This window comes from Physella acuta, unplaced genomic scaffold, assembly GCF_028476545.2.
Source record: "Physella acuta isolate Inbredline_101_S28 unplaced genomic scaffold, ASM2847654v3 ptg000689l, whole genome shotgun sequence".
Lineage (NCBI taxonomy): Eukaryota > Metazoa > Mollusca > Gastropoda > Physidae > Physella > Physella acuta.
This window is the reverse complement of record NW_026732208.1, coordinates 113,274-401,631: the sequence shown is the minus strand read 5'-3', so window position 1 is coordinate 401,631 and position 288,358 is coordinate 113,274. Positions and strand designations below refer to the sequence as shown.

General features: G+C 37.5%; 15 protein-coding genes across 26 annotated transcripts; 7 read left to right on the top strand and 8 right to left on the bottom strand.

The window, feature by feature from the left end:
- Window positions 1–6,130: 6,130 nt before the first annotated feature.
- Window positions 6,131–6,777, bottom strand: LOC131949330 (uncharacterized). Its single transcript, XM_059311170.1, has 2 exons — window positions 6,742–6,777; window positions 6,131–6,652 (listed from the first exon to the last, which is right to left on the bottom strand). The coding sequence occupies exons 1-2, from the start codon at window positions 6,775–6,777 to the stop codon at window positions 6,131–6,133; spliced, it is 558 nt and encodes a 185-aa protein (XP_059167153.1).
- LOC131949335 (uncharacterized) lies at window positions 6,668–16,202 on the bottom strand. Its single transcript, XM_059311176.1, has 3 exons — window positions 16,125–16,202; window positions 10,730–10,890; window positions 6,668–7,002 (listed from the first exon to the last, which is right to left on the bottom strand). The coding sequence occupies exons 1-3, from the start codon at window positions 16,150–16,152 to the stop codon at window positions 6,802–6,804; spliced, it is 390 nt and encodes a 129-aa protein (XP_059167159.1). The 5' UTR covers window positions 16,153–16,202; the 3' UTR covers window positions 6,668–6,801.
- Window positions 16,203–24,546: 8,344 nt separating this feature from the next.
- LOC131949340 (coiled-coil domain-containing protein 115-like) lies at window positions 24,547–28,404 on the top strand. Its single transcript, XM_059311182.1, has 3 exons — window positions 24,547–24,677; window positions 26,381–26,486; window positions 27,403–28,404. Exons 2-3 carry the CDS (start codon window positions 26,394–26,396, stop codon window positions 27,961–27,963), a joined length of 654 nt encoding a protein of 217 aa, XP_059167165.1. The 5' UTR covers window positions 24,547–24,677; window positions 26,381–26,393; the 3' UTR covers window positions 27,964–28,404.
- Window positions 28,405–42,253: 13,849 nt separating this feature from the next.
- Window positions 42,254–49,899, top strand: LOC131949329 (matrix metalloproteinase-9-like). The gene is made up of 8 exons (XM_059311168.1): window positions 42,254–42,305; window positions 42,730–42,969; window positions 43,191–43,308; window positions 44,610–44,791; window positions 45,879–46,051; window positions 47,750–47,840; window positions 48,784–48,887; window positions 49,747–49,899. The coding sequence occupies exons 1-8, from the start codon at window positions 42,254–42,256 to the stop codon at window positions 49,897–49,899; spliced, it is 1,113 nt and encodes a 370-aa protein (XP_059167151.1).
- Window positions 49,900–50,009: 110 nt separating this feature from the next.
- On the bottom strand, window positions 50,010–50,936 carry LOC131949328 (uncharacterized). Its single transcript, XM_059311167.1, has one exon. It carries the CDS (start codon window positions 50,934–50,936, stop codon window positions 50,010–50,012), a length of 927 nt encoding a protein of 308 aa, XP_059167150.1.
- A 15,763-nt stretch (window positions 50,937–66,699) lies between these two features.
- On the bottom strand, window positions 66,700–73,307 carry LOC131949327 (pre-mRNA 3' end processing protein WDR33). Its single transcript, XM_059311166.1, has 14 exons — window positions 72,917–73,307; window positions 72,383–72,451; window positions 72,180–72,284; window positions 71,870–71,965; window positions 71,501–71,652; window positions 70,672–70,769; window positions 69,859–69,985; window positions 69,571–69,725; window positions 69,285–69,474; window positions 69,010–69,110; window positions 68,778–68,852; window positions 67,615–68,391; window positions 67,464–67,511; window positions 66,700–67,322 (listed from the first exon to the last, which is right to left on the bottom strand). Exons 1-14 carry the CDS (start codon window positions 73,250–73,252, stop codon window positions 66,700–66,702), a joined length of 2,952 nt encoding a protein of 983 aa, XP_059167149.1. The 5' UTR covers window positions 73,253–73,307.
- A 7,197-nt stretch (window positions 73,308–80,504) lies between these two features.
- LOC131949331 (uncharacterized) lies at window positions 80,505–91,475 on the bottom strand. Of its 2 annotated transcripts, none has more exons than XM_059311171.1 (8): window positions 91,315–91,475; window positions 87,883–88,038; window positions 86,062–87,731; window positions 85,140–85,264; window positions 84,914–85,041; window positions 84,673–84,808; window positions 83,606–83,649; window positions 80,505–81,349 (listed from the first exon to the last, which is right to left on the bottom strand). In XM_059311171.1, the coding sequence occupies exons 1-8, from the start codon at window positions 91,334–91,336 to the stop codon at window positions 81,075–81,077; spliced, it is 2,556 nt and encodes an 851-aa protein (XP_059167154.1). In that variant the 5' UTR covers window positions 91,337–91,475; the 3' UTR covers window positions 80,505–81,074. The 2 variants fall into 2 exon arrangements, with proteins under 2 accessions (XP_059167154.1, XP_059167155.1); XM_059311172.1 differs by lacking the exon at window positions 80,505–81,349 and adding an exon at window positions 82,242–83,444.
- A 5,855-nt stretch (window positions 91,476–97,330) lies between these two features.
- On the top strand, window positions 97,331–100,668 carry LOC131949323 (transmembrane protein 107). Of its 2 annotated transcripts, none has more exons than XM_059311154.1 (6): window positions 97,331–97,442; window positions 98,478–98,643; window positions 98,829–98,919; window positions 99,438–99,505; window positions 99,699–99,799; window positions 100,081–100,668. In XM_059311154.1, exons 3-6 carry the CDS (start codon window positions 98,836–98,838, stop codon window positions 100,242–100,244), a joined length of 417 nt encoding a protein of 138 aa, XP_059167137.1. In that variant the 5' UTR covers window positions 97,331–97,442; window positions 98,478–98,643; window positions 98,829–98,835; the 3' UTR covers window positions 100,245–100,668. The 2 variants fall into 2 exon arrangements, with proteins under 2 accessions (XP_059167137.1, XP_059167138.1); XM_059311155.1 differs by having other exon boundaries at window positions 98,478–98,666.
- A 2,725-nt stretch (window positions 100,669–103,393) lies between these two features.
- LOC131949334 (lisH domain-containing protein ARMC9) lies at window positions 103,394–120,957 on the top strand. Its single transcript, XM_059311175.1, has 24 exons — window positions 103,394–103,543; window positions 106,543–106,641; window positions 107,522–107,647; window positions 107,789–107,956; window positions 108,207–108,356; window positions 108,917–109,009; window positions 109,160–109,184; window positions 109,369–109,460; window positions 109,741–109,815; window positions 109,979–110,103; window positions 111,554–111,671; window positions 112,314–112,409; window positions 112,519–112,609; window positions 112,775–112,898; window positions 113,265–113,404; window positions 113,571–113,647; window positions 113,785–113,859; window positions 114,059–114,149; window positions 114,539–114,732; window positions 114,906–114,997; window positions 115,143–115,264; window positions 115,513–115,600; window positions 115,807–115,973; window positions 120,436–120,957. Exons 2-24 carry the CDS (start codon window positions 106,582–106,584, stop codon window positions 120,501–120,503), a joined length of 2,457 nt encoding a protein of 818 aa, XP_059167158.1. The 5' UTR covers window positions 103,394–103,543; window positions 106,543–106,581; the 3' UTR covers window positions 120,504–120,957.
- A 2,011-nt stretch (window positions 120,958–122,968) lies between these two features.
- On the bottom strand, window positions 122,969–140,742 carry LOC131949325 (segment polarity protein dishevelled homolog DVL-3). Of its 8 annotated transcripts, none has more exons than XM_059311156.1 (18): window positions 140,495–140,742; window positions 137,718–137,787; window positions 137,435–137,559; window positions 136,327–136,409; window positions 135,353–135,421; window positions 134,053–134,188; window positions 133,832–133,940; window positions 132,893–132,962; window positions 132,488–132,575; window positions 132,174–132,302; window positions 131,786–132,015; window positions 131,486–131,617; window positions 131,102–131,269; window positions 130,945–130,962; window positions 130,460–130,765; window positions 127,973–128,188; window positions 125,188–125,403; window positions 122,969–124,081 (listed from the first exon to the last, which is right to left on the bottom strand). In XM_059311156.1, the coding sequence occupies exons 1-18, from the start codon at window positions 140,653–140,655 to the stop codon at window positions 124,053–124,055; spliced, it is 2,355 nt and encodes a 784-aa protein (XP_059167139.1). In that variant the 5' UTR covers window positions 140,656–140,742; the 3' UTR covers window positions 122,969–124,052. The 8 variants fall into 8 exon arrangements, with proteins under 8 accessions (XP_059167139.1, XP_059167140.1, XP_059167144.1 ...); XM_059311157.1 differs by having other exon boundaries at window positions 133,847–133,940; XM_059311161.1 differs by lacking the exon at window positions 127,973–128,188.
- A 3,748-nt stretch (window positions 140,743–144,490) lies between these two features.
- LOC131949321 (signal peptidase complex subunit 1) lies at window positions 144,491–148,165 on the top strand. Its single transcript, XM_059311151.1, has 4 exons — window positions 144,491–144,717; window positions 146,363–146,422; window positions 146,668–146,754; window positions 147,177–148,165. The coding sequence occupies exons 1-4, from the start codon at window positions 144,661–144,663 to the stop codon at window positions 147,330–147,332; spliced, it is 360 nt and encodes a 119-aa protein (XP_059167134.1). The 5' UTR covers window positions 144,491–144,660; the 3' UTR covers window positions 147,333–148,165.
- A 4,927-nt stretch (window positions 148,166–153,092) lies between these two features.
- Window positions 153,093–201,506, bottom strand: LOC131949326 (uncharacterized). The gene is made up of 12 exons (XM_059311165.1): window positions 201,300–201,506; window positions 176,154–178,322; window positions 162,753–162,915; window positions 162,268–162,355; window positions 161,632–161,796; window positions 160,297–160,513; window positions 160,047–160,184; window positions 159,441–159,679; window positions 157,763–158,976; window positions 157,308–157,551; window positions 157,014–157,125; window positions 153,093–156,783 (listed from the first exon to the last, which is right to left on the bottom strand). The coding sequence occupies exons 2-12, from the start codon at window positions 178,300–178,302 to the stop codon at window positions 153,923–153,925; spliced, it is 7,590 nt and encodes a 2,529-aa protein (XP_059167148.1). The 5' UTR covers window positions 178,303–178,322; window positions 201,300–201,506; the 3' UTR covers window positions 153,093–153,922.
- A 266-nt stretch (window positions 201,507–201,772) lies between these two features.
- Window positions 201,773–209,404, top strand: LOC131949320 (leucine-rich repeat-containing protein 23-like). 2 transcript variants are annotated; one of them, XM_059311149.1, is made up of 10 exons: window positions 201,773–201,986; window positions 202,678–202,790; window positions 202,937–203,111; window positions 204,074–204,152; window positions 206,050–206,180; window positions 206,331–206,467; window positions 206,586–206,662; window positions 207,987–208,141; window positions 208,522–208,614; window positions 209,029–209,404. In XM_059311149.1, exons 1-10 carry the CDS (start codon window positions 201,858–201,860, stop codon window positions 209,083–209,085), a joined length of 1,146 nt encoding a protein of 381 aa, XP_059167132.1. In that variant the 5' UTR covers window positions 201,773–201,857; the 3' UTR covers window positions 209,086–209,404. The 2 variants fall into 2 exon arrangements, with proteins under 2 accessions (XP_059167132.1, XP_059167133.1); XM_059311150.1 differs by lacking the exon at window positions 208,522–208,614 and having other exon boundaries at window positions 201,774–201,986.
- A 338-nt stretch (window positions 209,405–209,742) lies between these two features.
- Window positions 209,743–216,781, bottom strand: LOC131949322 (fidgetin-like protein 1). Of its 2 annotated transcripts, XM_059311152.1 has the most exons (19): window positions 216,772–216,781; window positions 216,176–216,363; window positions 215,964–216,058; window positions 215,552–215,605; window positions 215,242–215,312; window positions 215,081–215,156; window positions 214,500–214,813; window positions 214,046–214,111; window positions 213,781–213,858; window positions 213,627–213,703; window positions 213,457–213,510; window positions 213,217–213,346; window positions 212,951–213,051; window positions 212,020–212,099; window positions 211,836–211,906; window positions 211,518–211,679; window positions 210,903–211,122; window positions 210,631–210,731; window positions 209,743–209,931 (listed from the first exon to the last, which is right to left on the bottom strand). In XM_059311152.1, the coding sequence occupies exons 2-19, from the start codon at window positions 216,322–216,324 to the stop codon at window positions 209,809–209,811; spliced, it is 2,022 nt and encodes a 673-aa protein (XP_059167135.1). In that variant the 5' UTR covers window positions 216,325–216,363; window positions 216,772–216,781; the 3' UTR covers window positions 209,743–209,808. The 2 variants fall into 2 exon arrangements, with proteins under 2 accessions (XP_059167135.1, XP_059167136.1); XM_059311153.1 differs by lacking the exon at window positions 216,772–216,781 and having other exon boundaries at window positions 215,081–215,144; window positions 216,176–216,394.
- Window positions 216,782–217,103: 322 nt separating this feature from the next.
- On the top strand, window positions 217,104–219,375 carry LOC131949337 (uncharacterized). The gene is made up of 3 exons (XM_059311177.1): window positions 217,104–217,214; window positions 218,338–218,485; window positions 218,879–219,375. The coding sequence occupies exons 2-3, from the start codon at window positions 218,351–218,353 to the stop codon at window positions 219,287–219,289; spliced, it is 546 nt and encodes a 181-aa protein (XP_059167160.1). The 5' UTR covers window positions 217,104–217,214; window positions 218,338–218,350; the 3' UTR covers window positions 219,290–219,375.
- The last annotated feature ends 68,983 nt before the right edge of the window (window positions 219,376–288,358 follow it).

The following is a 288,358-nucleotide window of genomic DNA, read 5'->3' as shown; positions in this document are numbered from 1 at the left end:
TGGTGTCACCTCCCACCACCCTTTTTTTTTGCTCTATAAAGTTTGCAGTTGGTTTACTTAAAATATTTTTTAACTCTAATTAACCATTCACTGAACTGGCAGAAAACATTTATTCTATTTATCTTGCAATTTTTTTTCTTGGTGTCATCCCTCTGTAGGATGTCACCCGGTGTGGTCCGCACCCCCCGCCCCGCTTCGCGACGCCTCTGAACTGAAAGGCCTCACGAATTTGGCGAAGCCCCCCGAAACATTTTTACCGCCCCCCCCCCGAAATTTATATAATTTATATAGAAAATATATACTTTTAGTAGTGTCCGCCCCCCCCCCCGAAGAATGTCTACCCCCCCCCCCCCCAGCGAAAATTTCAAGTGCCCCCCCCCCCCCCCGAGAAAAAAGTCTGGAAGAAACACTGGATTGATCCATACAATAGAATATTAAAATAATTTATCTCATTATTTATTTTTGGTATTAGTTTTTATGTAAGTTTTTCTCAACATCATAATCAATATTGAAATATAAGCAATATTGTTATTAGTTTTATTCTAAGCTGATCGAGGCTTTTATTTCTGATAAATAAGTAAACAAGTTGGGGTGTGGTGATGTATCCATCTCAAGGGTAGGCCAATAATTCAGCAGAAAAATTAAGAAGCATTAAGAACGGAAGGTGCCTCGCTTCGTTTCGTTTACAGGACTGTGCTTCAGGTGTGATGTATGTGTCTTGAGTGATGTCCTTCACTAGAATTAGAGTAGTATGTGAGTGATGTTTATGATTTAAGATGTGAGTGCTGTTTAAAGATTTGAATGAGGGTCTAACATTTGAGCGATATTTTGATTTGATTGATGTTCCTCTACAAGATTTGCATGGATGAACTAATTTTGTATTGCTCAAAATTAAACCTAATTTTTAAAATTCTTAAGTGAATATTAAATTTAATTTAAATGGTAAACTACATCTTAAATTGCAAGCATCATCTTTCCGTTGATGAAAACACCAATAGTTGGATGAGTTGGTAGACCTTATCACATATTGTTGTTTTTTTCTTCTTAATTATTTACATGAATTGGCTTATCACTGTATTAGTGTGTGCGTTTGGGGGGGGGGGGCTGGTGTAGAGCATTGTTTTATTGCCTTTGCTTTGTTTTTTTTAATATCTTACACAACAATTAGATAATGGTACACGCTTTAAACGATTTCTAACGAAGATCTAAGAAGTGATTCTCTCTATAATATTATTAAGACGGGCTAACAGCTTCAAACTATTTCTAACGAAGATCTAACAAATGATTCTCTCTCAGATATTTTAAAATCACATCTTGCAGTACTAGATTGGTTTGTTGACTTGTGTGAAGGAGAGGCTACCGCCCGCTGAATGAAATGGAATTTTTATAGAAAACAAATACTTTTACAAATGTCTCCCCCACCCCCCCCCCGACCCCCGGAAATATCAAGTGCTCCCCTCGAGAAAAAAGACTGAAAGATACACTGCACTAGCCTTGTGGTATTCTACTCGGCTTCAACACTTCCACTTTCATGAAGGTGTGGGGTAGGTGTGGTTACACACACAGCTAGCTGTATTATTGAAAGTGTGAATTATCTCTGCACAAATCACACACCACTAGCTGTATTATTGAAAGTGTGAATGATTGTTTCACAAATCACACATCACTAGCTGTATTATTGAAAGTGTGAATGGTTTCTTCACAAATCACACATCACTAGCTGTATTATTGAAAGTGTGAATTATCTCTGCACAAATCACACATCACTAGCTAGCTGTATTATTGAATTATTGAAAGTGTGAATGATTGCTTCACAAATCACACATCACTAGCTATATTATTGAAAGTGTGAATGATTGCTTCACAAATCACACATCACTAGCTGTATTATTGAAAGTGTGAATGATTGCTTCACAAATCACACATCACTAGCTGTATTATTGAAAGTGTGAATGATTGCTTCATTTTAAACCATTAACATAACGGACTAGTATGAGTTTAGTAAAAAAAAAAGTCAAGGATAGATATGTTTGTATTTGAATCTGATGCTGTCCCCCCCCCCCCACACGAATAATTATTTATTTATAGATGTCACAAAATAGTTCAACCAATTTGTAAATGTCAAAAGGTCAACTATCAAATAGCACACGCCCAAGCACGCAAACACGAGAAACTTTGTCTAACACTGGGAATTATCCGCTGTTTTATTTAAAGTTCAATTTAATGGATTCAACATCAATTGTCAGTTTATTTTATTTTAAAACAACGATATCATTTGAAAATAAAATTCCTTTATGACGTCATCTGTTTTTTTCCTTCTTTAGATAAACAGAGATAATTTCGCAATTATTTATTTTGTTTCCCAAATATTAAACCACTATATCTGTTATTTGTAGAAATAAAATCTTATTTTAGCTCTTAAACAAGGACCTGTGTTGGCTTGGGATTGACTTGGAACTGATTTTCATTTGAAATGAGCTCTGTGGTAGTTAATTAAATTGACTTTAATTGAGCGATCGTGTTATTCTAAACTTTACAACCCCACCTCGTATAGTGATCTCTCGACGGTTGATCTATCTTTAATATTCGACCATTGCCACATAGATTTATGTCAAACAACTGACATGGCCGGTGATGTCAAACTCGAATCCTGAGAAAATCGTTGGTTCTGTCACCTAATATTTGATTCTGTCACATACAACTAGATTGTATCAGCGACATTTGATTGCGTCACCTTATATAGGCTTTATTAAATTCTGTCACCCTAAATTTTATTCTCTCACTCACTATTTGATACTTTCACTTAAAATTTGTTTTTGTTATGTAAATTGTGGTTCTGTCACAAAATATTCGAGTATTCAAATATTGTATTGTCCTACATAGACGCACCACTGTCCCACAGAAACGCACTACTGTCCTACATAGACGCACTACCTTCTCAAATAGGCGCACCACTGTCCTACATAGACGCACCACTGTCCTACATATACGCACTACCTTCTCAAATAGGCGCACCACTGTCCTACATAGGCGCACCACTGTCCTACTTAGACGCACCAATGTCCTACATAGACGCACTACTGTCCCACATAGACGCACTACTGTCCTACATAGACGCACCACTGCCCTACATAGACGCACCACTGTCCTACATAGACGCACCACTGCCCCACATAGACGCACCACTGTCCTACATAGACGCACCACTGTCCTACATAGACGCACCACTGCCCCACATAGACGCACCACTGTCCTACATAGACGCACCACTGTCCTACATAGACGCACTACTGCCCCACATAGACGCACCACTGTCCTACATAGACGCACCACTGTCCTACATAGACGCACCACTGCCCCACATAGACGCACCACTGTCCTACATAGACGCACCACTGTCCTATATAGACGCACCACTGCCCCACATAGACGAACCACTGTCCTACATAGACGCACTACCGTCCCACATAGACGCACCACTGTCCTACATAGACGCACCACTGTCCTACATAGACGCACCACTGTCCTACATAGACGCACCACTGCCCTACATAGACGCACCACTGCCCTACATAGACGCACCACTGCCCTACATAGACGCACCACTGTCGTACATAGACGCACTACTCCCCCACATAGACGCACCACTGTCCTACTTAGACGCACCACTGTCCCACACATACAAGGGACCCACCGACATAATTTTGTTGACTTACTGATATATTCTTGATCTATTGTTGTTCAAATCCCATTATGCTTTCATCATTTGTTTATATTCCACTCATAGTTCTTGCTTTTTTCTTTGAAATTATTAACGAAGATGAAATCCTTGGATTAGAGATCTAATTGAAAGTATCAATAAAGCTAAGATGAAATCATAGGATTAAAGATCTTATTGAAAGTTTTAATTAACGAAGATGAAATCATAGGATTAAAGATCTAATTGAAAGTTTTAATTAACAAAGATGAAATCATAGGATTAAAGATCTAATTGAAAGTTTTAATTAACGAAGATGAAATCATAGGATTAAAGATCTAATTGAAAGTTTAACTTACTAAGATGAAATCATTGGATAAGGTATGTAATTGAAAGGTTTTAATAAACTAAGATGGAATCCATTGATTACAGATCTAACTTAAAGTTTTAATTAACCAACATCAATTAATCCAAGTATTAGAAGTCAAAGAATCTGCCACAATTGACTGTTTCTCATTTAATCCTTTCATAGATCTACAATCCAAAAGCTTGATCAAACGTTTGAATTTTATTAGGGTTCAATTACACACACACACACACAATATCCGTTGCTTATACTTATAAATTTAATTTTTTTGACTGCCATTTTTACATGTTTCACGCGTTTTGACAGACTTGGATATGTCACCATCACCTGTCAACATTTGGAGGCCACGCCCCTCGTCTTGGTAGTGTGAAAGGAATGGGCTGAAAGCTGGGTGGACTTTTGTTCGGGTGATTTGTCAGGGTGTAGCCTGGGTATGGGGATCAGTAACTGGGTGGGAGCGTGGGTGGGGACGTCACAACCATTGGATGTTTATGGGCTAGAGACGTCCTTCATTTGTGGATGTGTGGGAGTCTGTCATTTGTGGATGTGTGGGAGTCATTTGTGGATGTGTGGGAGTCTGTCATTTGTGGATGTGTGGGTAGAGAAGTCTGTCATTTGTGGATGTGTGGGTAGAGAAGTCTGTCATTTGTGATGTGTGGGTAGAGAAGTCTGTCATTTGTGGATGTGTGGTTAGAGAAGTCTGTCATTTGTGGATGTGTGGGTAGAGAATTCTGTCATTTGTGGATGTGTGAGTAGAGAAGTCTGTCGTTTGTGGATGTGTGGATGTGTGGGTAGAGAAGTCTGTCATTTGTGGATGTGTGGGTAGAGAAGTCTGTCATTTATAGATGCGTTGATAGATAAGTCTGTCATTTGTGGATGTGTGGATGTGTGGGTAGAGAAGTCTGTCATTTGTGGATGTGTGGGTAGAGCAGTCTGTCATTTGTGGATGTGTGGGTAGAGAAGTCTGTCATTTGTGGATGTGTGGGTAGAGAAGTCTGTCATTTGTGGATGTGTGGGTAGAGAAGTCTGTCATTTGTGGATGTGTGGGTAGAGAAGTCTGTCATTTGTGGATGTGTGGGTAGAGAATTCTGTCATTTGTGGATGTGTGAGTAGAGAAGTCTGTCGTTTGTGGATGTGTGGATGTGTGGGTAGAGAAGTCTGTCATTTGTGGATGTGTGGGTAGAGAAGTCTGTCATTTATAGATGCGTTGATAGATAAGTCTGTCATTTGTGGATGTGTGGATGTGTGGGTAGAGAAGTCTGTTATTTGTGGATGTGTGGGTAGAGAAGTCTGTCATTTGTGGATGTGTGGGTAGAGAAGTCTGTCATTTGTGGATGTGTGGGTAGAGAAGTCTGTCATTTGTGGATGTGTGGGTAGAGAAGTCTGTCATGTGTTGATGTGTTGGTAGAGAAGTCTGTCATTTGTGGATGTGTGGGTAGAGAAGTCTGTCATTTGTCGATGTGTGGATGTGTGGGTAGAGAAGTCTGTCATTTGTGGATGTGTGAGTAGAGAAGTCTGTAACTGGGTGATGTGTGGGTAGAGAAGTCTGTCATGTGTGGATGTGTGGGTAGAGAAGTCTGTCATTTGTGGATGTGTGGGTAGAGAAGTCTGTCATTTGTGGATGTGTGGGTAGAGAAGTCTGTCATTTGTGGATGTGTGGGTAGAGAAGTCTGTCATTTGTGGATGTGTGGGTAGAGAAGTCTGTCATTTGTGGATGTGTGGGTAGAGAAGTCTGTCATTTGTGGATGTGTGGGTAGATTAGTCTGTCATTTGTGGATGTGTGGGTAGAGAAGTCTGTCATTTGTGGATGTGTGGGTAGAGAAGTCTGTCATTTATGGATGTGTGGATGTGTGGGTAGAGAAGTCTGTGACTGGGTGGATGTGTGGGTAGAGAAGTCTGTCATTTGTGGATGTGTGGGTAGAGAAGTCTGTCATTTGTCGACGTCCAACATTTTTGGCGAGTTTTTGTTTTTGTATTAGACCATTTAAAAATAAATTCGAGTAGCTTTATTAGTCGCAGCCTCGTAATGTGATGTGTTCTATAGCAACCATCTATCCGCCAGTAAACTAAGGGCGTTGGACTTGCTGTACCCTTTTCTTGTACAACTGTATTCGCTTGTCTTGACGACCTACGACCATTAACCACAGCGCCAAACAACAAACATAAGACTCAACATAAGACTCAACATAAGACTCAACATAAGACTCAACATAAGACTCAACATAAGACTCAACATAAGACTCAACATAAGACTCAACATAAGACTCAACATAAGACTCAACATAAGACTCAACATAAGACTCAACATAAGACTCAACATAAGACTCAACATAAGACTCAACATAAGACTCAACATAAGACTCAACATAAGACTCAACATAAGACTCAACATAAGACTCAACATAAGACTCAACATAAGACTCAACATAAGACTCAACATAAGACTCAACATAAGACTCAACATAAGACTCAACATAAGACTCAACATAAGACTCAACATAAGACTCAACATAAGACTCAACATAAGACTCAACATAAGACTCAACATAAGACTCAACATAAGACTCAACATAAGACTCAACATAAGACTCAACGGAAATATGAAAATAACGTTTTTAATAACTAAATTGCATTTTGGTTTCTGGGTGGCCAATTTTTTGGTCCTTAATAAATAGACTTGACGGCCCATCTTGAGCCGGACTTGCCGGCCCATCTTGAGCCAGACTAGTCGGCCCATCTAGCGATAGCACGTGATGACGCTGAAGATGCACATATTGTAGAGGTTACGTTTTTTACTGGACAGAACCTCCTTCTCTAGCTCCAGCTGCCTGATCTTCTTGGAGATGTTGCCCAGTACAGCTCGCAGGGTCATCAGCTGGGTTTCGATTTCATTGTTTATTTCCGCTGCGGTCAGTTTGGTGACGTCATCCTTCATTACCTGTTAATGAAAACAGTTGTGGGTTTGAAAATAATCGTTGTGTCAGTATAATTTTTATGTAAATATAATCGTTGTGTCAGCAAAATCATTGTGTCTACATAATCGTTGTGTTAGTATAATCATTATGTAAATATAATTGTCTCAATACATTTATGTCAATAATCATTGTCTCAATATAGTCATGTCAATAATTATCGTCTCAATATATTTATGTCAATAATCATCCTATAATGAACGGTTAGGTCGGATGATGGAGTTCACAACTGCTAATCTGAAAGTCACGAGTTCGAATCCCGAGCTCGAATCTGTAGGACGTCCATGAGAACACCCAGCCGTAATGGGTACCTGACCTGGCTGGTCTAGTGCTGACTGCATTATTCACATGTATGTCGTGCTGGTCATTGAAATAGATGAACTCTACTTCATCTGCTACGTGTGTCTTGAGTACGAGCGTGAATATGTGGGGATAAATCATCGGATGAAATAACAATTAGGTTTTGTCATTAACTTAATTCTCACGGCTCAATTATTTTGTCTTTCCATTCCACATTCCCTTACCATCATTCCATACCCGCCTAAGAAGCGACCCCACCCCCCGTCCACATCAGACAACCCTACCCCAAACGTTATTCTCGTCGTCCTCTTGTTATCAACTGTATAGAGACTATAGATGATGGGGCCAATGTGTTCGTGACGGCATTGTTACGATGTCTCGTGTTTATTTTAGTTACGATTGTATTCAATATTTCAATCAAGCTAATTAGCTCAGACCATCTTTGGTTACCATTGTTTTTTTAACTAGATTTAATTTACTGTTCACCATTATCCCAACTTCACTAAGTAGATTTCGTTTCTTCTCCAATCAATATTTTAACTACTATTAAACATAAAAAGCTTAGCGTTAATGTTTAAGGGCTTTTTTGTGTTTAATGTTTACCAAGAAAGAAAAAAAACTGTAGACAGAGATTTTTTGGGATAACTTTTGTTCCTAAATTTAAAAAATTGCATAAAAAACGTTTTAATAACAAGCTTTTATGTAATAATGCACTAAATATGAGAAAATGAATGATTTTCTTTAGATATGTAATAATACACTACTATTTAAATAACTATAAAGAAAAGTGTGGGTCACAGTATTTTCTATTGCAGGGGTTCCCAATCCTGTGCCTTGGCGCCCGCTGAACGATACGTATGTGCCCGCCTCTCACTAATCGACAGAGGCAGAATTTTTTTCATAAACATTATTTTAAAATATTATTTATTTTTATTTATTTGTTACAGTTTTTTTTTTTTGACTGCCTAGGTTTATTGAATATGTTCGATACTTGTCCCAATTTGCCTAGCGGCGAGCCAGACTGCACTATTTACGTTTTGTAAATACATTTCTCTGTGTGTATGCAATTTGAAAAACAATGCCAAATAATTGTATTATTTTGAAACATTTTTGTTTATTATTTATTAATACATTATGACTATAAGAAAATAAGAAAATAAATTATGGGAAAATGACAAGTTATGGAAGGAATTTGTCGATTTAAAATACGTGGTGCCCGACACCCTACCGATATTATAGAATGTGCTCTAGAGTAACAATAGGTTGGGAACCCCTGGTCTATTGGATACCTTTACTAATATTCAATCTCCACTTCACATGTAACTATGAGTTCAATCTCCACTTTATATATTAGCGTCAGTCCAATCTCCACTTTATATCTACATTCTCTACATTATATGTAGCTGTTAGTCCTACCTATTTATACCAGGTCCAAGTTTTTAATAAATCGACACATTATTGTCTATAAAGGCTTGGTTAACTAGTTGATACATCGACTCTATACCAGCCAAATAAAGAAGGTTTTGGCCGAAGAGTTAATGGCCAGTTACCAGTAAAAGCATCAACAACCCACCCACCCCCACTCTCTCCCCACATGTTTTGGCGATGGTTTCTACCGGATTACTCCTTTACCACAAAGAAAAGAGATGTTGCACACATATAAATGAGTTTTAACAGTGCTTACAGTGACGTGCTCCTAGTATTCTTAAAACGTGTATGTTCTGTAATGGGGCAGATCAGACATTTGTACATGATTGCTGTTGATTTGTTCTACGCCTATTGTACCACAGCAGATCAAAGACTGATACACGTTTCATGTAGATATTTTCTATACCCGGCGTATCACAGAGAAATAAATACAGTTGAGCCTGAAGTGGTCGTCTCTTTTGTCCAGTATAATACAAGTCGGATGTTTGTAGGAGTTTTTACACAACAAAAAACATATGACAAGGATTTCTATTTATAAACGTGTAATAATTATCATTAGTTATAAATTCAATTCAGTTTTGTCAATACCAATGTAATATTAGCGACCAGTTTCAAGTATTTTTAAGACACTTTTCCCAAACAAATCAAATATCCGTAAGGAAATGTATGTTTTTACATCAACCATTTTTCGTCGCAACATCCCATCTAAAACTATTGCCACAACCATTTTTTGTCGCAATATCTCATCTAAAACTGTTGCCACAACCATTTTTTGTCGCAACATCCCATCTAAAACTAATGCCACAATTATTTTTCGTCGCAACATCCCACCTAAAACTATTGCCACAATTATTTTTCGTCGCAACATCCCACCTAAAACTATTGCCACAATTATTTTTCGTCGCAACATCCCACCTAAAACTATTGCCACAATTATTTTTCGTCGCAACATCCCATCTAAAACTAATGCCACAACCATTTTTCGTCGCAACATCCCATCTAAAACTATTGCCACAACCATTTTTTGTCGCAATATCTCATCTAAAACTGTTGCCACAACCATTTTTTGTCGCAACATCCCATCTAAAACTAATGCCACAATTATTTTTCGTCGCAACATCCCACCTAAAACTATTGCCACAATTTTTTTTCGTCGCAACATCCCACCTAAAACTATTGCCACAATTATTTTTCGTCGCAACATCCCACCTAAAACTATTGCCACAATTATTTTTCGTCGCAACATCCCATCTAAAACTAATGCCACAATTATTTTTCGTCGCAACATCCCACCTAAAACTATTGCCACAATTATTTTTCGTCGCAACATCCCATCTAAAACTAATGCCACAACCATTTTTTCATCGCAATATCCCACCTAAAACTAATGCCACAACCATTTTTTCATCGCAATATCCCATCTAAAACTAATGCCACAACCATTTTTTCATCGCAATATCCCACCTAAAACTAATGCCACAACCATTTTTTCATCGCAATATCCCACCTAAAACTAATGCCACAACCATTTTTCATCGCAACATCCCATCTAAAACTAATTTAGGACCAAAAGGGTTGGACATTTGAATGTTCGGTCAGACATAATATCACGTAATTTGTCCTGGGTAATATGTTTTTAACATGTAATCTGACGACGCAAATCTGTTTATAACCTGATGAAATGCGAGTTTGCTCTGGGTAGTTTAAATATTCTATAATGTATAACCTATCATGAGTAATATATGCAGCCTATAACGTAATTAATATTTATTATTTATCCAAGCTTTTGCATAATGAGTTGCTGTTTCAACTCAGAATTAAATGCACAATGCTTTACTTTTTTAAAAAGAAATTAAAAATATCAAAGACAGTTATCTGTAAAACTGTCTTTCATTCTATTAACTGTGCAACATAGATTTGTCTACAGAACACAGATCACAGGTTTGACCTGAACTAATATCTGACCTTTTGTGTGGAGATGTCCGAGTCTGCCAATGTCCTCACTGCCAGCGTGCAGACTATCAAAACCGCCAAGAATTTTCCTTGCTTTTGGTATTTCGTTGGTATCGAGAAAGTCATCTTTAAACTATCTTCTAAACTGTTTCTTTGGTAAATATAAAGGAAATCTGAAAGACAATTAGGTGAATTAATTTCTATTAGTTTATAAAGCACGTGATCCCGTCATAAATACCACTCTGTCTCCATTAGTCAATTAGCAAATGTCACCGTCCAATTACTCTGGTCTACTGACGTCTTCAGATTCAGCGGCGGTCCTCAAACAATGGTGTCTCGCGTCACGCTATTAATAGACCTTTAAATGTCGGTCATCGCTTCCATTAATGTAGGTACAGCTGGTTTAAATCTCCATGTTTTATCCATGTAATCTAAGATAGTATTAAAGCTCCAAACACCGAATAGATCAAACAATAACCTATCATTATAGAAAATCTATTTTTAAAACAAATCAATATTTTTAAGAAGGTAAGTAATATAACTACTTTTTGAACACTTTTACTTTCTCGAATACGAAGTATACAGAAAGTATTGTAATCGTGCAAAAAAAAAAGATAATTTTGCAAATCTTGACGTTTTACACCTCCCTGAGTAGGAAAAACATAGTTTTGCAATCTTGTCCGTATGTCTGTGTGTGTGTGTGTGTGTGTATGTGTGTCTGTGAACACGATAACTTGAGTACCGTTACAGCTGGGTTGATGAAATTTCACATATAAGTATTATATCAAATGTGTAGTTTTGTATCAACTTTTTAGTGATTTCCGGTAACCGGAATTGGAACTTAATCTACTTTCAATTTTTCAAAAGTCAAAGTCTATAACTTGAGTACTGTTTCAGAAAGATTAATGAAATTTCACAAATATGTAAAAGATCAATTCTCTGCCTTCTATAAAATTTTGAGTAATTTCTGTTGACCGGAAGTAGTAATTTACGCTTTTTCAGATTTCTAAAAAAAAACGCATTTGAATTTATAAAGTACTAATAATATTCCGCACTATTATACACATATTCTTTGCCGTTTACTTAGTGTGCAATTCTTTTCCACGAGATTCTATTCTATTTTAAAAAGTTAAATTAATTAAAAATGTATTAAAAATCATGTCTATATCCCGAGTTTCCATCCCACGTAGTGCTATATAAGAATATTCGAGAAAGTTTAGGGGAGATCACTCCCGGTTTATTTAAAAGGCACTCAAAAAACACCTTAAACCCCTCTTGTCCTCCATAAACCCCCATTGCCAGTAAGTTGTGAACCGCTGCTTACAGAAATAAATGACGTAGTCCGCGCTACTGTGGGCTTTCATCTCATTTGACCAATGCAACCACCTGACTTATACACCCACACATACAGTACCAACGCTTAATGACATTCTTCAATTTCAGAAACATTTTCAAAAAAGCAATACTAAAAAAAAAAGTCAAGAAAATCTTCGAGTAAGTTAATGAAAGTAGCTGAACAGGTCAAATATTGATCACAGGACTTTGGCATCAACTTGTCACAATACAATGGTCAAGTCAGGACCCATCAGACATCTGGTCAGTGACAGCTAGGGTCACCATCTGGTCAGTGACAGCTAGAGTCACCAAATAACACCATCTGGTCAGTGACAGCTAGGGTCACCATTTGGTCAGTGACAGCTAGGGTCACCATTTGGTCAGTGACAGCTAGAGTCACCATCTGGTCAGTGACAGCTAGAGTCACCAAATAACACCATCAGGTCAGTGACAGCTAGGGTCACCATTTGGTTAGTGACAGCTAGGGTCACCATTTGGTCAGTGACAGCTAGGGTCACCATTTGGTCAGTGACAGCTAGGGTCACCATTTGGTCAAAGACAGCTAGGGTCACCAAATAACACCATCAGGTCAGTGACAGCTAGGGTCACCATTTGGTCAGTGACAGCTAGGGTCACCATTTGGTCAGTGACAGCTAGAGTCACCATCTGGTCAGTGACAGCTAGAGTCACCAAATAACACCATCAGGTCAGTGACAGCTAGGGTCACCATCTGGTCAGTGACAGCTAGGGTCACCATCTGGTCAGTGACAGCTAGGGTCACCATCTGATCAGTGACAGCTAGGGTCACCATCTGGTCAGTGACAGCTAGGGTCACCATCTGGTCAGTGACAGCTAGGGTCACCATCTGGTCAGTGACTGCTAGGGTCACCAAATAACACCATCTGGTCAGTGACAGCTAGAGTCACCATCTGGTCAGTGACAGCTAGGGTCACCATCTGGTCAGTGACAGCTAGGGTCACCATCTGGTCAGTGACAGCTAGGGTCACCATCTGGTCAGTGACAGCTAGGGTAACCAAATAACACCATCTGGTCAGTGACAGCTAGGGTCACCATCTGGTCAGTGACAGCTAGGGTCACCATCTGGTCAGTGACAGCTAGGGTCACCATTTGGTCAGTGACAGCTAGGGTCACCATCTGGTCAGTGACAGCTAGGGTCACCATCTGGTCAGTGACAGCTAGGGTCACCAAATAACACCATCTGGTCAGTGACAGCTAGGGTCACCATCTGGTCAGTGACAGCTAGGGTCACCATCTGGTCAGTGACAGCTAGGGTCACCATCTGGTCAGTGACAGCTAGGGTCACCATCTGGTCAGTGACAGCTAGGGTCACCATCTGGTCAGTGACAGCTAGGGTCACCATCTGGTCAGTGACAGCTAGGGTCACCATCTGGTCAGTGACAGCTAGGGTCACCATCTGGTCAGTGACAGCTAGGGTCACCATTTGGTCAGTGACAACTAGGGTCACCATCTGGTCAGTGACAGCTAGGGTCACCATCTGGTCAGTGACAGCTAGGGTCACCAAATAACACCATCTGGTCCGTGACAGCTAGGGTCACCATCTGGTCAGTGACAGCTAGGGTCACCATCTGGTCAGTGACAGCTAGGGTCACCATCTGGTCAGTGACAGCTAGGGTCACCATTTGGTCAGTGACAGCTAGGGTCACCATCTGGTCAGTGACAGCTAGGGTCACCATCTGGTCAGTGACAGCTAGGGTCACCAAATAACACCATCTGGTCAGTGACAGCTAGGGTCACCATCTGGTCAATGACAGCTAGGGTCACCATCTGGTCAGTGACAGCTAGGGTCACCATCTGGTCAGTGACAGCTAGGGTCACCATCTGGTCAGTGACAGCTAGGGTCACCATCTGGTCAGTGACAGCTAGGGTCACCATCTGGTCAGTGACAGCTAGGGTCACCATCTGGTCAGTGACAGCTAGGGTCACCATCTGGTCAGTGACAGCTAGGGTCACCATCTGGTCAGTGACAGCTAGGGTCACCATTTGGTCAGTGACAACTAGGGTCACCATCTGGTCAGTGACAGCTAGGGTCACCATCTGGTCAGTGACAGCTAGGGTCACCAAATAACACCATCTGGTCCGTGACAGCTAGGGTCACCATCTGGTCAGTGACAGCTAGGGTCACCATCTGGTCAGTGACAGCTAGGGTCACCATCTGGTCAGTGACAGCTAGGGTCACCATTTGGTCAGTGACAGCTAGGGTCACCATCTGGTCAGTGACAGCTAGGGTCACCATCTGGTCAGTGACAGCTAGGGTCACCAAATAACACCATCTGGTCAGTGACAGCTAGGGTCACCATCTGGTCAATGACAGCTAGGGTCACCATCTGGTCAGTGACAGCTAGGGTCACCATCTGGTCAGTGACAGCTAGGGTCACCATCTGGTCAGTGACAGCTAGGGTCACCATCTGGTCAGTGACAGCTAGGGTCACCATTTGGTCAGTGACAGCTAGGGTCACCATCTGGTCAGTGACAGCTAGGGTCACCATCTGGTCAGTGACAGCTAGGGTCACCAAATAACACCATCTGGTCAGTGACAGCTAGGGTCACCATCTGGTCAGTGACAGCTAGGGTCACCATCTGGTCAGTGACAGCTAGGGTCACCATCTGGTCAGTGACAGCTAGGGTCACCATTTGGTCAGTGACAGCTAGGGTCACCATCTGGTCAGTGACAGCTAGGGTCACCATCTGGTCAGTGACAGCTGGGTCACCATCTGGTCAGTGACAGCTAGGGTCACCAAATAACACCATCTGGTCAGTGACAGCTAGGGTCACCATCTGGTCAATGACAGCTAGGGTCACCATCTGGTCAGTGACAGCTAGGGTCACCATCTGGTCAGTGACAGCTAGGGTCACCATCTGGTCAGTGACAGCTAGGGTCACCATCTGGTCAGTGACAGCTAGGGTCACCAAATAACACCATCTGGTCAGTGACAGCTAGGTTCACCATCTGGTCAGTGACAGCTAGGGTCACCATTTGGTCAGTGACAGCTAGGGTCACCATCTGGTCAGTGACAGCTAGGGTCACCATTTGGTTAGTGACAGCTAGGGTCACCATCTGGTCAGTGACAGCTAGGGTCACCATTTGGTCAGTGACAGCTAGGGTCACCATTTGGTCAGTGACAGCTAGGGTCACCAAATAACACCATCAGGTCAGTGACAGCTAGGGTCACCATAGTGACAGCTAGGGTCACCATCTGGTCAGTGACAGCTAGGGTCACCAAATAACACCATCAGGTCAGTGACAGCTAGGGTCACCATCTGGTCAGTGACAGCTAGGGTCACCATCAGGTCAGTGCCAGCTAGAGTCACCATCAGGTCAGTGCCAGCTAGAGTCACCATAGTGACAGCTAGGCTGTGGACCCACCAGATCAACCAGTTATCACAGAACGTCACCATCCAGCAGTTTGGAGGCAACAGTTGAGTTTGCCACCAAACGAAACACCAGAGAACCAAAAGTTTGCTCGAGTGTGTTTGGCAAGCAATACAACATTCAGTGCTGGATGACACCCGTGTGACGTCAACAGAAAAATTATCGACATTTTGTCGAGACATCTGTAACTTCATGAATTATTTTAGCAAGTACTGATAGATCAGACAAGATAAAGGAAAAATGGAAAAAGTACAAAAGCTCTAGCCTACTTTATTTTAAAGTTTATGTTTTTATAACTAGAGAGTTGAGGATTCGCTCCACTGAAGGTTCTGGCGGTAATTTTGTGAGCGGCCGGAACTTTTCGGGCCGCATCCCTTAAATCTATTTAAATTTCGGTAGCAGAATAATTTTATATTATTTTATAAGAGTATAGCACAGCTTGACCAACTCATGACCCAGACAGGAAAACAATTTGGTGGACCGTAAACAGCTGCAGATCATTTGTGAAAAATCCCCAAATCCACTGAAGGTTTTTATTTCGAGCAGTCTACACGTTTGCTTAACGGAATAAAGTCCATGTTTTGTAAATAAGTATTCGGGTTTAAAATGTCTTACCTTGACTGAGTTAGTAAAGAAATGTTAACTGTAGTGGGACCTTACCTGGCACGAGGTTCGCTCTGTGGACCATCTAACGACTGGGATATTTATATGGATGCTTCCATTGATCGTCTCATTCTGACGTCATCACTTAATGAACAACTGGAACTTTTTTTTCTCACGTCGTCATCACCCACGTGACAACACAAGCATGGAGGTGGTTCCCACACATGGCAGATATTGGTCACCACACATGGCAGATATTGGTCACCACACATGGCAGATATTAGTTCCCACACATGGCAGATAATAGTTCCCACACATGGCAGATATTGGTCACCACACATGGCAGATATTGGTCACCACACATGGCAGATATTAGTTCCCACACATGGCAGATATTAGTTCCCACACATGACAGATATTAGTCACCACACATGGCAGATATTGGTCACCACACATGGCAGATATTAGTCACCTCACACGGCAGATATTGGTTCCCACACATGGCAGATATTGGTTCCCACACATGGCAGATATTAGTCACCACACATGGCAGATATTAGTCACCACACATGGCAGATATTAGTCACCACACATGGCACACATGGCAGATATTAGTCACCACACATGGCAGATATTAGTCACCACACATGGCAGATATTAACCCCCACACATGGCAGATATTAGTCACCACACATGGCAGATATTAGTCACCACACATGGCACACATGGCAGATATTAGTCACCACACATGGCAGATATTAGTCACCACACAAGGCAGATATTAGTCACCACACATGGCAGATATTAGTTACCACACATGGCAGATATTAGTCACCACACATGGCAGATATTAGTTCCCACACATGGCAGATATTAGTTCCCACACATGGCAGATATTAGTCACCACACATGGCAGATATTAGTTACCACACATGGCAGATATTAGTTCCCACACATGGCAGATATTAGTTCCCACACATGGCAGATATTAGTTCCCACACATGGCAGATATATGTTCCCACACATGGCAGATATTAGTCACCACACATGGCAGATATTAGTCACCTCACATGGCACACATGGCAGATATTAGTTCCCACACATGACAGATATTAGTCACCACACATGGCAGATATTAGTCACCACACATGACAGATATTAACCCCCACACATGACAGATATTAGTCACCACACATGGCAGATATTAGTTCCCACACATGGCAGATATTAACCCCCACACATGACAGATATTAGTCACCACACATGGCAGATATTAGTCACCACACATGGCAGATATTAGTTCCCACACATGGCAGATATTAGTTCCCACACATGACAGATATTAGTCACCACACATGACAGATATTAACCCCCACACATGACAGATATTAGTCACCACACATGGCAGATATTAGTTCCCACACATGGCAGATATTAACCCCCACACATGACAGATATTAGTCACCACACATGGCAGATATTAGTCACCACACATGGCAGATAATAGTTCCCACACATGGCAGATATTAGTTCCCACACATGGCAGATATTAGTCACCACACATGGCAGATATTAACCCCCACACATGACAGATATTAGCCACCACACATGGCAGATATTAGTTCCCACACATGGCAGATATTAGTTCCCACACATGGCAGATATTAGTTCCCACACATGGCAGATATTAACCCACACACATGACAGATATTAGTCACCACACATGGCAGATATTAGTCACCACACATGGCAGATATTAGCCACCACACATGGCAGATATTAGTCACCACACATGGCAGATATTAGTCACCACACATGGCAGATATTAGTCACCACACATGGCAGATATTAGTCATCACACATGACAGATATTAACCCCCACACATGACAGATATTAGTCACCACACATGGCAGATATTAGTCACCACACATGGCAGATATTAGTCACCACACATGGCAGATATTAGTCACCACACATGGCAGATATTAGTCACCACACATGGCAGATATTAGTCACCACACATGGCAGATATTAACCCCAACACATGGCAGATATTAGTCACCACACATGGCAGATATTAACCCTTTCAGATGACAGACATTAACCCCCACACATGGCAACTATTTTAACCCCCACACACGGCAACTATTTTAACCCCCACACACGGCAACTATTTTAACCCCACAGGTGGCAACTATTTTAACCCCCACATATGGCAACTATTTTAACCCCCACACACGGCAACTATTTTAACCCCACAGGTGGCAACTATTTTAACCCCCACACACGGCAACTATTTTAACTTCCACACACGGCAACTATTTTAACCCCACAGGTGGCAACTATTTTAACCCCACAGGTGGCAACTATTTTAACCCCACAGGTGGCAACTATTTTAACCCCACAGATGGCAACTATTTTAACCCCACAGGTGGCAACTATTTTAACCCCACAGGTGGCAACTATTTTAACCCCCCCCCCCCCCCACACACACACACGGCAACTATATTTAACCGCCACAGATGGCAACTATTTTAACTCCCACACACGGCAACTATTTTAACCCCCACACACGGCAACTATTTTAACCCCTACAGATGGCAACTATTTTAACTCCCACACACGGCAACTATTTTAACCCCCACACACGGCAACTATTTTAACCCCCACACACGGCAACTATTTTAACCCCCACACACGGAAACTATTTTAACCCCCACACACGGCAACTATTTTAACTCCCACACACGGCAACTATTTTAACCCCCACACACGGCAACTATTTTAACCCCCACACATGGCAACTATTTTAACCCCTACAGATGGCAACTATTTTAACTCCTACAGATGGCAACTATTTTAACTCCCACACACGGCAACTATTTTAACCTCACAGATGGCAACTATTTTAACCCCCCCCCCCCAACACACACACACGGCAACTATATTTAACCGCCATAGATGGCAACTATTTTAACTCCCACACATGGCAACTATTTTAACCCCCACACACGGCAACTATTTTAACCCCCACACATGGCAGCTATTTTAACCTCACAGGTGGCAACTATTTTAACCTCACAGATGGCAACTATTTTAACCTCACAGATGGCAGCTATTTTAACCTCACAGATGGCAACTATTTTAACCTCACAGATGGCAACTATTTTAACCCCCACAGGTGGCAACTATTTTAACCCCCACACACGGCAGCTATTTTAACCTCACAGATGGCAGCTATTTTAACCTCACAGATGGCAACTATTTTAACCTCACAGATGGCAACTATTTTAACCTCACAGATGGCAACTATTTTAACCCCCACATATGGCAGCTATTTTAACCTCACAGATGGCAACTATTTTAACCCCCACATATGGCAGCTATTTTAACCTCACAGATGGCAGCTATTTTAACCTCACAGATGGCAGCTATTTTAACCTCACAGATGGCAACTATTTTAACCCCCACATATGGCAGCTATTTTAACCTCACAGATGGCAGCTATTTTAACCTCACAGATGGCAGCTATTTTAACCTCACAGATGGCAACTATTTTAACCCCCACATATGGCAGCTATTTTAACCTCACAGATGGCAACTATGTTAACCTCACAGATGGCAACTATTTTAACCCCCACATATGGCAGCTATTTTAACCCCCACACACGGCAGCTATTTTAACCTCACAGATGGCAGCTATTTTAACACCCCACACATGGCAGTCCATGGGCCCGTGGCATCAAGGGAGAGGCCGCCATGTTTCAGAGCATCCCAGGCTTCAATTTGGATCTTTAATTTATGGTCGACATGTTTAAAAATGGTGTCGTCCTAGTGACATGTACGTTTCATTTGTTAACTGGGGGAGTTAGTTCAAACTAGTGGTTTAAATTGGACGTTCTCAAGCAGATCGCCACATTTACATTATAACGGGGTATTTTTTAAGGAATTTTCCAAATTTCTTTTTATAGATTTAGATGTTGTGTATGTTTACAGATTTATGATAAGCAGAAATGTATTATTATAAAGTCAAATTTGAACGTAATTATTTATTATATTTCTTCGAGGGTGTTTCCGAAATAGTGCGTGCTGAATCGTGTCTCTTGGAGTATGCAATGAGAAATGTACTGGGTGACTTGTTCAGATCGTAGGATTTATCACAGTTATCGTGTTTATAGCGTCTGTCACAATTTTCGCTTGTATATGATCTGTCACATCGCGTTTATAGAATCTGTCACGTTTATCCTGTTTATAGGATATGTCAGATTTTACGTGTTTATAAAGACTGTCACAATTATTGTCTTTTTAAGGTCAATCACATTTATCGTGTTTATAGGGCCTGTTACAATTATTGTGTTTATAGGACCTGTTACAATTATCGTGTTCATAATATTTGCCACAATTATCGTGTTTATAGTGTCTGTAACAACTATCGTGTATATAAGGCATGCCACAATTATCGTGTTTATAGTGCCACAATTATCGTGTATATAAGGCATGTCACAAATTTCGTGTTTATAATACCTGTCACAATTATCGTGAGTATAGGTTTTCCCACAACCTTATGTGGGCTATTAACACTCACATTGCAGCGCCAAGTGACAACCCTGCTCGGGAACTTCAGCATCTAATGTGCGTGCTCCCGAAAGACATGCTCAAACAGGAAATTTTTAAAATACAGATTTGAAAGTGGGTTTTGTTGTTTTAATTGATGTATTCATTAACATGGCTTAATTTAAAGAAACGATCATTTATTGCTCATTAATTTAAAACAACATTCACTGCTGTCTATCGTTGACATGCTAGAAATAATGTTTGACATGAAATTGCATAAAATCACGATTTAATATAATTGTGTGACTGTAATGTGTCATGTGACTTTATTGTGACATCACTCGGCAGCTCGCACGGAAGCGTGCTGGTGGGGGGTTATTTATAGCAACAAATAACGCGTGGTGCTGGGGAACTGGAATCAACGTTTTCATCTTCTCAAAGATGTGGACGTTTTAGTTTTTCAGACCCAACTTTAGATTTTATAGGGGGGCGGGGAGGTTCATTTAAATTTTATGCGGCTAGCGGATGCGGGCTTGGGACACACTTCAGATTCCACACCCCCCCCCCTCCTCCCCTACCACTCAATTTTCAAACATCATTTTTCAAACGGCTATTTCTTTCTAAACTATTTATATTGAACAGTCTCCATTATGATTCCAGATAGGTATATAAGAATTTAAAATGGGTGTATGCCACCTCACCTCCCCTCCCCTTTTCACACATCGCCGACAAAGTGTGAACCCTTCCGTCCCACTCTGGATTTGACGTCATTTATGGACGTCTCCTGGGGTTAGGAACATGGCGTTTGTGCTTTATTTTAATCCGCAAATTGAATATACTGAGCTTTTCAGACTAAGAAAACCTTTTTAAAAATTAATAAGACTTGTATGTAATATTATTGTTTTGAACCGTGCGTCATTAAAAAAAAAACTGTTTCCTTTATTAAATGCCTGGAAGTCACATCTGTATGTTATTCAATGAGGGGAGAGAACGCTAGAAACTTTTAACTAAAGTTGAGTTATTGGCCTTGTATCGAATCATTGAGTGTTGGGCTCTCGGTGAGGTGGGCGATTGGCTGAGCCAAGAGCTGATTTCCAGGGGCTGGAGGAATGTTAATTGATTCTACAGTTTGGCTCCACCGTCAACAGCAGGGGATGGGCTGGGGGGGGGGGGGGGGGGCATCGAGAACTGGGCGTGCTTGATAACGCCACAAGGTTTGAAGGAGCAATCGGTGGGGGTCAAAGGTCGGAGGAGTAGAAAGCAATGTTGGTGTTGACATAGACCGCTTGTCAATGTGGCTGACACAGAGCCGGCGTTAGGAATACGCGGGGCCTAGGGCCAACCATCTGCGCGGGGCCTTTCCATTATATATATATATATATATATATATATATATATATATATATATATATATATATATATATATATATATATATATATATATATATATGTGTGTGTGTGTGTGTGTGTGTATATATATGTATATTTTATATATATATATATATATATATATATATATATATATATATATATATATATATATATATATATATATATATTATATGTATAAAGGCCTATATAATGTGATGTACACATAATAAAACAAATGTTTTGGAGTTTATATTTATAAGCTAATGTCAAACTTTCCACTATAATAACAGATTTTTATCTCTCCCATGTATTAACCCAATGTTCGTAGTTTTTTTTTTCCTTTGCTAAGATATTAAATCACTTTTGACAGTTATGTAATTCATACCAAATCACTTAAGAAAATTTAATCACGTGCCGAATAATTAGGAAAATAAAGTTTACAATACAGCGAACTCGGCCTGATGTATCAAAACAGAATAGACTTCAAATTTGTTTAGAATTCATACAATATTTTAAAACCAAAAACATTATTGTCTTAATTATTGAACGGGTGAATCCTTAAGGTGACACAACATAACAACAGTTTTAACTTTCTTCCAAAAAATAATAATAAATCACTCTGTTAAATGCCGCCTGATATAGATCCTAAGGCGTCCCCCCCCCCTCGTCGTCCTCCTCCCACCCATCTGCACGGAACTGAATGTTAACTTTGTTATACCAAGACAAGTAGGCCTACATATATAGTTTCTTCCAGGCATTTTTTCGGGGGGGGGGGGCCAAGAAAATCTACCGCCCCTCCCCCCCCCCCCCCCCCGAAAATTGCAAGTGCCCCTCTCCCCTGGAGAAAAAAGTCTGGAAGAAACACTGTACATTTACGACATTATACGACATCTACAACAAGAAAGTCAGGACTAGAGTTCATCAGGTCACCACTAACTGTCTACTACAGACATCCCGTCTGCTCACTAAAAGGACGTCTTCATGGGTCCGCATACAATAGGGTATCTCTTTACGTCGTGGGCTAATTCTCGACCGCCATCTCCAGTCAGCTCAGGTCAAATGCCAGGCGAACGTACCCTACACAAAGGGTAGGTGTGACACTATTTTTGTATCGAATTACGGCCTGTCCCAGTTCAGGTGGGACTCACCAACATCAACTGTGGCCTCAGTTATAACAATCAACAACGTCGGCATTCGACCATTTAGTTTTTCCCAATTGAATTCAGCAACAATTTTTTTAAGTTTACAAACTAATTCAGATAACAATGACATTGCTGAAGCGCGGGGCCCCTTCAAGCGCGGGGCCTATGGCGACCGCCCCGTTCGCCACCCCCTAACGCCGGCTCTGGGCTGACAGTTCATATTGCCAAATAATTACACATAGAATATTTTCAGGATCGGACATGTTGGTAGACTGATGGCGCTCCCATTGACCCAAGACTAAAAGACGCAATGGGTAAAAGGTCAAAGGTTAAAGAGTAAAAAGTGCCAAGAGTTAAGAGCCGCCAAGTAGCAAGATAAGAGCCACCAAGTAACAAGATTAGAGCCACAAAGTAGCAAGATTAGAGCCACCCACCAAGTAGCAAGATTAGAGCCACCCACCAAGTAGCAAGATTAGGGCCACCAAGTAGTAAGATTAGAGCCACCCACCAAGTAGCAAGATTAGAGCCACCCACCAAGTAGCAAGATTAGAGCCACCAAGTAGCAAGATTAGAGCCACCCACCAAGTAGCAAGATTAGAGCCACCCACCAAGTAGCAAGATTAGAGCCACCAAGTAGTAAGATTAGAGCCACCAAGTCACAAGATTAGAGCCACCAAGTAGCAAAATTAGAGCCACCAAGTAGCAAGATTAGAGCCACCAAGTCACAAGATTAGAGCCACCAAGTAGCAAGATTAGAGCCACCAAATAACAAGATTAGAGCCACCCACCAAGTAGCAAGATTAGAGCCACCAAGTAGCAAGGTTAGAGCCACCAAGGTTAAAGATCTACAAGTCAAGAGCTGAGGATTTTGTTCATCATAAAATCATATCTACCGATCTAGATCTAGACCCGCGGCCCTACAGCCCATAGATCTAGATGGTGTTTGCCTGCTCCACAGTTTCCCACTAAGCATAACAGCTGTCTTGATCGTTCCCCATCTTTGGACTACAAACTGTCAAAGGTCTATCATTCTGAGCCTAGGACAGTGTTTTGGTCGTTTTCCTTTGGGCTTTCGTTATATAGATTCTACCACTTTTATTTTCATCTAATTTACAATATTACGAGATCTAATTCTAACCCTCCTTTTCTTGTCGGACCACTATTATTATATATAATATATATGGTATTTTTATATTTCATATAAATTCTAGATCTAATCTGGATTTTTATCATTGTAGTTCTTGATTGGTTCGTAATCTCATCCTGTGTCTGTTCATGTATTTTTAGATTTCTCTAAAAATCACAGATTAAATTCAACTCGAAAGACATTATTTAAAAGACGAATAAAATTTATGATTTTTAAACCAAAAAAATATTAAAATCAAGGGAAACCACTCAATTAAACAGTAAAAATGATCTTGTGACCAGGGTTGTTTTCTAAGTCTGAAACTAAAAACAAGTGAAAATTTCTGTCTCTAGAAGAAGAAAAGTCTATGTCTAGATCTATATTCTAGTAGATCTACTTTATTTATTATATTATTGGTACAGTTATTAGATCTACTTATCATAGAGTTCATTAGTATTAATATAATATATAGATCTAGTATATTAGTATATAGGTAAGACACAACTCCGAGTTTGAACTCGTCAGTGAATTTTACATTTTTATTTAGATCTAGATCTAGATCTAGTAGATGATACTAGATGGACCTGTATTCTAGAATCTAGTAGTTAGTATTAGATCTAGTAGTAGTAGTAGGCTACTGCTGTAGGTAGACTATGTGAAAAATAATCAAGAATTTAGATCTAGTTTTTGCTGGAGTGTCGCACTTCACAATGCTCAAAATACAAATTATAGGCCTACAATTAATTCATAAAGTTTTAAAAATTATATTTGTGTTATAAAATAGGCTGTACTTTTCTATATTTTACTATATAATATAGGCCTATGTATTTATTATTTATTTATGTAGATCTGGTAATCTATCGTTTTAGGTACGTAAAATCGCCCACGACTAGTAATGTGAAAAACAGGTGACTCCTTAAATTTTAATAATTATTTCACATTTTGAGGATTTATGTTTTGAAAAATACAAAAATGTTTCCTTGATTCATTTATGTACCTGTTTTTAAACTATAGAATTAAAACTTTTCAGTAATAAATTAAGACTAGCGATGTTTCAAACAGATGCAACCCTGCTCATTTACAGTTTTACTATAGCAGCCATCTTGTTTAAGTTGTATTTTTATAATTTTATAGCGCGAGATTCAGGGGGAAGCCACTCTATTTTACAAATGGCTGCTGTTTATATAGCAAATCTTGCTCGCAGACACTGCTGTTTAAAGTTAATTTCTGGCCTATATTGATATATTTAGCCATTGATTTAGGTTTATTATCCATTTATCTATAATATTTGACACAAACATATCACAATAATATAGAGCTACTTCTATTAAAGCCTTGACAATGAGGTAACTTTTTCGTACATTAATAGCCGCTGGCGATTTTACGTACCCAAAATGATAGATTACCGTAGATCTAGATCTATGTGTTTTTGTTTTTTTTCATTTCAATAAAATGTAAAAGTAAAAAATAATATAAAAAACAAATTGGTCAAAGTTAAACAGTTAAAATTAAAACAACTAAAAATTGGCATAGTCATAGTCTTAACTAACTTTAACTGACTGAAAAAAAAGATGTGAGCTATTTTCTTTCGGACAGTTAGAACTGACAAAAGTAGACTTGCGCTGCATAAAAATTGCATGTTCGCCAATGGTAGGGGAAATATGGAATGTACTTATTTCCTCTACCAGTGAGTTCAGTTTTTCAGTGTATGAAGGGATAGTGTGGTCTGTACTATCCCTTCATAAACCATCTTTCCTTTCCCTAACAAGTAGCCATCAGAGCTGGGTGGAGTCAGGGGTGTTCTACAGACAAAAACCTTGAATTCGAACTTCAGACTTCTGATTTAGCAGTAGTATGCTCTATTATGTATATTGTTAAGTTTCATTTTCTGATTAATTTTTTCATTAACAAAATTACTTGTGTACAATATGCTTGAGTACTACAAAAGTGAATGTCCCACTGATAATTGATTTTACTAAATCTGTTTTTGCTTTTTATTGGCTTAGTTTTTAATTTGTTCAATAAAAGTTGGGTTCCATAAAAATAGCTGCACTAGTCTTATTCTAAAAATTCACCTGAATGATTTGTATACTATAATTATCCCATTTTATGCTTTCAGTCATCATATTATTATGGAAAATATTTGCTCTCAATTGGATGAAGTAGTTCTGGAAATATTTCAAGTGCTAGAAAATTATTATGAAGCGCAGGAATCACTGACACAGGTATGCCTCAGGAACAGCAAAACTTCTTTGTTGCAATATCTGCACTTTAATCAAAATACCTCTTTAAAAAAAGTACTGCAATCATCTTATATAAGGAGTGTGGAAGGGTGTGTACTTTTAGTTAACAGGATCCATAACATTGAGTGGTTACAGTGGTATCACTCGTAAAAAAAAACCTTGGCAAAAATTAAAGAAATCACTGCCTATATCAGCTGTTTTATGTCAGCTATACTTGCATGTATCTGTAACCTTGGCAACAACACCTGAGAACCTGCTCATTGAGTAAAAAAATTTTACATTTAGTCTTGTAATACTTTTTTTAGCCAAATTTTTCTGGAAATTTTAGTTGCATGAGACTGTTAGTGATCCTATTAAATAAAATATAGGGAATAATTCAAGTGTAGATTTAAAAAAAAGCCTTTGATTTAAATACATACAGTATTTATGTATACACACATACATTGATTAACATACACAAAAGTCACTTAACAACATTTTTTTGGAAACTTCAATGCAATGTTTTTCAAAACCATTACTTATCAGTAACAAATTCATATACAGTGTCATATACATATATTAGAAATCTGTTTTATCTGAAAGTTTAAAGTAATATTTACCCTGTACCCAGCCCCAGAGTATGAGAACTACTGTATGTATGGTACTGTCAAATCTGTATTATCTGATGAGGTAATGAATTTACCTTGATACCCAGTCATAAAGTGTGAGAACCACTTGAGTTTGGTGCTGGTTAATCAGTTGATGAAATCACTTAAAGATAAACATAGTCAGAATCACTCTATAATTTACCGCAATGATAAGAATAAAGTTTCATGGTTGTTGCTTGTTTGCTTTTTAAATTATTTCTTTACATCTTACTTGACAAAGTCTAAAGTTGTTTTGAACATTTTTTGTCCAGGTAATGAAGAGAGGGTTTCTTGGCCTCTCAAGGGCCAGGTGTAACATAGGTGTGAAGCGGGTCTCAAGTGATCAGTTTATCAATGCTGAGCTCACAGCTCAACATGTTGTCCAGATAGACAAGAACTTCCCAGAAGATGAAAATAAATCAGAGCTCTTGTATGAAAAAGATATAGAATCATTGTTTCATTTAACCAAACCATCTGATGGTGGTATAGATGAGATCATTAGGAGGACTGCAGCCATTGAAACCCCCACAAATGTTGAGGGTTTGAGGAAAAGAAATGTTGAAAACACAGAGAATTCTGGGGACAAAAATAAAACTCTGGTTACAGGAGAGGAAAAAGGTGCAACACAAAAAAGTAAAAGTTTTGACCCTCTAAAACTGTTTGGGGTTTTAGTGCCCCAGCCATTACGAACAAGTCAGCAAGATTTTATCCAATCAGTTCAGATCTGTGTTAACTTGGCCAACTTGAAGCATCAGCTGTTACACCTACAGTCTTTGTACAAGCAGCTGCTAGAAGAAAAGAAAAAACAGACTTCATCATCAGAAGAACTTTAGACTTGAAACAGTGAAACTGAGAGGACAAAGTCACATTGCTTCAGTCTTCCAAAAACTTTTCCCATTAATCCTAATCTAAACCAGATCCATCTTAAAATAGTTTAATGTATTCAAGATTAACTTTTTAACTGGTACATTAGATTTGATTGTATATTTAAGTTTAAGTGTACATTTTGAAGCTTCTTAATAAAAATTATTGTCTATTTCTAGTTTTATCTTTTCATACATTTGGACTAAATATTTTTTTTAATCTTTCATTATAATTTAAATATTTATTTAAATACCTTGGAGAGTGTGGTCCAGCTATAGAATGTATGCTTACCTACCCTTATGTCATGAGTTCAGTACTAAACGGGCCCTTGTGTCCAAACTATATAGTGAGATGCACAGGAAGAGGGAGCAAAATTCTTTAGGTAACCCATTGGTCTAGTGGCTGGTAACATGGACAACATTCATCTAGTGGTAACATCGACAACATTGGTTTAGTGGCTGGTAACATGGACAACATTTGTCTAGTGGTAGCATAGACAACATTGGTCTAGTGGCTGGTAACATGGACAACATTTGTCTAGTGGTAACATGGACAACATTGGTTTAGTGGTAACAGACAACATTGGTCTAGTGGCTGGTAACATGGACAACATTTGTTTAGTGGTAACATGGACAACATTGGTTTAGTGGTAACAGACAACATTGGTCTAGTGGCTGGTAACATGGACAACATTGGTCTAGTGGCTGGTAACATGGACAACATTTGTCTAGTGGTAACATGGACAACATTGGTTTAGTGGTAACAGACAACATTGGTCTAGTGGCTGGTAACATGGACAACATTGGTCTAGTGGCTGGTAACATGGACAACATTGGTATAGTGGTAACATAGACAACACTGGTATAGTGGTAACATGGACAACATTCGTCTAGTGGTAACATGGACAACATTGGTCTAGTGGTAACATGGACAAGAGGAATGTTACGATTCTTAACCCTGTTCCTGTCTGTCAGGTCAATGAACAAAACTTCAGCTGATAATGAGTTAAATACTAGATTGTCATTTAGAAACAATGTGTCCAGATTGTTATTTAGAAACAATGTGTCCAGATGTTATTTAGAAACAATGTGTCCAGATTGTTATTTAGAAACAATGTGTCCAGATTGTCATTTAGAAACAATGTGTCCAGATTGTTATTTAGAAACAATGTGTCCAGATTGTCATTTAGAAACAATGTGTCCAGATTGTCATTTAGAAACAGTGTGTCCAGATTGTCATTTAGAAACAATGTGTCCAGATTGTCATTTAGAAACAGTGTGCCCAGATTGTCATTTAGAAACAATGTGTCCAGATTGTCATTTAGAAACAGTGTGTCCAGATTGTCATTTAGAAACAGTGTGTCCAGATTGTCATTTAGAAACAATGTGTCCAGATTGTCATTTAGAAACAATGTGTCCAGATTTTCATTTAGAAACAGTGTGTCCAGATTGTTATTTAGAAACAATGTGTCCAGATTTTCATTTAGAAACAGTGTGTCCAGATTGTTATTTAGAAACAATGTGTCCAGATTGTCATTTAGAAACAATGTGTCCAGATTGTTAATGTTATTTAGAAACAATGTGCCCTTCTTTTAACTTAAAACTGCCATTGAATTACCTTACCAGATTCTGGACACTGAGAAATATTTGACAGCATCTTTTGCAAGTAATTTATTCATAATGTTTATCTGCTAGACTGGATATCTTGGTTAATTAGATTTTTTTTTCTTTTAGTTGTCTGCAGCATATAGGTGGTGAAAATTTCAAGTGATATCAGTTATCTAGGATTTTTGGACATTGCTAAATTTAGCTTTCATTTTGTTGCAAGTTAAGTTTTTATATAATGAACTTTAAGGTAATACAAGTATTTTAAAGTATTTTTTCTATCCTACTTGGGATTTTATTAGTGTTCACTTTTTTCTTGGAATTTTAAGCCAAGTACATCTTTTAAATATTTATATTGGATAATATTTCAATTTTTTTTATATGTTTAGCTAAGTTTATCTTTTAAATCCATTTATATAATAAAATTTTTAAATTTTCTCATGTTTACCTAGTTCATTTAAAATCTTTAGCATAGCTAGAGAAGTATGTAAACAGTATAGTAAAATATCAGAGCAGATAGTCCATGGGACAGGTGAGGTTGATTTCATTAGTTTCTCTGACCACGGCATATCAAAGGATAGTGTGGCCAGCACTATGACCAGCTCTTTACATTTCAAACTTGAGTCAGGTACCCATCAGAGCTGTGTGGACTCAGGGGGTGGTACTGTGAAAAACTAGGTTAGCAGTCATATGCTCTAGCACTCTATCACACCATACTGTGAAGTGGCAACAGAATAACCAAATTGGGTTCTAATCCCTCCACCATACGGCTCCTACATTTCTTTGAATCTTAAAGAAATTTCATTGTGAAAATACGCTATGAATTATTAACAATTATTGATGGTCATGTTCATTTTAAATAGCAATAACTTGGATTATCTGCATTCTAATTTTCCAACAATGTGTTCTTTTGGAATGGTTTTTATTTAAGGATTTTCAACTCTTTCTTATGTTGATCTAACCTGCAGTTTTTCAATCATGATGGGATTCACATGGGATTTCAAAATGTCTCATGGTTGGTGTTGTGTTCTGTTCATTGTTTTCTATGTATTTGCTTTGTTTACTCTAATCACTGAATAAAAGGTCTTTTTACAAGTTTTTATTTAGTTCGCAACATCTGTTTGTGGCAAATCTTGTAACTCAATTTTGACCCACTTCTAATGCAGCAATTTCGTTCAAACTTTCCAGATACGTTCCACTTCGTTGACAATACAAGTCTATCTATTTTTTTTATTTAATTAGATGTTTAATTAGTCATTAAAACAATTAACTTGTTTCAAAACTAATGGAGATAACAAAATTAAATTACTCGTTAGATTACTGTATACAATAACAAAAGGGGAGACAACTAGCTAGACGCAATCCCCCTATCAGTCTGGTTAGCTGTGGTTTATGAGAATGTTTAAAGGCTATTAGGGGGAGGTAATAAACTTTTTGAAACGAAACAAAGGGGAGTTAGCAGGAATAAGAACTATTCCTTCACTATATCAGCTTGCTGTAGTCTGTACATTGTGGTCACAGATGGCTGCATTCATGGGGCAGATAAGCATCTTTCGGTTATCAATAGCTACTGATGGCATTTCGAAGCAAATATTTTAGTCGTGTCAACTTCAAAAATTAGGAATCACTAAAAGGTAGAAAATAAAACAAATATTAAAAACCTTTATGGCAGCAAGCTTTTAAATGCACTGAAAAACAAGAAAATAAAACTAATTTTCTTTCTTTAAAACCAAAAGCTTTGGTCACTCATGAGATAATTTACATATTTTAGCTTCAAAAAGCTTTTTTTATTAAAGAACGCAAATGAGTTTTATTTCTTATTTTCAGTGCATTGCTTGTTGCTATAAAGTTTTTTTATATTTGTGTTATGGTTACTTGTGTCACATAAAGCAGTGCTGTTAGATAGATTGATATATCATGTGCAATACTGTTAATTAGGCCTGTGCTTGCAGTGATGTTTGAAAGCCTATATACATTCAGTGCTGCTGTTGAATGAATATTAATCAATACACGATAGTGATGCTAACCATTTCTTAATAGTGATGTTAAATATTTGAACATGTGCAGTAATGTTAAAAAAATAATGCAGCGTAATTAAAAATGCAGCCAATTTCTGCAAGTTTTATTGTAAATTTGAACGGTTTGTTTTCCGTCATACAGTCAGCTAAAATTAATAAAATTTTAGAAGCTTCTTGTGTATAACTATAGAGGCCCTATCTATGATATATAGGCCCTATCTATTAATGTAGTTAAATGTAGGCCTTATGTGTATGATATCAATGTAGTTGAATGTAGGCCCAATTCCCGGGTTTTAAGATTTGTTTTTGATGAAACTGGTTAAATTATTTCATCATTTAAAATAGCTGCGTTTAATATTTTATGAATTTAATCTCTATTTTTAGACACCCCACATGATGAGCTAGTAGTATGTTATTGTAAGACAACATGTTATCAAGCGTTTGCGTTTTTTTTTTATTCACACCATTTCATTCACCAGCACAAGACGCGTTGCTGTGAGAAGTTTTGTGTTGTTGTTTACCTCCCCTTCCACAGGTGGCGCTATTTTCTGAGGCATCATTACACAAATAGCATTAGCGCAGATGGGAAGCAACTCCTCGCACTTTCACCACCGTTGGCCGCTGCCTTTACATTAAAAGCTCATTAAATTGGCGACCGTTACGGTTGTGTTGCACGCTCGGCGTTTGAAGTAAATTGTTCTAAGAGGACGATCAATTGGCGGGTACAGCGCGGGAAATAAAACGAAAGTGTGAAAAATGGAAATAAATTTTGGAGTTTTTTTAGATGGGGCTTGAAGCAAACTCGCTTTTATGAATTACTTATTTTTAAAATGTTGAATCGTCAAATTTGTGGTGCAAAAACCGTTTTCTATGTGTTGCACTTTTGCTTTTTTTTTGTCTTTTAAAAATAGCGTTCGTGCGAAAAGCCGTAAAACCACTAAAATATAGCACATTAAACGTTTGAAGTGATAAAATGTTGTGAAATAGCGTATTTTTGTCATACGTAATTGATGGAAATGTTTTTTTTTTTACTTTTATGTGAAAGATTATCAGGTTAGTTCCGACTTTAGAACCAGCGACAAGTGGCTTAATTTACCTATGGTAGGCTAGGGTTAGGGGTCATCCATAAATGACGTCACGCTTTTTTTGACGATTTTTACCTCCTCCCCCCCCCCATCCCCTCCGTCACACATCATCACAAAAAGCCAGACCCCCCCCCCTAAAATGACGTCACACCTCAACCTACAACCCCCCTCAAAATTGCAGTTGAATTTGTTTTGAAACATCGATATTTTTCCAAAATCTTGTCTAAACTATTACAATTTATTAAAACAGTTATCTAAAACGCGAAATAATGTCTAAAATTCGTTTTCTAACATTGCTTTTTTATAATGCAAAAGTGTGACGTCGCAACATCTGACCCCCCCCCCCTCCCCTCATCACACATCGTCACAAAATTACGGCCCCACCCTCCCCCCTACGAGTGTGACGTCATTTATGGTTGACCCCTTACCCATTGTAGGCCTGGGTTACCTATTGTATTACGGCATTTCAAAGAATTGATAGTTCGTGTCCGTCATTAAAGTTTAAATCTATTCTTTCCCGTTCTTATTAAAACAAATATTTTTCTTTGAATTAGTGGTTCCCCCCCCCCCCCCCATTCCTCATCATCATCAGAATAAGCCCCCCCCCCCCCCCTCAGTTACAAGCTGTCCAAAGTTTGGTTTTTGTCCACTCGAGATCAGTTTACACACGTGTCAAGTAGCGTGAGGCAACTTCTGAAGAGCTACCCAACACTTGGTCCCTATCTCAGGTAACTTTGAAATAAGTTAGTCAACTTCTTTAAAGCTGGTCATTATCAACTGACACATGAGTACGTCTTTAAAGCGTGTTGCAAGACTTTGACAAATAGAACATCACAAAATGTTTGTAAATATTTTAGTATCGCTAACGAGGGCAAAATAATATATATATATATATATATATATATATATATATATATATATATATATATATATTTATATATATAAATTATATAACAATTTTGGATTTAAAAGCGATAGATCCACTACGACTTTTGTGGTTCATCGTCTTTATGCCTTAAATCATCACAATTTTGATGGTTTGTCATTCTTAGCTCCATGACCCCGAAATTTTTTACCGAAAATGGAATTTAAATAATTTATATAGAAAATATATACTTTTAACAGTGTCCGCCCCCCCCCCCCCCCCCCGAAGGAAATGGAATTTATATAGAAAATATATACTTTTAACAGTGTCCGCCCCCCCCCCCCCCCGAAAATTTCAAGTGCCCCCCCCCCCCCCGGAGAAAAAAGTCTGGAAGAAACACTGTCCATGACAATGTTGATAGTTTGTAGATCTTAGATACATCAAAATGTTGATGGGTTGTCGTTCTTAGCTCCGTTACAATGTTGATAGTTTGTTTGTTCTTAGATCCATCACAATTGTGATGGTTTGTTCTGTATATAACTAACTAGAACCTAATATACCAGGCTAATAAAATGGGAAGACTACGTCACATGACGGACGGGTTTAACACCGAGAGAGGCACTGAGGATGGCGGAGGACAGAGAGGCACTGAGGATGGCGGAGGACAGAGAGTAAGTGAGGAATACTGTCAGAAGGAATCTAGTAGCGTCCCAATGGTCCACCTAGATACCGAGCTGAAGAAGAAAGTACTGACAGATGTCACCATTTCTGACAATTATTTGAACGCAATATTCACTTATCTAAAAAAAATTCAAGTCGTGAAAAAGAATTCCTTTTCGCCGTTAATTACCTAACTGCTAATTATCTAACTGTGTGTGATTTCCAAATTGAATTATCGGTTAATGATGAACATGCATCTCTAATCATGTCTAAAGTGTTGCTATAATTAATAATTCTTGTTATTAAAGTAACGTAAGTGCTACAGACGTGTTTTACTTTCGTAAAAAAAAGTTCTATTTGTGGTAGCATCTAGCTACAGCTTACGGTAGCAATGTTTAAGGTAGCTTCTAGCCACAGCTGATGTTTGTGGTAGCACCTAGCCATAGCTGATGGTAGCAATGTTTGTGGTAGCGTATAGCCATAGATGACGGTAGCAATGCTTGTGGTAGCTATTCTAAAACCGCTGGGTAGACGCTATAGTACCGACAGACTTACAAGGCTTGAAATTCCTCAGTGTTTTTCCCTTCAAACACTTCTAGTTCGTCTCTCTTATAAAGTGCTGAGAAAAATCAAAAGATGAGCGAAAAAATGTTTCCGGGTAGGGGAAATGTGGGTCACGTGTTCAAGGACCGTGGTTAATGAATCAGCTGTTTAGGTAACCGACATAACACGTGTCCTGTGGCTAATGAGGGTGGGGAAGAGGGGGAGTGTGTGCTTGAATGTAGGTAAATGTCGGCCGGCTAGACCAAATGCTTTTTTAATATGCTGCACTGTAATACAGCCGTCAATATGCTGCACTGTAATACAGCCGTCAATATGCTGCACTGTAATACAGCCGTCAATATGCTACACTGTAATACAGCCGTCAATATGCTGCACTGTAATACAGCCGTCAATATGCTGCACTGTAATACAGCCGTCAATATGCTACACTGTAATACAGCCGTCAATATGCTGCACTGTAATACAGCCGTCAATATGCTACACTGTAATACAGCCGTCAATATGCTGCACTGTAATACAGCCGTCAATATGCTGCACTGTAATACAGCCGTCAATATGCTACACTGTAATACAGCCGTCAATATGCTGCACTGTAATACAGCCGTCAATATGCTACACTGTAATACAGCCGTCAATATGCTACACTGTAATACAGCCGTCAATATGCTACACTGTAATACAGCCGTCAATATGCTACACTGTAATACAGCCGTCAATATGCTGCACTGTAATACAGCCGTCAATATGCTACACTGTAATACAGCCGTCAATATGCTACACTGTAATACAGCCGTCAATATGCTACACTGTAATACAGCCGTCAATATGCTGCACTGTAATACAGCCGTCAATATGCTACACTGTAATACAGCCGTCAATATGCTACCAGTGTTTTACTTTGTATTTATGACAAGTTAGTTAACCCTCCCAGGTTTTGAATCGATAAACTCAAATTAATATTTTTTTTGCCAGCCTCCGATTCAGTCACCGATGGATGCAATACATAATATGACTGGATGTTCAACTGTGAAATAATAAAATAATTGTTGTTTCTTCCTCGGTTATACAACACTTTTACATGTATACATCTGTTGTTGTTTCTTCCTCGGTTATACAACACTTTTACATTTATACATCTGTTGTTGTTTCTTCCTCGGTTATACAACACTTTTACATTTATACATCTGTTGTTGTTTCTTCCTCGGTTATACAACACTTTTACATTTATACATCTTTTGTTGTTTCTTCCTCGGTTATACAACACTTTTACATGTATACATCTGTTGTTGTTTCTTCCTCGGTTATACAACACTTTTACATGTATACATCTGTTGTTGTTTCTTCCTCGGTTATGCAACACTTTTACATTTATACATCTGTTGTTGTTTCTTCCTATTTAATTAATTATGGTTCATTTCCCGAAGACTTGCTGTGACTTGGTTAGTAAAATAATATTTATTTCAGTATTTTCACTAGTGAAAGTGTGTTAATAAAACGGTTAAAACTGAAGTTAAAATTTGTGAAGGGGATGTAGTAGTGGCCCACTTGATTTATTGTATAAAATAGTGGGTGGCCAGTTGAAAAGTTATACTACAATATAAGGAAAAGTTATACAACAATATAAGGAATGGCGTGGAAAGTTATACAACAATATAAGGAATGTCGTGGAAAGTTATACAACAATATAAGGAATGTCGTGGAAAGTTATACAACAATATAAGGAATGGCGTGGAAAGTTATACAACAATATAAGGAATGGCGTGGAAAGTTATACAACAATATAAGGAATGGCGTGGAAAGTTATACAACAATATAAGGAATGGCGTGGAAAGTTATACAACAATATAAGGAATGGCGTGGAAAGTTATACAACAATATAAGGGATGAAGTGGATGAGTTATACAACAATATAAGGAATGGCGTGGAAAGTTATACAACAATATAAGGAATGGCGTGGAAAGTTATACAACAATATAAGGAATGGCGTGGAAAGTTATACAACAATATAAGGGATGAAGTGGATGAGTTATACAACAATATAAGGAATGGCGTGGAAAGTTATACAACAATATAAGGAATGGCGTGGAAAGTTATACAACAATATAAGGAATGGCGTGGAAAGTTATACAACAATATAAGGGATGAAGTGGATGAGTTATACAACAATATAAAGAGTGGAGCTTCAAAAATATAATCAGTACACGTGTCCTACCTCTACCACATACAAGACTCAAGTATTAGAAGTTTGTTTACCAAATTGTGGAGTTTTGATAAGCTCTCCGGGCAAATCTAAAGAGTTGTTTGATTTCAAACAGGAAAAAGCCATGTGGTTTTAGTGTTTGATCATTGACAGGCTGCGTCCATAGTTTGTGGTTTAATGATTTTTATCTTAAGTGAGCGATTTGCCGATGTTTGATTTAAATTTAAAGGGTTTTTTTAAAAATTGTTTTAAGATGCGAATTTATTTTTTCATGAGGTGTAACAATCACAGTGACACACTGACTTAGTTAGGTTAATGTTTTAATTAACCAATTATTTATTCTGTGTTAATTACTGCCGGAACCGTTGCGTTTTTTTATTCCGGTAAATGATCCATTACCGAATGTGGGGAATGTATAATGTATGATGGGTCTAATCGACGAGACCAAAGGGAAGATAACTTGTCGAACATGCGTGTTACAACTCTGGCGAGGTGACACAGACGTTATTAACTCCCTTGGCCAGGAAAAGTGGGACATGCAGGCTAACAGTAACCTTTTAGTGGACAGTCGGACAGTCATGATACTACATATTTTTCAGTCCACGACATAGAGTAAAATATTTGATTCAGTCATAGATCTATATATTTTTATTTGGTTTGATGATAACTATATTAAATATTTTCCGTACGTTTATATTTGGTTATAAAGTGTCTTTATTTTAAAAAATTGTCAGTAAATTTTCGTTTTATATTGTCATGTCTTTATTTAAAAGTTTTTCTTGGTTTTTCGCTGAGTCATGATAATGATTTGATTTTCTTTAGGGAATTCTAAAATACCTTGATCTAAATACTAAAATAATATATCGAATTATGTTGTTGTTTTTTTTTTTAAATAAAGAGATCTAAATGCTATATTTTTGGTAAATAATTATAATTATTCAACACTTGCTAATATTGCAAAACTTCAATTTAGTAAAGCCAAATTTTCTACTGAAGTCTGTCAATGTATTGCGCATCCTGGTTCCGTTCCAAAGTCGTATCGTGCACACAACTGCGATGTTCGTACAATGTTGTGTATTACATTCATGTAGTTTTAGCTTGTACATTTATTACATTCATGTAGTTGTAGCTTGTTACATTTATTACATTCATGTAGTTTTAGCTTGTTACATTTATTACATTCATGTAGTTTTAGCTTGTTACATTTATTACATTCATGTAGTTGTAGCTTGTTACATTTATTACATTCATGTAGTTTTAGCTTGTTACATTTATTACATTCATGTAGTTTTAGCTTGTTACATTTATTACATTCATGTAGTTTTAGCTTGTTACATTTATTACATTCATGTAGTTTTAGCTTGTACATTTATTACATTCATGTAGTTTTAGCTTGTTACATTTATTACATTCATGTAGTTTTAGCTTGACACATTTATTACATTCATGTAGTTTTAGCTTGTTACATTTATTACATTCATGTAGTTTTAGCTTGTTACATTTATTACATTCATGTAGTTTTAGCTTGTTACATTTATTACATTCATGTAGTTTTAGCTTGTTACATTTATTACATTCATGTAGTTTTAGCTTGCTACATTTATTACATTCATGTAGTTTTAGTTTGTTACATTTATTACATTCATGTTGTTTTAGCTTGTTACATTTATTACATTCATGTAGGTTTAGCTTATTACATTTATTACATTCATGTAGCTTTAGCTTGCTACATTTATTACATTCATGTAGTTTTAGCTTATTACATTTATTACATTCATGTAGTTTTAGCTTGAACATTTATTACATTCGTGTAGTTTTAGCTTGTTACATGTTTTAGCTGGTTACATTCATGTAGTTTTAGCTCGTTACATTCATGTAGTTTTAGCTCGTTACATTCATGTAGTTTTAGCTTGTTACATTTATTACATTCATGTAGTTTTAGCTTGTTACATTTATTACATTCATGTAGTTTTAGCTTGTCACATTTATATTTGGTGTAGCAAGGGAGAGGTGGGGATTTGGGATTAGTTTAGGGGGGGGGGGGGGGGGCATGAGAACTTTGAATCTTGGCCTAGATTCTATTTCCCCTTTGAATACTAAAACATGTAGACGTCTAGTTTGAAGCAATTTTTTAAAATAGATCTTTTTGAAAAGAACTGGCAGCTTCTGCATTTTTTAACCTCTCGTTTTATTGCGCACAAAAAAAAAAAACATTGGAAAATTGTGAAGACGGGGTCACGACTTCTGCTGGTAAATGGGGTGTTTGTTTTTACACACTCCTTAGAGCCGAGGCCGTGATTTTTTAAAGAAAATAACTTTAAATCTACCGCATACCGTTACCATCATTTTCTCAAAACAACTGATCCAATCCCCTCACCCCCACACCTAGCTCCCACCCCCATGGCTGAGATGTGAGTATTGTTATGCCCGAGAACCGCAGTGTGGAAAGGTAAAGAGCCGCTCCTACACGGCGAGGGGGGACGGGCTATAAAAGGCGGGGGAAGGAGTTTGACGCAACATTGAGTGGTGTCAAAAAGTGGGAATGATGGCTAATATACTTGTAACATTCGCGAAACAAATGATTCCTATTTGTGTGGTTTGGTGTGTTACGTTGGTGATGTTAGGGGAGACAAAACCCTCGGGAAACACGGAGACAAGAGCCAGGCATGTTTCGCCAGAGGTCAGTAAATGGGGCAGGACTATATCCGTGGTCACGCTTGTGGGTCGGTAGCTATTACAGATACACAGATCGTGTCAGATCGCACTTTTGTACCAAACTTGCTCAAGCAATGACAGTTATTTAAATAAAAATGACGAATATTGTTTTATTAAAAGATTGTACTCACTTTTTTAAAAGTACAATTATTTTCTTACATTTTCTCTGACAAAATAAAACCGTAATTAAATATTTTGTTATATTATTTTATTTGTGATCAATTAAATAAATGAAGCTATTAAAAAATATTAAACATAAAATGTTTAGAATCTTGCATCAGACAATAATATTTAAACTTTTTATTAGATGAATTACTGAGAAAAATATTTAATTTATTACATATCGTTTTGTTAAAGAAAATAATATGTGCACTTGTGAAGCTACTTATTCATCTAAGCGAAGCTAGCAATAATTTTTTGTTGTTTTAGCTGATAAATGTAAAAAGTCTTAATTTTTTTCTGCGTGTGCCCGGTTCGAGAAAATGTTGAAATTATTTTGATCAAGTATTTCAGGCAGGCATACAGTGTTTCTTCCAGGCATCTCTTGGTGGGGGGGGGGGGGGGGGAGGGGCTCTGCCGAAGAAAGTCTATCGCCCCCCCCCCCCCCCCCCGATGAAATTATATGTACATAGAAAACATATACTTTTACCAGTGTCCGCATCCCACCCCGGAAAATTTAGTCCGCCCCCCCCAACCCCACACACAAAATTTCAAGTGCCCCCACCCCCCACCCGGAGTAAAAAGTCTGGAAGAAACACTGCAGGCATATTATTAACATACCGTTCAAGTAATATTTTGGCTGCAATTGTCATCAACTGTTTTGTCTAGCAGAAAGATTTCATTCATAATCAGCTAGTTCAAGAGTTTTGTATTTAAGCTCAAACTTGTCAACAAGTCCTTCACGAGGGAGTCAGTACTTCTGTGTACGTCTTGTACGACTGTGTACGTCTTTTACAACTGTGTACGTCTTTTACAACTGTGTACGTCGTGTACAACTGTGTACGTCTTTTACAATTGTGTACGTCTTGTACAACTGTGTACGTCTTTTACAACTGTGTACGTCTTTTACAATTGTGTACGTCTTGTACGACTGTGTACGTCTTGTGCGACTGTGTACGTCTTGTGCGACTGTGTACGTCTTTTACAACTGTGTACGTCTTGTACGACTGTGTACGTCTTGTGCGACTGTGTACGTCTTGCACGTCTTGTGCGTCATGTATGACTATGTACGTCTTGTGCGTCATGTATGACTATGTACGTCTTGTACGACTATGTACGACGGTGTACGTCTTGTGCGACTGTGTACGCGAGTAATCGCGTGAGCGTGCGATGTTTGAAGTCGCGCCGGTTAGCTCGGTCAAAGGGCCGGTCAATTACCCGATGCACGACCTGATTAGCGTTAGCACTCCAGCTGTATGGTGTGGCTACATCATTTACATCATTTACATATGCCTGGCAGTATGTCACAGATACAGTGGCGGAGCTAGGGGTGGGCTTGTTGCTAAGGTTATATGGTTAGTCTGTGTGTGTTGCAACGGTGATAAATATGGTTGCTAGGGTAGTGCTATGGGGATACATGGTTGCTAGGGTTATATGTGGGTTGCTATGGTGATTTTAAGTCGACAGGATGATCAGTTGGTTGCTATGGAGCTAGAGGCTATAGATATAACCGTGGTACAAAAATCGTTAGTATGTCTTGTTTTTTCTTAGTCGATGAGCAAAACAAACTATTTTTAGTTGGTACAGGTGCGTGTAGGCGGGGAGGGGGGAAGGGGGAGGGAGGGCAAGCGATGGATCCGGTTGCAGACAGTAGATGTGCAGTGGGAGGGGAGGGTGGGTCTGTTTTGTCTTGGGTTGTTTACAAACATTGTTTACTTCATTAATAACTGTCATTTACACTGATGTTGTATTCCAAATACTAATGAATGGCCACGTTTCAGCGTGTACAACTATTTTGACGGGATGACGGTTAAACGTACAAAAAACTAGACGAGTCTATAATTTAAAAACAATGGTAACAAAACTGAATGTAAAAAGGAACCTTTTCAATCTCTTTTCAAAATGTCTAATGTATTTTTGGGGGGAACAAAAAGAATACAAACACATTTAGCCCAGACAATTTGTTCATTCGTTTCAAGCACATGCAGCAGAGAGAGCATGCACGGGTTCACTGGGGCGTGACATGCGCTCACACTTGACGCAAATCTGGGCTTTTCTTTATTTCTGCAAAAAAAAAAAAATTTTGTCTTTTGCTCTGATTGTTTAAGAGTGAACGTAAATACACAAAGACAGTTTGAAATTGTAATAAAATAAAATACTCCATAAGCTTATGTGTATAGCAATGAGCGGATATCTTGAAGAATTTTTATTACTTAGCCCCCCCCCCCCTCCCCCTCATATTTATTTATGTATAGCAAACTGAAAGGCCACATCCGCTTCTGAGTAAAAGTTACCAGACACGAACTGTATAATGAAATAAACGTGGGTCTAATTCTATCTTTTCACCCTATTTTAAAGGAGTTCCTAAGTTCTTTTGGATATTTCCACGATGACCGTCATCACGTCAATCACAACACATTCGAAAGGCAGCAAGCTGTTCGGTAAGTGGAACACATTAAGTGTAGGCCAATTGTTATAATTTTAAACAAAACACATTCGAAAAGCAGCAAACTGTTCGGTAAGTGGAACACATTAAGTGTAGGCCTACTGTTATCGTTTTAAACAAAACACATTCGAAAATCAGCAAGCTGTTCGGTAAGTGAAACACATTAAGTGTTATAGAGAAAATTATGACATAGGTGCCTCAAGTTGAAAAAAAAACTGCTGTGTATCTTGTTGTAGTTGTCTGTTGCTGTTTTTTTTTTTTCAATTAAAAAAAAACAACTTTTTAACTAAAATATTCCATAAGTTAATTTGCAGCTATTTAATAGGGTAGCTAAGTGCAAATTGAGTTGATACCTAATTTTCCAGTTTTAAGGGTAATTTGTGCAGACGATAAAATATGTGGTTTTTGCCTGTTTTAAGATTCCAGTTTTAAATTAAACATGTGGTTTCTGCCCGCTTTAAGGTTATTCCAAGAACACAACGGCTTAAAAGTGACCGGAAAAATTGACAAAAAAACTTGGCAGCTAATGAACAAGCCGAGATGTGGAGTACCAGACATGGGGGAGATGAGGAGCCCCCCTAGACGGGCGACCTTCACCCCTCGCAAGATGAGGGTCAAGATGGATCGTCTGAGTGCGAGAAGTCGTAGCCTCGATCTGGGTGAGTTTATTTTTACACGCTTGACATTTGATATTGGTCAACATTTTAGATTGGATCTTTGGCAAATGGTAACATCAAATAATTGACAAAAGTTAACAATTGAATTTTGCAAATGTTAACATTTGAATAAGAAGAATTTGAATATTGATTTTTTAAATGCTAATATTTAAAGAAAAATGTTAGCTTTTTTAATTTTGACAAAATGTTAACATACACGACAGAAGAAACGCCTAAAAGATCCGGACGTAAAAGACGCGAGACGCTCCACAAGTGGGACAATAACGCTGTGACCTTTAACCCAAGAACCTTCTCCTACAGACTGCCTATTGATGCCCAAAAGTAAGTAAAAACGGTTCAAGTTGGCCAGGTATGCCATCTAGATGATGTCCGTTGTTGATCACACAGTGGGGTGTTTGTTTCAAGACGTCATCATATTGTAAAGATGAACGAATTGTGGTAGAAAAAAACATTACAATAGATTGCTATCGATTTCATGACTTAACTGTATCGATAAATCGTAGCATCGTAAGGTATAGGCTCCCTTACAGTCTCACTGTCACCTATAGTGGCAAACATAGACACACACTGACATTCATACTGATGTACACAGACATTCGGACACACACCAACATAGACACACAATCACAAGCATTCGGACACACGTACAGACACACATGGCAACACACACAGACAAACACACACACACACTTAGATACACTACATGAACGTGTTGACCCATACCCAGAAAAAATATTTTAAAACATCTAATCAATCTACCTTAATTAAAATTAGCTGGACCATCTTTTGGCAAACTATCGTAATATTAAAATAAAGTAGAAACTGTTAACAATTGAATACCTATAGCCGCTCAAGGTGGTGTGAAACTGCCGCTACCTAACGTTGTAACACCCAGAGGCGTAGCGACCCTTCCCGGCGCCCGAGGACAAACTTTCGATTTGCACCCCCCCCCACTCGAACTTTTCATTTGCACCCCCCCTCAAACTTTCGATTTGCACCCCCCCCCCCTCGAACTTTTGGTTTGCACCCCCCCCCTCAAACTTTCAATTTGGCGCCCCCCCCCTAAGGTCAGCGCCCGGGGACATGTGCCCCGCCCCCCCCCCCCCCCTCGCTACGCCTCTGGTAACACCGCTATGTATGTATGTATGTATGTCTATCAAAGGGTTGAGGATATGTGGGGCAGCATAATATACTCGCGTTGGCCTCGGGCACAAACATGCTTTCACCCCCCCCCCCCCCACCCCCGGGCTCTAATTGATGATAACATGAAGCCTGTCATAACATTTAATTGGTTTGAAAACCTGACTAATTTAAGTTATGAGCAACTATTTACGAGAAACATGCAGAGCAATTTAAAGCATGTCAAACATCTCGAACATTAAAATTTGGCGCTTTTTTTTTTCCGCCTTCAGGGCAAACCGTTTTCTTTTTCACTAGAAATGTCGTGTAAATGAACTCTAATTATCGTGTAAATTTCGGGCAAGAATCTTGTAAAATATCGTACAAATTTCATGTAAATATAGTACTAATGTCTAAACATAGCACTAATGAGATGTAAAAATCGAATAAATGAGTTTTCTTTTATAACAAGTTTATTTTATATTTTTATTATGATTTAACAGTTGTAAAAAAAAATGTCCGTCTTGTTTGTTGAACATCAGACAAATTTTTGCCGAGGCGTTCAGACGCTGGTCGATGCCCAGTCAGCTGACCGTGTCTAAATCATCGAAAGTTGGGGACATCGACATCATCTTCGCTAGCAGAAACCACGGAGATGGAGATGCTAACGCGTTTGATGGTAGAGGTAGGTGGTGCTAGTCTTGATGGTAGAGGTAGGTGGTGCTAGTCTTAATGGTAGAGGTAGGTGGTGCTAGTCTTAATGGTAGAGGTAGGTGGTGCTAGTCTAGATGGTAGAGGAAGGTGGTGCTGGTCTTAATAGGTAGGTGGTGCTAGTCTAGATGGTAGAGGTGGGTGGTGCTAGTCTTAAGAGGTAGGTGGTGGTAGTCTCGATGGTAGAGGTAGGTGGTGCTAGTCTAGATGGTAGAGGTAGGTGGTGCTAGTCTTGATGGTAGAGGTAGGTGGTGAAAGTCTAAATGGTAGAGGTATGTGGTGCTAGTCTTGATGGTAGAGGTATGTGGTGCTAGTCTTGATGGTAGAGGTAGGTGGTGCTAGTCTTGATGGTAGAGGTAGGTGGTGCTAGTCTTGATGGTAGAGGTAGGTGGTGCTAGTCTAGATGGTAGAGGTAGGTGGTGCTAGTCTTGATGGTAGAGGAAGGTGGTGCTGGTCTTAATAGGTAGGTGGTGCTAGTTTAGATGGTAGAGGTGGGTGGTGCTAGTCTTAATAGGTAGGTGGTGGTAGTCTCGATGGTAGAGGTAGGTGGTGCTAGTCTAGATGGTAGAGGTAGGTGGTGCTAGTCTTGATGGTAGAGGTAGGTGGTGCTAGTCTTGATGGTAGAGGTAGGGGGTGAAAGTCTAAATGGTAGAGGTATGTGGTGCTAGTCTTGATGGTAGAGGTAGCTGGTGCTAGTCTTGATGGTAGAGGTAGGTGGTGCTAGTCTTGATGGTAGAGGTAGGTGGTGCTAGTCTTGATGGTAGAGGTAGGTGGTGAAAGTCTAAATGGTAGAGGTATGTGGTGCTAGTCTTGATGGTAGAGGTATGTGGTGCTAGTCTTGATGGTAGAGGTAGGTGGTGCTAGTCTAGATGGTAGAGGTAGGTGGTGAAAGTCTAAATGGTAGATGTTGTGTTAGCTGTACTACTAAAGGTGCTCAATGTTTTTATTGAATTTTCCTCTAACATCGACAAAAATAGCCTTAAAAGTTCATGTAACACAATTGACTTTATGAAGTCACGCAGCAGAATGACTCCAGTCATGTGACACCTTTACTTCTCCAGGTATGCTTCTAGCACACGCCTACCCACCAGGTGATGTCGAGGTGTCAGGTGACATTCACTTTGACCTTGACGAAAACTGGGGCTGGAAGGTCAACCGGACCGACACGCATGACTTGATGATGGTCGCCATGCACGAGGCGGGGCACTCGCTGGGATTAGCTCACTCTAGAAACGTGAGTTACCTCACTCTAGAATATGAGTTACCTCACTCTAGAAACGTGAGTTACCTCACTCTAGAAACGTGAGTTACCTCACTCTAGAAACGTGAGTTACCTCACTCTAGAAACGTGAGTTACCTCACTCTAGAAACGTGAGTTAGTTACCTCACTCTAGAAACGTGAGTTACCTCACTCTAGAAACGTGAGTTACCTCACTCTAGAAACGTGAGTTACCTCACTCTAGAAACGTGAGTTACCTCACTCTAAAAACGTGAGTTACCTCACTCTAGAAACGTGAGTTACCTCACTCTAGAAACGTGAGTTAGTTACCTCACTCTAGAAACGTGAGTTACCTCACTCTAGAAACGTGAGTTACCTCACTCTAGAAACGTGAGTTACCTCACTCTAGAAACGTGAGTTACCTCACTCTAAAAACGTGAGTTACATCACTCTAGAAACGTGAGTTACCTCACTCTAGAAACGTGAGTTACCTCACTCTAGAAACGTGAGTTAGTTACTTCACTCTAGAAACGTGAGTTACCTCACTCTAGAAACGTGAGTTAGTTACCTCACTCTAGAAACGTGAGTTACCTCACTCTAGAAACGTGAGTTACCTCACTCTAGAAACGTGAGTTACCTCACTCTAGAAACGTGAGTTACCTCACTCTAGAAACGTGAGTTAGTTACCTCACTCTAGAAACGTGAGTTACCTCACTCTAGAAACGTGAGTTAGTTACCTCAGTCTAGAAACGTGAGTTAGTTACCTCACTCTAGAAACGTGAGTTAGTTACCTCACTCTAGAAACGTGAGTTAGTTACCTCACTCTAGAAACGTGAGTTACCTCACTCTAGAAACGTGAGTTAGTTACCTCACTCTAGAAACGTGAGTTAGTTACCTCACTCTAGAAACGTGAGTTACCTCACTCTAGAAACGTGAGTTAGTTACCTCACTCTAGAAACGTGAGTTAGTTACCTCACTCTAGAAACGTGAGTTACCTCACTCTAGAAACGTGAGTTAGTTACCTCACTCTAGAAACGTGAGTTAGTTACCTCACTCTAGAAACGTGAGTTACCTCACTCTAGAAACGTGAGTTAGTTACCTCACTCTAGAAACGTGAGTTACCTCACTCTAGAAACGTGAGTTAGTTACCTCACTCTAGAAACGTGAGTTAGTTACCTCACTCTAGAAACGTGAGTTACCTCACTCTAGAAACGTGAGTTAGTTACCTCAGTCTAGAAACGTGAGTTAGTTACCTCACTCTAGAAACGTGAGTTAGTTACCTCACTCTAGAAACGTGAGGAGATATGTTTTGTTATAGAGAGGGAGAGGGGAGAAAGGTTTTGTTAAAGGGAGGGAGAGGGGAGAAAGGTTTTGTTAAAGAGAGGGAGAGAGGAGAAAATGTTATGTTAAAGAGAGGGAGAGAGGAGAAAGGTTTTGTTAAAGGGAGGGAGAGAGGAGAAAGGTTTTGTTAAAGAGAGGGAGAGAGGAGAAAGGTTTTGTTAAAGAGAGGGGAGAGAGGAGAAAATGTTATGTTAAAGAGAGGGAGAGAGGAGAAAGGTTTTGTTAAAGGGAGGGAGAGGGGAGAAAGGTTTTGTTAAAGAGAGGGAGAGAGGAGAAAGGTTTTGTTAAAGAGAGGGGAGAGAGGAGAAAAGGTTATGTTAAAGAGAGGGAGAGAGGAGAAAAGGTTATGTTAAAGGCAGTCCATCTCCACAGAGAAACGACATCATGTTCGCCTCGTACTTGGACTACGACCCTGATCCACAACTCAACTCTGGCGACATCGCTATTTTACAGAAACTTTACGGTAAGCTGACGTGCTATTTTACAGAAACTTTACGGTAAGCTGACGTCACTGTTTTACAGAAACTTTACGGTAAGCTGACGTCACTATTTTACAGAAACTTTACGGTAAGCTGACGTCACTTTTTTACAAGGCGGACTAATTAGGGTGATGTAACCCAAAACAAGTTAATTAAAAAGTCTAGTGACAATTTTAGCGCAATTTCCTTATGTTATCTAAAAATAGCTCTGTCGTAGCGTAAATCAAGAGCAGGGTTAGTAAAACCATTGGTTAGTTATTAAAACGTTTTTTATTTTTAAAAATTTTCAGTATTTTACATGTTTTATTTACAATAGAGTTACATGACTAAAAACCATTGCACGCCTAGCTACTGAACGTGATGACGAAGCCATAGAACGTGATGGTGCAGCTATTGAACGTGATGACGCGTGTGGTGTGGTTGGAAAAAATGCCTACTAATTCGGTCCAAATTTTAATTAATTCAAAAAATTTTTTGTGACCGAACGAAAGGATATTTTTGAAAACTTTCTTCGGCAATATTGTTCTAAATTATGGCAGGAATCGATTGGTACATGTTTCAAGTCGCTAAGTGGTCTGGTTGCCGAGATATGGGCCAAAAACTGCATTTTTTCGAGGTTTTTTGGCTTTTCTGGGAAATCCATGAAAGAAACCCGGAATTTTTATGGCCTATGTTCATCCTCGTAACTTGCTTAACATAATTGCTTTTGGAACTAGTCATCGATATTGCTTTGTTGAGGAGGAGATACGACTTAAAGCCCGGACACACATTCATCCATACATTCATTCATCCATTCATTCATCCATCCATTCCCAGAAATGACGAGTTAATAAACGCAATTCTCCAGAATGGAAATTGCGCTAAAAATGTCGCCTATTCCTGCCAAATGTGTTGTGATGTAACCCAAAAATGTCGCCTATTCCCCAGGTAAACGACCAGGTTTTGTCCAGTCGCCGAGGAAAAAAAAATTCTTTGATAAAAAAAACAAAAAGCTGCCTAAATCTTGTCGGATAAATTTTAACGACGTTTTTGTAGGTAAGTCAAGCATTGTCTACTGACGTCAAATGTTTTTAAAAAATCTAATTTCTTAACTTTATTTAGTAGAACCTCGGTCTGAATTGTTTCTTTCGACCCGGAAGTGTTTGTAATTCCTCTTTGTTTGAGCTTCATTAATATTCTTATGTACCTGTAGATTCGAAGTGTTAGGTAGTGGATACCCGTGGACATGACTGACCAAGTGTCAGATGACCCATGGACATGACTGACCAAGTGTCAGATGACCCCTAGATATGACTGACCAAGTGTCAGATGACCCCTGGACATGACTGACCAAGTGTCAGATGACCCCTAGATATGACTGACCAAGTGTCAAGTAGAGGTGACACACGGACATGACTGACCAAGTGTCAGATAACCCCTGGGCATGACTGACCAAATGTCAGATGACCCCTGGACATGACTGACCAAGTGTCAGATAACCCCTGGACATGACTGACCAAGTGTCAGATGACCCCTGGACATGACTGATCAAGTGTCAGATGACCCCTGGACATGACTGATCAAGTGTCAGATGACCCCTGATATGGCTGACTCAACTGACCTCTGGACATGACTGATTCTGCCACTGGACCACAGACAAACCAAAAGTTAAAATACGCCAATGATGAGCCAAAGCAAACATGAAATGTACTCCTCTGTTTACGTATCCAGGGCATAGAGGAAGTATTTTAAGGTTAGGTTAACCTGTCACCCCCTCCTGTGACATAGGCCGCTGACAAGAGTTTTCCAGGCATCTCTGTCCTGGGCTATGATTGGTAAGGTTAGGTTAACCTTGGTGTCTTCTTCTTCCAGGTCACTTCTCCAGATCTTCCTTGGTCTCTTTTCCTTTAGCTCCGTGGATTCAAAGTCTTGTTATGCTGGATACAGGCTCCTGAGTATCTGGCCAATCCATGTCCATCTGTCTTGTTATGCTGGATACAGGCTCCTGAGTATCTGGCCAATCCATCTCCATCTGTCTTGTTATGCTGGATACAGGCTTCTTGAGTATCTGGCCAATCCATCTGTCTTGTTATGCTGGATACAGGCTCCTGAGTATCTGGCCAATCCATCTCCATCTGTCTTGTTATGCTGGATACAGGCTCCTGAGTATCTGGTCAATCCATCTCCATCTGTCTTGTTATGCTGGATACAGGCTCCTGAGTATCTGGCCAATCCATCTCCATCTGTCTTGTTATGCTGGATACAGGCTCCTGAGTATCTGGCCAATCCATCTGTCTTGTTATGCTGGATACAGGCTCCTGAGTATCTGGCCAATCCATCTGTCTTGTTATGCTGGATACAGGCTCCTGAGTATCTGGCCAATCCATCTCCATCTGTCTTGTTATGCTGGATACAGGCTCCTGAGTATCTGGCCAATCCATCTGTCTTGTTATGCTGGATACAGGCTCCTGAGTATCTGGCCAATCCATCTCCATCTGTCTTGTTATGCTGGATACAGGCTCCTGAGTATCTGGCCAATCCATCTGTCTTGTTATGCTGGATACAGGCTCCTGAGTATCTGGCCAATCCATCTCCATCTGTCTTGTTATGCTGGATACAGGCTCCTGAGTATCTGGCCAATCCATCTGTCTTGTTATGCTGGATACAGGCTCCTGAGTATCTGGCCAATCCATCTCCATCTGTCTTGTTATGCTGGATACAGGCTCCTGAGTATCTGGCCAATCCATCTGTCTTGTTATGCTGGATACAGGCTCCTGAGTATCTGGCCAATCCATCTGTCTTGTTATGCTGGATACAGGCTCCTGAGTATCTGGCCAATCCATCTCCATCTGTCTTGTTATGCTGGATACAGGCTCCTGAGTATCTGGCCAATCCATCTGTCTTGTTATGCTGGATACAGGCTCCTGAGTATCTGGCCAATCCATCTGTCTTGTTATGCTGGATACAGGCTCCTGAGTATCTGGCCAATCCATCTCCATCTGTCTTGTTATGCTGGATACAGGCTCCTGAGTATCTGGCCAATCCATCTGTCTTGTTATGCTGGATACAGGCTCCTGATTATCTGGCCAATCCATCTCCATCTGTCTTGTTATGCTGGATACAGTGAGTATCTGGCAAATCCATCTCCATCTGTCTTGTTATGCTGGATACAGGCTTCTGAGTATCTGGCCAATCCATCTCCATCTGTCTTGTTATGCTGGATACAGGCTCCTGAGTATCTGGCCAATCCATCTGTCTTGTTATGCTGGATACAGTGAGTATCTGGCCAATCCATCTCCATCTGTCTTGTTATGCTGGATACAGGCTCCTGAGTATCTGGCCAATCCATCTCCATCTGTCTTGTTATGCTGGATACAGGCTCCTGAGTATCTGGCCAATCCATCTGTCTTGTTATGCTGGATACAGTGAGTATCTGGCCAATCCATCTGTCTTGTTATGCTGGATACAGTGAGTATCTGGCCAATCCATCTGTCTTGTTATGCTGGATACAGGCTTCTGAGTATCTGGCCAATCCATCTCCATCTGTCTTGTTATGCTGGATACAGGCATCTGAGTATCTGGCAAATCCATCTCCATTTTCTTTGTAGGATCTCTTCTTCAGCTGGCAGTTGGTTTGTCTGTTGCCATAGTACCTCATTTCTGATGGTGAAAAGCCAACGTCTTCAAAAATCTTTCTGAGGAATGTATTTTCTGCTTATTTGTGGCAGTTATTCTCCATGTCTGTCTAGACTATCAAAAACCTTCTTGTAATCTAGGAAGTTAATGCACAAAAAGGATTCGCAAGGTAGCAATTTGGTCTATACATGACCTTTCCTTCCTAAAGCCCGTCTGTTGATCTCGAATTTGGGGGTCTATCGTTTCCTTCATCCTGTTTGATAATATTCTGTTGAAGACATTGCCTGGGATGGACAAAGTGTTAATCCTGTGCAGTCAGAGCATGCACCAAGATCGCCTTTTTTTTTTGAAGTTTTATGAGTAGAATTTTAAACTATTTTCGGGAACCAGAAGTGGTACTTTATACTCTAATTCCAATTTCTAAAATACTGATAACTTGAGTATCGTGTCAGTTGGGTGCTAGTTCTATTAAATTTTGAATATTTCCTCTATTTCCGATTTCTTTTTAAAGTCATACTTTTTAAAGGAATGTATTCATAGAACTTTTCACCTCTAGATCTATGTGTTTTCTCAAACTTCCTTATTTCTACAGCCCGACTTTACTGGGAGCCCCATAACAATCTCTATTGTTATGTAAGAATATATGAGAAAGTTTATGGGAGCTTGCATTATTTTAAATGTGTAATCTAAAATATTTTTGCTTTATAGTTGTAATTTTCTCACTAATGAGTATTCGTTGAAAATGAGTGATTTGAAAAAGTTATTTTTATTTCATTTACTTGCGGTTATTTTCGGGTATTTCAGTTGAAAACGGTTGGATGAATTTGTAACGAGCATCGATACCGTAAAGATCTCTCCCCTTTTTCCACTCGTTAATTACCAGCTCTAATGCTGGCAAACACTCAATGTAATTTAACGAACCGTCGTTGGCCTTGATGTTAATTTTTTAAATGTAGAGCAGGTATCATCAAGCACCCAGTCAAAATATTAACCGGTTGATTTTTTTTTTTACTTTTGAAAAATAAGTTTTTTATGTTGAATGATCTACTTTCTGCGGCTAACGTAGGGCAACAACATGTGAGCTATTAATAGCTGGGGGGTCAGTGTACTCACGTCTAGGGGCGCCAGGTGCCGCTCGCACCCCATGACTTGGGCACCAATAAAATGGAGTCAAGTGACCCCCCCCCCTCCCCCCCCCCACACGAACACACACACGTACACCAACCACACTGGTTTCTTATTATGAGTGAGGACATTTTCAATCTAAGCAATTAAAATTATCTTCCTGATTAATTAGGTCACAACTAGCACACTGCGTCCATCGTCGCGCACCACAAGAGCTTTTCGTCAAAGATAAATATTTCTGTAGATGTGACTAGTCAAGGCTTTTGATGTTGTCTGCAAGTCTTCCTATGAATATTAGATAAGCAATCGTTCATGGTGCAGAAAATATGGCTTGATATGACGGTAGAACGAAAGTTTCGAGTTCGGATCCCGGGTTTGAGTCTGTATGTCTTCCTGGGGTTCACCCAGCTCTAATGGGTACCTGACTCACGTCAGGGAAAGTAAAGGTGACTGGGCATAGTGACGACTTCAATATCGCTTCGTATTCCAAGATAACAGAAACAAGTGAACTCTACTTCATGTGTCCTATTATTATTATGTGTTATCAGGTCCGAAATGGTAACTTTAGTTGTGTTTTTTACTGCCATACCTAATATCATTACTTAACTTTTTTTTTAATTTTTATAGTTTCAACCACTTTTAACTTGAGCAAATCCTCTCATGGCAGGGCCGAACAAGGAAAATTACGTCATTTCCGGGAAAAACATTTACCAGATTACAAACAAGGGCGTGCTGCCAGGCTACCCAGTGCACATAGGTCACGTGTTTCCCGGCGCACCAACCAACGCCGCTGTTGTCTTCTACGTCAATGATATCAAAAAAACATTTTTCTTAAAAGGTGAGAATCGCTAGGGTTTTTACAAGCATGATTTTTTAGTATTCATACCTTTCTCATCCATACCTTTCTCATCCATACCTTTCTCATCCATACCTTTCTCATTCATACCTTTCTCATCCATACCTTTCTCATTCATACATTTCTCATTCATACCTTTCTCATTCATACCTTTCTCATTCATACCTTTCTCATTCATACCTTTCTCATTCATACCTTTCTATGAGTAGTGGGAGAAAAAATAGCGTACCAGAAATTCAGTTTCCCAAAAATGACTGTGTGAGTAGTGAGTAAACGTTGATTCGTGTGTCTGATAAAAAAAATAGTGGGAGTGATCTCCCCTTAAACTTTCTCGAATACACTTATAGAACACAAGGGGGGGGGGGGGGGGGGGTGGCAACTCGGGGTATAGACATGACTTTTTATCAATTTTTAATTACTTAAACTTTTTTATATAGAATAGAATCTCATAGAAAAAATAATTGCGCACCAAGTGAACAGCAAACACTGTGTGTATAATAGTGCAGAATATTATTACTTTATCAATTTCTATGCGCATTTTTTTAGAAATAAAAAATGACGTAAAGTACTACTTCCGTTCACCGGAAATGACTCAAAATTTTAGAAAAGGCAGAGAATTAAATTTCGTCTTTTCATCTGAAACAGTAGTCAAGTTATAGGCTTTTGAAATAGCAAAAGTAGAATAAGCTCTACTTCCGGTTACCGGAAATCACTGAAAAGTTAATACAGAACTACAAATTTGCTATAGTAATTATATATAAAATTACATCTATCTAGCTGTAACGGTACTAAACTTACCGTGTTCACAGACACACGGACACACAGACACACAGACACACACACAGACACACACACACACATACACACACATACACACCAGGGGCGGAACTACAGTGCCGCCAGACCCCGCAATGCGGGGGGGCCCAGGCCGATTGGGGCCCAAAAATCCTGGCTAAATTATACATTTTTTTTTTAATTTAAATAAAAAAAAATTAGGTGGATGTCGAGTTATCTTTCTTCTACAGTTACAAACAAACACGATAGTCGGCAAACGTCTTTGAGAAAAATGCACAGACTATAGCTCGAGAGACCGCCAGACATATAGACAACTTCAAAGACGCAACCTACCGTTCTTTTTTAGTGGCGTCGATTAGGAGAACAAAAAAGCTTTGAAAATCGAGCTGGGGAAATGTTGCGGCGACTATCCTGGTCTTATAGATGACCGGAAAAAGTCGGCGCTATTGATGTAGATGTTCATCGGCGCTTTCTTGTCCCCTTCCCTTGAACCTTCCCAACTCTCTACCCTCCCCCCCCCCCCCCATCCCTCTAACCTCTACCCCTCACCACACCCTTACTTTTACAATAAGATGTAATGCATAGATTAACGAACCGTCTATGAACTACTGAACTGTAAACTGACCACTTCTGCACATTTTGTTAAAGACACTAGTCAGTAGTTGTTCATTTACCTGATGAAGTATTTCGTTGACGAATCTAATTCACACAACAAGGAAGGTAAGACTCGTCTTTATATTATTAATCGTTTTATAATTAGTACACATATTAATGGAACATTAGTTATTAACACTAAATACATTAAAGTTAAATTTTTTTAGGATACAATGATCTAGCTTTTAAGCCTAAAAATAACCAAAAGATCTATACAGGGGCGGAACTACAGTGCCGCCAGACCCCGCAATGCGGGTGGGGGGCGGGTGGGGGGCGGGTGGGGGGGGGCAGGCCGTTTAGGGGCCCACTGCTGACCATAATAGTTAGTATTTTTTTTAATTTTGAATTTAATTTTCGTGCATTTTTGCCTTGATATTTAGTTTGTAAAAGAAAAACACTGTAGCTGCGGTACGATTATCTTTATTTTACAGTCACTATACCACGCTCTTCAGCAAAAAAATAAAATCCATTACACAAAATACAGTGTAAAATATAGGCAACGCTTCAAATTTGAATGACACATTTGACTCGTTGCCCCCCTTTGATAGCTAAATAGAGGACACGTAACTGTTTGACCGATCCTCCAAAGTGTACTGTGGCGGATGGGGCAGGGGATGGGGATCAAATTTCTTTTTATTTATAGTTGTATTTTTTAAGGCCGTCAAGGCCGAGTTCTATTTCCCCACAATCAAACACACGCTGTCGCCGGCAAAATTCTTTTTAAAAAAACAACAAAGACCATAGCACGAGAAGCCGCTACATATGAAGTGGCTTTCATGATGCGCGGTTCTACTTTGCGGCATAAGTTAGGGACCCGCCGAAATCCATTGTACATTTTTCAATGTTAATATGTGTTTGTGATAGTGGTTGAATTTGTATTCTGTACTATCTTGAATCCTACAAATAATAAAAAAGAATATAATACTAGAAACTTCGTTTTTATATACGTTTACTTGTTTTTTACTTTTACAAGAAATATCATAGTAAACTTTTAAGGCCTATACTTGGAATTATCTCCCCTGAGTAAGTTTTTTAATGGGCGGTGGTACATAGGCGCTTTGTTGTCTCTTTCAAGATTTTTCCCGAGCCGACCCCCATCCCACCCCTCTTTTTTAGCCTCGCAAGTATCGAGTAGACCAATGTATCGTTTATGAACTACTTCCTAACCGTACGATTCACCACTTTAGCACATTTTGTCTGACGTTAGACAGCACTAGTCAACATATATTGATTTATTTGCATAGTATTAGTATCAGTACTATTAGGCACATCTAATTCACAAAACAAGGAAGGTAAGATTATTTTTGATATAATTATTTAGAAATTAATTAGAACGTTTAAAATTAATTGAACATTATTATATAATTAATAGTCAATTACTATTTATAAATGACGTTATTGAGGAGGGGGTGTGTGAGGGTCTGGCTTTTTGTTAGTCGTTAAAAAAATGTGACGTCATTTGTGGATCCCCCCCCCCCCCCTAAATCAGAAGGTTATCCGACGCGTGAGCTGGCCACATACAGTTGTGCATGTGAAAAACATTTTTCTGTCTATTTTGCATTACTCCATATTTGAGGACAGCCCAGGGGAGGAACTACAGTGCCGCCAGACCCCGCAATGCCTGGGAGGGGGGGGGGGGGGAACAAGCCGTTTAGGGGGCCCACAGCCGCCCATAAAAAAAAATTTATAGTTAAAATTATTTTTCTTGCATTTTTGACCTGATGGTTGTTTTGAAAAAGAATACTGTAGGTGTGGTTGGAGTATCTTTATTCTATAGACACAATCCCACGCACTTGTTTATTCTTTTTCCTACAAACACACGCTGTTGTCGGCAAAATTCTTTTGAAAAAAAATCAATTGCGCGAGAGATCGCTAGATATTAAGACGGCATTTTGAGACCATCCCAAATTTGGTACTGATGGATAAAATCACATTGGTGCTTTGTTGTCCCTTTAAGTTCCTTTCTCAGACCTCCCCTCCAGCTCTTAGCCTTACAAGAAGCGAATAGATAGCGCCTCAACAACTAAGCTGGCTCATATCGGTGGTAGTGTAGACAAACTAGCGCTCCAACAACTAATATCCAAGAAATAAAGTGCCTACATTGTTTACGTTTAATAACCACTGTTCTAGAGAACAAGGCAGACGTCTCAAATGAATACACGAATGATAACGTGTTATATATATATATATATATATATATATATATATATATATATATATATATATATATATATATACATATATATATATATATATATATATATATATATATATATATATATATATATATATATATATATATATATATATAAATTAGTTTCGTCACTGGCAACTTGATAGTGGTTTTGTAAGTAACAAACAGAATACAGATCTAATACAGTAGTTATGTTATATAGTAGCTAAGACATGCTGTTGCGTAAATTTTTTTTTTTAAAATGAACACAGCTGTAGTGTGAAAGATAGGAAAACGTTCAAACAACTTGCATAAATTATTTCCCTTTTTCAAATAGTCAAATAAGGGTGCTCAAAAACTCTTTTTAATAATCAATTTAAAAAGCAATTACTTATCTTAATTATTATTTTTAAAAAAAAGTACTAAAGAATGATATAGTATAAAAATGAAACGTAGTTAAAGTTAATAATATAAATACAAAAAAAAACATAAAAATAAACATAACACGAGACACCATTACTTATACAAAGCTTCATACACTTTTGACCGACTTAATGATTAGAAGTATTTTCTATACATGAAAACAGAGATTTTTTCAAAACAGACCAATGCACTCATACACATGACATGCTGTTGTGATTAGATTTAATTGAATTTTTTTTTCAAAACTCGATCAGGCTAGAAAGGAGTATCCTATATTCGTATTGTGTTTGAGTGTATATATATATATATATATATAAATATATATATATATATATATATATATATATATATATATATATATATATATATATATATATATATATATATATATATATATATATATATATATATATATATATATATATATATATACATATATAGGGGGGCCCAAAAATTTTTTTTGCGGGGTGGCCCATTTTTTCTAGTTCCGCCACTGATACACACATACGAACCAAATTGCTAAACTATGTTTTTCCGACTCAGGAAGGTGTAAAAGACGAGATTTCTGAAAATCTCGATTTCGATTTTGTGCTCGATTACAAGACTTCCTCTATACTTCGTATACGAGAAAGTAAAAATCATATTTTAGACATCATTTTTACTCGAGTTTGGTAAAAAAAATCATGTTTTAGGCATCAAGTTTTGACTCATGTGTCTGATAAAAAAAAATCATCATGTTTAGGCACGAAGATTTGGCGGTTCACCAACCACAGCCTAGACCCCGGCTACCCCCAAGAGTCCAAGTCAACTTTCCTGGAAAAACCCCGGGCCGCGCTGTCTACCATCGACAGTCGGGGCGATGTGGTCGTGTTGATGTTTGGGGTAGGTGTTGTAGCCGTCACAACTTGTATGTGAAGTGTGTGTTGTATCTATCATGTCTTACATGTTAACAGTGTGAGTTTTACTATTAAATTAAGGATTATGATACAGAACAGATTATTATTTTTAATTTACAAGGAACAAAGTTCCAAGTGGTTGTGACTATGTATATGTGTGGGTCTGTGCGTGTGTGTGTATGTGTCTGTGCATGTGTGTGTGTCTGTGTCTGTGCCTGCGTGTGTGTGTGTGTATTTGTGTGTGCACGTGCGTGTGCGTGTCTGTTTGCGTGGGTGCGTGGGTGTGTCTGTGCCTGTGTGTGTATCTGTGTGTGTGTTTGTGTGTGTGTGTGCGTGCGTGTGTGTTTGTGTGTGAGATGGCGTGTATGACCGCCTACACGACTCTGCTCACCTTCTGCCATCAGAAAACAAAGATGTGGCGCTGGAACTTTGACCTGGAGACCGTCAACGGCAACTACTACCCCATCTCGAGCTACTGGTACGGTCTGCCGGCACAGGTCGATGCTGCCGTCGAATGGTCGGACCGGTACATTTATTTCTTCAAGAAAAACAAGTAGGTCTTGTGCGACTTCTAGGCCAGTTTCTTACAAAACATAGAAGTAGGCGAGGTCGTAATTAATTGAACTTATTTAGGAGTAGAAATTTCTACTTGCTGAGCAAAAGTCTGTTTCATGCAACATTGTTTCAACTAAACGTATTTCTGATACTGTGCTCTTTCTACATTGGGGTCATCTATAAATGACGTCACACTCGTATGGGGGAGGGGGGGGGGGTCCGAAATTTTGTGACGATGCGTGATGGTGGGGAGGAGGGGGGGGGGGGTCAGATGTTGCGACGTCACATTTTTGCATTATAAAAAAGCAATGTTAGAAAACGAATTTTAGACGTTTTTCGCGTTTTAGATAACTGTTTTAATAAATTGTAATAGTTTGGACAAGATTTTGGAAAAATATCGATGTTTTTAAAAAATCCAACTGCAATTTATGAGGGGGGTTGTAGGTTGAGGTGTGACGTCATTTTAGGGGGGGGGGGGTCTGGTGTTATGTGACGACGTGTGACGGAGGGGAAGGGGAGGTAAAAATCGTCCAAAAAAAGCGTGACGTCATTTATGGATGACCCCACTCGTACATATTACATTCGTTCATGTTACATTTATTCATGCTACATTTTGTCATGCTACATTTACCCCCATGCTACATATCTCTTATGCTCCATGTGCCCACCCCACACGTGTCCAGACTACATTCCACCACACACCTGTTTGCCCACACGTGTCCAGACTACATTCCACCACACCTGTTTGCCCACCCTACACGTGTCCAGACTACATTCCACCTGACACCTGTTTGCCAACCTTAGACGTGTCCAGACTACATTCCACCTGACACCTGTTTGCCCACACGTGTCCAGACTACATTCCACCTGACACCTGTTTGCCCACACGTGTCCAGACTACATTCCACCTGACACCTGTTTGCCCACACGTGTCCAGACTACATTCCACCACACACCTGTTTGCCCACACTACACGTGTCCAGACTACATTCCAGCACACCTGTTTGCCCACACGTGTCCAGATTACATTCCACCACAATTGTTTGCCCACACCTGTCCAGACTACATTCCACCACACACCTGTTTGCCCAACCCACACCTGTCCAGACTACATTCCACCACACACCTGTTTGCCCACACCTGTCCAGACTACATTCCACCACACACCTGTTTGCCCACACCTGTCCAGACTACATTCCACCACACACCTGTTTGCCCACACATGTCCAGACTACATTCCACCACACTATTGTTTGCCCACCCACACGTGTCCAGACTACATTCCACCACACTTGTTTGCCCACCCTACACATGTCCACATTCCACCTGACACCTGTTTGCCCACACGTGTCCAGACTACATTCCATCTGACACCTGTTTGCCCACACCTGTCCAGACTACATTCCACCACACACCTGTTTGCCCACACATGTCCAGACTACATTCCACCACACACCTGTTTGCCCACACATGTCCAGACTACATTCCACCACACACCTGTTTGCCCACACCTGTCCAGACTACATTCCACCACACACCTGTTTGCCCACACATGTCCAGACTACATTCCACCACACACCTGTTTGCCCACACCTGTCCAGACTACATTCCACCACACACCTGTTTGCCCACACATGTCCAGACTACAAACCACCACACACCTGTTTGCCCACACGTGTCCAGACTACATTCCATCACACACCTGTTTGCCCACACCTGTCCAGACTACATTCCACCACACCTGTTTGCCCACACGTGTCCAAACTACATTCCACCACACCTGTTTGCCCACACTACACGTGTACAGACTACATACCAGCACACACCTGTTTGCCCACACTACACGTGTCCAGACTACACTCCACCTGACACCTGTTTGCCCACCCTACACATGTCCACATTCCACCTGACACCTGTTTGCCCACACGTGTCCAGACTACATTCCACCTGACACCTGTTTGCCCACACGTGTCCAGACTACATTCCTCCTGACACCTGTTTGCCCACACGTGTCCAGACTACATTCCACCACACCTGTTTGCCCACACGTGTCCAGACTACATTCCACCACACCTGTTTGCCCACACATGTCCAGACTACATTCCACCACACCTGTTTTCCCACACGTGTCCAGACTACATTCCACCACACACCTGTTTGCCCACACGTGTCCAGACTACATTCCACCTGACACCTGTTTGCCCACACGTGTCCAGACTACATTCCATCTGACACCTGTTTGCCCACACCTGTACAGACTACATTCCACCTGACACCTGTTTGCCCACCCTACACATGTCAAGACTACATTCCACCACACCTGTTTGCCCACACGTGTCCAGACTACATTCTAACACACACCTGTTTGCCCACCGTACACATGTCCAGACTACATTCCACCACACCTGTTTGCCCACACGTGTCCAGACAACATTCCACCTGACACCTGTTTGCTCACACGTGTCCAGACTACATTCCACCACACACCTGTTTGCCCACCCTACACATGTCAAGACTACATTCCACCACACCTGTTTGCCCACACGTGTCCAGACTACATTTCACCACACACCTGTTTGCCCACACTACACATGTCAAGACTACATTCCACCACACCTGTTTGCCCACACGTGTCCAGACTACATTCCACCTGACACCTGTTTGCCCACACGTGTCCAGACTACATTCCACCACACACCTGTTTGCCCACACGTGTCCAGACTACATTCCACCACACACCTGTTTGCCCACACGTGTCCAGACTACATTTCACCACACACCTGTTTGCCCACACTACACATGTCAAGACTACATTCCACCACACCTGTTTGCCCACACGTGTCCAGACTACATTCCACCTGACACCTGTTTGCCCACACGTGTCCAGACTACATTCCACCACACACCTGTTTGCCCACACTGCCAGACTACATTCCACCTGACACCTGTTGCAGGTACTACAAGGTGAGCAAACACCAGAAGGTTGTACTACCGGACTACCCGCAGATGTCAGGACCAGCCTGGCTGGGGGGTGAATGTGGGACGGCCAGGAAATAACAGGCACCAGCAACCCCAGAGACCACTCACGCCCACACCTACATCCCGCATGTGCAAGGTTGAACAGCCCGGTCATCAGACATCATGAAAAGCCCATTCATTAAACATCATGAAAATGCCTATTCATCAAACATCATGAAATGCCCATTCATCAGAAATCAGGAAAAGCCTATATCATCAGGGAACTATTTATTTCTGATTCGTGTCTAAAGACTTACCACTGTGTAGAGTGATTAGCACACGTGACTCAATCTAACTGATCGTCTGGAATTATCTGACGTCAGTTATTCGGTGTTTTAGTGTCGATAGATTGACTTGCTTTAAAAAAAAATATTTATGAAAAAATGTGGTCATCACATTGGTCAGTGCGGGTCAGTGGGTTCGTTCAGTCACTACACCACGTGACCCAGCCGTAAGTGTACGGTGTCTTGATCTCACTGGTCGAGTTGTCAGTTCCTGGCTGTGGTCAGTAACAACAAGCCCTGATCACGTGACATTTTGATGCATCAATTGTAACTGTGGCCATGCTATTTGATACAGTAATTATGTTTTGGTTTTTAAGAAAGCAAAAAACTAGACGTGTCCAAAACTACACGCCTCCTCCTCCCCCCCCCCCCCTCCCGCTCTTTGAGATCAAATTATACAACCCAACAATATGACATGTAACCTCCCAGCTCATCACACAGAACGTAATACAGCAAGAATTATATCACAACTTAAGATAAGAGCCCCCCCCCCCCCCACACACACACACATACAAAAGGACTATTTTTGTAACCGACTTTTGAAATGCAAAATAACTGCAGAAGTGCAGCTTTAAAAAAAAATCCTCCCCCTCCTCAACACAAGGTCACAAAGTCCGCCTTCACCCCTACCCAATACAACATCACAAAGTCCGACCTCACCCCCCCCCCCCCCTTCTCCGTCGACAAGATTCTAGCGTAATTTATTGATAGCCCCTTAGTTGATACCGAAATTGTTCAGTAATTTTTCAAATGCCATGACTGGCCACAGGTCCATTCTCATGTTCTATATTGTTTATGAAAGTGAAAATTATTTATTTATTGTTAAATTATTTCTATCGTGGAACTTGTTAAATATTTATTTGTGATATGACTTAACATTCGTTTCATTTGCATGAAATGTTTTTTTCTCATCCGGTTTCATACACTAACTGTGAAGTTGTTTTTAACAGAACTCGAATCTTGATTGTTTTTTTTCTAAACTATGACCAGTTACGTCACGGATTTTGTGGCGTGACGATAATTTTGTAAAATTTTGAAATGAAATGGCAACATGTCCGCACATAATAAAAGTAGACAAAATTGCAGTTATTTTGTATTTGAACGAGTCGGAAATTATCCCCAACTAATTTAGAGGTGCTGGTGGTAATGGCGCATCTTGTGTTGTTGGGGCTCGTCAAACTTGTATTATTTTAAAACGACCACATTGTTTTCATTGTCTAATTAACACGTTCAATTTTGACAAGTAACATAGGCTTAAATCTATATTATAAATCATTTTGCTTGGACAGAATACCTAAAACCATTTTGTTTCTTTGATTATTATTTAAAATAAAATATAAAGAATTGTTTTTAAATAAAGATTGACTACTCTATAGACTACTTTACATTAGCTTTATTTCAACAGTAGGCTTACATCCAGCTTTACAATGTTTGTAACATATATATATACATACATATATACATATATATAAAATAAAAATTATATATTTGTATATATATATATATGTATATATATATATATATATATATATATATATATATATATATATATATATATATACATATGTATATCATTGTCTGCCTCAAATAGTAATTTAACCCAAATGTGCATATTTCAAGGATGATTTAGAGCCACTGATAGATGCTAAATACAGCATCTCTTTTCTTTTTTTTTTTTTAGTTTTTTTTCTATTCAAATTAGGTTTCACAAAATAACTACATATTAAAATTTAATATGAGTTTTAAGAAATCTTATTGCGATCCGTGGCGTATTTTGCTATGTAGTGTCTTATTTATATTTTTTGTTGTGTTGCAAAGTATTGACAGTGTTATCATTGTGTTGTGCATTTCAAAATGTGCCTTTCTGACAATTTGTGCTAAGAAAACTTTTTACTGTTATTATAGCATTACCAGACTTGTTACATCCTATAAGAATGGCAATCTCAGTTGTGTACAAATACAGCAGTTTATTACAAAATGAATCTCTCTTGTCCAGAGTAAAAATATGGCCACTAGTCTCAACTGTAGCTTTTGTCAGCTCAGCTGTGGCCAAAAAACACGCACATAATAATTTATATATATATATACATGCACAAATATATGTATAAATATATATAGAGATATATATATATATGCATATGTAAATATAAATTCTATACAAATATACATGTTTTTTTTTTCCAACGAAGGCCTTTGGTCGACACTAAGCAAAATTAGATTTAATTATTAACAGGTTTTGAAGTGTATTAAGGTGTATTGTATTCCATGTGCTACAAATATATTGTTTGTATTTAATGTAAGGTAAGTGATTAATAAAATTTCTGTTTAAACTTTCTTTTAATTTATTTCATCTTTTCAGTGTAAACTGACTAAAAAAAATCATTTTTTAAATGTAAAATGGGCACTCATGTTGCAAAATATCTTTAGTTTATTATCAAACTGTACCTATTTGATTTTCCTATGTAAGAACTAATTAATTTTTCACAGGCAAGTAAAACAAAGAAGAAATGCATCATCAGTTTATTCACATAGTGTTCTGTCAAAAAGAAATCTTGTACAAAAGAATACTTGAATGGGTTGATTCAATGGTCAGTCTGTACATGGTGGCTAGTCTCAGTCATAGACACAACTATTCAGAGGAATGATGATAGCAGTAGACTGAACATGACCATGGGAAGTGACATTTGGACAGGTGACATTTAGACAGCTGACATTTGTCAGCTTTGATATACACAAGAGGATAGTTGTGACAGTTGGACTATGATGGCATTTAGACAGAATTATTAGTAGAAGGTTGAGACAAGGACGATATTACACCAGTCTAGCAACCCATGGAGTCCCTCACATTCAAGCAACCCATGGAGCCCCTCACATTCAAGCAACCAATAGAATCCATCACATTCAAGCAACCAATAGAATCCCTTACATTCAAGCATCCAATAGAATCCCTTACATTCAAGCAACCAATAGAATCCCTCACATTCAAGCAACCAATAGAATCCCTCACATTCAAGCAACCCATGCAGTCCCTCACATTCATGCAACCAATAGAATCCCTCACATTCATGCAACCAATAGAATCCCTCACATTCAAGCAACCCATGCAGTCCCTCACATTCATGCAACCAATAGAATCCCTCACATTCATGCAACCCATGGAGTCCCTCACATTCAAGCAACCCATGCAGTCCCTCACATTCAAGCATCCAATAGAATCCCTCACATTCAAGCAACCAATAGAATCCCTCACATTCATGCAACCCATGGAGTCCCTCACATTCATGCAACCAATAGAATCCCTCACATTCAAGCAACCCACTAAGCCCCTCACATTCAAGCAACCAATAGAATCCCTCACATTCAAGCAACCGATGGAGTCCCTTATATTCAAGCAACCCATGCAGTCCCTCACATTACAGTCCAGCAACTTTTGGTTTAGCAGTGGAACTATCAACAGCCAGTAGAGAGAAGAGTGGAAACATGGTCAAGAGTTAGGATCAATACTTTGGTTTAGTACCAACACACTCACATGGTCAACAGTGAAACTAATGAGGATAAACATATGAGTTCAATGGTAAACATTTCAAGATTTTCTACAGCAGAAAGTATAAACAAATATTTACATAACATGTAACAATCTGCAACTGAAAATCAGAGCATTAAAAATTTGATATTATAATGGTAAAATGAATCTTGTGGCATCAACTTTGAATGTATTCGTCAACTTTTTTTCCCTTTTATCACACAAGATAGAACTGAAACTTTTAACTTTTTCCTTTCATCACACAAAATAGAAATGAAAATTGATAACAATTAACAAATTCAAATGTTAGCAACAACTAGAGAGAAATAAAGTACATTAAAATTAATTCTGATGTGTAAAAAACAAAAGGAACCTAAAACAAAAAAATAGCAGACTGAAATCTGTTGTTTATAAGTATAGTTTTTCTATTAGTACAAGTTTCAAGTCAAATCTAACCATGGCGCAGGGAGAGAATGAGCACCAGAAGGGTTCATTGTTTTCTTGCATTTAGGTTGATGTTTTTAATGACCAGCCAGTTTTAGCACTGGTTAAAAAGTAAGAGAAAGATACATACAAAAAAAAAACCTTCAACCATAAAAGAAATTTACAGCTTAGAACTAAATAGAACAGAGAATACTATATCAACCTGTCAAATTTTTTATACAATTAGAAGAGAAAAAAATAATTTAATGCCTACAAAAGTTGTACCACACAACACAGCAGTTTATTTGCCTCATTAATGATTGTATCATTTACTTTTTTCTAATTATTAGACCAATTAGATGCGAAGGGAAGGCAAATTAGAGAAATTAATGACTTGAAAAAAAACAAATGTGTCTTACACACAATCACTCTGAAAGTTGAATCTTTTTCTATCACTAATGAACAGAAAAACAAATGTTTTATAATGTAATGAACAGAATTATTTAATAGTTTCCCCTGTGACCACCCCTGTTTTTCTCTCCCCTTCCCCAACCACGTCCCCCTCCTCTGTAATTGCTGTGCCCCCTGTTCATTCTGTAATTAGCCCTGCCCCTCCCCCATGCTCCACCTCTGCCTCCTCTCCCTCTTGGACCTCCTGGTCCATCATCCCAAGCCCTCTTCCTCCCTCTGTTATCATGTTCAGTATAATCCTCACCATAATCTTCATCATACTCCGTGTCTCCCCCATCCCAAGCCCCCTCATCATAATCCTGCCAGTTATCTTTAGGCTTGTGACCTCCCCTCATCTGACTCGCCCCTGCTCTGTGGTCTACGTCCCTGTCATCTTGATCCCCATATTCATCCACACGCTTGTAATCCTTTCCATGATATCCATCACTACCTTGACCTGCGTGATATCCATCACTACCTTGACCCCTGCGGTCCATGTTTCTATTTGGTTCCCCCATACTTGCTAGTCTAGGGTCAGCTTTCATACGGACATCCCTGCCCATGTTTCCCTGTCTGTAGTCCTGGTCCTCCACACCCAGGGGCCCGGCAGGTCCATTGTACACACGAGGACGATAGTCTTGGTCCAAATCCATGTTAGATGGGCCGGCATTCACACCTAAAGTGGGACAAGTACATCATTACTATTACACAATTATTTTCAGTTGTTTAAAATGAAAATCACTTTAATCAATAACATGTGAAATCAACATAATGTTTTCATAATTCAGAGCTCAAACAAATAAAAGTTTAATTTTACCTTTTCCTGCCACTCTATCATCTCTGTCTATGTCCTGCTGGTTAGCTGCTAATAGAAACATGAGCACGATTGATTTCAATGCTTTAACACTGATACAAGTTACATACATACATTTCAGTCACTCAGTTGTTTTTTTTTAATTACAACTCACGTTTTTGGTGATTAGGTCCTGGTCCAAAATGTCCTCTTATATTCTGGCCATGAAACTGTGGCCCAGGTTGTCTGCCCATGTTGTGACCTTGCTGCTGGCCTTGAGGAGGCCCTTGAGGTCTCATCTGTCCATGCATCAGACCTTGGCCTTGAGACTGGCCCATTGAGCCATTGGGATTTTGATTGTGGCCCATTTGTTGGGAACCCATATTGTTTTGTGGCCTTGTATTGTTGGGCATAATGTTCATGCTGTTACCAACTAATTGTGAGTTCTGAGCATTTGAAGGCAGCTCAACTCCTACATTATTGTGCTGAATGTTCCCTGCACCGAGGACATTGTTGCCAGTGTTTCCAGGAATGAGCAACATTTGTCCACCCTGGGGGCCCATGATAGGCTGCCCAGGGGCAATAATCATTCTGGGCCCGCCTGGGCCCAACATCAATGGGCCACCCGGCATGAGCATGCGGCCCCCCTCACTGGCTGCCAACTGTTGACGGAGAGTGCCAGCAATAGCAGCCCCAAGCACCTGCTGGGCTAGCAGCAGGCTTGACTGTGAAGGTGGCATCAGCTGAGCTTTCAGCTGGTTCTGCTGCTGTTCCTTCTTCATCTGGTCCACGTCTATCTCCCCCGACCAGGCCTGCTCAAACATTCTGGGCACTGGCCTGGCATAAGGCACTTTTTTCTGAGCTGTTTTTTCCTCGGCCTTTAACAAAGCTGCATCCTCCTCCCAGTCAAGGCCAGGTATTGATGGAAGTTCATTTTCACTGGCTTTTTCATCTGATTGATAATTAAGGGATTCATATTTATATTATGGTATTGGGCAACTATAATTTGTTGTCAATTTCATTAATTTTAGAGCAGATTCATATTTTAATCGTTTAGTTAAAAGTTATTACAGCTGTTTTTACTACAAAAAAAATCAAAACATTTTTTAAAAATCATTGGACTCAAAAATTATTAAACGGAAAGAGATTAATAAAACTGTAAACCATAATTGATAAATAGAATTATGTGAATTTTTAATGAGTTATGGGTAAACCAAACACCACAGAGCTATGAATTATGTAAAATGGTATCTATAAAGTATTCTATAAAGTATTCTATAAAGTATTCTATAAAGTATTCTATAAAGTATTCTATAAGGTATTCTAAAGTACACTAACCAGCCAACTGTAAATGATCTGGCAATCCATGCTCCAAGCCCATGCCTGGAAGGTTTGGCACAGATGACTCTTGATCTAAGAGAAATATATTTGCATGAGAAGTTTTTATTTGAGTAGGTTATATTTCAATAAGGGCAATAAGTAGTTTAGGATTCATTGCAAGTTGACATACAATTTTTAAATATAGATTTGGATTAGGAAGTGACAAAAAGTAAAGCAAATTAAAGCTTACTATATTCCAACATGTCAAGCTCTGTCATACCAACTGGCAAGTTATTCAGATTGTACTTGTCTCTCATCTCATCACCAGGGCGATTTCTCGTCCAAAATTTTCTGGGGAAAAAAAACATTTTTTTAATTAATAAATCAAATGTAATTCAATCTTCATTTAATATTTACATCATATTTTAATTCATATTACAAATTATTACAAAATTTCGAAAATATTTTTATTAGGCATTGAAATCATGTTTAATGATCATACAGCGTATGTCACATAAAACTTACGTGGCATGGTCATTAGAACCTGAAGCAAGTATATGGCCAAGAGGATGCCATGCCACACTCCATACCATGCCTTCATGGGCTTCTTCCATCCCTCCCACCTCATGATCACAGCCAACCATCCAGAACATGAGAGCACCATCCGCACTGCCACTGACAAACAGACCTTCATGAATAGGATGCCAACCTATTGCTGCAAAAAGTTATGGCAAAATTTTGAAAGTATAATTTATATTGATATCTTTCAAAAATATTTTTAAATATGAACAAAATTTCCAATGAAAATTACCAGTTGCTTCTCTTTTATGTCCTTTAAAGGTCTGCAATTCTTCCTTCAAATTTCTTATGTCAAAGAGTTTGAGCAGGTGATCTCGTGAGGCTGTTAGCATCCAGTTACCATTCTGATGCCACTTCAGGTCCATTACTGTATGCTTATGTGCATGTCTGATAAAACAAACATATATAACCTAAGTGAAAATCTATTAAAATAAATATTCAAAAAAATATAACAAGATTTTTTGTGTCAGAAGTATTTGTGAAATGTGTACTTTAAGGAGAATAGAATTGATGTACTTACAGTGTAGATAAGCTGTTGCCTGTCCTAGGATCCCATAGCTTGACAGGCTGTTGGTTATCTTTACTTCCTGAAGCTAGCAGAGCCTTCTGTGGGTGCCAGTCTACACATCTGACATCAGCGCCATGACCTTTATAAGGTGAACATTCTTCTATAGCTATTCTAATACTTTTTTTTTCAAAGACAGTGCAAACAGCAACTGGCTTGTTCTTGTTTTAACACAAGTTTTCAATACTGATGATCATTATTTTAGATGAGTGAATGGGTAAGTTGTATTTTAAATTTTTTTATGGTGTATTCAGCAAAAATATTTATTGAGAATTTTGATCACATGCTTAAACTGTGCAAAATAAAAAGCAGAGAACAGCATCAAATGCTCTTATATCAATTCATTTTTAAAAAGCATGAAGGATGACTTGTGGTCTACTAATGTATGCATGTATGAGTATTATCATATTAATGCTTCTAAATTTATCCATAATATTTCTAGATGTTATGTAAGCTGTAGATCCCAAGGAATTGGTGTTCTTAGTTAAATAAGTCCCAAGGAATTGGTGTGTTCTTAGTTACATAAATACTCAAAAAAGCTGAAAATAAATTATGCACTAACTTTCGTTTTACTGACTGAGAACTACTACTTATATTTCTCCCCACAGTAAATATTTAAGTAATATTGAAAATATTTCTTTTCACTATCATTTTGTCAAAAGCCATAACATACACGGTTTTAGACAACAGATCATGGTGTTATTATTTTTTAGTCCAGTATGGCAGAGTAGTGATCACTAAAGTGTCACATGGGTCAAGAAATCATACCTCGGAGAATTCTTTCTTCATGACATCTCATAAAATCCCATATTCGAACAGTTCCATCGTCTGAGCAAGAGGCAAATTTAGTGTCCGAGGGACAAAAACTGGACAGGAAGAAATAGATAACAAACTCAATTTATTTAGTTCTGAAAAATAATTTATTGTAAATAAATAGCATACATCAAAAGTTATATCACAGAGCTGTCAACACTAAAATATTTAAAATAGAATATCACAGTGAAGTAAATCTAATCATTTGATCAGACAACAAAGTAAACAGTGAGAAATTGTGTTTAGTTCTTTAGGATAAGGTATTCCATGGTGTTTTTTGTTTAATTATATTTTTGTAGTAGTAAAGATTGTAAATTATATAAGTTTTTGTTTAGAAAAGTTCCACTGGTTTGTGTGTTTTGTGAAAGACATCTCAATGTTCAACCACACAGAAACAAACATCCACAGAAATCTCAGACTGCCTCTGCCTTTATGGCTTTGACAGTCTAAATTTATTTTTTGCATAAATCTATTAGCCACTGGATGATGAAATTAGGTTTGGAGGTGTCTGCCTTTATGGCTTCAACCTCTTATACTTTATTTAATCAAATTAAGAATTAATTAGCTAATTTATCAGGAAAATAGAGCTTTTGTTTTTTAGCTCAGATAGTTTAAAACCATTTTATTATAATTGTTGAGCCCAGAATTGTTCACGAATTTTGTATTTACTAAAAAAATGTACACTATTTTCAAGGTACACCTGGATGTCAACGACTAGAAATCAAGGTATACTCTCTTGGCATGAAACCAACAAGAAATGCAATAAATCTTGAGCCTTGCCCACCTTATTCCCCGAATGGGCTCCTTATGTGCCTGATACATCTTGACATTATTCATATTTGACTGCCAGTATTTGATATAGCCAGCGTGGTCTGCTGTAACCATCCATGCATCACTGTGACTCCATCGCATAGCTCTAACTGCTGTTTCATGAGCCTATTGAAGATCAAATATTGCTTTCATTTCATTTTTAATGCCGCAAATTGATAGGTGGCATTACTAAACATTTTAACTAGATAAAAAAAATTGTTTTAAATTAATTGGTTGAAACTAACATTTTATTAACATTAAACAAAGGAACTGTAACAAAAACAAAGTAGAAACTAGAAAATACTCACTTTAAAAAAAATAAATGGTTAAAATTAATACATACTTGTAAAATAGTCTCAAAGTTAAAAGTGAGGCCATTCCATAAAGTGAATTCTCCGCTGGAAGCTCCGGTAACTAATCTTCTTCCTTCAGGTGTCCACTGTAAAAAAAATTATTCTTATATGAGTTCATCTACTTAAAGAACAATCAAGCTTTAATATGGAAATTTATTTACAACATGCACATAAAATGCTCATAGTGGTGATACTTGGTAAATATTTATTCAGTTTTATTTTGAAAATTCAGCTACCATGCAAATTAAAATATTTAATGTAAAAAATAAAATAAATGAACATCAATACAGCCATACTTACAGTTAGACAAAAAATAGGACATCTAAATTTGTTGGTAGAAGTTCTCACAAATCTTGTAGTAACACAGTTCATAGGGTGCTCTATCAATGCAGGGGGTGGAACCAGCTTAAAACAAGTAGAAAGTTGATAGAACAAGATGAAACTATTACATGATTATCTATACATTTTGCCAGTCAACTTGACTATAGAAATTGTTAACTTACATCAGTCGCATATAAAGCATCAGGCTGTATTAGATGCTCGTCTCTTCTGTCCCTCTGCCATACTCTATTCTAAAGACACAAAAAAAAGTATCCACTTTTAAGTTGAACAAATATATATTTCATCCAACTCCAACAGAATTTTTTAAATAATCAGGATGAAACAATAGTTATAGTTATATAATATAAAAAAATCTTTAAATAACAGGTACTATAACTTTAAATTTATAAAGTACAGAACCAGCACATGAATGGTATGTTAAAATTGTAATATGTTCATACTAGAGAAATGGTCAGAAAACAGATGCCTTTTTGCAAGTCAGATCATAACCACGAACAGGTTAAGTGACAGCAGTTTCAGACAATATTCTTTTAGTTATCTTATTCTAAAAAAAAAATCTTTTAAATATGCAAACTTTCCAAAAAAAAACATAATGGAATTATAATAATAAAAAAAATAAACATTTTTATAAAACATTATTAATGGTAAAGTACCCAATAAGTGTACGTAGAACTACAGCACTGAAATTTGACTACCTGTAAGTATTTGAAAACTGACGGGTTATAATCAACAGTTTTTCTATGAATAGCTTTTCTCATTCGCTTTCCATCATACATAAGGGCTGATGCATCATCCTGGCCTTTGTTGGGTGGGAATCTTGGACGGAACTGATATGGGCGATGTAGTGCTTGTGATACTCCTGAGGCAAGTCCTGGCTTAACAGCATTATCTGTTTGTGGGGCCGTTGGTTGAAGTTGAGGAGTTTGTTGTGGGAATTTGTTCACAGGTTGAATGGTTTTATTATTCATGCCAGCAACATTTACAGTGTTTATACTGGTTTGAACCGGTAAAATAACAGATGATGCAGACATCCTTGTTGCACTTTTCTCAACCTTAATATATATGTTTCTTCATTTTAACTGTAGGATGGCTGTTGAACAAAATAGTATACAAGTATTAATATTCTATGGTTATCATACATTGGTAGTTAACTGTTGAAAGAATCAGTTAAAATACATTTTATTATAAGTGTTAGAGTATCAAACACAAAACAAAAAACAATTACCTTCAGGGTTACAATTAGCTTCCATTTTAGTATCAAAGAAACAAGTGTGTCGGTGTCAAGCCCTCCATAAATTCAAACTGAAAATACAAAAAACTTGTTTAATATTTTTATATTTATCTCAATTTGAGGTGACAGATGCTATAACCTGTAACCAAGTGTACATTATGTAGGCTACTGTAATGAAATACTCTTAATGATTATTAATATTGACTGCTATGTGTGAAAACAAAGATCGCATTAAAGTTTTAGGACGTTAATTTATTGAGATGAGTTCATCTAATCAGGAATAGAACCAGGCATGGTTACCAGCCCAACATTACATGCAAACTGTTAAATGCTAACAATGACAATGTGACAATCTAGGATCTGAAGCCAAATCCATCAAAATTCCTAGAATTCAAACGAGCCTCCACAAGATGTTTCAGACATGCAGAATTTAAGATAAGAGAAATTAGATCTTGTACTAAATTATCACTCCTTGCAAATTACCAGGTGCAAGGTAGTGATGATATATATAATCTTTAAAAAGTTTACAATCATAGCCAGAGATGCAAAGAATTTTTTTTAAAGAATTTGTAAAAATTAAAAACATTGAATTATGTTATAGATTATAAAGCAAAATAAAACAGCAACTGTGATTTATATAACATTTCATTTATGTGAATGTCTATTTTTTTGTAATACTTAATAGGTCTCTTCACATACATACAAATAGTATGGGTTAACTTAGCATTACAATCTAATATGGAGGTTAAATTGTATGGCTTCATTGTCAATGTTTACCCAATTCCACAGTAGGTGGATCACATAGGTAGAGAAAAAAGGCAATGTATGTTTTACAAATTGAGTTCACTTGCAAACTTTCTTACATCAACATTCCAATCCCATCTCAAACATATTTTGCATTAAAACAATTGTCAAAAAATATTCGCTTTTTTAACAGATATATAGGAATGGGTAGAACTGTCATGTGACGTAGTTAAAGCCAGTGGTTCCCAAAGTCAGCCAGGAATAGACCCCACTCCCAGTTTTAATAATAGATTTAAGTATACATAATGCACTAGTAAAAGGAAGTCTGTTAACCTGCACAGTAATTCACACGACAAGTGACATCAGTTCCATTGCTTTTTTAATTAAAATATGCCATTGAATCAGTCACAATCTAATTCAAATTAGGTGTAATTTTTTATTTTTGTATTAGGCCTCATTTCTTCTAAAAAAATACAGCCTACTTAGGCTGGTTTTCTCTATAAAAATGTTTTATTTAAATTATTAAACACAACATTGTAAATTACGACCAAACTTTTTAAACCTTTTTTTTAATTAAATTAACAAACTTTGATAAATTTCAGACAATAAGCACATGTACAAATTATCTAAATTGATGTTTATTAGACTAAAGATAATTGTATAATAAAGAAGTCTATAAAGTAGGCCTATAGTCTAACAGCCAAAAATAATGTCTCTCCAATTTTTCAGATCTTAGCTCATAGTGTGGTCCACCCCACACCCACCCAGATCCATTTAAATGGTTTTTAGTGATTATTTAATAATTCCACAGTGATAAAAAGCATACTTGCATGTTAAACAAGAAATAATCTTAAACCATGTTAGTCTAGCAGTTTTATTAGAATGGAGGTTCATTTTTTAATAGGCTACATGTTGAAAACTAGCATTGGTAAAAGAGAGCAAAAAACACAAGGTAACCAAAACAAGAAGAGTTATTTATAAATTTATTTAAAAGGTTTTTCACCATTTTGTCTATTTATTTTTTTTATTTAGGCCTATAGGCCTACAAAAAAACTAACCATCTTATACAATAAACAAACCAACAAATACAACAGTAGTATTTTAACTCCCATGATTTAGGCCTATATTAGGGTGAACCTATTTAGTTGGCTGGGAATAGGCATCTAACTATTCCAAGTTTACAGTGAATATGCTTATTCCCAGTCTGTTGTTAATTGCTACCGTTGAACAAGAACAGGCAATAAACATAACTAGCGAACAATGAAATTAGACTTCAATTTCTAAATTACAAATAAAATGCCTGTTTAAATCGGGTTTTTTTTTAGAATGCAATTTTGCAAATAGCTAGGCCTACGTTAAATAATTAAAATCTGATAAGCCTATTCTTTGATTGGTTTTTATTTATGTTTCTGTAATATTTTCAGTAGTTTTTTTTCTTAAAGTATGCATGTTGCATCTAGGACACAAGAAGTTTATTCTTTCTAGGCCAAATATAATTGCGATAACATTGCAAACAAAATGAAATATAATAAACTGTCGTACTAAAGACCTAGGCCTTTAGGTTAAAAAAAAATTTAATTTTTCGCCTAAGGCTAATTAATATTTTAGTTTTAGAGATAGAAATATTCTCAAAATTAAATAATATAGGTTAATATATTGACTAGGAATATCCCTAGATAGTTTGCTAATTATTTATTTTACAGTTTACTGCATGGCCCTAATTTCTTCCAATCCATTCCAAGACCATTCTGTATGTTTTTTTTAATTTTCTACGATTTTAGGAAAGTTAAAGTAGTCTTCAAATTTTCAACCAGTCTAGCAGTCTAGATCTATAGCTAGATTTAGAGTTTGCATCTGATTAGCCTATAAAATAACATTTTAGCCTTAGTAGGCCTATACTATTATTATAAATTATTAACGAAGTGTCTTTTCCCAGTCGACTGAGAATAGCCGTATTAAGGCTATTCACAGTCGTGACTGTTTTTGATAGATTTAATGTTAAAAACTCCAAAATAAGCAAAATGTTGTGTCCAGTGGGCATGAGGGTGGCTGCTGTGCCAGAAGGTGCGGGTTCGAACCCTTAAGATGCTTGTCTTTTGACACTTAATTTATGACCACTGTTATTAAAACTATTTTTTTCCCGTTTTTTATGAAAACGTTACTTTTGTTAATTTTTTTAAACATTTGTAACATAATTGATGGCATATCTACTAAAAAAAACCCTGTTCCTTAGATTTTTGCTAAAAGAAAAAAAACATCTTGTGAAAAGTGTGATGGAAACTGAATTATAGCTGATTGAAAAGGACATCCTATTTCACCTGATATTTGTTCTGTGCGAATTTTAAATGGTAATCGACAGTTGAATAGCAATGTGAACTACCAACTAAACTGATGCATAATTATGCCCTAATAATTAATATTATTTATTTAAAAATTACTAGATCTGTTAGACTAGTTGACTAGTATAGATTTAATTAGAGTGCATAATGATAATTGATCATCTAAGACACGTAGCAGATACGAGCCTAAAAGTTAAACTTAACTTAAACCATCATATTTTTTTTTATAAAAATATAACACAATAAAAATAGCACTGCTCTCTTAATCTATTCTATACCTCAGTTCCCATAAATGCTTTTATAATTGTAAGATATTATAATTACCAGTCGTATTAAGCATAAAATGACAGCCAACTGTGAATAGCCACAATACGGCTAGATTTTCTATATTCCCAACCGGCTGGGATTAGCCCTGGCCAATAATTATTTTTTTAATTAACACTCTTCATGTAGGTTAGCAAAGTATTTATACTATACTCATACTGTCCTAGCTAGTCATATATCTAGATCTACATTACTGAGTTCTCACTCAGACTCAATAGTATAGTACAGACAGTTTGCCTACTTCAAAGATTGTAGATTCTAGATCTATATCTTTTATACTTCGTCTACAGAGTTGTACAACATCTACTTACTTAGAAATCTAACTAGATTACTAGATTAGTGAATAATCTTCTAGATTCTAGATCTAGATATTAAGCTAGATCTATCATTCAAATTATTTTTTCTAGATTTAGATCTAGAAATCTCTAGAACTACTAGATCTAGATCTAGATGGAACTTCAGAACTGCAACAACAAAAACAGTGCAAGCCCAGCAGTGGACCCGCCTAGATAGCCAGCTCAGATACCCAACAAATTTTAAATGTTTTGTAGGCCCCATAAAACAAATTTTCTGGGGTTAGATTTAGAAAAAATCTAGCTATTTCTAAATCTAGAATAATATAGATCTAGAATCTAACAGCTTGTATTAAAAAACTGTCTGGAGGCTCTGGCTGGTAAACAAGTCTTTCGTTTGACGTTTTACCCAGAAAGACTTGAAAAAGATTGAAAGTCCTCGACTCGATACAAAGTGTAGGAAAATTTAATGAATTGTTGGAAGATGCATCAATAAAAGCCTTTTCTACTCAAACAAAGATCATTAAGAAGTCACCCTGAAATAAAAGTTTATTAGAACTTATAATCTTTAATGAGAGTAATAACCTTTTGGGAAAATGGGTAATGGTCATAGCATGTGTTTGTGGTTTATTTTTGACACAATCTGACCAGTTCCAATATGGCGAACCACTGAAGAACCAAGTTACATTTTTAATTGGCCGAATAAGCTATCTGTGAAAAGCAAGTATGTTATACTGTCTGTATTTTTAAAATCACGCAAAATACTACGAATTTCAAAATAATACTATTAAACGGTCTATTAAAATTATGTTACATGAATAGTAATACATATTTTTAACTTAAATTTTAAATCATAAGATGGACTAAAATCTGTCAACAACACATTATATATTATGCCAAATAAAATATCACATTGGCCAAAATAGGCCTAAATAGTGTTTTGTTTTTTATTAGTTTCTGCTAAAAAAATATTAATAACGAATAATAGTAACGAATAAGTTGTATAAACTATAAGTAAAAACATCTTTAGCGTCCAACGAGGAGGAGTCTTGTCCCGATCTACAGAAATTACCTAGAACAAAATTAAGGTAGCTTTATGATGGCCTTGCAATAATCAGCAAGAAGAATATGGGTATACATCAAAATTCCGACTTCAGTGATCACTGATCATGGGTACAAAAAAAAAACGGGTAATGAAAAAACGTATTCAACAAAACATCCAAATGTAAAGCCTTTACTAAAGGCAGCAATCAACTTGCACAAATGAGAAAGCTATGCTAGCACAGACTGGGGAGCACATGCTGAAGCTATATGAGACCAAGCCTGGAACATGGCGCTACAGCATCGGGCCAAAAGTCCAATAAACGTTAGCAAAATCGACAAAGTACAGAATATTAGACTAAGAACTATGCCGAGAGCAATGAAAAAAATGCACATATTAGAGCAATTGAGGAAACTGCAGCCTTGATATCAATTGAATTTAAATATGAAGAGAGACAAAAATCCTCACCAAATACACAAAAATTGAAGCAGTAGAAACCCATGCCCTAGAACAGGGGTCTCGGAAATAGCCACCAAAATGGCTGGGCTCATGGTATACTTTCTCTCAGTCTCTGATAACTTCAGAGCACACAGAGAAGCTATAGACAGCAGTCAACAAACCCCCTGACATGTCAGTATGGATCCTAACATAGTCAGACTATGACAAGTCTGTCAAGCAGACCCAGCAAATCCGTAAGACTCCCATATCCAATCGCCCAAGAAAACAGGCCATCCTATATTGGATGAGAACAGGCCACAGTATGGCCTATATTGGACACTATTAAGATTTACGTGTCAACTGGTTATGCGCCATTGAGGCCATTGACTCCGATTTCAGCCTGCGTTTCTTTTTGGATTTGCTTCCATAGCTTTTGTCCAACCAAGAACAGCTACAAGGCAGCAGTTGTTTTATTTTTGGAGTTGTCTCTCCTAGAAGAGTGTCTGTTCCCAGCTAACCCATCGAGACTTTTCGGTTTAGCAACCATGAGCTTTACCGACTCGACCACGCCGACCCCTTAATTATAAGTGACAGATACATGTCATTTGGAGTTGAAATCTCAAGCAAATCCAGTTGACACGTAAATCTTAATTGTGTTGGAAAGGGGTCGGCGTGGTCGAGTAGGTAAAACAAAAAAAAAACCTCATGGTTGCTAAACCAAAGTCTCGAGTTCGATCCCTTCCAACACTAAAAATTAAGAAGAAGAAGAAGACTTAAAATTATATAATGCCCATAGTCCGCTTTCGGTCGTGAAAGTGAAAATGTCAGTGAATATCAGTCACCGATAGAAGATCGCAAGTTGAAGATTTAGTGCGCTACACGATCTCGTTATCTCACCATTTGTAATATAGCCTACACGTAGTGATCTATTAAATAACCAATTTAATACCTAATTAGAATGGAAATCAGATATTCATGTGTATTGTCAACGATAATGAGTTTATCCGGAGGTTTGAATAATGTTGCTTTTTAAAATAATTGAGTTACACAATTTGACCCAGACATTGTGACCTCAGACGAAGCTTGTAAACATGGCAATACATAATTTACATTACAATAGCATATCAATGTGGCCGACACAACTTGACTCTTTTTATTGTAATTTCCAGAGGTTAAAATATCCGATGAGTAGATTACGTTTAGCTTATATCGGATTTTTAAGATAAATAGCCCAATACTCTTGACATTTTTGAAAAACAAACTTTTCCTTAATTTCAGTTCTTGCATTTCTTTTCCGTCATTTTAGCTAGATGTATAGATCTAGATTCTAGACCTAATTTTAAATGAAATACTCGGTTCTTACATGTATCGAAACAAACTCTTGGATGATGAAAAACTCAACCCGGGATATAATACTTTCAACATCGATTAGCGATCATTAAACATATAGATTTAGAACAAAATGTGACGCGTTGGACTGCCCCCCCCCCCCCCATCCAAACCAACGTAGACAGTCCAGTGCTCTACACCGCCCTAAATGGGATGGGACCATATGCGATATTCCCGGGCCTTTGGTGCAGTGTTTCTTCCAGACTTTTTTCTCCGGGGGGGGGGGGGGGGGGGGGGGGGAAGCTCGAAGAGATGCTTGGAAGAAACTCTGCTTTGGTGGCGTCTGGCCTAAGATTGCAAAAACCGCTCAGTGGGTACTGAGTGGGTAGTCTAGAAGAACTTGAACACTGCATTGTAAAACTGATATCAGTCATTTACGAATTGATTAATAAGTCCATTCACTGAGATATTGTTTTTTTTTTTTAGATTTACCTTTTATTACTCAATGGTGAAATAGATATGTATCAGAAATAAAATGAAAATAAAAAAATGGGTAAACTTTAATGTATCCACAAATACATTAACAACAGTACTTTTAAACTTAAAGAACAAAACAAGGATTTTTAAATATAATATTTCTTCTACTTCTTATAATAACACTAAAATAACCATTTCATTAATTTAAATTAGATTTTTGTATTCCATCTAGGTAAGATATAACAAAATTAAGAGACATTTTTTTATAACAGTAGCTATAAATGATCAAACTAAAAACATGGATGTGTAATGCAAAAACAATAAGTTCAACATGGATATGAATAACTACTTATACAATAAAAGTTTAAATCATTTAAACTAAAGGTATAATATAAATTGGTTGGAGACACTAACATAAGTAAAGTCACACCACATTTACATTTGCGACATGTATTCATAGGTCCATAGGTCTAAAAAAACAACTTCTCAATGATTGAGTAGCCCCCCCCCCCCCACCCCCCATTTTCTGATACAAATGATAGTTTTTTTCTTCCTCTAGTCGTGTATGGTATACATTTCGCAAGTGTAAACGCTGTGTTATACTACTATACAGGTCAACGTAGGCAGTTAAAACCTTTAATCTCCTCTAAAAGAGGGTGCATTGCTTATATCACACATTTCAATCTTTTTGCTTGGTTTCCTCCCAAACACTTTATCATGGTGTGTTCTACTACCTAGGTGCAGCAAGAACTGAGGTTCCTCCACCATGGCGATGTCACACGTAGAACAATACAGTCCCCCACTGGGTGTTCTAAAGTTGGCCAGGTCAAACTTGTATTTCTTAGCCGGATCTATCCCAAATAGAGACAATAATTCTTCCTCATTGCAGTTTCCAAATATGAGTTTACTATCTGAGGAAATAAAGATTAAACAATCCATGCCAGTTTCATTATTTGCGTCAATTCATTTATGTTAGTGGTCTGCAACTTGCTCCAGGCCCATACTTTATTTAACAAACATGTCTCTTTTCAATTCATTGAAAAAAAATTTGTGATTTTTGTTTAAAAATGGTAAAACAGCTTAGTATAACAGCTTAGTGTATCAAAACCAAATTAAAACCAATAGTGTACTACAAAATATAGTTGATGATAAGCAGATATTGCTTAAAATAGTGGCAGACCCTAAAAATAATTAATTCTAAAACCTAAAAAGTTGATATTCTCTATCTATACAAGACTGTGTTAGTTCAGGTTTTTAAATTAAATATTAACAATGTTAAGAATTCAAAGAAAATACAGGGAAAGGAAAGAGAACACTGCTGAACAGTGTTTTATTAAACAGTCGAAACGCCTACCATTTATTTTCTGATGAAAATTAATTAGACTGCAATTCAAAAAGTGACAGAAGATGAATGGACCATATTATTTTGGTGGTATTCTAATCTAGATTTTAATTGAACACATACACTATCCAAAAACAAATTAAATTATGTCACCTCAAAGTTTAAAAAATGAAAACAGAGAAACATTGAAAAGTTAACAGTGCACAAGCTAATAATCTACACTTAACATCTTCTGGAATATACCATGAGAACTAAAATATGAATATAGCATGTACACAGCAGTATACCCAACACAGGACAAGAAAACAGCACATATATTCAAGCAAACACAGTCATCATTATATTAATAGGAAATGTTTCATCTAGCAAGTAGGAAGGTACTTCAATATTTACAGTTATATAACATTATGTTACTCCCCATACACAATGACAAGTAAAAAGAAAATTAATAATTAAAATACATGTTTTATCTCTCTTTCATTTTAAAATTAATAACCAATGGTTGGACTGTAAGATTTGTTTTAAATTTAAGTGCAACATTTTCAGGAAATATAGGCCTATAGTTAGTTGAATGCTAAATATGAAATAGGAGAAAATGTAATGATAATAAATAGGCAACTTGTGTTGTTAGTTAAAAACTTGCACTATTTTAAAATATAACCAAAACTAGCAAAAAAAAAAAACTCTATTAAATTAAAACGACATTCAGCAATAAGAAAATGAGACTTAAGTAGACACCAAGTTTACTTTGTTTTGTCTTTATTTCCAGGGGTATTTTGTTTACCACATGAGAAAAAACTGAACCCTCATGTTTTTTAGTCATAAAATATCCTCTACAACCAGAAGCCCTATGTCTACACTCTGCAAATCAAAGTCACAAAGATTGGGTATAATCTCCAGGAATTTACATACAACATTCACATTTATTATCAGAAATAAGTTGTTAGTTAAGTCAATGTTTTTTTTACAGGGACATGTACTGTGGTAATTCAAGTCATTGACAAATTCATCAAATAATAATACTGAAAGATATTTAGAAATTCATCAATATAATCTCTCAAAATTCACATATTTTATTATATAATAAAATGTTTTGGTACGTTATTTTTTAAAATTTAAAAGCTATAATAAAATAGGTGTTTACTCAACAATTTCCGTTTTACATATAGATATAATAAAGCTTAAAACAATATTTTTAAAATAATTATTTCAATTATTTTTTTTGCACAATTAATAAATTAAATGAGTTTTGCTTAGAAACCAAGCACTACATTTGTCATTGCTAGTAAAAAATGATTTAAAAAAGCTGGATTTAAAAGGATATTTCGTAATTTGTTTGAAATATTTCATGATCCAATTAAAAGTTCAATCAAAACTTTACAAAAAAAAAAAAAATTTACAAAATAAATTTAAATAGTTTCTGATAAACATCACAAAAATGTAAAAATATTCTTAAATTAAAATTACAAACTGCAACTGTGATTTTTAAATGAAACGTTTTCAAATGTATTAATGGCGTCTTTTGTGTACTGAATTTCCCTATTAATCAAATGAAACAGCAACCATGATTAAATTTTAAAACCGTCTGCGTTTATTGAAAGATGGACCATCAAATTCAGGAAACTGAAGTCCTCCATCAATGGGAGCACCCTGTTGCTTGAAACCTTTTTAAAAAGTGCAAAAGGAATTTTTATTATAGGTTAGGTTATAACATAACTCGTATGTAACAAAAACGCTAGTAGTTATTTAACACAAAAAGGAGAAAGGGTTAAAATTTAACATTAGTAATAAAAAAAATGGCTAGATTATAATATTTCTTTAATACCTTCACTAAGGCCTCTTCCTCGATTACCACCACGGAAATGAGCTCTGAAAAAGTTAAATATATCTTTAATAAATCACTTTATGCAGTCATGCGCATTTCACCGCATATAAATCAGTGTTAGGAATTTTATATTGTGTATTGTATAGAATCTTATGGTGGTATATTGATTTGTTGTATTGTCACACTGTGTTTTTGTTACATTCTCTAAGTACAGCTTATGGTCTAGTGCTTTATTTACAATTTGTTACCTTGCTGAACTAATAGGATTTATTTGATCCAATTTATTTAAAAAAATGTTCAGCCTCTTAAATTATGCTTTAATTTAATTCACAAAAATTAAAACAGTGAAACAAGCATGGATAAAATGTACACAACTCAAAGTATCTATATATATAATTCTCTTCTGGGATCAGTTAGAAAACAAGCTGCAAGCGCGCCTTTGCAGTCCCCTCTCTTCCTCTCTATCACTATCACCCCCACATGATCTGGTGAGCGGTGTTCACTCTGTTTACATTTTACAATCATAGAGACGGGTTTGGTGACGGCTATTAGGGGCAGATAATTTAGTTTGAAACGATTTTAAACTTAGAGGAGGTAACTAAGAGGAGGCTGCTTTAACGTGGGGGGGGGGGGGGTTTAGTGTTTTAAAGCAAATATTTTCAGTGGCAGCATTGGTACTATCGAATTCACAAATTATGAATTACTGAAAAGTAGAAAATAAAACAACTAAATAGCGGCGTATGATACGCCGCGGGTCGGCTCGTTTTAAATATTTAAACAAAATTTCAACATCAGTGCAAGAAAAACTGACAAAATGCTTAGTAAGGCAAAAATATTACGTTAATATATTAACTTAAGCAAAATTATTCAGTTTTATTAAGATCAGATGTGTAATGTAATTCTGTCTTCAGTGACTCAAAACATGTTTCATGTATATGCAACATATCTTGTATATGTAAATAAAAGTAGATAAAATTCTTCATACTTCTAAATGTAAATGCAATGTAAGGATTACTACGGGTAAATGAAATTTCAAAATTTCTTCCAGTATGGAATATTTTACTAACCTTCCTCTCATCCCTCTGCCTCTCTGGGGAGGTTCTAGAGGCTGTTTCCAGCCCCCACTTTCATTTTCCTCTGTTTTTGGTCTTTTACCTTTAGTCCAAGATCCAAGTCCTCCCCTGCCCCTACCTCGAAAATTTCCTGAACAAATAATAACTTGTCTATAAATAAACAATTTTTGTTGGAGAAAAAATATCCAAAAGTAAGGTAGAATGTTACACAACATTGATGAAATTTTCCTCTTACCTCTAAAATTCTCGTTGCTGTCTAGTTTTCTGACCTGAAGCTTATGACGTGCACCATTAAGGTGAGCTGTTAAATGCTCTTGGGCAGTTACAGTTACACAACAAATTTTGCACTCAAATACATCAGGTCTATTTTGGAGATGAAAAGAAAAATCTTTAAAAGTTTTGTTATAGGACTAATTACTAAGTCATATAAATAAAACAAAAGGGAGCGTTTCTTAACCTACCCATTTGAAGCGCCAATATTTCTGAGTTTCTTGGCATGATTTTTTCCCTTGTAGTGCATCTCAGCTTGGCTATCTTGAGAAAATGATACCTTACACACTTTACAGTATTTGTTTTCGTCTATATCCTGTTTTAAAAGAGAAAGTGTTAATAATTTAGATGAAATTTGACAAATGTATGTGACATATCCTGTTAATTTAAAGAAGTTATTAGAATGTCAGTATATCAATTATTATAAGTAGTTTTAAAGTATATATTATAGACAGCAGTTACATTAATTACAATAATTAAAAAGAAAATAATGAAAATAACAAAAATGTGTTATAACCTAAAATTATGGACAGTGAAATGTATAAATGAAAAAAATATTTGTGGATTGTGCATGAAAGTAATAACCTATTTTTTATAACCAATATTTCAGCAAATTTAAATATTTTCCTGACTGCTATATGATTGAAAAACAATTTTTAGTTTACATATTTAAAATTTTAAAAATTACATTTGCTCCAAAATAAAATTTATAAAGCTTTTAAATATATAAAGGATGTAACAAAATAGAAAATCATAATGAGAAATGTGACAGGTTATTGTTTAATTCAAACCAGCTAAGACCAATAAAAGTAACTACAGATTTCAACTTTATAAAGAATTATTTTTTAAAGCTTTACTCAAAATTTGTTAAGCTTTATTAGCTATTTTTTTAGTACCAGGTAATTAAATTTTTTTTTTCAATACTGGATGATAAACTACACATCATTATATTTACAATAATGCTGACATCCTATTTAAATTAAATCCTCTTGTTGGACTAAACATTTCTAGCATAAATCCTATTCTGCATGTGTAAATTTAATATTTATGGTATACAGTATTTTAAAATGTAAAATAAAAACTGTAGAATTTAATTTCAATATTTCTTTTTACCGTTATTTCTACAATTTCCTTTTTTGATTCAGCACCTTTGGAAGTTTCTTTATTTGAATCATCTGTTTGTTCTATTGTTTCCATATTAAAACCTGCAGAGCGCCCATTTGTCTGAACAAAGTTTCTCAGTTTTTTAAGATGGTTTTTTCCATTGTAGTGCATCGCAGCCATGTGTGGACCTACTATGCGCACACTGCAAAGTTTACAAAGATAATCAGTGGTCAACGTTTTCAGTAAAACTCTTAGCTCTTCAGGCATTTCAACATCTCTGCTTGGGTCATCTTTTAAAAGTGCAATTTCCTGTTCAGGTTTTATAATAACCACAGATTCACGAATCTTTCTTTGAATTTCTTCCTCTCTAGCTATTTCTTCAGGGGTTTCTGGAGGTTTACTTGGGGGTGCCGCTTTAACTGCTTCATCTGCCAACTTTTTCCTCATCTCTTCTTCATTTTTAAACTGTTCTAAAGCTGATATTTTATTTTTTTCAACTTCAGAAATTTTAAGCTTTTCTTCTGCCTTTACTTTTCCTTGATTCTTTGCCAATTCTTTTTCAGCAATTTCATTCAACAATCTATCTTGTGGACGGGATGGAGTTTTAAACACCTCTTGCTTGACTTTTGGAGTATTTTTATTTTTGGTCTGTTTATTATTTGTTTTACCTGCAACAGCTGCTAAAGATCTAACTTCATTTAAACGATTTCGAGCATCAAAGACTTTTTTATTAGTATTTTGATGTTTTCCCAAACCTCTAGAACTTGTCATCCGTCCGGATTGTCCACGGGCTCCTCTTTTAGAATGTATATGGGATCCAGAGTTTCTAAAATTGCCCATATTCTGAGGGATTGGTGTAGAATACACCACATTGTCTGGACCATTTCCTTCATCACAATACTGGTTGTTTCTCATGTTCCCTATATTAATATCATCATGCAATATATCCTGCATATTGCCACTAATGTTTCGTCTTTGATATTTCAAGTTGTTAAAGCTTCCTCCTCTTCCAGGTGTATAGTTTTGTTCAAAATTTCTGCCTACTCTATCTGACATTGGAGTAAATTTAGAATTGACAGAACCAGTATAGTCAGGATATTCTTGGTGTCTATTAAGAGGCACAACATCTGGCTGTTGAAATTCAATATTTAGTAGTCCATTGCCAGAATATGTATTGTTTTGTAAATAGCTGTCATTGACTTTGGAATAACTGTCAGATGGAATGAACTCTCTATTTTCATAGGATCCTTTTCTTTTTTGTCCATAATCAGCATCTTTTGTCACTCCCTCAAAATAAGCACCTGATGAATAGGAAGGGTCATTAAACTGATCTTCACGATTCCAGCCAGGTGGCTTATAAGAGGTTTCTTGGTAATCATATCTGTTGCTATATGGTTCTGTTTGTGTTGGAGGATTCTGAAATGACCGAGGAGGCTGTGCATAGTCACTTCGTTGATATGGATACTGAGTAAACTCAGTAGTTGTGAGATTATTTTGTTGGGGAGGATTTTCAAGATAGTTCGAAGGCTCTATTTGAAATCCACCCATGGAACTGTTGTATGGAGCAGAGACTTGAGGTGGTTGTTCCACTTTTTCAACTTCTTGGTTATATGAGAAAGGAGGGTAGCTTGTAGGTTGGGTGGTGGTAACATATGGAGTGTAAGTCACGGAGGGCGGGGCTGGAATTGAAAATTTATCGTTAATAGAACAGTAAAAAATATATATATATTTATCGATGTTCCATGTCTAGCAATGGATTAATATTAGTATTATTTACTTTAAATCAATTTAAAGATAAATAACCAACAAAGTTTATTGCATAGCAATTACCTGATGACTGGGAATATGGGTCAGTTGAGTATCCATAATCATACTGTCCAGAAGAGGATAATGGGTACTGTCCAGTTTGAGGTTCATTATTATAGTGGCTAGAATCATACTGCTGATTGTAGGAAGAGTATGTTTCATTCAATGCAGTCTGATAACCTGAAAATATTCAAGTATTACAGTTATGAAAAAAAATTATATTTTTTTTTCTTCATTCATAAACACTGTAAAACTGAAAATTAGTAAGCTTTTATGTTTTAGATTATTAACCTTCAAGTAAAAGAATTGTGTATTTAATTGAACAAGTTCTTGATATAATTTTAATTAATTTTTTATTCTTATTTATCTTCTTTGTTCTTAATAGCATAATATTAGAGGGGATCTCCACCAATACAATTAAATATTACGTTTCAACATGTTATGTGGCATAAAGCCTATTGTCTCAAGACTTTAGCCTGTTTTTCTTTCTGGATTTGTTTCCATAGCCTTGGTGCACAATTAAATTTAGGGTCTTATTGATTTAACAGAGATCCCAAGTTATCATATAGATCTACATTGCTTTAAATTAAATCATTAAATTGAGCCTAATCAATGGTGGCTTCTAGCTGCAAAGCGGAAGTGACCTCTGACCCCAGAAAATGGCTTTGGCTCAATCTGAAATGTCGGTTTTGACCATAAAGGGTGCCCTCACTGTAATAATGCAATTGTTTGAGTCTTGTCCAAATTTGGTATTATTTTGATGCAGGTTAATAGACGTTTTTCTATCTTGTGCTAGGAAAAATGATTTTTTTTGGGGGTTTTAATTTTTCTTAAATACAGGTTTATAATGAAAGGTTCCTCATTAAATCTAACATGCAGCCCCAAAAGAATATATAATTTATAAGTTTATGATTAGTTATTTTAAATATATCACTCCGGAAAAGTCCAAAATATCCTTTAAAAATAATCCTATAATTCCACTTAGGCTAATATCTTCTGTCTTAATATTAACAGATATCTTTGTACTGAATAAATTAAAAAAAACATTTGGTTGCTTCTTTCTGGATTTTGTTTCAATAGCCTTTGTCCATCCAAGAACAAACTACTACAAGGCAGCATTTGTTTGATTTTGGAGCTTTCTCTCCACGATTGGTTGCTGTCCCCAGCTATTGAGCCTCATTTGCCAAAGGTTTGACTGGACCATTTACTGCTATTTAGTAAAATTTATTATTATTAGTTTTTAGCCTAATTTTTCAGAATTATTAAGCTCGCAACCATTTAATAATAATTATCCTTTAGGCCTACATTTAAAAAATATAAAAAAAAACAACAAAATCACAAAAAGCGAAACACATAAAAAAGTAGCCCCTCCTCCCACCCTTATATAAAAAGATCCCAATTGGATGTGAACCTACTACTCTTGACAAAGCCGCCTCAAATGCAACAGCTTGACCACAAGACTCAGTTAATTGTTAGCAGAAGGATATGTGCATAGGCAAAAATATTATGTGCCATCCAGCCTAGGGCCTATATTTTTAGGCCTAAACCCTAGTTTTTATTTTTATTATTAAATCTCTGCTCACTAATTTCTTGATCGGTCAATAAAAGTAAAAAAAACAAAAGTACAGTTTAGTTTAAGTTTATAGGTCTACATTTAGTATTTAGACTCTTCAATAGAGTCTAGATCTGGGGACGTTGTGACCTAGTGGTAGAGCATTAGACTAGGCATTTTGTTGACAATTTCAAAATGATTTTTTAATTTAAAAAAGTATCAATAATAGCTAGCACACTAATAAACTAAGCCAATTTAGCATATATTAACTTTCTGTGCAAAGTCATTATTACTGAAAAAAATTCCAAAGTCAGGTCAGCCTGTGGCACCCTCCACTGAACTTGACTGAAGGAAAAAATATTTGACCTGTGACCTTCATTAAAACAGAATTTACTTATGTTTTTTTTTAAACTATTAGTAAACATGTGCTTAATATTACCCAACGAGCTGGACCGTGGCATAACATATGCCGCTATTTAGTTGTTGTTTTTTCTACTTTTCAGTAATTCATAATTTGTGAATTCGACAGTACCAACGCTGACACTGAAAATATTTCTTTAAAACACTATAAGTAGCTCGTTAAGGACCATAACCCCCCCCCCCCCCCCCCCCCCCAACGTTTAAAATCGTTTGAAACTAAATTATCTGCCCCTAATAGCCGTCACTAAACCCGACTCCACGAAGGTAAACATAGCGTGAACCACAGCTCACTAAGACCATGTAGGGGTGGGGATGGTAGGGAGCGCGTTTACAGCTTGTTTTCTAGCGTCTCCCAGAAGAGAATTATATATATAGATAAGTAATAAAAATTTGACAATTAATTTTAATTACTGTTGTAAAGTGAGATAAACAGCTTAATAAACACGTGTTTTCTTGAGGGGGTGTGACCCGGGTGTGGCACATCGCATTGTATCTTTTTATTTCTGTGTTTTATGACTATTTGTTCACAATCAGCATGCTATGCTTTTAAAATTGATAAAGGGTAAGTATACCAAGCACACTCTATTTTTAGGTGTGATATAAAAAAAACAGTTATAAACCTAGCCAAATGATTGGATTCTTGCGCTGCACACATTTTCCCGCGCCTCGTGTTCACCAAAAAAGATTATAATAAAATGGCATTATTACTTGAACGGACCACATCTCATACCGACCATAAGTTATTACCACTTAATTGTAATGTGTGTAAAATTGATACTTTCAAGTTTCATATACACATAGCCTGGTTTATTATAAACGGGGAATTTTAGAGTTATTTGATTCGAAAGATGAGAATTATAATTTATATAGAGCTACTTTCACTAAGGCGCCGCTTGCGAGACAAAGAAATTAGGCCAAAAAGTAGATCCGACAATTCTTAATTAACAGACTTAAATAGAAACAGATAATTCCGATTTCTAAAATTAACGATGGCTTCGTAATCATTAGTTTTATCCCTCTACCCATTAGTGAAAGCGAAACTGGTCGCCATTTTTGGTAAGCGCATGAGCCGTGAGATGGCTTCAAAACAACAAATCCGGAAGCTGTGAATCGAACGGCCTAATTAGACAGCAAACACAAAAGTCTCAGGTTTGTATTCCGGGCTCAAGTCTGAGTTCGCCCAACTCTGATGGGTAACCTGCAGCCTGCTGACTAACGAGGGTAACAAAAGCAGCTGTGCATAGGTGCTGACCACAACTTCCACTTCTTGTAAAATGTATACGAGCCTTAGAATTGTGAGGTCATTGACACAGATGAACGCTTACTAAGGCTTACTTCTACTACTTTCAGTAGACTAGACGTAAGTCTGCGTGAGTAAATTGAAACTGCAGAATCCAGCCAGATCATCAGTTCTTTTTTTTAAAAATAATTTTAGAAAGGTAGATCTAGAGACTTTTTACTGACAAAACATAAAAAAAAGTTACCTGTATAAGACATTTTATTCATCAAGCCCTAATGTGCAAGCCATGAAAATATTATAGGTTTCTAGACTAGATCTGTTTGTATAAGAATGTGTAGGGAAATAACAGTCAATGAGTCTTCTACTTTTCGTTGTTTCGTCTGTATTACCGGATGTTATAGCAGTAGCAGGTAAGTTAAATTCAACCACCAAAGCCAGACTGCAATCTCTTTTAAGTTTACTGTAGGCTAGCCTAGTTGAATCCAGAAATCTACAAACATACAAAATATAAATGAATTTGGACTTAAAGATCTACATATTAGAAGTAAATATTGTATGGCTATTATAACAGAATTTAAAATTCCTAGCCCAGTAGTTGACAAACCAGCGAGCTTAAAAAGTCAAAAATTGTTGTTTTTTAAAAATAATTAGCCATCGTGCATTCTGACCTATCTCCAAGCGCCCCTCCCCCATTTAACATTATTTACTATTTAGGGTCCTAAAACCAAAAAGAGTTTGTTCTACGCCCTCGCTAGGAAGCATAGAACTCCTGTTTGTAAAAATAAATGGTCTTTACTTATGTTACTTTCATTAAATCAGAAAATGCCCCACAATAAGGTTGGTTTATTAATGTGTATTATTTCAATTATTTGAGATTGTCTTAAGTCTTAATATATCGCCTAACACAATAAGATGCATTAATTAGTTTCGGACCCCCATTCAGTCCAAGCGAATACACGAAAGGCGATTGTGTGTGGACTGCCCCCCCCCCCTTCCCCTTCACTTGGCCGCCATAAAGGGATGAACTCTTACAGCCCAGTGTTGGTTTAACAGTAATTATTAACATGATTTAGCATCCACACATTATTTTCAGCAATAGGAGGGTGCGCTGGTTTATTGTGAGTGTGAGAATGGGGGTGGGGGTGTTAAGGAGTAACCATTGAATATATTTTGTACTAATGTGAAAATAAAATTGCGGGAAAAGTGCCAATGTAAGAGGAACTGTGATGTATGGTCGTGTGTGGGGGGGGGGGGGGGGGAGGGGAGGAGTAGCATAATACCAGTCAGAGCCGGCGTTAGGGGGTGGCAAACGGGGCGGCCGCCCTAGGCCCCGCGCCTGAAGGGGCCCCGCGCTTCAACACTGTCATTGTTATCTGAATTAGTTTGTAAACTTAAATAAATTGTTGCTGAATTCAATGGGGAAAAACTAAATGGTGGAATGCCGAAGTTGTTGAATTTTATAACTGAGGCCATGGTTGATGTTAGTGAGTTATCACCCACCTGAACTGGGAAAGGCCGTAATTCAATACAAAAACAGTGTCACACACCTCCCCTTTGTGTAGGGTACGGTCGCCTGGCATTTGACCTGAGCTGACTGGAGATGGCGGTCGAGAATTAGCCCCCGACCTGACATGGGATGTTAAATGTGGGAAACAGGTAAAAAGATACTCTATTGTATGCGGACCGATGAAGACGTCCTTTTAGTGAGCAGAGGGATGCCTTTAGTAGACAGTTAGTGACCTGATGAACGCTAGTCCTGATTTTCTTGTTGTAGATGTCGTATATGTAGCCCTATAACAAAATTAACATTCAGTTGCGTGCAGAGGGATGGGAAGAGGGCGATGAGGGGGGGGGGGGGGGGAAGAGGCCCTTAAGATCTATATCAAGGGGCATTAGACAGAGTGATTTATTATTATTTTTTTTTAAAGAAAGTTAAAAGTGTTGATGTAGCATGTTTTCTCTATCATTAGCAGGTTTACGTCATGGTGTCACCACCAGCCCCCCCCCCCTTCCACCCTTGTCGGAATTTATCAAATTTGCTCTTAAAAGACTATTTAACACTCTAATTAACCACTTTATAAAGTGGAACTATCATTTTTTGTATATGTTTTGCTATTTTTTTGCCTTGGTGTCACCCCCCCTAAATGTGTCACCCGGTGCGGTCCGCCCCCCCCCCCCCCCCGCCCTCGCTATGCCCATGCTTTTATATTAACAATTAGTCATCAACAAACAATTTAAACAACTTTATTTTCCTAATTATTTGGCAGGTGATTGAATTTTCTTAAGTGATTTGGTATGAATTACATATCTGTCAAAAGTTATTAAATATCTTAGCAAGAAAAACAAGTAATTAAAAAAAGTCTAGAGACAATTTTAGCGCAATTTCCTTATGTTATCTAAAAATAGCTCTGTCGTAGCGTAAATCAAGAGCAGGGTTAGTAAAACCATTGGTTAGTTATTAAAACGTTTTTTATTAAATTTTTTTTCAGTGTTTTACATGTTTTATTTACAATAGAGTAACATGACTAAAAACCATTGCGCGCCTAGCTACCGAACGTGATGTCGCAGCCATTGAACGTGATGGCGCAGCTATTGAACGTGATGACGCGTGTGGTGTGGTTGGATAAAATGCCTACTAATTCGGTCCAAATTTTAATTAATTCAAAAAAATTTTTGTGACCGAACGAAAGGATATTTTTGAAAACTTTCTTCGGCAATATTGTTGTAAATTATGGCAGGAATCGATTGGTACATGTTTCAAGTCGCTAAGTGGTCTGGTTGCCGAGATATGGGCCAAAAACTGCATTTTTTCGAGGTTTTTTGGCTTTTCCGGGATATCCATGAAAGAAACCCGGAATTTTTTTGGCCTATGTTCATCCTGATAACTTGCTTAACATATTTGCTTTTGGAACTAGTCCTCGATATTGCTTCGTTGAGGAGGAGATACGACTTAAAGCTGCGGACACACATCCATACACCCATCCATTCATCCATTCCCAGAAAAGACGAGTTAATAAACGCAATTCTCCAGAATGGAAATTGCGCTAAAAACCCACTAAGAACATTGGGTTAAAACGTGGGAGAGGTAAACATCTGTTATTTAAGTCTTATAGACTCTAAAACATTTATGTGTTATTTATGTGTGTATGGCATATTATATAGGACTATACATACACACACACACTCACACACACATATATATATATATATATATATATATATATATATATATATATATATATATATATATATATATATATATAAATATATATATATATATATATATATATATATATATATATATATATATATATATATATATATATATATATATATATATAATATATAATTATATATATATATATATATATAAAATTAATTGAAAAAAGCAGGCCCCGCGCCGGGATGGTTGGCCCTAGGCCCCGCCGTATTCCTAACGCCGGCTCTGATACCAGTAGACTCATGAAGTCAATTACTGTCGTCCCTCGTGATTTGTGTCTGTTTTTTTTGTATCCTTATTTAATTATTTGTAGCCTACGACCTGTCCAAGTTATTCGCTTTTTACCTTCTAGTACACGCCGTTTACTGGATATATATACTGTAAGTATTAAAGTATACGGGAAGTAGCGGAGTATACTGGAAATATTGTAGGTGTGCAGACAATTAAAAAAAGAGATTTTTGGCAAGGCTCAAAGTTTTGCAACTGCCTGAGTAGCATACCGTTTCAGCTTGGTTGACTTATATTCCATATGAAGTATAAGAATGTAATTAGGTTATCTATCCAATAAATAAAAGTGGTACTTTATTACCGATTTCTCAAAAGTCTTCACAATTTGATCTATATATAAATATAAATGAAAGCATATTTGTGGGTTTGTCTGTGGGCGTATTTTGTCTTTGATGCATTACTCTACACCGTTCATCCGATCGCGATAAAATTTTCTAGAGTTGATGAGAATACTGCTGGAAAGGTGTCTACAATTTTTTTTTATTTGGCGTCCCGTGCTCCCCCGTGAGCACTAAGGTGCTTACGTAGGTTTTGAAGGGTGCGATACGCATTGGATACGATAGGCTACTATAATCGTTCACTAAATCGAATAAGACACTCCAGGGTTCAATTGGCGCCGCGGGCTCCCCATTGAGCCCTAAAGTGCCTACATTCGTTTTAAAGAGCACCATACAATAGGGAAACAGAGGCTCAATGTGTTTGATGAATAAGCCGAACCAGGGGACGTACCCAGCGCCCATGCGGTAGTGTAACCGGTGGCCCCGGAGAGAAATCCGTGACGCCCTCAATACATAAACGGTCGCAGAGGGGCGTTTACCTACCTATTACGGAGAGTGACTAGCGTACACTGTAGGCTTTCATAATTCAAGCACTTTGGGCATCTGGGCGGTAGTCTGGACAAACACATGTCATTACAACTACGTTAGTAATTTGATAAAGCATAAAGAATCACATTCTAAGAACATTTACTAAATGATTTAGCATTAGTGTTTTCTCGAAAATCGAGCAGTTTTACCACAAATGTACGGACTTATTTATATAGCCTGATACCATTGAAAATGTCATTCCAACCCTTAATATTATATAAGAATATACGATAAAGTATATTGTATGGGATCGGGATATGCCCCTCCGCTTAATTAAAAAAATATTTAATTTTAAAGAAACCAACTAGCAAATTTTTGGTCAAAGGGAAACAAACATGAAATTATTTTGCTTTTTTGTTGAGTCGTGATTATCTCGCTTAAATATTTTTAAGGATTAATAAATGAATAAATAATAAATAAATACTGAATAATATTAATATTCCTCAACAAAAAACAAACAAAAAGTTTTCGTGTCATATAATTACTAGTTTATTTCATATACTAATTCATATTATACAAATAATTTTAAGTTTACTATTCCTGTTTTTAGCATAACGCTGAGTTAAGATTAATCTTTTCGTTTCCTCTGAGTATTTTGCTATATAGTGTAATATTTTTTGAGAAAAATATGAAATATTTAAAATTATTATATATGGTGCTCTGTAAATATTAAGCTTGTGTTAAAAAATTTAATAAACATTTCCTCAAACAAATTTGACTCAAAATATTTAAGCGAGGCAACCTCATCAAAACTCTGAAGAAAAAAATATTTCACGTTTGTTTCCCTTTGACCACTAATACTAGAACATATTTTTTTATATTTCTCGATTATTTATCTTTAACCGTTAGCAGAGGCGTAGCGAGGGGGTTTGCGGGGGGTGCGGACCGCACCAGGTGACACCATTTAGTGGGGACGGGGGGGGGGGGGTTGACACCAAGATAATTCCACATAAGTGATTAAATAATCTATTAAGATGTGGAAATCGAAAGTTTGAAGGGGGGGGGGGTTGTGTACTCTACGCCTCTGGGGGGGGGGGGGGTGACACCATTAAGTGCCGCACCGGGTGACACCCGACCTCGCTACGCCACTGACCGTTAGCTAAAACTCCCTTTTCTTATATTGGTTTTTTTATTATGCAAAAGTATGATGTTACACCAGCTGGACTCCCCCCCCCCCCCAGAGTTTCTTCCAGGCATCTCCCCCCCCCCCCCCCCCCCCCCCCCCCCCCGAAAAAATTCTACCCCCCCCCCCCCCCAACGAAATGAAATTTATATAATTTATATAGAAAATATATACTTTTAACAGTGTCCGCCCCACCCCACCCCCCGAAGAAAGTCTACCGCCCCCCCCCCCCCCCCCCAAATTTTTTTCAAGTGCCCCTCCCCGGAGAAAAAAAGTCTGGAAGAAACACTGCCCCCCCCCCCTCTTCCCCTCATCACGCACCGTCACAACATTACGGACCCCCTACCCCAACGAGTGTGATGGCATTTATGGACGACCCCAAAGGGTGTGTGGTGGACAACAGTTATATATTTTATGTATAAATTTATAAATTCATATATCTCTAGATAGAATATTTCACCGATGATCGTGTTAAGGCTAAGCATATTTTAAATTATTTTTAATCGTCCTACTAAAATGTTATATATTTCAAATTAAAAAGCTCGACAATAGAGTTATTTAAAAAAAGAATAGCTTTTAGTTAATATAGTCTATGTAGATTAGATTTTAGTAGGGCCTATAGAATTAGAATCTAGTATAGATCAAGATACTAGATAGCTATGATTTAGTTTAGTTAGGCTTAGGTCTTCATGTGTAGGCATGCAGTCTTAGTAGTAGGCTGGTTTTAATGCTTTTCTCCCTTTTAAAAATAAAAAAGTTGCAAGGCTAAAGAAACGACCCTCGAAATTATCATGCCTAAACACATCATTATTTTAAAAATCAACGTTTATATCTAGATCTAGAATATTTTACCATCTAGGAACTATATTTAAAAGGTAGGGTATAGATCTATATTTTATTATTTATGGACAGGTTTCTGATTAACACTTGAACCATTTTAATGTTTTATCAGTTGCTAGATTTTAGAAAATGTATTAAAAAACATCTTCAAGGAATTTTTCGATCTGATTTCTGGTGGTTGTTACGGACGCTAGTCTACCTACTCTAGACCCAAACGTTAGGTCCCAAATAAAGGAGTACTCGCTATGTCATCTGTGGTGGGTAGATATAGAATATAGATCTAGATATAGATCTACTCTAGCTAGACCTAAAAGCGTTAAGATTAATAATTTGAGTGTCCCTCAGCCCTCAATCCTACTGACTACTGACTCCTGTACTCCTGTAGTGATGTAGTGTAGGCCATATTTTAAATTAAATAATAAAATATTAGTAGGCCCTAAATAAATATTATTATGCACTATACAGTAATATTGCTTAACAGTTAGTTTTTTTTAGTTAAAATAAACAATGGGGCTCAGATCAATTTATAGTATTTTATAGGCCTACTCTACACACAAGAAATAAATACTATACATACTATATTAGTATAGGCCTATGTTATTTGTAATGTTAACACACAGACTCTTATGTTAGGATTTGTTTTGTCTTTTTTTCCATATAGATCTAGACTCTACTAGCTATATTCTACAATGTTAAAATATAAGTATTAAGTAATAATAGTGCTTTTTCTTATACATTAATATATGAACCAGTGGCGTAGCGAGGTCGGGTGTCACCCGGTGCGGCACTTAATGGTGTCACCCCCCCAGAGGCATAGAGACCCTTCCCAGGGACAAACTTTCAAATTTTCGATTTGCACCCCCCCCCCCTCGAGTTTTCGATTTGCACCCCCCCCCCTAAAACTTTCGATTTGCACCCCCCCCCCCCCTCGAGTTTTTCTCTATATATTTTGCTATTTTTTGCCTTGGTGTCACCCCCCTGAATGGTGTCACCCGGTGCGGTCCGCACCCCCGCCCCCCCCCCCTCGCTACGCCCCTGATATGAACTAAATATTATATTTTATTACACAGGTAACTCACAGGATGAAGTTTAAATGAAGTTGATACAGCATAACAAAATCAAAACTTGATGTGCTAAACACTGATGACCATTCAATTATCTCACGTCTATAGTGCCATGTTATTGTTGTGCTGATCTCCACATAATTCAATTTAGGATTCAGCAGTTGTTTTAAAGGCAAGTTACAAACTATTATATTAGTAAGTACTATGTTGTTTAGCAAATTCTCTATGCAACTTGGGCATCTCTATTAGTTATGAAAATGTAAAAAAAAAGTGTTATATGTTTTTAAAAAAGAATTTAAATTGTAACCTTATCACCTATTGTGTAATCCTTCAATGTTTTCTTTTCTCCTTTGTAAGGTACACCATGCAGTCAACTGGATTAATCCCAGCACGGTTTTTAACTATCATTGCTCATCTAGTGCTAGTTATTGTCATATTTTGGACTAGGGTATGCTATGTTTATTCAGGATAATTTTTTTTAGATTCTCAATTCAAGTCATATTATATTATGAATGGAGCAAGAATAATTATTTAAAAATTAATGACCTCGGTGTATGAAGGGTTTCCTTAACGTGAATTAGGTACCCGTCAGAGCTCGGGACTCTGTACTTTGTACATTGACGTACAGGCTCAAGCAGGGGATCTGAACTTGAGACTTTCGGATTAGCAGTTGAATGCTCTACCTTTCTATCACACCGTCCCATTACATTAGAATATGGTTATAGTTACGTAAATGATATAGGTATCGATATTTAATATTATAACATAGAAGGTACATTTTTAACTATAATTACTAAATAAAAAAATTAAACTTTAATTTTTATTAGTTTATTTTTCCCCTTTATAAATCTGAATTATGGGAAGAGTTATTTCCAGGATACTTTTATTAAAGTTTTTTTTTGTCAGGACACCTTTTCAGTTGACTTGGTTCTATCATAGTTTTAAAATTCTTTTTTATCTCCACAGGAGGAAAATATAAAAATGTGTTTACCAGAAAATTACAGCACCTCACAGTATAATGACAAAGATGTTGAGTAAGAACAAATAGAATAATACATTATGGCACAGATATTTCACAATTTTCTAAGTCACTTTTTGGGAATTCTTAGTTATTATTTGAAATGTTGAGTTCTTTAGTGTTATGGCTCAAATAAATAAAGAAATGATGAACCAGATGAAAATATTGTTATATTGCTTTTTAAAAAAAACATTTTTTTCTTTTCCCAGGATGATTGTAGCTCTGTCAATTACTCTTGGCTTGTTTGCAGTAGAGCTTGTTGGCTTCATGGGTGGAGTCACAATGTTTATGCCTTTTCAAGGGCTTTTGTGTATCCTTTACATTTAAGTTTACATTTTTAAAAATGAAACAGCTGTCTGTGTGATTACCACATTTATAAAATTGGTAATTTAGTTAACCTAATGTTTTCTTTTTTCTTCACTGAAAAAAACTTTCCAAATCATTTAATAGAATTTTTTGACAATATTGTTGTTTTATATTTCCAGGGTTATTTTTAGAATGATAGATTTGTATTCAAATTTAATTTTAGCTGTATTAAAATTTCTAGCCAACTAAATTAAATGTTATTTAAATCCTTAACCTGTTGCCCAGCAACTGCTGCCCACAGTGGTGCTGCCATAAGCTTGGCATACTTCCTGTTTGATCAGTGGCCCTGTCAATGGTATTGGTACATCTTCGGATTCTGCTCAGCTTTTCCAGCAGTCATGGAGATAGTTTACATTATTGGCATTCTTTGTTTTCGTAAAGGCTACTAACTTTTTAACTTGTGACCAGTTAGTAGTTTATTTCATGGGCCATCTTGAAATATCATCCACTAGAGGATAGGGGTTCTGAATACATTTTGTATTTATATAAAAAATATGAAAACATTCAATTTTGTTGGAATTTTCAGCTCTAGAGTGTGTGGGGTATGGCTTTGTGTCATAATATGTAAGCCTACTATTGGATAAAAAGTTAAGTTCAAACGGTGTCAAATCATTCAAAATTCTTGAATGGTACCTGGGAAGAAAGTTGATAACTGTATTGTACATTTAATGGCAGTTTAGACTTAGGGCAGTCTTGATAATGGGCCCTAACGTTTGTAATTGGAAAGTACCCACCATTTTTATAATCAGACACATTTTAAAGCAGGTAAGTATGAAAGGAGTTCTATATTCTGGTTTATGATGTGCCAAAACAGAAAGAAACATTGAGTGCCTTTATATATTGTAAAAATGAGTTTTAATCTGGGTCACAATCACAAGTCTGTATAATATGGTATGTCTGTGACTTATCCCACAGAATTATAATATGTGAAGTCATGTTCATTTGATCTGTGTGTGTGTTTTTGTTTGTTTTGAAATTAGTTTAAAAAATTATTTTTTTTGTGAATGATTTTTAAATTCATGTAAATTGTTTCCCATGTTTTAACTGTAAATATTTTAAAATGTAAAGAAATTGTAAAAAAAAATTTTTGTACTAGATGTAAAATCTATTTATTAATGCTGATTATAAAAAATTTACATTATGAGTTTTATATTTTAAATTACTTAACATTACCATTGTATTCCTGAAAAATTTGAATGTGGTAGCATTTAACTTTTGAAGGTGTTGGAAGTCTTTAAAAATTGTATTTCCATGTAGCATCACATTTTTGTTATAAATGTAGGCCTTTCTAATTTTAACATTTAATAAATAAATAAAATATGTTAATGTGTATTTTATGATTTATTCATAATTAAATTATTCCTGAAACCAGCTCTCCTTTCATAAAAGTAGAAAAATCTGGAGCAACTTTATTGAAAATTGCTGTTTTTTATCACAAATTATTTTAAAATGAATAACTAATCATAGATCAAACAGCTGCTCCTCCATGTATGTAGGTAATTAATCTTTGTTCATAAATGCACCACAATTGAACATGCTAGGGTGTACGACTCCTGACCCAGAAGTCTCAAGTATGAATCCTGGATTTAAGGCCGTAGAACATGCTTAAGTACTCTGACTCGTACCAAAATCTTGTTAAGGGCAGCTAAGCAGTAGAGCATGGTACTTTATGTGCTGTGTTCACTGAAACAGATGAACTCTACTTCTTCTGCCCCATCTGTCTTTAGTGCTGACAACAAAAAAAAATTATGAAATTTTAAAATTTAATTGCATATTGTTCTTGCAAGTCTCCCAGTATTAAAACATCAAAAAGAAAACGAAAAATAGAAGAGAAATATAACTATCAAGTTTTACATAGCAATGAAAAGGCATAATCGTTCTTTTTGAAAGGGAGAGGTGGGGTGTGAAAATGTCCCCTTATAAATATATAGTTTATATATATATATAGGCCTATATATATGTATATATATATATATATATATATATATATATATATATATATATATATATATATATATATATATATATATATATATGCACATATATTTACACACACACACATATATATATATATATATATATATATATATATATCTGGGATCATTTAGAAAACAAGCTGCAAGCGCGCCTTTGCAGTCCCCTCTCTTCCTCTCTATCGCTATCACTACCACCCCCACCCCCACATGATCTGGTGAGCGGTGTTCACTCTGTTTACATTTTACAATCATAGAGACGGGTTTGGTGACGGCTATTAGGGGCAGATAATTTAGTTTGAAACGATTTTAAACTTAGAGGAGGTAACTAAGAGGAGGCTGCTTTCACGGGGGGGGGGGGGGGGGGGGTTAGTGTTTTTAAGCAAATATTTTCAATGGCAGGATTGGTACTGTCGAATTCACAAATTATAAATTACTGAAAAGTAGAAAAAAAAACAACTAAATAGCGGCGTATGATACGCAGCGGGTCGGCTCGTCTAATATATTAAGTTCGATGCTGTATGTCGTGGATTACAAAGGAATATAAGAAAAAACGATACTTCGGTGGATTTAAGTGTTAGATTTCTAAAGTGCTCGTGGTCTAAATTTATGAGTTAAAAAATTAATATTGAATGTCTTTAAAAACAGTTTTCATTTTACATACTTAGAATAATAATTTTCAATTATGAACATTACACAAAATTAAAAAAAAAAAGTATCAACGTTTATAAAATTTGTAATTGTGTCTGAATTGTATTTGCATTAAATCCTAAATGACGTCACGCTTTTTTTGACGATTTTTACCTCCCTCCTCCCCTTTGTCACACATCGTCACAAAAAGCCAGACCCCCCCCACCTAAAATGATGTCACACCTCAGCCTACAACCCCCCTCAAAATTGCACGCACATACACACACACAGACGGACACACATACACACAGACGTCTCTGTGTCAGCACCCCCCCCCCCCCCCCTGAAGAGATGCCTGGAAGAAACTCTGAAAACTGGTGATAATAACTGTCTTAATTGAAACAAGGCCTAATTGAAAAGCAGTGAAATACTAAGAAAAAAGTAATGGATTGGAACGAAATGGAATTTATATTATAGATTAGATAACATGCTTTTACCAGTGTCCGACCCCCCCCCCCCCCTCCCCCGGAGAAAAAATCTGGAAGAAACACTTTTGCAGCTAGTATTATAATGCCCGTGACTTAGTTTTTTTTTTTCAAATTATAAGCCTAGACCTTGACTATTCTAGAATCTAGAAAAAAAAAGGTCCCATAGTGTGATAGTGGACCCATACAATTATTAATTATACAATCAAACATAGTACATAGCCATAGCGATAGATCCGATGATAGGCCTCTAACCATTACTTTGCGGGGTGGCTTAAAGTATGAAAACTAGATCTATATAGTTCTAGATTTATCTATTATTTTTAAAATTTAATTTAAACTTTTCACTCAGGTATTTTAATTTATTATTGGTTTATCGTTCTGGTTGCAAACATTTTTACATACATTTTTAGCAAATCATTTTTCTCAGTGTCAAGACGAGCATTTAGTGCAGAGCTATTTCCGAAACTAGGATAAACAAAAGTGCATAATATTTGATTTGAACACTAACTAATGGATTTTTGGGTGTACTTTTGCCTAATAAATGTGAAATTTAAAGACACATTTTGATTTTTAAGCAATTGGTACCTAATCAGACAGGTAATAAAAACATAGGCATATTAGATTTAGCCTAATTGTAAGTAAATAAACTTAGAAACACTTACTTAGATCGTCGTAGGAATGAAATTGAATGAATGAAAGAATATTTAACCCTCTTAAGACGTAGCTTTTTTAGAGAGCCGGTGCTAAGAAGACGGAGCCTACTTTCAAGTTTTGCACTTGCATCACAAAAAAATTTTGAAAAAAATAAACTAATTATTTTACATGCATAAAAATATATATTATTTATTAGGAAATTGAATGAGCTAATATGATTTTTATAAATCTAATAAAAATCTCAACATATATATATGTGAGCTTTCTGATTTGCATAATTTATGCACGAAAAAAATTTGACGGCACTAAATTACAGTAAATTTGTATAAAAATACGTTTTTTCTCTCTGTAATGCTAATCTTAGTAATCTAAATAATACACAAACATCTATTCAATAATCTGAACTAATTTACTAATTATTATTTCTACATTAGAATTTCTAAGTATATTTTTAGTATATTTTGATGACTGGACTGTTGGACATAAAAAAATTTACGATAGGACTCACGGCACTAAAAAAATCGATAAAAAACAAAAACATGAGGCAAACTTTCAATGGAAGTCGCCATTGAAGTGCTAGATATGTACTATAACAGTTAGAAGCAATCTGATTGGCTGATATGATACTAGAAAGCCAATCGTGTGGCTCCTACTATCACGGCTGAGACCCGGCCGATAGATCGGCCGGTCGTCTTTTTGGCTATAAAACCGGCGGCCGATAGATCGGCCCGGGCGTCTCAAGAGGGTTAAAGATTGAAAGATTGAACCCAAGCCCAAGTAATTTTAATTGACAGTGTACCAGTTCTAACTACTTGAACTACTCAAGTAACTAGTATTTGGCAACTACTACTTGACTTGTAGTAATGTAGTTGATAGTACAAGTCTTGTACTTTTACTACTTGTTGGTGGGTGGGCACTGTTAGTACTAGACTAGTAGAGTAGTGTGAGCCTAACACTACTGACTACAGTAACAGTTACAGTTAGGGTAGACTACTTGTTTCTTTGTATTTTATAAGAACACAAATAAGAACAAGTGTTAGACCGAAGTGATCAATATTCAATATCATTATTAAATTTTTAATAGTACAGTACTATTACTTATTGTTAAACACAGTAAAAAACATTCATCATATTCATATAGATCTATATGATATTGTAATGATTTTTAGCAAATAAAGTATCTAGTAGTTAGTAATCTAACCCTGAGCCCCAAGTTTAAATTTTGTACTACGAATTCATTATAGATTCTAGTCCATTCCAGGATCTATTTCTCTTCCATGAGTTTTATATCTGGCCTACCTTTTGAAGAAATGTTAAATTTAGGCGGGTGTTGGTAAAATACCAGATGAAAATCTCAAAATGGGAAAGTATTATAACTAAGTTCTATGTGTCCCGCAGCTATGCAGTGAGATTGTTAAACTACTTGATCCAATAGAATATCCAGATACCACTACCATTTTATTATATCTTGCCATTCAGTAGTTCATCTTGAAACACGACGACATTAACGTATATCAATGATTCGACAGGACAATCTTGTTTACTGTTTCTATTTATTGCACTATAATATATACATCGGACGACTTGAATAAACGATACTAAGACTGGACCACATTACAACCACACCTTAACACAACAAGAACAAGAATAATTTCAACTTCTTCCACGGCAACAACAATCCTACTCCTAAAATGTCACATTCATGTATACCGTGTCACTATTCAATGCATTCATTATCTTTTGCACCAATATTCGTTCGCACCAATATTCCCTGTTTAAACACAAATCTTAACAGAAAGTATAAAATCTAGAAGAAACACTGGTAACTACTAAATTATAAATTACATTATAGCAATTGCAGTTAATTTGTGAGAAAATCAGAAAACAATGTTATAGTAAGATAAATAAATATCTAGTTTAATTTTTTTGCAACTGGCTTTTTTATAAAGGAATATCAGCCACAATGTGAAATTCTATCTTTATTCTGTTGACTTCATTCTTTTGGTCTTTATACTCTATATAATTTTGTATTTTATACCTTTCTACTAAACCAGAATTGACAGACAGTTTTGGTTATTGTTCTTGTTTATGTTTTTAAGTAATATAATTTAAACAGAGCAGACACAAATAAAGAAAAAATTAACCTAATTTACTATAAGCTCATGATACCACATTTCACACATTGCTCATTCAACTTAATGCATTACTTTGTTATATACACATCTCTCATTAGCTATGTCTTCTAAACCACATTAATCAATACACATAGTTATGTTCTTATCACATTTACTAGTCACATTAGCCTGATTAGCTTCTCTCACTAACACTTTCATCATCAACATCAGTCTCATCTACAGTATTACACCAATTCCCTTCATAAATTTTCTACATCAGCAAAACATGGCTTTTTATGGTGCTGTAATATTTAGCAAATAAAATTTAGGTTTCTTGGACTTGTCATATGTTTAAGGTGGCAGCTAAAAACTAAATCTAAAAGTTGAAAGGTTGTGTTCAAGTTGTGTAGAAAAGAATGATTATTGCCATATCTAGTAACAGAAACATTTCATTGGTATCTCTATTATTGACTATAATAAGGTATCCTAATATCCTAGTATTGAGTAAATTATGAGATAAAAATATCAAGGGATCTAGTAAAAGGCTTTGTACCCATCTTGCCTTTTCAAGTTTTGCATCTTGTCTTTTACCAACACCAACTATATGCTTTGTATTTAAAGAATTTAAATAAAATTTGCTAATGCAGAGAACATTAAAATTATTTTAGATTTAGAGGCTACATTTATTTAACTTAAAAAAAATTATGTCCTAGCATATTCTTGTTGTTTTATGTGTTACATCATGACTAATAATAACACTTTGACATTCTGTTAGTACAAATGGGGAAAAGGAATATTTATTTGTTACTTTTTTTTTTATTTTTGAAGCTTGCCATTTTTAAGCTGGCAGGAATTATTTCCAAAAAGATGTCTGGCAATGCATCAGTGGTTGCTTTTGAAGGAGAACTAAATGCCATAGTGAAAGAGGTAGGTTGATACTTTACTGTTTACACTTTAACAGTGCAACTTTTAACACAACTAAATACATTATTGAAACACGTGAATCAATGATTACAACACAACCTGAGTCTTGAGATGATGGATCCTGGTGTTGGGTTTAGCACTATGGGTTTATGATGAACACCACATGGCCCATGGCCCTCTCTGTTTGGTGGTTATAAATAGATGACCCACCATGCATTAGCATGTTCACACATTACACTTAGCATCAAAATACTTAGATCTGTATGTTACAACAAAAACAAAAAAAACCAACAATATAAATTGTCGAGTTCTGTTTTTAAACATCCAGCTCAGCAGGTAATTAAATCACAGTGTCTATATATATATATTTTTTTATATGTACATCTACTGTAAGCCAATGATGAAGAAAACATAAACAGGTCTCATGAACATGATGTGACCTTACTAAAACATCTCTAATTTATCCAGATATTAAAATAAATTTTAAAAAATTGTATCAACATTTATTTTGCAATCTGGAATTGAGGCTACTTTTTAATAAGAGCACAATAGCAAAATACCTATATGGAAAGAAAACATTGATGAATGAGTGACTTTACTTTGTAAATCACCCATTGACAGAAGCTAAAGAAATAACAAGTATCTTCTACTTAACACCTTTTTGTTTTCGTTCTAATACTTTTTTAGTCACTAAAAGTCTACACATTTCTTTATTTCAGCAACTTTTGACATCTAATTTTCACTTTAATTCTGTTAAATAATTGTCTACTAATTTTTTATGCATCATTAATTATTAATTTTTCATTTACAGTAGTTAAGTACAATTGTATATATTTTAAATGTAATTCAATTTCTAACTTTAATTTTAAAAATTAATTTTTAGTATTTAGATTTTAGCGGCTTTGATAAGACAAAAGCAATATTTGAAAATGAGTGCAAGGAGAAAAATAAACCAGTTTCTGAGCAAGAGTTTCCTACATATGGAAGTGAAAAAGTGCTGTTGGCCAAGGTAAAAATATCATTTTTTAAAAGTGTTAAAGAATATCCTCACATACTCAAAGTTAAAGAATTTAAAGTAAGGAATTAGGTTGGTTAGTAAAGAAATTGTTCAAAATAAGAAAAACAACACGTTTTTTATTTATAATTTCAGAATCAGATGTTGGAATTTTTCCATGAAGGAAAAGGGGACTTGTTTTTTAAGCTGTGGAGAGACTATCTGCCATCAAATGTTAAAAATGAAGACAGTGTGTCAAAAAAATTAGAATTTTACCTCAATATTTATTTTGCCATCTATCCAATCAAATACGGGCAACCTCAGGTACCTCATAGCTGATTATTTTGGATTTAAAATGTAATTTTTGAGAGAATTTTGATTGTTGTTATTGACATTGAAAATGAGCATTGTTAATGACCTTTAGTCATCGTCTCCTTCCCCCCCCCCCCCCCCCCCCCACCCTTGAGCTACTCTACTGATTTATTTTAATTTATCCTATATTTTAAGCAGTACAAATAGCATGAAGAAACAATGTTTATTGTGTTTATTTTAATGATCAAATTTATTCTTGTAGAATGAAGCTGAGGAAGCCATGTCAAATTTTAAACAGTACATAGAAAACCGTGGATCTTCTCTTAGTCAAACAACAGAATTTCTACCTTTTTATGCTCTCCCTTTTGTTACAAACCCAAAAACTCATCCATCATACAGGGAGCTCTTTGCCGTAAGTTGAAATATAGGCCCTATATTAAAAAAATAATTTTTCTTGTTGACTCTAGAGATTTTTTAGTTTAGTTTTAATTTTATTTGTAAGTGCTGGAGAAATAATAATGGAACTACTCCTTGATCCAGTTTATTCTTTAGCCCGTCTTAAAGAAAATTTACTCTTGTTAGTAGTTTAAAGAACTTTACTTTTATGACTAAACTAGTTCAGTTTGGCTTGTATTTTTTATTGTGGTACATGTGTGACCAAGGGTGGACTAGTCATGTCCAAGCAGCCCTAAAAAAAGAAAGAAGTCTGCCTGACTTAAATTTTCATTGTGCACTTTTTGTAAGCTTCTGTGGGTAATGATGGGTAATGGAAAAATACGCACATGAAACTGGGGGTTAGCTACCAACAAATACTTTTTATAAATAAAACACAAATAGGTTTTGTTATAGCACGTTCCTGGTGGCCCACCTCTATGTGGGACAAATAAAAATATTTAAAATTATTCTGGAATTTAAAGTTAATATTTCATTCAATCTGCAGATTAATTAAGCCTTGAAATGTTTTGTTTTCAGGAATCCTGGAGTGCTGATCTGAAGTCAAGAGTAGAGAAGTTCTTGACTTTAGCCTTGAAGTCAACACCGCAGCCGAGATTGTTTGAAATATATGTATCCAAACACAATAACGTTTGTTTTTAAATTTGAAAAAAATAAATCAGTTATGCTAGATAACTGTATTGATGTTGTATCTTTGTTTTCAATGTACAGGGAATATTTTTTTTTTTTAAAAGATGAACATTTTCCTTAACCCAACTCTAGAGGGGAGTAAGTGCTGAAGGAAAAGGTAAAGCCTCTGCTTTTTAAAACTTTTTTTAAAAAAAACAATTTTTCGTGTTAAGAAATTTACATTTCTAAAAAAAATAAACAATAATTTTAGTTTTTATTACATATTAAAATTTGTGGTATCTGTGTCTCTTCCAGCAGAAAAACTGTTGAATTTGTTTTACATAATATAATTTTTTTTAAAGGTATGCAACCACAGCTAGTTTTGATGAGCCAACAAGTCATTGATGCAGAAAAAAAAGCATCAGCCTACTTGAAACGACACAATAAAGTTCAGGTGATTATTTCTTTTAGTTCGTAATGAAAACATTCAAGTCAGAAAATAGTGACTTTTTTAAATAGTGGGGTTGATTGATAAGTTAGTATAAAGTGTCAGATTATTTAAAATGACATGATAAATGGTGGAATAGATCTTTTGAGTTTGAAAAGAATGAGCTTTATTGATAACCTTAACACATCTTAAAAAATATATTTGTCATGGATTGCTAGAACTTAGTTACATGGATCCTGTCTAGATCTAGGTATACTTCTGTAATGTCTGTCTGAATATATTTCAGTCTGACTACCACAATTTGATTGGAATCACAGCAGATCTTGTTGATGCTCTAGAGTCCACTGTACAAGGAAAACATGTGAGTATTTTTTTTACATGATATCAAAACATTTTAGAAACTGAGTCCACACCCTGTATGTTTTTTGGTGTCATTTCTGGGATGGGTGGCCTACATATCAGTTGTGGATATAACACTGGGCCGGATATGTATTCCAATATATATCCAGAGTATTTGATTTCAGATCACACCAGAATACTTACAGCACTTGTGTAATAGACTTTTTACAACACACATGCAGTCATCCTTGGATTTATCTAGGCCAGGCACAGCTGGAGATGCACTTAGACGCTCAGTAATTCCTACTGCGTAAGTTAATTATTTAATGGTCAGTAATTCCTACTGCGTAAGTTAATTATTTAATGGTCAGTAATTCCTACTGCGTAAGTTAATTATTTAATGGTCAGTAATTCCTACTGCGTAAGTTAATTATTTAATGGTCAGTAATTCCTACTGCGTAAGTTAATTATTTAATGGTCAGTAATTCCTACTGCGTAAGTTAATTATATAACGGTCAGTAATTCCTACTGCGTAAGTTAATTATTTAATGGTCAGTAATTCCTACTGCGTAAGTTAATTATTTAATGGTCAGTAATTCCTACTGTGTAAGTTAATTATTTTATGGTCAGTAATTTCTACTGCGTAAGTTAATTATGTAATGGTCAGTAATTCCTACTGCGTAAGTTAATTTTTTTATGGTCAGTAATTTCTACTGCGTAAGTTAATTATGTAATGGTCAGTAATTCCTACTGCGTAAGTTAATTATTTTATGGTCAGTAATTTCCACTGCGTAAGTTAATTATGTAATGGTCAGTAATTCCTACTGCGTAAGTTAATTTTTTTATGGTCAGTAATTCCTACTGCGTAAGTTAATTATTTAATGGTCAGTAATTCCTACTGCGTAAGTTAATTATTTTATGGTCAGTAATTCCTACTGCGTAAGTTAATTATTTAATGGTCAGTAATTCCTACTGCGTAAGTTAATTATGTAATGGTCAGTAATTCCTACTGCGTAAGTTAATTATATAATGGTCAGTAATTCCTACTTCGTAAGTTAATTATATAATGGTCAGTAATTCCTACTGCGTAAGTTAATTATTTTATGGTCAGTAATTCCTACTGCGTAAGTTAATTTTTTAACGGTCAGTAATTCCTACTGCGTAAGTTAATTATATAACGGTCAGTAATTCCTACTGTGTAAGTTAATTATTTAATGGTTAGTAATTCCTACTGCGTAAGTTAATTATTTAATGGTCAGTAATTCGTACTGCGTAAGTTAATTATTTAATGGTCAGTAATTCCTACTGCGTAAGTTAATTATTTCATGGTCAGTAATTCCTACTGCGTAAGTTAATTATTTAATGGTCAGTAATTCCTACTGCGTAAGTTAATTATTTAATGGTCAGTAATTCCTACTGCGTAAGTTAATTATATAACGGTCAGTAATTCCTACTGCGTAAGTTAATTATTTCATGGTCAGTAATTCCTACTGCGTAAGTTAATTATTTCATGGTCAGTAATTCCTACTGCGTAAGTTAATTATTTAATGGTCAGTAATTCCTACTGCGTAAGTTAATTATTTAATGGTCAGTAATTCCTACTGCGTAAGTTAATTATTTTATGGTCAGTAATTCCTACTGCATAAGTTAATAATTTAATGGTCAGTCATTCCTGCTACGTAAGTTAATACTATTGTGCAAAAGACTATTTACAGCCTGTAAAACATTTGGCTTAACTGGTGAATTTAATTTTTTAACAGTCTCCCAGTTACTGAATCTGATGAGAGTTACCCTCCCCTTGATTTTACTCAAATCAAAAGCCAAATCACAGAAGCCCTTGATAGAAAAAAAGCCCTTATTCTCCAAGCCTTAAGATGGGTAAGTTATTTAAATGCTGTGTTAAAATAATGAAGACTCACATGAATATGTATATGGCATCATTAGAAGCTAGTAATTTGAGTCAGCAATATTATTATATCTCAGGCCCAACAATATTATTATATCTCAGGCGCAACAATATTATTATATCTCAGGCCCAACAATTGGTAAATCTAGTTTGGTTACTAAGTTGGATCTTAGTTAGGGAGACCCAGCTAACAGTTGACACTAAATCCTAGAGAAATTTGTCAACGCTAATTAAAATATGCACCCAAAAAATAGTTAACAATGTTGGGATTTATCTTCACAAAGACTGAACAAAGTGTTTTATCATTTGATCACAAGAGTAGAGTTACCTTCACTATTTACCAATGAAAATAATATTTCCTAGTGTGATTAAACCAACACATTCCACACAGTTCATATAGAGACTGATGCTGAGCTGTGTTTATTCAACATTTTATGAAAATTTTAAAGACTGCCAAGTTGAAGCCACTTACTATTTTAACTCTTTTTTTCTCTAACTTGATGTTCCAGTTATTGTATTATAAGCTGTAGATAAAAAAAAAAAATTGTAAACATGGAGGATGTATTAGACCTAAATTGTTCTGAAAAAGAAAATAAATATAAAACACTTTTCAGCGTCTTACAAGAACAAGAGCTGGACAGAGAGACCAAATTTTGAGTGCATACATTCAAAATGACATTTTAGGCTGCTCAAATGATGGGCCATACAGGGTTTGTCCATTTTTAATTAGTTTCAACAAAGATATTCACTCACATAGTTTTAAATTACAACACATATTAAGATGTTCTCAAAATCTAATGTAATTCCTGTCTTTGCCAGGAAACCATTATGAATCTCCTGCTCAACAGCTCAGACGTGGTCAAACAATACCTTGCCAGATTGTACAATGCTTGTGCCTCTATGTGTGCTGGTAGGTTTTCAACCATTGTTACTCAAATGTTTTTTTTTGGTGTTGTTATTTTTACAGCCAATAACCTTATTGTGATTGGTCAGCTTTTATCATAATGTACACCTACATTCACAATCAAGTTTTTAAAGGGCATTTTTTAAAATAATTAACATTTTTTTTAATTAGGTCGTGGTTACCTGGCCACCAACCCTGGCCTGTTACCAGCACTTATGGACATACTCAGAAGTGAGGTCAAAGATCAAACTGCCCAAGAAATGGTTCTAGGAGCACTACAGAAACTAAGTCTCAGGTAGAGATCCAACTTCTGACCTGTACTCCATTTGTTGCATCTGGATTAATATTGTAAATGGGAGAAAACCAAGTTCTGACTTGTATTACTTCTCCTAGACTTTAATTGAGGCTCTATGTTATCTGCATATCATGAATTTTATTTATTTTATCTATATCGCCTCACCTTAATTTGTGGCTGAATTTTTCCAACATTGCCTAAACTTTCTTTATGACTATTTTGTCTACATCTCCCCAAATGTATTCAATATCGCCTAAACTTTCTTTATGACTATTTTGTCTACATCTCCCCAAATGTATTCAATATCGCCTAAACTTTCTTTGTGACTATTTTGTCTACACCTCCCCAAATGTATTCAACATCTAGGCGTCAGCTTCAGTCTGCAATGATTGAGAGAGGAGTGATAGAATGGCTAGTTGGGGTTCTAGAAGATAATGATTCCTTATCTGATTATACACTGGAATACTCAGTCGCTCTTTTGATGAATCTCTGTCTCAGGACTGCTGGTGAGTGAAAATTGTAGATTTTAAAAATAAAGATTTGATGAATTAATTAATAAATGGAGTATTATTAAACGTGTTTGAAGTCTGTTTTATTATTTTAAAAATATTTTTTCTGTTATAAGAGGTAATATTATTATTATTATTATTATTATTATTATTATTCTAATAGGTAAGAAAAGGTGTGTACGCAATGCTCACCAGACCTTGAAAGTTTTAAGTGACCTACTTGGACATGATAATGTTGAGGTATCTTGTTTTCATCTCTTGACCTTTTGTATATTTTTATAACTTTTTCTTTAACGTAATCTACTTACATATCACCAAAGATTTTGTAAATTGCCTAAATTTATTTTGCTAAATTGTAATTATGTTTTGTTTTCTAGATACGACCATATGTCAATGGAGCTTTGTACAGTATTTTAGCTATCCCATCAATTCGTGAAAATGCTAAAGCAATGGTATGAAATGATTTTTGGCTGAAATTTATTTAATATTTATTTTGATTCCTTTTGGCTAGTGCTGTACAACTATCTATAAGTAGAAACATTTATAAAATCCTTTATTATCATTTATTATATTAATCTAAAGCTGTTAATTTATCAATAACATTTAGAGAAAAAAAAAGTTTTAAAATGTAAATTAATATGCTATTTATAGGGGATGGAAGAAATTTTGAAATGTTTTCTAAAAGATAAGGAACCAGATATGAACAGACAAATTGAATTTATCATCAAACAATTAAATTCTAGTAAGTTTTTCCTTGTCTAATTGTGTTCTGATCTACCTTTTAAGTTTCTGTAACGTTTGTGATTTTATTGTATATTAAACCACTTTCAGTTTTTTCATATAATATACATTTAAGATATATATATATATATATAAATATATATATATATATATATATATATATATAGGCCTATATATATATATATATATATATATATATATATATATATATATATATATATATATATATACATATATATTTATATATATATATATATATATATATATATATATATATATATATATATATATATATATATATATATATATATATATATATATATATATATATATATATATATAAAGTGTTTTAAACAATTACATGATGTTTAACCAAAACAAACTGATCAGGTGAAAGTGGAGAAGACTATGAATCAGATGAAGAAGAAGAGGATGAAGATGAAGAAGAGGATCAGGAAATGTTAGAAGCTGACCTTGATAAGGATGAAATCATCCGGCCACAAGCAGGAGAACTCAGTGGAGAAAAATTATTGTCACAATACAGCCTAGGACGGCCTCCAAACACAGCTTCACGGAGAAAAAAGGTAACAGCGCTACTTGTAAACTATTTCTGTAAAAAAATATTTGTATTTGTGTCTGAGGTTATTTTCTTCTAAAATAGAATATGGATAACAGAGTAAAATCTATTTGTACCCATAGTGTACACACCCTTGCCACACCGCTCCAGATATTGAATATTAAAAATAATTTCTTTCAGCTTTTGGGTGATGAGCCATTGCAGAGACCAGCTACCCCAGGAAGTCGTAGAGTTTTGGATCATTCACTCAACTCCAATAACAATGCAGCCAGGTGATAAAAAACATAAACACCAAAGGAATTTTCAGACATTTTTTTTTCTTATTTAAAAATTTTATGAGGTATAATTGTCATAGCATTCTGTTCACATTGTTGATGTTTCTAAAACTTGAGTTGTATGAAGTTTTGTTGTCTTTAGGTCAGGCAAACAGGCCAGTAGGAAGACATCGGCAGGCGGTGGACTGACCGCACAGCCTGACGTAGAGCCTGTCATTGTCAGGCCACCAACCAGAAGTGGGAGCAGACCCTCCACACAAGAGAGTAGGTTGCCTGTCTTTTGTTGTCTACTGGTTGTGGCGGTTGTAGCCTACTGTCTGTGGGTCTTGTAATATACTGTCTCTACTTGTACTCTTCTTTTTGTTTTATTATCTTCTGTCTGTTGTTAATGTCAGTTGTGCTTTCCGTAAAATATTCATTAACTTTACCTGTAAGATTTAGTTTAGATTGAGAATCAAAAATCTCTTTCCTGCAACATGTAAATGTACATTTTAAAACTTGACATTTGCTAGAGACTGATCTCCGTCCACCTAGTCAAAAGAGCAATAGAGCATTCAGACCTTCCACTAAAGCAATGGAGAAAATTGGCCCAGAGGCTAAGTAAGTTTTTTTTAAACTTTAGCTATAAAAGATGGTCTATTTTTACCTGATTGGTTTAGCTAACACAGTGTTTACTTCTGAATGAATTTTAATCCTAACATAACAGAAAATGTGTTTAAAAGTTTCTAAAATAAATGTTATAATAATAATATATTAAAATAAAAGAAACATGTTGTTATTGCAATGTGACCTCTGAACTTTTTCAGCCTAAATGAATACAGATCTGCATTTCAAGCCAAGCCAAAAATACCACGAACACCTGAGGCAGGTGGAGGGAGCAGACCAACAAGTGTTGGCTCCATCAAGGAGCCGCCGCCACAACCCCAGTTCTCAGAGTCTGGCCCTCGGCCCAGCTCCGCTGGAAAAACAAGTGGTACTTAAAGAGTCACTTTATTTCTGATTGTCTAGTGGTGGTAGAGTCACTTTATTTCTGATTGTCTAGTGGTGGTAGAGTCACTTTATTTCTGATTGTCTTGTGGTGGTAGAGTCACTTTATTTCTGATTGTCTTGTGGTGGTAGAGTCACTTTATTTCTGATTGTCTTGTGGTGGTAGAGTCACTTTATTTCTGATTGTCTAGTGGTGGTAGAGTCACTTTATTTCTGATTGTCTAGTGGTGGTAGAGTCACTTTATTTCTGATTGTCTTGTGGTGGTAGAGTCACTTTATTTCTGATTGTCTTGTGGTGGTAGAGTCACTTTATTTCTGATTGTCTTGTGGTGGTAGAGTCACTTTATTTCTGATTGTCTAGTGGTGGTAGAGTCACTTTATTTCTGATTGTCTTGTGGTGGTAGAGTCACTTTATTTCTGATTGTCTTGTGGTGGTAGAGTCACTTTATTTCTGATTGTCTTGTGATGGTAGAGTCACTTTATTTCTGATTGTCTTGTGGTGGTAGAGTCACTTTATTTCTGATTGTCTTGTGGTGGTAGAGTCACTTTATTTCTGATTGTCTTGTGGTGGTAGAGTCACTTTATTTCTGATTGTCTTGTGGTGGTAGAGTCACTTTATTTCTGATTGTCTTGTGATGGTAGAGTCACTTTATTTCTGATTGTCTTGTGGTGGTAGAGTCACTTTATTTCTGATTGTCTTGTGGTGGTAGAGTCACTTTATTTCTGATTGTCTTGTGGTGGTAGAGTCACTTTATTTCTGATTGTCTTGTGGTGGTAGAGTCACTTTATTTCTGATTGTCTTGTGGTGGTAGAGTCACTTTATTTCTGATTGTCTTGTGGTGGTAGAGTCACTTTATTTCTGATTGTCTTGTGGTGGTAGAGTCACTTTATTTCTGATTGTCTTGTGGTGGTAGAGTCACTTTATTTCTGATTGTCTTGTGGTGGTAGAGTCACTTTATTTCTGATTGTCTTGTGGTGGTAGAGTCACTTTATTTCTGATTGTCTTGTGGTGGTAGAGTCACTTTATTTCTGATTGTCTTGTGGTGGTAGAGTCACTTTATTTCTGATTGTCTTGTGGTGGTAGAGTCACTTTATTTCTGATTGTCTTGTGGTGGTAGAGTCACTTTATTTCTGATTGTCTTGTGGTGGTAGAGTCACTTTATTTCTGATTGTCTTGTGGTGGTAGAGTCACTTTATTTCTGATTGTCTTGTGGTGGTAGAGTCACTTTATTTCTGATTGTCTTGTGGTGGTAGAGTCACTTTATTTCTGATTGTCTTGTGGTGGTAGAGTCACTTTATTTCTGATTGTCTTGTGGTGGTAGAGTCACTTTATTGCTGATTGTCTTGTGGTGGTAGAGTCACTTTATTTCTGATTGTCTTGTGGTGGTAGAGTCACTTTATTTCTGATTGTCTTGTGGTGGTAGAGTCACTTTATTTCTGATTGTCTTGTGGTGGTAGAGTCACTTTATTTCTGATTGTCTTGTGGTGGTAGAGTCACTTTATTTCTGATTGTCTTGTGGTGGTAGAGTCACTTTATTTCTGATTGTCTTGTGGTGGTAGAGTCACTTTATTTCTGATTGTCTTGTGGTGGTAGAGTCACTTTATTTCTGATTGTCTTGTGGTGGTAGAGTCACTTTATTTCTGATTGTCTTGTGGTGGTAGAGTCACTTTATTTCTGATTGTCTTGTGGTGGTAGAGTCACTTTATTTCTGATTGTCTTGTGGTGGTAGAGTCACTTTATTTCTGATTGTCTAGTGGTGGTAGAGTCACTTTATTTCTGATTGTCTTGTGGTGGTAGAGTCACTTTATTTCTGATTGTCTTGTGATGGTAGAGTCACTTTATTTCTGATTGTCTTGTGATGGTAGAGTCACTTTATTTCTGATTGTCTTGTGGTGGTAGAGTCACTTTATTTCTGATTGTCTTGTGGTGGTAGAGTCACTTTATTTCTGATTGTCTTGTGGTGGTAGAGTCACTTTATTTCTGATTGTCTTGTGGTGGTAGAGTCACTTTATTTCTGATTGTCTTGTGGTGGTAGAGTCACTTTATTTCTGATTGTCTTGTGGTGGTAGAGTCACTTTATTTCTGATTGTCTTGTGGTGGTAGAGTCACTTTATTTCTGATTGTCTTGTGATGGTAGAGTCACTTTATTTCTGATTGTCTTGTGGTGGTAGAGTCACTTTATTTCTGATTGTCTTGTGGTGGTAGAGTCACTTTATTTCTGATTGTCTTGTGGTGGTAGAGTCACTTTATTTCTGATTGTCTTGTGATGGTAGAGTCACTTTATTTCTGATTGTCTTGTGGTGGTAGAGTCACTTTATTTCTGATTGTCTTGTGGTGGTAGAGTCACTTTATTTCTGATTGTCTTGTGGTGGTAGAGTCACTTTATTTCTGATTGTCTTGTGGTGGTAGAGTCACTTTATTTCTGATTGTCTTGTGGTGGTAGAGTCACTTTATTTCTGATTGTCTTGTGGTGGTAGAGTCACTTTATTTCTGATTGTCTTGTGGTGGTAGAGTCACTTTATTTCTGATTGTCTTGTGGTGGTAGAGTCACTTTATTTCTGATTGTCTTGTGGTGGTAGAGTCACTTTATTTCTGATTGTCTTGTGGTGGTAGAGTCACTTTATTTCTGATTGTCTTGTGGTGGTAGAGTCACTTTATTTCTGATTGTCTTGTGGTGGTAGAGTCACTTTATTTCTGATTGTCTTGTGGTGGTAGAGTCACTTTATTTCTGATTGTCTTGTGGTGGTAGAGTCACTTTATTTCTGATTGTCTTGTGGTGGTAGAGTCACTTTATTTCTGATTGTCTTGTGGTGGTAGAGTCACTTTATTTCTGATTGTCTTGTGGTGGTAGAGTCACTTTATTGCTGATTGTCTTGTGGTGGTAGAGTCACTTTATTTCTGATTGTCTTGTGGTGGTAGAGTCACTTTATTTCTGATTGTCTTGTGGTGGTAGAGTCACTTTATTTCTGATTGTCTTGTGGTGGTAGAGTCACTTTATTTCTGATTGTCTTGTGGTGGTAGAGTCACTTTATTTCTGATTGTCTTGTGGTGGTAGAGTCACTTTATTTCTGATTGTCTTGTGGTGGTAGAGTCACTTTATTTCTGATTGTCTTGTGGTGGTAGAGTCACTTTATTTCTGATTGTCTTGTGGTGGTAGAGTCACTTTATTTCTGATTGTCTTGTGGTGGTAGAGTCACTTTATTTCTGATTGTCTTGTGGTGGTAGAGTCACTTTATTGCTGATTGTCTTGTGGTGGTAGAGTCACTTTATTTCTGATTGTCTTGTGGTGGTAGAGTCACTTTATTTCTGATTGTCTTGTGGTGGTAGAGTCACTTTATTTCTGATTGTCTTGTGGTGGTAGAGTCACTTTATTTCTGATTGTCTTGTGGTGGTAGAGTCACTTTATTTCTGATTGTCTTGTGGTGGTAGAGTCACTTTATTTCTGATTGTCTTGTGGTGGTAGTCACTTTATTTCTGATTGTCTTGTGGTGGTAGAGTCACTTTATTTCTGATTGTCTTGTGGTGGTAGAGTCACTTTATTTCTGATTGTCTTGTGGTGGTAGAGTCACTTTATTTCTGATTGTCTTGTGGTGGTAGAGTCACTTTATTTCTGATTGTCTTGTGATGGTAGAGTCACTTTATTTCTGATTGTCTTGTGGTGGTAGAGTCACTTTATTTCTGATTGTCTTGTGGTGGTAGAGTCACTTTATTTCTGATTGTCTTGTGGTGGTAGAGTCACTTTATTTCTGATTGTCTTGTGGTGGTAGAGTCACTTTATTTCTGATTGTCTTGTGGTGGTAGAGTCACTTTATTTCTGATTGTCTTGTGGTGGTAGAGTCACTTTATTTCTGATTGTCTTGTGATGGTAGAGTCACTTTATTTCTGATTGTCTTGTGGTGGTAGAGTCACTTTATTTCTGATTGTCTTGTGGTGGTAGAGTCACTTTATTTCTGATTGTCTTGTGATGGTAGAGTCACTTTATTTCTGATTGTCTTGTGGTGGTAGAGTCACTTTATTTCAGATTTGTCTTGTGATGGTAGAGTCACTTTATTTCTGATTGTCTTGTGATGGTAGAGTCACTTTATTTCTGATTGTCTTGTGGTGGTAGAGTCACTTTATTTCTGATTGTCTTGTGGTGGTAGAGTCACTTTATTTCTGATTGTCTTGTGATGGTAGAGTCACTTTATTTCTGATTGTCTTGTGGTGGTAGAGTCACTTTATTTCTGATTGTCTTGTGATGGTAGAGTCACTTTATTTCTGATTGTCTTGCTGCAGAGTAACATCACTTTGTCTTTTGATACTTACATAATTTCTGAGTGTCTTGTAAAAGTTATGATTCTTTGTGAAAGAAAAAAAAACAATTTTTAGTGTGAAAGAGGTAACATTGTTTTTTGTTGTTCTTGTTGCTGTGTTAATAAAAATTTTGTCTTTTGTTTTTCTTCCCTAGCACCAGGTAGTCCTAGAAAAGGGTCTTCATCAAGCTTAGGAAAACCTAAAACACCTAGTCATATGTAGGATAAAGTTTGGACTTTTTAATTGTTATCATTTATGCTCTACTAGCAGTTTTATATAAGTTAAATTATTACATGTAAAAATCTATACCTTTATAAAACAAACAATGTATATTGTTGTTACTCTGGGCCTATACATCTAATAGCGATACAAATAAGAAATTAAAAATTGGAGGATACAAGTTTATACATATTTTATTTTGAATGTATCTAGGCTGGTTGAATCTCATTCAATTTTAAAATATTTCTTTTGTTAGGTCTATTGTATTATTTTTATGTAACTAAAGTTTTGTCTTTATTGCTATCACAGTTTTACATAACAACATACAACCTTTTTGTTATTTATTTTAAAGTAAATTAAAGGCATTTTATAAGTGGGCACTGCAAACTATGTTAAGCACAGTTATTTCAATATTGAAACTGAAAAATTTCTGAAGTCAGCCCTTAAGCTTTGTTAACATGAAGATAGTAAATGTTTTTGTGAAAACATAATTTTTTCATTCAATCATAATTTTTTGTTGTTTTTGTATCTGTAGTTATAATTTGTATTGTACACATTTACTCAATAACAAAAGGCAAGTCTTTATTATGACATATTTAATCAAATAATATACAAATTGTACAATCATCAATAATGGCATAATTTCACCAGTTTAAAAAGACAAAATCTATAGTTACAATAACACTCAATCACATCTTTGAATTTGCTTCTCATTCAGCAATGTGTACCTACAATTGCACATGGCATGGTTTATAATAGATTTTTATTTACACTGAAATTCAATGGTGGTTTCAAGCACAAGAAAACAAGATGGTTGCCTCTTTCTACACTTTTCCTAATAATCTTAGCATAAGCTAAGCTATACAAAATTCATGCATGTAAATATTGTTATTTTAAAATATACTATCCTTCTGATGACTTGATAAGTGGACAGCTCCCTGAAAAACTCAAACCATCGGATTGTTTTCTACCATAAGAAATAAGATGATCCTATATTGTGTTTACCTTGCCTCAAACATACCTCAGATCTTTAGGGTAAACACTACACACATAACATGTTACACACATCATATGTAACACAGTCAAATTGCTTCTTACACTCATTTGAAGTGAATTACTAAACTGATCAGTTATATTCTAATGCTCACATAACCAGTTCAGCATTTGATATATTGAGAATCTAATGACATTAATAAAGACAAGCAAACTTGTGGAGAAATACATCTTTAACAACTGTCCTGAATAAATTAAGGACGGCAGTTACTTCTGGTAATTAGCTGCATGGGGTTTCCATGACAACAGTCTGTATTAAAATAAAATTTTACCTTGAACGCTCAAACAAAAAGTGATGTTAATACAAGCAGAAGAGGTTATTAGGCTGCATCAATGGAAGATTTTGTTACATAATCACTTTAAAAATCAAACAAGTAAATTTAGAATAATTTATGTCTCTGTACAACTCAAAGAAGCAAAGTTTTTTTTACACAACAAATTATAAGGAAGATTTTAAAAATACTTAATGTATAGCTTGATAAAACAAATTTTCTATTTACTGCTTAACAAACTTGATAGTGACAAGCACTTTAAAAAGTATGAAAACAATAATGGCTAAACTGATGTTTTGAATTATTTTACTCAGAAAGTTTGGATTGATTTTTTTGTTAACTGTAAACATCAAGCCCACTAAGTAGAGCATCTCTGGTGGAGGAGAGTGTAATGCAAGTGTCTTTTCAGCATTAATATTTGATGCTACATCAATAGGTGTGTAAAGTAATTCTTATGTTAACCACTGGGTTAAAAAAAAATTTGTTCTGTATCAATAGCATACATACATTTGATTTACATTCTGACATTCTTTAGAAAAAATAGCACCAGGCACAAATTTAGCAAATAGTGAAATAAACTCTGATATAAAAATAGACAAAACCAATTTAGATCATGCTTATTGGAACCTATAAATGTTACAATGTTTGGAGAAAGGATAGTTAAAAAACTGACAGAGGTTTAACAATGGAGTATAAAATGAAAACATATGTACATTTTGTTAACACAAAGACAGAGTAAATCTCAAGTGTATCAAAATAGTTTCACACCTCTGCTCTCTTGTATACTAGACAAAATCATAAATTAGCTACATTTTAAAACTTTGTATCATTTTTAAAAATTGTAAAAATACTATTAGAACAATATTGGACAATAAGTGCTAGTTCAATGCCATAAAAATATTGTGAAAAATAAAATGTTAAAAATTTGTAAGCTAGTAAATAACATTTTTGTTCACATTAAACAAAAACTACCCAGTAATGTAGCCAAATTTTTATCAACTGTCCAAAAATCAATCCTTTTCATACAAATACACTATTCTCAATGAAATCTTAAAACTATCCAAAAATACAAAGATTGCGGATGCCCTTAAAAATTCTGAACCCATATTCAATACCTAATATAAAGCACCCATATTCAATACCTAATATAAAGCAGCATATGCACATTAAGTTTACAAGCTCAATCAACACGTGTAAATTAACAACCCCACTCATGTAAATAAACAGCCTGACTAACATGTTCACACTGGTCTATCAATAGCAGCCTCACTCTATCACCATTAAAAACAGCTGATTACATTCACTCTTCAGCTTTATAAAATGTGAAAACAGCTAATAGTGATGCAATGTGTATGAAATGTGTACATGAGCGTTAGAGGCTACAGCATCTAGTAGGTATGAAGACTTTACAATAGATGGATGATATAAAAAATGCATGCCAAGTGAGAAACCTACATGTTGAGTTAAGCCTGTCATTAATGCAGTCAATCATGTGCTACATTTGGTTAGAGCTGCCTATGTGTGTGATCATTCCTACAAGCATATAATACTGGATATAGATGAGTCTCATGCAGTACAACCAGGACATAGACTTAAAGCTTGCATGTACATTCTTTTTGTTTTTAGATCTATCCAAACAAGATTTTAGTTGATACTTCCCCTCTATACAAGTATCAAAGATTTTCTTATTTAACTTCTAATTTCTTTATTAAAAATATTGATTACACGTGATTAATCTGTACAAGATGAAGGAAAATCAACAAATTTACATTTCTTATTTGAAAACTGAGCAAACATACACTTGTGAAGCACAAAGGTGGTTCTTCGAGAATGGCAGGAGAGAGAAATGATTGTCTTTAATTGTGGTCCTGGTTTTCACTCTATAGATGAGGTATTACATGAATTTAAACAAAATCAATTTCTCATTTGAGGGTATAAATTACTTATAACAACTACTAGTCTTTTGCACCTGTACTTCCACCGTAGTGCTTCATTTTACTGCTGAGAAATTAATTGAAATTTATCTGTATGATAGAGAGATACCACTATGTAAACAGGACAAAATGGGATATCACAAGTAGTGATAATATACAGGAGCCAGTGAAAGGGACAGCACTGCGCTTGACTGTCTGGATTTGGGAACATAGTGTGACTGATCCAGTTGTGTGCTATGTGGTAAATAGTTTATTCTAGAAGGTTCTGTGTTTCAGCAAGCATGAGGTGATCATCAGTCTATATCTTCAGCCTCTATGAGAGCTGGAGAATGAAAGTGTCAGAGGTTATTCCACTTACTACTTAAATATGCATGCTGACATAAAGGCCAACAGAAATACATGTAAACGTCAAGTAGATACTAAAAGATAAAATTACTAGGTCTAGTACATAATAAACTTAAACTTAGACAAAAATCATGTAAAAAAAAACAACAGAATATCTTGACTGACAGATAAACTGTTTAAAACAAAATGTGGCCACTAACATTCCTTTTGTCTCAAAACCTTTATAAAACTAACAAAGCTTTAAAAATGTCAAATCCAACAAGAGAGAACTATGGAAAAACCAATAGAACTGCCCAAATAAACAATTTGACAAAAGAAATATTAATTCAATCAAATCAACAGAAATGAAATTTTTAGATCAAGGAAATTTTCTTTTTTAAAACTGCTGAAAGATGACATTTACAAAATAAAATATTCCTTTAAAAAGCTAATTAAAACATATGCATGCACACAATTAAGCATAACTAAATAGTTGATTTGAAAAAATGAACATTTTCATAAACTACACACAAGAAAAAATGTTTTAAGTACAGATGTATATTTCCTTTTTTAAGTAAAATCTGTTCTCAAGAACAACCAAATTTATGATCGGTAATTCCGAATGTTAATTTTAGTTTAAGATTTTACAGAATGATATTTTGAAATTTTCATGATAATGATTTAAATAAATTTTATTGGATTTCAGAAGTTGACTAACTGGATCTTTAAGACTTACAGTCAACTTGCTCAATTATAATTGTCATAACTGCATTAAGTTAAAGAAATTTCTACATATGTAATTTATGTACAGTTGTAGGCTATAAAACTGGGAGAGTCCCAACACAACATTTTTAATAACTTTAAATAGATCAATTTTGTTTGTTTATAATGAAATGAAAATATACAGATTAATTTATTTGCTTCAATACAAAGCACATTAATTTGATTGTACATAGGTATTTGGGAATATACACCAACATGCAGGAGAACAGATGTCCATGATTTTAGCATAACACCAGATTCATCTATAATTTACACACACTCTTTTGGATACGCAGGACAACATAGACTCAAATATTTACATGACATCTACAAAAAACTCACAAGGGTTGCCCATAGCCATACGGAAAGACTGCCGACTGCCGCTAACTTCTGGGGGTACTGTAGCTAAGTTGGATATAGGCGGTGCTCCCGGGGCTCCTTGTGCTGATGGAGGTCCTACTCTTCTTGCACTGGCTAGGCTTGCATCAGTATCACTGCCACTTCCACCTGATTTACCTCCTGATTTCTCTTTTTTACTGCTACCTGATGCGCTACTTCCTGTGATGGGGGAAAAAAAGAAAGAATTAATATTCAAATCAAAAACGTAAAAAAACAAAAAACCAGCATATTATTATTTGAGGAATATATATAAACTGTTTTACTAAACAAAGGTTTATTTTTAAGTGTTGCTAAACAGTTTATTAAATGAAATAAAGTAGGACTACTTATTAATATGGAATGAAAATGTAGTGTTAGTTTACATAGCAGTTATTTTAATTATTAAAATAACATAATTTTATAAAATTATAGTTATAGTTTGGTTTAATTTTAAATAGCAATTTATTTAAAATTAGTGCTCATAATACTTCAAACAAACAAAATTATGAGCACAAAGTTTCTAATTATAATTGCATCATATTAGTTTTTAACCTAAACTTAAAAAAAAACCCTGGATCGTTTCATTTTTACAAATGAATTCTGAATAAAGTTCTTTGGTGTAAAGGGAAAAAAAGTGCTGCTACTTAAATGTGTTATGCCAGTGAGTACTACATCCCATCAGGATCAATGGGGCAATAAAGGTGTGAGTTTTTAACAAGGGGTACAGAGGGGTGGTTTAAAAAGAAGTGAAGAATATATTTGTAACATGCTCAAGTACATCAAAATCAGACTAGGGCATTACCTACATCCTGCCATGATAATCAACTCCTTTCAAGAATATTTGTTATACATTACTGGTAAAGTGAGAAACACAAAATTCTATACAATGCTGTAATGGGGCAGACAGAGTATTGAAATAAAATTTATTCCTAACTTTGCCTTGACAGGGTAACTGAAAAAATGTTAAATAAGCTGATTCCCTCAAGCTAACTATTCCTAACATTACCTTATGATTAGGGTTGTTTAATGTTTAGGTTTTTATTGCTTGGTTGAGAGTAAGTCTATTCAGGTTTTTGAGCGGGGTGGGTAATATACATGTGGTTTATGTCCTGCTACCATCAGTCTATTGTAATAATATTATCTACTCTAGTAAACATTGGATTGTTCATATTTGGAAGATGTTTACAAATTTACCACACTTAAGAAAACTATAAACAATCACAAGTATATTTTTTACAAATTGAGTTTGTTTTCATTGCTTTAAAAGAAGGGTGATTGGAGGAGGGGGGGGGGGGGAGGGGGAAAGAGAATTCCATTTCAAGTGATGCCATGAAATTGAACTGAAAAATTAACAGTTTGCATCACAGCTATACCTGAATATGATTTGGGTTATTAAAGTTTTAGAAGTATTTTTCTTGCTGAAAAACATTTGAACAGAAGCTAAAAAATTATAGTCACCAGTTCCTACACAACATGCAAGGGCTACAACATGTGTCCAATACATTCTAAACTAAATTTATGTCACAAGTCATGAATGTGTATCACTTCTCCATAACTCATTTATATATATATATCATTTTGTTCTAAATCCATGATTAGAAACATTTTTGGCCATCACTCTTACCATTATTACACAACAATTTAATTTCGTTTAGTGCTTAATATAAATGTAAAGGAAAACAAAACTTAGAAAGAATGTGAACATTTTTTAAGGCGTTAGAATAGTCTGGTTCTGGAAAAGCGGTATACACAAACACAAAACAATATATTTGTTAAAGACGACAACTAGTTATACAACTGACAGTACACAAATTTTAAACACTGCCATCTTGGTGAATCATTATAATAACAATAAATTTTCAATGCAATGCAAAAATAACAGCTTATTAACTTGTATAATTTAAATGTACAGTAACCAAAATAGTTATGAATAACCAAACTTCAGGTCATGGAACTTGTTAGTAAATCAAACAAAAACTATAAAACACAAACAACATGTGGTTTAATAAAAACCTATTTTAAGCAGAAAGCTTCAATAGATATCATTCATACAAATCATAGAAAAACTAAAATACTGTTAAATATTTGTGTTAGAAGAGTGATTAAGGTTTTTAAAGGCTAGATTTCGATTAAACTGATATAGTTGGAAAAAAAGCAGTCTTTTTGAGACAATACAATCAGACTTTCCTTAGTAACATAAAGAAAATCATCGAATGGTTTTACAAATAGCAAACCCACCTAGAGCTCAAACCTTATAATTATTTTTTTTGAAACCTACTCCATATCTCACACTAAAGTAGTATACAACAAACTTCTATTAGAAAATTATTCAAATACTTAATTTTGATTCACATTTTCTTTGTATCGATTTTTAAAATATTTCCTTTACTGCTTGATTTTACTTAGGTATTAAGTTTGTGTTTACATAAATTACCTGAATATTATTAATACAGTAATTTTTATTCAAAGCTGGAAGTGAAAACTGTAAGGAATTAACTGAATAAACTACTTTAATGATTATAATAGCACATGTTTGTATATCATGATTAACTGTTTTGAAAAAAAAATTAGTATTATTTTTTGCAGTTTAAAATAGATAAAACAATTATAAAAAGCAAAATAGAAGAAAAAAATAAATAAATAAATAAATTAATTAAAAAAAAAGCTTGAATTGATTGGCAAAATAATAATGAAATAAAAAACAAAGCCAAAACTAATGTTTTTGTGAAAACTGAAAATAAAAACAAACCTAAACTACTATTGGAATTCCTCATGCATGTGGGTTGGTGGAGAAAGTTATTGGCATACGAGTGATGGGAGTGATCACTCATATTGCCTGGCCCGGTAGAAACCTGAGCATGCTGAAGGTGTTGTTGCTGTTGTGCATTTTGCTTATCTTTGTTTTCCCACAGTCTCTTCAGCTGGTTATAGGTGCTGGACAAGCATGCACAATCTTTACCCACAACTGAAACGGTAAGGTAAACATAGCGGCACCACTTCTTTTAGAACTCTTTCAAGAAACCCATTGATTTGAAGAAGAAAAAGGGGAAAAACAAAACAAGAAATTAAAAAAAAAAAGTTGAAAAATGAATTTAAAAATAAACAAGTTAGAGAATAGAACCAACAAAGTGTGAAAATTGTTTTTAACATTACAAATTAGATTTTATATGAGACTTTTTTATAGAGAATCTTTAAGTTACTTAAAATAGCTTTTAAGTTTTCACAAAATCTTTCTTGAGATGACATTTATATAATAAGTGTAGCATTTATTTAATAAATAAGAAATGTATCATGACTTCAATAATAAAAAAACCTACAATTTATTCAAACAATACAAATTTAATCAGCTAATGAGGAAAAGCCATTATGTTTATTGGGAGCCTTGGCTATAGCCAATATAATCATCTGAATAGAAATAAAGTTAGCATACCAATGATGGCAGGATTTCATGCCTAATATCAAATAAAAAGAGAGATTAATACATAAGTTGTCTGGCTTCTCTGTAATGATGTTACTTATAAGATAATTTCACATGAGAGGCATCTATCTTAAACATCTTTGTATTTCTGCCAATTGAGCCAGAAACTAAATACCATTAGTAGGTGGCAGATTTTAATTTAAGCAGATTAGTCAATTTACTTAAATATTCTATTTATAAACCTTTGAAAAACTTTTTAGTTTATCTGTGTTCCTGCTTTAATTAGTTTAATGCTGTACTGTTTAAAAACCAGCCACAGTATGGTTTTTAATGTTTACATTAAATACAAAGTTTTTGGTTTACTGAAAAGAGCAAGTAGTTTAGATGATAAAAAATTAAATTGGCTAGTTTAACTGACAGAAAATAAGCCATGCTATTTGTCAAGACAACAAGTTATAATAACCTCTATCCCTCTAAGTTTATACTTTAATGTGCAGAAGTAACAATGTATTTTTAATTTTACCAAAGTTTAAAACTAGTATTTTGTTTTATAATTTTAAGCTTTTTTCTATAACTGAGTTGTTTTTAATTTTAAGAAAAACTCAAAATCTTTATCTTTAACAAGATAAGTTGTACCTTACTTCCAAATTAATTTATCTGATATACATCTCACACCTCTAATAGGTAGCTAGGTATTTTTTTAAAAATGAAAAGTAGTTTAATAATTTTCACGTAAGAAAAACTTGAATCATGTGTTATGACACATTAAACTTTGTAGTACCATAAAGCTTTAAAATGAGTTTTTAAAAAGCCATGCCTTCTTATAATGAAACAGCAGTTGCATAATCATGTGGTACAGTTTTAAAGCAAAAGTAATTTAATTAACAGACTAGTCAAGTAAAAGTTTGTTGTTTTTTATACAAAAACTACACCTGAAGCTTTTAAAAGTATTTCAGTTTTCAGACAAATACAACAAACGGATTATTTTTAATATAACTACCCTGTTGAACTAAGTTTTAAAATTTTCCTTTTTATTTTTTAGAATAAAAATAAATTATTTCATTATACATTAAGTCACAGATGACTAAAACTAACTAGAAATGACATAGGGTAGCCAAGAAATGTTTCCACTATCGCAAAGAACTAAAGCAGCATTTAGGAAAACGTTGACATTTAAGTTCCCAAGTTAAAAGATCAACAGCAATAAGAAATAATTTATACACTAATACAAGAGATGACAAGACCTAGGACAAGCATTTCTTCCAATCCTTCTATAAAATGTACATCAAATATAGATTCATTAGATAAAGCAATTACCATTTCACCAACATCTACATGGTTATGTGTGTATGTATTTTTTACGACAAAATGTAGATAAAGAGACATTTAAAGACTTTATTTAGCCCTTCTACATTTCTACTTATGTTAGGTGCCATGCAGGAGTTTGACAAGAAAAGCACTAACACAAAACAATCATGCAAGGAATGTGTGGAAAATACACAACTGTACAATTATATATATACAAGCTCTTAGATAAGGTTTAATGATTGTAATCCCTGGCACAAATATTTAGTAGTTTTTAAGTGGGGGAAAATTGTAACTACTTTGTCATGAATGCTATAGCATTGAAGCAGATGGTCCAAGAACAAGTTACAACCACTAAGCCATAAGCATTTACATTAAAAGAAATACTTTTAGTGCTAATGGGTTCAGGTATGATGAATATATTTTTTAAAGTTGGAGAATATTTCTGTAAACCATGATTATTGACAACAAAACTGTAGCTTAATTCTATACTGACATCATCTTTGAGCTTACCTGAGGCACTGTGCACACTTCCTGCACTACCTCCGCCACTAACTGGTCCTACAGATAATCCAGGTACGGAGATTCCTCCTGGAGACGGTACACCTGGCGGTACATCCACAAAACTACCCACAAAACTGGCATTGTCTCCACTGTTGAGGACATAGGCTGGGATGTAGTGTACATTCTGAGGCAAATATGAACTAGAGCTGTAAGGGAACTGGTTGTTGGACCATGATGGTGGAGGCAAGGGTGCGAGGGTGTCTCTGTCTGCTTCAGATACAGAATCAACATCTTCTAAATTGAGTGAGGCCAGATCTGTAATACATAACATTTTAACAATCACATACACATAAAATAAGTTGACTTGTTAAAATTATTTTTTTTAAATAAATATAAATATATTTTACTTTTACAATACTTTATTATTGAAGAACATCAAATTTAATTGCCAAGGAACAATTCAAAACCATTGAGAGAAAAAAAACATAACATACCTGGATATATGGGTGGACCTAAATAGATGTTAAAAAAAAAAGGATTTATTGATTATTTAACACACTTTAAAAAGGTAAAAATAGGACAATATGTTTAAATTTCAACAAATGGAATTAGATCTTAATCATATGCAAGTAAAATGAAGAAAAAAATTACCTCCATAATAATCACCAAATACATAATAGCACTGCTCAGAGAAAGTAAGTTTATTCACAGTGTGCCTAATATATCCAGCTTTCAACAAATGACATGCATATTTTCTAGCATCTCTTCGATCAGCAAAACCTTCTACATGTGTAAATAGCCAATCTACTAAATCAGCACCTGAAACAAAATGCAAGTCATATTTTAGTCATCCTTAAATTCTCCTTCTCTGGCACATCAATTGTCTTCCAAGGCAAAAGGAGCCATATAACTTTTTAAATATATTTATTAAAACAAATTAAAGCCAATTATAAAACAAGCTGCTTAGGAGAATGGATTAAAAAATTCAATAAACAATTGATTTAACAGCAAGCAAATAAGCAAGTGATCAACTACCTATGAAGGCATTTGCTATTGTAATTTTCAGCCACATTCTGTCCCTAATCTCAAGTCCTGAATCTGGTTGTGCCATAGTTTTCACAACTGTGGCCATATCTGTACTGATTGTCAAATTCATGTCATCAAAACCTGTAGAAAATAATTATTGTTATAATTACTTAATATTAAAGTAAATTTAAAACTGTCAAGCCATGTCAAAGTTAGTTTCTTATCACCATACACTAATCTTATCCATTAAGTGATACTTTCTGCAAGAAAATAAAATCTAATGGGATAGTTGGTAGAAAGCAAAAGCACCTCGTTCTGATTCAGGTATGGAGCTTGTAAGTGATGAGGAGGTGGTTGAAGTCATGTTGCTGATTGATGGGGCGCTGGGGCCTGTGCGACCCATATACTGTTCTCTCATGGCTGTTGTGTGAGCAACCCAAGCTGATGGATCAATAGGGCGAACTGGTTCTTGGCGAGGGACTGTGAAATATCCTTTTGGATTGGGATCCCAACATTTGGCAACGACTAGAACAATTGGACTGAAAAAAACATTTACAACTAATATCATTATTGATTCAAGTTTCATTTTTAAAAAATTACTTTCATTTAGCAACAAAACAAAAACATTAAGAGCAGAAAAAAATTAAGACAACAAATGTTTGATGATTTGGATATAGATATATCAATTACTACAAACCCTGGTTTTTGAACTGCTTCCCTTAAAGTTTTAACAGCATCATCATTACTCATATTCTCAAAGCTAATACCATTAACTTCAAGAATCATATCACCCGGCTCAACACGACCATCTTGTGCTACTGCTCCACTGCAAGGACAGCATATTTTATATTTTTTAATACACTTCTAAAAATATGTACATTTAAAGGATTTGCATAAGTAATGTATTTCTTTTGAAAGTAAAAGAAAATAACTTAAAAACTCAAATTAACAACCAAATAAAATAATCTATAATAATACAATAATGATATAAGTTAAATAAAAAAAACTGACCCTTTCATTATAGAACCAACATAAATGCCACCATCTCCACCTTTGTTGCTTTGACCAACAATACTGATTCCTAAAAAGTTGACAGTATCTGAAATAACCAAGTTCAAATAGAAGCAAAAATATATTAACAATAGCTATGAAATGTAAAAAATCATAAACTGTTGTTCAGAAATTCAGAATGAAAATCAAACATAGCGCTACTACAGTTTTGTTGGGAAGGAGGTCAGTTAATGAACAGGCTATTAGACATATTTAGCTTTATCCAGGTATGTAGATTTCACTGCAATGCTATATGAAATCTGAATTTTTTTTCTGCCCTAAATTTCCTAGTTTTGTGGACAAGTAAGCAAATAAATCAATATATTATACAATAAATAAAATGTTTGAGCATCTCTCCTTACTTACCCATATTTAATGTAACTGTGATAATATTTAAAGACATTGTAGAATCTGTTATACTGCTAAAAGATGAAGCCTGAAAATTAACAAACAATTTAATCAACAAATGAATTACTGACTAAATTCATATTACTCAATCTCTATTCTATTTTGCCACTAAGTTTTCAAAAAGTACACTGCATTTTATACTTAAATTTTTGGATTAACAACTTATAATAAAATATATGTCAATAACATATTAAATACAATAACTTTAAAGTTTTCAATAAAATGATGCATAAGTTGTCAAAAAATTGTGTAATAGAAAATCATTCACACACTCAATACTAAAAAAGGTGTAAGGGAAAAATGAGAGAAAATATGAAGGTGTTAAAGATTTACCACGACAGTAAATGTTTAAAATGCAGTCAAATCAGCATACAAAAAAATGAGAAAGGGAATTTTAAAATGTACAGAAAATCTAATCAACTAGCCTTCTAACAAAAAATGACAGAATCTTTAACAATTGTCAGAAAATACTATCTTACTGATATTTTTTTTTTTTAAATCTAGTAATGAGCATTTTTCATAATTAAGTAAAAACTAAAAAAATAAAATAACTAAAATCTGTTGCACTAACAGCTCTCCGAAGATAAATTAATTTTAAAAAAAATCATTTATACAGACATCCTTGACATTCTGTTAGTAGTTAATAACTAAGACTGATCATTTAAAGAATTTAATTCTTTGGAAGTATATTTTAAAAAACCTGATTTATTTTCTTCATTTTCTACTAGGTTTCAGTTAATAAGGTTGGCAAAAACCATGCTAAAAATGTTATTAAAAAAACTTTTTAAAAATTTTTACCATTTCCTGATTAATGTGTAAGTAGAGGATTGAAAATACTGTTTATACCTCATTTTGCAAGGAATGTGTTACTGTTTTAGTTAGGGGCGAAACAGATACCTTGTTGATACCCACCCGACTAATAGGAGGAGGACGATGTCGCCTTCTTCTTCTCCGATGGCGTCCATATTTAGATGACATGCTTGTTGTGTCTGTAACTGTAGAGAACCTGTGGATATTTATTAAAAAAATTATTATGCTAAATTCATTGAAGCATAAAACTTTTTAAATTGGAATTCTATAAAATTAAAATGATTAAACAATGGAGTAGCCTAGCCTACCTGCTTGCTGTATCTTCTTCTGAATCAATGAAACTTGTAGATTCTAAGTCACTACTAAGCATTGTAGAAGTTTCATACAGTGTGCGAGGATCTCTGTGTCCGTGTTTAACATGACTGTGGCCATTTATTCTAGGACCTACAATGGAATATAAACTATAACTTTTTGAAAGAGAAAAATTGTAACTTTTAAACACTAAATAAGCTTTTACTTTTAGCAATAGCAATATTATTTTAACAAATTTTATAATAGAATATTTGGGTTTAAAAGAAAGACCTGAAAATATAAGCCATCAGATGGGAAAATTTTAAAACAAAAATGCTATTTGTTTTATTACAAGAAGTAACAATGCTGAATACACAAAGATGTTTTATATTAGGCAGACACAAGGGAAATTTCATAGACCAACTTTTTAAGTTTAATACAGAGATCAATTAAAAAATATTTAAGATACTATATAAAGATATAAATAAAAATTTCTACTATCTAGAATAATAATAAAATGACCTGCAAGGTTGAAATAAGTATATTAAGTGTTTTTAAAAATAATTAATACTGAATTTTAAATGTTATTTTTGTTTAGAAACCAAATCATGCAAAATAAAGAAAGGTCTAAATCTGTTATACATTCACTAGCTTTATAAAATATACAAATCTGAAATCAAGTACAATAAAAATGTGTTTTAATATTCATTGACATTATAAATAGCTTATACAAAATTGGGGAAGGGGGTGGAGGGAGAGGAGGAGGTGGGACTGAATTGAAAACATGCAATGTTTCCTCACAAACAATAAATTTCAGTTACAATAACTGACTAAATTTTCAGAACAACAAGCCGCGGAAAATAATTCAAATAAGACAGATAATTTGACAAGACAGACAGAACAATCAACTCATTTCCTCAAGCATCAGATTAAAGTTTATAAGAAACCTAAGCTTAAGATGTGCTACAGTGAACAGGTGGGTTTTTTCAAGTGGCAATGACTAAAGAATGTGCGGAAATTGGACACTGATTCTCTTTACAGAAAATAGAATTGAGAGAAATTGAGCTGTTTATACTAAGTTTCATTAATAGAATGGTTTACTTAGTTATTTATAGACTGATTTACTTAGTTAAAGTTAAAATAAAAGCAAATTAATTTTATTTCACAAAAAATTCAAAACCACTCATACATTTTTACATATATTTTTTATAAGCATAGTCAATTGAAAAGAAAACAGAAGTTTCTAACTGAAAGTAAAAATTAAATACCAAACGTTTACAAGGTAATGACAATTAAATCTCTCAATCTGATTCTTACCATTGTTCGCCACAGACTGTCTGAAGCGATAGGCAACCCCTGGCATTCCTACGTGCTGAGGTGGTCCAACTATAGTTACCAAGGTAGGGAAACAAGAAAAAATTTAATCCTCAAGATACTGTGTCAGTGACACGAGATATTTTATTAACAGCAATTTTCTCAGACTCACTCATTCAGGGTTGTATTTTTTAAAACAAATAATAATAATAATGAAATCGAGTTAAGTAAATATTAGGGGCAATAGTTATAAAAACTCGGGAATAGTCAAATGTTTCAACAGGTGTTTTAGCACCCTCAGTTTTAAATAAAAAGGAGCTAAAAAAGATAAGAAAATAGCTAAAACCATTTTATATAATAGTAAAACTTAAATAGAAAATAAAGCCTACCACTATACATAACTTATTTTTCAATTTAAAATTCTGTATTTAGTTATTTGTTAAAATCAAAAATATTTATTCCATTGTTAAAATTATATTCAACATTGTTCATGCAATATTCATTATGTAAATGAAGGAAAGACCTAGATGTAAAAAATTATTTACATTATTTTAACAAAATCAGAGACAGTGGTTAATAAATAAATAAAGTAAAGTAAGTAATGAGACAAGCCACAAATAGTTTGAAGTTTTAAATTTAACACCACCGGAATCATTATGTATCATGCAATAATAATGCTTTCACTTAGAGCAAAGATTACATAAAAAGTAGGGAAAAAAACAGTGTTTTGTGCTATTTCTACTTTTTTTTTAAGCCATTTGATTTGATCTATTCTATTGTGTTAATGAATAATATCCCAAATAATTTTTTTTACCAACACTTGAAAAATACTAAATGTTCTTTACTGTATTCTAAAGTATTTTAAAACGTTTTAAAAACAATTGTAAATGAAAATTATAGTAATCCTTTTGTTCCATGAAAACTTATGATGTATGAAAGTTAAGTATATACTATTAAAAAGATTAACATTTAAATACCTCTTCTGGCCCCACTTAAGACTGATTCCCCATCTGTACACGTGTCACACTGCTCGTCGCGGCTTACTACAGATGCATTGGCACTGAAATATTCAATGTAAGTTCAAGACATAAAATTCTGGGTTTCAGTGTCATAGGCTCTTTGATATTTTAAGGATTGTTGGAGTCTATAAAAGAAGGTCGGCATGGTCGGGTCGATTAAGCTCATGGGTCCTGAACCAAAAAGTCCCGAGTTAAGGCTCGATAGCTGTGTACAGCCACTCATCTAAAAGAGACAACTCCAAAATCAAACAACTGCTATCTTGAAGTATTTTCTTGGTTGGACAAAGACTATGGAAGCAAATCCAAACAGAAAAGCAGGCTGAAATCGGTGTCAACTGCCTATATGGCGAATAACAAGTTGACACGTAATACTTAATGTGTTGGATGGTATTTCTTCCAACACTAGAATAAAGAATGAAGAAGGAGGAGTCTATAAAGATGCCTTGACTGTCAACAGATTATATAGTATTGCTACTTTGTAGTCATCTATTAACCACATCTTGCTGAAAGAAAAATGTTTTTCCTCATGTAGACTTAGAATTAATAAAGTTATTATGATACAGTATTAAAAATGTTTTGTAAAGAGATATCTTTAATGGCAATTTTATTGGTTAACCTTAATGCACCTAAAATATTTATTATGAGGTATTTCCTAACCATGCATAGTGCATTTACTTATTGGATGTCTGAAAGGTAATTAGATCTTTAAGATATAGGAACCAAGTTTTATTTACAAACTTTTAAAATATCATTTGTAAATTATTATGCTATTTAGACTTAAAATAAACTTAAACTATTTTCAGGAATGAATTTTTTTTAAATTGCTTATCAAAGAGCAAATTTTTAAATACTCAAACTCCAAAAAAAAACTTGTGATGGTTGAAAAATGTATAGTCGTTTTCACTAAATTGTAATGTTTAGATACCCAGACTATAAATGATAAAATTTAAAGTATTGAAAGAAAGTAAATTTAGAGGTACATAAAAAAAAATACATAAAGCTAAACAGTGACAAAACTTGTTTTAGTTAAAAAGCTCTGATAGTGAACAGTGATTTTTTAACTTACTGAAAAGAGGGTGGTCTGCTATCTCCAATGCCACCAACTCTCTCTGCTGGGAGTTGAACAACATCTCCTGTTTGGGAATCTGTGACTGACTGGTTGTCTGATGCACTGTTGTCAGCAGCTACAAGCTACAATAAAGATAAAGAAATAATGAAGGGTATTACTTAATAAATATTGTGTGAGAAATTGTATGGGATAATTTAATATTAGAATTTTAATAGTTGGCAATAAAATGTAGCATAAAACTTAATGATCATGAAAATTTTTAACTTTAAAACTGACTTACCCAAGATACAACTCTACCATTGAAACAAGGTAACGTAGCATCTTCATCAACGATTTCTTCTTTAACCACCCTGAGTTCAGAAATGTTTTTTTCAAAATTAATTTAAAGTCAAACACAATTATTACTTGTTATTTTAAAATAATCTTACATGTAACAATAACGATATTACTATGAAAAAATAAAAATAGGCCTACATCTGAAATTTAAAACTTGCAGGTTTAGTGATATTGGCATTGGTATCTAAAAAGGATTTTTTTTTTAAGTTCTGTAACTTCTTAAATAGTTGGTTTGCTAAATAGTAGATTCACAAAAAGTATGGGTTATTATATTAAAGTTATCGGGGTGTCTGTTCCCAATCAATTACTGTGGGTATGCTTTCAGGCATCTCTCAAGAGAGGGCACAATGCCACATCATATGTATAAGCTGATAAGAGGTTTGAAAATTATTTGAAGAGGTTTGAAAATTCTTATGTATAAGCTGATAAGAGGTTTGAAAATTCTTTGTACCAATCTTGTTTATACTTAGTTTGCACCTGACTTTCTTTAATTTATTTTCCTTACAATTTATTGCACTGGGAATCCAAGAAAGAAACTATGTTGAAGCGGTTAAAGTGGTCTTAGCTAACTGAATATATTATAGACTGGCAGTTCCAAATGACCTATAATTCTATCAGTTGATAAGAAATCCTTACTTTTAATCATCAAGTATTTGATGAGATACATTACAAGATCCATGCTATTAAATTTAATATCTAAATACTAGAAAATAAAATAACATCAACTTCACCTAGGCTATTAGTATTAGCCTTAGGCTATATCTATATAAATAATCTATAGTTTTGGAGGGATGATTTGATTGACATTAAAACTGAAAATATTTTGGACATTAAAAGCTACAGCCCATTATTGGTATTAATACAATTACTACTGATGTCTTCTGAAAATAGAGGTATGTAAAGTTGTTAGTTGTAATCTCAGGATTAGTGTTACAGTGATTGTTGAAATTACTAATTAGGCCTAATTTAGTAGGCCTAATTGGTGTTAGAAATCTAGTACTGTTAGTTATTATAAATAGTTAAGGATAGGGTTGTTAGCTTTGGTTGACATCTGAACTAGACATTAATCAAATGACATTTACACACACAGTGTTAGTGTCATAACTCATTAGCTAATTAGCTCATATAAAATATATTTTATCTTTATATCTACCACTCAAATCTAATAAAATGTTTACATTTGAACTAACTGAATTAAATTTGCCTAAACTAAACAAACAATCTGACTGAACAATCACATTCTGCAATAAGTGCCAATCAGTACTCAGAACTAGAGCTAGATTCTAGATCTAGAAGATCTAAACTCTAGAGATCTAAACTTGACTAGAATTCTAGATCTAGACTCTAGATCTAGATCTAGAAGTCTAGATCTAGAGTAAAGTTCCGCGTGTGGTCAAAACCACGGTGTAGTCACATTCATGTTTATGGCTTCGTATAATATTTGTTTGGATGTTTTATACGAAACTACCAATATCTGCTGTAAACATGTCCATTTCTAAATATATCCAGGTCAAATTCTTTTGTTTCCCTCCTTCTGGAAGATGAATTTTTAAATTTTCAAGTTTCGAGGTATGACGTCGTAGGCGATTCTAGTTCCCCCGTATGAAAAGCACTATGTCCCGGATGAGATGAATAAAACCAACCAATCAAAGCTTTTTATAACTAGGTTAACTATAAATAGGTCTATTTATGTGCGGGACACTGAAAATACTGTAGTTAAGGCTATTAAAAGAATCTTAGTGGTGAAATGGGGGTGACCACAGCTGGGGTAACGATTTTTGTGTTTTACCCTCGCTGTGGTCACCAACGACTTGAGCTAGACTAGCCTAGATCTAGATGCTCTATATTTCAAGCTAAGTCTAGAACCTATATAATTTCTAGTTTTTTCTGTTGTTTTAAATTATTTCAATCATCTACTTCTTCTAAATCTAGTTTGTGTCTCTACATACAATCCAATCGAAGCAAATGTTAAGTTTTGTCTTGTTAGTGATTGTTATGTCCCTTTGTTATGATTATTCTGGTTGCGTCCCTTGAGTCATCACTGGGTCATCCGTAATTTGTAGTTCATAAATTTAATTAACGTGTTATTATTTGGTTTTGCAAATCTATTAATTAATTATACAATCAACAACACGTTTAAATGAGTAAAATGTTTATTTCAATTATTAAAATTGGATAAAAACGAAAAAATACGCTAGTGACCACAAGCAGGGACAGGTGATCACAAGCAAAAAAAAAAGGGGGAAAAGTAGATCACAAGGAGGTTCGTCAGTAAAACATGAATATCTCAAATACTATGCGTATGAATACAAAATAACTCATGCATATTAGAGTAGAATGGCAGTGGAGTAATAAAGTACTTTCGGTTTGTTTCTGTGTGAAACGGTTACAAAATAGCACCCGATGAAAATCGGGAGTTCGGAATTTTTCGCGATGTGTGACCACACGCGGAACTTTACTCTAGATCTCTAGTCTAGTATTCTCAGTTTAGTCACTACACAAAAATCTATGATTGCAGATGGATTCGCATTGCAACAAGCCCAAGCATAAACATACAATGAAACACTGCAGGCAGAAAGATAATGGCAATCATATGAGAAATAAGTGCGTGGCGATATGTACAGAATAATAGCTCTATTCTTGGTATAGATCTAAATCTAGACAAGGTCTAAACGGCACTGACAACTCTTCATAAAACTAGGCATAAAAATAAAAACTTACCCGAAATCATCGTCCATCGACTTGAAGAAGAACTTGAAGTTTGGCCGATTCAATGCATTCTTAAAGTCACCTAATGTCACCCTATCAGCAGGGATGGGGAGTTTAATTAAATACGGTGTATCTTCATCATCTATGTGATAGATGATTTTAGTTTCCCCCATCCCGGAGGAGGCACAATAGTCAGAGAAAGTACACAATAACAGTAGTTTGTTGTACAAAATGGCGACAAACTTATTTCTTTTTTTTCCTGAATTGGAGTCCAGTAACCAAAACGAGGCTGTATGGGAGGCTAGTCTTGAATTTTTTACTTAGTATGTTATTTTGACTATCTCCCTTTTATAAATTAAACCCTTGCTACAAAAATAAAATAACAGGCAACAAAATCACGATCAATGCATATAGACTATTTGTATACTAAGAAAAAAAAGCAAAACATTATATCGGCTGATAAATTGCTTGATAAATAAAAATTAATAAATTTGTGGAAATGGAGTGACCAGTGGAAGCGTTTCAGACTTTTTCCCTCCGGGGTGGGGGGGGGGGGGGGGGGGAAGAGAGAGAGAGAGAGAGAGAGAGGGTACTTGAAACTTTGGGGGCAGGGGCGGACTAAGTTTCCAGGGAAGAGGGAAGGGCGCGGAAATTTTACAAAAGTATATATTTTAAATGAATTATATTTCGTTCAGGGGAATGGGTGCGCGGTAGACGTCCTTTGAAAGGCACCAACACCGCCCCCCTTCGAATAGATGCCTGAACAAAACTGTCACCGAAGTGAACTCTCTAGCTATTTGGCGCACCCACACACACACACACACACACATATATATATATATATATATATATATATATATATATATATATATATATATATATATATATATATATATATATATATATATATATATATATATATATATATATATATATATATATATATATATATATATAATTATCTTCTTGGAGACGCTATAGGGTCATCGATAAATGACGATTTTTTTTTGACGATTTTTACCTACCCCCTCCCCTCCGTCACACGTCGTCACAAAAAGCCAGACCCCCCCCCCTAAAATGACGTCACACCTCAACCTACAAACCCCCTCAAAATTGCAGTTGAATTTTTTAAACATCGATATTTTTCTAAAATCTTGTCTAAACTATTACAGTTTATTAAAACAGTTATCTAAAACGCGGAATAACGTCTAAAATTAGTTTTCTAACATTGCTTTTTTATAATGCAAAAGTGTGACGTCGCAACATCTGAACCCCCCTCTCCCTCTCATCACACATCGTCACAAAATTACGGACCCCCCCCCCTCCATCCTACGAGTGTGACGTCATTTATGGATGACCCCAGAAAACAAGATGTAAGCGCGCCCCCTACCACCCCACCCCCTACATGGTCTGGTGAGCTGTGGTTCACGCTAAAAATGTTTACAACCGTAGAGCCGGGTTTAGTGACGGCTATTAGGGGCAGATAATTTAGTTTGAAACGATTTTAAACTTAGGGGAGGTAACTAAGAGGAGGCTGCTTTCAAGGGGGGGGGGGGGGTGTAGGGTAGGGGTTGGGGGAAAGGAGGGGGGTAGTATCGTTCTTAACGACCTACTGATAGTGTTTTAAGGCAAATATTTTCAGTGGCAGCATTGGTACTGTCGAATTCACAAATTATGAATTACTGAAAAGTAGAAAATAAAACAACTAAATAGCGGCGTATGACATGCCGCGGGTCGGCTCGTATATATTTAATTCTCTTCTTGGAGACGATAGAAAACACCAAGCTGTAAGCGCGCTCCCTACCACCCCCATCCCCACATGGTCTGGTGAGCTGTGGTTCACGCTAAATGTTTACAATCGTAGAGCCGGGTTTAGTGACGGCTAATAGGGGCAGATAATGTAGTTAGAAACTATTTTAAACTTAGGGGAGGTAACTAAGAGGAGTTTGCTTTCAAGGGGGGTGGTGGTGGAGGAAATGAGGGGGTTATCGTCCTTAACGACCATCTGATAGTGTTTTAAAGCAAATATTTTCAGTGCAGCATTGATACTGTTGAATTCACAAATGAATTACTGAAAAGTAGAAAACAAAACAACTAAATAGCGGCGTATGATACGCCGCGGGCAGAGTTTCTTCCAGGCATCCCCCCCGAACATTTTTACCGCCCCCCCTCCCCGAACGAAATGAAATTTATATAATTTATATAGAAAATATATACTTTTAACAGTGTCCGCCCCCCGAAGAAAGTCTACCGCCCCCGCCCCCCCCCCCCCCCCCCCCCGAAAATTTCAAGTGACATCCCCCCCCCCCCCCCCCGGAGAAAAAAGTCTGCAAGAAACACTGGCCGCGGGTCGGCTCCTATATATATTAATAATGTATGTCTGATTTTTTTTTTTTTGTTGCTTAGAGAAGACCGCCCCAGCGCATATCGATGTAGGGCCTACTAGAATGTACTTTTCATTATATACACTTTTTATAGATTAAAAAAAGCAATGCCAATTCCAGGACATTCAAATTAGAATTAGTAATTTTGATAGATAGACTCTTTTAACTTTCAAAATAAATGTGGAATTTAAATTCACTGTCAAGACAACTCTGGATCCACAGCACAATTGTGAAGTCTGTTTCACTGTAGGGCTCGGAGAAAAGTAACAAAACAAGAGAAAGGAAAATGCGGTGGATAGTGAACACACCCAGAAAGACAGTAATAACACCACTAGGACTGGGCCGGCGGGGCTGCGGTGTGGAAACCATGGGGAGAGAGGGATTGGAGAAGACCAAAAAACCATAAAGGCGAGCGTACAAAAGAGAAACGGGGAAGACTCGATCAGTGTTTATTCCTGACTTTTTTCTCGGGGGGGGGGGGGGGGGGGAGAGACTTGTAATTTTCGGGAGGGGGGCGGTAGACTTCCTTCGGGGGGGGGGGGGTGGACACTGTTAAAAGTATATATTTTCTATATAAATTTCATTTCGTTCGGGGGGGGGGGGGGGCGGTAGACTTACTTCGGGGGGGGGGGGGGGGGGGGGGGCTCTGCCTGGAAGAAGCTCTGGACGCGATTGGTAGGGCTTGAGCTTTACAAAAATCAAGTTGACAAAGTGTTGCTGAGATAATACCCTTTTTGGGAGCCGGAAAAATTTAAGGTTCAATTTTCGTGGTTGTTATTTCTTACACAATTCTGAAATTATTATATTACAGTTTTAGATTGTTATTTAAAGTAGAAGCAGTGGTGTTCTACCATGCTATTGCTAACTCGTTTAGTAGGTCTATTTATAAAAATTGCAGTATTATACGAAACAGGCAATTAATTGCACCTCTCTTCTATGCAATTTGCTAATTTTATAGTAAAAAGATTTATTGATATTATTAGGTAATTTTAAATAATTCAATATTGCAACTATAAAATGAGTTTTTAATTATTATTTTTTCTACCGCGTTTGGCGCCTTCTAATGGTCGGTAACCGGGGCGGCCGCTACCTACCTTACGCCACCATTTGCGACTATCTCGATGGGGGGGGGGGGGGGGGGTGTTGTTTATTAATAACGTCACTTTTTTTTTTACAATCAGAGTTTCTTCCAGGCATCTCTTCGTAACACTTTTGGTTTTAAAATAACAATTTTGATACTGAATTTTTTCCCCGTTATTATGGGTTTTTGAAAATGTTAACCGAGCTTGGTCAATTTTTTTTAGAAAGAAATAGAATTTAAAACAAAAGTAGTTTAACAGTAATTTTGAAGAGGATCGGAGGCTGATGTGTGACGTCATTTTAGTTAGGGGGTCTGTTTTTTGTGACGATGTTTATCGGAAAGGGTGGGGGTTAATCGTCAAAAAAAGCGTGACGTCATTTATGGATGGCCTTCCCCTAATATGACTTAAATTTAATTTATTAATGTAGTTATAACACTTATGTATATAACTAGATCTAGATCGACTTTAAATATATTAAAATATTGCTGCACCATTATTATAATAACGTTTATTTTAAAGATGTGGAAGCGTTACGGTTGTTTTGAAGTGATTTTGGTAAAAACACGGACTGCTACGTTGCCCATATTTTGAATAGGATAAGGCTAGTTTTATTTAGTTTACTACACCAAATATAGAATCTAGATCTAGATTCTATAAAGAACTGGGATTTCTCTTGAGTCAGTTGAGTAGTAGATTATAGATCTAGAAGAAAATGGAATACATTCTACCCTTTGTGCCAGAGTCAATAAAAAGCATTCCAACACATATGGTTTGTAAATTGTAGTTTGTAGTACTTTGTAGTAAAAAGTTTCTAATTTGTGACTTGTCATCCACATCTGTGTTGTTTGTGTCAAATTTACAAATTTTCAATGTGTGTGTAGTGTGTGATGTGTGTGTAAACCACTGTAAACCAAACTCATCTAAACTGTAGCCCAACTGTAACCCAGCGTAATGTACGACTGACTGACGTACTCTGACTGTCATTGCTTACTTTAGTTAGTACATAAGTACAATCAGAGGCATAGCGAGGGCGGGGGGTGCGGATCGCACTGGGTGACACCATTTAGGGGGGTGACACCAAGGCAAAAAATAGCAAAATATATAGAGAAAAATTTGAGTTGGGGGGGTGCAAATCAAAAGTTTGAGGGGGGGGGGTGCAAATAGAAAATTGAAAGTTTGTCTCCGGGAAGGGTTGCTACGCCTCTGGGGGGGGGTGACACCATTAAATGCCGCACCGGGTGACACCCGACCTCGCTACGCTACTGAGTACAATGTATGTAGTTCAATGTACACTGATGTACACGTCACTACTGTTACTGTACTCTGAACAGTGTACACCTGTAAACTACTGTTACTGTACTCTGTACACTACACTACTGTACATACTCAACCGTACTGTGACAACTGACTGTACTACAACTCAACTGTTGCTTCCTATTTTAAATGAATTATATGACTATATGTCACTATATGACTAAAGGCCACTATAGGGCCTATATATTATATAGGCCTATATCATTATAATAATTAATAATTACTAAAATATGTAGATCTAGAGTCTATTCTAGATCTATTTCTTTACTAATTATTTAACATGTAGGAATACAATAATTAATAATGACATCCCATCCATATGTGAAATTATGTGGGTGCTGATAAAACAGCCTAGGCAAAAGAGCCTGTGAAATCTACTTTGTCAGTGATTAATCATTTATGGACCCCGTCATGAATCATGATATATTCTCACATAATTGAGGCTTCCGACAAAAGGGCTTCTGCCAATAGGTTCCCATAGAGGCTCAGTCTCTTGCACAATGGCCTCATTGAATATGACCCTTGCCAGTAGGACCCCTTCATCAATACTCTTCAGAGTTAGCTTAGTCTACACCTGTTTAGTTATGTAGGCCTAATTCTTGTTCACCAGGCTTTATTTTTACGAAGGCCTTATTTTTATATTACTTTATCTTGTAAAAGAAATAGTATGTTTTAAATTTAATGGTCATCTAGCTATGGCTTCCATCAACAAAGAAGTCAGTTTTGGGGTTTGGGTGTTCTTAAAACATTATGGAATGGCATGGCATAGCAGTAGAGCACAACATTGCTAACCTGAAAGTCATGAGTTTGAAATCAGGTTGAAGTCAGTATAACTAACTATAACGTCCCTGAGTCCACCCAGCTCTAATGGGTACCTTACTCATGTTAGGGAAGTGAAGGCGGTTGGGCAAAGTGCTGACCACACTATCCCTTCATATGTAGAGGTCACTGAATCAGGTAAAAAACAAAACAACAGCTTTTTAAAATTCACTAAGTGGGTTTGAAATGTGTAGGACTTCTGTTGTTGGTATTGATTTTAGTAGCTTTATTTCATTAATAACATTACATTGTTTCATATAACATTTTGTTGTTTTCCTCAGGACTTTGATGGACAAAAAAGGGCAGAAAGATATTTTCAGATAATTATTGTTATATTTGCAGTAAGTAATAAATGTTTAATGTATTGTTAAAAATGGAGTTGTAAGTCTATATCTTAATTTACTAAAAGTATTGATTAATTTCCCATGCCATTTTAAAATATTTCCAATGTATGTTTTCTTGAAGTAATTTAAAATAAAGTTCTTTCAAGCCCAAACTATCCCCCACCCCCTTTTTTTCAAACACACACCTGTAAACTAGTGTGTCTAGTCTAAGAAAAATAACTTTTCTTTAATTATTTTTTTAGGCTGTTGGTTTTGTTTGGGGATACATCACTCAGCAATTTTCACAAACACTGTACATATTATTTGCTGGTGTTGCAGTTTCATCCCTGGTAAGTCTTTAATAATCTATTTTCTAATGTGAGGATAATAAACTTTAATTATTTTTATCAATGTCTGAAAACTTTATAATAAATTATAATAACTTGAAATAGTTTTCAGTTATCTTTATTCTTTAGGTGAATATTGGCCATCAACAGATGCATCTTTAATCTTTTTTCTTGTCTTTTAATGAACCCAATTGGAACCTGACTGATGTTTTTCAGATATTTTAATTAGCTTAATAATACTATAACTGGGTTAATCTTTGATGATGTTTCCAGGTATATTAAATAATGGATTACTTCATTTTACAATTTTGTAATATCTTAGGTGTCTGCTGGGTAGTTAACTTTTATCATAAAACATTTTTAGCCTTATAAACAAATTTCTCTTGTTTCCCTAGTCTAAACTAACATAAATGTATGTTCTACAGTTAACACTAATACCTTGGAGTATGTATAGACAGAAGCCTCTTAACTGGCAGCCAGTGCGAGATCAAAATGGAGCAGGGCCATTAAGAGGACCCTCACAACCTCAAGCTTCTAATCCATCCCAGACAAAGTCCAAAAAAAAGAAACTAAAAGATTAAATAACCAAAGTTCAAGAAAATCAAAATTTTTTCTCTTGATTGCTGTTTTCATGTTTTAATTTGAAATTGCTGTCACAAAGAGGTTTTGGGCTAAACTGTGAATGCTCATACAAAAACATTAACTGATTACTGTTGATGTTGTAAGCAATGTGTTAGATGAAAAATTTATTTAACTTAACATTTTCAAAAAACTTAACATTTTCAAAATAATACAACAAACACTTAGCATAAACTTTTAAGAATTTTGTTTATATTTGGAGTTTTTTTTTTTTTTAACTTAAAAGGTATTTATATTATACTTCCATCTTAAAGTTAGAATTTTATTGACTTGATTAAAATTAATATATATCAATCAGACTATATTTTTATTATTAAAAATTGAAAAATGCTACACATATACATTTTTAGTATTGTATTATTTATATTTGAGATCTAGTGCATGTGCTTATGTGCGTTCACATAAAATGATTAAAAGTTTCTGAATAAATGGTGTGCTAGAAAATTGCTGTGAATTTCATCTTGATTCTTTTAGTAGAGATAAAACTTGCTTAAACAATATTTTTCTGATTGCAAATCATAGCTTGACTTACACAGTTAAATAAGTGTTAGTATGAGTATTTTAAATTTCAAATAATTTTTTTTAATTGTTATAGGATTGCATTTAATTTTACATTACCTTCTGCATCTATTATCAAATATTAATTTCATTCTTGAGATTTAAAACATTTGAAACTTTTCAAATGGTAAGATTACATTTTATTTATTTGTTGGTTTTGGCTTTGAAAATGCTTTTGTGTTGTTATAAAACATCATAATAAACATTGTCAACTTTCTTGACTTTTTGATTGATTTCAAACAGTGCATTCATCATGATACTTATCATTACATTTAGTTTTTAAAAGAAGACATTTAAAATCTAGAAAAGAGATGTTAATATTTACAAAGTTAGGATATGTATTGAAATAAGTTTAGAAGAGAGAGAGATTTTTGTGATAACTCAGTTTAGATTAGTTAGGTTGGTTTGAAATATATTTTATGAAATTGTTTCATTGATTGGTGCACCTGAGTAAGTAAAGCTGTCCTTGGGAAAGTTGAATAAAAGTTGCCATAGAGTATATTAGTTTCTCCATTGGAAAGATTTCAGCGTTAAGGAAAGAATCTATTGCCTACTATTTGATAAACCAGCAACCCGTTTTATGAGAATTTTTTGTATTGTTAAGAGCGGATGCTATTTAGTTATGAAGTACCAGAAAAAAGACACATCATAGACTGAATGAATATAAAAAAACTAATTTACTCATTTAATTCACAGAGTTTTTAATGTTAGGTAATTGAATTCAGTCAGATAAGGCAAGATTGTGATCAACAGTTAACCCTAGGCATTTGTAACTGATTGTTTTGATGATTTTCCTTTTATATTGTATGTAGTGGGGTGGATCGATGATGATGTTATCTATGTGTGGCAATGTAATGAGCATTTACTTAGTTTTATCTGGGTGACAGTAGAGTTGCATTTAGTTGTTGTCCTCTTGGTAACATTGCATTGATTTTTTCCCCCAGTTGATAAGTTGTCTGGCACATTTTTGTTGCTAGCTTTCAGTTGTGTAATGCTGTCTGAAAAAACACGCAATGTATTGCCTGCAAGCGTCTCATCAAGCCCACGTGTATTTTTTGTTGCTTTTGCTGAAGGTGATCATTGCTTACAAAACCTACAATATGGCTGAACGTGTACAATCGTCAGATCTGTTTAAACTTTTTACCAGTGTTTCAACTCAACATGCAGAAGAAGCACTCTGACATCCAAAAGTGCTGACTTGTCTGTAACCTACACAGGCTTCATTTATTATAAGTTTGCACATTGTGCTTAGCAGATAAAAACATCTGAACTATGGAAATATATAAGTAAAAACCCCAAATGTTTTAGTGTTTAAAGCTTTTATACTGTTCGTGTAATGGTTATAGCAAACAGATAATGCAATATTTTAGAAAAGGGAAAAATTGAGCTTTCAAACAATACCAGATATATGTTAAACTTTTGCAACTTAAATATTTTTATCAGTTTGAGTGAATAAAAAATAAGACACCAGAATAATAAAACTCAAATTTTTGTTCCTTAAGGCTTTATTAGAAAAAAAAAACACTCAGGCAAAAATAATTTTCTCTTCTGGATACAATCATATGAATAAAGTGATGAGGGGAAACACAGACTGATCAGGAACACAAGACAGGTGATATGTCAACAGTGAGACAATACTACAGTCAACTATCTCAGTTTCACTAGTCTAGCTCTCAAATTGTGAATAAATCTACAAATATTTTGTTTGATGATGATCTACTGAAAAGATTACAATTTAGGTTTTAGAAGGACTACAACAAATCAGCAACATCACTATAATGTCATGTCAATGCTTACACATTTTAACAATAACTTAAAAATTCCAAAGGCATTTTCAAAAATCTAACATTTAAAAAAAATAATTCTTATTTATGAAAGGGCTTTCTTTTTCTAAAGTGCATTAATTTATCTCAGTTGATCATTAAAAATAATTTAGATTAAAATTTAAATTATAACCATATTATTGCAAATGTTTTTCTCACACGAAGTCAAAAATAAACAAGAGAATAAATGAACATGTTATCTGTACTCTTCTACATTAATAAAATATATAGAGAGGTTTCAATTGACAGAGTAAAATGCATAGAGCCTACTAAAACTTACTGAAACCTGAATTATTACATTTCAATGTCACAACAAACTCATCATTGGTTCATGAAGGAACTTAAGACAAATAAACCTAATCCAGACAGCAAATACTCAATGCATTACAAAAGCAAAGGAGATATAAAAAATACTTTGGATGAAAATTGTAGCATTATTGATTATGATGGATAAATCTTTGATTTAATATAATTTAGAACATCGCTAATCTCAAGAATAAATAATAGTAAAAAAATGAAACAAGAATTTTGAAACACACAAACGGAACATATTTCAACAACAGTACTGTCCATATATACATGCTTACAATATCACCTTTCCCATAAAAAAATTAAATAAGTACTTGCCTTAAATATGAAGGACAAAAAATGAACAGTAAATACAAAAAAATATCTCCAAGAAGCAAACATCACAAGAAAGTTTTCTAGGAAGCTTACATAAAAAGAAAAAAGGTATCAATGGAAATGACACATCACGTGATAAAATAATTATGTAAACTTGGTAATCAAACCATAACAAAATATGTAATCTTAGTAATCAAAACATAAATGCATTTTTAAAATTATTCTGAATATTTTGATTTAAAAATGTTCTTCAAAGGAAAACCAATAATTATTAGAAATAAATTGAAGTTAATCTTCTTCTTTAATAAAAACACAATTTATTTTGCCATTGTTTCAAGGTCATTCATGCTCTACAGAACTTGTAGTTTTTATTTACATTATCAATCGGTGAGCTAATACTAGATCTATGTGATTCAGGTTTGAAAGCTACAGGATGTTAGATTTTTTTCTCAACTTTAGAAATGTAAAATTAAAAAATAAGAATTTATAAATATTTTCAATTAAAATCTTAGAGGCTTGTGTTCTAAAAAATATTTTTCTTTCAATGCAATTATAAAGATCATTTTCTTTAAAAAACATTTTTTTTAATATTTCAAAGAATGTCCTCATACAATGATATTGGTAAAAACAACAGTAAAGTTCAATGTGATCAAACCTGGCTTTCTCTTATTGCTTGAACTTAGTTTTCAGGGTCTTCTGTAATGATCCATGAATGCTAGAAGAATGGAGTATTGATCCACCAAGGCTTTGACCACCTTATAACATTAACCCACAATGTTTACAAGAACCTGATTACATCATCCACAATGTCTACAAAAACCATCCAACATCAATCCACAGTTCTTAACCTCTGTATTAGCTACTGGTAGAACTGTAGAAGGTTCAGTAAACCCTTTCAACACTAACAATTCAATGTTTATCTTAAAAACAATAGCTGTATACAAAAAATATATATACTAAATAGTTTCAAGTAATTTCAACAAATCCAGACTGATCTAGACCTCAAACATATGGGTTCATTATCTTCTAAGACTTTTTCAGCAGTACAAAACAGTAAACAACATTCAACAAGAATTGAGGCAGTCTATGAGAAAAGGTTCAAACCAGCAGCATCTTGTGTGTGACTACAGGTTGTAAGGAATGCATAGGAAGTGAAAACAGGGAATCTAAACATGGATGGAATATCTTTTTAAGGCCAGATTTTTAAGAGAAACATTCATGTTAGCAACAGTCATGACTAATACAGATGGAATCTTAATTCTTAAATTGACAGACTGGAACGTAATAATACAGAAAAGAAATGATTATTTCATCACAGATAATTACTTTCGTTTAATCCTAAATGCTCATAGTAACAAGGCATTAATGTATAAAAAAAATTGCTGAATTGGTGGATACAATAATTATGCAGTTATTCAAAAAAGTTTCAATAGTAATGCTTGAAACTAATAGAAACTGGAATAAAATAAAGAAAAAAAAGGAAGAAATTTGAAACTACAAGCTGGCAATGAAGGAGAAGCATTCACAACCTGGGCACTGCTTAACCTACAACCAGCAGTAAAAAACCCTCAGCACTTGAAACACCTGACACAGCTTAAGTTGGTGGAATTTATGTAACTATCACTGTGTACAAGAAACGGTTCAAAACAGCATCCATAAACAGATCATCACACAGAATATAACATCAATGAAAGATTTTAAAAAATAAAAAATTACAAAGTTTATAAACACTAAAACAGCCAGCAGTTTGTGATGTGAAAGTCTTTATAAAAATATAATATATACATGAAAAAAACTTTCAATGAAAATTCAGCTTAGTTGAAAATAGTTTAGGAATGTTGAGAATCACTAAAATTGCTTTTCTTAGTCCAACAATGTCAACCTTTAATTTAGACAAACAAAACGTGCTTAGTGAGAGAAATTTTTTTTCATCCATACAATCATATCAAGGTAAACTTTAAAAAATACTTTTCCACACAATGTGTGTATCTACTAAATTTGTGTATGTATTTTAAAAAACATTGACATTACACTATCTATATTTGAATGTCAGTTGATAGTTGTGTAAATACACTTAGTTTTGTGTTTAAAATGTTTACTGTATAAAAGTGGGATGTTAAAAAAGTTTGAAGAATTATTGAAATATCATTGAAAACAAGTAATGTATATGCACCAGATTTCATCTTTATCAAAGGATGTATTTAGTGGGCTGTGTGATAAACTTGGCATCAGTTTACACAAAGTCAGAGTTAGCAGTTGACACATAAGACAAAAGTTGCATACCAAATAAAAGCCCAGTTTGTGCCCAAAGTAAAGTGGTGAGTAGAAATCAGCAGTTATCAGCAGTCTTATCAGCAGTTCATCAGTACAGTTGCATAGGTAAACAAAAATAAAACAAATAAAATTGTGATAGTAACATCATAAAGCAGTAGTCACACTTGTAACATTATTATAAGCAGTAGTTACACTTGTAACATTATTATAAGCAGTTTTCACACAAGTAACATAAAGCAGTTTTCACACAAGTAACAGAAAACATGTCAGCAGCTAGAACTCTCAAATGTGAGAAATAGAGATGGGAAGTACAACACAATTAACTGTTATCAGCAGGATGGTAGAGTACTATATAATCAACTGTTATAAGAAGGATGGCAGAATCAGCAGGATGGTAGAGTACAATATAATCAACTGGTATCAGCAGGATGGTAGAGTGCAATCAACTGTTATTAGCATGATGGTAGAATCAGCAGGATGGTAAAGTACAATATAATCAATTGTTATCAGCAGGATGGTAGAATCAGCAGGATGTAACACTAACAAGTACACAACAAATGTTCCTCTGGCCAAGCCTCAACATACAGTGTAACACCCAAGTCACAACAAAAGTGAATCTCTTGAGCTGTTTTCTATCCACTCCTTGAGGGCATTTTTTTTCTGATTTACATGCTAGTTAAAACATGGAGTCATTTAAAAATATTGTACAAAATCATAATCTTAATGATAACATACTTGTTATAATATATTTATGATAAATACTTGTGTATGTGCCTATGTTATGTGTAAAAGACAGTGAAAATTTATGTTAGTTACATACTAAATATGATTCATTATACATTGTATTGCATATACGTGAAACGGATTCCTTGGAAAAAATGGATTTCACTGATTGTATTTAAAGATAATTAAACAAAATTTAATGTGAGCACAGCATTGGATAGTTCCAAATATGATGGCTCCATGTTTTTATTAAGCCACTCTGTTGTCTGATCTCTAAGCCTGGCTAGCAGACAGGTTGAAGGAATTTCACTGGTGGAATGTCTCAAGAATGCTAACACTGCTTATGTTAAATGGATTCAAAAAGATATTAAAAATATCACAAAATAAAGATATAAAATATTCTAATAATGTTTTAAATCACAAATATTTGAAAAATGTTGGATAGTACTTCTCCACAAGTTAAATAAATATTATATAAATAAATTATCAAAGAAAAATGGATTGCATTGTTGAAGAATATAAGGTAAATTTTATCCTAGGGCCTGGTGCTGGGCGTGTTTGAGTTTGTGGGGTGCCATCTGGGATGGCCCAAGCACGGCATGGTTACACCCAGGGTGGGTACAGTGGTAGTGGGTCTGCTTGCGGAAGTATGAGCAGGATGCTATCTGGCAGTCAGCTGTGCCGGCGTACTTGGTGAAGCCATTGCTGCTGATGTTGTCCAGTTTGGTGTGGTACTTGCGATGGGCAGGTACCTTGCTGGAGTCAGCGCAGGAGTAGGGGCACTTCAGGCAGTGGAAGTGGGAGGCTTTAGCATCAAACTCACAGTCAGCCCGCTCACAGCTGACTGATGCTCTGAACTGTTGGAACTCCCCGCCCATCAGCGTGTCCAGGCGCTCATGGCGGATGCGGTGCTGCATGATGCGCGACTTGTCACTGAAACCGTAACCACAGTCAGCGCGCAGACAGTGAAAGTGCGTTACAGTCTGTCTGTAGGCACACCTCACATGTCCGCAGTCCTCGCCGCACCGCACCCGCTTGTATCCGGCAGGGAGATCCGCATCTGTTTTAGTGCCGTGGCCAGTCTTCCTGACTTTTGGAGCTTTGGGAATGACTAATGCGTCGGTGTTGATGAAACCTTCATTTTTGGTGTAGGTGCGTTTCCGCTCAGATTTCCTGGATAAAGACGAGCACAGGGTTAAGCTTGATGAAGAGACATTTAATGATGATTCTGCACTACTGTCCAGACTGTCGTCAATGATCAATGACGGAGAGTCGAGGTACTCATCCCGCTGGGAGTCACGGCTGTTGTGGGAGTGACTGAAGTCATCCAGGCCGTCACTCTCCTCATCCATCTCTGACAGCTTAGCTCTCAGGCTGACAGGTGAGCTGGAGGGGCTGGGTTTGTTAGGGGTCATCATAAGGGGGTCAGTCTTGTAGGGGGTCATCATAAGGGGGTCAGTCTTGTAGGGGGTCATCATCAGACCCGGAGGTGTACTAGGGGGCTCAGTCTTGTTGGGGGTTGTGTTCCCACTGTTGACAATACTGGGGGGTGTATGAGACTTGGTCACCATGCTGGTAAATAAAGATGGCTGAAGATTGAGGGACAGGTTCACTGCCCTCTCTTCAGTGTCTTCCTCTTCAGATGCCTGCTCCTCTTTCTTCTCAGAGGACACAGATAGATCCACCGGCATGAGCTGGTCAGACTTGTCCAGTGGAGCCAGGTCAGACTTGTCCAGTGGAGCCAGATCAGACTTGTCCAGTGGAGCCAGGTCAGACTTGTGAAACTTGAAGCCATGTTTCCCAATGTGTGCTCGCAGCCTGGCTGGGTCTGAGAAGGCCTGGTTACAGTCCAGACAGTGGTAGTGGTCTTTCTTCTTCAGCTTACAGAAGGGCCGCCCGCAGTTCAGCTCCACAGAGTAGTGCATCTGTTTCTTTAAGCTCGGCCAGTTCAGCTCAGAGCTCACGCCCTGCTGCTGCATCTGCTGGAGAAGGACTGTCAGCCTCGGTGAGTGGCCTTGACCTGCCCTTGGTGCAGGACCTTGACCTCTCTTTGTTGACTGACCTTGACCTGTGCCTGGTGTTGAGGTCGGGGCCTTGCTGGGTGTGCTGGCACTGGGAGGGGAGATCAGCTGGAGTACATTGGGGGACACGAGTTGACCTTGATGAAGGAAGTGACCTTGGGGAGTTGTGAAGAGCTGCGTGGCGGGGAGGTTGGCCAGGCCCTGGTGAGACAGCTGGCCCACAGGTATGAGGCCTGCCAGCAGGCTGGTCTGGATGCCTGGTGTGCTGCTCTGTGTGATGACAGGGATGTGGGTGCCCATTAAGTTAGGCGGGAGGGCTAAACACACCCCACCACTTGTAAACAGGGAGGCTCCACCGTTTGGTGGCAAATTTTGTGCTAGGGAGACAAGCTTGGGGGAGTTGGTCAGGGGCTGCGAGAAGTGGGACAAGACTTGGTTACCTATCTCCCCTAGCTGGGATTTGGTCAGGGACTGCGACAACTGTGACAGGACTTTGCTGTTTAACTCCCCTAATTGGGGGGTGGTCAGGGGTTGTGAGAAGTGGGACAGGACTGCGCCACTTCTCTCCCCCAGAGGCTGGGAGCTTGTGGCCACAGGTGTGAGCTTGTAGTGTGATGGGCCAGACAAAGGGAAAAAAGTGCCGGCTGACTTGACAGTTTTGTTGTTGGGGCTGGTGATGATGGGGGTGATGATGTTGGGGCTGGTGATGGGGGTGGTAGCTGAGGACATGACTAAAGGAGATGCTGGGCTGGTGTGGGACACGGAGGCGTTGACCGCTGGGGCAATGGGGATGTACTGAGACGTGATGACCTTGTTTTGTAGAGCAGACGTGGCATTGACTGTACGAGTGACTGGCGTGGATAGTACAGCAGACGTGACAGTCGGGTGTTTCTTGTTGTGCTGGGCCATGGTGCTGTAGCGCACAAACGAGTAGTCGCACCTGGACCTGGTGCAGTGGAAGTGGCGGTTGATTTTGTTGTTGTGGCACACGGGCCTGCGGCAGTTGACCATCCGCTCGTAGAACTCAAACCCGTCAAGGATGGTGACGTTGTTGTGAAATTCTTTAGCGTGAACATTGAGCACGTCCAGCATGTCTGTGGCCATGTGGCAGAACTTGCGGCCGCAGTGGTAGTGGTCCTTGTGTTTGAACACACATTCCTCATCAGGGCAGGTCTCAGGGACGACAAATTTTTTGAAGCCGTTAATGATTTTGCTGTTTTCATCACACAGGTTGTGCATGAAGGCTATAGTAGAGTCTGTGATCTCCCTCTCTGTCAGGTGAACTTTGGGTACCTTGGGCAGGTCGTATTTGGGGTATTTTGGTGGACGACCTCTGCGCTTCTGTAATGGGTCAAGGTCTAATTTGGAACCTGTCAGAGCAAAAGAAAAACAATAATATGGAGAGTTTGGAGAAAAAAAAGGCAGCAACTTTTATATGTAAACCCAAGTAGAGCTAAATGTAAACTTTGAAAACTGCATACAATAAAAATGAACTAATTCTCCCTATCCATATCATAAAATTTCAGCAAAAATAACCTGGTTAAGCTGTATATGTAAACATGGACTAAGTATAGAAAAAGCGCTATAGTAAATAACTTGCCTAAATTACCTCGACCTTTGCCTACAGCAGCTGTGGTATAGTCATGTATCCTGTAGTGTTCCAATCTGGCAAAGGTTGGGGCAGAGCCGGAGATTACCTGGCAACAATTGGTCTGTGGAAAGGTGACCAGAATTTTTAAAAATTTGTGCTTTATTTTTAAACAAAAGACAATGACAAGACATAGATTTGAAAGTTTTCTTGTGTCAATGAGCAGTAACAAGAATAGCTGTACAACACATGACTAAAACATAGATTTGAATGTTCTCGTGTAATGAGTATAGCTGTAGAACATACCCAGTTACAGTGGTAGTGACTCTCTTTCCTGCTGTAGGGACAGTCAGGCAGGGTGCAGCCTATATCTGGCCCAAAGTGGCAGTACACTAAAGGTGTGATGCAGTCTTGGATGTCATGGAGCCGCGCGTGGCCCCTCACTCCATCTTTTGATTTAAATATGACCTGACACCCCTCAATGCGACAATGGTAATGATCTTTGTAAAGACAGACACAGCGAGAGTAGCAGGCGTCATTAGCTGTGTACCTGCAGACAGAACAAGACCAATCTTTTGTCTTTCAAATATAGGAGAACTCTTATGGTATAAGAAATAACAAGTAAATGGGATTAAAAAATACAATATTTAAGGCTTGAAAAATTAAAAAAATTCTATCTAACTCTATCTTTTACACAAGTCTTCTATATATAAGTTCACTTGAAAAAATATTTTGTGATTCAATGTTCTGTAAAGGTTTACCTAATTAAGTATTTTTTCCAAGATTCATCTCGCTCTCTTTTCTCAGGTGTAGGACGGTTGGGCAGTGCCACGCCCACAACCTTGCCTTGGGACATAAATGCTTGAGGGCTTGTTGACATGTGGGGTGGGGCAGCCAGTAAATCCAGACTGGCTGCGGCAGTCTGGGGTGGGGGGGCCTGTCTTATGGCTGGAGCTGATTCCAGGCCCAGGGCAGGCACCTCTACTTTCACTGCCCCCTGGGGAAGTGTGGGGTCAAGTACTTGTACTTCATCCTTCACTCCCTCCAGGGGAAGTACAGAGAGGTTGAGAGAAGTGTTCAGCTGGTCGCCCTCCAGAGATGCATTCACTAGGGTTGGCTCTTCCACTTGCCCATAGTCTTTGTCGTCGTCATCATCATCGTCATCCTCATCATCCATCCAGCTATCCTCAAAACTTTGCTGGGAGATCTCTCTATCCTGCTCTGGTATTGAACCTGCTCCATCCTGCTCCTCTACTGAAACTCCTCTGTCCTGCTCAGGTATAGAACCTACATCTATTCCCTCTCCAGTGCTCTTCAAGCTAACTTTGTTTTTCATGGACAAGTCCTCTGGTTCTAGTTTTATGCAGCCATCTCCGCTGTAGCCACTGGTCAGTGGAGCCTCCGGGGTGGGGATCACAGGTAACTGTGTCACAGGATCATTAGAGGCTTTCTCCAGTGTTTGGCTTCTGCGATTGGTTAAATTCAAAGCCTCGTCTTTCAAGTCTGATTGGCAGGAGAGGTTGAGTGGCATGCTCTGAAGGTCAGGGTTAAGTGGCATGGTCTGAAGGTCAAGGCCAAGCTTTGGTGAACCACTGTGGGTAGGATTTTCAGCAACTTCTGCAAGTGGGGTTTTTTGTTGACTTGCAATGGCAGGGGTTTTAATGGGAGGTTTCTGGTGAATTTTGATGGGAGAATTCTGAAGATTAGTATTAGGAGGGGTTAGGTGGGGTATAATTGGTGGATTCTGGGGTGTTATAATGGAAGGGGTTAAGTGGGGTATAGGTGGATTCTGGGGTGTTATAATGGAAGGGGTCAAGTGGGGTATAGGTGGATTCTGGGGTGTTATAATGGAAGGGGTCAAGTGGGGTATAGGTGGATTCTGGGGTGTTATAATGGAAGGGGTCAAGTGGGGTATAATTGCAGGATTTTGGGGAGTTATAATGGGAGGATTCAGCTGAGCTGTGATGGTAGGATTCTGTGGAATAAACAGAGACATTTTACTGCTGGATGTTAGAGCAAGAAACAATATTAAAAGTTGGAAACATCAGGGTTGGTGGTGGCCACTACTGGTGTCTGAATAGTTGTCCCCCTTCTAGAGAACATTGATTAGCTATTATAAGAGAATAATTGGTGAAGACAGTTAACAAAGTACTAATGATATACAGCAATTTATGTAATTTAATTAATTAATTTCAAATTTAAAGTGTAAAAGATTAATTTGGATGTATAAATTTATAACATGCTAATGACAACTTATCAAATTTAATTAACTAATATAAAACTATACAATGTAAAATATTTGAATAGGTGTCTGAATTTACAAAATGTTGATTAAAATCGATTGATCAGATTGAATTAAGTAATTACAAAAAAAAAATGACACAATGTAATAGATGAAATGCATGAATTTATAAACCAGGTGAAGAAGAAAAAATGTACCTGTGCTGTAGGTGCTACAGAGGTGTTGCTGAGAGAACTCACAGGTAGGTTGACAGGTGCTGGCACCAGCAGGGGTGGCTCATCAGGGCTGGAAGACTCCACTTTCACGCTGGATGCGGGGGCACCATGTTTCTGCTGGAGGTGGCGGAAACTGCGGTAGGCGTGTTCAAACTCACGTCTTTCATGTTTCCTCTTGTGGGAATACAGCTGGGCGGTGGAGTGTAGGACATACTGACAGCCTGACAAATACAAGTGTCAAGTTAGTTGGGTGGTGTAGGACATACTGACAGCCTGACAAACACAAGTGTCAAGTTAGTTGGGTGGTGTAGGACATACTGACAGCCTGACAAACACAAGTGTCAAGTTAGTTGGGTGGTGTAGGACATACTGACAGCCTGACAAGCAAAAATGTCAAGTTAGATGGGTGGTGTGGGACATACTGACAGCCTGACAAACACAAGTGTCAAGTTAGTTGGGTGGTGTAGGACATACTGACAAACACAAGTGTCAAGTTAGTTGGGTGGTGTAGGACATACTGACAAACAAAAGTGTCAAGTAATTTGCCCACCTGTAGCTAGCCCAAGCCCACAAAACGTCAAGACTCACCTGGTCTAATACAATGAATGTGATTGCTATTCTTGGAGTAACGGCAGCCAGAGAAAGGACAGAGCTCGTACTTCATGAACTTCTTGAAGCCATCCCGGCTCAAAACTTCATCTTTCTGATGGTAACTTTTATGTTTTTCTGAAACAAAAATTCAATGAGGTTTAAATTTTTTCCTCCATTATTTAAAAAAACAACAACATGTAACCCTGCTGTATCCCTGAGTGAGCCCATAAGAGAAATACAAGTGTACCCATGTCTGCCTTGTTCTTGAAGTTAAAATTGCAGTGTGGCCTGCGACAGTGGAAGTGTGTTGTTCTCTGTCCGTAGAAGGCGCAGGAGGTGGTGCCACAGTCCTCTGTAGCACGGAACCTCTGGAAACCTTCCTGGATGATGGCTGAGTCTTTTCTGTGGAAGTTGGCATGCATCTGGACATCAGAGGTGCTGACATAGACTTTATCACAGCCTCTCTGTGGATACAGGATGGGCAGCTCTTATACACACTGGTCAACAAATGCTTACATAGACACCTGGAGTGCTGATATGGTCAATTATTTAGTGTCAAATTGGACAAGAAGACTTTTTTCCCAGCAGACACAGTAGAGCAGCCTGCATGAACACAGTGAAAATGCCCCTACCTGCACACAGTGAAAATGCCCCTACCTGCACACAGTGAAAACGCCCCTACCTGCACACAGTGAAAATGCCCCTACCTGCACACAGTGAAAATGCCCCTACCTTAACACAGTGAAAATGCCCCTACCTGCACACAGTGAAAATGCCCCTACCTGCACACAGTGAAAATGCCCCTACCTGCACACAGTGAAAATGCCCCTACCTGCACACAGTGAAAATGCCCCTACCTGCACACAGTGAAAATGCCCCTACCTGCACACAGTGAAAATGCCCCTAACTGAACACAGTGAAAATGCCCCTACCTTAACACAGTGAAAATGACCCTACCTGCACACAGTGAAAATGCCCCTACCTGCACACAGTGAAAATGCCCCTACCTTAACACAGTGAAAATGCCCCTACCTGCACGCAGTGAAAATGCCCCTACCTGCACACAGTGAAAATGCCCCTACCTGCACACAGTGAAAATGCCCCTACCTGCACACAGTGAAAATGCCCCTACCTGCACGCAGTGAAAATGCCCCTACCTGCACACAGTGAAAATGCCCCTACCTGCACACAGTGAAAATGCCCCTACCTGCGCACAGTGAAAATGCCCCTACCTGCACGCAGTGAAAATGACCCTACCTGCACACAGTGAAAATGCCCATACCTGCACACAGTGAAAATGCCCCTACCAGCACACAGTGAAAATGCCCCTACCTGCACACAGTGATAATGCCCCTACCTGCACACAGTGAAAATGCCCCTACCTGCGCACAGTGAAAATGCGCCTACCTGCACGCAGTGAAAATGACCCTACCTGCACACAGTGATAATGCCCCTACCTGCACACAGTGAAAATGCCCCTACCTGCACGCAGTGAAAATGCCCCTACCTGCACACAGTGAAAATGTCCCTACCTGCACACAGTGATAATGCCCCTACCTGCACACAGTGAAAATGCCCCTACCTGCACACAGTGATAATGTGTCTGTCGCCCATTATGGCTACACGTGTCATATTTCTTGCTGCAGTCATCCATGGGGCTGTAGCGCATGAAGCCATGTTGTAGAGAGTCCTGGCGCTTCTTGTGCCACTTGTAATGGCGGACCATCTCTTCTTTCCTGATGAAAACCTGAAGGATTCATTAACATCGTTAATTCCTCGTTAGGACTTCATTGATGTCAGTGATACAACAGTCCATGCAATGGTCTATGTCAGTGACAGTAAATGCAATGGTCTATGTCAGTGACAGTCCATGCAATGGTCTATGTCAGTCCATGCAATGGTCTATGTCAGTGACAGTCCATGCAATGCTCTATGTCGATGACTTACCTTCTGTGGACAGTCCATGCAATGGTCTATGTCAGTGACAGTCCATGCAATGGTCTATGTCAGTGACTTACCTTCTGTGGACAGTCCATGCAATGGTCTATGTCAGAGACTTACCTTCTGTGGACAGTCCATGCAATGGTCTATGTCAGTGACAGTCCATGCAATGGTCTATGTCAGTGACTTACCTTCTGTGGACAGTCCATGCAATGGTCTATGTCAGTGACTTACCTTCTGTGGACAGTCCATGCAATGGTCTATGTCAGTGACTTACCTTCTGTGGACAGTCCATGCAATGATAATGGTCTCTGTAGCCAAGATCTTGACAAAGTTTACCTCCACAGTCAATGCCATTTCCATATCTAGATACACATAATATACATTTAACATACACATAAAATTAAAAAATAAAAAAAAATTGCAGATTTTAATTTATCAATCATTATTGGTTTTAAATCTCATTGTATAATGAGAAAAAAAAACATCTGAAAATGAAATCCCAGAGAATTTTATCAATTATTTTTAGATATCCCATGTGCCTTGTGTAGTTATAACTCAGTGAAAAAAAAGATGGAAATCATTTGTGTAAGAACCTTGAGAAAATTGGAACTAGTTAGTGTATCTGTAACTGTGTCATAACTCTACACCTGAGTGTATGCTACCATGGCCAGGTAGAGAAGCAATACACAGAGGCAGATCATAAAAAATGTTTTAATGGTTTTATTATGGATGATTGAAACAGCTAGAGGAAAGAATTACCTTCTGATGTAGTTGTTGAAATCTGAAGAACTGAAAACTTTTTGATGGTAAGATTTCTTGGTCTTGCCATACTTTGAGGTCCACAGAGATTTCTTGAGCTTGGCCTGTGGGGGTGGGGCCACTGATGTGTCATCTGCCTCAGACTTCTCACCTGCTGTGTCTGCTGAAACCAGAATGGCAGTCACACTTCAGTACAAGACAATGGTGTCTGGAGTTTATCAAACTTCAGTACAAGACAATGGTGTCTGGAGTTTATGACACTTCAGTACAATATAATGGTGTTTAGAGTTTATCACACTTCAGTACAATACAATGGTGTCTAGAGTTTATCACCCTTCAGTACAATACAATGGTGTCTAGAGTTTATCACACTTCAGTACAATACAATGGTGTGGAGTTTATCATACTTCAGTACAATACAATGGTGTCTGGAGTTTATCAAACTTCAGTACAATACAATGGTGTCTGGAGTTTATCAAACTTCAGTACAATACAATGGTGTCTGTATCACACTTCAGTACAATACAATGGTGTCTGTATCACACTTCAGTACAATACAATGGTGTCTGTATCACACTTCAGTACAATACAATGATGTCTAGAGTTTATCACACTTCAGTACAATACAATGGTGTCTGGAGTTTATCACCCTTCAGTACAATACAATGGTGTCTGTATCACACTTCAGTACAATACAATGGTGTCTGTATCAAACTTCAGTACAATACAATGGTGTCTGTATCACACTTCAGTACATTACAATGGTGTCTAGAGTTTATCACACTTCAGTACAATACAATGGTGTCTGGAGTTTATCACCCTTCAGTACAATACAATGGTGTCTGGAGTTTATCACACTTCAGTACAATACAATGGTGTCTGTATCACACTTCAGTACAATACAATGGTGTCTAGAGTTTATCACACTTCAGTACAATACAATCTATTGAAAATGTTATAACATAATGATGTTAACATTACTAACGTACAAACTAATATTGATAATAAACATGTTTTGTTATTATTGTTATATCCTCATATTGTTGACAATAAATGTAATACTCTAATGTTGACATTAAATGTAATACTCTAATGTTGACATTAAAATGTAATACTCTAATGTTGACATTAAATGTAATACTCTAATGTTGATATTAAAATGTAATACTCTAATGTTGACATTAAAATGTTATACTATAATGTTGACATTAAAATGTCATATTCTAATGTTGACATTAAATGTCATATTCCAATGTAGACTTTAAATGTCATATTCCAGAGTTGACATTAAAATGTCATATTCCAATGTCGACATTAAAATATCATGGTCTAATGTTGACATTAAATTGTCATATTCTAATAATGACATTAAATGTCATATTCTAATGCTGACAATACATTGTCATATACTAATGTTCACATTATAAATGTCATATACTAATGTTCACATAAAAATGTCATATCCTAATGTAGACATGAACTAGTCATATCCCAATGCAGACATCAAACATGTTTTGCTACTAATGTCACAGCCTAATGTTGTTGACGTCACCCTAATGATACTGACAATGAAAATGTCTTATCCATAACATTGTTGACATTAAACAAGGTTTTATTTTCTATTTCCACATTTACTGAGGAATGTGGCCTACATTCCTAGATCAAGGAAGTTTTTAAAAAACCATTAGATGTATTTCTATATGGTTAGACCTATTAATATCCTTTTTATTTCTTGGGTGAACACACCACTATATAAATCAAAGGAGTTAGCTGTACAGGACACAGAAACACTAGATATAGGAGAAAACTTGAGATATAAAGGCTGGAGGTATAAGGTGAAGTTGCTTGTTGGTGGCTATATTTGGGAAGGGGGTGTTGGAGGTGGGGGTGTTGGTGGCTATATTTGGGAAGGGGGTGTTGGAGGTGGGAGTGTGAGCTGGTGATATTGGGGAGGGGGTGTTGGAGGTGGGGGTGTGAGAAGGTGACAACATTTGGGAAGGGGGTGTTGGAGGTGGGAGTGTGAGCTGGTGATATTGGGGAGGGGGTGTTGGAGGTGGGGGTGTGAGAAGGTGACAACATTTGGGAAGGGGGTGTTGGAGGTGGGAGTGTGAGCTGGTGATATTGGGGAGGGGGTGTTGGAGGTGGGGGTGTGAGAAGGTGACAACATTTGGGAAGGGGGTGTTGGAGGTGGGAGTGTGAGCTGGTGATATTGGGGAGGGGGTGTTGGAGGTGGGGGTGTGAGAAGGTGACAACATTTGGGAAGGGGGTGTTGGAGGTGGGAGTGTGAGCTGGTGATATTGGGGAGGGGGTGTTGGAGGTGGGGGTGTGAGAAGGTGACAACATTTTGGAAGGGGGTGTTGGAGGTGGGAGTGTGAGCTGGTGATATTGGGGAGGGGGTGTTGGAGGTGGGGGTGTGAGAAGGTGACAACATTTGGGAAGGGGGTGTTGGAGGTGGGAGTGTGAGCTGGTGATATTGGGGAGGGGGTGTTGGAGGTGGGGGTGTGAGAAGGTGACAACATTTGGGAAGGGGGTGTTGGAGGTGGGAGTGTGAGCTGGTGATATTGGGGAGGGGGTGTTGGAGGTGGGGGTGTGAGAAGGTGACAACATTTGGGAAGGGGGTGTTGGAGGTGGGAGTGTGAGCTGGTGATATTGGGGAGGGGGTGTTGGAGGTGGGGGTGTGAGAAGGTGACAACATTTGGGGAGGGGTTGTTGGAGGTGGGAGTGTGAGCTGGTGATATTGGGGAGGGGGTGTTGGAGGTGGGAGTGTGAGAAGGTGATATTGGGGAGGGGGTGTTGGAGGTGGGGGTGTGAGAAGGTGACAACATTTGGGGAGGGGTTGTTGGAGGTGGGAGTGAGAGCTGGTGATATTGGGGAGGGGGTGTTGGAGGTGGGGATGTGAGATGGTGACAACATTTGGGGAGGGTTGGAGGTGGGGGTGTGAGATGGTGACATTGGGGAGGGGATGTTGGAGGTGGGGGTGTGAGGTGTGACAAGAGAAAAAAGAGGGTGGCAGCTCTAAGAAATGTATTAGAACTGGCTTTGTAACACAATATAGTAACAAGGTTACATTTCTGTACCAGCTAGCTATATCAACTAGGTTTGTAACACAATATAGTAATAAGGTTACATTTCTGTACCCGCTAACTATATCAACTAGGTTTGTAACACAATATAGTAATAAGGTTACATTTCTGTACCCGCTAACTTTATCAACTAAGGTTAAAACGATGAGTGAGAAATGTATTACTTGAAGAGTGTGAAACTAAAAAACTAATCAATAAATAAAACAGTGGCAGATCATGTTTCACAGCATAAAGAACACAATGATCCACTATACTGAAATATGATACGGCTGGATTGTTAAGCATTAAAACTTCTCTAAACATAGACAGCTAGATATTGAATATCGTATTTCAGTAATATGTATACGTGTATATATCTATATATAAATACAAATACACAACTTTATATATATATATATATATATATATATATATATATATATATATATATATATATATATATATATATATATATATATATAACCACTATTTTAAATGGTATTTACAAACTAAACAAAGAGCTGACTGCACATAAATAAATACAAAAACCTTGGCTTTTACCCAACGTTTAAAATTAAATTGACGTTTCTATGTGCAAAGAGCCAACGGCATAATCACTGACTGTCTGTGTTGTACAAAATAGGCCAATTTTTTTCCCTGCCGTAAAACCAGCGAGTAAGATCTATACACGTGGTAGAAAGTAAAAGAAGCAACGCTCTACAAAAACAACTGTACCAACCTTGTGACCACCCCACACAATAAAGATCTATACACGTGGTAGAAAGTAAAAGAAGCAACGCTCTACAAAAACAACTGTACCAAGTTTGTGACCACCCCACACAATACAAAGATCTATACACGTGGTAGAAAGTAAAAGAAGCAACGCTCTACAAAAACAACTGTACCAAGCTTGAGACCACCCCACACAATAAAGATCTATACACGTGGTAGAAAGTAAAAGAAGCAGCGCTCTACAAAAACAACTGTACCAAGCTTGTGACCACCACACACAATAAAGATCTATACACGTGGTAGAAAGTAAAAGAAGCAACGCTCTACAAAAACAACTGTACCAAGCTTGTGACCACACAATAAAGATCTATACACGTGGTAGAAAGTAAAAGAAGCAACGCTCTACAAAAACAACTGTACCAAGCTTGTGACCACACAATAAAGATCTATACACGTGGTAGAAAGTAAAAGAAGCAACGCTCTACAAAAACAACTGTACCAAGCTTGCGACCACCCCACACAATAAAGATCTATACACGTGGTAGAAAGTAAAAGAAGCAACGCTCTACAAAAACAACTGTACCAAGCTTGCGACCACCCCACACAATAAAGATCTATACACGTGGTAGAAAGTAAAAGAAGCAACGCTCTACAAAACAACTACCAATCTTGTGACCACCCCACATAATACAGAGAAAGATCTATACAAGTGGTAGAAAGTAAAAGAAGCAACGCTCTACAAAAACAACTGTACCAAGCTTGTGACCACCCCACACAATAAAGATCTAATAAAGATCTATACACGTGGTAGAAAGTAAAAGAAGCAACGCTCTACAAAAACAACTGTACCAAGCTTGTGACCACCCCACACAATAAAGATCTATACACGTGGTAGAAAGTAAAAGAAGCAACGCTCTACAAAAACAACTGTACCAACCTTGTGACCACCCCACACAATAAAGATCTATACACGTGGTAGAAAGTAAAAGAAGCAACGCTCTACAAAAACAACTGTACCAAGCTTGCGACCACCCCACACAATAAAGATCTATACACGTGGTAGAAAGTAAAAGAAGCAACGCTCTACAAAAACAACTGTACCAAGCTTGCGACCACCCCACACAATAAAGATCTATACACGTGGTAGAAAGTAAAAGAAGCAACGCTCTACAAAAACAACTACCAATCTTGTGACCACCCCACATAATACAGAGAAAGATCTATACAAGTGGTAGAAAGTAAAAGAAGCAACGCTCTACAAAAACAACTGTACCAAGCTTGTGACCACCCCACACAATAAAGATCTAATAAAGATCTATACACGTGGTAGAAAGTAAAAGAAGCAACGCTCTACAAAAACAACTGTACCAAGCTTGTGACCACCCCACACAATAAAGATCTATACACGTGGTAGAAAGTAAAAGAAGCAACGCTCTACAAAAACAACTGTACCAAGCTTGTGACCACCCCACACAATAAAGATCTAATAAAGATCTATACACGTGGTAGAAAGTAAAAGAAGCAACGCTCTACAAAAACAACTGTACCAAGCTTGTGACCACCACACACAATATGCTAGCTGTAGTCGTAGCGTCTAGTGGTAGGGCGTAGCGCTTACTATATGGTAAGTGTGTTGCTGGATGAAGTTTGCTTCTAAAATATTTCGCTGTTTTGTTGTCGACTTCAATGGTTCCATTAACTAGATAATAATACCAGTTGAATGCTTATTAATTAATAGTGAGAATCAAACACAGTTGAGTGATCGCTTTGACAAACCCCCATGCAGAGTACATTAGTATTGAGATAAATTAACATAACGCTGCTGGCCTGAGATATCTATCGGAGACCGGTGGCCCAGAAAACAGTAGTTTGTGTACAGCGAGAAACAGCTGTAGCAGTATAAAATCTGTTGCTAGGTGATGTCATCAAACACCCCCTGGCTACCAGCACGTGGTGTTGAGACCGTAAGGAAGAACAATGTAGTTAGCTAAACAACACTGAGATTTAACAGCCATACCTAGAGATCAACTAGACTGGTCAGGTAACTCTTCCGTTTTACAACGTCGGCCGTGGGATAAGTCTGGTCTGTCAGATAAGTCTGGTCTGTCGGCTGTCTGGTCTGTCGGCTGTCTAGTTTGTCGGATAAGTCTGGTCTGTCGGCTGTCTGGTCTGTCGGCTGTCTAGTTTGTCGGATAAGTCTGGTATGTCGGATAAGTCTGGTCTGTCGGCTGTCTGGTCTGTCGGTTAAGTCTGGTCTGTCGGATGTCTAGTTTGTCGGATAAACAAGTTTAGCAAAATTCACACGAAAGGTGTGATGAGAGAAACGACACTTCTGTAGTTAATAAAAATAATAACCATGCAGAAACAAGAACACAAAACGAAACAATTCTTCATATTCAACGAATATCGTTATCAATCATCTTGTTCAATCTAACAAATTTAACAGCCCAACGTATCGACCGACAGCATAACTTGAAAACTAAAATAGAATTGTGCTACAAGCGCAACTAGTTAGCCATTCCATACATCAGTAACTGCCGACCCCTGCAACTTTCAGTCTCAGTTGCCGAACCCTGCAACTTTCAGTCAAACAGTCACAGACAACTCAAATCTACCAACACAGACAACTCAAATCTACCAACACAGACAACTCAAATCTACCAACACAGACAACTCAAATCTACCAAGAACACACAACTCAAATCTACCAACACAGACAACTCAAATCTACCAAGAACACACAACTCAAATCTACCAAACACAGACAACTCAAATCTACCAACACAGACAACTCAAATCTACCAAGAACACACAACTCAAATCTACCAAGAACACACAACTCAAATATACCAAACACAGACAACTCAAATCTACCAACACACCAAATTGTGTTGTTAGTCACCCGGAAATGTACTACAACCATTCCTAAATATGATGCATTGTAAATCCTGTTTTAAAAAAATAAAGCAAACTCCTTGTTAATTAAAACGCAGATGTCAAAATGTTACTTGTGATGACTTATTAAAATAGTTTTTTCGAATGTTTGTAATTATAAATGAGCACATTTGATTGCTCGACGCATTTAACTTGTATAGAGTAGCTTGGCTGGGGCAGGCAGTTGATACCACGTGAGCTGGCGTAAATGGACTGGATCTAAGAGCACTCCTAGCACAATAGCAGCCACTGAGCCAGACAACAATAGCAACCTATTCAAAATCCATAAATCTTTATTCGACGCACGCTCTTACTGCCGTCGTTACCGTGGCAACGACGCCGCGACATGGAACCTGATTATAATTTAATAGGAGAACTCTGGACGGCTGGTGCTGGTCATGTTTGGACGGCTGGTGCTGGTCATGTTGTTTGGACGGCTGGTGCTGGTCATGTTTGGACGGCTGGGGCTGGTCATGTTGTTTGGACGGCTGGTGCTGGTCATGTTGTTTGGACGGCTGGTGCTGGTCATGTTGTTTGGACGGCTGGTGCTGGTCATGTTTGGACGGCTGGTGCTGGTCATGTTGTTTGGACGGCTGGTGCTGGTCATGTTGTTTGGACGGCTGGTGCTGGTCATGTTTGGACGGCTGGGGCTGGTCATGTTGTTTGGACGGCTGGTGCTGGTCATGTTTGGACGGCTGGTGCTGGCCATGTTGTTTGGACGGTCAGCAACATGCTTGTAAGGTTGGTGGACGGCCAACACCACAGTGCTACTATTTGAGTTTTGTTTTTGTAAGGTTAGAATCGTGTTTTTATGTATAAACTCGGGTCATAGGTCGTGACGTATGTACCCCCCCCCCCATGACACAGTTGTGGTCAAGCATGATGAATACACTTTATAAGTACAAGTGGTGGCACCTCGAAGATTTCGAGAATAAAATGATGGCGCCGATACAACAGGAAAGACAAGACAATCAATCGGACGTGATCGTGATTGAGTGGGAAGTCGAGGCTTTCAGTGATGAGTAATCGATCAAGTGCTTCTCTTGACGTGGGGAGATGCTGACTGATCTCAAGTCACGTGACACACTTGACTGTAAGGTCGTCAGCTACCGACACACATCCGTCACCAAACCACTCACGGCCAGAACACCATTCCGTCACCAAACCACTCACGGCCAGAACACCATTCCGTCACCACACCACTCACGGCCAGAACACCATTCCGTCACCACATCACTCACAGCCAGAACACCATTCCGTCACCACACCACTCACGGCCAGAACACCATTCCGTCACCACACCACTCACGGCCAGAACACCATTCCGTCACCACATCACTCACAGCCAGAACACCATTCCGTCACCACACCACTCACGGCCAGAACACCATTCCGTCACCACACCACTCACAGCCAGAACACCATTCCGTCACCACACCACTCACGGCCAGAACACCATTCCGTCACCACACCACTCACGGCCAGAACACCATTCCGTCACCACACCACTCACGGCCAGAACACCATTCCGTCACCACACCACTCACGGCCAGAACACCATTCCGTCACCACACCACTCACGTCCAGAACACCATTCCGTCACCACACCACTCACGGCCAGAACACCATTCCGTCACCACACCACTCACGGCCAGAACACCATTCCGTCACCACACCACTCACGGCCAGAACATCATTCCGTCACCACACCACTCACGGCCAGAACACCATTCCGTCACCACACCACTCACAGCCAGAACACCATTCCGTCACCATACCACTCACGGCCAGAACACCATTCCGTCACCACAACACCTTAACGACATCTAACTGTGGACCCAAAGATAGAAATATGGTCCATAGACTCATTTATGTGTGTGGTGGACAGCTGATGGATTCGTTGCGTGGAATATCCTTGGTATGATTGTAGGTAACTCTGGTAACACATTACATGATTGTAGGTAACATATTATGAGATTGTAGGCAACATAAAAGTAACCTAGGTAACGTAGTCGGGACAATCTTACATCAACACAGTGACCTAGGTAACGTAGTCGGGACAATCTTACATCAACACAGTGACCTAGGTAACGTAGTCGGGACAATCTTACATCAACACAGTGACCTAGGTAACGTAGTCGGGACATCTTACATCAACACAGTGACCTAGGTAACGTAGTCGGGACAATCTTACATCAACACAGTGACCTACGTAACGTAGTCGGGACAATCTTACATCAACACAGTGACCTAGGTAACGTAGTCGGGACAATCTTACATCAACACATTGACCTACGTAACGTAGTCGGGACAATCTTACATCAACACAGTGACCTAGGTAACGTAGTCGGGACAATCTTACATCAACACAATGACCTAGGTAACGTAGTCGGGACAATCTTACATCAACACAATGACCTAGGTAACGTAGTCGGGACAATCTTACATCAACACAGTGACCTAGGTAACGTAGTCGGGACAATCTTACATCAACACAATGACCTAGGTAACGTAGTCGGAGCAATCTTTATATCAACACAGTGACCTAGGTAACGTAGTCGGGACAATCTTACATCAACACAGTGACCTAGGTAACGTAGTCGGGACAATCTTACATCAACACAATGACCTAGGTAACGTAGTCGGGACATCTTACATCAACACAGTGACCTAGGTAACGTAGTCGGGACAATCTTACATCAACACAGTGACCTAGGTAACGTAGTCGGGACAATCTTACATCAACACAGTGACCTACGTAACGTAGTCGGGACAATCTTTATATCAACACAATGACCTACGTAACGTAGTCGGGACAATCTTATATCAACACAATGACCTAGGTAACGTAGTCGGGACAATCTTTATATCAACACAGTGACCTACGTAACGTAGTAGGCAGAACAAACCAAAATAATTCGGGTGGGGGGGGGGGTATTAATTGAAGCCGTCTGTACATTTTATTCCATCTCACCGAAGATGGTCCAATGGTTAATTACGGTTTATTAATAATTGATATGACCTTGAACGGTTGAGGCTAAAAATGGAAGTAACGCGCTAGTTTTTTTTAAAAAAAAATTAATTAGTTCTTGATTCCATGAAATCTGATAAGTTTGAAAAGACCGTCGCTCAGGGTTGTAAACAAAGGAAAGAGGTAAGGACCGGATAGTCATATAGAGAGACTCGCTGGCTCCCAGCAATACAAGATTTCACGTGTAAACCATGCGACACACGTATGGCATCAAGAAACTAATTGGGTGATATATTGATGAGAAAAATAAATCAACACTGCCAAATGTGTCAGTCTGTCAAGTATCTCAGAAAAGGCTGTACACGCTGGATGTGTCTGAGGGTATATATATATATATATATATATATATATATATATATATATATATATATATATATATATATATATATTAGTATATAAAGTATTAAAGTCTTCCCAAGAAGAGAAAACTATGTTGTGTACCGGTGACTTGGTATAGATGGCTTCACGTGTCATGCTATTATATGAGGCAGAGAAGTTGTATGTGGTACAGCTGTGGTGTGACATACTAGCATAACTGCTGTTCATTCACCGTGAACTCTAGGGACTCAACCATGCGAGAAATGTGTAGAAACAGGTAGGTTCTAGATTAGACGTCGATTGTTTCGATACAGATTGATTTGATAGCCGTTACACACACACACACACTATATATATATATATATATATATATATATATATATATATATATATATATATATATATATATATATATATATATATATTGTGGCGAGACTTTTACTCTAGAAATATAAACTAGGAGAGGGATGGAATGGTAGGGATTTAAAGAATGAAAAAATTCCGTCTATTTATACGCCGACGTGTGTAGCACATTCACTGTATTTACACGCCGGCCTAGACCTACATAAAAAAAACTCATAACCAAATCTATATGTGCGCATGTTTGCTATAGGTTGTCCAACTAGATGTCGGCTCTAGGCCCTAGGACAATACGTCAATTACTTGAATGTCATGTCACTCACCCGTATTTTTTTTTTTACATACAGCTGAATTGTACTTTTACGGCCAATTATCAATTTATCGATATCTATATAGTGAGGCAAAGTTTACAGGTATGTTGTGATGTAAGTAAACATACAGGTTCTTAAAGTGACGATCTGTGGGGTGCTATCTTCTCCTTCTTGGTTCTTAATTGTAATGTTCGGAGGGATTTCGTCCAACACAGTTAAGTATTACGTGTCAACTTGTTATGCGTCATACAGGCCGGTGACTCCGATTTCAGGCTGCTTTTCTGGATCTGCTTCAATTGCCACCCAGGAACAAACTACAAGGCAGCAGTTTTTTATTATGGAGTTTTCTCTCGTAGATGAGTGGCTGTCTTCAGCTATCGAGCATTATCTGCCCGGGGGTTCGAACTCGGGACTTAGACCATGAGCTGTACCGGCCCGACCAGGCCAACCTCTAAATTGATATTTGTTCTGAGTGTATGGGAAGTGTGTGTGTGTGTGGGGGGGGGGGTGTCAGTAAGTAAAGGTGCTAAAAGAGATAATTTTTTTTAGACCAACAGCTATCAAGTTGGTGCTCCATAATAAATATACCATAATTGGCTGAAGTAACAAATATACACATGATTGGCTAATGTAAATACACTAATAACTGACAAATGTAACAAATATACCAGTGATTGATTAAAGTATCAAATACACCAGTGACTGACTAACAAATATATCAATGATTATCTAATGTAAATACACTAATAACTGACTAATGTAACAAATACACCAGAGACTGACTAACAAATATATCAATGATTGGCTAATGTAACAATTACACCTGATTCAAGTGTCTAGATATAAGCAGAATTAATTCAGGCAGGATGTAAAAAATTTTTTTTAGTTGAAACAGCCAAAATTATGTAGGTCACAGAATGTGCTGTGAAGGATATGTCAACATATGATGGTGGTTGTGTCTACATAAGGATATGCCAACATATGATGGTGGTTGTGTCTACATAAGGATATGTCAACATATGGTGGTGGTTGTGTCTACATAAGGATATGTCAACATATGATGGTGGTTGTGTCTACATAAGGATATGTCAACATATGATGGTGGTTGTGTCTACATAAGGATATGTCAACATATGATGGTGGTTGTGTCTACATAAGGATATGTCAACATATGATGGTGGTTATGTGAAGGATATGTCAACATATGATGGTGGTTGTGTCTACATAAGGATATGTCAACATATGGTGGTGGTTGTGTCTACATAAGGATATGTCAACATATGATGGTGGTTGTGTCTACATAAGGATATGTCAACATATGATGGTGGTTATGTGAAGGATATGTCAACATACGATGGTGGTTGTGTCTACATAAGGATATGCCAACATATGATGGTGGTTGTGTCTACATAAGGATATGTCAACATATGGTGGTGGTTGTGTCTACATAAGGATATGTCAACATATGATGGTGGTTGTGTCTACATAAGGATATGTCAACATATGATGGTGGTTGTGTCTACATAAGGATATGTTAACATATGATGGTGGTTGTGTCTACATAAGGATATGTCAACATATGATGGTGGTTATGTGAAGGATATGTCAACATACGATGGTGGTTGTGTCTACATAAGGATATGTCAACATACGATGGTGGTTGTGTCTACATAAGGATATGTCAACATACGATGGTGGTTGTGTCTACATAAGGATATGTCAACATACGATGGTGGTTGTGTCTACATAAGGATATGTTAACATATGATGGTGGTTGTGTCTACATAAGGATATGTCAACATATGATGGTGGTTGTGTCTACATAAGGATATGTCAACATATGATGGTGGTTATGTGAAGGATATGTCAACATACGATGGTGGTTGTGTCTACATAAGGATATGTTAACATATGATGGTGGTTGTGTCTACATAAGGATATGTCAACATACGATGGTGGTTGTGTCTACATAAGGATATGTCAACATATTATAATGGTTCTACATAAGGATATGTAGAAAATATCTGATGGTGGTTACAAACATATGATAAAATTGCATCCAGTCTTAAACAATTTGTTATTTTATCCAAGGTTACATATAAGCTATGTGTACTGGTATATCAGTTTGTCCCAAGAATTCATGTACATGTAAGCTATGGTCACATAGGCATGAAATCATGAATGGTACACAGCAATAACACACTGAAGAAGTATTTTAAACACATGTGACCTACACTCTAAGCAAGGTGGATAAGGGGAGGTAACGCTTATTTGGTGGAGTATGTTAGATGTATTACAAGGGGAGGTAATTCTTATATTGACATTATGTTAAATCTATAACAATAGAAGTTACATAGGATTATTTTAAATCTATTAAAATGGGAGGTAATGCTTATGTTGGCAGATTATGGTAAATCTATAACAACAGGAGTTATGTAGACAGATTATGTTAGATCTATAGTAACAGTGGGCGTTGATGCATTTGTTGGCTTGTTGGTTGGATCTATAACAAAGGGAGGTAATACTCATGTTATCAGATTATGTTACATCTGTAACAAAAAGAGTTGAGAGCTAATGCTCAGGTTGGCAAATTAGGTTCGTGTCTATGAGTAAATAGATGTTGGGGTGAACTAGCCAACAAGAAAAGACTTACTGTGAGCAGGCTGAGACAGGCTGGTATAAACTCTCTTCCTGAAAGGTCCAGGCGCTGGCTTGCTGCTATCCAGGGCTGACATGTCAGGGGGACTCACATTTTTATCCTCCCCCACCGGCGGGGGTGACTGGAAGTTTTTGATGTGACTTAAATAAATATTTTTTGTGTCCGAGCCTTCAAACCCGTAGATGCCCAGAAGCTCGTTCATGGTGTTGTGTGCGAAGTCCACAAGGCCTTTAGTGTCTGGGGTATCAGTGGGAGGGCTATCTGACTCAACAGGAGGACTGAGAGGACCCTCTGAGAGAAGGTGAGCGGTGAGGGAACTTTCTGTCTGAGGATGAGCAGTTGTCTTGTCAGAGATGGTCTGACCTTCAAGGTTGCCGCTGCTTGAGTTTAGGTGAGCTTTAGACTGGAGGAATTCATCCACACTTTCTGGTGTATTCATGCTGAGGTTGGGGTCTTGTGGGGAGGGTGTAGGGCAGGTCAGGTGACCTTCTGTCCCAGGGGTCTCACCTGTCTGAGGCTCACACCTGTTGGTGCCATCAGACTGCGGGCTGTAGATGATTGTTTCTTCATCTGCTGCTGGTGTTAAGACAGTTAAGTCTGGCCCCAGGACTGGACTCTGGAACTGCTTCACAGCCACCTGTCTCTGGGGCTTGGTTGCCTTGCGACTCTTCCTTCTCCCCGGGGCCAGAGCTGCAGCTGCTGGTGGTTCCAGGCTGGACAGGGAGTTGGTGCCAGACTGGGCCTCATTTGGGGTGGGGGATTTACACAGTCTAGAGGGGGACCCAGACGGTCTAGAGGGGGACCCAGATGGTCTAGAGGGGGACCCAGATGGTCTAGAGGGTGACCCACATGGTGTAGGGGGGGACCCACACAGTCTAGACGGTGAGCCACAGACATAAGGGGTGACAGTATCACAAACTAGGGGACACACAGAGCCAGGAAATGAGAAATCTATTGCATCCTTCTCCTCTATATTTTGAGGCTCTGAACAGCTTGCTAGAGAAATAGGTTGTTCGACATCTTTGACGTCTTTAGAACATCCTAGAACAAATTTTGGTTCAAGGCTCTCCGGGGAATTTTCTAGAGAAAACTTTTGGTCTGAAAAATTAAAAGCCTCGTTGAAAATGTTGTTCAAGTTTTGAGCTACCTCTGTCTCAATGTTGTCAGCGTTGTCACAGTCAAAGCCAGATGTCAAATTCTCTATCAGTTGGCTGGATGACACGTGGACACTGGTCAGTGGTGAGAGGGTTAAAGTTGATGTTGGTTCATTATCAAACACAGGTGTTTTACTAAAGGTGTTAGTGTCACCAGCGGGGGTGGCTGGAGAAGGAAAGGTGGCGCCATGGACAGCCCCACTGTCTGTAATATCAGGATGGTTTTCTGGGGGTGGGGTCCCGTCAGCTGGTGGACTTAAGGTGGATTTCAGGTGTAAAGACGGTCCTGGGTGAAGACCTGAGGAGGTCAATAGGTCAACTGGTGCCAGGTGTTTTGTCTGGTCACTGACCTCAGCAAGGGTGTGTGGCAGAGTGTCAGTCAGCTCAAAGCTGCTGGGAATGTTGCTGTTGCTGTTGGTGTTGCTGTTGGTGTTGCTGTTGGTGTTGCTGTTGGTGTTGCTGCTGCTTACTGGTGGGTCAGCTATCCTGCAGACAGGCGGGTCAGCAGTGGTACAGACAGACGGGTCACCTGTGCTAAAGACAGGCGGGTCACCTGTGCTACAGACAGGCGGGTCAGCAGTGGTACAGACAGGCGGGTCAGACGTTGTGGATGAGACAATGGAATCAGTTGTTGTAGAGTCAGCAGTCTGAACTGTTGCAGCAACGCCGTTGTAGTCTGTAGCCTCGACATTGTTGTTGTTGTTTTTGGGGATACTACTGTCACTTTTGGTCATGTGATGCACCACCGCGCTGTTGGCTGTGAGAGGGGAGACAATGCCAGCTTGAGCCTGGAGTTCATCAGCCAGGCTGCTGGCATTAGGAGAGTTGAGCCCATGGGCAGGGGGGTAGTGCTGCCCTCTCTTGGCCTGACTGCTGCCCCTCCAGACATCAGGCTCGTCCTTCTTCAGGCGTGTGTCCTTCTGGAACTGCTGGGAGGACTTGAGACGAGCACAGATGGCATCAAGTTTTCCCATGGAGAAAGTTGCCATCCCATCACACTGTCAATACTCTGTGGGGAAACACAAGCAGTGGGTTAGAACCAACAGTTTTCTTAGCAGCTAGCTACAGCTAGAGGCTATGGCTTACAGCTAGTTGTTATGGCTTACAGCTAGTTGCTATGGCTTACAGCTAGTTGCTAAAGCCTACAGCTAGAGGCTATGGCTTACAGCTAATATCTATGACTTGACTAATAACCAGTGGCTAGAAACAATGGCTTACAGCTAGTTTCTATGGCTTACAGCTAGTTGCTATGGCTTACAGCTAGTTGCTATGGCTTACAGCTAGTATTTATGACTTACAACCAGTGGCTAGGCTCCCAGCTAGTTGCTAAAGCCTACAGCTAGAGACTATGGCTTACAGCTAGTTGCTATGGCTTAAAGCTAAGCCTATGGCTTACAACTAATGGTTATGACTTTCAGCTAGAGGCTATGCACTAAAAACACTGACTGCTAAATAATCACACAAATTGTTATAAAAAGTTAGGAAAACCAGTATTTACAAACTATTCAATGTTTGCCAGGCTTGAACTCATAACAAATTCCTGTGATAACTCTAAACAAAGTACACACCAAGCACACAAAATACAACACTTGTCAACTCAAGTCTACACCATCAAACCAAATAAAATGTTGAAAAATGAAGAAATAAGATAAAAATAACAAGATATAAAAATAGCTGAGATAATGCTTACTTTATTGTATAAATGTAGGCTTGCCTAGATAACACATGATTTAGGGCCAGTCAAGTGAAAAACTAAAAACCAGATAACCAAGTTATATACTAATATCTTCAAATGCCCCAAAACTACTTTAGCTGGGCTAAAGTACAGCAGGGCTGAGAAAACTAGAAAAAAGTTACAATTACAACAGCCCTTGTTGCAAGCCTGTAGGCAATGAATGTTTGTTGTGTTTATGTCAGATAAGAGACCAGGCATTTTATGTGCTAATAAGTAGAGCAGCAGTTTATCCAAGAGGCTGCTGGTACACCTATGGTGGACGGCGTATGGTGGACGTATTGTCAACATTTTTTTTCTCTCTATACACCCTCATGTTGGTTAAATAGTGGTGGACAGAACAATTTAGTGGGTATAGCATTAGAGTGGACAGAACAATTTAGTGGGTATAGCAATTGAGTGGACAGAACAATTTAGTGGGTATAGCAATTGAGTGGACAGAACAATTTTGTGGGTAAATACACTGTGAACAGTATAATATATTGAGGGTAGGGAAATATAGAGTGAGCATGGCAGTATATAGTAGACATGACAGTATATAGGGTGGCATGATAGAACATATGTTAACTAACCCAAAATTCTTAAGTGGAGGTCTCCATATATCATGTGTATGTAAGCATGTCTTAATTAACCAGCTAAACATGCCCAGACATCACATCATGTGTGAACAATTTTCTGCTGCATTAGGTGTTTTAATACCATGTTATAGGCCTGATACAGTACTTTATGCTGCATTAGGTGTTTTAATACAATATTATAGGCCTGATATAGCACTTTATGCTGCATTAGGTGTTTTAATACCACATTATAGGCCTGATACAGCACTTTATGCTGCATTAGGTGTTTTAATACAATGTTATAGGCCTAATACAGCACTTGATGCAGCTAGATGTCATATGCCTGGTCTAGTATGCTGGATGTCATATGCCTGATTTAGCTGTATACTGGATGTCATATGCCTGATTTAGTTGAATGCTGAATGACATGTTAGTCTAATAAAGTAATATAAATGGTCTAGTTTTAAATTCCTATACTATTTTATCCTGATCAAGTTTTAAAAATAAGCCATGCCAAAGACAGGTTTTTATCAACATAAAAATATCCAAACAATCCCAGACTAAATGAACACATTGAATGCAACGTTTAATTAGTTTTGTTATAATGAAAACAAACTTGTGCATCAAAAATGATAGCACAACACAGTTTTCTGTTCAGTCAGTGCTTGTGAGTGAAATTATCTCCCATTATTTAAAGGTTAACACTTTTTGTGTGTATCTATCAATTACAGGAAGTCATTAAAATATGTTTATTTTGTAGACTTTACAAACAGTGTAGTTGATGACAGGCAGGATTGTTTTTCTAGCTGTTGTTGAGTGTTGCACAGGCCAGCAACTAGAGGCATTCAGTGAGTGCCATAGGGGGTAGCATAGTGCAGACTTGGTGTATAGGCTAGGGTTGGGGGAGCAGGTCAGTACCATAGGGGGTAGCATAGTGCAGACTTGGTGTATAGGCTGGGAGTGGGGGCGGGGGGGGGGGGGAAGCAGGTGAGTGCCATAGTATTCATCACTAAATTCATCACTACCACCAGTCCCAGCCATTAAGGACCACCAGTCCTAGCCATTAAGGAGCACCAGTCCCAGCCATTAAGGAGCACCAGCCATTAAGGAGCACCAGTCCCAGCCATTAAGGACCACCAGCCATTAAGGAGCACCAGTCCCAGCCATTAAGGAGCACCAGTCCCAGCCATTAAGGACCACCAGTCCTAGCCATGAAGGAGCACCAGCCATTAAGGAGCACCAGCCATTAAGGAGCACCAGCCATTAAGGAGCACCAGCCATTAAGGAGCACCAGTCCCAGCCATTAAGGAGCACCAGCCATTAAGGAGCACCAGTCATTAAGGAGCACCAGCCATTAAGGAGCACCAGCCATTAAGGAGCACCAGCCATTAAGGAGCACCAGCCATTAAGGAGCACCAGCCATTAAGGAGCACCAGTCCCAGCCATTAAGGAGCACCAGCCATTAAGGAGCACCAGTCCCAGCCATTAAGGAGCACCAGCCATTAAGGAGCACCAGTCCTAGCCATGAAGGAGCACCAGCCATTAAGGAGCACCAGCCATTAAGGAGCACCAGTCCCAGCCATTAAGGAGCACCAGTCCCAGCCATTAAGGAGCACCAGCCATTAAGGAGCACCAGTCCCAGCCATTAAGGAGCACCAGTCCCAGCCATTAAGGAGCACCAGTCCTAGCCATTAAGGAGCACCAGTCCCAGCCATGAAGGAGCACCAGCCATGAAGGAGCACCAGCCATTAAGGAGCACCAGTCCCAGCCATTAAGGAACACCAGTCATTAAGGAGCACCAGCCATTAAGGAGCACCAGTCATTAAGGAGCACCAGCCATTAAGGAGCACCAGTCATTAAGGAGCACCAGCCATTAAGGAGCACCAGCCATTAAGGAGCACCAGCCATTAAGGAGCACCAGCCATTAAGGAGCACCAGCTATTAAGGAGCACCAGTCCCAGCCATTAAGGAGCACCAGTCCCAGCCATTAAGGAGCACCAGTCATTAAGGAGCACCAGCCATTAAGGAGCACCAGCCATTAAGGAGCACCAGCTATTAAGGAGCACCAGTCCCAGCCATTAAGGAGCACCAGTCCCAGCCATTAAGGAGCACCAGCCATTAAGAAGCACCAGTCCCAGCCATTAAGGAGCACCAGCTATTAAGGAGCATCCTTCTCCCCTGATCTAACCCCAGGATACAGTATCATGCAGCTCGTGTTGTTTTAACCCCATTCATGACATTCCATACTGGCAGTAGGGACACAAATATTTAGCTGTCAGTACCAGTCAGTTGGACACGTTGTTTTGTTTCAATCAAGTCATGCTCTCCTTCCATCCCAATCTTCTCTCTCGTTTTGTTTCAATCAAGTCATGCTCTCCTTCCATCCCAATCTTCTCTCTCGTTTTTTTCTATCAAGTCATGCTCTCCTTCCACCCCAATCTTCTCTCTCGTTTTGTTTCAATCAAGTCATGCTCTCCTTCCATCCCAATCTTCTCTCTCGTTTTGTTTCAATCAAGTCATGCTCTCCTTCCATCCCAATCTTCTCTCTCGTTTTGTTTCAATCAAGTCATGCTCTCCTTCCATCCCAACCTTCTCTCTCGTTTTGTTTCAATCAAGTCATGCTCTCCTTCCATCCCAATCTTCTCTCTCGTTTTGTTTCAATCAAGTCATGCTCTCCTTCCATCCCAACCTTCTCTCTCGTTTTGTTTCAATCAAGTCATGCTCTCCTTCCATCCCAACCTTCTCTCTCGTACTTATATGCATTACAACTCATGAAAGCTAATCAGCTGTCTGAGTGAGAACTTATTCAAGTTTTGTCACGACGAGTGAAGATGGCTCATACATATATAATTTCCCATCCGCCTAACTAAACTGTATTTAAATATAGTAATAATAAAGGAGTGACAAAACGGATATTTTTACTGTCTCCCCACCAGCCCCCGCCAAAAGAAGGTATTTATTTCAGTTCAACACACAACACCATCCTAGTTTAATAGTCTAGCTAGGCCTATCGTTTCTAAAAAAAAAAAGCTAATTATAGCGGCTGCTATTTAACACTAGTTATACTCTTAATAATTTTAATATGGACAAGGAAGATGTCCATTGTCTTCCCCTGAAATAATAGAGTCGTTCCCCTTGGTATTCAAAGATGAGCTCCCCTAGTTATGATCATAATCCCTTCTTTCGAAACCTTGTCATAATCGCTTATTTTTACATTATCAATCTAAATAATTGTGAAGTGTGTGATGTTAAACATGTACACACACCTACATACATACACAGATACATTTATATACATACATACATACATACATACATACATATATATATATTTAATGTATACAATTATATATATATATATATAGGCCTATATATATATATATATATATATATATATATATATATATATATATATATATATATATATATATATATATATTATGTATAGCACAACGAGAAAGAATTGTAACACAGTGAATCAGCAGTATAAACACGATAGATAAAAAGCGCTACCTGTATTTTGCCGACTTTTCCAATCAAAACGCCAGCCCAGCCACTGTACGTACACATTAAAACTGCAGCGCTTCACACGGCCGCGTGCTTAATTATAATGTAAAGGGCGAGAGAACGCCGGCACGCACAACACAGCTATCTCCAATTCCAATAATTCGCCGGTAGATCCAGGTCATATTGACTTCATACATCGATATTACTTCATAGAGAGCGAGAGAAAAGGCCTGTATTTATCGCGCCTCAAGTAAAAATATCTAATGTTATAGTAACACGAGCGAGGGGAGTTTTGAAAAAATCAATACTTGAAAATGCGGTAAAGCAATGAAAAGGGCCCAGAACGAAGAAATATGACGGGGTCGGGTTGGACACGCACGAACCTGTTAGCCACCTTGACAAAATATTTTTCTCCTTGGAAGGTTGGGCTTATTTTTTTTTTACCTAAAAATTTGAAATGTTAATAGCGTCAGTCGTAGATTTTATGAGTTTCAACCAAATTGACTAGGCCGAGCCGTGCGAGATAACAATTCATAGCTTTAATTTAAGTGAGGGCAGGGGGAGTCACTGCATATTTAAAGAGTTCATTCCCCCTTGTTTTTAATTGCTTAAGTTGGAGTAAAAAAATGTACTTGAAATTCTGAAAGCTTGAGATATGTTTTAAAACAACACACACAAAGCCGGTGTGTTGGAGGGTATGATTTGTTTTAGGAGACGTTCACACTTTCACCGAGTAAAACTTTCCTGGTTGCCATTGGTTACCAGACTGAAATATTAGCGAGGCCGACATGTGTGCTGGTTAAATGCGTGTATTGTATCTGTGTGACACACCAGTGTAGGTGTATGTACAAAATGTGGCCGTGTGACAACTGTATGTGTGTGACACTATTTGTTTATGTGGCAATAATGTGTGTGTTACACGACTCCATTAGAGAGACAGTGACACATTGATGTAAGCGGCGTGTGTGTGTGTGTGTGCGTGTGTGTGTGCAGAAGGTTGATAAAATCTGGAGAAATCTGATTCTACAGTAACGAAATTAAAAAAAAAAAATCTTTGTATAACTCGGCGTACACAGACTTATCGAAGCAATCAATACAAGCAAGCAAGTCACACGTCTGATTCAAACTACACAGCATACCGTGTGACCAGCCACCAATTTCACAATTTTCACTTACAAATATCCCCAAAAACAATATAATATATCTGTCCCACCCCCCACTTTTCTGTCAACTGACGAGGACAGCAAGGGGTGAATAGCGGCAACCAGCAGATTCGTACAGGCCAGGAAGTGCACACTTAGCGTGGGAAAGTGGGAGGGGATAGAGGCAAAACAATATTTCACGTTCGATATTAAACGCGAACGTGAAATTTTGGAAACGAAGCCTAGTTTTTCATGAATAAAAGAGTGGAAAATGAAGTGAGTTTTTTCCAGGTGAAAATAAATGAATAGAATAACGTTGACGGGTCCGTACCTTATGCTAAAACACGAACATTTCAAATTGGTGAATGCGAATTTACGTTGTCATAGAAAAAATATCAGTGGAGGGGAGGGGGGATAGGGGCATGTTTGAGGGCATGTAAGAATACAGTAGGTTGACATATTTCAAACTTGTGGACAGATTGTTATACTGAAGTAAATACGAGGCAGGGGTTGGGCGGGTAATGTAGTAATTATTATACGAGGTTTGAAAATAAAAGATGGGTTCTTACATACAAAAGTTACTAGGATCATAAATACTAAAACGATAGTCTAGCAATAGAAACAAATTAGCACATTAAAATACAGGACAAACATGGGGAGAGAAAAATACTAATGACCAAACCAGAAGTAATTAGTAAAAAAAAAACAACAACCCAGAAATATAAATTAGGAATGTTAACAACAACAGAAATGTAAACAATCGGTCAAGTCAACAGAAAAAGAGGTTAGAAAAGAAAGATTTAAACACATGTAAACTAGCCACAGTACACCAATGGTGTAGCCTATCTCAGATGACGAATGATACAACACGCTAATCAAAACGGGGGGGGGGGGGGGGGGGTTCAAGCTGGTAGAGAAGGTATCGAACCAAAAGACTGGGATACGATAGATCACTTTATTTGCAATCTTTAATTTGTTTTTAATGGCAGTTTTTAATTTGTTTTTAATTGCAATCCATAATTTTGTATTTACTTGTGATCTTTAATTTATCTTAAATTGCCATCTTTAATTTTTTTTCAATCTTATCTTAAATTTGTACTTAATTGCTTTCTTTAATTCTACTCTGATTTCAGTTCTTAATTTTTTCCTTTTTTTTGTGATTTTGTTTTTAGTAGTGATCTGTAATTTGTCTTTTAAAAAAATAGTTTATTAATATTTAACAGCGATTTTTAATTTATTTTTAATGAAGTTTCCTTTGATTGAATGTGCAAACGGATCAATCTATGAAAGATGTCTTACCAAACGTTTTCAGATTATTTCCAACAAAATCAAGGTATTAAGTTTACTGGTCTTAATGAGTGATTGTGTGCCGACCGACTCAAGCTTTCAACACTTACTTAAGAAGTGAAAACATGAAAATATCGAGGCAACACGCTAATGACTTAGTACATGCTAGCCTCACACATCAACACGGTGACTCAACTACAAACACACCTCATTGGGAGGGGTCAGCAGTTCAACGGAAGCGGTCAACGGCTCAAATGAAAGGGGTCAACGGATTATAGAAGGGGTTCAATGGCTAAACTGAAGGGGTTTGTGTGGGGGGGGGGGGGGTGTCAAGGGCTGAGATGATAGGGGGGGGGATTCAAGGGCTAAAATAGGGTAGGGGGTCAAGTGCTGAAATTATAGGGGGGGGGGGGGTCAAGACCTTAAATAATGGGGGGGGGGGGGGGTTAATACCTTAAATAATGGGGGGGGGGGGTCAAGACCTTAAATAATGGGAGGGGGGTTAATACCTTAAATAATGGGGGGGGGGGGGGGGGGGTCAAGACCTTAAATAATGGGGGGGGGGTCAATGGCTGAAATGAGGGCGGGGGGGGGGTCAAGAGCTGAAATGAGGGGGAAGGTGCCAAGAGCTGAAATGAGGGGGAAGGTGCCAAGAGCTGAAATGAGGGGGTCAAAAGCTGAACTGAAGGTGTAAACGCCCCATCCAAGAGGGGTCACAAGTAAGTGTGTTAGCCGAGCTGGTCCAGTAGGACACGATAAAGCCGAGGGAAAATGAGCCTCGTTATTTGCGTTATCATGTCCCTGACATCCCTCATGCACAAAGGTCACAGTTTTATCACCTCGGTTAGGTCTCTTCATTTTTTTCATACTTTTTATTTCTGATGTCTGTCTGAATAGTCATAGCTGGAAACTCAAAATAGCCGCCTATATATATATATATATATATATATATATATATATATATATATATATATATATATATATATATATATATATATATGTATACGTATATAATATATATATAACTATTTATAGGCATATAACTCCTAGTTGAGGTAATAAATTTAATAATCAAGATTGTCCAGAGGATTACATTGTGGAGAGGGTGGAGTGAGAGTAACGAAGTTAACGGGAGGGTGAAGGGAGTAACGAAGTTAACGGGAGGGTGGAGGGAGAGTAACGAAGTTAACGGGAGGGTGGAGGGAGAGTAACGAAGTTAACGGGAGGGTGAAGGGAGTAACGAAGTTAACGGGAGGGTGGAGGGAGAGTAACGAAGTTAACGGGAGGGTGGAGGGAGAGTAACGAAGTTAACGGGAGGGTGGAGGGAGAGTAACGAAGTTAATGGGAGGGTGGAGGGAGAGTAACGAAGGGAACATGTTTAGATGAAAGAGAATGGGATTGAAAGAAAATGCCATAAAAGGTCCAGTATTGACATTTGAAATGACAAAAGCCGGCAATTTGTTTAGAACCCTGAAGTTTCAACCAAACATCTTGATGGAATACAATCAAACTGCTGGTGTCCATGGCAACACGGGACGCCAAAACAACAAAAGAATCGTTGAGATCGATGGGTTCAAGTCTTCTCTGTGCCGTGATTGGGAGTTGGGATAGAATCAAGCAAAACACCATCGGAGATCGGATCCAAGATTTGAGGAAACAATAACCATGGTAACTGGGGTGTAATCGATCTAAGGTGGTGGCTAGCTGGAGGATAGGCGAGCTTTGTGTAGTGGCTAGCTCTGTGTAGTGGCTAGCTCTGTGTAGTGGCTAGCTCTGTGTAGTGGCTAGCTGGAGGATAGCCAAGCTCTGTGTAGTGGCTAGCTCTGTGTAGTGGCTAGCTCTGTGTAGTGGCTAGCTCTGTGTAGTGGCTAGCTGGAGAATAGGCGAGCTCTGTGTAGTGGCTAGCTCTGTGTAGTGGCTAGATGGAGAATAGGCGAGCTCTGTGTAGTGGCTAGCTGGAGAATAGGCGAGCTCTGTGTAGTGGCTAGCTGGAGAATAGGCGAGCTCTGTGTAGTGGCGAGCTCTGTGTAGTGGCGAGCTCTGTGTAGTGGCTAGCTATGTGTAGTGGCTACCTCTATGTAGTGGTTAACTCCTGCAAAATTCCCCTAGGGTTTATTTATAGTCTTCTCTATAATAAGGAGAACATGGCCAACACATATAGTCATTAAATGCCATAAATGGCCAACAGATGTGATCATCACGTGACCAGTTAATAGATGAGTTGTAAATAACTCTCTATCAAAAGATGACCAGTAAATTGATTGGTGGATGTCATGTGACGTCTTGTCCGTAAATGACCCATGACCTCAGTCAATTTTCGGCAATAATGACCAATAACCGCATGAAATATAGAATGATTACGAGGATTGTATGGGCCCGTCCAAGCGAGAACCAAACCTATGTAAGTGCCCGGCCGGGCAGGATTCCTCCAGAGAACATTCCAGTTTAACAAACAGCACAAACAGCAGAATTTTGTGTATGATACATTAACGTGTGGGTACCTACACTAGCATGTCATCAAAACAACGCAGATTATCAGTGGCAATTTTTTGACGGGATTTGGGACGTAATCATGACGTAGAAGTTGCTAATTAATTGCCGGTATCAGCACCAGTGTTTCTTCCAGGCATCTCTTCGGGGGGGGGGGGGGGGGGGGGGTAAAGACTCTCTTCGCCCCCCCTCCCCACCGGAGAAAAAAGACTGGAAAAACACTGATTAGCACCCAGTTCTTTCTCCTGGACATGGGCACTAGAAGCCATCTATACGATACTACAGAGTACAGTTTTTTGGTTTTTCAACAAGCAAATAGTTGTGAGAGTCAGTGGTTTTACAACAAGCACATATTTGTGAGAGTCTGTGGTTTTACAAAAAGCACATATTTGTGAGTCTGTGGTTTTACAACAAGCAAATATTTGTGAGAGTCTGTGGTTTTACAACAAGCAAAAATGTTTGTTACAGTTTTACAGCTTTGGTGGTTTTGTTACAGTTTGATCGGATTTCATGTTCTAACATTACTGCTGCACTTTTATATGTTGAAAAGATAAACTGTAATTTTATTTCTACACCAAGTTTTATGGTAGACCTTGAGAATTTGTTTCAAATAGAAAAAACGTGCGACCTATCCAAGTACACGAATTCTGTTATCAGCGTTTTATGGACATTGATACCAGTATCCTGTTATTTGAGGACCTCGGGGTAACTGTAAAACGTTGCCATGAGGACCTCTGGGGACCCGTATCTAGTTATTTGAGGACCTCTGGGTACCCGTATCTAGTTATTTGAGGACCTCTGGGTACCCATATCCAGTTATTTGAGGACCTCTGGGTACCCATATCCAGTTATTTGAGGACCTCTGGATACCCGTATCTAGTTCTTTGAGGACCTCTGGGGACCCGTATCTAGTTATTTGAGGACCTCTGGGTACCCATATCCAGTTATTTGAGGACCTCTGGGTACCCATATCCAGTTATTTGAGGACCTCTGGATACCCGTATCCAGTTATTTGAGGACCTCTGGGGACCCGTATCTAGTTATTTGAGGACCTCTGGGTACCCATATCCAGTTATTTGAGGACCTCTGGGTACCCATATCCAGTTATTTGAGGACCTCTGGATACCCGTATCTAGTTCTTTGAGGACCTCTGGGGACCCGTATCTAGTTATTTGAGGAACCTGTGGGTACCTGTATCTAGTTATTTGAGGATCTCTGGGTACCCGTATCTAGATCTTCGAGGCCCCCTGTAGCAGTCTACAACTGTATAGCCTCGTCTCTCAGGTTTCGGGTTACCAACAAAGTTATGAAATAACAAAAGCTTGTTTCTACCCAGAAACCTGGCCAGGCACGCTGGCTGGCAGCGTTACTTCCCCTTTGGAACCAGTCGTGTCAGGACATGCTGGTCTGTGACAAGGTCAGGGTGGGGATTTGGGCCAAACTCCACGTGGGTTTAAACCCTTCACCACGATGGTCAGCGTGAGCACACTATCCCCCCGACCCTGGATGGCGAAGATTATAAACTAAAGTCTACAGTTTGCCTGTGACAATCATCAACCAAAAATGTAAACCTACTACCCGCATACATCAAAGAAATTTTTTTTTAATGAACAAAAAAAAAGGCATTTTAAAAACGCGTGGAGTCGCCACATGAAATAAGTTAGATTTGAATCCTACTTTATGTATTCTGTCACCGAACCTAACGATTTTTTTCAAGTCCGTTCCGCTTGGCTAGCAATGCAAATAAATTAAAAATAACTATTTCCATTTTTGTATTTTTCTAGGAGTTTTGAAATGGAAGTCAGCGAAGCGTGACGAGAGAATAAGTACAAGTTTGAGATTTGTCAGGTTTTACGTGTACTGCTGGTTACCTACTTGTTTGCTGAGGGGCGGGGCTGGCCCAATCTTGGGCTATTTTTAGAACTTAGATTTCATGTTTTATTGCCATACAGGGAATAGAATATCATTTTTCTGTAGGGTAACTTTTTCTGTAAAGACAGCTTAATTTCATGTATGGGAACTAAGTTTACATACAGACAACTGATCTTTCTGTAGGCTAACTTAGTTTTTCTCTAAATGACAACTTAGTTTTCTGCAGACTTAGTTTTTCTGTAAATGACTACTTATTTTTTTGTAAATTACTACTTATTTTTCTGTAAATGACTACTTATTTTTCTGCAGACTTCGTTTTTCTGTAAAGGACAACTTATTTTTCTGTAAAGGACAACTTATTTTTTTGTAAAGGACAACTTATTTTTCTGTAAAGGAGAACCTATTTTTCTGCAGAGTAACTTAGATTTCCTGTAAAAAAGAAAGCTTACTTTTCTCACGTGACTTAATTGTAAAATTTTTTTTTTCTGTCGCATAAATGTGAAAGGATGATATTGAGGGACGTGATTTGATAAGGGTGGTAATCACGTGGTGTGTGAGTTAATCACGTGGTGTGTGAGTTAATCACGTGGCGTGTGAGTTCATCACTTAATGTATGTGTGAGTTAATCACGTGGTGTGTGAGTTAATCACGTGGTGTGTGAGGTAATAACGTGGTGTGTGAGTTAATCACTTGGTGTGTAAGGTAATCACGTGGTACGGAGGTAATCACGTGGTACGGAGGTAATCACGTGGCACGGAGGTAATCACGTGGTACTGAGGTAATCACGTGATGTGGGAGGTAATCACGTGGTACGGAGGTAATCACGTGGTACGGAGGTAATCACGTGATGTGTGAGTTAATCACGTGGTACGGAGGTGATCACATAAGCCACAAAATGACACCAAAGGATTTTACTAAATATTGATTTTCAGGAAATTCTTTGTTTGTTTCACATAAAATCAAAATGGGTCCATTTCTAAATTTAGTTTACTCTACTTTCTCTCCTGAGACGATTTCTAAATTTGACATACTTTATTCAAATATAAAGACACCTTTAGAATCAGGTAAATAATTATGAAGTAGCCAAAATAGACTAGCTGAACATCCAAATATTCTAAACATGGCTTTATTCTAAGTTTATAGTCGACCTGACAATGTATGTTGACAAAAAAAATTAACACATAAAAAAATGCCATTTTAAATAGGCGACCAGAGCAGTAAAAAAAAAATGTTAACGTCAAAGCAATTCCTGTGTTGATGATAGAAAAGCTCAGGGTTGTTTTACGGTTAAAAATGTGGAGTTGACGTGAAAAACAACAAGAGGACAGAGAGGTATTGTGTAGGAATAGCACATAAAGACTGGAGCAGTTCAAGTACTTACACGGACCCGACTGTACAGCACACGAGAAAACAGGCCTAAAACGTTCAGTCAAGCCCAATTTTAACCTTACATAAACCTATTTCAGAACTAATAGATTTATGCGAGTTGGCAGGCGGCCAGAGTTAAACAATATCGTTTGCTACTAAATGCCTGGTGAAACCACCAGCCCCCAGTTTTGCCACGAATCTCGCAAATCGGACGGCTCGCGGTTGTCAATATATATTCCCATCCGAGTTTTTATCACGCCGCTATAGCAGGCTTCAACTCAAGGAATTTATTGGTGCTGAACTGGTTACGTTTTGAATTACAGCGTTGGCGTTTTTTTTTATTCTAGTGAAAATGTCAAATACGGTTTTAAGGATATGTTTAGGGGAAGCTTTTGAAAGTGCGCATTTAAAATTTGAAGGAATCCATTTTAAGTAGCCTAGGTATATACCTATATATACATATGTACATATGTATGTATATATATATATATATATATATATATATATATATATATATATATATATATATATATATATATGTATATATATATGTATATATATATGTATATATATATGTATATATATATGTATATATATATATGTATATATATATGTATATATATATGTATATATATATGTATATATATATGTATATATATATGTATATATATATGTATATATATATGTATATATATATGTGTATATATATGTGTATATATATGTGTATATATATATGTGTATATATATATGTGTATATATATATGTGTATATATATATGTGTATATATATATGTATATATATATGTATATATATATGTATATATATATGTATATATATATGTATATATATATGTATATATATATATGTATATATATATATGTATATATATATGTATATATATATGTATATATATATGTATATATATATATGTATATATATATGTATATATATATATATATATATATATATATATATATATATATATATATATATATATATATATATATATATATATATATATATATATATATATATATGTATATTGAAAAATTGGGTGACATTGTATACCTTTTAGAATCAAGCCTAAAATAGAATTGATAATGAGGTTTGAATGCAAGCTGTTCTAGGTGTTAAAATACGTACATTCAACCTTGAGTCGACGGCCGTCACCAAGGTAGCAGGGACCAGAGCGTGTAGGTAGAACGAATCAATTCGAGCTTGAAACAAATTTATACACAATTCAAACAAGCCCAGTTAAACACAAACCTGACTCGACCCTACCCCAATATACCACTGTTGCAAGCGTTGCCATTAGCAACGGCACAGAAAAAAAAAGTGCGTTTACTTCCTATTACATTTGTAATTTGAACGTTTTTGCTATACGTGTAAAAGGGGAGGGGTGGGTGGGCGCATAAAAGCTGAATAAATGGTGATAAGAAACACCGCTGTATTATTTCCCTCAATTGTTTCGAATTCTATGTGTGTGTTTAGTTACCCATGTCTTATAAGGAAGCATTTTTCCCCCATAAAAATCTATCGGGTCTCGTAAAACCTATAAGTTAAAAATAAACCAGTTGAGCCGTAAGGAATCCACAAGTAATAGCACTGTGACCAGGTTTAGCGTAGGGAACAGATTAAACCACGACTTCATGGACTCTTACAAACGTTTCTATGCATGAGTGCATATATCAAGTGTTCATACAGTCTATATTAAACACAAAGAAACGCGTGTGTTTGAGAGTGCACATAATTGTATATGTACTTCTAGACAAAAACATACATTTGTAAATACAAGAAACGTATTTGTTCACGTGGATCTATATCTTGTGATGGACACGTCTATTTGTAAACATTGAGAACAATATTTGTAAACATGGATACACATAACTTAAACATGACAACACAAATGTATGCATGTCGCTGTGGACATAACCAAGCACGCGTATTTGTACTTGAGCACAAAAGTTTGCAGGCTGGCAACTTGGGCAAAAAAAGGTGTCCATGGCGACAAACCTTGTTTGCTATGGTAAACTTATTTTGTATGGGGCTAGAGCGGGTCCAGTGAAAGGCTTTTATCAAGACGTTGATCTTGTGTGTGATCACGCCGTACACATTTGTACACACTGCTTGTGTAGATAGAGTCAGATCTGATGTATATAGGGTGAGTCCCCCCCCCCCCCCCCAGGGTCAGACCAGTTGATGGTATACATAGGGTGAGCACCCCTCACGGTCAGTTGATGGTGAGCATAAGGTGAGCCCCCCCCCCCTCTCACTGTCAGGCCAGCTGATGGTGTACATAGGGTGAGTAAACCCCCTCATTCAATCACTGATCGATGAAGATAAAATGCAATCATCGCGTCAATCAACGTTCACAATTTCTTATCAAAGTTTTATTTGAATGAGAGATGCGATGATTAGGCTATAAGGATGTTATTTTTCTCTTTATTCCAACACTGCTAAGTGCAGCGTTATGCTATATGTATGTAAGTATCCGGGACTGAGCCTAACGGCGTAGCCTAATCTCAGCTCTACAACAACCAATCAATGGCTAAACAGCAATATAAAAAAACCGCCATTTATATGCAATGTTTTCAAAGAAAATTGATTTTAATTACAACAGACAATTAAAAAGATATAGGCGCTGTAGGGGGAAAAAAAGGGGGGGGGGGAATTTGCTTTATTGTTGGTGGTGTTGACAGGGCGGTTTGTCGTGTTTAGTCTTGTCTACTTGCTACATTGTAGCAGTCAATATCTTGTCTGTTTGCTAAATTGTAGCAGTCAATATCTTGTCTGTTTGCTATTTTGTAACGGTCAATATCTTGTCTGTTTGCTACATTGTAGCAGTCAATATCTTGTCTGTTTGCTATTTTGTAACGGTCAATTTCTTGTCTGTTTGCTACATTGTAGCAGTCAATATCTTGTCTGTTTGCTACATTGTAGCAGTCAATATCTTGTCTGTTTGCTATTTTGTAACGGTCAATTTCTTGTCTGTTTGCTACATTGTAGCAGTCAATATCTTGTCTGTTTGCTACATTGTAGCAGTCAATATCTTGTCTGTTAGCTATTTTGTAACGGTCAATTTCTTGTCTGTTTGCTAATTATAACGGTCAATATCTGTCTGCTAGCTACTTTGTATTGGTCAATTTCTTGTCTGCTTGCTACTTTGTATTGGTCAATTTCTTGTCTGCTTGCTACTTTGTATTGGTCAATTTCTTGTCTGCTTGCTACTTTGTATTGGTCAATTTCTTGTCTGCTTGCTACTTTGTATTGGTCAATTTCTTGTCTGCTTGCTACATTGTATTGGTCAATTTCTTGTCTGCTTGCTACTTTGTATTGGTCAATTTCTTGTCTGCTTGCTACTTTGTATTGGTCAATTTCTTGTCTGCTTGCTATTTTGTATTGGTCAATTTCTTGTCTGCTTGCTACTTTGTATTGGTCAATTTCTTGTCTGCTTGCTACTTTGTATTGGTCAATTTCTTGTCTGCTTGCTACTTTGTATTGGTCAATTTCTTGTCTGCTTGCTACTTTGTATTGGTCAATTTCTTGTCTGCTTGCTACTTTGTATTGGTCAATTCTTGTCTGCTTGCTACTTTGTATTGGTCAATTCTTGTCTGTTTGCTAATTGTAACGGTCAATATCTGTCTGCTAGCTACTTTGTATTGGTCAATTTCTTGTCTGCTTGCTACTTTGTATTGGTCAATTTCTTGTCTGCTTGCTACTTTGTATTGGTCAATTTCTTGTCTGCTTGCTACTTTGTATTGGTCAATTTCTTGTCTGCTTGCTACTTTGTATTGGTCAATTCTTGTCTGCTTGCTACTTTGTATTGGTCAATTCTTGTCTGCTAGCTAATTGTAGCGGTCAAGTGGTTAAAACATTCGTCATTTGTTAACACCTCTTTAATTATGTGATTTAACTCCAATGAGAGTAGCCTTATACATCGGTGGGCTGCTTTATAATTCTTGAATTCAACTGAGAAAAAACGTGTGTGATTCTGCTGTATTTTGTTGAAAAGCTGGGGTGCTAAGGCTGACGAGCAATAAAAGAAAATCTCCCCTCAAGTGGGTCTAGGCTACAGTAGCTGACGAGGTGACACTCACCGCTTGAAACATTTAAAACAAAGGGCTTGTTTCATGCCACTTGACTTGGTTGAATGAAACAATGCGCCGACAGTGACTAGAGCGACCAAAGTTAGAAACTTTCCTATCATTATAGACTGCTGTATTCTTAAGGAATTTATTACAGCTGCACACTGTGAATGTTTAACTGAGAATAACTTAAGACACTTTTTTTAGAACGAGGGCGGGGATAATCAGTCAGATTTAAAACAAAAAGAACAACTTTTAAATTAAATAAAGTTTATTAAAGGTCTAAATTGGTGTTTAATTACTGCTATTTTTATAGGAGGTAACGATAAAATTAGAAAATCATAAACTCTTAATTAAGCTTTACGTGTAACATTTGAATTGTGTGTAAGGGGGTGGGGGTGAAATCCACGACAGTATGATGTACACAGCTGAAGGTTAAAGGGTAAAAAAATATCTTTCTATTATTGGTCGGCCACATACACTGAGGACAAGATAGAAACAACGACGTGTGGAAACTATGGGATGGCTGAGCGCATCATTAACCTCAATACACGCCGGTAGCTTAATATTAGCGAAAGAGAAAAGACAATGAGCTAAACGAAGTGGTCCAATCGCTGATTGGTTAGAACTAATGCCATGTGACGTTTATATGACACGGTGGTCAGTACGGTGAGGGGAAGGGGGGGGGGAGAGCAATCAGAGAAAACTGTAGCAGATAGTCCAACTGACCGATAGAATATATGACTGATTGCCGACTGCGCAGAATTCGATGTGACTGTCGATTGAGCAGAAGTCATTATGACTGAGACTGATAGCCGACGGGGCAGATGAAGTGATTCACAGTGTATTTATTTTGGGTCATATTCATCGCCCCCCCCCCATCTACAAACACCAACCCAAGCCAGGTACCCACCGAAGCTGGGTTGACTCGGACAGCCCTACATGTTCGAGCAGAATATCAGGACGTTCAAACTGGCAAAAAACAAACACCCAGTAAGTCTTACATAACGTTAATTGAAAGGGAAAAAGCACCACCAACACAACAATATGCCACAGCCACAAGCATCATACAAATCTATAAGGATAGACTTGAAACAATGAAACAACAGCCGGCTTGTTGCTATACAAGCAGTAATGCCACACAAACTCTCCCACTTGAAATGACTTGATATCCATTCTACTCTCTCTATAACAACCAATCAATTCAAATTGATTATTAACCCACGGCCGGCAAAGCCCACCAGACCAATGTAACATTACGTTGCCATGGTGACCAAGAACCACACGATAGAAGAAAACTATGACATCAAGTTTGCAGGCAATCAATAATGGTTTCCAATAAATCTTTCATAGCCCTTTGTTCTTACATTCCCTCTCTACTCGTGTTAGGGATTTTACCTACTATTTCCCTTCCCACCACAATCTACTTGGTTATAGTGGTGCAGTTAGGTGCAGTGGTAGGTAGACATTATCAACATTGTGTATGCTGAAACCAGTGTTTTAGAGTAGTGTCCCATCATCGAGCCATGAATGAAACTTGATGGTGGCCAGCTGTTCCAGCAAGTTTATGATCAATACTAATGTTGTTGTATGTGTACAAGGCCCAACTTTGTCTGATTCGAGTTCTAAATTTAATCTCACTGGTGCGTGACGCCAACATTTCAATTTATATTCACAATCAATATTAATTCAGCTGCATTCAAATGTAGGTCCCCATAGTGACGTGTGTGATTAGAGGATTTCAGTTTGTTGCTTTGATTTTTAACTGCTGTGACTAGACAAACAAATGGGAGGGGATTCTATGAGCAGTAGAGTGATGGCAAGAAAGGCACACAGGTGATGACAGGTAGAGGGGGCAGGAAGATCATTTTTAGTTTCAATCTCACACACAAGACCCACACACCACTATTCCCTTAATCTCTCATAAAAGACCAGGTCCCTTACCCCCATGATCCCCTAATCTCTGATATAAGACCAGGTCCCTGACCCCCATGATCCCCTAATCTCTCATACAAGACCAGGTCCCTGACCCCCATGATCCCCTAATCTCTCATACAAGACCAGGTCCCTGACCCCCATGATCCCCTAATCTCTCATACAAGACCAGGTCCCTGACCCCCACAAATCACCTAATCTCTCATACAAGACCAGGTCCCTGACCCCCATGATCCCCTAATCTCTCATACAAGACCAGGTCCCTGACCCCCATGATCCCCTAATCTCTCATACAAGACCAGGTCCCTGACCCCCATGATCCCCTAATCTCTCATACAAGACCAGGTCCCTGACCCCCATGATCCCCTAATCTCTCATACAAGACCAGGTCCCTGACCCCATGATCCCCTAATCTCTCATAAAAGACCAGGTCCCTGACCACCACAAATCCCCTAATCTCTCATACAAGACCAGGTCCCTGACCCCCTACAAATCCCCTAATCTCTCATACAAGACCAGGTCCCTGACCCCCATGATCCCCTAATCTCTCATACAAGACCAGGTCCCTGACCCCCATGAATCCCCTAATCTCTCATACAAGACCAGGTCCCTGACCCCCATGATCCCCTAATCTCTCATACAAGACCAGGTCCCTGACCCCCATGAATCCCCTAATCTCTCATACAAGACCAGGTCCCTTACCCCCATGATCCCCTAATCTCTCATACAAGACCAGGTCCCTGACCCCATGATCCCCTAATCTCTCATACAAGACCAGGTCCCTGACCCCCATGATCCCCTAATCTCTCATACAAGACCAGGTCCCTGACCCCCATGATCCCCTAATCTCTCATACAAGACCAGGTCCCTGACCCCCATGAATCCCCTAATCTCTCATACAAGACCAGGTCCCTGACCCCCATGATCCCCTAATCTCTCATACAAGACCAGGTCCCTGACCCCATGATCCCCTAATCTCTCATAAAAGACCAGGTCCCTGACCCCCATGATCCCCTAATCTCTCATACAAGACCAGGTCCCTGACCCCCATGAATCCTCTAATCTCTCATACAAGACCAGGTCCCTGACCCCCATGAATCCCCTAATCTCTCATACAAGACCAGGTCCCTGACCCCATGATCCCCTAATCTCTCATAAAAGACCAGGTCCCTGACCCCCATGATCCCCTAATCTCTCATACAAGACCAGGTCCCTGACCCCCATGATCCCCTAATCTCTCATACAAGACCAGGTCCCTGACCCCCATGAATCCTCTAATCTCTCATACAAGACCAGGTCCCTGACCCCCATGAATCCCCTAATCTCTCATACAAGACCAGGTCCCTGACCCCCATGAATCCCCTAATCTCTCATACAAGACCAGGTCCCTGACCCCCATGAATCCCCTAATCTCTCATACAAGACCAGGTCCCTGACCCCCATGAATCCCCTAATCTCTCATACAAGACCAGGTCCCTGACCCCCCACAAATCCCCTGAACTCACACAGAGGACTCATGAATCCCCTAACCTCCCCATATCTTTACATTACCACGCTAAAGTTTAATTGAACACCCAAACACTTCTGCAGCTTAAAACAACAAAAGTGTGTTTTGGTGTTTTAATTATCAAACTAATTATTTTTTTTTCAATTTTAATAGCTAGGTTACTGCTGTTGATGATTAGATTAAAATAATTAAATCAAGAATCTCAATTAAAGAAAGTCACTGTTGGTGGTTACCATATTCAAAACTCTGAAGTATGATAACCAAGTAAGGCTGGAGCACACAACTAGTTTGTTACTGGTTTAGGTTTGTTTGTGTTTTTAAAAAAAAAATTGTTTTGATCAATCAACTGTTTCATGAGCAGGGAAGGGGCTCAATGATACATCAAGTTTGTGGCCAGTCATGGTGAAACACCTGAGGTCCCAACACCAACCAGTGTTAAGCTCTTCTATCAAAGCAATGAAATAATCAGATTAATTAAATAAACATCTATTAAGTATATACACTTAAGAATGCCGGAAATTGACTTAAAACTTGTTGAGTAAAACTCTTCAAAGAAATCACTGCACATACCACAGAAAACAGAAAGTGTTAGTAATTTTTATCTTTAAAATAAGAGTTTGCCACAATGCAATCAATTTTTACATTTATTACATTCATTTTCCCATTAGGTTAATATAGAATTACACATCAACCATTATATCTATGATAAATTCATTACAATCATAAAGGTTGAATGGTACGAAACAACCAAGATAGAAAAAATGCTAAGATGAAAATAATGTGAACAACCTACATAACCAAGATGGAAATAATGTGAACAACCCACATAACCAAGGTGAAAATAATGTGAACAATCTGTAAACCAAGGTGGAAATAATGTGAACAACCTACATAAACAAGGTGGAAATAATGTGAACAACCTACATAAACAAGGTGGAAATAATGAGAAAAACCTACATAAACAAGATGGAAATAATGTGAACAACCTACATAACAAAGATGGAAATAATGTGAACAATTTACATAACCAAGATGGAAATAATGTGAACAACCTACATAACCAAGATGGAAATAATGTGAACAACCTATATAAACAAGGTGGAAATAATGAGAAAAACCTACATAAACAAGGTGGAAATAATGTGAACAACCTACATAACCAAGATGGAAATAATGTGAAAAACCAACATAAACAAGGTGGAAATAATGTGAAAAACCATACATTATGAAACACATTATAAAATGCTCTATAATTGAAACTTAAGTAAACAATGTTTTAGAATAATTGATAACAACATCCTTCAAAGATTAATGAAAACCTAGTAGGTTGGAAGTGAGGTGTGAATGTGGATGGGAGTGTGGTTGGGAGATCAGTTAATGGTCTGGGATATTGGCCAGGTCAAAATGAGTCTCATTTAGCTGGAAAGGGGGGGGGGGGGGGGGCGTGTTGGTAATATTTTTTTTCATTCAGTTAAGCAATCCTATTAGTCTATAGAATAGAACTATATTTCAGAGTAATTAATTATTTATTTATTTAGATATTGCAAAGATATTGATTACTCAGTAAGCTAGTTATAATATTTAAAAGATGTTTTCTTTTTAAAAAATTGGCCCCATATAGTAGAAAAAGGCATAAAGTCCAAAAGTTCCATAAGCCAACATATTGTACACAACTACGTAATTTAAAAAAAAACATGATATTAATATTAGGTAGGTGTATTAGCCTAGGAAAAACGTCAAGTGTGGCAGCTTAAACAATTCTGGAGAATTGTGGAAGGAGAAGCACGGACTATTGGGCCTACATGGGCTCAACTAAGAGAGCTAACCAAAACAGTCTGGTGGAGAGGTGATGCTGCAGCCCTTTATTCTTCATGGGCTTCACTGGGTACAGTCAAATATTTATTTAAGTATGTATTAGGCTGTATTAGGTTAATAAAGCTTGTTATCCTACATAGTAGGCCTACATAATATTATTCTGATAATCATTTCATTAGGGCCTAGAATCTTTAAAATTAGTAATTAGTAAACAAGTAAACATATACCTAAATACTAAATAATCATAATATATTGTAGGCCTAATAAATGCTAAGTCAAGTAGTTAGTCTATAAATTAAAGGATATTCCCCCTCCCCCCAGGCCTACCCCTAATAAATTAAATAAGGGAGCAGCAGCACTGAGGGCACTGTAAGTTGTAAACTTGTAAGACCAGACCCCAACATCATTCTATTCCATACTACTAACTACTAGAGTCTACAACTAGATCTAGAATCTAGATCTCTAAGGTCTAAGTTAAAAGAAGACTAAGATTCTCTTAGTAATAGATTTATAGAAGACTGTGGCTGCACTTTTAGGATCAATTTACTTTTATTTACTGAACTGACGTTACTGCCCTTTGCTGCCTTTTCACTAACTTGTAATAACTTAATTAATTAAGTCGAGTCTTAAGTTATAAAATAATCTACTCAATCTATCTAGGCATAAAAAGTTAAAAAAAAGTAACTTACCGATTATTACTGAAGTGGTACGTAGATCTAACTTGACAATAAGAAATCAGTAAGAATCTAGCCTTTTCGTTAAATAAACTATTAGAACTAGTATTGTGATGGTATTTTTCAATGTTTATTTGATGCGTCATCTTCAAAAAACTTATTAGACCTAGACCTACTTATTAGATAGATCTACACTAAGGTATTGACTGCTAGAAATAGAATCTCTTGATTCTGTTTGATCTTTTTTGAGAGAAAAAAATAAAAGCAAAGGTAAATTAAAAATAACAATGACAGGAATCGATACTTTTACAAAAGAAAACCACACTCGATTTCAATTCTTAAATCTATATTAGTTCAAAAAGTTCAGCATTAGATTATGAATTTGTGCTGTATATTAAGATTATAGTATTAATGTAGTTATAATTAGTCTATATAATATTGTAATAGAAAAAACCATCATAAATACCGAAAAATAAATATTAAAAAGCTAAACCGGAATTCGGCGTTGCCAGAGCAACAGAGGCGTCCAATATTTACCTGACAGTATACTATATGCAAGTTTAAATTGTCGCAATGTCCGACGAAGAACTAGAAGAACTAGGTGATGTCGGTGAAAACGCCGAAGAGGAAAAAATAGAAGATGAGGAATTGGGAGAAGAAGAGGACATTCAAGGAGATGAAGAAGATCATGTTGAGGAAGAAGTGAGTTGTGTAGATTATTACTATTATATAACTATATTAGTTAAATAGTCTACCAATTACATTAGGTTAGGGCTCAAGAGTGTCATGTTGCTCCTAATGTTTTAGATGCATTATCAATGATTATCATTATCAACACTGTTAAATAATACATTACCATGATTATTGCACAATAGCTATGGGAAATATATTAAAACATAACTCATCATCATTCCTTTGTGGCCCCTGGGGAGCAAGGGGCTGCAACCACACATTCAGTGTTTCTTCCAGACTTTTTTCTCCGGGGGGGGGGGGGCACTTGAAATCTTCGGGGGAGCGGTAAACTTTCTTCGGGGGGGCGGACACTGTTAAAAGTATATATTTTCTATATAAATTATATAAATTTCATTTCGTTCGGGGGGGGGGGGGGGGGGGGGCGGTAAAATTTTTTCGGGGGGGCTTTGCCCCCCCCCCCGAAGAGATGCCTGGAAGAAACTCTGCACACATTTCCAGCTGACTCGGTTTTGGGCTGCTCCCTTAATCTGTGCCCATGTGAGCCCAGCTGTTTTCACCTCCTCTTCAACTGTTCTTCTCCATGTCTTCCTTGGCGGTTCCACCCTCCTTTTTCCCTGGGGAAAACATAACTATAGGCCTAAAATATTTATTATTTAATGATTTAAAAAATCTTCTAAATAAAAAGCAAACATATTTTCAGAAAATTCCACCTAACCCATTGACAGCAGAGCTTGTTGCTGAAAGTTTATCTTTGCTGTGTAAAACTGGTGATGGATTAGCTCATGCCTTTGTCAAATTAGATATTCATGAAAGGTATTTTTGTGATTGTCAAATCTTTATAAATTTTATTTTTGAAGAAGCAGAATTTTAATACACTAAAGTTTAATATTTGTTGTATTATATATAAAATAATTTAATGTAATGGCATTTCTATTTACATGAATCATATTTATTTCCAGAGACCTGACAGATATTGAAATACTACAGTCATTCATACACTTGCGATACATTGATATCAGCAAAAACATGTTGAAAGACATCTCCCCACTTAGTGCAGTTACACACCTGCTAACACTAAAAGCAGATGAGAATTTACTAACTACAATCAGACTGGAGGAGATGCCATATTTGCAGGTACCCTTACAGACTGGTTCTAAAGTTATTGAAGAGTTTTCATAGCTCACATATATATATTTAGAGCCTTCATACAGAAAAAAAAAACATTTTCAAACAAGTTTGTTAAACAAACCCCACCTTTACTATTGTGGGATGGCATGTTCATATGGTAGAGCATGCTACTGCTAACCAAAAAAGTCTTGAGTTCAGATAGAAACGTCCCTGAATCCACCCAGGTCTGATTGGTATTTGACACATGTTTGGGAAAGTAAAGCAGTTGAGGAAAGTGATGGCAACACCATCCTTGACACATGTTTGGGAAAGTAAAGCAGCCAAGGAAAGTGGTGGCAACACCATCCTTGACACATGTTTGGGAAAGTAAAGCAGCCAAGGAAAGTGGTGGCAACACCATCCTTGACACATGTTTGGGAAAGTAAAGCAGCCAAGGAAAGTGGTGGCAACACCATCCTTGACACATGTTTGGGAAAGTAAAGCAGCCAAGGAAAGTGGTGGCAACACCATCCTTGACACATGTTTGGGAAAGTAAAGCAGCTGAGGAAAGTGGTGGCAACACCATCCTTGACACATGTTTGGGAAAGTAAAGCAGCCAAGGAAAGTGGTGGCAACACCATCCTTGACACATGTTTGGGAAAGTAAAGCAGCCAAGGAAAGTGGTGGCAACACCATCCTTGACACATGTTTGGGAAAGTAAAGCAGCCAAGGAAAGTGGTGGCAACACCATCCTTGACACACATTTGGGAAAGTAAAGTAGCTGAGGAAAGTGGTGGCAACACCATCCTTTAAGGTGCAAAGGTCAAGTAACATATGACCTCTACTTCATCTGTGCTATGGAATGTTAGGAATTTATTTACTTATGTTTCCTATAACCTTTTATATAAATATCAATTTTTATATAAAAATATAAATAAATATGTATATTGTATGCAATAGTAGTAATTAATCATACAATGAAATTACAGGTAGCCAGTTTTAGTCACAATAAATTAACTACAATGGAAGGTATAAATCATCCCATGCTTGAACACTTAAATCTAAACAGTAAGTAAAAACATTTTGGTATTGAAAATATATAAAATATTGAAGAAAGATTTTAGTTACCTAAAAAGCTACAACCTCCATGCATATATCATCTATTTAAAAATCATCTTGGTTTGTGTTATTTCTAAATGAAATAGAAGCTTTTTTTTTGGTAAAATATTTTATCGACTGAGAAATTTTGAAGCTCATTTTTATTTTCTAATATACAGAGTATAGAGAAAGTAAATATTAACAGATTTTAAACAGTTTTCACAGTTTTACACCTCTCTTTTTTACCGTATTTACGGAATATAATGGATGCATTGTAATCATGAAAAATCTAAATAAAGATTTTGACACAGTTTGATGTTTTATAACCTTCCAGAGCCAGAAAAACTTTTTCAGTCCTGTCCATCTGATTGTTGTGTCTATCTATATAATTCAGATAGGTTGACAAAATTTTTGAATATAAGGATTATAAATTTTTTTAGTTTCTATAAACTTTTAAATGATTTCCGGTAAATTGAAGTAATTACTTACTGTATTTTGGTTTCTTATAAGCCTATAACTAGAGTATCTTGTAAGTTAGGTGGACAACAAATTTCAAATTTAAGTCAAAGTTTCTCCATTTTTGGTAACTGAAAGTAGTACTTTATTTCCATTGGAAGATGATAATGAGGGTACTGTTTCAGTTAGGTAGACGAGATTTTATATCTAAGTATAAGAACTTATACTTTGATTACTTTCAAGTTTTGATTGACCCCTGATATTTGAAAGTGTTCCTTTACTCTTTTTTTGGTTTCTAAATTATCAATAACATATATAGTTTCAGTAAAATTGTATACATAGGTATAAGATCCTGTTATCTTGATTATATAAAATTTTGAGAGATTGACAGTGAAAGGTAGTAGTACTTTATAGCACTTCTGATTTAGAACAAACTTTCACTTTTACTAGACTGATTAGTTTCAAACATTTCACATAGAAGACTGATGACAATTCACTGTGACATAAAATATTACTTAATTAGAAGTTTAATTAACATTTTAAAAACAAAATTAATCAATGTTTCTTTAATGAATTACACATTTTCCGTACTATTATATGCTCATTTTTTTCCTTCAATGGTTGCACAATTATTTTTAAGTTGTAAAAATATTAATAAAAAACATTTCAATAGCCCAATTGATCTAAATGTGCCATCCCCCTTACTATTTGTGTATAAAAAAATACGAGAAAGTTTTGTAGAGATCACTCCCACTTGGGGTCGGCGTGGTCGAGTTGGTAAAGCTCATGGTTGCTAAACCGAAAAGTCTCGAGTTCGAACCCTCGGGCAGATGAGGCTCGTTAGCTGGGGAAAGCCACTCTTCCAGGAGAGAAAACTCCAAAATCAAACAACTGCTGCCTTGTAGCTTGTTCTTGGTTGGACAAAGGCTATGGAAGCAAATCAAAAAAGAAAAGCAGGCTGAAATCGGAGTCAATGGCCTCAATGGCGCATAACCAGTTGACACGTAATCCTTAATTGTGATGGAAGCATGGTCGAGTCGGCAAAGCTCATGGTTGATAAATTCGAAAAAAAAAGTCTCGAGTTCAAACCCTCTGGCAGATAAGGCTTGATCCCTCCCAACACTAAAAATTAAGAACGAAGAAGAAGAAGAAAGACTCCCACTTTATTTCTTTTACTAATTATAAATTTAAGTGCAAATAAATCTTTTTCTCCCAAGTAGTTTTAATAGTAGACGAAGATCTGTATAAAATAATATGTGTCACCCCTGAATTACATTAATGTACACCTATTGCTTCAGGAAGTTAAGCTTAATTGATTTAAAATTTAGGTCTAGTCCAGATCATGGACTCTTAAACTCTTTACTCTAGTGGTAAAATATTTTTCTAATGTTATAGCAATTATTTCTTGCAGAAAATTTAATTCAGAGTGTGTCAGGGCTGAACAGTTCTAAATTAACAAGACTCCACACGCTAGAAATAAGAGGGAACAAGCTAGAAACATTAGAAGGACTTTGCCTGCCAAACATAAAAAATTTATTTGCTGTAAGAGGTTGAAAATATATTCTTTTCAATTTTTATTTTGTTGCTTTCATCTTTTAATCCTTATTTTTTATGTGAGTTTTGTAATAAACTTTTTAAAGTTGTTCATAAAGTGAGTTTCATCCAATATTTATATATTTTGTTCTTGAACAGGCAGCCAATCTACTTAAGAAGATTGAAGGAATGTCCCGCCTTCCAACTTTAACCACACTTCATCTTCGAGACAACCAGATAGACAGCTTGGATGGCTTTTCGGAAGATCAAAAAACATTGCAGTACATAAACCTTAGGTTAGTAAGAAACAACTTTGCAATATGTAAATCTCAGGACAGTAATAGGCCTACTTCTTTGGATATTTTATTGATTATTGTTTAATTTAACACTGTATTAAACTCTTATTTCTGATAGAGGGAATGCCATTGCATCAGTCAAAGAATCAGCCAAGTTAAAAGTTCTTCCAATGTTGAGAGCTTTAGTTCTTTCAGGTAAAATAATTTATTGACAATAAAAACACCCTCATTGGAGGTTAACTCTCAATGAATAAATACAAAATATTCACAATAAAGTACAGTCATTCTTAAAACAGATTGTTTTGAAATCAATACATTTGAACATTTTCTAATTAGCTATTGGTTTCACCATAAATGATTTATCTGTAACCACAATTTTTAAGCTAGCCAATATATATTCTATTAAACAAGATTTATAAATGCTTGTGAATATTCAAATTAAAAAGTACTAAGACTTTTGTTTGACAATTTAAAAGATTTCATAGACAAAACATTATCAATTCATTGTAATAAAAATATTAATTAAGATTATTAACATTCTGAATAAGCCATCATAATTAAATATTTGTAATATTTGCACACGGAAAAAAATTGCAGTTCAGTTTTTCTACTCTTTAACAATTAACCCAAGCTTCAACTGAATTTTAATGTTGGAAGTGATTTCCTTCAAAACAAGTACTACGTGTCAACTTGTTATGTGCCATGTAGGCCGTTGCCTTATATTTCAGCTTTATACTCCTGATTTGCTTCCATAGTCTTTGTCCAACCAAGAACAAACTACAAATGTGCTGAAGTTGTTCTATACAGATAACCCATATGCTGAAGTTGTTCTATACAGATAACCCATGTGCTTAAGTTGTTCTATACAGATAACCCATGTGCTGAAGTTGTTCTATACAGATAACCCATGTGCTGAAGTTGTTCTATACAGATAACATATGTGCTGAAGTTGTTCTATACAGATAACCCATGTGCTGAAGTTGTTCTATACAGATAACCCATGTGCTGAAGTTGTTCTATACAGATAACCCATATGCTGAAGTTGTTCTATACTGATAACCCATATGCTGAAGTTGTTCTATACAGATAACCTATGTGCTGAAGTTGTTCTATACAGATAACCCATATGCTGAAGTTGTTCTATACTGATAACCCATATGCTGAAGTTGTTCTATACAGATAACCCATATGCTGAAGTTGTTCTATACAGATAACCCATATGCTGAAGTTGTTCTATACAGATAACCCATGTCCTGAAGTTGTTCTATACAAATAACCCATATGCTGAAGTTGTTCTATACAGATAACCCATGTGCTGAAGTTGTTCTATACAGATAACCCATGTGCTGAAGTTGTTCTATACAGATAACCCATATGCTGAAGTTGTTCTATACTGATAACCCATATGCTGAAGTTGTTCTATTCTTTCTTTAACAGATAACCCATGTCCTGAAGTTGTTCTATTCTTTCTTTAACAGAAAACCCATGTCCTGAAGTTGTTCTATTCTTTCTTTAACAGATAACCCATGTGCAGAAGAAGATGATTACAGATTGGAGACATTAATTGCCATCCGAACCCTTGAAAGATTGGACAAAGATGAATACACCCCAGAGGAGAGGACAGAGGCAGAAGAAATAGCTGAACAAAGACGACATGATGAGGAGGAAAAAGCCGTAAGTTGAAACAGTTTTCATGAAGGATTATAAACATTAATATTTAGATCTTTTTATTAAAAAGAATATCTTTTTAAGTAAAAATTGCTTTGTAAACATTAATTCTCTGAACTGATCACTTTCTCCAAAGAACACAGAAGATTTCAAAGAAGTTTATAAAATACATTAAGTATTTGAGAGGAGTAGCTGAGTTATACATCTGTCAATCACAAGTCTTAAAAACATCACTATAAGTCTTCTATTGAGTGGTTGCTGTAGCTGGACATTCATGTTCTCATAATGTACATATTTATCCAGAAATTGGACTCATAGCATTTCGTGTTTGCATGTGTTTACTAAGAAAATAGATTCATAGCTTTTCATATTCACATATTAAACAGATACTGGAAGCTCAAATTATGGAAGAAATTGAAATGACAGAAAAGACATTTAAGGAAGATTTTGAAAATGCAGAAGATTATGAAGCTTCTGAGGTTAAAATTTGAGTTGTTGGATATCTTTTCCGTTTGGGAAACGAGCCGTTGTAATTTCTTGTTCAGAATTATTCAAATGACGTTTCATTTTGACAATTGTTTTTAGCATTTGTTCAATTTTCAATTTTGTTGTAATATATTAATTTTCTCTAAAAACAAAAATAAGTTGGTCTTTAATAGAAGCAAAAATATATTTAAAACAAAAATGTCTAAAATGTTAATGAAATTAAGTTGACTTGCTTTTACTTGTCCTATGTACTTTTATCAAAACACATATTAAAAGAATTCTTTCCCTTTTTGCCTTTGAAAGCTACAAGGACAGTTATATAAAACTGATGATATTGATATTGTCTGCCTTGTCCATATCTGTGAAAAATTTTATTTAGTTTTACAATTTTTTCCTTCATTTGGCAGGGAGAAGACTCAGAAGCTGGACCAAATCCTGAAGAATCCACAGAGGAGAAGTATTAATCATTTACAAATTTAGATCATGCAAGGAAGAGTTCATTTTAACTTGAAGAGATATTTTGGTTGTAAGCATGAACTGAACAGATCAGATGGGTATCACAATACTTTCCATTGAAATATGATTGTAATAATCTCTAAGTGCTGACTTTGCGGCCTCCTTGTGATGACAACAATTTTTACTTTGTTGAAGTAAAATCATGATCAATGGATAGCTTTGTAATTAACAATTTATGTATTAGTAAGCTGATTATATTTTGGACTTACTATAGTAATGTTATTTCTATTTAAACATTACATTAAAATTACATTTTATTTTAAAATGTTGTAAAAGTATTTTGTTGAATTTGATTTTTAATGAAGAGTTTATTTGATGACTACAGTTTAGGTATAATCTTAAGTGAAGCATTTAAACAGGCCTACTTGATAGTTAATTTGAATTTTCTTAATTGTGATTGGTAATCACTAAACTTTTAAAAATTAAAAAAAACAAAAACAAAACAGAAACAACCTGTTAGATGTGTGGAAAAATTTGAGAAAAATGGAGAAATAAAAATTATCTACATTTTAGATGTGTTCAAATAACTAAGCATTCTAACACCAACAATTATTCAGCTTGTTAGGGTTCTTGCTTACAAGGTATAAACCCAACAGAAATTATATTTTGAGAATATAGTTTTTTAATGATCTAACATGAGTAACAAAATATAACAATGCTGTAGGCACTAGTCAATGTCCAAAGCTGCCAAATGTTTTGCTCCACTCTGTGTAAAGTTCCAGATCTTTAGGGGAAACACTTGCACGTACCTGACAAAGAGCTTCTTCAAAATCTCTAAACAATATTGGTCGAACCTAGAATATAAATGTAATATTCTTAGTAAAAACAAAAAATGAATTATTTCTCTAATTATTAGTCAAGAATGTTCAGTGTAGACATATGAAGCCAAATGGGACAGGCAAAAAATCAAAACACCCCTGGCATATACCACTGAGTGAGACAGTCTAGTAAAGAAGGTGAAGTAAAAGTTTAAAAAAAGCAAACATTGACACACTGTTTATAAAACAGCCTTATAGTAATATTGAACATACATAGGAGACCTGTTTCTCAATTCTAACCTCATTTCCTTGTTGTTGATAAATAAATGGTCTTATTACTTAAGGTTTAAAATTGTAGAAGATTTATATTCAGAACATCAATTTGAACCACTTATGATACCTTGAATTAAAACTAATTGCATCTGAATGTTTTAGTTGTCAGATAGTAGAGGTGTGAGACAGAATTTGAGAAATTTTGTGGGTATCATGGGAGAAAAGAATGACTACTAGACCTGCCACAGACTTGAGGTCAACGACACTTCAGGGAGCAGGATATTGGGTATTTAGATGGGGATATGGTTAGGATTATATTTGGTTAGGGATTCTAAGTAGGGGGGGGGGGTTTATCCAGGGGTAATAATCAAAGTGGGTGGTTGATGTTAATGTCCTTGACACTGTACAGACTTGAGGTCAACTTGCCAGGGTCAACCATGTAGAAAATAATCTGGTTCTGACCTGGTCGGGTGTTATTGTTTCCATTTCCTCAATTGGTATACTTCTGATGGGGCCTAAAGCAGCCTCTCTACATAGGTTGGTCATGTCAGCCCCTGAATAACCTAGGAATAGAATATAGTTTTAACCATAGATTTAAAATCAAAACAAGTTGTCAATTCAAAGCAGTCTTTTATGCACATAAAAAAAGGCAGCTATTTAATAGAATGATGTACATGTTAACCCAAGATTACATAACGTAGTTTTAAGCCAAACTTTTGCTTGTTGCTTCTTACCATCAGTTTTATCACAGATTGCCTGAATATCCTTCTCACTGAGCTGACTATTCTGCTGGCTCATTAGATTTAGAACAATCTGTTGCCTAGCAACAGCTTCTGGGAGTGGGATGAGCAGGCGCTTGACAAATCTTCTTCTGGCAGCCTCGTCCAGTTCCTGGGGTCTGTTTGTGGCACCAATAACAAGAATCCTGTCTTCAGCCTGCGTGGCTGCTCCATCCTGTTAAGTGTTTAAAGGAGCTTTTGGAATTCTACATCAGTAACTATCAAATGGGGCAATATAAAAATAATCTCAAATAACTTTAATTTGGCTGCAAGTCTTTAAAACTCTAAACATAATTGCCAAGTCATATTTAATTTTTGTGATAGAATAATTGTAAGTTTTAAAATTTAACCAAGACTTATGTCTATAGAGAACAAAATATTACATGAAAACATTTGCACAATTTCACTTATCAATTTTATACAACACATTTTAATTGAAAAAAATATAGCACTATAAAGCCTATTAATAAAACTTGAATTGTAATTTAGAAACAAATCAATACAATGAGATCAACCACTTAATAATTAACCTATGAATAAAATAGGGTCAAAAAGATTCAAATGACAAACCAGTTGGACTAAAAATTCAGTTTTTATCCTGCGAGAAGATTCATGCTCCGAGTCAGATCTTTGAGAGAGCAGGGAATCTATTTCATCAATGAAGACAACAGCAGGTTGGTAAAACCGTGCCACAGCAAACAGGGCTCGCACCATCTTCTCCCCTTCCCCTACCTGTCAAGGTTTGTTCACTCGACATTCAAATAAATAAATCAACTGTTGCTAAATAAGAAGCAAAACTAATTACCAAATATGCTATGATGAAGTTCTTAATTTGTTTGCTATTATTCTGTTGAAAAGGATTTTAAAAAGTAAGCTACAAATACAAACCCATTTAGAAGTCAAACTGGAGGCTGAAATGCTAAAGAACGTTGACTTGGACTGGCTGGCAATACACTTCCCTAGGAAACAGAGAAAGCAGAAATATTAAACTAGTTTAAAGTTACCAATGTAATTTGACACAGGGTTTTATTGAGTCATTCCTTAAACGCCAATCTCTAAAGACAAACTTTACCTATCAGTGTTTTGCCAGTGCCTGGAGGTCCAAACAGTAAAAGCCCTTTTGGTGGCCCTCGCAGCCCAACAAAAATATCACTGAAAAAAATTTAAAATTAGAGATTGCGATGGGGACTGTATTGAAGTAAAAGTGTTGACGATTTACTTGAGAATGCATTAAAATAGACCTGATTATTTCAGGCAAGAAAACTCTGATCAGGTGTTTATGTTTTAAGTTATCTATATATATAATTCTCTTCTTGGAGACATCAAAAAAAATATTTGTAAGCGCGCCTTGCAGTCCCCTCTCTTCCTCTCTAGGAAGTCTGGTGAGCTGTGGTTCACGCTAAATGTATACAATCGTAGAGCCGGGTTTAGTGACGGCTATTAGGGGCAGATAATGTAGTTTGAAACGATTTTAAACTTAGGGGAGGTAACGAAGGGGGGTAGGGGTTGGGGGAAAGGAGGGGGGTATCGTCCTTAATGACCATCTGATGTGTTTTAAAGCAAATATTTTCAGTGGCAGCATTGGTACTGTCGAATTCACAAATTATGAATTACTGAAAAGTAGAAAATAAAACAACTAAGGCTGCGGGTCGGCTCGTTTATTATGAAAGACTAAGTGGATGAGTAAAGTCACTGGGTACATAAGTTTGTTATATGGCTGACATAGTTAATGGTGCTTCACTAACTTACCTCATATAAAAAATATCCTAAGCATTACATTGGTCAATGTATGTTCAAAACAATACAAATATTTACTGTGAACAACTAGGAAAGTTTATTTTGGATCAACTAGAAAAATTTACTGTGAGAATCAACTAGAAATGTTTACTGTGAGAATCATCTAGAAATGTTTACTGAGAATCAACTAGAAATGTTTACTAAGACTCAACTAGATGTGTTTACTGTGAGAATCAACTAGAAATGTTTACTGTGAATCAACTTACGGTCTAAGCATAGGCCAAACAACAATTTCTTTGATTGTCTTTTTAGCAAATTCCAGACCAGCAATGTCTGACCAAGTGATCAAAGCCCCATGATCCATTATCTGAGGAAATAGAATCTTTTGTTACTTGCACTAGCAAATAATTAGAATTAACCCACTGGTTACTGAAAGTCTAGGGTAATTTTTTTCCCCTTTATGAACAGCAATTTAAAGGGAGATAACTTTAACTTAGAGCACAAATGGAGACTGATAAGAGTTAGTCCTCACCTCGTTCTTTATTAACTCAATCATTTTTGGGTCGATACCTTTCAGTTTTTCATCTACAAATTCATCACCACTATTTGTCTGATCACTGTCTCTAGTTTGTTTGGCAGACTGCCCAAAACAACTTCCCTGTCTTGAATACAAATGTTTTCATCAGTTAACAAAGACATGTTTGCTATTTTATTATTTTTACATTTTAGAATAATAAAGAAAACAACAATTCAGTTGAAAAACATCACTTACTCATCGGAATCTCTGTTAAGTATAGGTGGAATAAACTTGGAAGTTGGACCTCTCCTGAAAATTGTAAATATACAACATTTTAAATACAAATTTGAAACAAAACACCTATGTTTATTTTTCTGAACTAAAACTAGCACTATTTCATCAAGTTATAATTATCGATGAATGACCTGGTTCCCAAAGATTTCTTGACTGCTCCATAATTTTCTTCTGAGACGTAACCTCCAGTTTTTAGTTGGTTTATGACCTGTTGGTAGAGAAAGTAACAGAATGTAACACACTTTGGTGAAAGGACAGAACAATATGAAGCTGAAACTCTCTTACCAATTGTTGTTTAGCTGTCTTAAAAGGTACACGGGCAGAAACTTGATCTTCTTCTTCTTGTTGATCATTATCTGCAGCCTGCAACATTAAATGGGTGTTTTTCATGTTTGTAATGACAAATATTTTTCTTTTTGAAATTTCTTTCTTAAAATGTAACGTTTTATAATGAACTGGAATGTAAAATATAAATGAAACTTACTCAGCACAATTAAGAAATAATAACAAACATAATTAATATTTTTGATGGAAGTAAATTAGTTCAAACCTGATTATACGACCAATGAGATTTTTTTCTTTTCTCACCGTAGTTGGAGGAGTGTGCAACAATTTTCTATAAAACATGTTTTAAGTTTATTTTAGAAATGAAATAAAAAACTTTTGCGCCACATACTTTATTATATTTTTGACTTAATCTATAAAATTTTCAATACAGAAAAAAAAACATAACACTGAGTTTAACTTCATAAGTCAAATTTTTTTAAATTCTGAAAGTGTTCTTGCAGGAGACTGCTGCATGAATAAAAAAATTTAAGTAAAAAAAATAACCTTCAATTTCTTTAAAAGGCTTATTTTATTTTTAAAATATCTTATTAGAAGCCATTTAAAAAAAGAATTGTTAGAAGCCAATTAAAAAAAAATTGCAAATATAAATGCAAGAAAAAAAAAACAACAACTTTCCAAACTGAAAATTATTGGATGCAGTACAAAGTGAAACTTACAGGTACAGACGGAGTAATGTTCCCTTGAGCTGTGTAGGTTGGACTGGGTTGTGGATATCTGGTTGTGTTCATATATCCTGGTGGCTCTTTTACACTGCTATAGCTGAAGGCAGACTGTGGCCTAGCTGGTTGTTTGTCTTGTATGACAGTCTGATACAACATTTTACTACTGGGACAGACATTGTTGTGTACAGGTCTAGGACCTGGTGAAGGCTCATTAATGACAGGTATTTCCTGGTTGGGTGCATTGATGGCACTGTGTTTAGAAACTATTTTTTGAAACCTAAAAGTTGGTTTCTGATTGATAGAACACTCTGTAAACAAACAAAAAATTGTTATGAATTTGAATAATAAAATGCGAATTATTGTCATTTGCAACTCTATCTTATAGATAAAATGGTTTTAAAAATTTATATTAAGTTAATAATTTGTATATTGTAAAACAGAAGATGCAATTAAAAATTATTTTCATGGTAACCTCCCTTGAAAATCTAGGAATAACAAAGTTCATTTTGAGAATGTCCTGTCTCATTTAACTTTTGTACATATTTGTAATTAAAATAAAACTAAGATATAACCACCTGTTTCTGTACAACTTGAAGACTTTGGTTTCAAACACTGTAACTGAATGACACTGTCTTCATCCTGATTTTCATCCTTTAATATTAAAGCAAGTTAGTGTTGATTGTTGGTACTAATCTTTACATATTCACACATATTAAATAATAAATGAACATCTTACTTCAGATAAATGTTGACTACAAAGCTTTTCCATCATTTTGTTGACACTAGAAGTCTTCCATTTTGCACTTTCTGTAAGATTTTAAAAAGATGGATGTTGATACTTTCAAATATATTAATAATATGATTGTTTGTGTTTTAGATTTTTGTTGATTATAAAATGTGATAATGAACAAACTAAAGAAAGTTAATTAATATAAAAAAACAAAAATGTAGTTGTTAAAAACATTATATTAGAAAATATATTGGGATTTAATTTTCTAATAAATACATTTTAATATATTTTGCATCAAATTTTGGCAAAAACATACCATTTTTGAACTTACTGCATAAAGCTAAAGCCCCTTCTGCATAGTTGTTTAATCCTGTAAATATATAATTTTTACAACAAAAAAATGACATTATCTCTTTTTATAGTAGATTTCATAATTGCAGTTCTTGATTAGGAGATGATTACAGGCAATATACATAATTACAAGCTCTCATTAGAAAAATTTATTAATGCCATCTCTTCAATTTGAAATTGCAAGAATCCGTCTATTGATACTTAATTTATTCAACACAACATAAAATCATTTTTCTAAAACATTAATTAGTCCTAGTAGCAATATTATAAGTCTACATAAATATATAGGCTCAAATGTTACTGTGAAAATGACATTTTAATTATCCTAAAAAAATATATTATAAAACATTACTTTATTAGAGATGCTGGCGTTTTACCTCCTGTATTGATATTGTCTACAATAGATGTGTACTTCTTTAGGTAAGTGGCAGCCTCTTTTTGAAAATCTGATCCAAAGTCTTGGTCTTGTTTGCTGGTGAGAAAAAAAAAATTAACTTTAAGCCTACTGAAAATGATTAAGAAGATGCAAAAAAAGTAGTAAAAGTAAAAGACAATATTTTGCTTCAAGAATAATCAAAAGCTGTTCAACCTTTTTTCCAAAGTGGATGCTCTCTGCATGTGTAGATACATATTCCTGTAGACATCAGCAAGTTCAGATGGCTGTGACAAAGTTGAGGAGGCAAACAAAAGTTGCTGAAGGCAGGTTATAAAACCACTCTCATTCTCCTTCAGGTTCATAGTCTTGGTTATTGTTTCAATAACTTTCAATCCTAATCACTCATTGGCAAATATTTTATTTAGGCCCTAGTATACTGTATACTAGACACTAGTAAAGTAATTGTCATTGAATTGTGAATTGAGGCAATTTCACACAAAATTTGAAAATAGTAAAATAGTAAATACTATAATAGGCCTAAATACTAAAAAAATAGTAAATAAATAGACAACAAAAATATTTATTAGGCCTAGGGCCTAATTATAAAATACTACTATTAATATTATTACTTTTATAAAATACTACTATTAATATTATTACTTTAGTTTAGTCATTAGTCTAAGTTTAAGCTAAACATCTAGATCTAGGTCTAGATAATATTCTTAGTTGTTAGTATGTTACTGTGTGTTAGGCCTAAAAAGTACAACAGAGCAACCAAGTAACATCATCACAAATGAGTCGAAAATTACCGCGCCTCCTTCTTCTTTTTCGCAAATTATCATTTTAATTATTAGATTCTAGATCAAGAACAGCGCCTAAACTATTAGTATTAAATATTCAATGAAACGGCAAGTATTGGATACTATTTAAATCTAGAAGCGTCCATCGAATCCCTTGCAAAACTAAATTTAATCTGATATCGATCTTTGTCTTAATCTCAGATCTAGAAATATTTTTGACTGGCCAAAGAAAAAGAAGTGGGCCTACTGTCAAATCAGTTCCGACAACTCTGCAACCGGATGTTATTAAAACCACTTTCGGTTTTCCTCGAAAACGCAAACAAAATACTTCAAAATAGTATTAGATCTATATTAGTAAATCTAAAATTTAGATTCTAAATAGATCTAGATCTAGATTAGTGTGAGGGAGTCAGAATCTCAACGAATACACAACCAACACGATTGATGCTTAGGTATCACAGTATCCTTTATTTCTCCTTAAACCTGTTTGCTTTCACTCCAACTTAGTTAGAGTCAGACTTACTTTCATTCAACTGTCCTCCGCAATCTCCGCATTCATTCCTACCCTCGTTCACTCCGTACAACAACATACACGTCAACACACCCGGCCTCGCATCTCACTACATGATACATACACACACGCAGTGATCCCTTACGCGTATTCACCTTTCATACACATTACATCACCACAATTAGACAGTCAATTAGATCTAGATCTAGATCTAGAGATCTATCTATCAAAAAGAACTAAAAAGAATTAGCGTCACCCCTACCCTTTCTTCTAAAAAAAGTAGCCTAATTAGTTTAATTAAATACTAGTAAAAGTAATTAGTAATTAATAATTATTAGGCCTGTACTGGTCCTAGAGGCCTAAATTTAATTAGATCTAGTAAATTTCGGTAATCTATGTTTTAGTTTTAGGTACATAAAATCGCCCACGACTAGTAATGTGAAAAACAGGTGACTCATTAAATTTTAATAATTATTTCACATTTTGAGGAGGATTTATGACAATTTATATGTATTGAAAAACACAAAAATGATTCCTTGTTTTATTTATGTACCTATTTTTAAACAATTGAATTAAAAATGTTCTGTAATAAATGAAGACTAGCAATGTTTCCAACAGATACAACCATGCTCATTTACTATAGCAGCCATCTTGTTTATTTTTTTTAAATTGTAAACTTAATTAATAGCGCAAGATTCAGGGGAAGCCACTCTAACTTACAGATGGCAGCTTTTTATCTGAGCAAATCCTGCTCGTAAACACTGCTGTTTAAAGTTAATTTCTTGCCTATATTGATATATTTACTTACCCAATGATTTAGGTAGGCCTATATTATTCATTTATCTATAATATTTGACACAAATATATCACAATATATATACTTCTATTAAAGCCTTGACAATGGGGTAACTTTTTCGTACATTACTAGCCGCGGGTGATTTTACGCACCTAAAACGATAGATTACCGGCCTGTTTATTATTTTTATTGTAGAAATAAGAATTATATCTAGATCTAGATCTATAAAAAAATTCTATAAGCCTACCAAAAATTGTTTTCTTTTCAGATAAAAACCCACAATGGATTTTGAAGAAAAAGAAATTCTGACACTTAATCGAGTTGAGCTTGTTGAAAATATTAACATTTTAGATGGATTATATACACAACTTATAGCTCGAAAAGTTCTGACTCAACGTGCAGTTAATCGTATAAAGGTGAGATTTATTCAGTTTATATGTTTTATTTTAAAAGCGTTGTGTTTGAATGTTTTCAAGATTTTTACAGCAAACGGCTACTGCTTTTTTTTTAAACTTTTTAATGAGAGTGATGTTTTGACATCAAATAAAAAGATGTAATAGTACATTAAAAAAATTTATGTTTTATCAATGTTAAAGTAGACCTACTTTAGTTGATGTGGAAACTTGTACATATTTTTGTGCTTCAACTTATGGACTACATATATGTCCATAATTGACAAGGTTCAAATACTCTGTATATAACATTTTAGATCAAATGTAACACCTAAAACTTTGTCTCTAGACTGTTTATTGTTGTCAAGATGTTTCTGCTGGATTGACACATTTTGTTTTCTCTTGAATTTGTTCCAGTCCAATGGCAGACACGCCCCTGAAGATCAGGTAGAAGAACTGCTCAACACTATAGTTCGCCTCAACTGCTATCAGCTGTTCTGTGAGGCTCTGACTGCTGACCACCAGGGACACATTGTTGACATGTACCTGAAGAAGAGCAAGTTAGAGGACCAGGCTGACCCCAGCACACCAGGACCTTCTGCTAGAAAATCTGACCACACAGGGGAGGCAACTAAGAGCAAGAAACTGTGCACCTCAACTGCACCCGATGCCGTGGTTTATGTCAGCGGCTCTGGTCAGGGGTGCCTGTACCATCAGTGTGATCATGTGACACCCGGCCGCAGACAGCGCCCTCATAGACAGCGCAACAATTCTAATCAGCGCAGCAGTTGTGTTAAAAGATCCAGTGGGAAGATTATTTGTTCCTAGAGCTAGTTCAGTTGTGTTAAAAGATCCAGTGGGAAGATTATTTGTTCCTAGAGCTAGTTCAGTTGTGTTAAAAGATCCAGTGGGAAGATTATTTGTTCCTAGAGCTAGTTCAGTTGTGTTAAAAGATCCAGTGGGAAGATTATTTGTTCCTAGAGCTAGTTCAGGTGTGTTAAAAGATCCAGTGGGAAGATTATTTGTTCCTAGAGCTAGTTCAGTTGTGTTAAAAGATCCAGTGGGAAGATTATTTGTTCCTAGAGCTAGTTCAGGTGTGTTAAAAGATCCAGTGGAAAGATCATTTGTTCCTAGAGCTAGTTCAGTTGTGTTAAAAGATCCAGTGGAAAGATCATTTGTTCCTAGAGCTAGTTCAGTTGTGTTAAAAGATCCAGTGGAAAGATCATTTGTTCCTAGAGCTAGTTCAGTTGTGTTAAAAGATCCAGTGGAAAGATCATTTGTTCCTAGAGCTAGTTCAGTTGTGCTAAAAGATCCAGTGGAAAGATCATTTGTTCCTAGAGCTAGTTCAGTTGTGTTAAAAGATCCAGTGGGAAGATTATTTGTTCCTAGAGCTAGTTCAGTTGTGTTAAAAGATCCAGTGGAAAAATCATTTGTTCCTAGAGCTAGTTCATCATGGACAAAATGATGGTTTCAACATTGTTTAAATAATGTTATTGATGACATTGATCAAAATGTTTATTTTTACTGTCTTCACTATGAATTCTAAAAGACTGATTTTAACAATGTACCTATTTATTTCTTTAGATTTTTTTGTGATAACTTTTTCAGTTTTAAAAGCCAAATTTAAAACATTTTTTAGAATATTTATTCTTCTTTGAAATAACATTTGACCATTCGTGATAACTTACAGGAGTCGATGAACTCAGTGTAATTATTTTATAAAATTATATACACCTGGCACAAGCTATAACACAAGACTGGTTTTTATTTTATAACAAATTGTAAATTTAAACTTGTTCATTGTATGCCATTAAATGACTTTTGTTATTATTATACTCTGTAAGATATGAGTAGATTATCATACATGGAAGAATTTCTTTTTAACTTGTGTTGTTTTATTAAATGGCTGCATCTTTTTTGTAATTGTATCCACCTATTTTGTTAGAAAAAAACATTTACTTGTCCCAGTTATAAATATGGCCTTGAAACTAGTGTTACCTGGCAAATTTTTATTTTGTATAGTTTGATAATATAGGCCCACCATACATGCCTTCTATATTTACCCACCTTATAAGCCCACTCTACTGGCCCACCCTTTAGGCCCACTAAGTAATTCCAATACACAGACTCTCCATAAACGTTTTTCTTGTATTAAACATTTATTAAGATCTGCTTATGTTTAATTGATTGGTTAAACAATGTCGTATCACTTGAAAACTTTTCAAAAGATTAGTATTTATACATTTTTTAAAAATACATGTCATACTCTCAATGCTTTGTGTTTAACATTTTGAATGTGGAAAGTAAAACTATAATTTTATGCTGGAAAACATAACCACACTGTTCCCATCAAACCTCGTCACTTTTTAAAAACTCTGAACTTGTTTTTTGCTCATATATGATGTAGCACTGCCATTTATTGAAAACTTTTGTTTCAGGTTTGTAAAGGATAGCTTAGATCAGACATGAGGAAATACTTACTATATAGTTTGTGTGGATCCTAGCCAAAATTGTTCTTTTATGTTGGTTTGTTCAACCATGTCCAATTCTTTGACTGACGATTGAAATATTGTGTAACACTTGATTGATGATTGAAGTAATGTGTTGGTTTATTCAACCATGTCCAATTCTTTGACTGACGATTGAAATATTGTGTAACACTTGACTGATGATTGAAGTAATGTGTTGGTTTATTCAACCATGTCCAATTCTTTGACTGACGATTGAAATATTGTGTAACATTTGATTGATGATTGAAGTAATGTGTTGGTTTATTCAACCATGTCCAATTCTTTGACTGACGATTGAAATATTGTGTAACACTTGACTGATGATTGAAGTAATGTGTTGGTTTATTCAACCATGTCCAATTCTTTGACTGACGATTGAAATATTGTGTAACACTTGATTGATGATTGAAGTAATGTGTTGGTTTATTCAACCATGTCCAATTCTTTGACTGACGATTGAAATATTGTGTAACACTTGACTGATGATTGAAGTAATGTGTTGGTTTATTCAACCATGTCCAATTCTTTGACTGACGATTGAAATATTGTGTAACACTTGATTGATGATTGAAGTAATGTGTTGGTTTATTCAACCATGTCCAATTCTTTGACTGACGATTGAAATATTGTGTAACACTTGATTGATGATTGAAGTATTGTGTAACACTTGACTGATGATTGAAGTAATGTGTTGGTTTATTCAATCATGTCCAATTCTTTGACTGACGATTGAAATATTGTGTAACACTTGACTGATGATTGAAGTAATGTGTTGGTTTATTCAATCATGTCCAATTCTTTGATGATTGAAATATTGTGTAACACTTGACTGATGATTGTAGTAATGTGTGGCTCTTGGCAAATGATTGTATGATAGTGAGATGTTTAAAAAACAATGATTAGTTTTTAATACCAGAGTGACATCCCCTGATAATCTTTTGACTTTCTCTGCGGTGGTCATCTGCATATGACCACTGTAAATCGTTTTCTTAAGGGGGTCGTCGGTAAACAGAGTTTCTTCCAGGCATCTCTTCGGGGGGGCGAAGCCCCCTCGAAAAATTTTTACCGCCCCCCCCCCCGAACAAAATGAAATTTATATAATTTATATAGAAAATATATACTTTTAACAGTGTCCGCCCCCCCGAAGAAAGTTTACCGCCCCCCCCGAAGATTTCAAGTGCCCCCCCCCCCGGAGAAAAAAGTCTGGAAGAAACACTGTCGGTAAATGAGGTCACACTTTTACAACTGTTTTTACCCACGGTCACATCACAAAAAACCAGACCCCCCTTGTCCTATGATGACGTCATACATCAGCCTACAACCGCCCTCAAAATTGCCCCCCCCCCCCCCAAAAAAAAAAAAAAACAACTAAAAACCCAAAGATTTCTTACTAAAATATTGTCTGAGCTTGGTCAACATAGAAAATATATTAATCCATTTTCTAAAACACGAACGGCTAAAATCCACTTTCTAACATTACTCTTTTAAAATGCAAAAGTGTGACGTAACACTTACTGAACCTCCCCCCCCTCCCCCTTCATCACATATCGTCAAAAAATTACGAATTCCCCCGCCACGTAGGAGTGTGAATTGTTTTATCGACGATCCCGTATCAAGATGAAGGGTAGATAATTTATTTATATTTTAAATGAATTGTTTTAAACAGATAATTAAATGAAATTAAAAAGATCATGAGTTGGAGTTTGGCTTGTTTCTGTGTACACCCACCCTCGTGATCAGAAAAGCTTCAGGATTGTATAGGGTCCATCTGATGACATGTGCAGGATTGTGTAGGGTCTATCTGACGTGCAGGATTGTGTAGGGTCCATGTGACGACGTGCAGGATTGTGTAGGGTCCATGTGACGACGTGCAGGATTGTGTAGGGTCCATGTGACGACGTGCAGGATTGTGTAGGGTCCATGTGCAGGATTGTGTAGGGTCCATCTGACATGTGCAGGATTGTGTAGGGTCCATGTGACGACATGTGCAGGATTGTGTAGGGTCCATGTGCAGGATTGTGTAGGGTCCATCTGACATGTGCAGGATTGTGTAGGGTCCATGTGACATGTGCAGGATTGTGTAGGGTCCATGTGACATGTGCAGGATTGTGTAGGGTCCATCTGACATGTGCAGGATTGTGTAGGGTCCATCTGACGACATGTGCAGGATTGTGTAGGGGCCATTTGACGACATGTGCAGGATTGTGTAGGGTCCATGTGCAGGATTGTGTAGGGTCCATGTGCAGGATTGTGTAGGGTCCATCTGACATGTGCAGGATTGTGTAGGGTCCATGTGCAGGATTGTGTAGGGTCCATCTGACATGTGCAGGATTGTGTAGGGTCCATGTGACATGTGCAGGATTGTGTAGGGTCCATCTGATATGTGCAGGATTGTGTAGGGTCCATGTGCAGGATTGTGTAGGGTCCATGTGACGACATGTGCAGGATTGTGTAGGGTCCATGTGCAGGATTGTGTAGTGTACAATCGACATGTGCAGGATTGTGTAGTGTACATTAGACATGTGCAGGATTGTGTAGGGGACATGTGCAGGATTGTGTAGGGTCCATGTGCAGGATTGTGTAGTGTACAATCGACATGTGCAGGATTGTGTAGTGTACATTAGACATGTGCAGGATTGTGTAGGGGACATGTGCAGGATTGTGTAGGGTCCATGTGACATGTGCAGGATTGTGTAGGGTCCATGTGACGACATGTGCAGGATTGTGTAGGGTCCATGTGACATGTGCAGGATTGTGTAGGGTCCATGTGACGTGCAGGATTGTGTAGGGTCCATATGACATGTGCAGGATTGTGTAGGGTCCATGTGACGACATGTGCAGGATTGTATAGGGTCCATCTGACATGTGCAGGATTGTGTAGGGTCCATGTGCAGGATTGTGTAGGGTCCATCTGACGACATGTGCACGATTGTGTAGGGTCCATCTGACATGTGCAGGATTGTGTAGGGGCCATGTGACGACATGTGCAGGATTGTGTAGGGTCCATCTGACATGTGCAGGATTGTATAGGGTCCATCTGACATGTGCAGGATTGTGTAGGGTCCATGTGACGACATGTGCAGGATTGTGTAGGGTCCATGTGACATGTGCAGGATTGTGTAGGGTCCATGTGACGACATGTGCAGGATTGTGTAGGGTCCATGTGACGACATGTGCAGGATTGTGTAGCGTCAATGTGACATGTGCAGGATTGTGTAGGGTCCATGTGACATGTGCAGGATTGTGTAGGGTCCATGTGACGACATGTGCAGGATTGTGTAGGGTCCATGTGCAGGATTGTGTAGGGTCCATGTGCAGGATTGTGTAGGGTCCATGTGACATGTGCAGGATTGTGTAGGGTCCATGTGCAGGATTGTGTAGGGTCCATCTGACATGTGCAGGATTGTGTAGGGTCCATGTGACGACATGTGCAGGATTGTGTAGGGTCCATCTGACGACATGTGCAGGATTGTGTAGGGTCCATCTGACATGTGCAGGATTGTGTAGGGTCCATGTGCAGGATTGTATAGGGTCCATGTGACGACATGTGCAGGATTGTGTAGGGTCCATGTGCAGGATTGTGTAGGGTCCATGTGCAGGATTGTGTAGGGTCCATGTGCAGGATTGTGTAGGGTCCATCTGACATGTGCAGGATTGTGTAGGGTCCATGTGCAGGATTGTGTAGGGTCCATTTGACATGTGCAGGATTGTGTAGGGTCCATGTGCAGGATTGTGTAGGGTCCATGTGACATGTGCAGGATTGTGTAGGGTCCATGTGACGACATGTGAAGGATTGTGTAGGGTCCATGTGCAGGATTGTGTAGGGTCCATGTGCAGGATTGTGTAGGGTCCATCTGACATGTGCAGGATTGTGTAGGGGCCATCTGACATGTGCAGGATTGTGTAGGGTCCATGTGACGACATGTGCAGGATTGTGTAGGGTCCATGTGACATGTGCAGGATTGTGTAGGGTCCATGTGACATGTGCAGGATTGTGTAGGGGCCATCTGACATGTGCAGGATTGTGTAGGGTCCATCTGACATGTGCAGGATTGTGTAGGGTCCATGTGCAGGATTGTGTAGGGGCCATCTGACATGTGCATGATTGTGTAGGGGCCATGTGACATTTGCAGGATTGTGTAGGGTCCATGTGCAGGATTGTGTAGGGTCCATGTGACGACATGTGCAGGATTGTGTAGGGGCCATGTGACATGTGCAGGATTGTGTAGGGTCCATATGACATGTGCAGGATTGTGTAGGGTCCATGTGCAGGATTGTGTAGGGTCCATGTGACGACATGTGCAGGATTGTGTAGGGTCCATGTGCAGGATTGTGTAGGGTCCATGTGCAGGATTGTGTAGGGTCCATCTGACATGTGCAGGATTGTGTAGGGTCCATGTGCAGGATTGTGTAGGGTCCATGTGACGACATGTGCAGGATTGTGTAGGGTCCATGTGCAGGATTGTGTAGGGTCCATGTGACATGTGCAGGATTGTGTAGGGTCCATGTGACATGTGCAGGATTGTGTAGGGTCCATCTGACGACATGTGCAGGATTGTGCAGGGGCCATGTGACGACGTGCAGGATTGTGTAGGGGCCATGTGACGACATGTGCAGGATTGTGTATGGTCCATATGACATGTGCAGGATTGTGTAGGGTCCATGTGACATGTGCAGGATTGTGTAGGGCCATGTGACGACATGTGCAGGATTGTGTAGGGGACATGTGCAGGATTGTGTAGGGTCCATGTGACATGTGCAGGATTGTGTAGGGTCCATGTGACGACATGTGCAGGATTGTGTAGGGGGCCATGTGACGACATGTGCAGGATTGTGTAGGGTCCATGTGACATGTGCAGGATTGTGTAGGGTCCATATGACATGTGCAGGATTGTGTAGGGTCCATATGACATGTGCAGGATTGTGTAGGGTCCATGTGACGACGTGCAGGATTGTGTAGGGTCCATATGACATGTGCAGGATTGTGTAGGGTCCATCTGACATGTGCAGGATTGTGTAGGGTCCATGTGACGACATGTGCAGGATTGTGTAGGGTCCATGTGACATGTGCAGGATTGTGTAGGGGCCATGTGACGACATGTGCAGGATTGTGTAGGGGCCATGTGACATGTGCAGGATTGTGTAGGGTCCATATGACATGTGCAGGATTGTGTAGGTTCCATATGACATGTGCATGATTGTGTAGGGTCCATCTGACATGTGCAGGATTGTGTAGGGTCCATGTGACATGTGCAGGATTGTGTAGGGGCCATGTGACGACATGTGCAGGATTGTGTAGGGTCCATATGACATGTCCAGGATTGTGTAGGGTCCATCTGACATGTGCAGGATTGTGTAGGGTCCATGTGACATGTGCAGGATTGTGTAGGGTCCATGTGACGACATGTGCAGGATTGTGTAGGGGCCATGTGACGACATGTGCAGGATTGTGTAGGGTCCATGTGACATGTGCAGGATTGTGTAGGGTCCATGTGACATGTGCAGGATTGTGTAGGGTCCATGTGACGACATGCAGGATTGTGTAGGGTCCATGTGACATGTGCAGGATTGTGTAGGGTCCATGTGATATGTGCAGGATTGTGTAGGGTCCATGTGACATGTGCAGGATTGTGTAGCGTCCATGTGCAGGATTGTGTAGGGGCCATGTGACATGTGCTGGATTGTTTTTTATTACATGTGCAGAATTGTTTGTATGACATGTACAGGATTATGTAGGGTTTGTCTGACTACTTGTGCTGGGAGCCTGGTGTGATTAATGGGGAGAAATTCAGATTGGCCGTCATACGTGGGGGGGCTTGGGGATCAGAGAGTGAGGGTAGGCTTAGCTAGGTATGGTTGTTTTGTTTGTTAACAAAAAACGTCCGCCATCGTAGATTATCGGCGTTTTGCCTCAGGTCTCAGCATCGCTACAGCGGACAGCGTAGATCTAGTTGTCACATAGCGACGAGAGGCTAGTCTGTGAGCGCGCGCTCTCTTTGTGCCAGATAAAACTGTATTTGTATGAGCCAATCTCCTATTTAGATTTAAAAAAAAAATATATATTTTTAGGACTAGCGATGGCGTTAGAGTCGTGTGATAAAAATTTAATATCTCAATTTCATTCTATTTTTGTGGCGTTAATATAGCTACCATAAAAAAATAGGCAAATGTAAATATTGTTTTATTCAAAATATATAGAGAAAAATAAATTAGGCTTAGATTGCTGTATAAGTAACTATTTCAAACGGTGTAAAAAAAAAAGCTCAAAGGACATCTTTACTGCAAGTTTCACAAGGAGTAGAACCTAGAACACCATTAGGTGAAGGTCGGTGTTCGACATTCTTAATTCACTAAGGATGCAGGGTGAGTACATACAGTGGACGATTTCATTTGCGATGTGTAGGAATTATGTCATCATACAATATGTCCGTTTGACAGTGTGGAGGGGGTGGGGTTGTTGAACTTTATAAAATGTATCAATGAAATAAATTTTCCACATCCGGTGTTCTGAAGTTGTTTTCTGACTGTAAACTGGCGTTAATTTCACACGTGTTAAATTCCTAATACACTTATACTGTGATACATTTCACATGTGTTAAATTCTTTACACTTAGATTCAATTCTGTAATACCTTTTATTTTCCGAGTAATAGGCCCCCAGAGTAATTTTGGTGCAACCGTTGATTTTCAATAGCGCAGCCATTTTTTTTTCAAATCGAGTTAAATTTTACATTCTATAGGATGAAATGCATCAAACAGGTTTGTTGTTTATGATGGGTTGTTGAGGTCAAGGTCGTATTGGCTTACATGTCGTCTGCTTGTCGGCCAATGCCCCACAGCGCTATAGTTTGGTTTTAGCTACATCCGTTTGTAAGACAGGTTTAAACTATTGATAGCCATGGTGTCTAATTTAAACTAACATTTCCTTATTTTGGAGGTCTATGTAGGTGTGTGTATCTTTGTAAAATATATGTGTGTTTGTGCGTTTATATGTGTGAAATGTTGACATATCCTGCGGGCATAATTTAAAACAAAAATAGGAGTCGAATTATAAAACAAATTAAAAAACGGTAAAACTAAATTTATTTTCTATTCTGGCGAAAACTAGCTCGCTAAAGACTAAAGTACATGTCATTGTTGCTATTAAACATTACTCTACCATTTGTTGCTATTATCGTCTTCTTCTTTGTTCTTAATTGTAAAGTTCGAACACAATTTAAGTGTTACGTACCAAATTGTGTGAAGCTATTGAGGCCGTTGATTCCGACTTCAGCCTGTTTTTCGTTCTAGATTTGTTTCCATAGCCTTTGTCCAAAGTCCAAGAGCAAACTACATGCCAGCAGTTGCTGTCCCCAGCTATCCAGGCTCAACTACCCGGGAGTTCGAACTCGGGACTTTTCGAATTAGCAGATATGAGCTTTACCTACCCGACCAAGCCGACCCACGTTGCTGATATGTAAAGACTTATACTGTAAGATCGTACATTGTCTGTGTCGTGGGGCGGCGTGGTCGGGTGGTAGAGCGCTTGACTACTAACCCAAATGTCTCGTGGTCGGATATCGGACTAGAGTCTGTTTCGTGTCTTAGTCCACCCAGCTCTGATGGATAGACCCACCTGCCTCCCATTTATGGGAACGTAAATAATCACTTCATATGCCATGGTCAAGAAACAGATGAGCTTTACATAGATTGTCAGTTCGAAAAGGGAACTTAACGTTTTATTGACAAAGTCACTCTGTCTAGACCAAGTAAGTCGATGCTCCCTCGATACGACAGCTTGTAAAGAAATTGGAATCTGTTTTGTAAGGATTTAAAAAAAATGTTATTTAATATTCTTTAAGAAGCACTAATGGAATGTCTTGTAAATGGTTGGTAAAAATATCTGACTGAAAGAATAACTTTTAACTGAGGCTTTGGGTTAGAGATTATAAGCGTAACCAAGTGCGCCATACATGCATTACATTTTGTTCAATTAGAAGATGGGCGTGGCTAATTAAACGAACCGTTAAATTACAGCAGAATCGCGTACTTGCCATAAAGGATCATTACAAAGTCAATATTACAAGAAAATTAAGATGTTATTTTTCTAGATTGGTTGCAAGTAGATTTAATAATGAAAAGATGGTAGGATGACTTCATTTGTTAAATTGGGCATTTGATTGTGTGTCTTTATAATAGTTTATATACAATGATGTTTAGTGTAAACTTCCATGGAATCATCCATAAACGACGTCACACTTTGTTAATTTATTTGACACCCCCCCCCATCTGACCCCCATCCATATCCTCACAAAAATCCAGCCAGTTCCACTCAAATGACGTCATATTTCATCATACAACCCTTAAAATGGCATTTTGTGTTTATATAAAAAGATTTCTTTCTAAATATATACATGGCTATTTTTAACATTAATTTAATCAATGTTTTTTTTGCTATTTACAAAAAAAAAGTCTCTAATTAACGCGATATAACTTCTAAAATTCAGCGTTAATAATTAGCTTAAAAAATAATTCCCACTCTTTCTAGACACAAATAGAACATTCCACCCCCCCCCCCAGTCCTGGGAGTGTGACGTAGTTGACTCAAACCTTAAAATAAAAAAGACCTGTTGGTATAAATGTAAACATCAAATCAGAAAATTCCAGTTGATAAAAAAGTAAATAGCAGTTAAAAGATAGCCTGCCTGGCCTATAATTGAAACCCTCCCTATCATTTTAATCCTATTTTTATTTAGGTTGATTATCCTCTTCAGTTCCTATGTCAAAAATTGTTCTCGTTAGCCATCATTGATTATCGAACTTGTGTCAGACTTTCTACCACCATTTATACTTTAATTAAAGAACAATTCTGCCGTATATTTATTACGAATCTATATTGGTTTCAGTAACTAAATGAATCACAGTTTTATAAAAAAATATTTTTTACAGTTATTTTAAAACATTTTAAAATTGTATAACAATAAGATGGCATTTAAATTTTACCTGGGGTGTGCTTAGTCTTGGGAAGGCCAAGGAAAAAAATTAAAATCGATTTAAACGTTAATCGTTTCATAGTTGACTGTTCCAAAGTTTCCTACAAAAACCAATTCTAGATGAACAGGGTTGAGTGGGGAGAACGAGACTGAACTGAGCTACTACAATGCCACTGAGAGATTAAATATTTGATACTTCTGTTACTTACAGTATCATCTTTGGGTAAGTTGATAGCAAGCAGAAACATCAAGTTTTAATTTTGAGACAGTTGTAAGGCTAATAGAAAGTAGTGAAGGATGTCTGTATTGATATGATCATTAACCTATTTGGAGGTACAGAACCCCAACCAGTTTCATATTTGTTTCACTGAACCCTTCGGAGTAGTTCTATCGTCCGCACTGACAAAATCCGAACTTGAATCATGTTAGTCGGGTGTGTGTCTTGACCTCCGTGAACCCCTGAGACGGTTCACCATTCGATCGAACCCAGGTTAAGAACCTTTGGATTAACCCTTAAAAAAGCCAAGGCATATTACTAAGGGCAACAACCCTTGACTAAAGACTACAACCGATTGACTAAGGGCTACAACCGATTGACTAAGGGCAATAACCGATTGACTAAGGGCTACAACCGATTGACTAAGGGCTACAACCGATTGACTAAGGGCTACAACCCTTGACTAAAGACTACAACCGATTGACTAAGGGCTACAACCGATTGACTAAGGGCAATAACCGATTGACTAAGGGCTACAACCGATTTACTAAGGGCTACAACCGATTGACTAAGGGCAATAACCCATTGACTAAGGGCTACAACCGATTGACTAAGGGCTACAACCGATTGACTAAGGGCTACAACCGATTGACTAAGGGCTACAACCGATTGACTAAGGGCTACAACCGATTGACTAAGGGCAATAACCGATTGACTAAGGGCTACAACCGATTGACTAAGGGCTACAACCGATTTACTAAGGGCTACAACCGATTGACTAAGGGCTACAACCGATTGACTAAGGGCTACAACCGATTGACTAAGGGCTACAACCGATTGACTAAGGGCTACAACCGATTGACTAAGGGCTATTACCGATTGACTAAGGGCTACAACCGATTTACTAAGGGCTACAACCGATTGACTAAGGGCTACAACCGATTTACTAAGGGCTACAACCGATTGACTAAGGGCTACAACCGATTGACTAAGGGCTACAACCGATTGACTAAGGGCTATTACCGATGAATAAGGGCTATTGCCGACAACTAAGGGTTATGATCGAGGAAAGGATTGCAGATTAACGGTTCTCCATCAAGTTTTCTTCTACGCTCTATCGGCAAGCGGGGGGGGGGGGGGGGGGGGGGGGAGGAATCGAAATGACACTTTTTTTTGCATTACACAAAGTAAATTGAAAATAGAAATTGAATTAAAGGTGTTATTACATTTTTTTTTTGTAAATTGTAATTGAAGTTGATCAATATTCGTAAGGTTGACCGAGCGGAGATAATATTTTTATAAAGGAATTGATGTTTAAAATTACTGTTTAAAAAAATGGAAATTGCAATTGTGTAGGGGTGTAGGCTACTGTAGGCTGAGGTCTATCGTAATTTTTGGGTTGGGAGGGCCTGGCTGTTTTTGATAATATTAAATATGTGACTATGGTTAAGTGGAGGGAGGTGGGGGTGGGGGGGGGAGATATGGGGAAATAGTCGGACCCCCCCCCCAAGGGCCAGATAAATCTCGCATAGACTAATGTATGTTTCAATATGTATTTTAAAATTTGCTTACAATTGTAACGAAGTCAGTTTGTGATCGATTCTGCACTAATTTAAATATCTAAAATAGGTTATTTATGTTTGTCTTATTAAACTATTTTAAAGTCTTTTATAAAGGTTTATTTTCTATATTAAAACAAAGATATTATTCTTTTGCCCAAAATGTTGCTGTTTTTGTCTGTGGATTAATAAATAGAATGACGAAAATAGGTGCATTTGTGTCCTCTTTTGTTAATCAGTGACGTCATGGCTGTGACTTGTTACGTCACCAGCAGGCGACCAGTTGCTGTGGTTTGAATGCCATCATGTTTTACAATGAGACCTCTCATAGTGACAGAACCTCCTATTGTGTTTGTCAGAGAACAGAAGCATCTATTTTTCTATTGTTTTATGTCAGGGTCGAAATAACAAGGCTAAAATTGACACAAAATTATTTAAATTTTTTTTTTAATGGGCATCGATGATATGATAAGGAGAAAAGTTAATCGATATCTTCTGCTAGCTGTAACGTCACAGACTTGTACGGGCTCCTTGTTGTATGGTATTTGATTACAAATTACGATTTCTTGTGGTTTTTGTCGGTCACGTTTTGTCGTGGACGGCAGGAACTGAGACTGGAAGATGTCTTATCATGTAGGACTAGGACATTTTTTATTGGGCTAGGACATGTTTATCATATAGGACTAGGACAATATTTATAGGGCTAGGACAATTTTTATTGGGCTAGGACATGTTTATCATGGAGGACTACAGTAGGACTTGTAGTACAAGGACATTTTTGATAGGAAGATTGTAATATGAACTCATTCAAATCGATCCAATCTTATCTTCTTGTATTTTTAATTATAGTTACATATCGATTAAATAGAAGATTTCTGTTCCATTAGATATACTCTATCCCAAAGCATATAGCCAACGTGCAACTTTCATTTTAAAAAAATCTTTAAATTTATTCAATTTTTTCAATCTTAAATATTATTTAAAATAAAACTAAATTTTCATTTTCTTGGTATTATATTTAAACAAATTTGATTGGAACACGAGATCTGGCTGTTGTGTAATTCACGTTTAATTTTTTTTAATATCAGAAACGAACCCAAAATGACGGGAGTTATTTACTCTTTAATTTAAATTGAGCCGGAAACAGAAAGGGAGATAACTCTAGGGCACTTCATTTCTTTAAAATCACATTGAGATTTTTCCTATTAAAATACCTAAAAAATGTTGGTAAATAAGATACTTAAAATAATTTTTAGCGCAATTTCCATTCTGGAGAATTGCGTTTATTAACCCGTCATTTCTGGATGTATGAATGTATGAATGAATGGATGTGTGTCCGCAGCTTTAAGTCGTATCTCCTACTCAACGAAGCAATATCGAAGACTAGTTCCGAAAGCAATTATGTTAAGCAAGTTACGAGGATGAACATAGGCCATAAAAATTCCGGGTTTCTTTCATGGATTTCCCGGAAAAGCCAAAAAACCTCGAAAATGCAGTTTTTGGCCCATATCTCGGCAACCAGACCACTTAGCGACTTGAAACATGTAACAATCGATTCCTGCCATAATTTAGAACGATATTGCCGAAAAGTTTTCAAAATATCCTTTCGTTCGGTCACACATTTTTTTTTAATTAATTAAAATTTGGACCAAATTAGTAGGCATTTTATCCAACCACACCACACGCGTCATCACGTTCAATAGCTGCGCTATCACGTTCAATGGCTGCGTCATCACGTTCAGTAGCTAGGCGCGCAATGGTTTTTAGTCATGTAACTCTATTGTAAATAAAACATGTATTTTAACCAATGGTTTTACTAACCCTGCTCTTGATTTACGCTACGACAGAGCTATTTTTAGATAACATAAGGAAATTGCGCTTAAATGTCACTAGACTTTTTAATTAACTTGTTTTTTTAAATTTTTATTTAGTTACAGAAAATACTAAAAACATAAAATACATCCAATCTTTAGTAAAGTCCGAAAAAAACCAGACAGACAGGATTTTATAACCATTTTAATTGTAACTACGCCGTGCAAGATTTTAAAATTAATTTATGCACCTCTCAAATACCTTTGAGACTTTTCTCGCTGGTGTCCATTACATGCACAAACTTTAGACAAATCTCCTCGATCATCATATAACTAATTTTCCGATACATTAAAAATAGAATTTGAGCCCAAAAGTGCGTAGCTGTACTCATTTTAAATGCATCAAGAACAAAAAAAAACCAAACAAACAACGGTATCTAAATACATAAACACATACTTATACACAGTGGCGTAGCGAGGTCGGGTGTCACCCGGTGCGGCACTTAATGGTGTCATCCCCCCAGAGGCGACAAACTTTCCCGGGGACAAACTTTCAATTTTCGATGTACACCCCCCTCAAACTTTCGATTTGCACCCCCCCCCCGTCAAACTTTCGATTTGCACCTCTTAAAAGACTATTTATCACTCATATTAAGTGGAATTATCTTTTTTCTCTGTATATTTTCTTATTTTTTGCCTTGGTGTCACCCCCCCCCCCCCCTAAATAGTGTCACCAGCCCCCCCCCCCCCTCGCTACGCCTCTGCTTATACACATATACATACATGTAACGAGCGAACATTTATCCTGCCGACAACGCCAATTGTAACGAGCCAACAGTTACCATGCTCGCAACGCCACATGTAATGAGACCTAATTGCCTGTAGTGCCACGTGTTAACGAGTTTAACCACTCATTCTAGACAACATTGACCACAGTATAGATACTCAAGATGCAGGTTCGCTATTGATCCTTTATTACATGAATCAAGAAATGCTTCATAATAACACAATAAATCAACAGGAATGCTTCTCAATAATAGTCTGAATCAACTGACCCCTAACAGTCCTTCACTAGGCTTTATATAACTGAATCCACATGTCTATAATCCTTCTTAACACAATACGGCTAACCCGTTCTATAACCGACTTGACATAGTCACACAGACTGACTGATCTAAGCCAGCGATGAAAGAGGTAAGAGACCGGAAAAGGGGCGAGCTCAGCCGTCTCCTCCTATTTATCCCCTGAAATCGTAGTCGTACTTGTATCCATTTCCGTAATCGATACTTGTAATCGATGTCTCCGAATACCAACGGCGCAGTTTCTGACGTACAGTCCGATCCAATAAAACATCTGCATCCCATCAATCAAAGTTGACAGATCGTCTGAATCTTCCTCGTACCATTTCCCAAAATAGCACGCGTTGGCTTTGAGGTTGTTATCCGTCCGATCTAATAAACCACCTGTTATGGTTGCATCAGATTGTAACTGCGTCGCGGCTTATCGTTCGTTATCATTTGTAACTGGTAGTTAGGCCTACCCCAGTTACATCCACCCCTGCCTTTTTTTGTGTGTTATTAACCACAAACAACGCTTGGCAGGTGCAATCCTTCAAAGTCAATCATACCATCATACAAAAATTTATTGTTCCACTCACTGTCAATGTCGTCCCATTCGCATATGATTGACAGTTATACCTATTTCACATCAACTGTGTCCACATAATCCTCCTCAGACACAACACAGTTCTAGAATTCACATCCACCTTTTTCATTTGGTGCTTTCACCAGTTCACTTTTATAGCTTTTTGAACAGTCTGTTCTCATACCAGCGCGACCATGAAAGAATTGATGATTGCTGACAAAAAATTTCGTATTCTTTCTGTTCCTCAAACTTCTCCGCGGACCACTTATCTGATGGTCTACTGTCTCTTTGCTTCTGGAGGGACCGGGATCCTCATTGTTGCCGGTATCCTCCCCTTGTGTATCGCTGTTGTTCTGTTGATGGTGACATTGTTTCGGGATGGGTATGTGAATTTCCGTTGTAACTTCCGGTTCCCTAATTGTCTTGGGTTTCTCTATGTGTAACTGCTCTTCTTGCCTATTCCAATATTTCTTTAATTGAGCAATATTCGCCCACCGATCCGGTTTGGCGTGATCGATGGGTCTTATCTTAAAGGGGCCACCTGCTGCTTTAGGCATCTCCACGACTTGCCATATCTCCTGTCCCCAGAGGTCGTGGATCTTGTTTCTGCCTAACGGGTGGCTACGCAGTAATACCCTGTCGTTCAGTTCGAGTGGCGGGTCCTTTGTCTGTATCGGCGGTTCCCTTCGCCGAGATTCATGTTCTAGTCTTTCCTGTACTACCCTGTACATTTCTCTAATTCTTCTCATATGTTCATTCACATATTCCAGTGCGGTGTATGAGCCAGTCATACTCTCCCTTTTTCCTAAGAACAAATCAAGAGGGAGTCGAGCCTCCCGTCCGAACAGCAACATGTGTGGCGAAAAGCCGGTTGTGGCATGTGGGGTGCAGTTGTATAGATATACCAACTCTGGGAGAAAATCCGGCCAACGTTTTTTCTGTTCAGGTTCTAGAGTACGCAGCAAATCATGCATGCTGCGGTTGAACCGTTCGCACTGTCCGTTTCCTTTCGGATTAAATGTGGTTGTTCTGGATTTGTTGATCCCGTAGTGACTGCACAGTTGGTTAATTACTTCTGACTCAAAGGCCCTTCCTTGGTCAGAGTGTAATTGTCTTGGTATGCCATATTTGATGAACCAATGTTCTAATAAGACCTTTGCCACTGTTTTGGCAGTCTGATCTCGTGTGGGCACCGCCACAGTCCATTTGGTGAATACATCAGTCATTACCAACACATGTTCCGTCCCATCCGATGATTGCTCCAACGACGTAAAGTCCATAGCCACAATCTCTAGTGGTTTTGTCGCCAGTAGGTGTCCTGATGGCTGTCTCATTTTGACAACTGGCATTTTCGCATGCTGACACCTCACACAAGCCTCACAATGGCGTTTGACCTCCATTTCCATATTGGGCCAGTAACACCTCCGTCGTAAAATTTTGTGCGTCCTGTCCTGACCCTGGTGTCCTGCCCTGTCATGTGCCAACCTTAGCACTTCTTCTCGTAATTGTCCCGGCACCACCACCTGGTGTATTGTGCCATCAATTTGGTCATGAATTCTCCGCATGAGAACACCATCCTTTATACTGAGACGGTTCCACTGACTCAGTATTTTCTTTGTTTCTCGACCAAATTGTTCTCTTTCCCTTCTTCCTGGGAATTTTTGTTCCTGGACGTGTTTCAATAGCGGTTGTAAGCCACTATCCGTTCTCTGGGCATCTCTTATCTTTTTGTGATTAAGGCAATTAAAATCACTACTGTCCATATGTTCGGGCTCTGTGGATATGTGCTCCACCCCGGTCTGCCCGTTCTGCATCACTTGTACCCCATGAGGGATATCTGTTGACGCTCTGACCTCACATATTCCTGTCAGCGTTTCTTCCTCATCACCCGGTTTCTCGTAAGGATTCCTTGATAAAGCGTCCGCATTGCCATTGGACCGCCCCGGGCGATATTTTATCTCCAGGTCAAAGAGTGCCAATTCTGCTGCCCATCGCTGTTCGATGGATCCTAACTTTGCTGTCTTTAGGTGACTCAAGGGGTTATTGTCAGTGTATACCACACATTTAGCACCTAAGAGATAGTCCCTGAATTTCTCAGTCACAGCCCATTTTAATGTCAAAAGTTCTAGTTTCATGGCGCTGTAATTTGTCATGTTCTTCTCTGATTCCTTCAGAGCTCGACTGGCATACGCAATAACCCTGAAACCTTGCTTTTGTTGTTGTGATAGCACAGCTCCCAGACCTTTAGAGCTGGCGTCGATTTCTAACCGAAATGGTTTGTCAAAGTCCGCGTATCCCAATATCGGCGCCTCTGTCAAAGCCTTTTTCAAGAGCTCAAACGAGTTCAGGCATTCATCAGTCCATAGTTCACCTATCAGGTGTGTTTTACCTTTCTTTTTCTCCTTACTGTGTTTCTTTGTCATTTTGTTTACCAAGTCATGCAATGGTGCGGCAATTTTTGCAAAACCAGGCACAAATTTTCTATAATAGGAAGCAAAGCCCAAGAATGATCTGACCTCTACCGTAGTTGTTGGTTGTTTCCATTCTTTAACAGCTGCAATTTTATCTGGGTCAGTGGCGATGCCATCCGACGAAATCACATAACCCAAAAAATGTACCGATTTCAGACCAAAGCAGCATTTGTCTGGGTTCAGCTTTACTCCTATCTCCCTAAGACGGAGAAACACTTGTTCTAATCTTTTTAGATGGTCCTCCCAAGTTTTTGAATAAACTAGAATATCATCCAAATACACCAACATTATTTGAAATAGAAAGTCACTCATAGCACTCTGCATTACTCGCTGGAATGTAGCAGGTGCATTAGTTAGACCAAACGGCATACGGGTCCACTCGTACAGTCCTAGTGGAGAAATAAATGCCGTTTTGTGTTGATCGTTGGGGTGCATGGCCACTTGGTGGTAGCCACTAGCCAAATCCAAGGTAGAAAAAAATCTTGTTCCCCCCAACGCATCAAGACATTCATCAATACGAGGCAAGGGGAATGCATCCCTTCTTGTGATATTGTTCAATTTCCGGTAATCACAACACAGTCTTATCTCCCCTGACTTCTTTTTTACCACTACAATCGGTGCCGCATACGGGCTCGTGCTGGTTGTAATAATTCCCTTTTTTAGTAGATCGTTCAGGTGTGCTTTCACCGCAGAGTAGTGACTTGGTGGCAATCTTCGATAAGGTTGCGCCACCGGCTTGTCTTGTAGTAAGGGTATCTGGTGTTTGATTACTTCCGTGTACCCCAAATCACCCTCATACGAGGCAAATATATCACTGTATTTATTCAGCAATTCATTTAGTTTTGGGTCCTCAGTTTCCGGGAATGTATATGATCGGCCATCTTCTTTCTTCACCTCGGCCGTCACATTGACCGACCTAATTGTTACTTCATTACTGCTGGTATTGATCAGTTCGATGCACTGTGCCGACCTTTGTACCTCGACGTTCTGTGGTACTCCTACCAGAGTATTAGGCGGTATAAAAATTTCTTCATCCAAAACATTTGCTACCAACCCTTGAACTAGTCCGTTTTCCGCTGATGTGTATGTCCGCAGTAACACGACGCCTGCCCTCAGTGCGGCGCCACATGGTTCTATCATCACATCACCATTCACGCTTCTATCACCAATTTGTAATGTGATTGCCTTGACCGTGTTTGCCGGGACTGATATCCTTCCTCTGGTCTTGGCAAACCTGGCCAACTTGGATCCCCGACCTGGTGTGGTCGATCCGACAATATTTGTAAGAAATTCTGGCAACTGGCCAAGAATATTCATGCCCAACAGGCAAGGTATATTTGACACATTTGTCTCTAGGTTGTGTTTCGTAACGAACACCCCAACCTGCTTCAACCTATGTCCTGCCACCACGACATCCGCCAGAAAATAACCACAGTATGGAATGGTTAGTCCATTAGCTGCCGTTAGGCGCATGCCTGTGTCAGACCTCAACCTATGGTCTTTTCCTTTCATCCATTTGGTGTAAAAATTTTCCGTAATTGTCGTCACCTGGGAGCCTGTATCCACAATTGCCTTCACCGCGATGTCCCCAATCGTAATCACCATTTCGGGACAGACTCCCATCATTTTGTTTCTTGGGCCATAACCTCGCCCCTCTGTAGCTTGGCCCTGCCTTACAGAGGACGACCGTTTCCCTGGCAGTATCGTGCCATATGTCCGGGTTGTGAACAAGACAAACAAATTGGTCGACCGTCGGCCGTCCATTGGAGTGATGGCTTGGCAGGACGCGGCCGTCCAACCCGTCCCTGTTTTGTCCCGTTCTTTTCCTGATTCTCAGCTGTTGACCTGCTTTCTAACCTCTCCAAACGTTGGTCAACCTTATCTAGGTGGGCCAACAGTTGAGCCATCATGGTCTCCATCGTGTCGGCCCCTGTGGGTGGGGATTGTCTCTGTTCAGGCACAGAGACTTTGTCCACCGAACAGTTCGATTGGTCCTCATCCTCGGACCTGCGGATCGCTGAGTTCCTGACCTGAAGGAAGGTCAACTGCTGGTCTCTGTGGACCTCCTCTTTCAACTCTCTCCTTAAGATCGGGGTTGCTAGCCCCTCGATGAAATGGTCTCTCAGTAGGCGTACATCAATGTCCGGTGATTTGCCCTTTACCAAATCAAAGGCCCTGTTCATCCTGTGTGAGTACTCCATCACACTCTCCGCCATTCTCTGCTTTAAGCCCACGAATCCCGATAGCAGTTGCGATCCCGACCGTCTCTCCCCAAAGGTCTCCATAATCAGATCTAGCACCTTATCTGGATCTGATTGGACGGTTTTATCGTGGCACTTAACCTCTGCCCTAACCGTTTCACCTATACTGCCCATCAGCAGTCTTAATCTTTCCTCTGGTGACATATGTCTCGAGGCCCAGGCCGCTTTGACCTCTTCACTGAACCTGTTGGTTAAAGTTGGATCTCCGTCCCCGTAAAATTTGTTAATGTGGGACTCTCTGGGTAGGACCACTATATGGGTCTGCTTCTCGTCCAGAGTAGACATTTTCTTCCTTAAGTACTAAAAAAAGAGTTCTTTCTTACCGTGTGTGTATGAAAAATTTTTCCTCGTTCCTCAATTTTCACAGTTCCTGAATGTCCGAATTCACACACACACTAAACACAGTTATGCACAAGGTTGACTATGGGTGCCTTAAACGGCAAGTCTAGTTGAATTCATCCTGATCGCAGCGCCAATTGTAACGAGCGAACATTTATCCTGCCGACAACGCCAATTGTAACGAGCCAACAGTTACCATGCTCGCAACGCCACATGTAATGAGACCTAATTGCCTGTAGTGCCACGTGTTAACGAGTTTAACCACTCATTCTAGACAACATTGACCACAGTATAGATACTCAAGATGCAGGTTCGCTATTGATCCTTTATTACATGAATCAAGAAATGCTTCATAATAACACAATAAATCAACAGGAATGCTTCTCAATAATAGTCTGAATCAACTGACCCCTAACAGTCCTTCACTAGGCTTTATATAACTGAATCCACATGTCTATAATCCTTCTTAACACAATACGGCTAACCCGTTCTATAACCGACTTGACATAGTCACACAGACTGACTGATCTAAGCCAGCGATGAAAGAGGTAAGAGACCGGAAAAGGGGCGAGCTCAGCCGTCTCCTCCTATTTATCCCCTGAAATCGTAGTCGTACTTGTATCCATTTCCGTAATCGATACTTGTAATCGATGTCTCCGAATACCAACGGCGCAGTTTCTGACGTACAGTCCGATCCAATAAAACATCTGCATCCCATCAATCAAAGTTGACAGATCGTCTGAATCTTCCTCGTACCATTTCCCAAAATAGCACGCGTTGGCTTTGAGGTTGTTATCCGTCCGATCTAATAAACCACCTGTTATGGTTGCATCAGATTGTAACTGCGTCGCGGCTTATCGTTCGTTATCATTTGTAACTGGTAGTTAGGCCTACCCCAGTTACATACATATACACATACACGTAAAAGTTGGCACCGGGTGCCGGGACGGGGCGGTGGCGTCGCTGCTCCTCTGCACCAGAGATGTTGATATGGCTGTTGCGTCGTTAAAACATACCAGGAAAGCTTAAGTGAACCCCAGGATCACGTGGGTGATGCCGGAAGTTGCACTATGCAAATTTCGTGGTAACGAGGATAGAGGCAAAAAAACTTAGAGCTATGCTAAAATAAACGTCGGCACTCAAATAAACAATGACGGTAAATTAAACAATATTTACTTAATCAGACGTCACCGTCGGTCCGATTATAGACATGATTAAAGATTAATGAATTTGTAATGTTATGTTTTTCCAACACCCAGTGTTTCTTTTAGACATCTCTCCCGAGGATGGGCGAGGGGGGGGGGGGGAGGGTCATACTGTCCGACGAAAAAGAAAAAAAATCTTTTTAGAAAATATATATTTTAACCATTGTCCGCCCTCTGATCCCCCACCAAGTTGCGAGTCCCCCCCCCACTTGCTAAAAACCCCCGCACAACCCCCTTCCTTAACACCCCTTCATATAGCAGATCCTGTGTTACATTAGGTTAATTCTTTAATCCTATCGGATTATCGATCGGTTATCGTGACCCAGCGCTCTAATACTTTCTGTGTTCTCAGCACTTTTAATCCAGCCGGTCAATGAAGTGTCGAGAAACCGGAAGTGAGGTAGGTGGCAGAAGTGGAGATTCGAACATCTGTCAACAACTATGGCGGCCATTGTTTCTGTTGATGGGCTCTCTAGGAATCGGTTTATAATTAGGTCATGTGACCTGAGATCACCCGGACATGAACTATAGGGTGTATAGTGTATGGCTAACAATATACTGGGGTTGAGCGGGGGGGGGGGGGCAGTAGCGTAGCGAGGGGGGGGGGGGGGGCGGGGGGGGACATATGTCCCCGGGCGCCGACCTTAGGGGGCGCCAAAATGGGTTGGAAAAATAAATTGAAAGGTTGAGTGGGGTGCAAATCGAAAGTTTGAGGGGGGGGGGGTGTGCAAATCGAAAGTTTGAGGGGGGGGGGTGCAAATCTCGAGGGGGGGGGGGTGCAAATCGAAAAGTTTGTCCCCGGCCGCCGGGAAGGGTCGCTACGCCTCTAGGGGGGGTCAATAATTGATGTCACAGGTGGGTTTGTGATGGGGTACAGACTTTTGTGACGATGCGTTATGTGGGGGAGGAGGGGTCTGATCTTTCATTTATTTTGGCGTTTAAAAAATTAAACTGCTGCAAATATGTTTTTCCTTTTTTATTTTATGTTTTTTTTGGTAGAGCCGGGGAGGGGGTGGGTTGAGTATGCTTGGAACTTTTTAAAAGGCTTTGGGGAAAAAATCAGTACAGATAGGGGGTAAGATTTTATTCCCTGGACTTAGGAGGGGGGTGGGTGTCAAAACTTAATGCATGTGGAGTTGCACGAGAAGAATAAGAAAAAAAAATCATATCAGTTTTATTACAGTTTTTAAACTTTACCGAGGCGCAACATTTGGTGGCCAGATCAATGTGAGGAAAATTGCCAATTATAATCTTACAAAAACAAAGACCTGTCGCACATAATCCTCACACTAAAGTATTTACTTAACAAAATAAAATAAACCTGACAAAAAATGTATTACGCTAAGGAGAAAAAGTGTGGGGTCAGACTGGAGGGGTGGGAAGGGGGGGGGGGGCGGGGGTGCGGGTCAGAACGTGTGACAACAAACGATTTTATTAAAAATTTATATACTAAATTTTATTTGTTACTTTGCTATTTTGAAAGGAACATTTTTTTCTTTTTACAATCTGTATTAAAATTGATTAATATATTCAATGTTGTCTGAACTCAGTAAATATTTTAATAAAATAAAAATTAGCAATTTTGAGGAAGGGTAAGGGTTGGGGTGGGGGAGAGGGGGTTGATATGGATCGTTTTAAAAAGCGTGATGTTTTTAATATGGATGACCTCTCTAGCTTGATTGGGGGGGGGGGGGGGTATGGAGGATGTCAGAAAAATGTCAGGTGGTTTAAGGTGGTTTAAGGTGGTTTAAGGTGGTTTAAGGTGGTTTAAGGTGGTTTAAGGTGGTTTAAGGTGGTTTAAGGTGGTTTAAGGTGGTTTAAGGTGGTTTAAGGTGGTTTAAGGTGGTTTAAGGTGGTTTAAGGTGGTTTAAGGTGGTTTAAGGTGGTTTAAGGTGGTTTAAGGTGGTTTAAGGTGGTTTAAGGTGGTTTAAGGTGGTTTAAGGTGGTTTAAGGTGGTTAAAGGTGGTTTAAGGTGGTTAAAGGTGGTTTAAGCTTTATAGATCTTAACGAGAAAATTCCATCGGTAAAGCTGGTTAATGGGTGAGGTCTTTAAAAATGAGCAAGTGATTTGATTTATTCAATTAGGGAAACATATCTTTTAGCCATGAGTTGATACATGTAGTTAAGGAAACATATCTTTTAGCCATGATCTGATAATGTAGTTAGGGAAACATATCTTTTAGCCAAGATCTGATTCATGTAGTTAGGGAAACATATCTTTTATCTATGAGTTGATTCATGTAGTTAGGGAAACATATCTTTTAGCCATGATCTAATTCATGTAGTTAGGGAAACATATCTTTTATCCATGAGTTGATTCATGTAGTTAGGGAAACATATCTTTTAGCCATGATCTGATTCATGTAGTTACGGAAACATATCTTTTAGCCATGATCTGATTCATGTAGTTAGGGAAACATATCTTTTAGCCATGAGCTGATTCATGTAGTTAGGGAAACATATCTTTTAGCCATGATCTGATTCATGTAGTTACGGAAACATATCTTTTAGCCATGATCTGATTCATGTAGTTAGGGAAACATATCTTTTAGCCATGATCTGATTCATATAGTTAGGGAAACATATCTTTTAGCCATGAGCTGATACATATAGTTAGGGAAGCATCTTCCAGCCATTTAAAACACCTCTAGCCGATTGATTGAACACTTGTATCGTGAGTCAATATAGGCTCAAGTAAACACTGTTGATTATTGACGGGCGGTAGTGACGTATGTTCGACAATATGGAAGCATTGATTTAGTTCATCTATAAATACGTGCGTTGTTCAAATAAAAATACATTAAATTGGTGATGGCGTTGTAATGGAAGCTGATTTTATATTTATAAATCAGAAACTTGATGGTTAATAGTTTTCCAGACTTTTGAAGCTGTAAAGTTAAACACTGTTGTGGAGATTTTGTATTTAATAATGACATGTTTAGTTAACCTTTTTTATGAATTCATTATAAAAAAAAGTCAATTCCAAAATTGAATTTTTTTTCAGAAAATTGAAAATCTTTTTCTGTATAGTTTTTATTAAACATACAATTCGTATTGCAGTGGTATGAATACATTTTAAATTGTTGCATACAATTTTAAAAATATGCCATCATTTCATTTCCCATTTGAAATGAGTTTAGTTAAAAAGAGTTGTGTGTGTAGAAAGACGGCAAGTTAAAATACAATAAATTATAAAAGTTTTTAAATGCACCGAAAAATAAGAAAAGAAAATTAATGTATTTTCTTTAATAAAAGCTTTTGTCTCTCATGAGATCTTGTACATATTCTATCGAAAAAAAAACTTTTGTTAAAGAAAACAAGTTAGTTTTATTTATTTTTTTTTCAGTGCATTTTAAAAGCTGGTCGCTTCCAATGGCTAATTCCGCATAATCTGACCCAGGCTTTTATTTGTAGTCACACACGCATGTAGCTTTAGTATGATTACACCCAACTAAATTTATTTCTTACTTTTTAGTGCATTTTTACTTTCTCGTATATACGAAGTATAGAGAAAGTCTTGTAATCGTGCAAAAAAAAAAATCGAGATTTTTACAAATTTCGACGTTTTACACCTCACTGATACGGAAAAACATAATTTTGCAATCTTGTCCGTATGTCTGTGTGTCTGTCTGTGTGTCTGTCTGTCTGTCCGTGTGTAAACACGATAACTTGAGTACCGTTACAGCTAGGTTGATGAAATTTCATATATAAGTATTTTATCAAAATCGTAGATCCGTATCAACTTTTGAGCGATTTCCGATAACCGGAAGTGGTACTTTTCCTACTTTGAATTTTTCAAAAGCCTATAACTTGAGTACTATTTCAGATAGATAAACGAAATTTCACATGTAAGTAAAAGATCTAATTCTCTACCTTCTGTTAAATTTTGAGTAATTTCCGTTGACTGGAAGTAGTACTTTACGCTACTTCCGATTTCTCAAAAAACTAATGTAAATTTTAAAAGTACTAATAATATTGCGCACTATTATGCGCTTTTTTATTTGGCGTTCACTTGGTGTGCAATTAATTTGTCTACGAGATTTTATTCTATTTTTAAAACTTTAAGTATTTAAAATGGATTAAAAATCATGTCTATAGCCCGAGTTCCCATCCCCTGTTATTTTATATAAGAATATTCGAGAAAGTTTAGGGGAGATCACTCCCGGTTTATTTCAATTGTGATTTTTTTTACATTTGTGAATATAATATAAGCCTTTTTCGATAAAATATTTTTTTTTGTGTGAGAAGGGCAGATAAATCTAAAACCAGCAACACTAAGTTGGCTTTCTAATACAAAGTTATCTTACCTTCTCTTTCAAACTTTTAATGCTTAAAATTCTAGGTGGCATCAAGTAAAAAAAAACATGGAGTGTGTTAGTCGATATTGGCAGTGTTGTGTTTTATGAATGGAAGCTATTGACCGCAAGAGAATGTTCGATATTTACCTAATCGAAGTTTCGTGTAGGGGGCATAGACCTCTTTAGCCGGTCTCTGCTTCAGTGGGTTTTAGGGTGGGGTGTCTGGGTTTTAGGGTGGGGTGTCTGGGTTTTAGGGTGGGGTGTCTGGGTTTTAGGGTGGGGTGTCTGGGTTTTAGGGTGGGGTGTCTGGGTTTTAGGGTGGGGTGTCTGGGTTTTAGGGTGGGGTGTCTGGGTTTTAGGGTGGAGTGTCTGGGTTTTAGGGTGGGGTCTCTGGGTTTTAGGGTGGGGTGTCTAGGTTTTAGGGTGGGGTGTCTGGGTTTTAGGGTGGGGTGTCTGGGTTTTAGGGTGGAGTGTCTGGGTTTTAGGGTGGGGTGTCTGGGTTTTAGGGTGGGGTGTCTGGGGCAAGGGTTTTAGGGGATTATGGAGGTGGGGTGTATAGAATATGGGGTGTTTGTGGGATTATGGGGGTTGGGTGGGGTGATAAGGGGTATTTGTATGGAAGCCTTCATGACCACCGACCATCCAAACAGTAATCGCTCTATTGAGATCAATTTACAATAACGTGATTATCACTCAAAGATTTAGAATCTCGATTTTTATTATTATAATATTATTTTAATTTATAGTATGTTATCTAATTATTTATTATCCTAAATTATGTAGACATTTTGTCGAGGGGTATTTTGTCTGAGATCATTTGCACATCACATATTTTTGTAATTTAGATATTTTGTCTTTGCGATATTTTGTCCTTGAGATAATTTGTTCAACAACCAGAAATAAAAATTCATTATAATTTATATAATTATACTTATTAATAATGTGTTTTAATGATCTCATTACAAACCCCTATGATTAATTACCGTCTGTAATTAACATTTCAAAATAGACCAATTTTGCTAAATACAGCGGTTTTCTACATGATCATGAATAACTAGAACACGAATTTCAAATATGTTGATGACGGAGATAAGTTTGTCGATAACAAATATTCAAACCATCTTGTGATTTGTCAAGTAAACTGGATTAACCTTTACTTGTCAGTTGAGTTATCCACGATGATTATCTTCGACTTCTTCTAATTACATACTGTATTCAAATTAAAACAAGACTCGACATTTTAACAACTTGACATTTTCGTCCTATACTAGTTGACAAGCTGTGAATATGATGAGTTGCGGCACTTGCTGGACAACATTTTATGAAACCAGAACTGATTTCTCCCGTGTTTGCTATTTCATGTTTTTTTTACAAGCGCGTGGTGTTCAAAGAATCGCAGATGTAGGATTAATGTTTGAGATTCATTTATTCTTCCACGCTAACGTTTTTCGTGCAGCAAAATTAGAGGATTTCTCTCCAGGGGAGATAACAGTTCATTAGAGTTGTCTTTCTTAGAGTTGTTTTTCTTAAGTGCGCATTTTTGTGGGGAATGTTTGTTTTAATTATTTAAAGACATGTATGTATTGGCGTTCTGTTTTCGATTAGGATTAAGTTGGTTTGTAGGTCGATTGCCTTGTTTTTTTCGGCTAATTAAGTTCAAGGTTGAGTTGGTAAATAAAAAGAAATGTAGTATAAAGTGTAAAGCTTTATAATTGACCTATTCTGGACTCAGTAGATTAGGTGGAGCCTTATTCTAGGCACACAGAAATTTAAGTGGAGTCTTATTATAGGTACACATAAATTTAAGTGGAGCCTTGTTCTAGGCACACATAAATTTAAGTGGAGCTTTGTTGTAGGCACACAGAAATTTAAGTGGAGCCTTATTCTAGGCACACAGAAATTTAAGTGGAGCCTTATTATAGGTACACATAAATTTAAGTGGAGCCTTGTTCTAGGCACACAGAAATTTAAGTGGAGCCTTATTCTAGACACACAGAAATTTAAGTGGAGCCTTATTCTAGGTACACATAAATTTAAGTGGAGCCTTATTCTAGGCACACAGAAATTTAAGTGGAGCCTTGTTGTAGGCACACAGAAATTTAAGTGGAGCCTTATTCTAGGCACACAGAAATTTAAGTGGAGCCTTGTTCTAGGCACACATAAATTTAAGTGGAGCCTTATTCTAGGTACACATAAATTTAAGTGGAGCCTTATTCTAGGCACACAGAAATTTAAGTGGAGTCTTATTATAGGTACACAGAAATTTAAGTGGAGCTTTGTTGTAGGCAGATCAGAAATTTAAGTGGAGCCTTATTCTAGGCACACATAAATTTAAGTGGAGCCTTATTATAGGTACACATAAATTTAAGTGGAGCCTTGTTCTAGGCACACAGAAATTTAAGTGGAGCCTTATTCTAGACACACAGAAATTTAAGTGGAGCCTTGTTCTAGGCACACATAAATTTAAGTGGAGCCTTATTCTAGGTACACATAAATTTAAGCGGAGCCTTATTCTAGGCACACAGAAATTTAAGTGGAGCCTTGTTGTAGGCACACAGAAATTTAAGTGGAGCCTTATTCTAGGCACACAGAAATTTAAGTGGAGCCTTGTTCTAGGCACACATAAATTTAAGTGGAGCCTTATTCTAGGTACACATAAATTTAAGTGGAGCCTTATTCTAGGCACACAGAAATTTAAGTGGAGCCTTGTTGTAGGCACACAGAAATTTAAGTGGAGCCTTATTCTAGACACACAGAAATTTAAGTGGAGCCTTGTTCTAGGCACACATAAATTTAAGTGGAGCCTTATTCTAGGTACACATAAATTTAAGTGGAGCCTTATTCTAGGCACACAGAAATTTAAGTGGAGCCTTGTTGTAGGCACACAGAAATTTAAGTGGAGCCTTATTCTAGGCACACAGAAATTTAAGTGGAGCCTTGTTCTAGGCACACAGAAATGTAAGTGGAGCCTTATTCTAGGCACACAGAAATGTAAGTGGAGACTTATTCTAGGCACACAGAAATTTAAGTGGAGCCTTGTTCTAGGCACACAGAAATTTAAGTGGGCCCACAAAGCTAACAAAAGAAATCCTCACTGAACTTTAGCGTAGAAAAGTTTGTTTTGCTGAGTTCTAACAGTGCCCGGCAGTGCCCATCTCACCCCCCCCCCCGCCAATTACTTACAACGAAACGTACACAATGTATTTTTAGCTCATCTTCTCTTGTCAAGGTCATCCAATCATATGAGCCGATGGTAAAATCGATCAGGTTTGATATAATTATCTGACCGAGATGTTAGCCAGGCATCAGTGTGTAGATGGGATCTGTTCATTAATTCACCGGGAATGTTGACTGGGAGAGTTATGTTGTCTGGGACAGGTATGTTGACTGGGACAGCTATGGACCAAGTTGACGAGGACAGCTATGTTGACTGGGACAGTTATGTTGACTGGGACAGCTATGTTGACTGAGACAGCTATGTTGACTGGGACAGCTATGTTGACTGGGACAGCTATGGACCAAGTTGACGGGGACAGCTATGTTGACTGGGACAGTTATGTTGACTGGGACAGCTATGTTGACTGAGACAGCTATGGACCAAGTTGACTGGGACAGCTATGTTGACTGGGACAGTTATGTTGACTGGGACAGCTATGTTGACTGGGACAGCTATGGACCAAGTTGACGGGGACAGCTATGTTGACTGGGGCAGATATGTTGACTGGGACAGCTATGTTGACTGGGACAGCAATGTTGACTGGGACAGCTATGGACCAAGTTGACGGGGACAGCTATGTTGACTGGGACAGTTATGTTGACTGGGAACATGTTGACTGAGACAGCTATGTTGACTGATACAGCTATGGACCAAGTTGACGGGGACAGCTATGTTGACTGGGGCAGATATGTTGACTGGGACAGCTATGTTGACTGGGACAGCAATGTTGACTGGGACAGCTATGGACCAAGTTGACGGGGACAGCTATGTTGACTGGGAACATGTTGACTGAGACAGCTATGTTGACTGAGACAGCTATGGACCAAGTTGACTGGGACAGCTATGTTGACTGGGACAGTTATGTTGACTGGGACAGCTATGTTGACTGGGACAGCTATGGACCAAGTTGACGGGGACAGCTATGTTGACTGGGGCAGATATGTTGACTGGGACAGCTATGTTGAGTGGGACAGCTATGTTGACTGGGACAGCTATGTTGACTGAGACAGCTATGTTGACTGGGACAGCTATGTTGACTGAGACAGCTATGTTGACTGGGACAGCTATGTTGACTGAGACAGCAATGTTGACTGGGACAGCTATGTTGACTGGGACAGTTATGGACCAAGTTGACTGGGACAGCTATGTTGACTGAGACAGCTACGTTGACTGGGACAGCTATGTTGACTGGGACAGCTATGGACCAAGTTGACTGGGGCAGCTATGTTGACTGGGGCAGCTATGTTGACTGGGACAGCTATGTTGACTGAGACAGCTATGTTGACTTGGACAGCTATGTTGACTGAGACAGCTATGTTGACTGAGACAGCTATGTTGACTGGGACAGCTATGGACCAAGTTGACGGGGACAGCTATGTTGACTGGGGCAGATATATTGACTTGGAGATGTTGACTGAGACAGCTATGTTGACTGGGACAGCTATGGACCAAGTTGACGGGGACAGCTATGTTGACTGGGGCAGATATGTTGACTGGGACAGCTATGTTGACTGGGACAGCAATGTTGACTGGGACAGCTATGTTGACTGGGACAGCTATGTTGACTGGGACAGCTATGTTGACTGAGACAGCTATGTTGACTGAGACAGCTATGTTGACTGAGACAGCTATGTTGACTGAAACAGCTATGTTGACTGGGACAGCTATGTTGACTGGGACAGCTATGTTGACTGGGACAGCTATTGACCATGTTGACTGAGACAGCTATAATGACTGGGACAGCTATGTTGACTGGGACAGCTATGGACGATGATGACTGGTAACAGCGTGTACTGTTGTAACACTGTAGACAAAACGGCCGTTTGGGGGATGCTGGGTCAAATATCTAATTAATTAGACCATAATTTGATTGGCAGAACCTGATATATGTAGGGAGGGACCGAGAAGGAAGCTGCTGTTTGTTCGGGGGACAAGCGGACATGACGTCAGCAGCGAAAGAAATTTCCGGTTTACGGAAGAGCAGAGTTATCTAGTACAAGCGTTTAATGGCGATTACAAGAACAATTTCCAGTCTATTTTAGTTCCGTCTTTCAGTCTTTTTTTTACCAGACAACATTCTATTTTAGTCCAGTTATCTGTCACGTGACTTTTTTATAGTCTCCTTTAGTGTTTATAAATAGGTTTTCTTGCCGACAGATGGCGTGGGGTTTTACACAGATCTCCTGTTGTTCAATAATTAGATGCTACAAAATGGCCGCCTACTGATGACTGCTATTCTGAGACGCGAAAAATAGGGAATAAAAGCAAGGACTCACTATGTAGAAAGTAAAGGCGGCTGGGCATCGTGACTATCCTATCATAAGCCGAGAACATAATAGCTATGCTTCATCGCTCTGAGATGGGGACTTTCAGAGTTTCTTCCAGGGATCTCTTCGGGGGTATCTCCCCGAAGAAAGTCTCTCTCTATATCTCTCTCTCTCTCTCTCTCCCCCCCCCCCCGAACGAAATGGATTTTATATAGAATAAAATACTTACCTAGAATAAGGCTCCACTTAAATTAATCTGTGCCTAGAATAAGGGAGAACTCAAATTACTTTGTGCATAGAATAAGGGCCCACTTAAATTACTTTGGATTTTATATAGAATAATATACTTTTACCCTTTGGAAGAAACACAGGGAACGTTGCTTACTTACTTACCTCCCTTACTCACCTCCCTTACTCACATCCCTTACTCATCTCTCTTACTCACCTCCCTTACTAACCTCCCTTACTTACCTCATTACTTACTTCCATAACTTACCTTCCTGCCTCATTTTGTCCCTACACCATCTTTCTCCTCCGCTCCTCACCCTCCGCTCCTCACCAGAGTTTCTTCCAGGCATCCCCCCCGAAAATTTTTTACCGCCCCCCCCCGAACGAAATGAAATTTATATAATTTATATAGAAAATATATACTTTTAACAGTGTCCGCCCCCCCCCCCCCCGAAGAAAGTTTACCGCCCCCCCGAAGATTTTAAGTGCCCCCCCGGAGAAAAAAGTCTGGAAGAAACACTGCTCCTCACCCTCTCTAAAGCAGTTACTAATACCACACCCAACCTACTATAATGGTTCAAGGTTTTCCTAAACAAGACAAAAGGTCGTGTGTACTAATCATGGAATGTTTACATTCTATATTTAGCCTGGAGCGTCCAGCTATCGTAACTTAACGCAGTAAAGCAAAAATATCACGGGGGAAAAAAACCCGGAACTTCGTCTATGGCCCGCATTTTTGCAGTGTTTGGGGTAGTGAGGATGTGTGGGTATGTGAGGTAAGTGAGGTAAGTGAAGTATGTGAAGTATGTGAAATATGTGAAGTATGTGAAGTATGTGAAGTATGTGAAGTATGTGAAGTATGTGAAGTATGTGAAGTATGTGAAATGTGTGAAATATGTGAAGTATGTGAAGTATATGAATTTAGTGAAGTATGTGAAGTATGTGAAGTATGTGAAGTATGTGAAGTATGTGAAGTATGTGAAGTATGTGAAGTATGTGAAGTATGTGAAGTATGTGAGGTGTGTGAAGTATGTAAAATATGTGAAGTATGTGAAGTATATGATGTGAAGTATGTGAAGTATGTGAAGTATGTGAGGTGTGTGAAGTATGTAAAATATGTGAAGTATGTGAAGTATGTGAAGTATGTGAAGTATATGATGTGAAGTATGTGAAGTATGTCAAGTATGTAACATATGTGAAGTATGTGAAGTATATGATGTGAAGTATGTGAAGTGTGTGAAGTATGTGATGTGAAGTATGTGATGTGAAGTATGTGAAGTATGTGATGTGAAGTATGTGAAGTATGTGATGTGAAGTATGTGATGTGAAGTATGTGAAGTATGTGAAGTATGTAAAATATGTGAAGTATGTGAAGTTTGTGATGTGAAGTAAGTAATGTGAAGTATGTGAAGTATGTGAAGTATGTAAATATGTGAAGTATTTGAAGTATGATAACATGGTTTAAACTTTACCAAGCCACCCTAAGAGTATTCTGTATCTTTAGCGTTTTTACTATAAACACATCTTTAACACTATCAAGAAAAAATCCACACCACCACCCAGCCCAAATATGAGATTCTGTGTCCCTGGGGGTGCCGGAAGAAAACCTTGGATATCACGTGACAAGAAGAATCCAATTAGTGATTTGACTTGCTACCTGATCCAATGATGACGCCAGTAGGTTAATGAGAGGCTAATGACTGGCTTATAATGCTAATGTGACAAGATATTGTGCGCAGAATGACAGGTCTTGCGGTAATGAGCCATACGGCAGCGATTTTTGGATTGAAGATAATTGTTGAGTTTTATTATTTTACATATTAAATTGTTCATATTTCTTTTAAAACGCCAAACAAGGTTATTCGAATCTTTAACGAATAGCCAGCATAAAAACCCAAAACTGAAGAACTTAGACATTATGTTTGTTTGTGCGTGGTATAGGTATATATATATATATATATATATATATATATATATATATATATATATATATATATATATATATATATGTATGTATTTGTACATATATATGTATATGTATACATATATATGCATATAGTTATGTATATATATGTATATGTATATTTATATAAAAATGTATATATATATATATATATATATATATATATATATATATATATATATATATATATATATATATATATATATATATATATATATATATATATATGTTTGTTTGTGCGTGGGATAGGTATATATATATATATATATATATATATATATATATATATATATAGTCCTCTCTCTCTATATATATATATATACATATATATATGTATTTGTACATATATATGTATATATATGTATATAGTTATGTATATGTTACGGTCAAAGCCCGAAGTCGGCCAATGCTAGGATTGGCCGGCCAATCCGCGCATTGGCCAATATCGCCTCCCATAGGTCGGTCAAAGTCCGAAACTTTGCTTCATTTCGGCCTTTGGCCGGCCAATCCGCAGACTGGCCATTGTGGACCGGCCAAAGTCTGAAATAGCTCTTGATTTCGGCCTTTGGCCGGCCAGTCCCGGCCAGTCCGCGGAATGGCCATGGTGGACCGGCCAAAGTCTTAATTAGAAGATCATGAGCAGATTTTGGGTTTTTTTATGCCGGTAGGATCATGAAATTAAGTCTTTATTGATTATTAATTAAAGTAAATGACAGAAACATTCAAATTTTTTATTGTACTATAGTCTCAATCAATCAATATTATCATTTGTTACAACAAGTTGAACTTTTATGGCATTTAGAATTACACAGCAGCTTGTTATTTTTACACTTGCAGCGATTTGTTGTACACTTGGTTGTGCAATTGCAGCGAGTGTAGCCTTGGCCCCCAGTCAATGATTGTGAAGATGCGATGAAGATGCGATGGTTCGTAGTGATTTTTCCTCAGTGCTAACTGACGACAATAAGAGCAGTTTTTTGTGAAGAATTGAAAACTCACTTCTAGCATACAGTTGTTTTAGAACACCATGTTCCGTTCCTAATTTGTAGAAACCGCCCTCGACGCTCATGACAACTGCAATCACGCTTTGGGGATCACCGTGACCTCTGTCAACATCTGGAACACGGATGCGTACATTGTCACCCACTTCACCATATTTAAATTTTGTATTTGATGTTTTAAGCATCTTAGCACCTTGAGTTTGCAAGCCAGTATGAACTGCTGACCTGTGTTCCATGATGTCTTGTTTGTTGTGACACAATCTGCAGGTAATGTTCCCTCCGTACCCTTCGTCTGCTTCATTGGGTACTCCACAAATAGCATGGACATCTTTGCCACAGGATCCACAAGAATGAGCTGCACTACAATGTTTTTCACAAACTATACAGAATCTGTTGGCCACATTATTGTCACGTAACTGGTATGGACGTTCCGCCACGGCAGTAGATGTGTTAGCTGAGGATGTAGTTGCATTTATGGCAACCTCCATTTCTTGTTCAATGTTCTCAAGATCTTCCTCAGTAACGATTTTATTGAGAGCCTCGCTTGGTAGATTTGAAGTGCTAAGTCCCACTTTTGCTTTGCATCCAAACAAGGCTTCGTGTGGTGATTGTTGGATTCCTTGATGAAAAGAACGATTTTTCATAAATTGAATGAATTTGAGACTCTCAGCCCAATGAGCTGATTCATTTGTTTGCATCCATGTCATCATCATGTTTTGAAATCTAGGAACGCGGAAAAGTCTTTTGAACGTTCCGTCTTGTTGCACGTGGTCGGTGACGCCGACTGTCTTTGATTTTGTTCTTTGATGATTGTCTCACCTCGTCATCACGGAGGAGGCTGTCACATACAGTTGTAGCCCATATATGGAAACTAACATGGATTTACATTTTTTTCTTTTGACAGCCATTTGCTATGTCTGTCTCTTGGTCTGACGGCCCTTTTGATCCATGTCGCATTGCATATAGAATGCTATACAAACAAGAGCTAAACAATACGTTACTCACAATGAAACCGCACCCAGAATAATTAAAACGCGATCTCAACTTAGTCTAGATACAACATTGGCCAAGACATCCCGGCCAATGCGCGCATTGGCCGGCCAATGTACAAAATACGCTGTCAAGTTTAAGTACTTCGGACTTTGGCCAGTACGTCCCGGCCAGTGCGCGCATTGGCCGGCCAATGTACAAAATACGCTGTCAAGTTTAAGTACTTCGGACTTTGGCCAGTACGTCCCGGCCAGTGCGCGCATTGGCCGGCCAATGTACGAAATCCGATCTTAGTTCTAAGTTCTTCGGGCTTTGGCCAAGAGAGCCGGTTAATCCGCGCATTGGCCGGCCAATCCGGGGTTTGGCCGCACTTCGGGCTTTGACCGTAACATATATATATGTATATGTATATGTATATGTATATACAAATGTATATATATATATATGTTTGTGCGTGGGATAGGTATATATATATATATATATATATATATATATATATATATATATATATATATATATATATATATATATATATATATATATATATATATATATATATATATATATATATATATAGTCCTCTCTCTCTCTATATATATATACATATATATATATATGTATTTGTACATATATATGTATATGTATACATATATATGTATATAGTTATGTATATATATGTATATGTATATGTATATGTATATGTATATGTATATGTATATGTATATGTATATGTATATGTATATGTATATGTATATGTATATGTATATGTATATGTATATGTATATGTATATGTATATGTATATGTATATGTATATGTATATGTATATGTATATGTATATGTATATGTATATGTATATGTATATGTATATGTATATGTATATGTATATGTATATGTATATGTATATGTATATGTATATGTATATGTATATGTATATGTATATGTATATGTATATGTATATGTATATGTATATGTATATGTATATGTATATGTATATGTATATGTATATGTATATGTATATGTATATGTATATGTATATGTATATGTATATGTATATGTATATGTATATGTATATGTATATGTATATGTATATGTATATGTATATGTATATGTATATGTATATGTATATGTATATGTATATGTATATGTATATGTATATGTATATGTATATGTATATGTATATGTATATGTATATGTATATGTATATGTATATGTATATGTATATGTATATGTATATGTATATGTATATGTATATGTATATGTATATGTATATGTATATGTATATGTATATGTATATGTATATGTATATGTATATGTATATGTATATGTATATGTATATGTATATGTATATGTATATGTATATGTATATGTATATGTATATGTATATGTATATGTATATGTATATGTATATGTATATGTATATGTATATGTATATGTATATGTATATGTATATGTATATGTATATGTATATGTATATGTATATGTATATGTATATGTATATGTATATGTATATGTATATGTATATGTATATGTATATGTATATGTATATGTATATGTATATGTATATGTATATGTATATGTATATGTATATGTATATGTATATGTATATGTATATGTATATGTATAATGTATATGTATATGTATATGTATATGTATATGTATATGTATATGTATATGTATATGTATATGTATATGTATATGTATATGTATATGTATATGTATATGTATATGTATATGTATATGTATATGTATATGTATATGTATATGTATATGTATATGTATATGTATATGTATATGTATATGTATATGTATATGTATATGTATATGTATATGTATATGTATATGTATATGTATATGTATATGTATATGTATATGTATATGTATATGTATATGTATATGTATATGTATATGTATATGTATATGTATATGTATATGTATATGTATATGTATATGTATATGTACATGTATATGTACATGTATATGTACATTTATATGTACATGTACATGTACATGTACATGTACATGTACATGTACATGTACATGTACATGTATATGTATATGTATATGTATATGTACATGTACATGTACATGTACATGTACATGTACATGTACATGTATATGTATATGTACATGTATATGTATATGTACATGTACATGTACATGTACATGTATATGTATATGTATATGTATATGTATATGTATATGTACATGTATATGTACATGTATATGTATATGTATATGTATATGTACATGTACATGTACATGTACATGTATATGTATATGTACATGTATATGTATATGTATATGTATATGTATATGTACATGTATATGTATATGTATATGTATATGTATATGTATATGTATATGTATATGTATATGTATATGTATATGTATATGTATATGTATATGTATATGTATATGTATATGTATATGTATATGTATATGTATATGTATATGTATATGTATATGTATATGTATATGTATATGTATATGTATATGTATATGTATATGTATATGTATATGTATATGTATATGTATATGTATATGTATATGTATATGTATATGTATATGTATATGTATATGTATATGTATATGTATATGTATATGTATATGTATATGTATATGTATATGTATATGTATATGTATATGTATATGTATATGTATATGTATATGTATATGTATATGTATATGTATATGTATATGTATATGTATATGTATATGTATATGTATATGTATATGTATATGTATATGTATATGTATATGTATATGTATATGTATATGTATATGTATATGTATATGTATATGTATATGTATATGTATATGTATATGTATATGTATATGTATATGTATATGTATATGTATATGTATATGTATATGTATATGTATATGTATATGTATATGTATATGTATATGTATATGTATATGTATATGTATATGTATATGTATATGTATATGTATATGTATATGTATATGTATATGTATATGTATATGTATATGTATATGTATATGTATATGTATATGTATATGTATATGTATATGTATATGTATATGTATATGTATATGTATATGTATATGTATATGTATATGTATATGTATATGTATATGTATATGTATATGTATATGTATATGTATATGTATATGTATATGTATATGTATATGTATATGTATATGTATATGTATATGTATATGTATATGTATATGTATATGTATATGTATATGTATATGTATATGTATATGTATATGTATATGTATATGTATATGTATATGTATATGTATATGTATATGTATATGTATATGTATATGTATATGTATATGTATATGTATATGTATATGTATATGTATATGTATATGTATATGTATATGTATATGTATATGTATATGTATATGTATATGTATATGTATATGTATATGTATATGTATATGTATATGTATATGTATATGTATATGTATATGTATATGTATATGTATATGTATATGTATATGTATATGTATATGTATATGTATATGTATATGTATATGTATATGTATATGTATATGTATATGTATATGTATATGTATATGTATATGTATATGTATATGTATATGTATATGTATATGTATATGTATATGTATATGTATATGTATATGTATATGTATATGTATATGTATATGTACATGTATATGTACATGTATATGTACATTTATATGTACATGTACATGTACATGTACATGTACATGTACATGTACATGTACATGTACATGTATATGTATATGTATATGTATATGTACATGTACATGTACATGTACATGTACATGTACATGTACATGTATATGTATATGTACATGTATATGTATATGTACATGTACATGTACATGTACATGTATATGTATATGTATATGTATATGTATATGTATATGTACATGTATATGTACATGTATATGTATATGTATATGTATATGTACATGTACATGTACATGTACATGTATATGTATATGTACATGTATATGTATATGTATATGTATATGTATATGTACATGTATATGTATATGTATATGTATATGTATATGTATATGTATATGTATATGTATATGTATATGTATATGTATATGTATATGTATATGTATATGTATATGTATATGTATATGTATATGTATATGTATATGTATATGTATATGTATATGTATATGTATATGTATATGTATATGTATATGTATATGTATATGTATATGTATATGTATATGTATATGTATATGTATATGTATATGTATATGTATATGTATATGTATATGTATATGTATATGTATATGTATATGTATATGTATATGTATATGTATATGTATATGTATATGTATATGTATATGTATATGTATATGTATATGTATATGTATATGTATATGTATATGTATATGTATATGTATATGTATATGTATATGTATATGTATATGTATATGTATATACAAATGTATATATATATATATATATATATATATATATATATATATATATATATATATATATATATATATATATATATATATATATATATATATATATACATATATACTTTCCCTATGAACGAAGGATGGCTTAAAAGACCGAATGGAATAAAAGCCTGGCGCTATCTCCCCGTAAGAAAGGTAATCCAGTCAGTAATTATCAGTGCTGGCGCCAGGTTATTTAGCGCCCTAGGCAAAACTTATTAAAACGCCACCTTTTACACAAATTAATTACTAAAACATATGTATAAGAAAACAATTAATTAAAAGTGACATATTAATTTATTATCAATTGCATACATAAGTAGACATCAACATCAAATTTTATTTGCCTCCTTCGTCTCAAAAGTTTGTACTAATTCCTTCAATTCCAGTTTGCCAGCGTTATCACATTTTTTTTATATATTTCCTTTAGGAGAAGGTGAAAAATATGAAAAGACAATTAATTAGATGTTTAATTTACGACTAACTGTATGTCTACTAGCATTAAGTATTGCAATCTTCAACGGCTACTGGTGTAATTGTTTTTCAACTTGATAATGCTAAAAAAACAAACTACCAAACTATTTTGTTTAGAACTTCTGCTCTATATAACTGTTACAATAGCAAATAATAACTTAAAGTTATATTTATAAGTAAGCGGTCAACCTAAGGTTCAGGAATTTGAAATGAATGTAAAGTTAAGCAACGAATTATCTGCCATTTAGAAATACAAAGACCAAAATTTCATTCAAGGGAAATAGCTATCTCAGAAATAGCTAAATTAACCAAGTGTAACTAAGACATGCATGAAAAACACAATTAAAAGCTCTAAATTTCTTTACATAATAATTGTAATAAATCTTTTATATTAGCTATGTAACCTTGTAAAAGCAATATATTTTACAATTGAATACTTAACTGTAGGCTTTGTTTGAAAGTCTAAAAACGGTAACATTATTATAACATACTTCTATTCAAATTTGATGACAAACTTTGAACTGCAGTGATTTTAGTCAAAAAGCATAAAATTTTGGATCCCCTAAATAAAGGGACGTCTTTCAAAAGATCAAACATGGGTAACTGTTCAAGACATTGCTATAACAAAATTATAATTTGAAAAAACAAAGTTTACCTTTAATATTAGATTCTATCCTATGTAATATTATATATTACGGTAATATAGATTCCTAAAAAATTTAGATTTTTCAACTAAAGAACGCCTACTTTTCTTTGTAGTGTGTTCCGTACTGTATTGAAATCATCTAACTTACGATAAACTCGACTACTTGATATACTCTACTGCATTCACAACACATATCAAACTTCGATACCTAAACATAACCAGACTCGATACTCCAGAACTACGACACCAACTCGCTTAACTCCACCAAGCTCTACAAAGGGTACTCTCAATCAACAAAGATTTCACTGGACCTACCACTACACTTTAACAGTCAATATGATTTGATACCTTAATACCACAAGAATCAATACTCCCGAACTCCAGAACTACCATACTTCATCAACTGTATTCTCATTTCTCTATTACCAATCAGATTCCACTAGACCTTCAACTACAAAACAAAAAATAAATAAAAATTATGACACTTTTTAACTCTTCGATACTTTATACCTACGAAACCATATCAGCAACAGCCTTCCGCCGTTACTCCCAAATCTAAACGAGTCATCAAAATTTACCAAACAAGTACAATACTTTGAACACCCCGTCATTACAAAAATATATACACCAGGACAGATTTCTAATTCTAAGTCAGATAAAACGAGACTTACAAGCCCTATTAAAATTAGATAACCGTTTGAAATATTCGAAATTTAAAAAACAAACTTATTTAATCGTTTTCTACATCAATTGGGTGACACCAAATTAGAAAGGCAAAGTGACTGGTATAAAGCGCCTTTCCAAATTAGGGAGGTGGGGGTTGCATTGTCACCAACGCGAATAAACATAGGCCTATATAGACCTAATTTTGAGGTGGGGGTGCAAAATTGATAGTTCGTCCTGGGTGCCGAAATAGATCGCTACTCCTTTATAAAAATTATTAATTATTAGGTACTTTTTGATAATAGCGATTAAACCTTTTGCGCCCCCCTAGAGATGGCGCCCTAGGCGACCGCCTAGTTCGCCTTATAAATAGCCCTGGTAATTACACAAAAACAGGGGAGCTAATTAAGTAACAAGCTCTCCCATTTACACAACAAAGAGATTCTAAAAACAAAAGCAGAAACGATGAAAGGAAGAACAGAGAACAAACAGACATTGGAAAAACAAAGGAAGACATAGAGCAGAATTAAAGAAGACAAAACAACAGACAAAGCAAGAAAACAGACACACAAGAAAGAAATCAGACAAAAAAAAACAACAGACGAACTTGAATGGTTGCTGGCCGTTACGTCACGTGCCTTGGATTATCCCCCCCCCCTATTAAAGTACACGTAAGCTGTAACCAGCAGTCGTGAAAATTGGCGGGGGAGGGTCATCTCAACCTCACCTGACAGAGGCTATTCAGGTGGGGATTATGTTACAAGCTATAGTACAGGTAACGTTGTTGATTTCTGATCATCGTTAATTACTAGATTGATTTTGGAGTGCGTGGTTCTTCATAGAGAGACCAGTTGGATGGTGCTCTTGTGGATTAGATGGTGCGGCTGTTGTTTGTGTGTTGGTAAGGACATTACATGGTGGTTTAGTGATTTGATTCATGGTGTTTTAGTGAGTTGTTAAGTTGTGTTTTAGTGATTTAATTCATGGTGTTTTAATAATTTGTTAAATTGTGTTTTAGTGAGTTGTTAAATGGTGTTTTTGTGACTTGTCAAATGGTATTTTAGTTACTCTTGAGATGGTGTTTTAGTAACATGATAAATGATGTTTCAGTGAGCTGTTAAATGGTGTTTTAGTGAGCTGTTAAATGGTGTTTTAGTGAGCTGTTAAATAGTATTTTAGTGAGCTGTTAAATACTTTTTAGTGACTTGTTAAATGGTGTTTTTATTGACTCTTGAGATGGTGTTTTAATGACAAGTTAGTTGATGGTTTAGTTACTGGTCAGATCGTGTTTTAGTCACTTGTTAGAAGGTGTTTTGGTGACCTGTTTCATGGTGTTTTCGCGATCCTTTTTGATGTTCTCTTAAAGATTATTTATTTTATTAGTGTTTCAGTGCTAGATACGTTTTCAGTGATATTTTCCCCAATGTTTCCGTAGCCTTGTAATATTTTTTATTTGCCTTGAAAAACATCAACGTCGATTGATTGATCGTAAAATCCCCCCCCCCCTTTAACCTTTCCCCCCAGGTTTGTATAGTATGTGTGTCTGATATGACCACGTGACACACAATGCACTATTGTTGCGTTTGCTAAACGGAACCAACTTCCGGTTCAATGTTTCTCGTCCCCCGCCTCGCTAAACTCACACCTTTAATTACGTTAATTACTCAGTGGGTAAGATACATGCATAGAATTTTTGTTTGATCAAAGTGACGTGGACATTTTTTTAATTGGCACCGTGGTAGAACCGGACAGACGTGCGTCAACAGTGTGTGACGTAATAGTCAGGTTAAAGGACATTTGTGGACCCGGCTGTTGAAACAGTGGCTGTGTAAATATATGTCCTTCGATGCTCTGTAGGACCAAGGTCACATAACTATGACAGTCACATGGCAAGTCTAGGTCACATGACAGGTCTAGGTCACATGACTGGTCTAGGTCACATGACAGGTCTAGGTCACATGACAGGTCTAGGTCACATGACTGGTCTAGGTCACATGACAGGTCTAGGTCACATGACAGGTCTAGGTCACATGACAGGTCTAGGTCACATGAGTGGTCTAGGTCACATGGCTGGTTTAGGTCACATGGCTGGTTTAGGTCACATGACAGGTCTAGGTCACATGACAGGTCTAGGTCACATGAGTGGTCTAGGTCACATGGCTGGTTTAGGTCACATGGCTGGTTTAGGTCACATGACAGGTCTAGGTCACATGACAGGTCTAGGTCACATGGCTGGTTTAGGTCACATGTGTGGTCTCATTCATAAGTCAGGTCTCAGTCACATGACTGGTCTAGGTCACATGACTGGTCTAGGTCACATGAGTGGTGTAGGTCACATCATTGGTCTCAATCACATGACTGACGTTTCAGAGAAAAACAACCCACCTGACATGATTACACCTGTCCCACTAGCCACGTTTACGCCGACCACTAGGATAAGAAAATAACTGCTCCAATTACTGCATGAATATTCAGTAGCTCATTAGGCCGTACAGGACCGCCCTATAAGCCCAATTTGAATTCTTTCATAAACTATTCACATCCTATTGATTGATATCTAAAGACGGCGCTTGACCAGGGGTTCTTTAGCCAATTTGCTCCCCTGGGGGGCGGGAGGGGGGAGGAAAGGGGGAATTGAAATTGTTTTTGCGCGGGAGGGGGGGGGCATTAATAGAATTGTTAAAGTAATATATATATATATATATATAGTCCGCGGGGTAAACGGTAAGCGGGGGGGGGGGGGGGGAAGGTCGGACTTGCTCGAGAGTAGGGGGAACGCTGGGGGGATGTCTGAAAGAAATACGACACTAGGCACACAGATATCAATATTCACTAAGTTGTCCATGGTGTAGGATAACAGCCATTAATTTAATTAGAATCGTTGCAATTGTGATGTCAAAACAAGCAGTTCATCTGGGTATTGACACGTTCAGCAACTCGCTTTGTGTAGGTGATCTTTCGTTTGAGTGATCTGCCCCTGGTATTCATGCCGGACTAATTAACCGCTGGTACGTGCAGGGCGCGAGGGCCGTCCAAGATGGTCGCCTGGATAAACAACGGTTGAATGCATCAGATATCATGACGTCATTCTCACGTCATAGTTATAATGGCGGCGTAAAAATATCTCAGTTTTGCGCTTGTTACCTTAGACTTCAGCACATGTCATCTTAGACATTCACATATCATTTTGTACTCCCGTTAAGACATTTCAGACTCCAGCACATGTCATTTTCTGCTCCAGGACATGTCATTTTCTGCTCCAGGACATGTCATTTTCTGCTCCAGGACATGTCATTTTCTGCTCCAGGACATGTCATTTTCTGCTCCAGGACATGTCATTTTCTGCTCCAGGACATGTCATTTTCTGCTCCAGGACATGTCATTTTCTGCTCCAGGACATGTCATTTTCTGCTCCAGGACATGTCATTTTCTGCTCCAGGACATGTCATTTTCTGCTCCAGCACATGTCATTTTCTGCTCCAGCACATGTCATTTTCTGCTCCAGCACATGTCATTTTCTGCTCCAGCACATGTCATTTTCTGCTCCAGCACATGTCATTTTCTGCTCCAGCACATGTCATTTTCTGCTCCAGCACATGTCATTTTCTGCTCCTGGGCATGTCATTTTCTGCTCAAGGACATGTCATTTATGAGATCAAATATTATCACGAAGAGAGGATTTGTCGTTTTGTCACACTGTGTTAAATAATCTCATGTCCGACAATTTGCTCGCTGTCTGATTTGGTTCCCCCCCATCTGTAGGCCCTACCCTTCCCTGATTTGTATCCTCCCCCACAACTAATTAAAACGACTATAACTAAAATTCACGTTGTATATAATTGGAACTTGTAGTTATGAACGTGACACCGATCACGTGTCTCCCGTCATTTCTTGAGCTTGTAAATTAATCACAAGAAATCCAAATCAGGGACTGTTTGTTTCAGAAAAAGTTATTACGTGAGATTTCTTTCTAGATCTAGTTGTCAAAATCACATTTGTGTTTAGGGTTACGTTTAAACTTATATGACTACTACAGTGGAAAACAGTGGCTTCATTTGAAATCCTTTTCGCTTACATTTTGGGCAATTTTCCACAATTTTCAACCATCTCCGGCTAAATGATCTTTCAAAGTATAAATAGCTGTCTCGTTTCTGGGGAAATTGGTAATGTTTTAAGTTAATATGGTACACTAATTGGACAATATTTTCTGGTTAAATTTGAATGCTGCGCTAAATAAATATTAAGTGCCATAGTAGAAGAGCCGGTGCACTTAAAGAGATGGATATAAAAACAATATAGTATCTTACAAATTTGAGTGAACAAAGACAGTAAACGGAATCTACGTCATACACAAAATGGCCGCTATTTTTTCTCAAAGCTTCATTCAAAACGTATAGCTCGCGGGATGCTACAGTCTGACCTAATTAATCCAAGGTCATCTTAAACTTTCCACCCTTCGGGAATTCCTTTAGAGGTTTTAATTGGAAGCTGTAGAACACGCACAATTAAGCGCAATTATTGTTTTTAATGATGATGTTTGGATAGTCTATCACGCATGATCTACTCAGTAGAAAGTTGGCAAATATTTATTTAACATTCGTTTCAGGCTGTTAACTCTGGCGATTAATAATGAGAATATAACTATTGTTAACACAATATTTTCTGGGATGGGAAACATTGAAAGACACAGCGCTTGGTACAGAGACAAACAAACCTACGACACAAAGATAAAGTGCGAAATGTCGCTCAAGCACTAATAAAAAGATGGTTTCATTGATAACAAGACTGCACTATTAGATCAAGACGTAATTAAATAAAATGCGTAATTGCAATTGATTATCGTCATGCTAGGATAGAAATATAACATCGGTTAGGACAGTCTAACATTAGTTGTAGGTGAAATAAAGTTATCTAAATATCAAGCTCCATTGTTTTGTTTTTATTAGTTGTAGGTGAAATAAAGTTATCTAAATATCAAGTTACAATGTTACGTTTTTATTAGTTGTAGGTGAAATAAAGTTATCTAAATATCAAGTTCCAATGTTACGTTTTTATTAGTTGTAGGTGAAATAAAGTTATCTAAATATCAAGTTCCAATGTTACGTTTTTATTAGTTGTAGGTGAAATAAAGTTGTCTAAATATCAAGTTACAATGTTATGTTTTTATTAGTTGTAGGTGAAATAAAGTTGTCTAAATATCAAGTTACAATGTTACGTTTTTATTAGTTGCAGGTGAAATAAAGTTGTCTAAATATCAAGTTACAATGTTACGTTTTTATTAGTTGTAGGTGAAATAAAGTTATCTAAATATCAAGTTACAATGTTACGTTTTTATTAGTTGTAGGTGAAATAAAGTTATCTAAATATCAAGTTACAATGTTACGTTTTTTTTAAATTTTTACAGGTAATAGAGCATGAGGTGACGTCACAAATACCACGTGTGTGTTGCTGAGAATGAACAACAACCCAACCCTACGACTTGCTACAACCCAACCCTGAGGATAGCTACAATCCAACCCTGAGACTAGCTAAAACCCAACCAATCAACTCAGTCACCATTTACTTAGATGCTGTGATGAGGTATCTCAGCGACGGCCCTGGCTTAACTACATCGTTAATAAACATCCCACAGAGCTGCACACCATTGTCCCTGAGACAACAACATCCGCTATGGTTTTTACAAAGACACCTGGACGTACACATGACACAGCTCCCGTGACGTAAGAAAACATGTCTACCTACTGGCTGGGCCGCAATGCATCATGGACCACGTGACGTAAGCAAACATGTCCACCTACTCCCTGGGCAGCAATGCATCATGGACCACGTGACCAAGCTCAGCAGTTTTGACTCAGACGATTTTGAATTGAAACTTCCGGTCCTGCGCCACATGGCTGTAACGGAAGCTGACGTCAGTCCCGAGCAGACGACGTTTCCCGTCCTGCCAAACATGGCGGGCTCCCCGTTCAAATACCCCCACCCCCACGAGCAAAGATCCTTCCAGAACCAGGCCTTTTCCAGTGTTTCAGTATTCACCACATTCACTTCCGGTACCAGCGACTCCCCCGCCACCGACTGCGATGACGTCCACTTGTTTCATCACCATGGACACCAGCCCCACCCCGGGGCGTCGCCAGTCCACTCCCCGGGCCGCACGATACAGACCTCGTCCCAAAACATTCAGCTCCAAAACAACAGCCCCGTGACCTTCAACACCGTTTTACAGCTGAAGGTCAAGGACACGCCTGACCAGATCAAAGCGGTCAAGTTCCAGTCTTTCAGTGACCCCCCGACCGTCCAAGGTCAGCAGACGACACCCAGTCCACAGCACCAGACGTCCAGACACTCCATCCTCAAGAACAACGTCTCGCCCTCTAAAGCTCAGGCCAATGGACATGGTCAGCACACAGGAAGTGACGTGGTCAACACAGATCAGGTAGGTCGAGAAATGAGGAATAAACCCTTACATCAACCAATCAATCCATCATCCCTTCACCCCATCATCATCTAATCAGCCTATCAACCCATCATCTCATCAACCCATCAACCAATCAGCCCATCATCTCATCAGCCCATTATCTCATCAACCCATCAGCCCATCATCTCATCAACCCATCAACCCATCAGCCCATCAACCTATCATCTCATCAACCCATCATCTCATCAACCCATCAGCCCATCATCTCATCAGCCCATTATCTCATCAACCCATCAGCCCATCATCTCATCAGCCCATCAACCCATCAGCCCATCAACCTATCAACCCATCATCTCATCAACCCATCAGCCCATCAACCCATCATCTCATCAACCCATCATCTCATCAACCCATCAGCCCATCATCTCATCAGCCCATTATCTCATCAACCCATCAGCCCATCATCTCATCAGCCCATCAACCCATCAGCCCATCAACCTATCAACCCATCATCTCATCAACCCATCAGCCCATCAACCCATCATCTCATCAACCCATCAGCCCATTATCTCATCAACCCATCAGCCCATCATCTCATCAACCCATCAGCCCATCAACCTATCAACCCATCAACCTATCAACCCATCAGCCCATCAACCTATCAACCCATCATCTCATCAACCCATCAGCCCATCAGCCCATCATCTCATCAACCCATCAACCCATCAACCTATCAACCCATCAACCTATCAACCCATCAGCCCATCAACCTATCAACCCATCATCTCATCAACCCATCAGCCCATCAGCCCATCATCTCATCAACCCATCAGCCCATCAACCTATCAACCCATCAACCTATCAACCCATCAGCCCATCAACCCATCATCTCATCAACCCATCAACCCATCAGCCCATCAACCTATCAACCCATCAACCTATCAACCCATCAGCCCATCAGCCCATCAGCCCATCATCTCATCAACCCATCAGCCCATCATCTCATCAGCCCATCAACCCATCAGCCCATCAACCCATCATCTCATCAACCCATCAGCCCATTATCTCATCAACCCATCAGCCCATCATCTCATCAACCCATCAGCCCATCAACCTATCAACCCATCAACCTATCAACCCATCAGCCCATCAACCTATCAACCCATCATCTCATCAACCCATCAGCCCATCAGCCCATCATCTCATCAACCCATCAACCCATCAACCTATCAACCCATCAACCTATCAACCCATCAGCCCATCAACCTATCAACCCATCATCTCATCAAACCATCAGCCCATCAGCCCATCATCTCATCAACCCATCAGCCCATCAACCTATCAACCCATCAACCTATCAACCCATCAGCCCATCAACCCATCATCTCATCAACCCATCAACCCATCAGCCCATCAACCTATCAACCCATCAACCTATCAACCCATCAGCCCATCAGCCCATCAGCCCATCATCTCATCAACCCATCAACCCATCAACCTATCAACCCATCAACCTATCAACCCATCAGCCCATCAACCTATCAACCCATCAGCTCATCAACCCATCAGCCCATCAACCCATCATCTCATCAACCCATCAGCCCATTATCTCATCAACCCATCAGCCCATCATCACATCAACTCATCAGCCCATCAACCCATCAACCCATCAACCTATCAACCCATCAGCCCATCAACCCATCATCTCATCAACCCATCAGCCCATCATCTCATCAACCCATCAGCCCATCAACCTATCAACCCATCAGCCCATCAACCTATCAACCCATCAGCCCATCAGCCCATCAACCCATCAGCTCATCAACCCATCAGCCCATCAACCCATCATCTCATCAACCCATCAACCCATCATCTCATCAACCCATCAACATATCAACCCATCATCTCATCAACCCATCAACCCATCATCTCATCAACCCATCAACCCATCAACCTATCAACCCATCATCTCATCAACCCATCAACCCATCAACCCATCAGCCCATCAACCCATCAACCCATCAACCCATCAACCCATCAACATATCAACCCATCAACCCATCAACATATCAACCCATCAGCCCATCAACCCATCAACCTATCAACCCATCAACCCATCAGCCCATCTTCTCATCAGCCCAACACAGCTTCAGAAACACATTTTGTTTTACAAAATATCAGACTTATCCAACAGTACCACATACAATATCGACAGCACTACAGACACAAGTTCCTACGAATACAGACACATCGGAAGAAATTCAGACACATCCAATGGGACATTTAGACATTCCGTAGAGCACGATCGAAAATGTCCAACCAACAAAACGTTTGATATTATACTTATTTATTTAGAGTTAAGATGTTTTGGTCTGATATGTGAATGACATGAAGTCTGATAGAAGAATGACATCAAATCTATACACTTGCAGGCTCCAAGCCACAAGAAGAGGAAAAGAAAAGCCAAAAGTCTGACGACATCTGCCATCAAATCTGGCAGCGACCAGGACAGGTCATCTTCTCCTGTCACTGTCAGATCAGGACTCTGTGGGTAAGTGGTCATTTCACTTCATCCAGCTTTAGGAGCACTGTAGTTTCTAGCTGCCAGCCATGTAGTTTCTAGCTCCAGCCATGTTGTTTCTAGCTCCAGCCATATAGTCTCTAGCTGCCAGCCATGTAGTTTCTAGCTGCCAGCCATGTAGTTTCTAGCTACCAGACATATAGTCTCTAGCTGCCAGCCATATAGTCTCTAGCTCCAGCCATATAGTCTCTAGCTGCCAGATATATAGTCTCTAGCTGCCAGCCATATAGTCTCTCGCTCCAGCCATATAGTCTCTAGCTCCAGCCATGTTTGTCACCCCAGTCTCTAGCTCCAGTCACATAGTCTCTAGCTCCAGCCCTATAGTCTCTAGATCCAGCCATATAGTCTCTAGCTCCAGCCCTATAGTCTCTAGATCCAGCCATATAGTCTCTAGCTCCAGCCATGCTTGTCATCCCAGGTGCTCTAACCTGTCGACGGAGCGAGGACGCCGGAACCACGCCCTCCTGATTATGCTGGTGTCTGTGGTCCCCGTGGTGGCGCTGCTCATCCAGAACGGCGTGGACGTCTTCGACCACAGCGCCGAGCTCAGTGAGCATAACACCATCAGGGACGAGATTTTGTTCAGGTGAGTGGGGGTTCAGGTGAGCGGGGGTTCAGGTGAGCGGGGGTTCAGGTGAGCGGGGGTTCAGGTGAGCGGGGGTTCAGGTGAGCGGGGGTTCAGGTGAGCGGGGGTTCAGGTGAGCGGGGGTTCAGGTGAGCGGGGGTTCAGGTGAGCGGGGGTTCAGGTGAGCGGGGGTTCAGGTGAGCGGGGGTTCAGGTGAGCGGGGGTTCAGGTGAGCGGGGGTTCAGGTGAGCGGGGGTTCAGGTGAGCGGGGGTTCAGGTGAGCGGGGGTTCAGGTGAGCGGGGGTTCAGGTGAGCGGGGGTTCAGGTGAGCGGGGGTTCAGGTGAGCGGGGGTTCAGGTGAGCGGGGGTTCAGGTGAGCGGGGGTTCAGGTGAGCGGGGGTTCAGGTGAGCGGGGGTTCAGGTGAGCGGGGGTTCAGGTGAGCGGGGGTTCAGGTGAGCGGGGGTTCAGGTGAGCGGGGGTTCAGGTGAGCGGGGGTTCAGGTGAGCGGGGGTTCAGGTGAGCGGGGGTTCAGGTGAGCGGGGGTTCAGGTGAGCGGGGGTTCAGGTGAGCGGGGGTTCAGGGGAGCGGGGGTTCAGGGGAGCGGGGGTTCAGGGGAGCGGGGGTTCAGGGGAGCGGGGGTTCAGGGGAGCGGGGGTTCAGGGGAGCGGGGGTTCAGGGGAGCGGGGGTTCAGGGGAGCGGGGGTTCAGGGGAGCGGGGGTTCAGGGGAGCGGGGGTTCAGGGGAGCGGGGGTTCAGGGGAGCGGGGGTTCAGGGGAGCGGGGGTTCAGGGGAGCGGGGGTTCAGGGGAGCGGGGGTTCAGGGGAGCGGGGGTTCAGGGGAGCGGGGGTTCAGGGGAGCGGGGGTTCAGGGGAGCGGGGGTTCAGGGGAGCGGGGGTTCAGGGGAGCGGGGGTTCAGGGGAGCGGGGGTTCAGGGGAGCGGGGGTTCAGGGGAGCGGGGGTTCAGGGGAGCGGGGGTTCAGGGGAGCGGGGGTTCAGGGGAGCGGGGGTTCAGGGGAGCGGGGGTTCAGGGGAGCGGGGGTTCAGGGGAGCGGGGGTTCAGGGGAGCGGGGGTTCAGGGGAGCGGGGGTTCAGGGGAGCGGGGGTTCAGGGGAGCGGGGGTTCAGGGGAGCGGGGGTTCAGGGGAGCGGGGGTTCAGGGGAGCGGGGGTTCAGGGGAGCGGGGGTTCAGGGGAGCGGGGGTTCAGGGGAGCGGGGGTTCAGGGGAGCGGGGGTTCAGGGGAGCGGGGGTTCAGGGGAGCGGGGGTTCAGGGGAGCGGGGGTTCAGGGGAGCGGGGGTTCAGGGGAGCGGGGGTTCAGGGGAGCGGGGGTTCAGGGGAGCGGGGGTTCAGGGGAGCGGGGGTTCAGGGGAGCGGGGGTTCAGGGGAGCGGGGGTTCAGGGGAGCGGGGGTTCAGGGGAGCGGGGGTTCAGGGGAGCGGGGGTTCAGGGGAGCGGGGGTTCAGGGGAGCGGGGGTTCAGGTGAGCGGGGGTTCAGGTGAGATTTGGTTCAAATGAGATTTTGTTCAGGTGAGTGGGGGTTCAGGTGAGATTTTGTTCAGGTGAGTGGGGGTTCAGGTGAGATTTTGTTCAGGTGAGTGGGGGTTCAGGTGAGATTTTGTTCAGGTGAGTGGGGGTTCAGGTGAGATTTAGTTCAGGTGAGATTTTGTTCAGGCGAGTGGGGGTTCAGGTGAGATTTTGTTCAGGTGAGTGGGGGTTCAGGTGAGATTTTGTTCAGGAGAGTGGGGGTTCAGGTGAGTGGGGGTTCAGGTGAGATTTTGTTCAGGTGAGTGGGGGTTCAGGTGAGTGGGGGTTCAGGTGAGATTTGGTTCAGGTGAGATTTTGTTCAGGTTAGTGGTTGTTCAGGTGAGATTTTGTTCAGGTGAGTGGGGGTTCAAGTGAGTGGGGGTTCAGGTGAGATTTAGTTCAGGTGAGTGGGGGTTCAGGTGAGATTTGGTTCAGGTGAGATTTTGTTCAGGTGAGTGGGGGTTCAGGTGAGATTTTGTTCAGGTGAGTGGGGGTTCAGGTGAGATTTGGCTCAGTTGAGATTTTGTTCAGGTGAGTGGGGGTTCAGGTGAGTGGGGGTTCAGGTGAGATTTTGTTCAGGTGAGTGGGGGTTCAGGTGAGATTTTGTTCAGGTGAGTGGGGGTTCAGGTAAGATTTTGTTCAGGTTAGTGGGGGTTCAGGTGAGATTTAGTTCAGGTGAGATTTTGTTCAGGTGAGTGGGGGTTCAGGTGAGATTTAGTTCAGGTGAGTGGGGGTTTAGGTGAGATTTTGTTCAGGTGAGTCGGGGTTCAGGTGAGATTTTGTTCAGGTGAGTGGGGGTTCAGGTGAGATTTTGTTCAGGTGAGTGGGGGTTCAGGTGAGATTTTGTTCAGGTGAGTGTGGGTTTAGGTGAGATTTTGTTCAGGTGAGTGGGGGTTCAGATGAGTGGGGGTTCAGGTGAGTGGGGGTTCAGGTGAGATTTTGTTCAGGTGAGTGGGGGTTTTAGGTGAGTGGGGGTTCAGGTGAGATTTGGTTCAGGTGAGTTTTTGTTCAGGTTAGTGGTGGTTCAGGTGAGATTTTGTTCAGGTGAGTGGGGGTTCAGGTGAGATTTTGTTCAGGTGAGTGGGGGTTCAAGTGAGTGGGGGTTCAGGTGAGATTTAGTTCAGGTGAGTGGGGGTTCAGGTGAGATTTGGTTCAGGTGAGATTTTGTTCAGGTGAGTGGGGGTTCAGGTGAGATTTGGTTCAGGTGAGATTTTGTTTAGGTGAGTGGGGGTTCAGGTGAGATTTTGTTCAGGTGAGTGGGGGTTCAGGTGAGTGGGGGTTCAGGTGAGATTTTGTTCAGGTGAGTGGGGGTTCAGGTGAGATTTTGTTCAGGTGAGTGGGGGTTCAGGTAAGATTTTGTTCAGGTGAGTGGGGGTTCAGGTGAGATTTAGTTCAGGTGAGTGGGGGTTCAGGTGAGATTTTGTTCAGGTGAGTGGGGGTTCAGGTGAGATTTTGTTCAGGTGAGTCGGGGTTCAGGTGAGATTTTGTTCAGGTGAGTGGGGGTTCAGGTGAGATTTTGTTCAGGTGAGTGGGGGCTTAGGTGAGATTTTGTTCAGGTGAGTGGGGGTTCAGATGAGTGGGGGTTCAGGTGAGTGGGGGTTCAGGTGAGATTTTGTTCAGGTGAGTGGAGTTTTTAGGTGAGTGGGGGTTCAGGTGAGATTTGGTTCAGGTGAGTTTTTGTTCAGGTTAGTGGTGGTTCAGGTGAGATTTTGTTCAGGTGAGTGGGGGTTCAGGTGAGATTTTGTTCAGGTGAGTGGGGGTTCAAGTGAGTGGGGGTTCAGGTGAGATTTAGTTCAGGTGAGTGGGGGTTCAGGTGAGATTTGGTTCAGGTGAGATTTTGTTCAGGTGAGTGGGGGTTCAGGTGAGATTTTGTTCAGGTGAGATTTTGTTTAGGTGAGTGGGGGTTCAGGTGAGATTTTGTTCAGGTGAGTGGGGGTTCAGGTGAGATTTGGTTCAGTTGAGATTTTGTTCAGGTGAGTGGGGGTTCAGGTGAGATTTTGTTCAGGTGAGTGGGGGTTCAGGTAAGATTTTGTTCAGGTGAGTGGGGGTTCAGGTGAGATTTAGTTCAGGTGAGATTTTGTTCAGGTGAGTGGGGGTTCAGGTGAGATTTTGTTCAGGTGAGTGGGGGTTCAGGTGAGATTTGTTCAGGTGAGTGGGGGTTCAGGTGAGATTTTGTTCAGGTGAGATTTTGTTCAGGTGAGTGGGAGTTTTGGGGTGGGTGTGGGTGTGGGGGTGGGGGGGATTGTTCAGTTGAGATTTCCTTCAGGTGAATGGGAGTTCTGTTCAGGTTAGGGGGATTTTGTTCAGGTGAGATGGATTATGTTCAGGTAAAGGGTATTCCGTTCAGGTGCAAGCAGTTGTAGAAGATCTCTGTGGTGCTGTAACCGCTACATTATTGCCTGGTCTGTTTAGTTCAGTCCGCCATGTGTTTTGTCTCCTGGTCGTGTCAGTCAAGTTTTTTTGTACAGTGAGCGGTCAATAGGTCCCCTCCCCCAGTTTCTACGCCCACACTTCTACCTCCCCCCACCTCCCCTCCCTCCCTCCAGCTTCTACACCCACACTTCCACCCCTCCCCCCCGCCCTCAGTTTCTACCCCCACACTTGATGATCCAGATTTAGCATCATCCAATAGAGAATTTTATTTCTATAAGGAAACGTGTGGCTATTTACTGAGACCAATACATATTTAATATGGACGTATTGAGAAAATAACAGATGAATAAAATTCATCTACATTTTACGTTTTGTGTTTACGTTAAGTCTAATGCTTGCGTGATTTCCTTTCAACTGATTAGTTAGCGTTAAGTACAATTTTTTAAGTCGTTTACTTTCCTCATCGAATTATTCACTAAAAAGTGATTGGCCAACAGTGACCTAAATACGATTCATTTGGGCTCTTAATCTAATCAAATGTCTGTAGCAAGTCTGTATGTATGAAATAATGTCTGTAAAAAGACTGTTATTATGAATGACAGAATGTATGTAAAAAGACTGTAAATATGAATGAAAGAATGTCTGTAAAAAGACTGTAAATATGAATGAAAGAATGTCGGTAATTTCGTGGACACAGTGCTACAAGTTATGACAAACCAACCTGTGAAGCAGATGTTTGCAGTCGTCGGATGGCGAACTTGTGGTGGAAGATGAAAGGGACATACTCAAACATTCTGTAGGGATTTAATGGATTGGCTGTTTGTCTTGTTAGTTTTTAAAGGCAAGGTGTTCTGTGGTGGAATATTGAATTAATAGTCTCATTAATTAATGAATTAATTAAGTATTAGCTTTTTTATCAGTGTAAACATTGGTAGATGTAAAATATGGGGAGAATATTTTGGCTGAGGTTTTATAACAGCTTCTAATGAAGATCTGTTGACGTAGGTGATGGTGATGTGATGGTGTGTTAGAGCGGTGCCGTTGGTACTGGTCCGTTTCAGATTTGGCTAGAGAACTAATTTGATAAGTTATATCAGCTTGCTTATCTTATTCATCGTTTACTCATATTTTTTGCTGTTCTTCATGTATTTCTATTTGATTTTCTCAAATATCTTCTACCACTCCACATTTTTTTTATTTGTCAGATCACCAGCTCCTATTCCCACAGTATCAAATCCCACACCCACATCCACATCATCAAATCCCCCCCCCCCCACACACACCATACAGTAAGAAAACAAAACGTTCAAACCATTAAATTGCAAAGTGCCCGTCCTCAGTTCTGTTGACTTTACCCCAGGTGAGAAAGTCCCAAAGTGCTTCAATTATTCAGATGTTTTGGACGTGGAACTATTTCCTGCAGGCGGAGTTGTCTTCGCCTGGCGGTGCTAGATCATCTCACTGTCTAGGCGTTGCGTCCTTGTGTACTCTACATTAGTCAAACTGTTTACTGCGTCCCAATTCAACATAACACACCTTTGGTTGTGTTGACACAATCAACAATCATTTAATGGGATCGAACTTTGTAGATAATGTTAAGGACGGAGCTTCGCAATCAGAAAACTCCATAAAATCCAGACTTGTTTTCTCTTCTGATTCCATTGTGATGACCATGTGCCATAGATCATCTGTTCATTTCTTTAAACTGACGAAAAGTAATAACAGGAGAAAAAAGAACCAACACATTAAATATTGAACGTTTGAAAATAGAACCAATTAAAAATAATTTCTGACAATAACATGATATGTTGCATGTTCGTGAGACACAACTCAGAGCGCTTGAGATATTCAGCTGTGCGGTAAGTCGGGTCGTGAAACTAATTGGGTTTGTGTGTGTGTGTGGGGGGGGCGGCTTGTATGTTTGTGTGTTTTGTGTGTGTGTGTCTTGTGTGTGTGTGTATGTGTATATATGTTTGTAATCTAGTAATGAAACTTCTGACAAAATCTGAACAACTCTGACGGAACTAAACATAGCCTAGTGAGATACAAGAATTGAAGCAAGACTTTAATGCCGGTCTAAGGACGGGGAGGGGGGGGGGGGGGGGTTGCTAGGCCAAGGACGGGTGGGGCCGGGCTAAAGACGGGTGGGGCTGGGCTAGGGACGGGTCGGGGCTTGGTTATAGAGGCTTCCAAATATTCTTACAAAGACCCCCTTCTCCCTAAACGACCGACTCTTGGTATTGTTACTGGGTAACATTTATCGTTTATGGTCCTTGTTATTGTTTAACGCCTACAAATCCCAGAAATGGAGTGACTTTTTCGGATAGTAGAGCTGACGACTGCTAACCTCAAAGACTCGAGTTCGAATCCCAAGCCCGAGTCTACTCAGCTCTGACTCACGTTAGGGAAAGTAAAGGCGACTGGGCCTTATGGATCGCCAAGTCAGAAAGAAGCACATGACTTAAGGTTCCAAGTCACATCCTGCTTAACTGTTTCCATCACATATCGGGGTCAGACTCTCAAGGTCGTTGTTGTTGCCTCATTTAAAATTGTTCACCTAAGCTGTCGACCCAAAGGTATCAAATCAACTTTCCTCGTCTCTTCCTCTTTGTTTTTCTAACAATCACACCATGTAGCCATGCGATAACCGTGGGCTATAATTTTATTCTAAAATGGTGAAGTTTCAACCCAAAACACTTAATTTTATAGATTTTCTGGTGAAAGACAAAATTAGTCACCTGCAACGGTTGACAAGCATGAAGTTGGATAAACCAATGGTTAGGGAGATTTACATGTACATAAGAATTAGGTCTTTGAGAAATACACATGAACTAGTGCACGAGCACTCAAGGAAGTCATCTGTAAGAAAGAGAGGGCCCCAGATAATCCCTCCTCCCCCACCATCAATCCCTCCCCGGAAATTTCCCCTAGTTTTATCTCCGGATCAATTACCCCCAGAAAAGAAACCACCTCCCCACTGTCATTTACCCCCCCCCCCCCCCCCGAAGTATTTGATCCTTTTTAAATAAATAAATATATATATATATATATATATATATATATATATATATATATATATATATATATATATATATATATATATATATATAATCGACTAAGTTAAAATACCGGCATTCTATGCAATGCCTAAAGTGTTGAGAAAAATCTAAACAAAGCGCAATTCGGACTATTCCCGAGGCATTTTATAGAACTCCAAACTGGAGAAACTGCAAAGTGTAGAACAGCCTATGCCCTCCAGAAATGTACTGATCCTAGCTCTTACCCTAACCTTAACTCTAATCCTAGCATACCGTTCGTTTATGGTTTGAATTAGATTAGGGTCAAAGCGTAGTCGACATTGGTATTAGTTTCCTACATAATTTCTGTAGCAAGGATAATATTCACAGGTGTATTTATTAATCAAGGGGTGGGGTCCGTTGAGAAAGTGTGTGTGTATAGGAAGAGGGGGGAGTAAGATATATTGACAGAGGGGTAATGTCCTGCTCACATAATAATCACATGACCTACGGCGTTAACATAGGCATTCCACACTAATATATCCTGGTTGATTCTAGAAAATAGGCGTATAAAGTATATAGGCGTATACAGTACAAACATTTAAAGTACAAAAATAAATTGATATGCATCACTGATCTTAAAATTATGCAAATAAAGCAAAGACATAACAAAGAGTGAACAGAAGAATACCATGTTTAAAACAATCAAATTATAAAGGCTACATGTGTTTTAAAAAAAAAAGAATTTAAAATGCATTTGCACTTTCAAGCCGCATTGTAGAGAAATAATTTAAGTAGTGTGTAGGTCTATAGATTAGACCAGCTGGTGCTAATTAGCACGCACTAATGCTTTGATCTTGTTTAGCTGATGTTGTTAAAGATTTAAAGAATAACATTGTTGGTATTAGATAAATCAACAACATTAATTTCTGATTTTCAAACAGCTGCCATATAAAAACAATTTTGCTTTGTCTTCAGCGATCTATGTAAAATTTAATGAGGGGATTAATTAGTTCGGAAATGTACTAATGCTTCAGCTAAATAAAGAAAAAATATATACTTGCATTTTGCTTTGTGTACCAGTGTTCAGAATTCAGTATTTTTTTTAATAAAAACCAAAGCAGATCATAAATTCAAAATCAATATCCATTGGGTAGACAATTCTGCCATTACATACAGATGGATGATAGAACCAACGGGAATTGGTTCGAAAGGGGTGGGACACTAGACACCTCGTTAGTGTTGGATTAATGATTTGGTCAGTTGTTGGACTTTGGTCAGTTGTTGGGTTAATGATTTGGTCAGTTGTTGGACTAATGATTTGGTCAGTTGTTGGGTTAATGATTTGGTCAGTTGTTGGACTAATGATTTGGTCAGTTGTTGGACTAATGATTTGGTCAGTTGTTGGACTAATGATTTGGTCAGTTGTTGGACTAATGATTTGCTCAGTTGTTGGACTAATGATTTGGTCAGTTGTTGGACTAATGATTTGGTCAGTTGTTGGACTAATGATTTGGTTAGTTGTTGGACTGTGGTCAGTTGTTGGACTAATGATTTGGTCAGTTGTTGGACTAATGATTTGGTCGGTGTAACGAAATTACTAATATCGGTTAAAGCACTATAACTGGGTCAAGATGACCTGCACCTATATGCAAAAGTAAATAACCCCTCCCCTCCCCCACACCAATCCCTAACGGCTAGTCTGGCTGTGGAAATCGATGAATTAGTTATAATTAATTTTTACTCTCCTTTAGCGGTCGTCTAACCAATTAGTTTGATTAACCCATTAATTATACTGAACGAAGGAGAGAAACCATTCACGTTTACAGATTTAGAGCGATAAGACAAATATTGTTGTATCGATAAAATTGTCTGGCCCAGATGCTCACGTTATTATTGGCAGGTGTAGTTGGTGTTGTCAAGGTATGTGGTGTGGTGTGGTTAAGGTATCGGGTGTGGGTTGTGGTGTGGTGGAGTGTGGTGGGGTGTGGTGGGGTGTGGTGGGGTGTGATGGGGTGTGATGGGGTGTGGCGAGGTGGATGGGTTGCAGGGAGTGTTGACACGATGGTGTATGGGTGTTTGGTGAAAGGATGGTTTTGAAGAAGAAATGTAGCTGAAATACAGCCACCAATTCACGCTCATAGATGTTCATACACGTTTGTGTACCTACGCGAAAACAACGGGGGATAATCATGTAGCAAACAAGGGGAGGCAATATTTTTGTGGTATTAAAGGGGAGATGACACCATTGTCTTGGTAGTTATGAGTGGAAAAATATAACTTATCTTTATTTATGTATTTAAAAATATACGGCAGCCAGATAAGCTTACTTTCTATTTAATTATATGAAGGATATTCAAATGTTGTATCATTAATAATGAGCCAATTACTATACAAAGCGCTAAAGGGAAGCAAGAATGTTTTGTATACAAAATTCTATATGGAATAACATGGTAAATTTCAACCCAGGTCACCGGGTCATCCGAGAGCAAAGGTCATTCGAGGTCACCTGGCGAGTAGCTGTCACAGCTGATCCACATAGAGGCCAAGTAATGAGGCCCCATGCAAATATGCGGCCCTTAATGAGGCCCCATGTAAATATACGGCCCTTAATGAGGCCCCATGTCCTATAAGTAAGACAGATATCGATGAAAAAAAAACCAATACCCGTTGATTGGTTGTACTAATGAGCAGACGTAGGGTGTCACTGAAAACTGGGTGTGTTTAATTAAGTACCGCTCATACCAACACCACTTTAATTAAGCACCGGTTACAACAACACCAATTTAATTAAGTATCGGTTAAACTAAAACTAATTGGTACCTTGCGAGTTGCTGCGTTAAAAAAATTGTTTTTTTGACTAAACTACAGAGTGACATGTAGAGGTACGTGACCTTGTGGGTGCACTTCCGGCCGCCATTTTAGTTCTGCTCGGTACGTTCATCGTCTGCGGTGAAACACAATCTACACTTGGTCGTTGCTGATTAAAAATCAATTATCTTTTTAATGAAACGATGTAATCAAACTTGATTGGAAAGCTGGATCAATAGATCGATAGATCAATAAATCCGAACTGGAAAACGGAAAAAAAAAATTATTTGTGAACTTCGGTGTTAAGTTCTCAGATAAATTATGACTTCGTCATGCTGTTTTAAAATTCAATAAACATAGAATGCGCTAGAAATCGAAGAAAAAATTTCTGTACGCAGTAGAATTACATCGGCTAGCACAACTTAGAGAAAAACCAAAACATCATTAGGAACACGAAAAAAACAAATAAAACAAATATAAAATCAGGAATGACGTAACCCGGAGAAATTTGGACCTTAACAAAGACATCAGAAAATATGAAATCTCCGCACAATATATGGGCTGACACAATATATGGGTTGACACAATATATGGGTTGACACAATATATGGGTTGACAATATATGGGGTGACACAATATATTGGCTGACACAATATATAGGCTGACACAATATATGGGTTGACACAATATATGGGTTGACACAATATATGGGTTGACACAATATATGGGCTGACACAATATATGGGTTGACACAATATATGGGCTGACACAATATATGGGTTGACACAATATATGGGTTGACACAATATATGGGTTGACACAATATATGGGTTGACACAATATATGGGTTGACACAATATATGGGCTGACACAATATATGGGTTGACACAATATATGGGTTGACACAATATATGGGTTGACACAATATATGGGCTGACACAATATATGGGTTGACACAATATATGGGTAGACACAATATATGGGTTGACACAATATATGGGTTGACACAATATATGGGTTGACACAATATATGGGTTGACACAATATATGGGCTGACACAATATATGGGTTGACACAATATATGGGTTGACAATATATGGGGTGACACAATATATGGGCTGACACAATATATGGGTTGACACAATATATGGGTTGACACAATATATGGGTTGACACAATATATGGGTTGACACAATATATGGGCTGACACAATATATGGGTTGACACAATATATGGGCTGACACAATATATGGGTTGACACAATATATGGGTTGACACAATATATGGGCTGACACAATATATGGGTTGACACAATATATGGGCTGACACAATATATGGGTTGACACAATATATGGGCTGACACAATATATGGGCTGACACAATATATGGGTTGACACAATATATGGGTTGACACAATATATGGGTTGACACAATATATGGGTTGACACAATATATGGGCTGACACAATATATGGGTTGACACAATATATGGGTTGACACAATATATGGGTTGACACAATATATGGGTTGACACAATATATGGGTTGACACAATATATGGGCTGACACAATATATGGGTTGACACAATATATGGGGTGACACAATATATAGACTGACACAATATATGGGTTGACAATATATGGGGTGACACAATATATGGGCTGACACAATATATGGGTTGACAATATATGGGGTGACACAATATATGGGCTGACACAATATATGGGTTGACACAATATATGGGTTGACAATATATGGGCTGACACAATATATGGGTTGACACAATATATGGGTTGACACAATATATGGGCTGACACAATATATGGGTTGACACAATATATGGGTTGACACAATATATGGGTTGACAATATATGGGGTGACACAATATATAGACTGACACAATATATGGGTTGACAATATATGGGTTGACACAATATATGGGCTGACACAATATATGGGTTGACACAATATATGGGTTGACAATATATGGGTTGACACAATATATGGGCTGACACAATATATGGGTTGACACAATATATGGGTTGACATAATATATGGGTTGACACAATATATGGGTTGACACAATATATGGGTTGACATAATGAGATGATAATGGTTGTAGAATACTAACCAACCAGGAGATATATGACACATATAAAGACACTGCATTTAAGGCAGAAGTGAAACTAGGATGACTACATGCTTATGTCGTCTGGGAAAAAATGAAAATAACAGGGGTGATCTAAATGAAAAACAGCCTATAAGACAGGCCTGTGCTCAGATGAATAGATGTAGAGAGAGATGGGTCTACATCAGCCTGGAGTTCAGACTTGGAAGATGAAGGCAGCAGTTGGATTGGAAGATGGTGGTGAAGCAGATCTAAGCCTTCTATGGGTTCTAGAGTCTCAGTGGTAGATGAAATAAAGGGTCTTAGAAATGATGATTTCACGATATTACATTAAAACACCGAATCTTAATGCATGATGAGTAGTAGCGAGACTACTAATGAACTAGTAGCGAAACTACTATTGAACTAGTAGCGAGACTACTATTGAACTAGTAGCGAGACTACTATTGAACTAGTAGCGAGACTACTATTGAACTACCGTACTAAATGTCAGCTGAAGAATAACTTTACAATAGATTCCCCACACTGAAGTTTAACCACACGAAAGGTCAACCACACACAGTGTCACCCACACTTTAGTCACTAGACTAAATGTCAGCTGTACTACAAGCCAAGCTGGAGTGTGGGGCTACACAAGATAATCGAAGACTTGAACTGAGCAGCTCATGAACTAAACTTCATCGATCTAGTGTTAGAGAGTATCCTTAACCTTTGTAATGGCAGCAGTTAGCAGTACAAAACATTATTGACAGGAGTTACGGTTCCTTATTCGGCTGATCTTCTCTTTAAGAAAACCCGATTCTCACCTCGATGTGTTGCACTGTATTGCCGTCTTACTCATACAAACTCACGTGTGTTAAAGTTAGTGTTAATTTTTTTTAAGAAAAAAATAATCGTCTAAATATAAATTTTATAGCTTTCACCCACGAACGCAGTCACCCATCTTCACGTAATCTGCCCCGGAAATGAGAAAAAAAAAATGTCCGGTATTGTGTGTTAAAATGTCTTGGGTTGTGTCCCATTATGATGGAGATTAGTGTGAAATATTTAGTGCTGATTCATCTCACTGGATGATTAAATGTGTGTTTTGGTAATTGTTTTTCTCACAAGATGTTATGCTTCATTTTTGTAAAAAAACAAAAAAAACAATCAAACAAAGAAATATTTTGTAATTTTAAGTAAAACCCGCAACTGACGTAACGTTTCCACCTTCTGTCTTCGTAGGGTAAAAACGCCATTGTAAACAATGTGCAAATAAAATCAATATATAAATAAAAAAAGGGATACAAACTTTAGAAAAGCATCCTTTTAAATACACACACACGCACATAAAGAAGAAAATAAAAGTCCTTTAGCAATCCCAGTTTAAGAGTTAGTTGCTTTAGAAAACTTTTCAATACATCAGGCAAACAATGTTAATGTATTTTTGTTTTCTTTTAGTTTTTTTAAAACGTGTTTTATTTTCTACATTCTAGTACTTAAATTACTTAATGATGTAAGACTAACTAATAATTAACATATTAAAAGCAACTTTTACTATTTTTATTTCTTTTAAAGCTAATCTTTCTTAAGTCGATACCCCTCAAGACTAGATATGTGCTAAAAATGTGCTGTATACCAGTTGGACTAAATGTCACTTATACTGTCTTACAAAATCATTTTGCTCAAGTATGAGCTGCTCTATGTCACATTTTGTCACACATTTGGGTGGTTGACTTGGAGATTTTGGGTGGTTGACTTGGACATTTGGATGGTTGACTTGGACATTTTGGGTGGTTGACTTGGACATTTTGGGTGGTTGACTTGGACATTTTGGGTGGTTGACTTGGAGATTTTGGGTGGTTGACTTGAGCATTTGGGTGGTTGACTTGGAGATTTTGGGTGGTTGACTTGGAGATTTTGGGTGGTTGACTTGAGCATTTGGGTGGTTGACTTGGACATTGTGGATATTTGGGTGGTTGACTTACATCGTTAACTAAGTTGACTTTGACTTTTTGTGTGGTGGACTTCCCAACAATGATGTAGTAAGTCGAAAACAGGTATGCCCTCATTGACCGCCCCTCCCCCCCCCCCATTGAACACCAGAGCAGAAAGATTGACTACTGACCCCACAAGTACGTGACAGACTGAAAGCTAATCCTGGGTGGTTGAGAAACAAAACAGAAACGAGTACAAACAACTCAAGCACACCACGTCGCCTGGCTACACTGGCTTGTTTAGTAGCACTTCCGGAAGTTGCGGAATGGCTCAATTTCCGGTTTCGTTATTTCCGGAAGTGACAGTGCGACATCAGTAGGAGTGTTTGGGCATGTCATCAATAAAAAAATGTAGAAGTTTGTTTTACAACACAACCAATTGAACCAGATGATGTTTGGTCACTTGCAGAGTTACTTTCAGGCATCATCAGAAGGGGGAATAGGGTTCATTTCCTCGAACGAAATAGAATTTATAAAGAAAATATATACTTTTTCCTGTGTCCGCCCCCCACCCGGAAATTAGTCCGCCCCCCACCCCCGAGAATTTCTAGTGCCGCCCCCACCCTCAAAGAAAAAAGTCTGAAAGAAACACTGGTCACTAGCTTAATTATATCTATTTTTAAAAGTTATTAAAATCAAACTAACAAAACAATTTTGGCGGTAACCCAGATAATGAACCAGATAGATAGCCAGCTATTTAACCAAATAATTAATCCAAATGTAACTGAATTAGAAGAAATGAATAGAAAAGCCATGATGTAAACTGTAGTAACTTTAAGCTTCCGGCAATCGGAGACTTCGCCATAACGTGGATGTTTAGACTTTACCGTAGTCTTCTCAATATCTCACCACTTTTTAAAGTTTTAAATTATTTTTTTTTCTAGCGTTGAAACCGGAAATGTAGTACATCAAACTCAGATTGAAAGGGGCACAACTGCGTTATACGTCAGCAGTAAAGGTAAGTCTTACCTCAACAGTAAAGGTAAGTCTTAGGTCAACATTAAAAGTAAATCTTACTTCAGAAGTAAAGGTAGGTCTTACTTCAGCAGTAAAGGTAGGTCTTACTTCATAAGTAAAGGTAGGTCTTACTTCAAAAGTAAAGGTAAGTCTTACTTCAGCAAGAAAATCCTTACTTCAGCAGTAAAGGTAAGTCTTACCTCAACAGTAAAGGTAAGTCTTAGGTCAACATTAAAAGTTAATCTTACATCAGAAGTAAAGGTAGGTCTTACTTAAGAAGTAAAGGTAGGTCTTACTTCAGCAGTAAGGGGTCATCCATTTATGACGTCCACATTTTTAAAATTTATTTTGGACCCCCCCCCCCCACAACCTACAAAAATCCATTTTTTTTCCTTATAAAAGTCCATATGCGACCACAAAAGTCAGTTTTTTCGGACCCCCCCCCCCCCCCGCGTGTGGACGTCATAAATGGATGACCCCTAAAGGTAGGTCTTACTTCATAAGTAACGATAAGTCTTAGGTCAACATTAAAAGTAAATCTTTTATCTACCATCAAAGGTAGTTCTTACTTCAGAAGTAAAGGTAACTACGTCTAATAATATGTCTGCAGTGAACATATGCATTTTCCTCAATCCTACTCAATCTTTTAATCAAACTAAAAAAAAATGTCCTCATTATTCCAGTCTCCACCAGATGTACAACTTTTCATCCACCAACAACCAGTAGGTTTAATGTGAACCTTTTTTATGCTGCAGATTTTTTATCGATTTCTGTACTCACGCTAATTTCTCCCCGAGGGTGGGGCACTTGATTTTAAAACTGACGAGTACGCAAATATAGGTGTCTAAATGAGGTTTTAAGTAGATCGGTGAGGGAGAATAAATGTGTTCAATTTTAGATGGTGTTTAATGAGGTGTGGTTAGGTGATGTGGGGGAGGTCTAGCACTCAAGTCTAGCACGAAAGTGTAGCACTAAAGTGTAGCATTAAAGTGTAGCAACAAAGTGTAGCACTGAAGTGTAGCAACAGTATAGCACTAAAATGGTGCATTAAAGTGCAGCACTGAAGTGTAGCAACAAAGTATAGCACTAAAATGGTGCATTAAAGTGTAGCATTAAAGTGTAGCACTGAAGTGTAGCACTGACGTGTAGTACTGAAATGTAGCAACAAAGTAGTGCACCAAGATTTGCAAATAAATCTCAATTAAGCTTCACTTCAAAAGCTGACATCATTAACTTGATTTTGTGAGTGAAATATTAGTCATAAATGTCATAAAAATAGCTTATCTTCAATCAAACGTTCTAAAAATATTTTAACACACATTAATAATTAATGGCTACTTTATAGGTAGCCTTTAACATATAATCAATTAAAAAGATGTCGCAAGTTGGACAATCCAGTGTTCTACTGAAATATTTATCTTAATTCGTCTGCTTATTTGGCACAAGAAAAGATAACTCTGTGCAGAATTCTGTGAGCTTTTGTAGGAGTTATGTCCCCGTTGGTATAGGCAATATATTTTCGATACTGGTTTTAAGGTACCTGACAACGGTTAGCTCTAGGGTCGCGTGATAATGTTTAAAGTTATAGTAGCATGACTTCCTGGGGTGAGGATTAGCGTTTGGATTGCTTGACAACTTGAGGATCTCAGAGTCCTATTAGTTAGTTCCAAGAAGGTACGAAACCTGGACTGATTTAACGTTAATCTGATTTAAGTAATTTGTTTTTTAGTTTAGTCAAACCAAGCATTTAATAATTTCCTACCAACGTAACAGTTTTTTATGGAGGGCAAAACAACTGTTTGTGTTACTTAACGTTCAGTTATCAGTTAATCGTTTCGACATTGCCCTCAACAAAAAAATCAATAGTATTGTAAACATTTGATCTTGATTAGATAGAACCGCTTTATAAGCGGTATGGAATTCGTTAAATAAACAAGCAAAAAACAAAACACGAATCAATCATTTGTTAAGGAACACAACAAACAGTTATTGAACTAAAACAAGGCTGTATTTTTGTGTGCGAATTTCTTAATTAACCTCTCATCAGCAGGTGTATAATTAACCCCTCTCATTATGTCGTCCAGGTGTTTAATTAACCTCTCATCAGCAGGTGACTCTACCGTCCTGGCCAACCTTAACTTGGCCTACTTGGCCACCGACAAGGCCATCCTCGGCCTGAGCAGGTGGGTGGTAGAGCCAGACATTCCACACTTCCAGTCGGTGCAGGCCTACCATAGCAGCATCAAGGAGTTTAGGTGAGTACACAGTGTACACACGGTGTACAGGTGGGTACACACGGTGTACAGGTGGGTGGTGGAGCCAGACATTCCACACTTTCAGTCGGTGCAGGCCTACC

Coding starts and splice junctions, on each gene's coding strand:
- LOC131949330 (XM_059311170.1), bottom strand. CDS start 6,777: ATGGGCCGGCAAGTCCGGCTCAAGATGGGCCGTCAA. Junction 6,653..6,741: donor GGCTCAAGATGGGCCGTCAA/GTCTATTTATTA, acceptor ATTTCCGTTGAG/TCTTATGTTGAGTCTTATGT.
- LOC131949335 (XM_059311176.1), bottom strand. CDS start 16,152: ATGGTCCACAGAGCGAACCTCGTGCCAG. Junction 10,891..16,124: donor CAGAGCGAACCTCGTGCCAG/GTAAGGTCCCAC, acceptor ATTGTCTTTCAG/ATTTCCTTTATATTTACCAA. Junction 7,003..10,729: donor CGGACATCTCCACACAAAAG/GTCAGATATTAG, acceptor TTTCATTAACAG/GTAATGAAGGATGACGTCAC.
- LOC131949340 (XM_059311182.1), top strand. CDS start 26,394: ATGGAAAATATTTGCTCTCAATTGGATGAAGTAGTTCTGGAAATATTT. Junction 26,487..27,402: donor CGCAGGAATCACTGACACAG/GTATGCCTCAGG, acceptor TTTTTTGTCCAG/GTAATGAAGAGAGGGTTTCT.
- LOC131949329 (XM_059311168.1), top strand. CDS start 42,254: ATGACCGTCATCACGTCAATCACAACACATTCGAAAGGCAGCAAGCTG. Junction 42,306..42,729: donor GAAAGGCAGCAAGCTGTTCG/GTAAGTGGAACA, acceptor GCCTGTTTTAAG/ATTCCAGTTTTAAATTAAAC. Junction 47,841..48,783: donor TATTTTACAGAAACTTTACG/GTAAGCTGACGT, acceptor CCTATTCCCCAG/GTAAACGACCAGGTTTTGTC.
- LOC131949328 (XM_059311167.1), bottom strand. CDS start 50,936: ATGGAGATGGATTGGCCAGATAATCAGGAGCCTGTATCCAGCATAACA.
- LOC131949327 (XM_059311166.1), bottom strand. CDS start 73,252: ATGTCTGCATCATCTGTTATTTTACCGGTTCAAACCAGTATAAACACT. Junction 72,285..72,382: donor ATGCTTTATATGCGACTGAT/GTAAGTTAACAA, acceptor ACTTGTTTTAAG/CTGGTTCCACCCCCTGCATT. Junction 67,323..67,463: donor TGATAGAGTGGCAGGAAAAG/GTAAAATTAAAC, acceptor GTCCCACTTTAG/GTGTGAATGCCGGCCCATCT.
- LOC131949331 (XM_059311171.1), bottom strand. CDS start 91,336: ATGAATAAAATGTCTTATACAG. Junction 85,042..85,139: donor AATATTGGCGCTTCAAATGG/GTAGGTTAAGAA, acceptor TCTCCAAAATAG/ACCTGATGTATTTGAGTGCA. Junction 83,650..84,672: donor GGCAGAGGGATGAGAGGAAG/GTTAGTAAAATA, acceptor TAACTTTTTCAG/AGCTCATTTCCGTGGTGGTA.
- LOC131949323 (XM_059311154.1), top strand. CDS start 98,836: ATGCAGTCAACTGGATTAATCCCAGCACGGTTTTTAACTATCATTGCT. Junction 98,920..99,437: donor TTGTCATATTTTGGACTAGG/GTATGCTATGTT, acceptor TTATCTCCACAG/GAGGAAAATATAAAAATGTG. Junction 99,506..99,698: donor TATAATGACAAAGATGTTGA/GTAAGAACAAAT, acceptor TTCTTTTCCCAG/GATGATTGTAGCTCTGTCAA.
- LOC131949334 (XM_059311175.1), top strand. CDS start 106,582: ATGTCTGGCAATGCATCAGTGGTTGCTTTTGAAGGAGAACTAAATGCC. Junction 113,648..113,784: donor TTGGACATGATAATGTTGAG/GTATCTTGTTTT, acceptor TTTGTTTTCTAG/ATACGACCATATGTCAATGG. Junction 115,974..120,435: donor CTCCGCTGGAAAAACAAGTG/GTACTTAAAGAG, acceptor TTTCTTCCCTAG/CACCAGGTAGTCCTAGAAAA.
- LOC131949325 (XM_059311156.1), bottom strand. CDS start 140,655: ATGGGGGAAACTAAAATCATCTATCACATAGATGATGAAGATACACCG. Junction 137,560..137,717: donor ATGGTAGAGTTGTATCTTGG/GTAAGTCAGTTT, acceptor TCTTTATTGTAG/CTTGTAGCTGCTGACAACAG. Junction 132,963..133,831: donor GTCGGGTGGGTATCAACAAG/GTATCTGTTTCG, acceptor GTTAATTTTCAG/GCTTCATCTTTTAGCAGTAT.
- LOC131949321 (XM_059311151.1), top strand. CDS start 144,661: ATGGAATACATTCTACCCTTTGTGCCAGAGTCAATAAAAAGCATTCCA. Junction 144,718..146,362: donor AAAGCATTCCAACACATATG/GTTTGTAAATTG, acceptor TGTTTTCCTCAG/GACTTTGATGGACAAAAAAG. Junction 146,423..146,667: donor TAATTATTGTTATATTTGCA/GTAAGTAATAAA, acceptor TTATTTTTTTAG/GCTGTTGGTTTTGTTTGGGG.
- LOC131949326 (XM_059311165.1), bottom strand. CDS start 178,302: ATGGCAACTTTCTCCATGGGAAAACTTGATGCCATCTGTGCTCGTCTC. Junction 162,916..176,153: donor CCTGTCTCAGCCTGCTCACA/GTAAGTCTTTTC, acceptor TTCTGGTTTCAG/CAGACACAGCAGGTGAGAAG. Junction 158,977..159,440: donor CTGTAGCACCTACAGCACAG/GTACATTTTTTC, acceptor TTTATTCCACAG/AATCCTACCATCACAGCTCA.
- LOC131949320 (XM_059311149.1), top strand. CDS start 201,858: ATGTCCGACGAAGAACTAGAAGAACTAGGTGATGTCGGTGAAAACGCC. Junction 202,791..202,936: donor AAATTAGATATTCATGAAAG/GTATTTTTGTGA, acceptor ATTTATTTCCAG/AGACCTGACAGATATTGAAA. Junction 208,142..208,521: donor ATGATGAGGAGGAAAAAGCC/GTAAGTTGAAAC, acceptor CATATTAAACAG/ATACTGGAAGCTCAAATTAT.
- LOC131949322 (XM_059311152.1), bottom strand. CDS start 216,324: ATGAACCTGAAGGAGAATGAGAGTGGTTTTATAACCTGCCTTCAGCAA. Junction 213,859..214,045: donor CTCATTGGTCGTATAATCAG/GTTTGAACTAAT, acceptor TTAATGTTGCAG/GCTGCAGATAATGATCAACA. Junction 213,511..213,626: donor AAGAAATCTTTGGGAACCAG/GTCATTCATCGA, acceptor TACAATTTTCAG/GAGAGGTCCAACTTCCAAGT.
- LOC131949337 (XM_059311177.1), top strand. CDS start 218,351: ATGGATTTTGAAGAAAAAGAAATTCTGACACTTAATCGAGTTGAGCTT. Junction 218,486..218,878: donor GTGCAGTTAATCGTATAAAG/GTGAGATTTATT, acceptor AATTTGTTCCAG/TCCAATGGCAGACACGCCCC.